The sequence below is a fragment of the Tasmannia lanceolata genome, unplaced genomic scaffold (genome assembly GCF_043159265.1).
Source record: "Tasmannia lanceolata isolate RefF3 unplaced genomic scaffold, GAP_Taslan_0.1 ptg000025l, whole genome shotgun sequence".
Classification (NCBI taxonomy): domain Eukaryota; kingdom Viridiplantae; phylum Streptophyta; class Magnoliopsida; order Canellales; family Winteraceae; genus Tasmannia; species Tasmannia lanceolata.
This window is the reverse complement of record NW_027518702.1, coordinates 1,556,628-1,830,677: the sequence shown is the minus strand read 5'-3', so window position 1 is coordinate 1,830,677 and position 274,050 is coordinate 1,556,628. Positions and strand designations below refer to the sequence as shown.

Sequence of the window (274,050 nt, the reverse complement as noted above, 5' to 3'; positions counted from 1 at the left end):
CATCATATAGTGTAGGCCATACAGTATTTGTTTTAAAAAATATATTGGGCCATAGGGGCTTATACCATATAAAATTTGGAGAGAAAATAAGCCTAATTATTGAATTACTCTTATGCATGAGCTTGTTCTTATGGATACGGGTATCAATGGACCTGGACAGTCCAATGGACCATCCGAATCTGAACTTAAAACGAATAGGATCAAGTCACATTACTGGGATCCATGGACACATTTCGGGACCCTATCATAGGTTCTGAAAATTATTAGTTTATTACTGATCGGATTTAGACAACCAACAAAAGCCCGAGGGAAAGTCCTAACTCCAATTTTATTATACTATTTTGCAAAAATAACCTCTATATGCAAGGGCCCTCTTTATGCAAGACCGGAGAAGGGCCCTTGAATAGATCCACGTCAATTTTAAAGTCGGCTGAGAAGATTAATTCGGTTGCAATTCATGATGTGGATCTATTCAAGGCCCCGGTCACATTTTGCACTCACCCTAATTCTAACAGCGTAAAATGTAAGTAGGACCTACATAATTCCGATGGACGGTCTGATTTGAAATAGACCATGACCGAAACATATTGTGAGTAGGAATGTAAGTAGGCCTACTGGGACCACTCCGATGGACGGTCCAATTTGAAATGGACCGTGACCGAAACATTATAAGTAGGATCCGAAGAACACTCCGGATCTAATCTGACCCATTAGAGATTTGAATGGATCATGGCTAACACATAGGTGGATCCGTTGACACCCTTTCCCTCGTCTTTTGATGGGCTTCTCTTGCTTCATCTACCTCTTTTCTTCTTCGTCACTCCTTTTACCCAAAATATCGCTAAAACATGCTTCCTCAGCAATGGTATTCTCCCTGTGGAAATCAATGCACCAACAAATACTCCGCCCTAATGCAGATTCCATGTATGCATCTCTCCAGACCCTTTTTTTTTAATTTCATTTTCCTTTTTTTATGTGTGACATCTTTCTTTCTTTCTTTTTTCTTCTTTTTTTTTACTTTTTTTTTATGGGTAATTTATTTAACTTGAGCTCGAATAAGAGAAAAAGGAGAAATTGGGAAATGGGTTTTGGCAGATTCTGGTTTGGGGGTTGTTTTTTCGAATCAATTATTTGGAAATTCTTGGTTTTTTTGTTTTTCTTTTGATGTTGTTAAGGAAAGGGGAAATGGGAAGTTAGGGATTTTTTTAGATTTTGATTTGTTGAAATTTCATGATTTTATTATAAGTCTACAACCCATTAAAGACTGAGAGATTTTTTGCTGAATATTAGAATTATCTTGTGATACATTACAACCCGAATCGATTTGCAAGGTGATTGATCTTCTTAGAGGGAAGACCAGCCTCTTGACCCACTTTGAGGGAAGGGTCAGTCCTCTTTTATGTGCAAAAATACAATTTTGGGGATACATTTTTTCATTTAAAAAAGAAAGAAAAAAGGAATACTTACATGTTATTTATACCAAATGGGTTTTAATTATCCTGTGATACATTACAACCCGAATTGGTTCGCAACATGATTGATCTTCTTAGAGGGAAGATCAGCCTCTTGACCCACTTTTAGGGAAGGGTCAGTCCTCTTTTATGTGCAAAAATACAATTTTGGGGATAAATTTCTTCATTTAAAAAAAGAAGAAGGAATATTTACTTGTTATTTATACCAAATGGAAAACCCACTTGATAGCCACTTGACCACTTCCTCTAAAATTCCTACCCTAGCTAATCTGGAAACCCTAACCCTTATCTTTAAGAAGGTAAATCTCACAAAGTACGAAATCTAATATAATTTATTACACCCAAGTGGGACCCATTGAGGCACGTAACATTCCGCCTGCCTTGAAATCAACCCTGTCCTCACAAGGTTGGAGATTAAGCATCGGCCAGTTGGCGAAAAATGAGATCTTGCGTATGACTTTCCGAAAATTGACGGCGAAAACGAAGCCGATCACGCACAAAGAAGTAAAAAAAGAAAAACCACAAGATGCACACACCGAGATTTTACGTGGTTTGTCCAAGATGCCTACTTCCACAGGCGTGAACACGACCTTCCACTACGAGAAAGCAAGAAAAGACGATTACAATGGTTTTATCCTAAAATTGCAAACCACAACCCCTTTCCACTACGAGAAAAAAAGATCCGCTCTCAATTTCACACCACAAGAGAAAAACCCCAAGAAGAAAACTCTTGGTCACATATGTACGAGATTTGCCCTTATCAGGGGTTGTCCCCATTTTGGATGATTCATAGCATGAAATTCAGGCCAAGCGGATAATCCAAAGTGTCTAATTGGAGGACTCTTGCCCTTTGGATGTTGACTATTGGTCATTCTTTAACCATCTATTTGTGATTCTTAAAATCCACCAATTGGTAAGTTTGGATCGTTCAGCTGGTATACTTTCCAGCTGTGGTCCATCTATGGTAATTTCTGGGGCACAACAGGCAAACGTTCTGGATATTTTATTATTTTTACATTTTTTCACATGTACAAAAATAGATTTTGTGACAGGAAGAAGAAAGAAAAATTGTCCCATTTCCATTTTTTCCTCCTATTCAGTATTTTTTCCTTACTCTCAACTTCATAAATTCAAAATGTTATACATATATGCATATATTTATCAATATGCACATTTGTTGTATTGTAACTTGATTTACACTATACGGTACGGTTTAAAGTTGAAATATAATTTTTTTCATGATATAACTATGATATATTTGATGGGCATTGCATGATTTTGTGTGGCTGCAAAGAAGATGATGCAAGTGCTTTTACTTTACTGCAAAAACCTGGGACTGGGTTTTACATTTGATCACTATTGGTAGTGCATCTTTTGTTGTTGAAGGATTTCTTGATTCAAATATTATGTTTCAAATTTGGTCTTTACCACAAGATTGCTGTAATAATCCATGCTAGGCACTTGTAGGGAGAGTTTTTTGCAAGAAAGGCTGTGATACCGATGGAGAGACCTGGGAGGAATGTAAGCATTATTCTTTCAACATCTTTTGTTTTATGTCTTCCCTTTCTAACAAAAAACTATTCAAACACGATATATTACCATGTGATAATTTGGACATTTTTTGAATTGCTGATTTTGATTATTCTATATGAATATTTAATATCACCTTTCCTTTGAGTTAATTCTGAGATTTTGTCTTCCACTCAGCATTGTTATTGTAAAAAAAAAAAAAGCCAATAGATCCCAACTGGGAACTGCATTGTTATGTACCTGAACAATGAACAATGGAAACTTGACTCTAGTAAATATAGTTTAGGTTTAAAAACTTGATTGAGTATTTGAAAATCTTGCAGAGTCAATTTGACTCAAGCAAGACTCTGGTAGCAAAGGAGTTCTAGTTTCTGTAAAACCCAAGTAACCTGAGCAAGCGCTTGAGAAACTCGACAGAGTGCTCGAAAAACTCATAAAATCGGACTGATGTTTTTCGTCTTGAGGAAGTCGATCTGGTATTTGATCGAGTTTGAAGTTGCCTTGGACTTGGACAATTATAGGTTGAATTTTGAATATTTAACCGACATATATGATGGGAACAAAAATATTATGTAAGCAGCATGGAACCTGACTCAACCACATGAAAGACATGGATAGTAACACCAAGCTTGGTTATTCCACATTTCAGTGCATTTTAAATACTTCAGAAGCAGCAATTACTTTTTATTATTTGATCTCCTTTATACGGGTTCTATTCAACGAACTCACTTTGAAGAATTTAGTTTTCTTGAAGAATCTGAGTGAAATCATGATTAGAGCACTATGGTTCATAAACTCATACTCAACTCAACTCAACTCAACAAAGCCTTTGTTCCAAACTTGTTGGGGTCGGCTAAATGAATCCTTTAGAAAAATTTCATGAAGAAGGTGAAAGGAATCTACGCTGTTCTAATCCTGGCTCTAGTTGGGTTCGCCTACATGGACCATTTTCTTCCATTCTATCCTATCAAAGGTCATGTTCTTTGTTGTGTTCCTAGCTATCAAGTCTTTCCTCACTGTTTCTACTCAAGTTGTTTTCGGTTTGCCCCTACCTCTTTTATGTTCCTAGCACTTTCCAAGCATTGCAGATCAAGAAAGACTGAACTTCTGAATTAAGAATCCAGTAAATTGGCTCTAGACTATTTTAGGAGGGTCAGCGTAATGCATGGATGAATTAGGGATCAAGGATATGCAGGTTCTTAGGGTTACCTATCCTAGGTGTCTGCTTTTGTTTATGTTTGGAATAAACAGAGGCTGTACAGGCACAAATACCTCATTCACTTGAAGATTTTTATTTGTGTTTGCGTGGTAACTTAATCTAACAACTTAGGGTGCCACTTCCATATGAAATCTCACAATTTCTAAGATTCTTTGAAGTCCTGAAATAATTTATTTACCTTTTGTGGTCATTTCTGCTTCAGCACTCTCTCCTATTTCCTGCCGCTTCTGGTTATTGTTTATATATTGTTAATTTCAACGTATGATGTTTGCATTTCTGAAAAAATCACTTCCCCTGTTATGTTTCATATGTAATGTTTGATTTTGTGGTATTTAGTTTGGGTGGTCTTATGCTAAAGAGAAAGCCCTATGATTGCATTGTATTGGTTTAGATTTGTCTTGGAGTGCAAAAATATTCATAATATTATCATTATGTGGATGCTTGTATAATTTTCTACTTAATATTAATATTGCTATTATTCTTTAATCATCAGGCCTTGGAGAATGCGATGAGATATGCTACAAGGATCCAGTTCTGAAGGACCATCAGTGGAGTGCTTACATTGACCGCTCTCCAGGAGCTGACGATTATTCTGCGGTTCATCTCTTTACCTATAGATCTGTGTTTTTTTTTTGTTTTCATTGATTCACTGTATTTGCAACACAGCTATATTGAGCTTTATGAGGGTTGCTCAGAAGGATTTTTATATCTTCGTTGAAATTTTACAAACTCCATGAGTGATTCTTTTTATATCCTTGTTGAAGTTTTACAAACTCCATGACTACAACTTAGTCTTAGATTTCAACTGAGCTGAGCATGTTCTCTGAATTCAAATAATTCCATATAGAGAGAATTTATATGGTGGCCGACCGTCAAACAACAAGGGCGGAGAGAGAGAAAACTCTCCCCCTTGATTTTTGATCCGGGTCAAACCCCCTTTTTTGACTTTCCCCTTGATCAAAAATCAAGGGGGCTGATATTTTCTCTCTCCGCCCTTTATATGTAAAGGGCGGCCACCATATAATTTCTCCCATATAGATAAGATAGGGACAATCAGTAGAATGATATGTTGGACCATCACTTATTTTAAAATGCCTGGTGTATTGATCTAGGTGGAGTTTAAAATTTCGGCTGAAATCCAAAATTTTGGCCGAAATATTTAGGTTTCAGCCGAACCGAAAGTACATTGAATCGGATTTTTACATGATTTCAAACGAAATTTCATTTTCACCCTTACAAAATTTCTACCAAAATGTTAAAGATTTCCACTGAAATTACCAAAATCTCCACCGAAACCGAAATATTTTGGTTTCGGTGGTGACCGAAACCGGCACCAAAACCGACATTTAAAACCTTGATGGATCGTGACCATGGTTTTTGACACCCTGGGATGCAGTGTGTGTTTTACGTGTAGGACCCATATGGTTATGATATCATTGGGAATGGTTAATACTTCTATAAGCCAAGAGGCACAGGCGGATCTAGATCATGAGAACATACCATGTGGCACTTATGTGGCTTGCATGACATGGCCATTTGCATGCATGGTTACGTACTGTACATGGTTTCCACATGAAACCATAGTTTATTCATGAATAATCCTAGTGCAACTAGTATTGAAGGAAGGAAAAACCTCCAATAGATGGTTGGAGATGAGGAGGCATCAAGTGCAATTCCTACTGGACTCCTGTTAGATGTGGTTTTAAACTACATATGGGAGCAGTAACTATTTTGGAGATAAATTGGCAACTGTGTCATCAAAGGAAAGGACTCTAGATGCTAGGTTTTTATCTTATCCTACTAGTAGAAGAAGATTTGTTTTAGGAGTTATCTTCTGGAAATTCGATATAAAAGGGCATTACATCCACGTCCATTGTTAATGAGATTTAGGTTTTCATGGAGTCAATGAAAAACAACAAGGAAGAAGGGGAACGTATCCAATTCGATATAAAGGGCATTACACCCCACGCCCATTGTTAATGAGGTTTAGGTTTTCTTGGAGTTGATAAAAAACTACAAGGATGAAGGGGGGTGACTCCATATTCTGCCGCAGTTGTGAGCTATTGGTTGGGTGAAAAAATCTAAATATTGTGGACTGGCTTTTCTTTTACGATTGTTGCTGAGTTGTCTAGGATGGCTGGATTGCGAAACCGTGACACGGTTTTAATTGCAAATCATGCACCTTTGAGTGGCCGGTTACGATCAAGATCAGTGTATGCAATATTATGAGCCGACGCCCAAAACTGCATAACACATACCATTGCTGGTTCATAGAGTTTCCCGTTAAATTTTAGTTCAAGTGGTATCAGAGTTACTGGATTATACGGCATCCAAATACGATTTTTGATCAATTGGTATCGGAGCCTCTTTTTCAACAACAATCCGGGATCCTAAATAGTGGTGAACAGATGCGTTTTGCAACAACAAGAACTTGAAGAATCAGACGTAGTACCTGTGCCCATTGACCAAAGAGATATGGTGGAAAACAACACAGTTGATCAAAGACTTTCTCGTATGGAGAGCCAGATAGCAACCCACATGTCGATGACGTCACAGTTAATGTCTGCCAGGGACACATCGAGAGTGACCGGGAGGAGGAAAAAAGAGATTGGGCTCCGCAGACATTCGTCTTAGGAGAGAACACCCAGGCTCGACCCTTTAAGGTGGAGGCAAGGATTGTCATGCGGTTGTATGACAGGGAAGTCAACGCGAAAAAAAAAACTGGGCTATAGCTTGACGAGCTCGAGACATATTTCTTGATCTACCAGTACCAAGGTTTTAAATTTCGGTTTCGGTACCTATTTCGGATCCCACCGAAATCCGAAATTTCGGTCCGAAATTTGGTATTAAGCTTCAAAATTTGGGACTGAAATCTCAAAATTTCGGATTCCGAAATTTTGTAACATTTATTTTTTTAAAATGCCATTTTCTTGAAATTTCGGACCGAAATTCCAAAATTTCTGCCGAAATATCAAATTTCGGGAAATTTCGGTTTCGGTCCCCACCGAAATCCAAAATTTCAGATTTCGGTCGAAATTTAAAACCATGACCAGTACACAGATACTCAGAAGGTGAATTTCGCAAGCTTCACTAGATGCGCCCTCACATGGTGGAATTCCCTAAGCAAGGAATAAGGGATCGGCTGATATGACATGGAAGCATTTCCGGGAAATGATTCAGAAAAAGTTCTAACCCCTTGGATACGAAACAGAACAATGAGTATGGTGGCAATACCTACAGTAGTGGTTAGAGCAAACGGTGCGGGAGTACACTACAGAAGTACAGATTTCCACAAGCAAGCTATAGTACCTAGAATCTCAGTTGAGGAATAGGGTACCTTCACAAAGTGCCTGAGAGGATTACATGACAATATCCGAGTTGAATCTCTTTCCCATCGACGCCATCGGGGAGGCCAACAGCAAAGTCACAGCTACCGGAAACCAAGATTGAAGACACAAGAAGAAAGATGGTAGACAAGAGACAAATCTAAGTTCGATCCGAAGCCTACACCAACACAGTTCGTAAGGCGTGGTATGATCATTGCAAATGGACTGAGCATACGGCTGATAAGTGTTGGAAGTTTCACCTTGAGCTACAACCGAAGAGATCCGGCAATACCGACACTAAAGAAAACACCAAGGCAACTCTACATGCCCGTCGAAACCGAGGAATTACCGGAGTTACTTGCGGCAGACTAGAAGCTGGCACTCATGACTAGATCTGCCAAAGCATCCTCAGAGCAAGACGAACGTGCGGATCTTTTCAATGTCCGGATCCAAGTGAAACAAAGCCTGGTGGGAGCCATCATCGATCTAGCGTGCCAGAAAAACCTGATCTCTTAAGGAATGATGTCCAAGATGGGGCTCACAACTGCCCCTCATTCGCAACCATATCTAATGGGCAAGATCAAGAAGGATGATATGAAGATCACTCAACAATGTACCTTCAAGTTTGCCATCACTGATTGATACATGGACTATGTGACATGTGAGGTGGTGCCGATGGATGATTGCCAAGTGATTCTCGGTAACTTGCATCTGTTGGATATAGATGCAATTTTCGATCGAAGGGAGAAGCACTGTCTCATGAAAGATGGAAAGGAATACATCATTAAAGCGAACCGATTGATGGGAGATGCGACATCCCTTATCTTGGCAACCCAGGCTAAGATGGTGGTCAATGTGATGCAAGAGGAGGCGTAGAGTGGTGGTCGGGTTCGCAAAGACCAGCCTTGTTACAAATTTAAAAGCAAGATGGCAAGCACGAGGATAGCAAGAACATGCAATTATCTGCCGAGCAATAAGCTTGATAAGAAAAGGAGAGAAGTTAATTGGAATATCATTTCCCTCAATTAAACATAGCAGCAAGATGCTCTATGGGTCAGTAATTCTCGCCTCCTCTTAACAACAACTTGTCAATGGTGAACTTTCCCAAAACCATAACAGAGGGAAGCATAGGCGTAGCGTGGTGGTCGGGTTCACAAAGACCGGCCATTGTACAAATCTACAAGCAAGATGGCAGGCACGAGTATAGCAAGAACATGCAATTATCAGCCGAGCAGTAAGATTGATAAGACAAGGTGAGAATTTAATTGGGATTTTCTTAGTACACCAACCTTCACACTAAGGTTGAGAGAAGAAAAATAAAAGTATTTTTTGTTTCAAAATAAAATTATTAGTTTTGTTTAGGGAAATGATTTCAGCACTCCAATGTTTTGATAAACATGCGCTCACTTGTTTGTCGTGTAGTATTTAAAGGGCTTTTAGAGCTTTTTGAGAACCGTAATATCCTCTGACATCCCTTTAAATACTACACGACAAACAAGTGGAGCGCATGCTTATCAGAACACTAGAGCACAGAAATCATTTCCCTTTTGTTTATTGAGATGACATAATTTGAAAATCTCTAACAATGAATTAGAAACATTGGGCATTGCTTTAAAACTTTTATGGTGTCTTATCAAGATTTTAAAAATTGACCGAGTGCTTGAAGAACTCACCACACTTGACTCAATGTGATCAAGTTTGTTTTAGTTAATGTGATAACTGATAAGTTCATTTTCATAAACTGAGCAAAACTCAACAAGGTAATTGAAATACCTGATATATTTTTAGGTTTGACTTAGACTTGGGTTGTCATTGAGTCTAAATCAAGTTTAAGTTTTTAAGCATTGATCAGATAGTACATGTTTCAAATACCATATTAAATGCACAAATATTCAATTTTTTTTTTATAATCAGGACATTACAAAACTCTATTATTGCTATTATTTTATTCACTGGATATTTTAAATCGACAATATCTAAAAAAAGGGATTTGCTAGGGACCAGCACAGAAGGTATTTCGTGTAAGGGCTGTTGCACGAGAGAGCAGCCACCTATGTTGCATCAGTACAGATATGAGTGTCGGAATCCGATACGGGGATCGAGTGTCAGATTCGTCAAGCCTCAAAAAGAACGATTCGTGGATTCGCCAAAATATTTTAATCAATTCTCAAATTTTATTTTTTTACATAATAATATGGTTATAACAAGTAAGATATTGAATATTTTAATAACTTAAGTAGATATAATATTTTTTCCATTTAAGAAACTTAATATTAGAATGGGTAAAACTCAAAACATATGGTAATTGTAAAGTTGTGGTAGTAGCACTCGGAACAATAGATAAAAGAGATCTAGAAGTGTCTCAGAGATTCTTCAAGTATTTGAATCCGAGATGTGTTCGACACGGATTCTTCGCCCATTTAGAAGAATCCATGTAACGGTGGCAGCCACACAGGCTCACTTTTTGTCTTATTCATCTGAGGTGGCTGCAGGGCTGTTGCATGAGAGGCAGCCACCTCAGATGAATTAGACGAAAAGTGACCCTGTGTGGCTGCTCTCTCATGCAACAGCCCTTACGCGAATACCTTCTGTGATGCTCCCTAGCAAATTCCCTAAAAAATGCAGCCTCAATGTTCATTTAATAACTGAAACTGTGAGTTTCTGACATAGATTGTACAGTATGGAGTCAAACATATGCTTTTGATGTATATGTTTGGTGCCAGATCTTTGGCAGATTTGCCTACAATTTCAATTATTCTATTTACTTTTTATATCAATTTAACTATTATCGCTTATTTTCTGAGTGCAGGAGTGCTTCCATGCTTGCGTTGCCGGCTGTGGTTACAAGGTTAGAATGCATGCAGTGAATGAATTATTGTTGCATATATTCACTTTCACGGATGGTTGTTGTGGAAATTTTGAAACATTAAAATCTATGGTTCTCTATAGTTATCATCTGATGAGAAACTTGACTGTGAATCTGTGATTGATGCCTTGGTAAGTGATCCTTAAATCTGGTTCGAGTTTTCTATCCAAAGAACTATTGGTTAAACTGTTCAAAACAAATAAATATCTGTTTTTGCAAAGGATATTTGCTATGACTAACAGTTAAGTGGTTTAGAAATTAGAAACGAATAATATTAGCAACAAGCATTGGCAAAAAAATGTTTACTTCATTAACAAATAATAGCTACGAAGATACCAAGCTATAATATGTGGAAAGAAAATTGGTGTTCTTGTGGTTGAATAGGATGCCATTTTTTTTTCTTTGATAAACCAAAATTCTTCTAAAGATAAAGAACATACTACAATCCCATTGTTTCCCTGCAATAGACGACCAATTGCTGATCTAAGAAGCATACTTTTTTTTTACTTTCTAAATTACTTTGATTTGTAATTTATAATTATTTTTACTTTCTATATTTAAAAAATAAAAATAAAATTATAGTTATTTTAAGGTGGCAATTACCACGTCTGTGGTGCGCAAATCTTCTACTTACAGCGTTCAGCTCCTGCTTCTAATCTTGAAATTCATAGATGCTTTGGTCGTAGAGTTGCTTATTTCTACCTCTGTCGCCGCTTCCCGTTCTTTACTTGTTGCCCTTTACTGCCTCTTGTTCTTACCGCACACACACATACATATGCATGTTAAATATGCTACTTTCCATAAGGTGGGTCGTTTGGGCTTGGGACACCAGAAGGTACTTCTCTTTGCTTGGGAAGTTTCCCTCAATATTGGCTGACACCCAGATATGTATTTGGAATGCATATCTAATAGCAGGATGTTCACCCATAAGCTGAATTAGTTCATATTATCCCCAATATGAAATAATGCATTCATTTATATATCAAACTTTCCAATATATCATTAAATTGTTTGCATGCATTTTTTGGGCGCTGTGTTGGGCACCTCTTATCCGTGTCTGCTACCAATAAACATGCTTCTACCTAAGTTACATGGGGCATAACTTATCACCTGTAGTTAATCGTGGGTGTGTTTGTGTGTAAGTTAGAGGGGGCATAAGTATGCTGCTTCAAGTAACAGTTGGGTATGTTAGAGGGGGTATGTTTGTGTCTAAGTTACGTAGGGCATAACTTATTGAACTATGATCATTTAAGTAAGGGTGGCGTGTGTTGAGACTGGGAAGAACAGGTCATTGATGGGACTCTCCTTGGGATCCAAATTAGCATGATCATCGATCTTGGTTTTCATTTTTTACTCTCATCTTTCTCAAAAAGAAATCATCCATCTTGCTTGAACAATGTTCCTAACATTGGTCAACACTGGTTGATGCAAATTGAATAAAACTAAAATATTGTTTTTTAATGGTAAAACTAAAATATTATTAATAATAATGAATTATTGTTATCAATTGGTTGCCTTAGGTTGTCTTCAGTTCATCTACCAATAAGGAAAATGATATCATCCAAACAAGTATATTATGTAAATCTATTGATGTGGCTATTTGTTGGTGATGCAGTTCAATGTTCCCTCCAAGACTGTTGATCAAGTTCATCCAAAGCGACCGACTAAACCTTGCATTGTGAGTAAACCACCCTCATCTCCTGTTGAACCCATCGTTAATGCCGAGGATTTGCCTTGCACATCTGCATAGAGAGTTCTAGAATATATGTCATTCACCAATTCGGTACGCATGATAGTTGTAGGAATCTCCTACTTGGTCACACTCCTGTTCCGGAATCTTGCAATTCCTAGGCAATTTGGACCCTAAAATAGCCTACATGTTGCTTGTAGTTGTTGCTCTTGCTCCCACCTTTTTTTTGAATGGCAAAGCTCCTACTACTGCTCTTACTTCCCTACAATTCTGGTAACATATATCTGCTTTGATTAGATTTTGGATGACAGGCCTTGAAAATTTACTGTTGATGCATGAACTTTTTGTATTTTTGACATGGATTTTGCTTCCTTTTGTTTCTTTTTTTTTTTTTTTTTGTATTTTTGACATGGGTTATAGAAAAGATATATTTGCCCCTCCCCCTCGTTTGCTTGTCGAAAAGATCTACATTGTGCCTTGCTGGGCTTACATGCGCGCTATATCGATCTGGCCGTTGACATGATATGAAAATGATTTGTCCTATTATCCAGTTCACAGATCTCATTCCTGCTGAGAGGACTTTTGGCTGTTGAATTTGAACCTCAGCTCTATTTTTTAGCCATCTATTTGCAGGCAAATGATCAAATGGCTGAGACTGTTCAGTTAGAGTAGTTTTTGATCTACATCTCCAATTGTGCTGAAATTTGTGGCAGGACCCACTGCGTGAACAATCAGCAACATGATGTTTCATTTCATGGACCTAATCTTTGCATCTAATGGAAATCTTATACAATTCCTCTTAAGTTTTTTTTAACATTCCAATATGTGAAATCAATCCATGAGGCTTTTTTAGTAGTTTTTGTTCATGTTTGGCTCTGGCCATGCTTTTATTGAAAATTTTCCCCTTATCATAAATTGAAGGTCTATGGATTGCAGGAAAAACATTTTTGGTAGAATTTTTTTCCTTTCCATGATTTAGAGGGAAACGATAAGGTTGTATTTTAATTTAGAGGAACATTATCATAAATTGAAGGTCCCTCTAGATAAAAACTTGAACAACACTGGTTAAAGTAGAAATTTTTTTGAAAAGTTTTTCCTTTTCAAACTTTTCCTGAAAACTCTTGCAATCCAAATAAGGCCTTAGAAAAGTGAACTTTTCAGTAAAATATTTTCTCAGGAAAAAAAGAAAACACACAACTAGTTTTCCAAGTAAAATAAATTTCAGATGGTTTACCAGAGTTTTTATACGGTGCCCGACCGTCAAGTACCGTCATACGTTACTACCCTTGATATTTGATCCAAAGCAGCCCACTTTTTAAGAAGCTGCTGTTGGATCAAATATCAAGCGTGGTACTTTTGAAGTACCACCTTCACGGGGCTTGAGGGCCGGGGCACCATATAATTTCTCAGTTTACCAAACCTCAGAAAATTAGTTTTCCAAGTAAAATAAATTTCAAGAATGGTGCTTGCCATCTTGTGTATGGCTCATGTAAAATGCAATTAATTGCTCATACAAAGTATACCCAAAAGAAAATGTTAAAGCTAGGATGAAAAACGAATAGGCAAACAGTCCATTGTTGGATTAAAAATGAAAGAGTAATTTGGTTGAAGTTTCAGGTGTCAGAATATTGGGCCACCAAGAAGCAGCATGTGCAGAAGATGAGTGTAGCGAAGATGTGTATGCTTAGATGGATGTGCGGCCACGCAAGGTTAGATAGAATTAAAAATGAAGGCATTCGTAAAAAGGTGGGGTGGCATCAATTGAGGAGAAGATGAGAAAGCACCGCTTAAGATGGTTTGGGCATGTCCAAGGTAAACCTTTGGATGCTCCAGTGAGATGAAGTGATTCGTGCGAAGTTGATGGAGTAAAAAGATGTAGCGGCATACTAAACACAACTCGGGTAGAAACAGTGAGGAACGACTTGAGGGCTAGGAACATAATAGAGAACATGACCTTCGATAGGATAAAATGAAAGAAAATTATCTATGTAGATGAACCCAACTAGTGTCAAGATTAGACTTGGTCAATTTAAGCAGGGTAGATCCCTTCACCTTCTTCATGAAAATTTTCTCCGTTTGGTTGCCGGAATATTTTTGGTTCTTAGGACTTTTGTGGAATTTCCGTAGGAAACTCACATTTGGTTGCTGGGCCCAAAATAATCCCAGGAATCAAAATAACCTCGTATGAAAACCCAGGAAGAAAAAAAAATACTCCCAGGAACCTAAATAATCCTAGGAACCAAAAATAAGCTTGTAGAAGATTTTTTTTCTTTCCAACAGTTCAAGCAAGCAAACAATTTTTTTTCCCACCATAGTCCGGTCAACCAAACATGGGATTTTTATTTTACCGGGATACTTCCAGGTTGTTTTTTTTCCCACCAATCTCCTAAGAAGTTTTTTGTCCCACAAAAATCCCAAGAACCAAAAAAATTCCGGCAGCCAAATGGTAAAGGATTCATTAGCACCACAACTAGTTTGGGACAAAGGATTAATCGAGTTGAGTTGTAATTGGACGATTGGGATGATTTTTGGGCTTTAAGTTCTAAACAAAGGTCTATTAAGTGGACGGTTCAGATCAATCGAAGAGATTTTTCTCGAGATTCTTACTTCTCTCTCTATACGATAATAAGCGAGATATACGAGTTTTCGCTAGCCTAGAATCCAAGCAAGGTTGAATTTTGGCGTGTATTTTGAACCAGGAAAAAGAAAAGTAACAATTAAAAAGGAAATGATAAATTCGCACCCTCTGTAGGATAATTCGCACCACTTTACCTTGAATTGACGTCAAAAAGCGTAAAAAAAGACGGTATTTGTGGCAGAATTTAACGTTTTTTTGACGTCAATTCACTCTAAAGGGGGGCGAATTATCCTGGGGGTGCGAATTTATCATCTCCCATTAAAAATTACCATGAATTCCCATTCTCCAAATCCCATAAATTGCTTAAAACCGATAAATTTCAAATTCAATTACTGCTAAAAAAAAGCCTAGTTTTCATCGACCCATGTGGGAATAAATCCACGGATTTTCATATTTTTGGTCTCTTTTCTGGTTCATTTCCCAAATCATTTTGCTTGTTTAAAACCCTCAAATTTCAGAAAAAAAACCCCTTTTTTTGACAAACGAGGTTGTTCTTATCTTTTCTATTAGGGTGATATTTATGTGGGTTCATTTCATGCATTAATTTCTTGTTGAACCTAAATTTCCAATCCTTTTTTACTGGTAAATAAATATCCCTTAATTTCATCAGCCTCTTGTGGTTTTGGGAGGCTTAATCAATGGGGAGAATCATAAGGAGTTGTCTTCAATCTCTCCTGAAATTGGTGAATTTGGGTATAGGAATGGTTGGGATTGCTATGATTTTATATTCTTCTTGGATGCTTAGGGTTTGGCAGAAAAACATTGGTGATTCAGATTTTCAGCCCCCATGGTAAATTTCTTTAACAACATTATTTTCTGGGTTTTTTTTTCTTTTGTTAATCTTGAATTTAATTGTTTGTTAATCTTGGATTGAGATTGTTTTTTCAATTTATAAATGGAACTTTTCTTTTGAACTGACATAAATGGGACTGTTTGATTGGGATGATTTAATTTTGGAGGTATTGTTCCAAGGAGGTGAAATTATTTTTTGATATTACTTTGTGTGTGGGTTGTTTTTTTTTCACTTTTTGTCTCTCTTTTAGATGTGTAATATTATCTTTTATTGAAGGTAAAATGATATTACTTGGTGGGTTGCTTTTTGTCTCTCTTTTACTAAAGTTGCTTTCTCTATGAAAAGGTTGATAACTTATATTAGTTGCAACTTATGTTGGGACTACTTTTTCATTCCTTCTCATTTGATGGAGTAGACACTGAAGTTTTAGAAATCAGTTACCATCTTTTTGAAATGGGTTTTTTCTTCCTTCCAAGTTGTCCTTGACATTCTTTAGGGTAAGAAGGTTTACTGTTTTTGCTTTGGTCTTATTTTTATTTGATGGAAGGGAAATTGGTGTTTAGCTTCTGTTGGTGTGATGTGCTATAGTGTTTCATTGGGTGACTGGTTGTTTCTGATTACTCTTTGATGAAGGAGAAATGAGATTTTGAATATACTTGGTTGAGGTGTCATGGGCATTTTAATTTAGCTACTGTTTGGATGAGTGAGATTGTGATTCTGTTGCTTGTTGGCAGAATGGATAGCGGATAGTTGGTGATTGCCTTTTGATGAAGAGCAAATGACTTTTATGACCATTTCCTTTTCGAAAGAAAAAATTGTTTTTTGAATGGTAAGAAAAAATTGGTGTTTGTTAGAGAATTTGCATAGTATTATTTGATTTTCAATAGGCAGGAGCTTTCTCTTTTTTATTCCTTACCTTTCACACTGCTTCTATCATGAAATGGTAAACTGCCAAAGAGGTTTATTAGTTTAGTGTTTTTGGTAATATGTGGAAGAGTTGAGTATGATTTATATATATCTAATATGGATCTCTTATTTGAACTGGCTAGGATGGCAAGTATTTTTGTACAGAGGATTTGTTCTTAAAATTTGCAGTAATTTTATACCCCCTTTGTTCACAATCTGTTTTTTCCTGATGAAAATATTGATGTTCTTGACTTCTTAAAATTGGCAGTCATGTTCTTTTCACAATGTGTTTTTCTGGATGAAAGTATTTATGTTCTTGTTTTCTTTATCTATCCTTTTCCGGTAGAAATTTAATGTCTCTTTTGAAGATTTCAATATGTACGTGCACTAATCTCTTATTCTCTATAGCAAGATAGATATTTTTGGCTAATTATGCACTCTAAGGTTGTTTAAATCGTTTCTATTGCTTGGAATACATTTATTTTAATCACTGCAACTCAAATTTTATTTATGTTGATGATTTTCCTGTTAGTTTAATGAGAAGTGCCAGCAGGATGCTGCAGTGACGATGCCACCTGGAATGGACCCCGCCTGCATTCCCTGCGTGTGGGCCAGACCACCAGTGCAATCTGACACACAATGAGGGTCGTGCAGGCAATGGCCTTCTCGGCCTGGTGTCTTCAAATCATTTTCCTAGTTTAATTTGTGTAGGGGAACTCTTGGGAAAGCAATTTACTTTCTTCTTATGTGAAGATCTTTTAACAGTGAACTATATATTCTACATGGTTACTTTATTTTAAAAGTAAACTAAACTGCTTCCATCTCCAACTGCAGGTTTATTTACACTTTTCTTGGTTTGGGAATCACCTTATGTGTGATAACATGCTCTGGACATATTGCTGCGGATACTGCTAATGGTCACTGCCTTTCTTGTGTATCCTTTTCTGAAGAAATTAGATAGAAAATGGTTTCTTCATTCCATTTTCCCTTCATCAGTTTCCTGGCTCGGGTTTACTTTTAGAAAGTCTGTTTCTGTAGTTCTTCAAAACCACTGGGCTTACTATTTAGGATGGGCATATTCGGCATTGCTTTCTAGTGGAATTAATAGTTGAAATATTATGATGAATGTTATGATGATTTTACAGAATTACCACTGTCAAGCTTGTGGTTTGAAAACCCAAAACTCGAGTCTGAATAAAGGAAGACCTGAGTTGGAGATGACTCAAGGCATAGTTGAGCATTGATAAACTAGAAACTTCAAGTTGTACTATGCTTTTTGTGTTTTTTGGTGTTTTAGAACCATCTTGATCAGGTCAATTCTACCCAGTCTTATATTTTCAATAGAAATTTTCAAAACATCGTTGAAATAGAAGAGTTAAGAATGCAAAACGGGATCACTTGGTGCTCTCTGAGCAGGTTACCAAACATTTGTTATAAAAGTGTCACCAAGATTATTATTATTATTACCCATAAAAAAAGATTATTATTATTTATTAGAATAAGCTTATGTTGACCTTGCTTTTATGCTTGAACTTTAGTTTAAATGGAGCATGCAATTCTGTTATTTGAGTAGTGTATGGTTGCTACATAGATGCTTGCTAAACTGGGAGAATATGAATTTCAACCCTGAAGACAACCTCATGTCTTGTCACAGCCACTCCTAAAATGGTAATTTTGTTCTGAACAGAAGACAACTTGAAATGAATTGGTTTCTAGGAAATATTCTTGGTGAAAACTCAACAGCTAACCGAGGAGTGGTGAAAACTCAGCACCTAGCCAAGGAGTATTTTGAAGCTAAATGAAGTTTTTTTTTTTGAATGATTGAAGCTAAATGAAGTTAATTACCAATGCCTAAGCAAGTTTTGAATTTTATCTATTTTTTCTTGGTGCTTTCAATTTTTTGCGGTTGTTTATAATCTAAAAATGCTACAACTTTGTATGATCTGGCTCTGTCCATGTTTCTGTTGGTAAATGTATGATATAATAAAATATTGATCGTAAATGGTTCAAGTGGAATAGATAAAAAGTAATACACGGAGTCTGAATAGATGCATCCATCTTACAAGTGAATGCCATAAATCATCAAGGTTTCTGCTCATGCTCTTGAGTTTTATTATCTATGATAATCCAACTGTTCGATTTAATTGTCACTGAAAATAAGTCATGAGTCATTTTCAATCTTAGATGAAAAAATCTTACAATTCATGAGAGAACAGCCACACAGGCTCACTTTTCAGAAGATTGTCTTATTCATTTATTTCATCTCAGGTGGCTGTTCTCTCAGCAAAAGTCATCTGCAAAATGGCTTTCTATGAAATTTCCTAGTAAATCCCTATATATAAAGTGTTTCTGAGCTCGAGCTTAGATAGTTTATCTGAGCTCGAGTGTCAACAAATCATGTGGGCCCACATTTTTGGGGTGATCCGAAGCATTAATTTGAAAGGCCCTTACATGGATTGGGTGTGTACCAAAAATCAGGTCCATAGGATCATCCTAACCCATCCAAAAGTGAAGGCAAAAATGGACAGATACTGTTTCTCCACATATCTGCCCATGTTTTCCCTCCACAAATGGAAGGGTTAGGATGATCCTATGGACCTGATTTTTGTAGGCACCCTATCCACGTAAGGGCCTCTCAAATGAATGCTTTGGATAACCCCAAAAATGTGGGCCAGCATGAGTTTTTGAGCTCGAGCTCAGAAACACTTTCCTCACACACATATACAGTGGCGGAGCCAGGATTTATGAATAAGGGGGGCAAGCTTATACAGGGTTATACATAACGGGGGCAGGCCTTCAAATTTTAAAGAGGGCTGGGCCCAATTGAGTTGGGCCTATTAAGGATTTGGCCCAACTCAACAGGGGCAACTGCCCCCCTTATGCTACATGTAGCTCCACACACACACACACACACACACATATATATATATATATATATATGAGCATGCATTTGCTGCGCTCGAGCACAGCTAAGCTTAGCTGCGCTTGAGCACAGAAACAGCGTGGGGCCACATTTTGGGTGGGATCCAAAGCATTCATTTGATGGGCCCTTTCATGGGTAGGGTGTCCACCAAAAAATTAGCTCCATTGGATCACCTTAGGGTGTCCATTTGTGGGGCCAAAAATGGACAGATTTGTGGACAAACAGTATCTTTCCATTTTTGGCCCCACAAATACACACCCATTGGTGATCCAATGGAGCTGATTTTTGGTAGACCCCCCATCCATGATGGGGCCTTCCAAATGAATGCTTAGGACAGCCCCCCAATGTCCCCACCCCCCTGTTTCTGTGCTCGAGCGCAGCTAAGCCTAGCTGCGCTCGAGAGCAGCAACCCTTCTCTCTCTCTCTCTCTCTCTCTCTCTCTCTCTCTCTCTCTCTATATATATATATATATATATATATATATATATATATATAGGAAACTGTTGGTGCGCTTAAGTTCACCAAGCTTATGGTGCGCTTAAGCGCCCAATCACATGGGGGCCCACTTTGTTAGGATGATCCAAAGCATTCATTTGAAAGGCCCTTACATAGATGGGGGGTGTACCAAAAATCAGCTCCATAGAATCATCCTAACCCATCCATTTGTGGAGGTCAAAATGGACAGACATTGTTTGTCCACAAATCTGCCCATTTTTGTCCTCCACAAATGGAGGGGTTAGGATGATCCTATGGAGCTGATTTTTGGTACACCCCCTATCTACAATAGGGCCTTGCAAATGAATGGTTTGGATCACCACAGAAAATTTGGCACCTATGTGATTGGGCGCTTAAGCGCTCCATAAGCTTGGTGAGCTTAAGCGCACCAACAGTTTCCTCATATATATATATATATATATATATATATATATATATATATATAGAGAGAGAGAGAGAGAGAAGAGACGGTACTCCCTGGAGTAGATAACTTATCTACTCCCTACCTTAAAATAACAGTTGGGGCCACATTGTTTGGATGATCCAAAGCATTCATTTGATGCGCCCTCACATAGATAGGGTGTGACCAAAAAATCAGCTCGATAAGATCATCCTAACCCTATGAACTGTGGGGGCAAAAAATGGACAGATTTGTGCAGTTTATACACGTCCATTTTTGCCTCCATAGTTCATAGGGTTAGGATGATCCTATCGAGCTGATTTTTTGGGCACACCTGAGGGCCCATCAAATGAATGCTTTGGATCACCCAAACAATGTGGCCCCAACTGTTATTTTAAGGTAGGGAGTAGATAAGTTATCTACTCCAGGGAGTACCTTCTCTTTTCTCATATATATATATATATATATATATATATATATATATATATATATATATATATATATATATATATATCTTTATATTTATAATGCCATAGCTTACATTTAAATCAAATAAATTTCGGTGCGGAATATTAGAATATGGTTCATTTGTCCTTGTCTGTTTCTTTTGACAGTTTTTTCATTAATTTTATGGAAAAAATGAAAGATTACATACAATTTCTTATATGATTTGATTTTCAGAAAATCGGATAATATAACATTTGTTGTACAAACAACTTGCATGATTCTTACCTTCATGCTGTAAACTCTGTTGTTTAAGTGGAGAATTAAATATGAGATTGTTCATTGTCAACCTTAAATGGACACAGTATATGACATTTGTCTTTTTGCTTGTCCTGCTGGAGGCTGCGGTCACTGCAGACGTGTTTCTGAACAACAATTGGGAAGAGGTGTGCTGTCTTCTTAGTGCCATTGTGTCATGCTCTCTCTCTCTCTCTCTCTCTCTCTCTCTCTCTCTCTCTCTCACACACACACACACACACACACACATTTTTGCATACATGGCTTTCCTTTTTAACTTGGTTTTGATTCTGCCTCAGGATTTCCCGGAAGATCGAACAGGGAGATTTGACGAGTTTAAGGATTTCATCAATTCAAACTTCAAAATCTGCAAATGGATAGCTTCATCGATTGTAGCTGCACAGGTTAGTTTGTGAAACCCAACTTTTTCTGTTGCAGTTGTTGTTTTGGGTAGCTTTGTAAATTGCATGCTATTGTCCTGTGAGTGTAAAAATGAAGCTTCCATACACTTGAAACTGTGTATATGCTTTCAATTTTATAGTACTACTCATTCACTGTCTTAAAAAATGACAAATGCATTTCATAAGAGAACTAAGGGCCTCTTTGGTTGTTATCACCAAAATGAGTCCTCATTTGCAAATAAGGCTGTTTTAAGTTAATCTTACAAGAGAACAGCACGCTGGATAAGTTTTAAATAGCCTCTTTATATATCTAATACATAGAGAGATTTACATTTACATGGTTTTAAATGACCTAGGGGTTTTTGTGCGTGACAGCTCAAGAACTATTTATTTGATCTCCATTGGCATGAAAGATTTTGGGGTTGCTCACCGCAACCTCAGGATTCTAGTTATATTTAACATAAATATAGATTTAGGCCTTCTTCGGCACCAGCATTAAACAATCCAGGGATGGCTGGATTCTCGCTGGTTTTTCCGGTCACACAAAGATAGCAGAGAAACATGGCAATACAAAGAAGTTTTTCATGAAATCTAATCTTCGCTAAGCTTTGTGTGACCGGCGAGAATCCAGTTATTCTTGACTTTTGGTGACAAACAGGACCACCTATGACTATTAATAATGAATACTATTCTAATGTTTTAAATGGCGTTAGGGTGGGTGGGGCCGTGGGGGCATGACACCCCATGTTTTCCAATTGTATAGAGTATAGATTTGCAAATGGGACATTACTCTCTCAAGAAGCCATTAAATATTTCATTTCTAAAACTCTTAGTAACCATTATTTGCAAATAATCATATTTAACTTCAAAACCATTTGCATATAAGATTATATGCAAAAATTGTTTAGAGGTATCCAAATAGGCCCTAAGTAGTCATTGCCATTTGCTAATGGATTGATTTCTCTACATTTCACTTCTAACTCCAATGCTTACTTTTCTCTGAGATGGTTTATAGTTTAGAGTTTAGACACTAGGGTATTTTGACTTTCTTTTCAATTCATACTTCATAGCAGGTCCCGTGTGCGATTTTTGCAGGCATTGTCTATCTTCTTGGCCATGATCCTCAGAGCTCTTGGGCCGGATCGTGGAAGCTACTATGATAGCGATGATGATTATACTCCTGCAAGAGTTTCACTCTTGAGAAACCAAATTACGCACCCTCCATATGTTGCCTACCCCCACTACGCCTTGCAGAACAATGCCTGGAATGCAAGTGCTTCTGAAAAGGTGACCCATTGCTCAATGTCAGTTGTTTGCTCACATTGCAGCCTTTTTAGATTTCTTTGTAAGGTATCTGATTTCACGTCTCCATTTTTACAGATAAACAGTTAATGAGAACTATATTGAAGGAACCATTCCAGGAACGGTACCATTCCAAAAAGAAAGAAAGAAAGAAAGAAAGAAAACCATTCCAGGCAGGGTTCGTGGCTGCGGGCGGACAGCATTTTTGTTGATGAAAGGCCTGTTATTCAACTGGGCATGTAAAATTTAAAAGCAGAATGGGGTTGATGGGATCATTAAGATCTCATACTTGATGATAAACATAGCTGCAGAAAATTCTACCTTTGAAACTTTATCTAAGATCTATAGCAGTAAATGTATCTCTCTGTGCTTTCTAAAGTTGATTTGTTCTTCATCTGTTCATGCTTGCAATGCATATGACCGTCATATATTCAGGGAGCTAATACTATTTCCACCCCCTTGTTAGGGTATTTTCCAACCCCTTCTCACCCTTTTGAATTTATGGGTTTGCTGATAGTAGGTCATCTTACCCTGGTTTTCGCATACCGCCAGAAAATGTAAATAAATATACCAGAAGTTATAATAGTGGATATTTTACCGACGGTTTTGACCGCCGGCATTCAGCGGTGAATTTATGTCCACCGATAATCCACCGGTATAATATTTACCAACTATTAAGACCACGGGTATAATATTTACCTTTGCCAGCAACCCTGTCCTCAAAATCCACCCCCACCCTTGCATCAGAAAATCCAAACCTAACCTCCTCTACCCCATCATCCAGAAAAAAAGGAAAAAAGAAAAGCTCCATTAAAAGCCCCGAGTCCCATGCGGAGTGTCCCTCCCTCCAATTCCCTTGTTTCCAAGGTCTTGGAAAGTCATCTGAGAATCGGGAAATCTCCTTGATCTCTTTTGCTGATTCCCAATCTGAAGCCACGCCAGCCACTACCCAATCTGATCCCCAACCATTTCCAGCAACCCTGCACTCAAAATCCACCCCCACCCCCACCCCTGCATAAGAAAATCCAAACCTAACCTCCTCTACCCCATCATCCAAAAAAAAGGGAAAAAAGAAAAACTCCCTTAAAAGCCCTGAGTCCCATGCGGAACAACACTCTAGAAGTGGCACCCCCTTCCCTTCTCTGTTGGGCCAGAACCTTCCTTCAATAACCCCTGGGAGCCCACCCCTCTCCCAACCTCCTGATCTGGCTAACCAGAAGAAGATTCCTCCTCGCCATTCTGAAAGTATCTCCATGAGCCCTCCTTCCCACGCCATTATTCCTAATGAAGATTGTTAATTCCCGGAATATCAGAGGTCTCTGTACCAGCAACAAGAGAAAAGAAATTGCTGAGCTCATCAAAAGACTCGGGCTCCAATATGCTGCATTATTGAAACAAAAGCAAAGGTTCACAAGCTAAATGACTATGCTTCCCAGATCTGTGAAGGATGGAGAGTCCATGGAAACTATTCTGCTGTCATAAAGGGCAAAATTTGGATCCTCTGGAACTCAAACCTTGTTGACATCAATATTCTTGAAGAGACCAGCCAATATGTCCATTCAGAGGTGCAGATTATTTAAACAAATCAATGTTTCAACCTTACCGCAGTCTACGCCCATAACTACTATATTTCCCGTAGAGCCCTGTGGTCTAATTTAGAAAGCTTGGAACCTGGAATTACTCTCCCTTGGTTATTGGTGGGGGACTTTAATGTGGTCAGATATGCTAGTGAGAGACTTGGCAACACAAACCACCACCTCAATGAGATGGAAGAATTCAATGAATGCCTCACCAACTGCTCCTTATCTGATCTTCGTTCAAACAGCCAAAACTGGACCTGGCACAATAGATCCTCTGCTAATAGAAAGTAGCCAAGCTTGATAGATCCCTGGTCAATGAGCTATGGCTTCACCAATTCCCCCTAGCCTTCACTGCATTCCTTCCCCCTGGCATCTCGGACCATTGCCCCCTTTCCATTTCCATTCACCCTCAGGAAAACCTTGGTCCAAAGCCTTTCAGATTCATGACCATGTGGATTGAGGACAGGTCACTTTTTCCTATTGTTGAAAGAGCTTGGAACTTCAAATTCAAAGGCAACCCAATGTACCAACTCTGTCGCAAACTAAAGGAAGTCAAAACCCATTTGAAGGCTTAGAACAAAGACATCTTTGGAAGAGTGGACATCACTACCCCTCTTATTCGAAATAAGCTATCTGAAACCCAAACCCATCTTCAATCTGACCCTCTCAACCCTGCTCTCATATCTCTTGAAGACAAGCTCAGGTCTGACCTTATAATAGCCTCATCTCTTGAAGAATCCCTATACAAGCAGAAATCTAGAGTGCAATGGCTCCAACTTGGTGACTCCAACACCAAATTCTTCCACACCTCCATGAAATCCATACAACACCAAGATAGCATCCTTGCCATCAATGGTCCTAATAATTCCCAAACCTCAAACCCCAAGGAAATTGCTGACATCTTTCTCAATCACTTCAAAATGGTGCTGACCAATGGTAAATCCCAAAGCCTCCTCCCTCCAAACCCCATTAAAAGACTAACTGTTGATCAAGCCTCCTCCCTGTCAAAACAAGTCACAAAAGAGGAGATTAGAGAGGTGGTGTTCAAGGCAAACAGGTACAAGGCCCCAGGCCCCGATGGTTTTAATGCAGCCTTCTTCCAAACTTTCTGGTACCTCATAGAGCATGACTTCACCAAAGCCATCCAAAACTACTTCATTAAAGGCACTTTGCTCTCTGAGATCAACTCCACCTTCATTTCCCTGATCCCAAATTGCATTGAGGCCACCACCCCTGAAAAATTTCGCCCCATCTCTCTTTGTAATTTTGTTTATAAAACTATAACAAAAATTTTGGCAACAAGATTAAAGTCTGTGATGGATTCTCTCATTCACCCTGCTCAGTTAGCCTTCATTCATGGTAGGCTAATCCAAGAGAATATCCTTCTTTCACATGATCTCCTTCACAAGTTTCACACCCACTCATTCACTAGAACTATGTGTCTCAAGTTGGACTTAGCAAAAGCTTTTGACAATGTGAATAGGAATGCTCTTCTGGAGTTTATGGAGAAGCAAGGATTTGATGATAAGTGGTTAGCTTGGATTTCTGAATGCATAAACAAACCATCTTTCTCTATCATTATCAATGGCTCTCCCCAAGGTCACTTTACCTCCTCAAATGGCCTAAGACAAGGATATCCCTTATCCCCTCTTCTCTTCTGCATCACCATGGAGATGTTATCTGTCTTCTTTGAAGAAGCTCTGAATCAAAAAAGGATTACTACCCCTTTTTCTAGAGGTAGCACCACCATAACCCATCTAATGTTTGCTGATGATCTAATGGTTTTTGCAGATGGGAATACTCCCTGTGCCTCAGAAGTGCTTGACTGCTTGAATAAATTCTCTATGACAACTGGGTTAGAAGTGAACAAGGTCAAAAGTGAAGTCTTTTTTGCAGGTCTGGGTGTTTCTCAAAAAAGAAGAATTTCTCATATGCTTCAAATAAACGAAGGAAAGCTTCCAATCTCCTACCTGGGCCTCCCACTCATCTCTTCTAGGCTCTCTGCAAATGACTGCACTCTTCTCATATCGAAGATCAAAAAGCGAATGCAACTATGGTGCTGCAAGAACTTAGCTCAAGCTAGAAGAATCGAGCTTGTAAAATCAGTCCTTAGCTCATTCCATATTTACTGGGCTTCCTCTTTTGCTCTCCCCAAAGGTATCCTCAATCAAATTGAATTTTTTTTCAGAGACTTCATTTGGGGGGGCCCAGATTGCATCAAAAAAATTCACTCAATCAGCTGGTTTGAAATGTGCAAGCTGAAAAGTGAAGGCGGTGTAGGCATCAAAACCCTGGAAGATATTAGCAGGGCTCTGCAAGTTAAGCTGCTATGGCACCTTCTTGAAAAGAAAAAATCACTGTGGACAAACTGGGTTCAAAACAAATACGTCAAAAGGAAAAACATTTGGACCGTCCCAATGCCGTCAAAACCTTCCTGAGGAATCAGAAACATCTTCAAAGCAAGGAAACTGGCAAAACCTTTTATTTGCTATTAGATTGGGAAAGAAGAAGAAGTTGATCTTTGGGATCAGCCATGGCTTCCAGCTGGGACCCTGAGCTCTCTCTTCCGCAGAAATCATTCAAATTACTCCCTTAGTTCTCTAAATCTCCTTTCTGACATATGTATGGATGGAATTTGGAAACCCCAGATCCACATTCCATCCCTCAGAGATGAAAAGGCTGAACTCAACAAGATTATTCTAAGTGATGACGAATGCAATCATCCCATTTGGAAACCAGCCACAGATGGAGCATACAGCACTAAAAGTGGATGGGACACGCTTAGAAATAAGTCTCCTAAGCCCTTGGTTGGCAACCATTTGGTACCCAGGCCACATTCCCCGTTTCGCCTTCATTGCATGGAAAGCCATGCACAACAAGCTCCTCACAAAAGACAGAATCAGGTCTTATGGCATTATGATTGACCCAACCAGTACTCTCTGCAAATTTGAGCCTGAATCTGTGGAACATTTATTCTTTAGATGTAGTTACTCAGCTTGGATTTGGAAAAATCTTCTCGGGAGAGCTGGTTATAGAAGGCTGAGACACACCCTACTCGAAGAGGAAGAATGGGTGAGACTTCACAGCAAGGGGAAAGGTCAGGTGGCAACTACCCTAAAGCATTGATTCACCTCCCTAATCCATCATCTCTGGACGGAGCGCAATCGAAGAATCTTCCAATCATCGAGCACCCACAAGAAATACATCCTTAGATCCATCCTCATGGAAACAAGCATCAAGATTAATGGAATGAATCTCTATGACATTCCCTCTAAAATGAACCAAAAAGTTGCAATGCACTTCAACTTCAAACTCTACCCAAAAATAGCTGAGCCACGAATCTGTTATTGGATCCCTCGAAATAACCTGGAATTCAAGCTCAACACAGACGCATCCTTAGAGCCTGAAGGTGGGGGGATCGGAGGCCTTTTCCGTGGCTCTCATGGACTGTCCCTTGCAATGTTCTCGGAAAATGTAGCTAAGCAGGAAATCTTTGAGCTTGAATTCGATGCAGTTGTAAAGGATTGGAGCTCTCCATTGCCATGGGCATCCAATCACTGTGGATAGAATCTGATTCAAATTTCGTTGTTGATATTATTAAGGGTACTGCCACTGTGCCATGGACAAAGAGACCCCTGTTGCGCAAGATAAGAAATCAGCTCCTCCTCCTCCACAGTTGGATCTCCCATACATTGAGAGAAGCAAATTCAGCCGCGGACTTTCTCTCCAAAAGAAGCTGCCCCTGCAAAGGGATCTTCACTGTCCCCTCTTTGGCCTCCCCATCCCTCCTCAAGATCATTGATGAAGACCGAAATGGAACCCCCTACAGAAGGCTGTAATCTTCTTTTGTTTCTTATTTGTACTTTTGGTTCCCACTGAGACTGTTGGCTTCTAAGCCCCCCCTTGATGTTCCTTTTTTCTTTTTTATCAATGATATTTGGTAGGGGTCTTGCCTAACCCCAGCTTACCCATCAAAAAAAAAAAGCCTCACATTTTTATTTCAAGATATGCATTTTATTTCTGTTTACTTATTAAAAAAAAAAAAAATTACTGGCACTTTTGAAATAAAACTTAAAAGCCTCAAAAGTTTGAAAATTTTAGAATCAATTTTTCAAAAAAAAAAAAAAAAACTCCAGAACGAATGAATATCTCTCCTGTAAGGATTTGTTTTTCTATAACTTTTGCTATTTTCCAGTCATTTTTTAAAATTGATGAAACTCATGATCAAAGGAAATAAGGTTTTTGTTTTCATACTTTGTGAAATCTACGATGTGTTGAACATAAATCTAGTATTAGAAGTAAAACAATAAAATGTTAGAATATCTGAATTATTATCTGCTTAATATCTGATCCAATTTATTTATATGTCAATAAACTCCAAGTACTTTATAGGGACTATAAAAATAGAATTTGTTCTTAGTCTCAGGTGGTGAAGGGCCAATGCAAAGACCCTTTTATCCATGTAAACACTTCTGTAAGTCTTAAAACGTTTTAGTTTGTTTTATTTATATTTTAGTTAGTAAATTATGAAGAGAAAATGGATGAATCACGGGATATTATTTTTTATTTTATAGTTTCACCAATAATAAAACCGGAAAGTGTTGCTACTCGGTCTTGTAGCTAAGCTTATCTACTCGGTCAGGTTAAATACAGTGGGGGGCCCACATTGTTTGGGTGATCCAAACCACTCATTTGAAAGCCCCTTATCTAGATAGGGTGTCCACAAAAAATCAGACCCATTGGATGATCCTAACCCATCCAACAGTGGAGGGAAAAATGGGCAGATTTTTGGACAAACTGTGTCTGTCCATTTTTTCCCATTTTTCCCTCCATTGTTGGATGAGTTAGGATGATCCTATGGATCTGAATTTTTGTGGACACCCTATCTAGGTAAGGGGCTTTCAAATGAATGGTTTGGATCACCCAAACAATGTGGGTCCCCACTGTATTTAACCCAACCGAGTAGATAAGCTTAGCTACAAGACCGAGTAGCAACACTTTTCCCAAAACCGGAAAAGTGTTGCTACTCGGTCTTGTGTAATTGAACTTAGGGCTAAACAATCATCCATATCTCTACAAGTATGCGATGCACTTCTTACTCAATCTAGAGCGTTGATCTTATATCAATGATTGCTTATATAGATCTTCCAGTATATAAACAAGGTTTGTATCTAGTTTTATTATCACAATGATGCTATATTAAACCTGTCCTTTTCATCCGTCGTGGAAATGATTTCAGCGCTCGCCTGTTTGATAAAGATGCGTGAGGCATCTTGTTAGGTAGCATATAGAGGGCTGTCAGTAGAATATTATGGTTCTCAAAAAGCTTTTTAAGCCCTTTAAATACTACACGACAAGATGCTTCCCCATCTTTATGAAAATATTGGAGTGCGGAAATCATTTCCCATTTCTATTCAGTTTTTTAGCTGAAAATGTTATATACCCTATATAAGCAAGGTTTGTATCAAGTTTTATTATCACGATGATGTTATGTTAAACCTGTTCTTTTCATCCATCGTGGTTTATCATCCTCACTATTTTTTAACATTTTTCTATGGAAATGATTTCAGCGCTCCCCTGTTCGATAAAGATACGCGAGGCATCTTGTCATGTAGCATTTAGAGGGCTGTCGGTAGAATATTACGGTTCTCAAAAAGCTTTTTAAGCCCTTTAAATACTATGCGACAAGATGCTTCCCCATCTTTATCAAAACATTGGAGCGGGGAAATCATTTCCTTTTTTCTATTCGATCAGTTTTTTAGCTGAAAATTTTATACACCCGTCATTGTGGCTTGATGTATGTCTTTTGTTGTCATGTGACATTGTTTACTAAATTAACTTGCTCTGTTTGGATACCACATGCCTGGCATCCTCCGGGATTTCCCAAGCAAAAAAATTGCAATTTTCTTCAACTTTATGGTGCTTCATTGCCAATGTAGCATTGAAATCCCTGAAACTAGAGACAATTTTATGAGGTAGTAACTGCATGTGCCCCCCTTGTGACGTGATTTGTGGGCAGACTTTTAATGCTTTTTGACATCAAATTATGTTGGGGGGGGGGGGGGGTTGGGGTTGGATCATTATGCTCTCTCTCTCTCTCTCTCTCTCTCTCTCTCCTCTCTTTCTATGTTGGTAATTACATCCCCTCCAACTGCTGTGTGAGATTGGCAACCAAACACTACATGTTTCTATTCTACAAGGTTAATTCCAGGTAAATCAAATGTTTTTCTCCTCCCAATTGAGTACTTATACAACTAATCTACAAGGTAACTACCTTAGAGATACTATCTATTCAACTTAGCGTTCCAAACCCAACCATTGAAAATATGGGTGTAACTTGGTTCGGGTTGAGCTTTTTTCAAAAATTGAATTGGAATCAACCAAAACCTGACCCGATTTTATGACAAAAGCTAAAACCGAATTGCCAAAAATTGACTTGAGTTGCACCCCTACCCCTAATTGAGAATAATTGATTGGGTCAAGATGAATCTTAAGGCAACCAATCTATGCCCTTAGCACATGCCAACCATGGTCGGGATAGCCAGTGGATGGCAACCAATCTATGCCCTTAGCACATGCCAACCATGGTCGGAATAGCCAGTGGATGTGTGCTCTAGTTGGGCCGGATCACCTGGCCGATCAAGCCCATGTGCATGGCTTATAAGCCAGAGTTTTTATATGTGTCCGCACGTACATATTTTTTTTTTTAATGGAGTCCACTCCATATGATGATTCAAAGCATTCATTTGTTGGGCCCCAACACAAATTGACAGTGCCCCAAAAATAATCTAAATAGGATGATCTAACAGTGTAATTTGTAGATATCTGCAGATCGGATGTGATGGGGTACAAAAAACAGCAACTAATGAGCTGTCGACACGTGGCCCCGGAAGGGCCCACCGCAAGCCCAACTGCTGCGCAGGGGTAATCTGGTAATTGCCTAAATAGTGGGTGCACCTAAACCCACAGAGGGTCCGACACCTGTCCTGAGGTAGGTAATCCAACCACCTCAGGTCCCCTTTTATAAAAGGCCTTGCAAGGCTCAGATCGAAGGGTAATAACTTCTGAACTACCATTCTTAAAAACTCGCTCAGCATTCCTACTCGTACTAACTTAAGTGTCAAAGGGCCTGTCTGGAGTAACGACTCCGGGTTGGTCTTCTGACCTTGTTTCCTCTTGTGCAGGGCTCACCTCCTTCACTTCCGCTCCTCGGGTCCTCAAGCCCAGCTCTTACATCATTGCTATATCTGTTACCGATTTTAGGCCTAACAGATTGGCGCCATCCGTGGGACCACGAACTAAAAGCTGTTCGAGTCCCCTATACAAAATGGCAGGGCGGAAGAGTGCTCAGGTACCAACTGCCCAAACTACCCGAGCCGTTGTACCTCGTAGGACCCGGAGTGAGGGAATCGCCTCGCAGGTGGTGGCTCCTTCTGCTACAGCAGAGCAGAGCCCAGCTCATTCGGAACACCTTAATCCCACCCCCACTCCAGACCAAGTTCAAGCTCTCTTTCAACAGATGACGGCTCTTGTTGATCAGTACCAACACCTGATCCAAGCGCCTCCCCAACATCCTCCAGAAGCTCCATGACCTGTACAGGAAAGGTCGAATACCCATAGAGGAGAGCCAACACGCCCCAGTGGAGACCGGACCCACCACTCCACAAGGCGAGCCCATCACTCCAGAACCAGGCATGCCCATATAGAACCTCACCACCGTCGGAGGTCGCGGTCCGGCTCCGCCCGAAAGCACCGAGCCCAGGAAGACCGCGCACCGCAGGAAAAATCCCGGCCTCATCAAAGGAGTCCGGAAAGTCAGTCCTGCTCTGCGGCGAGCCCATCGGTGGAGAGAAACAGGTCGTTGGACCGAGCAGACCGGAGGACTGACCCAATGCTACGGAGAATAGAAGAAATAGACCACCGTATAGAAGAGCTAGTAAAAGATCAGGGCTGGCCCGCTGCGAAGACGTACTCAAGCAGACCTCCGTTCACAGATAATGTTATGAACGCGCCAGTGCCCAGAGGGTTCAAAATGCCGACGGTTCCGCAATACGACGGAACTACCGACCCTGTGGACCACCTGGAAACGTTCAGGACCATGATGCTCCTCCACGGCGCCTCTGACGGATTCCTCTGCAGAGCATTCCCGACCACACTGACCGGTGCAGCCCGGGACTGGTACTCGAGGATCAAGTCGAACCCCATCGGCAACTTTGAGGACTTTGGGGACGACCTGGTCCGCCATTTCATGAGCAGCCGGAGGCCAAGGAAAACAACAGCATCCTTGATGGCCTTGCCACAGGAGGACAATGAACCTCTGAAAACATTCGTCAGTCGTTTCAACAGAGAGGCTCTTCAAGTGTCGAACTTGGATCCATCAGCCACCATGAATGCGCTCCTCACAGGCGCCAAATCCAACGATTTCCACCGATCAGTTGCTCGCCAGAACTCGCACTCACTGGCGGATCTGATGGCAGGGGCCAAGGAATATATAGCCGTGGAGGAGACTATAGCGGCCTTAGACTCAAACCGGAGGAGAACCTCCGAAGAAAAGAACCCTACCAAGCAGCGTAGGGATGATAAGGCCCCCAGAAGGGAGAGGTCCTCCCAGAGGAGGGAAGAAAACTTTACCCCTCTCAACACCTCCCGGAGACACATACTGGCCGCAATCAGAGGAGAAGAGTTCGTAAGGTGGCCGACCAGAATGATCTCCAAGGGGAATAAGAGAGACAAGTCGAAGTATTGTAGGTTCCACAGGGACCACGGGCACGACACAAATGAGTGCTGGCAGCTCAAGGAAGAAATCGAGCTGCTGATTGGTCGCAGATACTTGAAAAGTATGTCAAAGATGACGGCCACAGAAGAGAGCGTTGGGAGAAGAGTCTCCAGGGCCAGAGCCCCCGACGGTCACAGCCGCCCCATGCGCGGAATCAATCCCCTCCGCCATCCAGTCCACAGCCAGAGGCGCGCCGATCCCAGCCCAAGGGGGTCATCAACACGATTATGGGCGGGCCAGCAGCCGGGGGCACATCATCTGCTGCTCGAAAAGCATATGCTCGCCGAGTCAACGTCGTGCATACATGCAGCAAAAAGATGAGGACAGAGAATGAAATCTCCTTTTCAGATGCGGATCTCGACAACTTGATACTGCCTCACGACGACGCCCTGGTCCTAACAATGCTCGTCGCGAACTGGGAATTGAAGAAAATCCTTGTCGACAACGGGAGTTCGGCAGATATCCTGTACTATCATGCTTTCAAGAAAATGATGATATGTGACGACCGCTTGAGGTCGGCAAACTCCGATTTGTTCGGTTTCTCAGGGGAGGTCGTGAAAGTGGAAGGACAGATTGAACTCCTAGTCCTCGTCGGAGAGCCGCCCTGTCAAGCCTTCACGATGGTCAACTTCCTGGTAGTGAAGGCCACTTCGGTCTATAACGCTATCTTGGGACGACCCGGCCAGAACTTAATCTGCGCCATCGCTTCAGCATATCACCAGAAAATGAAGTTCATAACGCCAAACGGCGTGGGAGAAGTCAGGGGAGATCAACCACAGTCTAGGGGGTACTATGCCATGGCACTCAAGGACAAAAATGAGGTGAAGTCGCTGCCGATCGAGCTACTCGATTTGAGGGACGAAGCCCAGGGGACTCAGCCCACCGAAGACCTTATCTCCATCCCTCTGTGCAAATGCGATAATGAGAAAGTCGTTCAGATTGGCTCCTCTCTAGGCAGCAGCACCCGGCATAGCCTCACCCAGTTTCTTCAAGACAATGCAGACGTCTTTGCATGGGCTCCCGCTGACATGCCCGGCGTAGACCCGGAGGTCAGCACGCACAGACTTGGTGTTGACCCGACCTGCAGGCGGTGAAACAGAAAAGAAGACATTTTGCACTCGAAAGGCGGCAGGCGATAAAGGAAGAAATGGAGAAGCTCTTGAGAGCTGACTTCATTCGGGAAATTCAATATCCGGATTGGCTGGCGAACGTGGTCTTGGTAAAGAAATCCAATGGGAAGTGGAGGACCTGCGTTGATTTCACCGACTTGAACAAAGCTTGTCCGAAGGACAGCTACCCGCTCGCAAAAATCGACCAGCTGATAGATGCCACCGCAGGTCATGAACTGCTGAGCTTTATGGACGCCTTCTCCGGATACAATCAAATCAGAATGTATGAATCGGATATACCAAAGACCTCCTTCATAACAGACCAGGGAACATACTGTTACCGTATCATGCCCTTCGGCTTAAAGAATGCCGGGGCCACCTATCAAAGGCTCGTCAATAAGCTCTTCCGGAAACAGATCGGCCGTAACATGGAAGTCTATGTGGACGATATGCTTGTCAAAATCCGAAGTGCGCAAGATCATGTCTCCAACCTGAGAGAAACATTCCAAGTCCTAAGAGAGCATAACATGTAGCTCAACCCCAGCAAGTGCACCTTCGGCGTCAGCTCGGGAAAGTTCTTGGGATTTATGGTAAGCCAAAGAGGGATAGAGGCCAATCCAGAGAAGATCAAGGTCGTGGTGGATCTCACTCCACCGAAAACCATCAGAGAAGTACAACGGCTAACCGGGATGGTGGTCGCGCTGGGGCGCTTCATCTCAAAGTCCGCAGAGAGATGCCTGCCTTTCTTCAACGCCGTCAAAGGGATCAAGACAGCACCTTGGACAGAGGAGTGCCAGATCGAGTTCGAGGAACTGAAGCAGTACTTGTCCTTCCCACCGCTGTTGACATAGCCCGAGCTGGGGGAGGAGCTTCTCCTGTACCTGTCCGTAAGCCCCATGGCATCGGCAGCCGTGCTAGTTCGAGAAGAGCACAACCAACAGAAACCGATCTACTATGTCAGCAAGGTCCTGCACGATGCTGAGACCAGGTACCAGCGGGTTGAGAAACTGGCATACGCCCTGATCATGGTGGCCAGAAAACTAAGGCCATATTTTCAAGCCCACACAATAAAGGTCCTGACCGATCAGCCGCTCAGGCAAGTTCTCCACAGACCGGACACCTCGGGGCGTCTTGTAAAATGGGCCGTGAAACTGAACGAATTTGACATCCAGTACCTGCCTAGGCCAGCCATAAAAGCTCAAGTGCTAGCAGACTTTGTGGCTGAATGCACCATCCCCCAGCAGAGCACCGAGTTCGAAACTGTCCAAACCCCAGTTGTGGAGAAGGTAACTACAACTGGGGAACGAACAGAAGCCGAGACTGAACCAGTAAGAACATAAATTGTCCCCTTACTGGCAGAACATGATCCGTAGACCATCAAACCACTCTGGGAAGTATACGTGGACGGATCTTCGAACAAGGCTGGCTGTGGAGCCGGTTTGATTCTCACTGGGCCTGACAACTTCGTTCTCGATTACGCCCTCGATTCGGATTCTGTGCGTCCAACAATGAGGCAGCATATGAGGCCCTCCTCACCGGAATGAACCTAGCAGTCCAGACCAGCGCTCAAAGACTGAAGGCGTACTGCGACTCCCAGCTGGTTGCGAACCAGATCCAAGGAGTCTATGAAGTCCGCAACGAGCGCATGAGTAAATATCTCTCCAAGGTCCGCCAGTTGGCTAGTAAGTTCAAAGACTTCGAGGTTGTCAGGATCCCTAGAACGGAAAACGCAAAGGCGGATGTGCTATCTAAGCTGGCAGCATCCGGTTACACCACTCTAGGAAGTATATGTATAGAGTTTCTACAGAAATCTAGTATCGAGAGTGAGGTCATCGAGGTAATGCAGGTCGAGCGCGAGCCGTGCTGGATGGACGAAATCATCGAGTACCTACGTAGCGGGAAGCTTCCCGAAGCGAAGAACGAAGCCCGCAAAGTAGTACAGAGAGCAGCCCGATTTTCCCTCGATGGTGAGAGCCTGTACAAAAGGTCGTATACCTTTCCATACCTAAAGTGCCTCCGGCCAAACAACGCCGCATACGCCCTACAAGAGAAGCACGAAAAGATTTGTGGGGAACACCTAGGGGGCAAGGCCCCGGCAATCAAAGTGCTGCTGAGAGGCCTGTACTGGCCAACCTTAAGGCAAGATGCACTGGACCTGGTCAAGAAGTGCGAGAGATGCCAAAAGTTCTCTCCCACCATCCACCAACCTGCTGTATCCATGGCCCCGATCATCAGCCCACTCCCTTTCGCAGTATGGGGGATGGACATCTTGGGCCCCTTTCCACCAGCCTCCGGAAGACGCGAGTTCGTTGTGGTGGCCATTGACTATTTTACCAAGTGGGTGGAGGCCGAACCTCTAGCTCAGATCACAGAGAAAAACGTACAGACCTTCTTCTGGAAGTCGGTCATTTGCAGATTCGGGATACCCGCGTCTTGATAACGGACAACGGCAGACAGTTCAACTGCCGAAACTTTCAAAAATTCTGCTCTGACTTGAAGATCGAACAGAGATTTACTTAGGTAGCGCACCCTCAAACGAATGGGCAGACATAAGTAACGAACAGAATCCTGCTTCAGGGGATCAAAAAGAGGCTGGACGAAAAGGCTGGCCGATGGGCAGATGAACTTTATCATGTCCTATGAGCGTATCGTACCACCCCGCGCACATCAACGGGGGAATCACCATTTAACTTGTCCTTTGGGACGGAGGCCGTAATACCCGTCGATGTGGGCGCCCCGTCTCCCAGAGTCACCAACTTCAATGAACAGCTCAATGGAGATGGGCTCCGTTCAAATCTCGACTTATTAGAAGAAGCCCGGGAAGAGTCCCGAATCAAGGTCGCCGCCTACAAGCAGAAAGTGTCCAACTATCATGATTTGAAGATACGCCCCAGAGAATTCCGAGCAGGGGATCAGTCCTAAGGAAAGCTGCTATCTCCCAACCGAAGAAGGTCGGAAAACTCTCCCCGACCTGGGAGGGGCCGTACCGAGTGAGAGAGGTGATTCGCCCGGGAAGTTATAAACTGGAAACGCTTGGGGATCACCTGCTACCCCATGCTTGGAATTCAAAGAACCTCCGAAAATACTATCAATAGACGGCCACTTGGCATAAAAGCGAATGCCGTTGTAAGCGCTCGAGGATACTGTTTCTTTGTAAATCTTCAAGCAAACTTACTTGGAAACCCAGTTCACTAAAACTTGGGTACTCGCTGCTTGGTTCGTCCCACCCCGCCTCCACGAAGACCGGGAGCGTACTCCTGGTCAGGAACGGGCCTGGACAGAAAAACCAAACCATCTTGGAAACCCAGTTCACTGGGTAGTTCACCTCGGTTCGCCTCTGCAAAGACCCGGGTCAACTGAAGCTTGAATGTCTGCCCGGAGTATTTTTGGCCCACAGTTTTAGAAGCAAGCAGTATTAGCCAGAGGCAGACATAAGTGGACAGTGGACAACGAAATGTAATTTTCTATTCATGAAAAAGTAGGGCCTCAAAGGACGATTACAAAAAATAGGGCCTCGAAGGGCCATTACAAAAAGTAGGGCCTCCAAGGGCCATTACAAAAAGTAGGACCTCCAAGGGCCATTACAAAAAGAGTCAGGAAGCTGTGCCCAAGAGGGGAAAGAAAGGGAGCTCAAGACACCCCATGACTGCCACCCCGTGATGGATGTGCCCCCGAGACCTCTGCGACAGCGGTAGTGTCCTGCTCGTCGTCGCCGGCCACCAGCGGATCGGGGAGGACAAGACCCGTCAAGATCACAGCCGGGTTGGATTCCTTGACCTGCTCAAGACAATCAAAGAATCCCAGCTTGTAGGATTCACTGGACAAACTAATAAGTTCGTCCTCTTTCTTCCGCACGGCCTCCTCGACGGCCGTTGTCTGCCTCTCCCGGGCTCTTTCCCTCTGTGCATGAAGGGCTTCGACGGCCTTCTGTTTCTGGGCGGCCATATCATCTTTGAGCCGTTGTACCTCCGCGTGCCTCTCTCCGATGGACCTTTGGAGCTCGGCTGCCTCCTGCATCAGTTGGCCGCTCTCCTCCTCGGACTTAGTGATTGTCTCAGAAAACTTCCGGCTCTTCTCCCGAAAGTCTTTATAATACAGTCCGATCTACAGGCAAGTGTTAAAAAAAGAAAAAGAAAATAAAATACGGGCCATCTTACTTGATAGAGTGAAGAGAATATGGCCTCGTCTGCCGCAGCTGGAGGTTCATTTAGAACCTGGAGATTGTCTCTATTCAGGAGACCCTTGGTGACGATCTCCACGCCTACCCGGCTCTCACCCAGGCCGGTGTCGCTCTTCTGAATGGCCCAGTTGGGCCGAAAAACATTATCCTCAGACTTCGCCGGGGGGGACTCCGGTGGATGCTCCCCCCGACTTAGAAGACCCCGCTCCTCGGCCGTAAGTGCCGACCAGCTTCACTAAAGGCTTGCCCTTGGGGGGCGGCGTGTCCTGGGTCGGAGCAGGACTCGAGATCTCTGCGGCTTTCCTTTTCTGGCCCTGTTGGGCCCTTCCAAAGGCTCCTTGCCTCACCTTCTCCAACTTGGACTGTGTCTGCATCTCTGAAAGTCAACATGGACGAACAAAACCGGTCAGGAGCAAAAAAGAGGAAAAAGAGTTTAAAAGCAAGACTAGCCACATACATGCCGGAGTCGCAGTACTAATGCCAAGCCCGACCAGAACCTCTTCCCCAGAGAATTCCGCACAATGAATGAGGCCCTCCCGGTGTAGCTCATCACAGACTAGGACGAATGTTCTCATATCCTCACCCTCAAGGAGCGGCTTGCGGCTCAGCGCAAGTGTGTCTGGGGTGTCCCATTTTAGAGGAACCGGTCAGGGCTTGGTGGGCTCCCTGTCCTCGACATAGAGGAACATGTTCTTCCATAGATGTATGGAGGACAGAATACCAGTGATCATTTTCACCTCAGGGCGCTGGCTAATGTAAATCCAACCCCCGTCCTTGTGCCTCTTCAGGTGAGGGCACATGCGGAACAATGGCACAGACAGACTTTTTTGAAGCCGGCCCTGGACAAGGTATATAAACCCGATCAGCGTCCTCCATGAGTTCGGCGCGACCTGATCCGGAGCCAGCCCGTAATATTGAAGGACCGCGACGATGAGTGGGTGCAGAGGGAACCTGAGCCAGGCCCTCAGTGACTCATCGTATATACAGACGTCGGAGCTGACATTGCAACCTCTATCTCCCTCTATCGCGACCCTCAGCCCAAACCTTTGGGGAATATAGTAGCTATCCCTAATGTCTCCCAGCCTCGACTCGTTAATGATATTCTCCTCGTAAAGAGCCTGGACGTTGTATTGAGGATTGGCGTCCATCCGGGCCCTAACTACGACCTCAACGGCCCGGCCCGGGAGGAATGTTGTGGACGCCTCAGCGGTGTCGCTACCAACGCTCGCCTCTGCTCGGAAGTAACTATCCGTTGGGGGCGGAGTATTATTCAGGTCCAAAATCACCTCGTCCTCACTATCTATGACCTCTACGCTAACGTCAGGACTCGCCATATAGGGGCCGGGAACCCTGGTCGGAATAGTTAGAGTCCTCTCCGACGAGCTAGATGCTGAACTACTAGAGGACCTGGACTCCCCCGAATCAAACCTAGAACCGGACTCGGGACTTGAGGCACTACCAGACATAAAGAACGCGGAAAAAAATCAAATAAATACGCTAAAAAAAGGATTACCGGCCTGAAGAGAAAGGCTCCTAACTCGCGGACGACCACAACCTTGGGCTATTAGAGCCGAACAGGCAGAGCAAGAAAAGAAGAAAAGGGAGAGAGCAAGAAAGTGAAATGTGAAAAGTGAAAACCTCCTTTTATAGACCTTAGCTTGAGGCGGTTCACGTTAATAGAAGGCACGCGCTTCGAGGGACCTTACATGGTGCCACGTGGTCCTCATTGATGAAGGGATCACGTCCCAAGGCGGAAGACGTGCGTGCAATACAAAGGCGGAAAACGGTCGGTTATTAAAACTGCTTGAGCGCGGGTACCTTCGGAGTGATTGTGTCCAGCCCAAATCGGACACAAAAATCTGCCCGTCCCAAGCCGGACAGAATATGGCGCATTCGCTACACGACAAAAATCTGCCCGGCAGAATATGGCGCATTCGCTACACGACAAAAATCTGCCCGGCCCAAGCCAGACAGAATATGGCGCACTCGCTAAACGACAAAAATATGCCCGGCCTAAGACGGACAGAATATGGCGCATTCGCTAAACGATAAAAAATTTGCCCGTCCCAAGCCGGATAGAATATGGCGCACTCGCTAAACGACAAAAATCTGCCCGTCCCAAGCGGGGCAGAATATGGCGCATTCGCTACACGACAAAAATCTGCCCGTCCCAAGCCGGACAGAATATGGCGCATTCGCTACACGACAAAAATCTGCCCGGCCCATGCCGTACAGAATATGGCGCATTCGCTACACGATGAAAATCTGCCCGGCCCAAGCCGGACAGAATATGACGCCTTCGCTAGACGACAAAAATTTGGCCGGCCCAAGCCGGACAGACGGCTTAGCCGGATAGATTTTCCGAACAGATGGCTTAGCCGGATAGATTTTCCGGACAAATTTTCTAGGCTGGACAGATTTCCTAGGCCGGACAGACGGCTTTGCCGGACAGACGGCTTTGCCGGACAGATTTCCTAGGCCGGACAGACGGCTTTGCCGGACAGATTTTCCAGACAGATTTCCTAGGCCGGACAGATTTCCCAGGCCGGACACAGGGCTTAGCCGGACAGATTTTCCGAACAGATTTCTCAGGCCGGACAGACGGCTTAGCTGGATAGACTTTCCATCAAGCCATCTCGAACACCGGCTCGTTCTACCATTTAAGAATACAACTCCTCACACTTCCCCAAATCACTATAATCACTTGGAGAACTAGGGGGCCACTGATGGGGTACAAAAAAACAGCAACTAATGAGCTATCGACACGTGGCCCCGGATGGGCCCACCGCAAGCCCAACTGTTGCGCTGGGGTAATCTGGTAATTGCCTAAATAGTGGGTGAACCTAAACCCACAGAGGGTCCGACACCTGTCCTGGGGTAGGTAATCCAACCACCCCAGGTCCCCTTCTATAAAAGGCCTTTCAAGGCTCAGATCGAAGGGTAATAACTTCTGAATTACCATTCTTAAAAACTCACTCTGCACTCCTGCTCGTACTGACTTGAGTGTCGAAGGGCCTGTCCGGAGTAACGACTCCGGGTTGGTCTTCTGACCTCGTTTCCTCTTCTGCAGGGCTCACCTCCTTCACTTTCGCTCCTCGGGTCCTCAAGCCCAGCTCTTACGTCATTGCTGTATCTGTTACTGATTTTAGGCCTAACAGGATGGTTAGGAAATCCCAAGCCTCCTTTCGTCAAATTCAGATTCAATTTCGAGGGAAAGCCCAATCCTTCTTATCAATACACCAAAAGCTACCACACTTCTGCATCCGCTGTCATCGGTGGCCCACTCTGTGACGGCTTTCACTCTAGATTTTTTTTTCAAGTGACCCCTTTTGCGGCAGCCCACTCGGTGGGAACTTCACTCTGGCTTTTTACCAGGTAGTCCTCTCCACAGGTCGCCCCTTCCGTGTCTCGAACACGGGGCGTGGTGGCTACTCTAAGACCAAAAATTAGGTACCTTACAAATACACCAAAAGCTCCAAAGTTGATTGAATGCGTTAGGCAATGCCTTTTAAACCTGTCACATACCAGGATGGGTCCGACCTAGTCCATACCTTGATGGGCCCCACTTAGGACCATAGGATCCTCCTATCAAGATTTTTGGGGCACAACCTTTATATAGGTTGGAGTCTACAAATAAAATGGTTTGGATCATTTTATGTAGTGAGCCCCATTAGATTTAAAAGAGAAGGAATATATTCGAATCCTTTTTCTCTCTGGGCCACCCCTCTAGTACATACATGATGATTCTTTTTACACTACATGGGGTGGCCTGGGAAAAGAGGGGTGAATATATCATTTCTTTTAAAAACAAGCTAGGAATATTCCACTACCATGTTTTGATAATGAGACGAACTCACCTTGTCTTTTATTATTTAAACAATTGTCAATAGCTATTACAACTCTTGAAAAGCTCTCTCCGGCCAATAAAAAAAGGTAAAGACAAGAAGAGTTTGTCTCATTGACAAAAGATGGTGGTGCAAATATCAGTAGCCAGAAAAATGTGCATTTAGGTGCCAATACCGTATAAAAACTCCACAGGCAATGGTCCTCCAGCTTTGGTGTCCTCTATTTATACTCGCATGTTTTGTTAAAGTTTTGAGCGTCATTATCAAAACGAGGGAATCGATATGTATTTTCCTTGTGTTTGTTAATTTGCACAAACTTTCGACATCAATTAGAATTTTGACATAAAAGTAAAGCCCATCCCTTGTATGGTTGCCAATATTACATTGAAATTCTAGGAGACTCCCCAACATGTTTTAGATATAATTATTACTTTTTGGCCCATGTAGTGGCTCTTATGTGGTGCTCATGTCCCACTTTTTTACTTTCAAACTAAATTGGAAAAAGAAGAATTTTGATACAAAATCTTGGAAAATGTGTTTTTTCTCCCTTCCCAGTCTCTCTTTTCACTCTTTATATTAGTAAGAGATTTGTGAGGGACATCGCATTGCATGTGAGAGCAACCACAATGGTGCAGGCACATATAGCATGAGCCAATGACTTGCAAAATCCCTTTTATATTGCATGGATGTGCATGCTTAGATAGTTTAGTGGCCACAGCCCCCCAATGACCAATGCAGCCAAGTGTAAATTTCTAGCTCCACGCCTGAGCAGCCAGCTTACGTGAATTAAATGAAACAGCCTATCTACCTATATGCGATTGTCTCTAGCAAATCCCTATTAGTAGTGATACCTCTACTTTTTTCTACTGCTCTCTGAGTCTATGCCGCACAACCAAACACTGCGAACCAGTATTTCGCTATTCTAGGAGAGGTAATTCTAAATAAATCAAATGCGTGCCTCCTCTATTTTGACTTATTTCTCCACTACTCTCAAGCAAGGTTTTAAATTTCGGTTTCAGGGGTAATTTCCGTCATCACTGAAACCGAAAATTTTGCCAAAATTTAGTAGATGTGAAATGTTGGATTTTTGGGCCAAAATATCGGCTGCAATTCTTTAAAGAAATAAAAAATTAATATTTTATCAAAAATTTCTTCGAAATTGAATTTCCAAAAATTTTGACTGAAATCCGGCTGAAATTTAAAACCATGCTCTCAAGTGACTCCCACGCATCCAAACCAAACTTAGCCAACACGTCCATTTAAGCCTCCTCGCCCATCCCACAAAAAAGGGTAATGTTTTGGACACATATGTCAATTTGTAAAAGACCGCCGATTGTTTTGTAGGCCATGATAAATTCGCACCCCATGTAGGATGATTCGCACCCCCTATACACGTAAAAAAGCGTTAGTTTGCCCCAATTCACCTTACAAGGGACGTGAATCATTTAGTTGCTCCGTTTGGTTGTTGGAATTTTTTTGGATCTTGAGACTTTTGTGGAATTTCCGTAGGAAACCCACATTTGGTTGCTGGGCCCAAAATAATCCTAGGAACCAAAATAACCCCGCACGAAACCCCATGAAGGAAAAAAAATACTCCCAGAAACCAAAATAATCCCAGGAACCAAAAATAAGCTTGCAGAAGAATTTTTTTCTTCCCAACAGTTCAAGCAACCAAACAAAGCTCCCTATATATACTTCTTATTTTAAAGGGAAAATTATTAAAAAAATGCAAAGTTTTAGTGAAATTGTGAATCAAGGGTAGACATTTCAAATTCATTAAAAGCAACCAAACTACCCTTTTATATTATTAAAATAAGCCGTCACTTTTGCCCTTTCCTCTTACCCTCTTCAAACCCTTCTTTTATTTCCCCCCTCTGTTGATGATGTAGTGTGTCCCCACCCCCTTGAATCATGTTAGTGCACATTTCCCACCTCCCTCTCTCTCTCTCTCCTCTCTCTCTCTCTCTCTCTCTCTCTCTCTCTCTCTCTCTCTCTCTCTCTCTCTCCACAACAAGATCAATTGATGGGCCCCCAAAATTCTCCTCCTTGGTGCCCAAATCCAACCCCCAACTATGACAATGTACCGTCCAGACCATATGATGATCCAAGCAATCCATTTGATAGGCCACACCGTAAATAGGTTGTGTCCCAAAAAAACATTTCCATATGATGATCCTAGCCCTCAGATATAAAGATAAATTGCTTATTATGGAAACCTTTATAGATTGGAGGGTTGTGATTATCCTGTGCAAATGATTTTTGGGGCACAAGCCATTTACGTTATGGCCCATCAAATGGACGACTCGGATCATCCTATAGTCTGGACGGTACACTTCATTTTCAAAAATATGAGTGGGGCCTAAATTGGGCCTTAATGTTACTGTACGAACCACACCATAGGATGATCCAAACCATGGACGGCTTGGATCATCCTATGTTGTGGACGGTATGCTTCAATTTGAAAAATATCGGTGGAGCCTACGATTGGGCCTTAATGTTACTGTACGACCAACTCTATAGGATTATCCAAACCATGGACGGCTTGGAGCATCCTATGTTGTGGACGGGCCTTATTGTTACTGTACGACCAACTCCATAGGATGATCCAACCATTCATTTGATGGGCCACAATGTAAATAGGTTGTGCCCCAAAAATCATTTCCATAGGATGATCACAACCCTACAATCTATAGAGGTTGCATAAGATATAGTTTTTCTTTAGATCGGAGGGCTAGGATCAGCCTATGAAAATGATATTTTGGGACGCAACCTATTTACGTTTATGGCCCATCAAATGGACAGTTTGGATTATCCTATGGTGTGGTATGGGCGGGGCCTACATTGTTCAAAGATTGGTTTGGAAGTCCGAGTCGGAAATCCGAATCAAACTTCGGACTTCCGAAGGCAAGCCAGTAGAATTGGCAACTCCACTGGTTTCCTTCGGAAGTCCGAAGTTTCATTCGGAATTCCGAGTTGGAAGTCCGAACCAATCTTCGGACTTCTGAAGGAAACCAATAGAATGGCCAATTCTAGTGGCTTTCATTCGGATGTCCGAAGATAGGTTTAGACTTCCGACTTGGAGTTCCGAACTCAGTGTCGGACTTCCGAGGGGTTCAAAAAAATGGTTCCAACATGTTTAAAAGACCAATGATACACTCATGATCAGTTGTACAACCAATTTAATACTATTAGAATGTCCCAACCACAACTTGCCCTCATGGAACCATAATTTAGACTTTTGGAACCACTTAATACCTCGGAACCACTACATTGTGATTCTATAGTGGTTCCGAGGCGTACCTAATGGTTCCAACATGTTTAAAACACCAATAATCAGTTGTACAACCAAATTACTACTATTAGAATGTCCCAACCACCAAATTGCACTCTTGGAACCATAATTTAGACTCTTGGAACCACTTAATACCTCCGAACTAGGGGTGGCTAGAACCGAAGAACCGAACCGGAACCGAAGAACCGAACTGTTTAAAAATATTTTCGGTCCGGTTCGGTTCCACTGATGTAGAACCGAACTTATTCGGTTCGGTTCCGGGTCTAATGTTTTCGGGTCGGTTCCGGAACCGAAGAACCGAACTTTGAATATATATATATATATATATAATATTTTTATATTTCTATTATATATATATATTTAATAATATAAATTACTTATAATATTAATAAGTAATAGTTAATACTATTCTTATAATAAGAAAGTAACTTATATTATAACTTTAATTATATTATAACTTATATTATAACTTAATAATTAATAATTAGCCATATTAGAACCGAAGAACCGGACCGGACCGAACCGATTATGTTCGGTCCGGTTCGGTTAGGTCCTACTGTGTACTACGGTTCGGTTCGGTTCTTACGGTTCATGGAATCGAGAACCAAGAACCGAAAAAAAGAAGAACCGAGAACCGAGAACCGAACCGGTTGGCCACCCCTACTCCGAACCACTACATTGTGGTTCCCTAGTGGTTCCGGGGTCTACGTAATGGTTCCAACATGTTTAAAACACAAATAATCAGTTGTAAAAACCAATTTAATATTAGAATGTCTCAACCACAACTTGCACTCTTTGAACCACGTAATACCTCGGAACCACTACATTGTGGTTCCCAAGTGGTTCCGGGGCGTACGTAATGGTTCCAATATGTTTAAAACACCAATCATACAATCATAATCAATTTTACAACCAATACAATACTAATACAATGTAGGAACCACTACTTAACCATGGAACCACTATTTAACCCCTCTTGGAAACATAATTAGTGGTTACGAGGCATACATAATGGTTCCAAGATGTTTAAGACAGCGATGATACACTTTTCATCACTATTACAATGATACAACTACCACATTCACTCTTGGAACCATACTTTGCTCTCTTGGAATCACTATTTAACCTCCACGGAACCACTAAATTGTGGTTCCGAGGCCTACGTAATGGTTCCAATAGGTTTAAAACATCAATGATACAGCCATGATAACTTTTAAAACCACTAAAATACTGTTATAATGTACCAAACACTAGTTCGACTCTTGGAACCACAATTTAGAGTCTTGGAACCATTACGTAAGCCTCAGAACCACAATTTAGTGGTTCTGAGGCCTACGTAATGGTTCCAATATGTTCCAAGCACCAATGATACAGTCATGATCCCTTTGAAAACCAATAAATTAGTATTACAATGTACCAACCACTTAGGAACCATAAATTACAGTCTTGGAACCAATATTTAACCTCCTCGAAACCACTAAATTGTGGTTCCGAGGCCTACGTAATGGTTCCAATATGTTCAAAACACCAATGATACAGTCATGATCCCTTTGACAACTAATAAAATAGTATTTCAATGTACCAACCACTTGGGAACCATAATTTACAGTCTTGGAACCACTATTTAACCTCATTGGAACCACTAAATTGTGGTTCCGAGGCCTACGTAATGGTTCCAATAGGTTTAAAACACCAATGATACATCCATAATGACTTTTAAAACCACTAAAATACTGTTATAATGTACCAAACACTAGTTGGACTCTTGGAACCACAATTTAGAGTCTTGGAACCACTAAATTGTTGTTCCGAGGCCTACGTAATGGTTCCAATATATTCCAAATACCAATGATACAGTCATGATCCATTTGAAAACCAATAAAGTAGTATTAAAATGTATCAACCACTTGGGAACCATAATTTACAGTCTTGGAACCACTATTTAACCTCCTCGGAACCGCTAAATTGTGGTTCTGAGGCTTAAGTAATGGTTCCAATAGGTTTTAAACACCAATGATACAACCATGATGACTTTTAAAACCACTAAAATATTGTTATAATGTACCAAACACTAGTTGGACTCTTAGAACCACAATTTTGAGTCTTGGAACCACCATGTAACCTCTCTGAACCAGTAAATTGTGGTTCCGAGGCCTATATATTGGTTCAAATAGGTTTAAAACACCAATGATACAGCCATGATGACTTTTAAAACCACTAAAATACTGTTATAATGTATCAAACACTAGTTGGACTCTTGGAACCACAATTTAGAGTCTTGGTTCCGAGGCAAACGTGATGGCTCTAATATGTTCCAAACACCAATGATACAGTCATGATCCATTTGACAACCAATAAAGTAGTATTATAATGTACCAACCACTTGGGAACCATAATTACAGTCTTGGAACCAATCTTTAACTTCCTCGGAACCATTAAATTGTGGTTCCGAGGCCCAAGTAATGGTTCAAAGAGTCCAAGTATACATACGATGTCCAATCAGGCTTTTCTCTGTACACAGAGAGATAGAGAGAGAGAGAGAGAGGATAGAGAGATAGAGAGAGATAGAGGTCAAGATAAACATGGTAATAACCGAACAAAGAGGCTGCTAGACCATGAAAACATGAAAACAACGCACAAATAACATGAAAACATGAAAATATGAAAAGAAGATGTAAACCATATTCAAGTAGAGGAGAATGGACATACTTGGAGCTATGTTTATCACCCAAGTAGAAACAAGTAGTGGTGTTTTTTTTCCAAAACACAATGACTGTTATTCACGTTGGATGACCTAGCAAGGTATGGCAATGGCTGTTTTTTACGTGAGAACTTGGTTGGGGAAGAAGAAAGAAAAAGAAAATGTAGTAGGTGAAATAGCTTTAGAGCCTACAAAGTTGGTGGGAAAAAGCAAGGGGGTATATTTGTCCTTAAGGGCCTATTTTCGTACCAGACAGCTCATTTTTTATAAATTTGAAATTACTACTCTTTATTCACGATATAACGAAATTTTGCATTATTTTAATAATTTTTCCATTTTTAAGCTTGGGCGATGATTTTTTCATCCTTTTGTAGGAAAGATGCGCCCCCTTTTCACGTCAAAAAGCGTTAAAGTGGGGACGCTTTCCTACAGGGCGTGAAAAAATAATCTCCCTTACACTTCTGTCATTTCCTTTTAAGAAAGAGAAAGATCTCTGCTGGTATCATAACACCCTTCTCATTTTTCTGCAACTCTCTGAAACATGGAAAACAAAATCTAAGATTGAAAATGTTTAAAAAATAAAGATTTAGTGGATAAGAGATGGATCGGATCCTGAAAGCTGCAAGATCATCAGGATCTCTCAACCTCTCCAATCGCTCCCTCAGGTCTGTTCCATTTTTCTCTTTTAATTTTTGCCTTATTTTTCCCATTATCTCTTTGCTTTTTATCAGTACTAGAATTTTGAAGTTTTTTGCATTTCGGTTACAGTAAAAATCGGTTAAAAAAACTATTTTTTTTTTGTTCAAGGAAAAAAAAAAATTCAATTTTGCGTTTTGGAACTTAGGGTTATTTGCAGTATTTCATGTGAATACAAGAACAAACATCAATAATCGTTCTGATAAGTGGACTCTGATTCTGTTGATTGCAGCTCGGCATTCTTAGGTGATGTTGAGAGATCATTCTTGAATAATTGTTCAGTCTTTCATTAGATACATCTCCCTTTTCAAAAAAAATAAAATATTTTAAGGTTTAGAAATTAAAAGAAAAACAAAAAAAATTCAATCTTTCGTTTTAGAATTTAGGGTTATTTGCAGTATTTCATGTGGGCATTGTTATTTTCCCTAAATAAGCAATGCATCAATGAAGAAAGAATACAAGAACAAACATCAATGAAGAAAGAATACAGACGCTATTACAATTACTCCTATGTCCTACAATCCTATCTTATCATACCAAATCTAAACATTAAAGTCAAAACAATTCAAACAATTAAAAGATCAAACAAATAAGACACCAAATAAATTAAAAGACTTGACCCAGCAAACCAAGCGTGCGTACCGTACTGTATTGGTAACAGGCCCAAATTATTTGCAGAAATCGCCTAGGAAAGGGTGAGATTTGGATGTCCAGCTTTTTACTAATGAAAGAGTAGAATGACCCAGTTGAACCAGAATTTCATGGTGAGAACTGATCGATGAGTGCCACCACCATTTTATCTTCTTGAGAATATTAAATCTTGAAACTTTGACTTACTAGAATTTGGATTCAAGTGTATATTCCCAAAGCAGCCCAATAAAAATGCACAGAGATGCAAATATAAATGTTTTACCATGAACTTTGAATTTGCAACTTTGAAACCAGTTTGTGAAGAGGTGTTGAAAACTTTCAGCAGGGAGGCGATGGATTCCAAACTGATTTTCTAGGAAGTCCAGATCAATTCAGAAGTTGGGCAAGAGAAGAAAAAGGTGGATTTCTTGGGTAAGAAGGCTTCCTACCTTCAGGTTTGTGTCTGCTTTTGACCTTTGGAATGGGTGGAAGGAGGTGTGCTATAGTGTGGAGGCGAGGCCGAAGGTTGTGCAGGAGTGGGAGCCTCCGGCCCTGGGTTTCTTGAAACTCAATTTTGATGGATCCGGCTTGGGGAATCCAGGCTCTTCTAGGATGGGGGGTGTTCTTAGAAACGAAATTGGGGAGGTGATTTGGGCTTTCGCGGGTTCCATTGGTGTAGCGGATGCCAATGAAGCGGAGGTTCGGGCAGTGCATCCAGGGTTTAAAGTGCTAGATAAAAACATCCTTGATTAAGTGGTGGTCGAAGGGGATTCCTTGAATCTAATTTGTTGGCTCAAAGACCTTCATCCTCATCCTTGGAGATTTGCTAGATTCTTTGATGAGATTCAAGATTGGGTGGGGTCCTTTAACATTGTTTCCTGCATGCACGTCGTTCCACTAATGAGGTGGCCGATGGGCTTTCTAGGGAAGGGTTGGAGAAGGAAGATTTGGAGCTTTTTGATTTCTTGCCTCCTTGAGTCTGCTTTTTGTATTTCATCGTTATTTTTTGCACATGTCCTTTCTATGTATTTGACCATCTCGGTCCTTTTTCTACTAATGAAGTCTCCTGCCATTCAAAAAAGAAAAGAAAAGAAAAGAAAAGGTGGATTTCCCATTCTTCATTTCGATTGTAGAAAAAACACATGGAAGTGTCTTGATTTGAGCCCTAATTCCGCTGGAATGTGGCTGACCATGGTTCTCCAACAAATAAAGGAAACCAGGGGTGGGATAAAATTGTTCCAAATGAAATCTTGCCACCGGACTTTGGGAGAAGGAGATTTCACTGAATTCTAAGCAAGCTGGAAGGATAGATTACGTTCTGAAGATTTGGTCCAGACAAGAACATCTTATGAAGGAGCAAGTAACTGGGAAATGAGAATTCTTAATCTGTCTAGCAAACCAAAACTGCTAGGAGAGAAAGAGACAGTAATTTTCCAGGAGAAGGAAGCATAATCGATGGTCGAGCAAACACAAGAATTCAGGACCAGAGGTTCATTGGGAATTAGCTTAGCAATGGGAGCCATATAACCATCTGCCAAACGAGAGAACAACCCGCTGGATAAGCGTGATTCTACTACCAAGAGCCAATGCACTTTTTTGCAAGGGTAGAGTTTCCTTTCCACTCTCTCGATTGCATGTCCCAAAATCTCTTTGCAGGGCTATCTACACAAAGAGGGAGTCCTAAGTATGAGTTTGGGGAATCCTAAGTATGAGTTTGGGATGTGTCCCTTATTACGATTGGGAGAGATCATATGGAAATACGATTGGAGATGGTGTTAGCAATTATTTTGTAAGAGAGGTTACAAAGGCTGATGCGTTTGAAGCCTGGAAAGGATTGAGGGTAAGGGGATTTGGGAATAAGGCTGATGGATGTGGTGTTCTAGGATTTGAGCAGGGACTGGTGAAGAAAGAAACTTTTCACAGCTTCAAGGAGATCAGCTTGAATGATATTCCAACATGTTTTGTTGGAGGCTGGGAAACCATCTGGACTGGGAGAACTGTCAGAATTGAAACTTAAAACAGTGGTTTTTAGGCATCAAAAGGGAGAATATTGTTAAATTGTTTTCTTAAGCATACTTTCAATTATCGTAGCGTAGTTTAGTCTTATTTTCTATATGGTTAGTGTATGTTCACTTTAAGTAAGACCGTAATATTATACCTGTAAGTAGCTTAATAAGTAATGAGAAAATTTTTGGGCCGATTACACTGGAAATTGAACTATCGTCGTATCCATGTATGATAGGTTACATCATTAGGCGTAGATAAAGAATCACGTGTGCTTTGAGGGCTTGCTTCAGTCTCACCCTTAGAAGCGCGAAGCGGGGGCGGGGGCGGGAGCGGAGGCGGGAGCGGGGGCGGGGAAGCGTGGGTTCTAGAAAAGTCTAAGTTTGGGAGCGCCATGGGAGCGTGTATGTAATATTTTCTTTATATATCTTTCAAAATTCAAGCACATCAAAAAATAATAGTTTCTAACCATTTTCATATGTATCTTTCAAAATTTAAGTACATCTAAAAGCTAATTTCTAACCATCTTCACCATCTTCATTTGTGTGCACTCGTTCCTCGTGCCTTCTGAAGATGCACAAGCCTTTGTGCTTTCTCCAACGAATTACTTTGCAGAGTTGGAGGAGTTTGATATAAGGAAGTTGGTGATCGTGGGACTTATAGAGTAATAGAAGCAAGCTGTGAGCGTCATTAGAGCAGTTCCTGTCTCTCTAAGGTCGCGCTCCCTGGAAGCTCCTTCCTAAGGAGCGCGGAATCGAGGTTCCGAGGTGGGAGCGGCACCCCGAGAGGAGGTTCCTGCTTCTAAGGTCTCACCTGCTTATCTTCACCTTCACGAGACGCATGTCTTAGCGATCATTTGGATGCATGTAATTCAATTGCAGACATGAATCGAGTTCACCTGAAACTGGTTTCAGCTGAAACATTTTTACAGTTGAATAGTTTTGTACTTTTTGGGTTTCATCACAAATCTAACTACACTATAGTTGGATGACATGCTTTAATTTTCCTTTTCCTAAAAATTACGTGTTGTTTGGCAAATAATTTCATAAACATTGTCTATTATCAAAATGAGTTGGCTAATCGAGTGAATAATATATTTTAAATTAAATTTTTTCTTTTATTTTACATATTTTACCCTTTTATAAGCAACATTGAAGTCCCCAAATAAAAAAAATATTAAAAGATAGAAAAACCTTTGAGTAACACAATCTAGTGTATCTTATGTCACCTTGTGGTGATCCCTCCATTGATCTGGTGAGCCACAACTACTTCAATCCATAGCCTTTGGTTCCAACATAATTGGATGATTATAATCCATTGATCAATTTCTTGATCAGATCATTCGATCAAGGTTAGACCAAAGGCAATGAGCCAGACTAGGGGTGGCCCACCTTATCAATAGAAACGATCACTACAAAGTGTCCCTTGTAAGATGTGTTAGAACGGGTTATCAAAAAATGGTAACACGATCTTGGCCCCCAAAAAACCCTCTTAAACAGTTATGAGACACATTGTCATTGGACCTGCCCAGATAGTTTTGGACCATTCTTGTGACAGATCCTACCATAAGATATCTCATTGGGAATAAATCATCAAGTAGTTTGTGATTCACCAATTCTAACCTCTGCTCGTGAGGGGTTCATAGTTTCTGGTTAGAGGACAAAGCAGCCTAGATAAGAATATCAAGGAGCCCCACCCAGGTAGGTATCCGAGAGGCCAATGAATGATACCGAGAAACCAAAGTCCTTTACTAATATAGGGCTCGCCCACCCCACCTTCGTCACAAGGCCGTAAGTATACCATGTTTGCTAGTTCGGTATCTACTTTCTAACAAAAGAAACCCCGCTCACAAATTCCTTGCATTCTGTGAGTTGTAGCGGAAAAAGGGAAACCCTGTCGATCTACGGAAGAAAATATAAGCATGGATAGGTAGAAAATTTTCCAACTCATTTTGGTGAAATCAGAAGATTGGTGATTCTAGTATTTATCCAAACATTGGCAGTTTTTTTTTGTTGAAATAATTAAGTGAATTGGCTTTTTGGTAATTTTCACCTTCAAATTTATGTTTTTGAAATTTATGTACAATCTTGGGGGCCAAAGTGTTAAAATATTATATTCAAGGAAAGAAGTGGGTGCTAGACCGATATCCTTAGAATTCGATTTTTGCTGAAATCAAATTCAGACTGCAATGGGTGGAGTTCTCTTACGGTCTTACCCCAAAAAACTGGTCAAATATCATACACCCTGAAATAGTCCAAACCTTGTAAACTGATTTATGTGGAAATCTATTTCATTAGGTAGACTTTTATGCGCATCCAATTATACCCTTCTTTTGAATTTTTTACCTTATTTTTCTGGTTGAGAAGATAACACATAAAACCCCTTTAAAAAAATTTCGAGGAAAGACCTCATATACAAAGACTTCATAGTAATCGATGCTATGCATCTTTAGAATGACTTTCTCAAAGCTCTTTCCTTCACAAGAATTTTAATAAATTAATGATTTAAGGTATGCTGTATTCTTAATTTTTGCACCTGATTATCATTTTTCCTCCCTTTTGGCAGGGAAATCCCTGCCGAGGTTTATAGAAACTTGGATGCTGTTGGGGAGGGTGAAAAATGGTGGGAGGTATTCTTCTAACTTTGATTCTTCCTAATGAGATGTTCCCAAATGTATGCCTGTGTGATAGCATCATATATCTCAAGTTTTTAATGAAGCTACATTTGATATCAAATGAATGCCCATCATTTATTTCAAGCTTTTAATGAAGCTGAATTTGATACTAAGTCTGTATACTGTTAAAAGAATTTCATTTTTTGTTTTGCAGGCGGTGGAGCTACAGAAACTTATTTTAGCTCATAATAACATTGAAGTTTTGAAGGACGACCTGAAAAATTTATCTTTATTGGCTGTTCTGAATATCAGTCACAACAAGCTTTCCCATCTTCCAACCGCCATTGGAGAGTAAGTAATTTTACGTGTTGAGTAAATATTGTTTCCATCAGCCATTGTCCCTGAAGCTATTATTTTCTCTTTGTATTGACACAATTTCGTTGATATCTGACATATTTATTGTTTCATTTGACAGGCTCACCATGCTAAAATCACTGGATGTGTCATTTAACTTGATGGGCAGTATACCTGAAGAGATTGGTTCGGCAACTTCTCTAGTCAAGTAGGTGTAGATCTTTCTTTTTAGCACTGGATGTGTCATTTAACTTGATAGGCAGTATACCTTAAGGGATTGGTTCGACAACTTCTCTAGTCAGGTGTAGATTTTTCTTTATGTTAACATTTCATTTCTTGGAACTATATTCTAGATGCCCCAAGAGAAGCCTCCTAACTTGTGACACATGTATTCTCTAACCTTTTGAATGAAATCCTATACTTTTTTACTTGTGCATTGAGCTTTTCGATCCTCTATATCTGAATGTTAATAGGTATGACATCCATGTCTGCCTGCATATATGATATAATTATCTGAAACCTTGCCAAACAGTCAAAGAATTATCTGAGTTGTTTTCAACCCATTTACCAATTTAAAGAGAACACACTATGGTTCCTTCTTGTTGCTGAGGTATCTTGGAAGAGGGATACCATTTTAGCTTTTTAGATATGCATCTATCACATTAGTTTGGTTCTTTGTTACTCAGTTTACATTATTACAAACAACCAATTTACCCCTACTGTTATTTAATCTCTTCAGAGCTTTCATTTCACAGTAAATCTTGGAATATCAATGCTTACCTATCAAAGTAATGAATAAAAAAAATTAAAAAAGTACAAAACAAATTAAAAAAATTAGCCATCCAAAGTGTGAACCTTTTGTAGAAAACTCAAATATCTTTTGTAAAAAACTTGATCGGTTCCTGTTTAGTCCGTCATCCTGAGTTCAAGTCACATGGTCTAGGAGAATGTTCATGGAGAACACAAAGACCCTGCCAATGACAGATCATATGCACACTTGTGGGTCTGTCACCTTTGGAGATGAACTACTCTGTTATACTTTGCCCGTTTTTGTGGATTCGATTTGGCATTTTAACTAAGTTGATGAAATAAAGCAATAAAAATAAAAAGAAATTACTTGACCTTTTAAACTTAATATCTATCTGCATTACCATGTATAAATCAGTTTGTTGTGGATCTTAAATAGATGTATTCCAAGTTTTAATTTGTGCATCTTGTTGTAATCTCAAAGACCAGCAACTCAGACCAATGCAAGGATTTATAAAAGTAAATGCCAGGGAAGGAACTCGTTGGGGTGATGATCCTCGCTTAATGTATTATCTGTATTATCCAAACACACTTTGCTAGAGTGGCATGTGTAGTTCACAATAACTTAATACTGTAATGGCCTTTGTTAGAAGAGATTGAGAGGAGAAGAAGTGAGTTAGGGCATCTCCCCCTCACTTATGTATTTCTATAATTAGAGATGTACAAAAGACCAATATGCCCATAGGCATATACACAGACCAACACTCCCCCTCAAGCTGGAATGTATATATCAAACATTCCTAGCTTGTTACAATTATCACTTAATTTGGCTTTGTTCAACGGTTTGGTAAACATATCCTCTAATTGGTCAACCGATCTAGTAAATACGGTGCATATTTCACCCTTTTGAATCCGATGGCGGATGAAGTGACAATCAACTTCGATATGTTTAGTTCTCTCATGAAAAACTGGATTTGTGGCAATGTGATGCCTTGTTGTCACATTATAATTGAGAAGGAGATAATGGGGAGAAGCCAATTTCTGACAAGAGAGAGCGTAACCAAATGAGCTCTACACCTGTGTGTGCCATAGCTCTATATTCTGCCTCTGCACTAGATTTGGAGATAACATCATGTTTCGTACTCCGCCATGACACAAGGTTACCTCCTACAGTAACCCGTGGTAGATCTCCTATCAGCTGGAGACCCTCTGCCCAATCTGCTTCTGTGTAACCTTCAATTTTATGATGTCCATATTTCTTGAAGAACAACCCTCTACCTTGAGTACTCTTCAAGTAACGAAGAATCTGAAGAACTGCTACCCAATGTGAAGTACGAGGCGAACTCATATATTGGCTGACAGCACCAACAACGAAGGAGATATCTGGGCGCGTGACAGTAAGGTAGATAAGTTTACCAACCATCTTCCTGTATCTGCCTGGGCCATCTAACAGATCCCCTTCTTTAGGTAGTAACCTCACATTTGGATCCATGGGAACAGAAGCCGGTTTCACTCCAAGAAAACCTGCCTCCTCAAGTAAGTCTAAGACATATTTCTTCTGTGAGAGATAAATTCCTTTGTCGAATATGCAACATCAATACCCAAGAAGTATCTGAGACGGCCCAAATCTTTGGTAGAGAACTCATTTTGCAAGAATGTCTTCAATTTCTGGATCCCAACTGTATCGCTGCCAGTGATGATGATGTCATCGACATAAACTATCCAGGGAACACACCCAACTTTAGATTGACAGCTAAAGACAGAGTGATCAACTGCACACTGTTTCATGCCAAAGTGCATAATGGCATCACTAAACCGTCCAAACCATGCTCTAGGAGACTGCTTGAGACCATAAATGGATTTCTTCAATCTACACACAGAGGCTGACATCTCCCCTTGAGTAACATACCCAGGAGGTTGCTCCATGTAAACTTCCTCTGTGAGCTCACCATGGAGAAATGCATTTTTGACATCCAACTGATGTAGAGGCCAGCCCTGATTGACAGCAAGAGAGATGAGAACGCACACTGATGGAATCTTCGCTACAGGAGAAAAAGTCTCACAATAGTCCACCCCAAACGTCTGAGTGTACCCTTTGGCAATCAAGCGTGCCTTAAGGCGCTCAATGGACCCATTAGGCAAATATTTGACCGTATATACCCAACGACATCCAACAGGGCGTGCACCAGGAGGTAGAGGAACGAGATCCCATGTTTGATTGGCCTGAAGGGCAGCCATCTCAAGGTCCATAGCAGAGCGCCACCCCGGGTGATCAAGTGGTGTAGCCAAGGACTCTGGCAAAGAAACAGAAGAGAGAGAAGACACAAAACTGCGGAAAGGAGGCGTGAGAGCATCATATGAAAGAACAGAAGAAATATGATGAGCTGTACTGTGAAAACGAGTGCGTGATGCAATATGAGAGTCGATAGATACCTCAGACATGGAAGGAAGGAGCTCCTGATGGGCTGGCGATGGCGCTGCAGGAGATGGATGAGTGGCCTTGTTATGACGCCGCTGATAGGTCTTCTGAACAACTGGAGCTCAGGGCTGAGGAGGTACCTGTAATGGAATAGAGGTCTCGGGAACATGAGACATAGTAGGTGAAGGTGATAAAGACGAGGAAGAGGGACGGTCCACCGGGTCACGAAGAACAGGAACCGATAAAGGTAGGTCTGAAGAATGGGAGAGAGGCATGGTAGCTGGAGGGCTATGAAAGAAAGGACTTAGTCTCGAAGAAGGTGACATTTGCCGAGACATAGGAACGACGTAATTGAGGGCTATAACAACGATAACCCTTCTGGGTTCGTCAGTAACCCAGGAAAAGGCATCGTTCAGATCTAGGATATAATTTATCCAAGCCAGGCCCAAGGTTATGGACAAAGCAGACACACCCGAATACCCGAGGAGGGAGAGGAAATGGCTCATGATGAGGATGTAAAATTGAGAAAGGGGAAGACCTGCCTAAAACAGAAGAAGGAAGTCTATTGGCCAGATAGTTAGCAGTCAGAACTGCATCACCCTAATACGACTTGGGAACTCGCATCTGGAATAGAAGAGTGCGAGCTCCATCCAATAATGATCGCATTTTCCGTTCGGCAACACCGTTATGTTGAGATGTGTGAGCACATGAAGATTGGTGCAGGATACCACGAGTGGAAAGGAATTCCTCAAAACCATTTGATTTCGAGAAGTATTCCCTGGCATTATCAGTGCGAAGACATTTAAGAGTGCAATTAAATTGATTAGTAACTTTTGAATGAAAAGTACGAAAAACAGAGAACACTTCTGAATGATCTTTCAATAAGTACAGCCAACACATACGTGAATAATCATAAATATAAACGACAAAATAACGACATTCAAACACAGAGGTGTTCCCGAGGGACCCCACACATCGGAATGCACTAAATCAAAAGGGTGCGAGGGCCGACTAACATGCCTAGACGAGAATGACACCCTATGATGTTTCCCAAGTTCACAGGCCTCGTACGAAAAAGGTTCAACAGAAGAAGGAATAATAGATGTCCGCCGTATGCGATCAAGGTTGGGATGTCCAAGACGGCAGTGCCACTGATATGCGTCGCTGGAGTTGTGTAAAATCGTACGAGGAGGGCTATAGTCCAGACGGTACAACCCATCAATCTCACGGCCCAAGCCAATCGTCCTCCCAGTCAAGAGATCCTGAAATAAGCAATAAGAAGGATAAAATGAGACAGAGCAGTTGAGATTTTTAGTAATCTGACTAACTGAGAGCAAACTAAAAGGGGACTTTGGCACACAGAGAACATAGGATAATGTGAGACCAAGACGAGGAGAAGTATCACCAACACTAGAGATAGGAGTGGAACTCTCATCAGCAAGTGTGATGGACTGATTAACCAGGGGATGAAATGAACTCAAGGAAGAAGAAGTACCTGTCATGTGGTTGGAGGCTCCAGAATCAATGATCCAGGAGTTGGACCTAGTAAGAAAGGATGCAGGGGAGCTACCTGACTAGGCAAAAGTCGCAGTCTGTGGGTGGCTGGTAGACCTGAGACGCTGTAACTCATCAAAGTCGGCACGAGACATAAGTACCCCATCACCCTGCGGGCCAGTGCCGGGTGGAACAGAAGCAGAGGAGGTCTCAGAAGCATCTGGTGCAGCAAGCTATGCGGTACGGCCAAAAGGAGTCTCTGAGGAAGGACGGAGCTCAGGGTGTAGCACATAGCAACTCTCCATATAATGGCCGTCACGATGACAATGCGAGCAATATGAGCGTGGGTGGCCACCACGGCCTGCAGGAATATCACGGCCGCCACCACGACCACCGTGACCAAAGTCACGACCACGACCACTGCCAAAGGTGCCTCCACCACGTGTAGCACGATCACCTACACCGTAGGCAGCAGTAGCACTAATATCGGGGGAAGGAGCCGAAACAGAGTCACTCATAGTACACTGCTGGGCATGTAAGTAAACCTCCTGAAGAGGGGCATCGTGTCAGACCTAAAAATCTGCTGACGAAGGTGCATGTACTCAGGGCCCAAAGTCTCAAGGAACTGAACGGCACGTATCTGATCACGATGTTGAGTGACCTCGGTCAAACCAGTGGTAAGAGGCTTAAGAACATCTAACTGCTGGCAATGTGAAACAAACTGACTGTAGTAAGTCGAGAGAGGAGTGTCGCCGCGACGGAGATTCATCCACTTAGAATAGGTGGAGCAGATCCGAGATACGTTGCCCTTCCCGGAGAAAGTAGTAGCAGTATGATCCCAAACCTGGCGAGAAGTGGGAAGGTGAATCATGGTCCCCGGCAATCTCAGGAGACGTACTCTACCAGAGAAGGGTACGAATAAGGGCATCATCCTGTTCTCACTCCTCATAAGTGGGATCAGTAGAAGGAGGGGGGTCACGACGAAGAATAGAGATCTTCCCCCTGGCAATCAGATAGGTTTTCACAGCCACTTTCCAATTCATGTAATTGGATCCATCAAGCCTCACTGTGGGCATAGGAGGAAAAGAGCCATCCATTGAAGAAGACGAGGGAATGTAGGATGAAGATGATGATGGGCGAGTCGAAGAAATAGTAGTCCTAGAGGGCTTTATGCGAGAAGGATCCACAATGATTGGGCTATCCATAATTAAATAGGCGAAGGTAGGAAATCAACAGACGAAAAAGTAATATGCCGGGAGGAAATAAAAAAAGAGAAGTCAATTAAGGAGATGGCGGCTCCTGAGGGAGACTAATGAGAAATAGGGCATGAGAGAAACCCTTGATGTCATGAAGAAGAAACGTGATAGAGAGAAATGAGATAGGAGCCGCAGAGAATAAGAAGAAAGAGAATAGCTTAGGAGTTTAAGCCATGGGAGAAGAGAGGGGAAAGAAAGATGACAAATCTAGGTCAAGAAAAAAAAGGGGGTTAGGGAATTCACAGTTGGTGGGTTGGGGTAGAGAGGAATGGTGTGAGAGTGGGGTTGGGTAGAGGAGAATTTCACGCGGGGGGTGGGGGGTGAGATTTCTAGGATATAGAAATGTTTTTTTTTTTTTTTTGGGTACTGTAGCGGTTTACTGTAGCAGGGAATGGAGGGGTTAGGGGAAAGAGAAGAGGGGCAGTGGGAGGAGGAGGAGAAGGGAAAGGAAGAGGGGGGGGGGATGGGAGGCGAGGGCAGGGAGAGAGAGGTGTTAGGGTTAGGGTTAGGGTTAGGGATGGAGAAGATGGAGGTTGAGGTTGATGGAGAAGAGAGGATTAGAAATCCTAAGGCTCTGATACCATGTTAGAAGAGATTGAGAGGAGAAGAAGTGAGTTAGGGCATCTCCCCCTCACTTATGTATTTATATAATAAGAGATGTGCAGAAGACCAATCTGCCCATAGGCATATACACACACCAACAACCTTCGTGGATGTTTCAAGTTTTCAAAACACTTATACCTTTGGATAGTTATCAGATGAGAATATTCTGTGTTATCACCATGCTGGTCTGCAAATCATTTTTTAGAAAAATAGAGTTTGATTTGTTTCTCTATTTTTTTTGCTTATTTTAGTTTTTAACTTTTAATTAAAATGGGTTCAGGCTTGATTGCTCGCACAATCAACTTAAAGAACTCCCAAGCTCCCTCGGAAGATGCTCGGATTTGTCAGATCTTAAGGTATTCGCTTACGTTTTAGATTGCTTGTTTCTAGTTGTTCTTGTGCTTAAGTTTAACTAATTAATCTATTCATGTTAAATATTTGTATATGGACCTTTCTGAGTGACCATTGTCATAGCTCGAGTTGCACTTTTGATGGACATTGAGCAAGAATTTATTTCAAAGTCAACATGACTTGCACTATGGTTTAGCTAAGGGCCTATTTGCTTAGAAAGAGACGTCGGGCAGGGAAAAATATTTCCGTCTTCTATCCATTTCCTATGTTTGGTAATGCTTGGAAAGGCCTAGGTGGGAAATTTAGAGCTGTTTTTTCTAGCAAAGTTTCCAACCTATATGATTTATTTTTCTAGCTGGGATTGCGTAAAAGGATATCATGTTCCTCTCTCGCTCTTCACGCTCTCACCCTCCCACTCTTCACGACGGTTCTCCCTCTATGTCCTTTTGTGTGACCCTCTCTCCAATGTTGTGTTGCCGAACTCCCTCACCGCTAGAGTAGCAGATTTCAGTCAGACACCTCTCTCTCTCTCTCTCTCTCTCTCTCTCTCTCTGGTCGAGATTTGCTCTGAATGTGGGCCTCTCCACACGTAGAATTTTTTTTATAGGGTACGATATTTGGACTTTTATGATATTTTTTAACTCATTAATATACTTGTGAGCCTCATTGGTTTTTCTGTTGGCCTCTCCACGTGGGCTCCACTATTAGATCACTCGTTAGTATACATGAGGGACCCGTTTGTAGATTAGTCATTGTTATACTTGTGGGGCCCATTTATCCTTATATGATATGTTATTACTTGAGAAATAGTGATGGAAAATGGTGGAAATGAATAAAATTCCCATGAAAATCCTTTTTGGCTGAAATTCTCCATCGAACCAACGAGGCCCAAGTGAATTGTGAAGTTTTCTTATTGTTAGAATAAGGAGAAGAGGAAAGAAGAAGAGTGAGGGAGAAGATGGTGAGATTCTCCACTTGGGAGCTCTCACATGTAAATGATGTATATATAAACCCAAAGTAGGGCAACCTTGAGTACAAAGACTACCATACCCCTCACTTATACACATAATGACTTAACTGCCCTTACACTCTTCAACACTCTCGCTCAAGTTGGAGTGTATATACTATGGAACTCCAGCTTGTTACAAAGAAACTACAACAAACAACCAAAAACAACCATACAACAAAAAAGCATAATAAGCTTCATACACACATCCAGCTTGGTATAACAGTCCTCAAGCTGGTGTGGTGAATACATAACGAAATGCATAATAAAAAGTAGCAACGACCACAGTGAACAACATCGAGATCAATGGCCATAAAAAAAGGAGCAGCTTCCCCTGAAGTAGCACAACGACGAGAGTGATCAAACATGGCCTCCCCTGAATGAAAGCACGACGAACAAATCCGCATATCAACGAGCAACGAAGGCATCATGCTAAGAACCAGCAACAGTCCAACAAGCAAAATAGGCGCACCAAAGGCGCTCACAACGAGTAACGACGAAGCACCAGGAGCGGGAATACTAGCTAAGTAGCACAACGCCAAGAGAAGATAACCACCGATGGGGAGACTATTGAAGACCAGGTCGACGGGGAAACCGTCGCTCGGAGAGAAAAAAAAGAAGGAAACCAACAAACGATGGGGAAACCATCGTATGGAGAACATGAACATCGTTGCCTGAAGAGAGGTCAACAGGGAAATCGTTACCTGAAAAGAGCCCACCAATGATGGGTTATCGTCTAGAAAGAAGGTCGACGGGGAATCTGTCGCCTGAATAGAGCCAACCAACGATGGGGACACCATTGTTTGGAAGGAAGGTCGATGGCATGAATAACGTCGCCTGAAGAGAGCCGACCAACGATGGGGATACCATCGCCCGGAGAACCGACCAACGATGGGGAAACCATCGCCCGGTGAGACTAGGTCGTCGGGGACACCGTCGCCTGTGAACCGACCAACGACGGGGATACCATCGCCCGGTGAGCAGACCAACGATGGGGATACCATCGTCTGGAAAGATAAGGCATAAAGGCGGAAAAATAAGATGAATGCGTAAAAGCTACACAAGAGGAACCGACGAACAAGGCGAAGAACATAAAGAGAACACAACAACACTCCCCCTCGGGTGAGACTACATGAGCCTAGAGATGACAACACATGAAAAGTCGACAAGAAGAGAAGAAGACAAGTCAACATTATTAAGGAAGACAAGAAGGAAGACAACACAAAGACAACACTAACACTCCCCCCTTAAGAAAAGACGACAAAGAACTATATGAAAACACTCCCCCTCTAGTTGAAGGTCAAATACCTTCAACTTGCAAAAAAAAAGAAGACAATCAAGGCACCAAACCTCTCTTGGACATTTTATCAAACACTTGGTGTGCGCTTTTGACATGAACACAAAAGACATAGAAGACTATGGAATGAAAGAGATGACAACAAAACAACAACAAAACAAGGATACAACCATCCATGGAACTACACTACACTCCCCTCAAGTCGAGGCCAAAGGCCTTCAACTTGCAACGAAAAGACGACCTTCAACACACAATATCTCTCTTGGACATTTTAACAAACACATGGCGTGCACCTTTGAGATCAACACAAACACCATAAGAAACAACGAATAGAGAGAGATAGAACAAGAATGGGGATCAAGTAGAAGGGGATGAGACTCAAAACATGAAGGAAGGAACGGATTTAAAACATAAAGAGAGGGTGGGGACCTAGAAAGACACCAACAATGGATAAGAACAAAAAAGAACAAGATTTATGGAGACAAGAACAAAAGAAATAACAAGAAAGAGATTTTTGGATGGAGAAAAGAGAAGAAAAGAATATACGAGAGGGGTCTTTTGTGTTTTTTTTTGTTTGGAAAAAAAGTTGAATTTACAAATGATATTTACAAAAGGAAAATGGGGTTTAGGGACTCACAAGGAGTGAAGGTGTAGGGAGCCATAAGAAAAAGGGTTTAGGGTTTGGAGTAGAGACTTGGGGTTGTGAGTGGAGAATGGGGTGTTGGCGTGAGACGAAACGAGACGGGGGAGAGGGTTTGAGACAAGACGAGGGAGAAAGGGGTGTTGGCGTGAGACGAGATGAGGGAGAGGGTTTGAGACAAGACGAGGGAGAAAGGGGTGTTGGTAGCGAGAGAGAGAGATGGTGGCGTGGATGCTTGAAACTCCTATTCTTCTTCTTTCTTCCCTAAGGATCTTGCTCTGATACCATGTTAGAATAAGGAGAAGAGGAAAGAAGAGTGAGGGAGAAGACGGTGAGATTCTCCACTAGGGAGCTCTCACATGTAAATGATGTATATATAAGCCCAAAGTAGGGCAACCTTGAGTATAAAGACTACCATACCCCTCATTTATACACATAATGACATAACTGCCCTTACACTCTTCAACACTTATCATGGAATTCTATTAATTTGTTAAGACTTCAACTAAGCGAATCGCCATTAGGATCAATCTCGCCATAGTTTTAAAACTCCCCTGCGCCATTGTGGACTCCCCTGAGTCGACTTCCTTTTACCTTGGTTGTATTCCGCGTTATGCTGCTGCATTCCGTGTTTTGCCCCACAGAATCAATAAAAAATCCTTTGACTCTCCTTAATTATGACCGCGCCGACTAGGGGTGGTCATTCGGTTATAACCATGGTTTTAAATTTCGACCGAAATCCGAAATTTCGGGTTTCGGTGGAGACCGACACCGAAATGGTCATTTATTTTGACGGTTTTTTTTTTAAAAAAAATATTAATTTAATATTTCACAGAAATTTCGACCGAAATTACCGAAATTTAATATTGAATAAAATATTAGTTTCGGGTTTGGTACCAGATTTCGACCGAAATTTTGAAATTTCAAGGTTCGAAACCGGTACCGAAACCGAAATTTTAAACCTTGGCGGTTATAACCAAACCGAATGACCCGAAAATTAGTAACCGAAATATATTCGGTTAGTTGAATCTCGTAACCGAAACCGTAACCGAAGTTATTTATACCCGAACCTAACTGAAACCGAAATTTTAGTTCGGTTATTCGGTTAGTTCGGTATAACCGAATCAATAGGAAGAAAAACTCAAAAACAGAGCATTAGCTGCAAGTTAGCACAACAAAACCCTATTTCAATTGGGGAAAAAAAGAAGTCATTCATCGAGTCATTGATTCATAGGGGAAAAACAAAGCATTAGCACAAATGATAGGGAAAAAACAAAACCCTATTTCAATTGAGGAAAAAAGAGACCCTAAATCTCAATGTTGAAATCAATGTTGAAATCAAACAAACCACTTTCGAAATCAAAACCTAAACCCTAAATAACAATCCACATGGACCACATCCAAAGGACCAAAGCCCTAAAGCTAAAATGCACACAAACCCTAGAAATAAAAGGCAACACCCCTTAGTCTTGACCGGTGTTGGAGACTTGGAGTTTGAGGCCGGAGGTGGAGAGACTGAGAGAGAAGAAGAACACTAGAAGAGAGGCAGCGTCTGCAACTTGCTACTACTTGCAAAAACCCAAAAATGGCAAAATCCAAACGTGTCTGTGAGAGAGAGTGAGAGACTCGAGAGTTTGAGAGAGAAGAAGAAGAGGTTGCGTCGAATCGTAGACCTGAGAAAGGTATAAAGCGAAGAAGAAAGTAGGTTTGCTGAGAGGAGTTGAGAAAAACCCTAAAAACGCAGAGCAACATGAAATTGCAATCGACTTTAAGACTTTCGCCTTTGGGCATTGGGCTTTGACTCTTTAGTCTTTGTGTAAAACTAAAAATTTCGACTCACTAATACACCCCTATTTGGCTATCTTTTCGTATTTTAGTATTAAAAATCATGAAAGGGGGCTGTCCAAAGCAACAAAACGAGGGGTGTGATGAATAAACTCTTACATTATTTTCGTTTTTGTATGTGGGAATGACTGGTACGTTGAAGCTTTTTAGTAAGGACGATAGGGCTATCTATTCTATTTAATGGGCTAACAATAGTAGGACCAGTACTTATGCTACCATCTTCATTTAATGCACTCGATGAGACCTTCTCTAGTGTATTTGAAAGGCTAGGGTCTGAGCGCTTGGCAGGAGAGCTACAAGGAGGGCAGGAAATTTCAACTTTTGATTTTTCAATAGAAAGATCTATTGCATTAAATGCTGCAAGATCACAACCAGAAAAAGAGGGGAAGAGCAGAACTAGGCAGTACTCTAGCATCAGGGATTACCAAGGTCAGCAGCTGTGGTGATATTCACGCCTGAAACGGTACACTGGGCTTTTGAAATAGAAGCATAGGATTCTTTGGGTAATAAATGCAAGTCAGCAGACCTAGAGCTGGGATCTAGAGTTTGACTATCTAAGCTTTTTGGAGACACCACCTCTGATAAGGGTTCGAAGTTTGACTATCTAGGCTTTTTGGAGACACCACTTGGAGAAAAACTCTTACAAGTTACAAAATTTTCGTTTTTGTAAGCGTACAAAATTACAAATCGGTTTTTCGGTTAGACTGAATGTATTGATGCCTATAACCGAAACCGATAACCGAAAAAATCAGGATTTGGAAACCGAAACCGAATTTTTTTCCGGTTCGGTCGGTTCGATCGGTTATGACCGATTAATGAACACCCCTAGTGTCGACCGAGTACTCAGCCGCGTCGTGCCGAGTTGTCTAGGATTTTCTTTGGTCGCATTCCCCACCGCATCCGCCTTTTTAAACACTGAATCCCACCGATCAACATTGGTTCCCATATGGGGACGTGTTTGTAACCGGGATTTTTGATCTTGTAGAACATCATGAACCAACCCACATGGAAATTAATCAAGAGCAACGAAATGCACATTCCTGCATGTGCTTAGAGAGGCTAATGAGGTTTCTGATTCATTGACCATAGATGGGTTAAAAAAGCGAGTCAAACTGCTCTTGTTATAAGTTGTTATTTCCTGGTTATGATTATTTTCAAAATCTGATACTAGAGCTCAGTGAGCTTGGTAACATCCCTTGCAATCTGAAAATTTGACGTGTTTCTACTTTCTTCATAGGCATCTCACAATTCCATAGCCAGACTGCCAGAAGATTTATCAAACTGTTCCAAATTGATTAAATTGGATTTGGAGGTATTTATCAATTGTTCTAAATTTTGTCAGTGTGGTTGTTTATTTTTCTCACACGCCATAATACTCACAGTTAGGTCTTATAGTGCCTCAAGTATTTAACTTTTCTGCGGTTTATGCCAGGGAAACAAGCTGACTATGTTATCTGAAAATATGATTGCATCATGGACCATGCTTACTGAACTCAATGCTGGTAAACATTTTCAAACTATCAAATCAGGTTCGCATGATTCTTTTTTTGTTGGTTCTACATACCATGAATTCTGTCCTTGTTTTTGTTTCAGCCAAAAATTTGCTTGAAAGTATTCCGGATAATATGGGAATCCTTTCGCAACTTATTCGCCTTGACTTACATCAGAATCGTAAGTGAGATCTATGCATTAACTTTCTGTTTCTAGTGATTTTACGTAGACCGTTTACATTGTTTTAAGCTTGTGGAATTACACTTTCTTAATGCACCAGTTGTGGTACCTCCTGTTCCAATGGCTCAGCTTCCTGATGTTTTGGTTACATATGTCCGTATCTACAGGTATTTCATCAATCCCATCATCAATCATGGGTTGCCATTCTCTTGCAGAGTTCTATATGGGGTTGGTTTTTCTTCATTCTTTATTGCATGCTTTCTTTGTTGATATTAATATCACAGTTTATGGTTTCTTCTGTCTGTACCTTTGATATTTGTTCCGCATTCATGACTTTACATTTCAGAAACAATAGACTATCTTCATTACAGCCGGGGATTGGGGCACTTTCTCGCCTTGGAACTTTAGATCTTCACTCAAATCAGGTGCTTAAATTGTTTTTTGTTTTTTTTCCCTTTTTTTTCATCTTAAGTGTTAGTGCCATTTGAAAAACAATCATGTTAAGTGTTAACAGAAGAGGAAAGATATGATATTTTAGTTTTATGAGATTACTGCAACTACAGACATTTTTCATGTGTCCCTTTAATTTGATTTTCCTTAAGTTCTAATTTTCATCTCTGTGTGGCTGACAAAGTAACCACTCACCAATTCAACTCTGAATTTGCTTGCCCAACTTGGATTGCCGATTCCCAAACTTTTTCTTGTCTTTTTTTTTCTCTAAATATTTAATGTTTACTTTGCTACGTTCCAATATTCCTTTAATTTTCAATTTTTCATATTTTTTATGCTTTTTGTACACTGTCTCTTATCTTTCTAGTAGTGAAGTGTTGTGAAGAGATTTCTTGGGATGCCAATCCTTGAAGCTACACTGTAAAGGTCTAAAGACAAGACCTTTTACCAAGAAGGCAGCCAAGAGATTGGTTCTTGTAACAAAGTGTTTGACATTAATATTTTGTATTAAATTCTTTCATTTAGCTGGATCATGAAAGGAGGTTTGTCCTATTTGACCAGTCAGAGCCACCAATTTAACATTTGTGCTTGCCAATACTAGTTCAATTCACAAGGTTGCAATCCATATTCCCTATCAGAAATATGTGCTGTTTTTGACTTTTTCTACCAACTTCTGTTCATTTTCTTTTTCCATGTGTTGGGTCTGTGTCAATCAATGACAAAGGCTTTTCATAAAACCATGGATGGTGGTTTAGCACTCAATTCTGTTTCCAGTATGACTTCATGCATGTCTTACCATTTCCAGTATTAGTTCACATTCTCCTCCATTCCCAATGCATGAACATTCGCTCTCTTGAACCGAAGGGAGATTTTTAAGAAATATTTCTTAAAGAGGGCCACTTCATTTTTCTGTCGGGGCATGGAAGGAGAATTTAGTTCACTTTTTTTTTTTTTTTTTCTGGTGAGATTGATTTGCATATCTTACCATTCCAGTATTAGTTCACTTTCTCCATTCCCAGTTCATGAGCCTTCGCTCTCTTAGACCGAAAATACACTTTTAAGAACTATTTCTTAAAGGGGGCCACTTCAGTTTTCTGTGGGAGCATGGGAGGAGATTCAGGAGAATATGGGTCCCTCTTGTTTTGTCTGGTGAGATTGATGCACCTATGACATGACAAGTGCGGTGTCAGTGTCACTGCCCCATATCATGTCAAGGATGTGACTTTTCCCTTTCCTATAATGTATCTTTTCTCTTTAGAAATGTGTACTTTCAGCATACCATTATATTGATTTTTTTTTCATACTGATGGTACTAAATGGGAGAAGGAATCACAAACTTGTAACATAGATTTTGTTATAATGGATGCAGCTGAAGGAGTATCCAGTGGAGGCATGCAAACTTCGTCTATCGGTCCTCGATTTGTCGAATAATTCATTGTCTGGATTGCCAGCTGAGATCGGTAGGTTGACAGTTATCAGTTACTAATTGTGGTTTACTTCTGTCGTAGTTGAATGCAATGCAATTTTTACTGGATTCTCTTGAGACTGAAAGGTTCTCAAAAGCAATATGAAACTCTGATGGATGACCATTCTGTACCCCATAAAAATTCAATACTGATTTATTATTCATGCTAAATAATTGGATCTCTAACTACTTTTAGCATATCATTTTCACAGTTAAGGATAATATTGTTATTTTGTTTTCTTCTATTTCATCTTACCTTTTTCTTTACCTAGTGTGAAGTGTGAACTTCTCTTGCCTGAATATGTTCATGCAAGAGGATGGACCAAGGCCTTAATTGGCGGGGTCGTGCCTCCGGTGCTGATGCTTTGAAGAAATTAGAGTGCTCATAGCAAGCCCAAGCTCAGTAAACATTAGCATGGGATACCATCATTGGATTTTGGTCTTATTATGTTGGCCTTCGGGATCGGAGTAATGATTAACAGGGACAGTCAGGGGCATTCGTATTTCATAGTCAGAGGTGAATTTCTTGGATTTATGAAAGACAAACAACTGCGAAAGCATTTGCCAAGGATGTTTTCATTAATCAAGAAGGAAAGTTGGGGGCCCGAAGACGATCAGTCCTAGTCTCAACCATAAACGATGCCGACTAGGGATCAGCGAAGCAGGAATTACATTAAAAAAAAATCCAAGATAATCAAACTGCATAGAAATACAATATGATCCCTTCAGGATGGTAATTTTAAGGGGGTAGAGTACTTCGGAGAAACTCCAATGTTAGTGCAGTACTCTGAAAGGTATTCTTGCTGTACAAATACATTGGATACGATCGTTTGTAGGAACAGTTGCATTTGGTATATTTCTTTAGATTTATAGATAGGAATTTTGATGCAGTTTTTCATGTTCCAAATGAAAAAACAGTGATAGGAGGTTTTGCATTAGAACTGAGATGCATCATGCGTGCGTGCATGTATTGAGTCTGAGTTGTTCTTTCCATTTAACTGATCAATTGTGGGACAGAAGAATTACCTCTTTATTTGTTTGTCCGTATGTCCTTCATACATAGTCTACTTCTAGTTTAGGCTACAGTCATAGATGCAGTTTCTTCACTTATTATGCCTTTTAAGTGTTGCTCAATGCTCACTTTTCGTTTCTGTCACAGATGCGTAGGTTTTAAGGGCCTAAGGTTGTTTGTTAGTGTGATTGGTCCTGACATACATCCATGTGTGGATTGTATGATTGGCTGTGTTTTGATTTCAGTTTTGTGCCACACTTGCTCCTTTTCTGTCCTAACTCCTAACCTTCTCAATTTAATTGTGGTTATTGTTTATTTGGATAGAAAATATCCCTCAAATAATTGATTGGTGGCTGCATGTGAGTGTATGTTAATGTAACTTCTAGGAAAATACTTGTCCATTTCCAAATATTATGAGTTCGTAAACCTTTCGAAAGAGATTGATAAAATACAACAGATCTTAAAATCATGCCTGATCGGGAGCCTTAAGCAATCTGGGGGGTGCTTGGAAGATATATGGAAGTGGGCTAAATGGTTCTAGGACCTTCCCACTTTACCAAAACCATCCATTCTAGCGCCTAAAGAAATTCTTTTTATGTTCGAAGAGGAGAATATGGCGGCTAATCTAAAGAAAAGGGGGGAAAGGCTTATGGCCATTATTTAACTTCTCTCAGAGAATGGACTTCAGATTACCAGCAAGGAGCTAAAGCTATATGGGTTAGATTTACGGGAATCCTACTCCACGTGTAGGCCACCTCAACGGTGGAAGCTTTGGGGACGATATTTGGTACAGTTCTTGAAACATACATGAAGGGATATCATGAGGATTGTATGACTTTTGCATCGGCAAAAATTGTTGCTCCGGCATGGAAAATCCCAAAAATGCTCGTGGATCTTTGGGTCAGGGATAGTTGCTTCAAAATAGGGGTTGAAGCTATTGATCCCCAGCCGGCGATTTTCGAAGAGGATGTTGCAGATCCTCGGACCCCAGGGCAAGAAACATCCACTCGTGTCCAATCTATGAAGATGGGTTGGGATATGAAACGGAGTGGGGAGGAGTTTGTTCCGGTGCAAGCCATTGCCGGAATGAATAAGGGGAAGATGCCGGTGCCTTGTTCGGCTCATTCCAGTGATCCAGCAGACGCTAGAAAGAAGACCATTGTACCTATTGCAACGTGGCAGCCACGTGCTCGGATTTCGGGTGATATTGATCTTAATCATCATTCAGGGGTTCAGACGGAGTTTTCAAAATTCAAATTTCAAAGGCTTTCGTTAGGCCCAGCTGGGAAAGTGACAAGACGGGACATCATCGCTGAGATGTGTACTGATTCCAGAGATAAAGCTACTCAACGGAAAAAGACCATTCCGCCCTTCGTACCGGCAAGACTACAAAAAAAAGTTTGCCGAGCCCTGAGTATCCTAAAACAAGGATTGAAGCAATCTGATCACTCAGGAAGGATTGCAAAGGGAAGAAACTATTGACGGGGCCCGCAAAAGAAGACGACAACTCTTAGTCACGTTCTGGGTGAGAAATGCCTTAACGGTTTCTCTGCAAGCCAAAATAATCAGTCCAAACATCTTTTCTCTGAAGACAATCCTCATTTTGCATGGGAACCTTATAGGATTCCTCCTTGCCTTAGAGAGGCGGGTCTAAGGCCGGCGAGGGATTCTTGCCTGAGGAGAAGTTGAAGCCCTGGGAATACTCATCGCCACTCCCAATGAAGATAGGCCACTGGAACATTAGGGGATTAAGGGAAGACATAAAATTTCGTGCGATGAAGAACTTCATCTCCCAAGGTCGGTTAGACTTGGTGGCCATCATCGAGTCCAAGTTAATGGGGGTGGGGGTAACTGACGTCACCATCAACAAGACATGGGGCAGGAACTAGCTAGAATGGGTTGCAAAGGATGCGGTGGGTACAGCAGGGGGAATTGTAGTAATTTGGAGAGAAGGTAGATTTCGACGAGAGGAGGTCAGGGTGGGGAGATTTTCGATTTCGATTATTTTCTACTCTACTGACTGGAATGAGAAATGGTTGCTTACGATCGTGTATGGACCAGTTAGAGCCTCAGAGAGAAGAGAGCTCTGGCAAGATTTGAACAACATCTGAGACTCTTGGCAGGGCCCGTGGATAATTGGTAAAGACTTCAATACGATCAGATTTCCATAAGAAAAGAGTACAACTACAAGAATTACAACCAAAATGAGAAATTTCTCGAATTTCATTCAAACCCATGAATTGCTAGACATCCCATTAAATGGGGCGAGGTTTACCTAGTCCAATAACCAAGAACATCTGGTATTGTCAATTGATCGTGTCCTCCTCACCCGAGAATGGGAGGAATGTTTCCCCCTAATTTCTCAGACGGCGCTCCCAAGATCCGAGTTCGACCATAATGCAATCATATTGGAACTTTCAAATTTCTCGGGGGGCCCCGGCCATTCAAGTTTGATTTAGACCTGCTGGAGGTACCAGGGTTTGAGGAAAAGGTCAAGTTATGGTGGGAAGAAATCGAGATCAGCGGTTGGAAAGGATATATTCTGTGCTAGAAATTGAAGGGCCTCAAATCCAAAATCAAAGAATGGCAAAAGGTTATTGACGAAGAAACTACACAGAGGAGAGAGGTGATCTCCAACAGTTTAGCGTCTTTGGAAAGCTGGGAGGAGGAAGGCCCTTTGTCAGAGGAGGATCAATTGGACCGCCTGGAATTATTGAATGAAAACGAGATGATCCTGCGAAGAGAAGAAATTCGATGGAGGCAAAAATCACGCGCTCTGTGGCTTAAGGCAGGGGACATGAACTCAAAGTTTTTTCACCGTACAGCCAACTCTCGAAGGAGAATCAATTTGATTAACTGCTTAAAGTATGGAGATTCAATAATCGACGACCCAAATCTTATTAAAGCCAAAATTGTAGAATTTTATTCGGGGCTTTATTCCAGATCAGTGGAGTGGCGTCTTAAGGTGGAGGGCGTTCAATTCAAACGAATTTCACTCAGTCAGAGAGCCAATTTGCATCGAAACTTCACAGAGGAAGAAGTTGAACAAGCCATATTTTCAATGGCTGGGGATAAGGCTCCGGGCCCGGATGGCTTCCCCATGGCTTTTTTTCAGCGTTTTTGGAGCACTCTTAAAGGGGACACTATGGCTTTCTTCCAGGAGTTCCAGCAGAGGGGTATCATTAAAGAAGCTGCAAAGGCAACTTTCATTGCTCTAATCCCATAATCCCAAAAAAGGAAGGGGTCATTGGGATCATGGACTTCCGCCCAATCAGCCTTATGCATAGTGTCCCCAAAATCGTGGCCAAGCTACTTGCAAGAAGAGTGAAAAATCTCATGAGGGATATTACATTACAATTCCAGGGGGCCTTTGTTGAATCGAGGCAAATCTTGGATGGTGTTCTAATTGCCAATAAACTCATCGACTTAGTGAAAAGAAGTGGGCGCTCGGGTCTCGTATTAAAAATTGACATAGAAAAGGCGTATGATCATGTAGACTGGGATTCGGTCCAAAGTGGAGGAAGTGGGTTAGAGCAAGGTTGCCAGGGCGGGATTCGAAAACGGGATTCGATTCGGGATTCGAAAGCGGGATTCGAAGGTTCCAAGGATGGTTGGGAGCGGGATTCGATTTTTCGCAGGGGATTCGCCGGGGATTCGTCGGGGAGTCGTCGGAGAGCGATAAAAAATTAATAAAAGATAAAATTTAAGGAAAAATACCTGAAAATCAAAATCTAAGCATTCAACTGTATACCATTAAATATAAACATGATTCTCCAAATACCGAAATTAATCAAATTATAACAGTTTTTCATTCAGGAGCCAGGAGGCTCAGGACTCCACCATTAAACAAAAAATTCAGTTTCCAAAAAGCGAAATATCAAAATTATTACAGAATTTCTCCAGTATTTCCAAATAAAAAGAAATAAAGTTGGGCTTTTCTCTTTCCCTTCGAATAAATATGATCAGTTCGTCCTCTTCCTTCTACATTTTCTGTAAAGGAAAAGTTTAAATAAATGAATTAATATTTATAAGACTAATATCTTCACTGGAAAATTGAAAGTGTTAAAGATTTTGTACCTCCCCTTGTACGTTCTCCACGACCCAGGAAACTAGTAATACAACCTTGAGTGTTGGATGGTCGTCCAATTTCAAGTTCTGAGCTACTGACCACTCTTGGAGTCCCAGATCCTGCAGCTTCGTCATTGTCGTCTAAATCACGAATAGTGAGTGAAGGACTTGAAGGTAATGACTGAGATGACGCACGAAATGTAGAAGGTCTAAGGAAATCATCATCAAGATCCTGCCATCGCATATCCTCAATTCTGATAGAGGAGTCATCCATAACCGGGAGCTCTGGGTTGATGTCCCATTTTCTATTTGGTCCTTTGTATGCAGCCGCATTATATCTAAATAATAGATTCCAAATTAAATAAATAATTTGACATAAGTAATGAAAAACAATTATTACATGCAAAAACGAAACAAACTTAAACCTGGATAGGAGTCGAAGATTTGAGTGGATGTACATAAGGGTATCAGCACGATGTGAATTTAAGCGGTTACGCTTTACATTGTGAATGAAGCTATACGTGCTCCATACTCTCTCTGCAGAAGATGTGATGATAGGCTGTGAGAGAATTTTGATGGCCACTGACTGTAACTCTGGTACATGACTTCCATGAAAGTTCCACCATTTGGTCACACACACATTGGGATCTTTCGCATCCTCCCTGGCAAATTTATTGGAAAACCTTCCAACCCTTCCTATGAAATCATATAACTGACGTCTAATCGTACCACTCATCTCATCATCAGGGGAGAGATCCTTAATGGCTTCATATACAGCATCCATGATTTCAGGGTCTTTATCTGAAAATAAAATTGAATAATCGATCAGTTGGTAACATAAATGAAGATAAATCTTAGTTGTAAATTCCGTTTCGGTCGCCATTTCGTTTTGGCCACCGAAACGGAATTTCGGTGCATTTCGGTCGAAACTTTTCGTTCACAAAAAAAAATATTAAAAAATATGAGAAAAATCCAAAAAAATAAAAAATCAATAGAAAAAGATGAAAAACTAATAAATAGTCCAAAATATGTGTCCCAAAAGGCATATTCATTACTTAAACACATAAAGTCTTGCACAATTCCAACTGATAGTCTGATACTTAGAAAAACATAAAAAAAAAGAGATACATGAAAGTGAAACATAGACAATAGCTAGTAGCAACAACTCTCAGTTATCATAACCCGGATGATCATACTCAATGTCTTCTTCGTCGTCGTCGTTGCCGCCGTCATCACCACCTGGACCACCAGTAGGGACATCTTCTTCAAGATGCATGAGAAAGTCGTCGTCGTCGTCCCCGGCCCCAACCACAGCAGTAGGTGCTTCAAGATTTTCCCACCCAATGTCTTCCGGCGTGAATATGACATCTTCTTCTTCTGCAACCCAATCCATCATGACATCCAGATGGGTCTATGCTCAAAGGGTCACTAGTGGTAGATGATTTCCTCAACAAGTCCCTGAAAAGGAAAACATTAAGTTTAATGTCAAAGGTTAAACTTAAAAGCTTAAAGTGATGAGGTGAGAGTTGAAAACATTATATTACGTTGTATACCTTTCTCGAAACTTAAGATTGTAATGGACAAACACCAAGTCATCTAATCTCTGGTGCTCCAACCTATTTCTCTTTGCAGAGAATGTGTTCGAAGGTGCTCCAATTCCTTTCACATCCAGTCGCACTGCAGGTCTGACTGAGGATTCTGATCGCAAAGGTCTGTAATTCTTCCACGTCACCTTCGAATTGATTCCACCATGCAACTGTAAAGTAACAAATAGTAAAGCATTATTTGTTGAGAAACTGAAAGTTAAAATGAATTATACTTAATTAAACAAACAACTCAAATATACCTGGTCCCAACTTCGTTCGGTTGCGGATTGCAAGCTTCATTCCAAACATACCCTTAGCCTCTCGATAATCCTCAATCTGATTGGTGATGAGGTCTTGTGTACCTTCATCAGGTATCAGTCGAGTGATGCATGCCAACAAGCCTCTGGTTACTTCACTGTGCCTAGAGAATGTAGGAGTGAAAAATAGAGCAGGGTTAAGAAAATATCCTGCTGCATGGAGGGGACTGTGGAGTTACCTATCCCATCTTTGGTCGATGATCCTCCAGATGGGATTGTAATATGATTTTCTCTTTAACCTCTCCTTGATGTTCTCTTTGGCCTTATCCATGGCCTCATATAGGTAACCCATCGCCGGTTTGTCCTGCCGATCTACCAAACGCAGCACTCTCACTAAAGGCTCACTGATGTTTAGAATGTACTTGCATTGGTCCCAAAAAGATTTATCCAACACAGTACTAACTACCCCTTCACTCAGTGGGTGTTGGACAAACCTACTAGTACTATACTCATCAGACACAAACATCTGCTGAAGTGCTTTCCGATTCAACACCAGACTTTGTATGCTAATGAAATTGGTAGCAAATCTGGTTGCAGCAGGGCGGCACAACTCCTTCCCACCTGTGAACTTCTTCCTCATCAAATTCAAGAGGCTTCCATGGTTGTAGATGAACTTTGTAATCGTCCGAGCCCTCTCAATTGTGGTTGCTATGTGAGGAAATACAGTCGGTTTGCACAGATGCTCCAAGATGAGATCTAAGCAATGAGCTGCGCACGGAGTCCAGAAGAATGTACCAAACGCGGCTTCTAGTCTTTTCCCAGCAGCTTTGTAACTTGGCTCACTGTCAGTTGATTAGGGAACGTTGTTTGGTGTCTGTCCATCCATCTGCCATAATGCTACAGCCAGTGTATCTCCATGACATCTTAATCTCCTCCAAGTAGTTGTTTACCTCATCCACTGTATTCTTCAAAATGGGACCCCTTGAAACATGATAAGTAGGTGCCTTATAACCCGAACCCACGGCATTCACAACATCAAACATAGGTTGTCAGAAAGGTGAATTGGCAACGTATGCCAACCGCCATGTCTGCTCTATCCATTGTTTTTTTAGTAGCCAAAGCACTTTTAATGCTTGGCTGGGCTCCAGGGGTTGTTCGTGCTGCAAAGAAATTCCTGATCCCTCCTGTGATTCCCTTCTTCTTCCTTTTTGTACCACTCGGTTCTATAAGAACTTCCTTACCTCTTCGTTTAGGAAATTGTGTGCCAATGTCTTCTTCATCCCGCTCTTCTTCTTCATCTGGTGTGCCATAAAAATCTCCAACCTCTGCTCTGGATAGGCTCATCCTAGCCCTTTTCTTTTCTCTTTGCATCTAAAAGTTGCTTCATTCGATATTTTACATCTTCAGTCACTTTTTTGCATGATGCTACTTCACCAGGAACAACCGCTAAATGTTCTTTCAAGCGAGTTATACCTCCACCCGATATGACTTTGCCACAGAATATGCAAGTTACTTTATTTTTTTGACCCGGAACCAATGTACCGTAAGCCCATGCCGGGTCATCCGATCTAGCGAGTGCCGAACCAATAGAGGATGCTCCTGCAGAACGTCCCGAGCCCGACCCACTCATTCTGAAATGAAGTAGAAGAAGGGGAAAAATGAATTAGAAGAAAGAAAATTGAAACAAATTACAAAAAATGAAGTAGAAGGGGACAAATGAAGTAAGAAATAAAAGAAAAGAAATGGAAAGAAATAAAGAGAACCTTGAGGTTGAACTTGAGATGAAAAGAAGAAGAAAAAATTAGCCTTCACTCACTTGAAATAAGCCTTTGGAAATAGTTCTTGACTTCTTGTAGTGGTAAGTTGAATGTATGCCTTCCCTTTGCTCCAAAATAGATTTGGATTGAGTTGAAGAAGAGGGTAGACTTGTAGGAAATTTTGTAGAATAGATAATGTAAGTGAAAGTAGAGAAAGAAGGAGAGAAAGAAAGAAAATCACTTATGTGAAGGTGGAGGATAAGAAGATAGGGAAAAGGCTATTTATAGAGTTTTTTATTGATTGTGCATTTAAAAATGACTAAAATACCCTTCCCTACAGCTATAAACGGTCACATTTTGAGGTTAAAACAAAAAAGAGCCGTTCCAGGGGCATTGTCGTAAATTCTGCAAAATCCAATCAAATTAGCCGTTATTTTGAATTTCGGACGAAATTCAAAATTTCGTCCATTTCGTCCGAAATCCGGAATTTCCGTCAATTTCGAACGAAATTGACCGAAATTTCGGACGAAACGAAATTTTGCAGATTTCGTTTCGTTTTCGTTCTGAAAACGAAATGTTTCGTCCATTTCGGACGAAACGAAACGAAATTTATAACTATGAGATAAATACAATTACATTATGAAAATTCACAATATGAGAAGCAATTACATACCTGGGGTGATTCGTTTACCACCGCCTGGTGCTGGAATATTGAGATATGCAGGGCCATAATATTTTGGAGTGAGTACATGAGCCAAGGCATGCATTCGAATAGTCATCTTCCCCCATCGTCCCACCACAATACCATGAATATGCTTGTACATGTCAGGCACATCTTTCAAGTTATCTTTTATTTGTCCTAACATATTGTCCATGCCTTCGTACACTTCTGATATCAGACAACCTTCCTGGTCAGTGAACTTAATCATTTTATAGATGGGCTTCGTAATTAATAATGCTAATTTTATGTTCGTCCAAAATTCATCAGAGACAACACAAGTAGTTGTCATCTCGCCTCTCTCTATCATCACTTTGTCGGTGCAAGCATTCAACCAATCTTTCCAAGAATCTGTTAATACTGTCATCTGCAATGCCTCCCTTACATCGAGAAGTCTCTTAAGTGTAGTATAATGAGTTGCAAATCTAGTCTTCGCAACTTTCAGCAACTCAAACTTCGAATTGCTTCTAAATATAGCAAGAGCTTGTGAATGATTGGTAATATATTTGACGACATCCTTGCAGGAACGGTAAGTCTCTCCAATCCAACCTAGGTGGTTATGCTTGGTCAAGTCTTTGAATATCAAATTTAATGTGTGAACCACACAAGGAGACCAAAATATGTGGGGAAAAACTTTATTAACTTCTGTCCCAGCAAGCTTGCAATTGGCTGCATTATCTGTTAGCACTTGCACAACATTAAGAGGCCCTACTTCTTGAATGGCATCAAACAAAAACTTTGCAATGTTTTTCCCTGATTTCTCGACGGCAGAGAAGTCGTGCGCATAGAGAAACATTGAACCGAACATATTCGATGCCAGTACATTAATCAGGGCTTTGTTCTTCACGTTTGTCCATCCATCAGAGACAATAGAAAGCCCATGTTCAGGCCATTTTTCTCTCAGGACACCTAGATCTCTTGTTACATTCTCTTTCTCATGGTCCAATAAAGTTGTTCTTGCTTTCTCATAAGAGGGCAACTTGTATTCAGGCACAAAATTGGCGGCAGTTATCATCTCTTGAAAATATGGAGATCGGAGGACGTTAAAGGGAATCCCATTGGCGGCCAAAAATCGTAGCACTTTATGATCAACATCGTCTCTATCCTTTGCTCTAAAAGACTTGCCAATTGGTGATTCACCAACCTTACTTGAAGAAGTCGCAGCAGAGCTGGAAGACTTGGCAAGCATGTCTAATCGTGATTTCTTCAGTGGCAGTCTCCCAGGTAAATTCTCCGCTCTTTGGACTTGGCTTCTGATGTGCTCTTGTAATTGTTTGTCTTTTGCAACTGCATTGCAATATGCTATTCCTTGACCTTGACCTCTTGGTGCTTTCACAAGGTGTGCGTGCACCCTTGTATAAGTCCCAGTGTAAACCTTCTTACAGTGCTTACATTTCCACTTTTTGGTTCCCCCATGTCCTTTGCTAGCTTTTCTTTCCTTTGACTACATGTGACCATAAAACTGTCGCTGACCTTGCGTTCGGACCCAACACTATGTCCTCGTCATAATCTTCTTCTACATATTCTTCATCATAGTTGTATTCTAGGTCCCCTTCAAAAACTATGTCATCATCACCTACACCTTGGCCTAGAAATTCTTGGTCGACAGTCTCGTCCATCTTTCCTCAATTGCCTCTGACAAAATGAAATTGTAAAATATTTGAATAGTATGATAGTTATTTTCTACTGTGAGTGTCTTACATGCATGCATGCAAGGGTATGCAGCGGTAGGCTCAGGGTTGGGTTTCCATGGGAATTCCCGAGAGTATTCACTATTTTGCAGGGGTAGGGTCAGGGTTGGGTTTCCCGTGGTGCAGTGTCGAATCCATTGGATTTATATCCAACTGACCGTCTTACGTGGGAATTCCCGAGGGTATTCACTATTTTGCAGGGGTAGGGTCAGGGTTGGGTTTCCCGTGGCGCAGTGTCGAATCCATTGGATTTATATCCAACAGAACGTCTTACCTGGGAATTCCGAGGGTATTCACTATTTTACAGGGATAGGGTCAGGGTTGGGTTTCTCGTGGCGCGGTGTCGAATCCATTGGATTTATATCCAACAGACCGTCTTACGTGGGAATTCCCGAGGGTATTCACTATTTTGCAGGGGTAGGGTCAGGGTTGGGTTTCCCGTGGCGCAGTGTCGAATCCATTGGATTTATATCCAATAAAGTTAACTACCATTACATAAGCCCTATTTGAGAATACAAAATAGTAATAAACTAATTAACTATTACATAGATTTGTTACCCGTTCAGCAAAATACATCATCAAAATACAAATAAATCACCCCCTTGCATTGCTCCTAGAAGCAGCATTTGACTCAGGAGCACCACTTGCCTCACCAGTCCCATACCATTCCCAAAAATAATTGTTCACCTCTCCAGAGGTGGGGTTGTTCTGAACGACAACGATGGTTCGCCGATTCCAGTCTCTATCAATCGCATTCACTGTCCTCATCTTCAAGGATTGAGGGCGAATGGAATCCGGTACCGAAACATCCATCATCGCTATGTGATGTTGGGGTCCAAAGTACTGTCGGAGGATCCGCAGAGGCGAGTAAAAGGAAGTGCTCTGGAACCCCATTATCCGAACGCACTTCTGACCAGAAGTCTCGAGGACTGCAGAGGAAATGGGAACCCATGGGAGAGTCCACTCAATGTCCTTACTTTCGCGACCCTCAAGCCATATAGCCCAACTGTCGCGATCATCGAATGAAACCAACACCTCCCGAGTATTAAAACTCCTCGTTCAGGCTCGTCTTGGCAAAGGTGGTGGAGCCAAAATCCGTAATCTCTCCACTAGCCAAACCTAAATAAAAAAAAGTTAGAAATAATAATTACCCATAACTAAGTACATCATTCAAGCATTTTTAATAAATCATCCAATACTTACATAAAGAATGACGGAACTTCCCGAGAAGTCAGACTCAGATCCAGTAGATCGGCGAGCACTATCTAGGCTATCAAAAAGTTCCGCTAAGACAGTAGGAGCTAGATTTGCACCTTGGCGAACTTGATCAACCAAGTCTACAAAATATAATGGAATCAAGTCTGATGACTCTAATCGGCCCGGAAAGAGAAACATTGGATAAGCACATAATGCTAATGCATTTTCACGGCAACGGCGATACTCCATATCCAGTTCTCTACTTGGTGAAAAGACTTGTACTAGCTTATGCACAAAGTAACTACTTGCCTGACGGTAGTGACCTAGGGACTTCTGTGGCACGCCAATCAGACGGCTCAATGCCTTATCATAGCCTTCCTTAAAGGAAGGCTTGAACATGGGACCATCAGGAGAAATGCGGAGCATCATGCAAATATCTTCATGAGTCGGACAAAGCTCTTGCATTCCAAAATGAAACACATGCAAATCTAGATCCCAACAACTGATTGCGGCACGAATCAAACCCCAATCAACACAGATAGTGGCAATATTGCGTAAGCTGCATAGACCCACCGTGCCAAGATTAACTCCTTCCACTTGATGCAACCCATGGATCCATGCCAGCAAACCATTGTTGGAGACTTCAGCCATTCCGCTCGCCATCACTCGTAAAGGCCCCACGTAGGCTCGTATGTAGTCTCGTACAGTCGTACTATTATCAAATGACAAATGATAAACAATATATCTTATTAGCTCAAAAGATAAGCTAATAAGATAGGCCCACCGTAAATTAGAGACAAATTGAGTTTGTACTTTGTACAACTACAATGCTACAATCAGCAATTCAGCACATTCAATTTGAGTTGGAGACAAAAAATCAGCAATTCAGCACATTCAATCATAAACAATATTTGATAAAAATATTTTTGCACAATGGTACAATCAGCTCATTCAATCTAAATAATATTCAATTTTGAACTCAAACTCAATTCTCAAATTCTAAAATTCCTAAATGTAATTTTGAATCAGTAAACATTTTTGGAATCAAAATTCACATCTCATCTAAGGAATATCAATTTGCAACACCTTTAGTGCCACTAACAAGATCATCCATCAGCCCCCTATTTAGGCAAGTATAGTTTTTTTCAAAAAGGACAGTGGGGCAACTTCTTAGGATGAGCCAAGTATAGTTCCAAAGTCCAAAGTCCAAACCAAATGAATGGTTTGGATCATCCTATCAAGTGGGCTCCACTGTACTTTTGAAAAAATCACTCAGTCAGTCAGTTGTGCAATATTAAAACATGGTAGTACTAGTAGCCAAAAGCCACTGCCAAACCCAAATGTATTTTGATGGGCCACGGCCAAAACCCAAACATGGTAGCCAACCCAAAAGCACTACTTTATTTTGATGCGGGCACTCCTCACTTTATTAAAAATTTAAAAGTATGGTATGGCCTACACTACAGGATGATCCAAACTGTCCATTAGATGGGCCACGGCCTAAATAGGTTGGGCCCCAAAAATCATTTCCATAAAATTGATCCTAACCCTCCGATCTGAATGTTTGAGTGTTGATCCTAACCCTCTATAGATCGGAGGGTTAGGATCAACCTATGTAAATTAATTTTGGGGCAAAAACCTTTTTAGGCCGTGGCCCATCGGACGGTTTGGATCCATAGAGGGTTGATCCTAACCTTCTATAGATCGGACGGTTTGGATTATCCTATGGTGCGGGCCATGCCATACTTTTTAATAAAGTGAGGAGTGCCATTAAAAAAAACCGACAATTTCATAGAAACTGTGTGAGAATGGTTTCTCACAGAAACCATTCCCACACAGAAATGAGAAAACCCATCCCTTTTTTAGTTTTTTTTTTAAAAAAAGGAAAAAATATCAAATACATACCTTTTCGGCTTTTCTTCTTCTTCTTCTTCTTCTTTCTTCTTCTTCTTCTTCTTCTTCTTTGCCGGCGGGAATCGCGGGGCGGCAGTGAGAGAGGAGAAGGGGAGTGAGAGAGGGGCGGCAGTGAGGAGGAGGAGAAGAAGAAAAGTTGGTTTTTTCCTTTATTTTTAGGATTTTGACTTTTATTAGCTTTTAAAATGAAATTACAAAAAAAACCCCACTCAAAATACCCCCCTTACTGTTAAAAAATGACCATAAATGTAATTTCCCATCAAAAGTTGGGATTTGCGATTCCCATTACTAAAAAAATGGATTTAATGAAATGGGAATCGCGGTTTTAAGTTATGTGATTCCCGAATCCATACGAATAAAAACCGCAGATTTTATTTTCATAAAACGCGTATTTACAATTCCAGAATCGCGATTCCGGTGGAAACAGAATCGCGATTCCCAATTTAGGATTCGCGAGTCCAATGGAATCGATTCGGGATTCCCCAGAATCTGGGAATCGAATCGAATCACGATTCAGATTCGCGGTTCGGGGAATCGCGAATCCCCACCTTCAAGTGCGAATTCTGCTTCCTTGGGTTAGAGGGCTTATAGCATCTAACTCTTTCTCAATAATTATCAATGGCTTAGCGGAAAAGTTCTTTAAAGCATCAAGGGGTATCCGTCAGGGAGACCCATTGGCCCCGTACCTGTTCATAATGGTGGTTGAGGCCCTTGGTCTGATGTTGACAAAAGCGAACATAATGGGTCTTGTTGGGGGACTACAAGCTGGACCTTCAGGTGAAAGAAATCATCTGCTTTCAATTCGCGGACGACACACTAGTTTTCCTTCAAAACACCTCTTAGGCCATTCCTGATATTATGAAGATATTCAAGTGGTTTGAGGTTACTTCGGGCCTTAAAATCAACTTCAACAAAAGCATGCTTCTGGGAATTAATTTGGATCAGACAGAGGTGCAAAGATTGGCAATGTCGATTAGGTGTTCTGCTGGGACGTTTCCTGTTTCCTACCTATTCCTACGCTTAGGCTTCGGTGTTCCATCGGCTGCCCAATGGGACCCGGTAGTAGAAAGAATTGAAAGGAAACTTGCAACTTGGAAGAAGAAATACATCTCTCTTGGGCGGAGAATAACATTAATAAAAAGCGGCAATATCCAACATGCCGGTATACGTCATGTCTTTGTTCAAAATCCCGGTCAAGGTAGCATTGGCAATCGAAAGATTGTAGAGGAATTTCCTATGGGACGGAGATGGTAATTCAAAGAAAGTATGGCATCTAATTAGCTGGGAGAAAGTCACACAGTCTAAGCTGAATGGGGGCCTGGGTATTGGCAAGATCAGATTGCGGAATAAATCGTTACTTGGAAAATGGCTTTGGAGGTACGGTATCGAGAAATCGGCTCTATGGCATCGGGTCACTGGATTGAAATATGGATTCGAATGGGGGGATTGGAACATCAAAAAGCCATCGAGAGGAAGGGATCAGGAGCTTGGAAATCAATATGCTCCGTTAAAGAAGACTTCGAACAAGCAATTCGCTTCAAAGTGGGAAAAGGAACTAATGTATGATTTTGGCTGGATCAATGGTGTGCTCAATCACTACTATGCTTGGGATATCCATTTGCGTCGGAATTTCAAGGATGAGGAGATCCATGATTTGCAGAGACTCCTATCGGTCATAGAATCGACATATTGTTCCCAATTCAAGGAAGATGAACGAATTTGGATCCGGGCGTCTAATGGGGATTTCACCGCCAAATCTTTCTTTACGCTTGTAAACGCGGGACAACAATCTCCGGTGAGGCTTATTTGGATATTCCTAGCCCCCCCCCCCCCCCCCCCCCCCCCCCCCCCCCCCCCGAGGGTGGTGGCTTTTGGGTGGACTCTGATACACCGAAAAATCAACACCTGTGATCAGTTAAAGAAAAGACATTTCAGTCTAGTGAGTACGTGTGTTCTCTGCCACCGAGATGAGGAAACTTTGCATCATCTCATGCTGCATTGCCCATTCACATACTATTTATGGATAAGAACATTTGGAGCTTTTGGGATTTCTTGGGTTTGCCCTGAATCTATTAACTCTCTTCTCCTCGGATGGCGCTCAGGGCCTTTCGGTGACATGGGTCGAAATCTCTGGGCAACAATCCCCTATGCCATAGTATGGAACATCTGGGACGATGATTATGACGTACTTGGAACCGTATGGTATATGTGATGCTAATGAGGCGGAAGTTAGAGCCTTACTTTTTGGCATGCGGTGGGCCTTCGAACACGACCAACGTCCCCTGATAGTGGAAGGAGACTCCTCAAACGAGGTAGCTTGGGCGTCTGAAACATCAAAAGGTCCTTGGAAATTGCAGGACGCTGTTGCGGAAATACTGGATCTGATGCGGGTAGTCAAGCCGAGAATTGAACACCGCAAGCGATCGACGAATGAGGTGGCTGACAGCCTTGCTAAGGCGGGAGCTAATAGGGAGGATTTCAAATTAGTATCATATTTGTAATTAGTCTTGTTCATTAGGGAAGGGTAGTGTAGGCCTGATCCTTGGAAGGACACATTTTACTCTTTTCTTCTTGTACTAGCCCGGGAATGCCCGGTATCCAACTAATATCTTGTAAAAGCAGGTTGGGACTGTTGTTCCCGAATGCTCTTTCAATATTTATGGAAAATGTCATCTTTCAAAAAAAAAAAAAAAAGAACCTTTCAGTTCACCCACTTATAGTCTACTTATTTGGTTTTGCCTCATGGAATTACTAGCTTGGTAGTGTCCGTCCTTAATCTTTTACAAATGTTTGGATGACTATGATGATTTTTTCATGGTTATGATAATGAAGAATTCTTTATTTTGAAAGGACAAGTTTACGTGATTTTCACATGTTGGGATGAACATTTCAATCATGTTCTAGGCACGATGACTACGCTTAGGAAGCTTTTGCTTACTGGCAATCCTTTGCGGACTCTTCGAAGGTGTGAAGTGGAACTTGCATCTCTCAGTGCTTGATCATTACTTTGGGTTCTAGGTCTGGATGTTTTAGTTGACTGAATTTTTTTATCACAGCTCATTGGTAAACGGACCTACAGCCACTTTGTTGAAGCATCTGCAAAGTAGAGTCTCAGCTGATGAAGGTAAGCTGATTCCGCATACTGATTACTGTATTTTTGCATCTAGTAATTAATTTTTGTAACTTATAATTACTTTCCCATATATTGTATCTCTATGGAGCTTGCTTACTTCAAACATTTGATTTAGTGTGGTTGCTGTGATCAATGTGCCGGCATTCAGTGCCCAAAACGAAATAGGAACATTCAAATGGCCTATCCATTGCCTTTTGCTTCAGAGCCTCATCTTATTTATGTTATATGGGCCCCAACTCTGATAAATTCAGATTACCCGCCCTGCATGCTGGATTTACATTCCGACTTCTTATAGTCCAAGTCGGTGGGTAGGGGCAACTCTATGTGCTACGCTATGCTTGCTTGCGCCTATCGGCTGACTTGACTCTCTATTGTCTGCCGGTTCGCGACACTTTCTGGTAGTATGAATCGCTACGCTATGGAGCAGGAGCAATTTGCTTAGCTTTACATCCATCCCAATGTATCATTTCCAATATATTTGTGGGGAAGGCTTTGGGCCAGGTCATTTCGGGGCAAGCAGATCATTTATCGTAAAGAAGATGAGCTTGAAGAGAATGATTTGAAGTTCTTGCAGAGTTAGACCATGCATTACCGGACACAAGATATATCTTTCAAGGGATCTTTAGAATTACCACTGCTTAGTTTCAATTTGCTCCTGACCATCAAATGAAATGTGAATAACCCGTCCTCATCTCTTTGAAATTCCTTTTTTTTAGAAAACGGACAATTCAGAGGGCGTGGGTTCAAATCCCACTTCTGACAAAAAATACATTTTGCCGTTAAAAAAGGGGCAATTCGTCAATTGATTCATTTGACGTCATTTACAATATCAACTTTTTCATTGGATCAGCCAAGTTTAACTTAGAAACTGAAAGTCTGGTTTCCGTTCCAGATCCATATTTTTTTTAAATTGGTTCTTATCATTGATAATTAAACACTATGTTTTTTTATAAATTATAAAAGTAGGTTTTCTTGTGCAGTGTCTGGATCTGCTACCACTGCCATGAATGATGATCAGATTGCCATGGCATCTCGATTATCAATCTCTTCAAAGGTCTGTCTCTCACTATTTATTTCTTGTAAAAAATTAATTTCCCTTTATCTGACTGCTTGCTCACTTGTGATCATTTCTCCTGTATGTTTTCTCTGCAGGAACTTTCTCTAGGCGGGTTAGGCTTAAGCAGTATTCCACCAGTAGTATGGGAATCAAATGATGTTGTAAAAGTCGATCTTTCTAGGAATTCAATTGAAGTGCTACCTGATGAGCTTTCCTCCTGTTCCTCACTCCAGGTTAATAAAAAAATTAGTTTTATGCTATTAAAACAGACATAGTTTGTGAATGTCTTCTATTTCTGCCAAAATATGCAGACTTTGCTTTTGTCTGGCAACAAGATAAAAGAGTGGCCAGGTGCAGTTTTTGCATCACTTCTTAATCTTTCATGTTTGAAGCTGGACAAGAATCCTCTGGCACAGGTAAATTACATTTGTTTTTAGATTATATTGTAGTTGTACTATAAACATTATTTAAATGTCCTTCTCGAAGTACACTAAAAGAACTTTCATAGAGGAACTTCTGGAACTGACCCTTCAAAATAACTTCCTTACAATAGATACATTTATTTATACGCACTAGTTTCATATACTAACACATACATACATACAAACACACAAATACACAAACACACACACACACATACATATATATATACTAGTAAAAACCCCATGCGATGCACGGGCCGACAAAGAACTGTACAGATCACATCATAGGTTGAGCCAAACCGTCCATGTGATGGAACACAACATCAATAGGTTGTGCCCGTAAAATCATTTCCATAGGCTGATCGTAGCCCTCCAATCTATAGAGGTTTCCATAATTAAAAAAGCATAAAGGAGGGGGGTAGGATTGAAATTATGTGGCTTTAATGGGTGCCTTTGTTAAAAAGCATAAAGGAAGGGGTAGGATTGAAAATATGTGGATTGAATGGGTGCCTTTGTTAAAAAGCATAAAGGAAGGGGTAGGGTTGAAAATATGTGGGTTGAATGGGTGCCTTTGTTAAAAAAAGTCAAAAAAAGTGATGTGTAATTCTCATAGATTTTTGGGAGAAATTCAAATAATTCTCTCCTTTTCTCTTATGCTCTGTGTGTATATATATATATATATATATATATATATATATATATATATATATATATATATAGGAAAGTGAAGCTACACCGCCGGTGTAGCTAACTTAGCTACACCGCCGGCTTAAAATACAATGGGCCCACATTGTTTTGGTGATCCAAAGAATTCATTTGATTGGCCCTCACATAGATAGGGTGTCCACCAGCTCCATAGGATCATCCCAACCCTACGATTTGTGGAGGCAAAAATGAACGTGTAAAAACCTTCACAAATTTGTCCATTTTTGCCTCCACAGTTTGTAGGGTTGGGATGATCCCATGGAGCTGATTTTTTGTGGACACCCTATCTATGTGAGGGCCAATCAAATGAATGGTTTGGATCACCAAAACAATGTGGGCCCATTGTATTTTAAGCCGGTGGTGCTAAGTTAGCTACACCAGGCCGGTGTAGCTTCACTTTCCTCATATATATATATATATATATATATATATATATATATCTATATATATATATATATATATATATATCTATATATATATATATATATATATATATATATAGAGAGAGAGAGAGAGAGAGAGAGAGAGAGAACGGCTCATGGTGTCGTTACCAGGGAGCTTACCTGCGCACGTCTTATTAATAACGCTCCCATTGGCTGGTGTTACATGAGCCCCTACGATATTGAGATCGAACTCTAGCAAAACAAAACAATACCTCTTTTTTCTCCAAAAAAAACCCGTCTTCTCTACGCTCGTCCTCTCTGCTAGGGTTTCAACCATCGTCTCTTGGTGCACTAGTTTCTGAAGCAGGATCGAAGTCGAAGTCGAGCAAAGAATACAAGAAAAAATCCCGTCGTCTCAAGGGTAAACTCCGTCTCCTTCTCTTCAGCGCCTCTTCACCGAATGACGGCACATCTCCTCTTCTAGGGTTTCAAATCTCAGCTAAGCTTCTAGGGTTTCAAATCTCCTCTTCTACGAAGGAAAACCTACGCTCTTCTACGAAGGGTAAACTCCGTCTCCATCTTTTTTGTGCTTGTTCTTGTTGTCTTCTTGTGGGAATTTTTCTTTTTGGGTGTCCGCATCGATTTCCTTCAAGCATTGTAACCTTTGCTTTTAGTTTTTGTAAAATTGTCATTTTGTTTCTATATTTGCAATTTTTTTACGTTTTTTGGTTATGTTCTTTCATCTGTATCTGAATAGAAGATCCTGGATCAGTTGAAAGGGAATTCAATTTTTTATTGAGGTGAGTTTGTAATTTTTTGCCCCGCATTGATTTTTTAGCTGTTTTCAAGTATTTTTGCCATATTAGGGAGAGTCGAATTGGATTTATTGGATGAATTGGGAGGCATGCTCTAGGGCCTTATGTAATAGGGTAGATAATGATCTCTGAGTCCGTTATAAAAATCCAAAACAAACAGGGCCTAAATGTGGCAAAAATGAGGCCTGTGTATTACGATTAGAGAAATATTAAAGTAAAGGGAGTGAGGGAGAGTAAGCCTAAATCTCTATTTTTGTTTTGTGTGACTCCATAAGGCCCTGTTTGTTTTGGATTTTGATAACGGACTCACAATCTGTTTTCCAAATTTCGAACAAACTGGGCTTGAATGTGGCAAAAATGAGGCCTGTGTATTATGTTAGAGAAATACTAAAATCTGGAGCTGCTAGTTGATACTTTTTTTAGCATGTTAAATTCATTTTGTCCTTGTGGTCATCTTCTATGCTTATCTGTTGATGGATGTGTTTTTGTTAAGGTACTTTAAATGGATGATTCTTCGTTTCAAGGTTGTGGGTTTCCTGTCCAAGAAGCTGTTGGACAGTCGTCATGGTTTGTTGATGACGCTGAGTTGCAATATTTCGAGATGACAATCAATGATGTAGATGCCAATGGGTTACTTATGGGTGACGAGGGAGTTGATCTAAATGAAGGTAATTTTGTAGAGATTGGTGATGATGTGACTGGAGATGAGAGTATAGAGAATAAGCCATTTGTTAGCCAGGTGTTCGAAAGAATGTACGACTTTTATAATGCTTATAGGTTCGTTCAAGGTTTTGGAATACGAAGATCCACTGCAGTTAAGTCGACGAAAACAGATGTGATATTTAGGAAGTTTGAATGCGCCAAGGAAGGAAAGAAAGATCCTAATGACAAGAGAATGACTAGTAGGGGAGTGAAGGAGCGCCGCATTGTGACAATAGGTTGTGAAGCAAAGATGTTAATAAAACTGAAAGATGGGAAGTGGAAAGTGACAGTCTTTCAGGACATACATTCCCATGAGCTTACCTCCCTACTTAGAAGACGCATGTATCGTTTACACAATCAACTCCATAAGGCTTGAAGTTGTAGGAATTTGATAGATACTTTTCATACCATGGGGATGCGGCTTTCTGGTATTGTAAAGACCGTTAATGTTTTATCTGATGGAGCATCCAGTCTTTTGTCAGCAGACCAAGTGCAATTCCATTTGAAAATGAAGAGGAAGAACAATATGGGCCAAAGACGGTATCATAGTGGCCAACCAACTGCAACAGAAACGACAGAAGAACCGGACTTATTTTTTCCTCTGGAGTTGGATACGAGTGGTTCATTAAGATAAATGTTTTGGGCTAGTTCGAGGGTTAGAGATGTTTACGATGTTTTCAACAATCTTATCGTATTTGATATGACGTACAGGACCAACAGGTATTTGATGCCCTTCACATCATTTACAGGAGTCAATCATCATAGGAAATCTACCCTGTTTGGTTGTACACTCTTAGCCGGTGAGGAGGATACCTTCACCTAGTTATTTGAGTAGTGGCCGATATGCATGCATGGGAGAGCTCCAGGAGTTATCATTACTGATATAGACATTGCGTTGCGAATTGCTATGGGACTATCTTCCCAAATACTCACCACTAATTTTGTTCCTAGTATATTAGTAAGCATTTAGTTGAGAATGTTGCAGCCATGCGAATTCTAGGCAGTGACTTTTCGAAGGATTACGATCTTTGGTATGACACGACTGAAATAGATGAATGTGAGAAAGAATTGTTGAAATTAGTGGAGAAGCATAACATTAAAGAAGATGATTGGTAAGGGAAAATGTGGGAGGTAAGGAGACATTGGGTGCCAGTTATTGGAGACATACTTTCACTTCAGGCATGATTTCTTGCCAGCGTAGTGAAAGTATGTATGTTTTCTTTGATAGTTTTGTTAACCAGAAGGCTTATCTGCAAGATTTCTTCACTCAATACGAGAAAACGATGAACGCTTTCTTTGATAGTTTTGTTAACCAGAAGACTTCTCTCCAAGATTTCTTCACTCAATAAGAGAAAATGCTTGCTTAGCGTTGAAAAAATAAAACAGAAGAAGATTTTAAGTTGAAAAACACTGGGTGGACAATGAAGATAAGTAGCCCATTGGAAAAGAAGCCTGCAAAAGTCTATACAAGGACAATATTTGCCCTATTTTTTGCTGAGCTTGATGCTAGTATTCAGTATTGGAATAAGAAGTGCAGTAAAAATGGCAACGTGACAAGCTACAATGTAGTACGCAAGGGTATTGATGTAAATACGATAAAAGGGCGTACGGTTGTATATAACGATGCCGACGATGTATGTGCCACCTGTGATTGTGTGATGTTTGAGACTAAAAGAATATTATGCAGACATATACTTAACATATATGATAAGAAGCGTTTACTTGAGATTCCTGAGCGTTACATCTTATATTGGTAGTCTGTGCTAGTATTCACTTCTTATTCCAATACAGAGTACTAGCATCAAGCACAACAAAAAATAGGACAAATAGTGTCCTTGTATAGACTTTTGCAGGCTTCTTTTCCAATGAGCTACTTGTCTTCATTGTCCACTCAGAATTTTTCGATTTAAAATCTTCTTCTGTTTTCTTTTTTCGACGCTCGGCAAACGCTTTCTCATATTGAGTGAAGAAATCTTGCAGATAAGTCTTCTGGTTAACAAAACTATCAAAGAAAGCGTTCATACTTTTAATATGCTGACTAGAAGTCACGCCTGCAGTGAAAGTATGTCTCTAATACACTAGCACCCAATGTCTCCTTACCTCCCACATTTTCTCTAACCAATCATCTTCTTTAATGTTATGCTTCTCCACCAATTTCAGCCATTTTTTCTCACATTCTTCTATTTCAGTCGTGTTATACCAATGATCTTAATCCTTCGGAAAGTCACTGCCTGGTATTCGCATGGTTGCAACATTCTCAACTAAATGCTTACTAATGTTCCAGGAACAAAATCGGCGGTGAGTATTCGGGAAGACAGTCCTAATAGCATTTCGCATCGCAATGTCTATATCAGCAATGATAGCTCCTGGAGCTCTCCCATGCATGCATATCAGCCACTGCTCAAATAACTAGGTGAAGGTATCATCATTTTCATCGGCTAGGAGTGCACAACCAAACATGGTAGATTGCCTATGATGATTGACTCCTGTAAATGGTGCGAAGGGCATCGAATACCTATTGGTCCTGTGCGTCACATCAAATACGATAACATCACTGAAAACATCGTAAGCATCTCTAGCCCTCGAATCAGCCCAAAACATCTATCTCAATGAACCACTCGTATCCAACTCTAGAGCAAAAAATAAAGTCCGGATCTTCTGTTCGTTTCTGTTGCAGTTGGTTGGCTACTATGACAGCATTATGGCCCATATTGTTCTTCCTCTTCACTTTCAAATGGGATTGCACTTGGCCTGCTGACAAAAGACCAGATGCTCCATCAGATAGAACATTAACGGTCTTAACAATACCAGAAGGCCGCATCTCCATGGTATGAAAAGTATCTATCAAATTCCTATAACTTACTGTCTTATGGAGTTCATTGTATGAACGATGCATGCTTCTTCTAAGTAGGGAGGTAAACTCATGGGAATGTATGTCCTGAAAGACTGTCACTTTCCACTTCCCATCTCTCAGTTTTATTAACATCTTTGCTTCACAACCCACTCTCACAATGCGGCGCTCATTCACTTCCCTACCTGTCATTCTCTTGTCATTAGGATCTTTCTTTCCTTCCTTGGCGCATAGAAACTTCCTAGATATCACATCTCCTGTTTTTATCGACTTGGCTGTAGTGGATCTTCGTATTCCAAAACCTTGAACCAACCCATAAGCATTATAAAAGTTGTATGCTCGAACACCTGGCCAACAAACGGCTTATTCTCTATACTCTCCTCTCCATTCACATCATCACCAACCTCTACAAAATTTACTTTCATTTAGATCTACCCCCTCGTCACCCATAAGTAACCCATCTGCCTTTATATCATTGATTGCCATGTCGAAATATTGCAACCCAGCGTCATCAACAAACCCTGATGACTGTCCAGCAGCTTCTGGGACAGGAAACCCATAACCTTGAAATGAAGAATCATCCATTTAAAGTACCTTAACAAAAAACCATCCATCAACAGATGAGCATAGATGGGGACCACAAGGACAAAATGAATTTAACATGCTCAGAAAAGTATCAACTAGCAGCTCCAGACTTTAGTATTTCTCTAATCATAATACACAGGCCTCTTTTTTGCCACATTTAGACCCTGTTTGTTTTAAATTTTGAATAGAGATTGTGAGTTCGTTATCAAAATCCAAAATCCAAAACAAACAAGGCCTCAAGGAATCACACAAAACAAAAGTAGAGATTTAGGCTAACATTACACATGCCTCATTTTTGCCACATTTAGGCCCAGTTTGTTTTAAATTTTGAAAACAGACTGTGAGTCCGTTATAAAAATCCAAAACAAACAGGGCCGTAGGGTATCACACAAAACCGCAGATCGACAGCATTCCTCCCAATATATCCAATAAATCCAACTCGACTCTCCCTAATATGGCAAAAGTACTTGAAAATAGCTAAAAATATCAATGCAAGGCAAAAAAATTACAAAATCACCTTGATAAAAAAAAACAAATCCCTTTCAATTGATCCAGAATTTTCTATTTAGATACAGATGAAAGAACATAACCAAAAAACGCAAAAAATTGCAAATGTAGAAACAAAATGGCAGATTTACAAAAACTTAAGGCAAATGTTACAATGCTTGAAGGAAATTGATTTCGGACACCCAAAAAGAAAAATTCCCACAAAAAAAACAACAAGAAGAAGCACAGAAAAGATGGAGACGGAATTTACCCTTCATAGAAGAGGAGACCAGTAGATTTTCCTTCGTAGAAGAGGATATTTAAAACCCTAGAAGGTTCGTTGAGATTTGAAACCCTGGAAGAGGAGATGTGCTGCCGTTCGGTGAAGAGGCGCTAAAGAGACGGAGACAGAGTTTACCCTCGAAAAGATAGAATTTTTTCTTGTATTCTTTGCTCGACTTCGACTTCGATCCTGCTTGAGAAACTAGGACACCAAGAGACGATGGTTGAAACCCTAGCAGAGAGGACGAGCGTAGAGAAGACGGGTTTGTTTGGAGAAAAAAGAGGCGTTTATTTTTGGTCAAGTTCGATTTTAATATCGTAGGGGGCCCACGTAACACCAGCCAATGGGAGTGTTATTAATAAAACGTGCGCAGGTAAGCTCCCTGGTAACGACACCAGGAACCGTTCTCTCATATATATATATATATATATATATATATATATATATATATATATATTGTTAAAATTCCTACGTTTTATAGTTGATCCCAAAATTCCATCGAAATCCCATGGAAAATAGTCCAACTTGAATCTTATTTGCCCAAAACTATCATTCATCACCCAATTCACTACAAATGTAACAGGCATAGGTTTCATGATTGTTAATGGGTTCAAACTCAAAGTTAGTTTATCTTACAGATTGACACACTAAGACTAACACTAGACTGCTATCCATGTTGGTCTGGAAATTCTGTATAGAAATGCTAAGAATTGCGTTGAAAAAAGTTAGAATATAGTTGTTTTAGCCTGATCGTAATTCTTCACATGTGTAAATATTATTAATATTCCTATTAAATCTGTAAAAAATATTCTAAAATTCTTATTATTTGCGATCCAGTTCTACTATTATCTTCAATTATGTTTCTTCAGAGGTCTCATTGGACTTATGTGCTCACAGATACCTTTAGATGGCTTTAGAAGTCTCTCAAAAGTCCAAGTACTGGATTTGAGCTATAATGCATCTTCTTTACCAGACCCTTCTGCACTTTCTAGTATGCCCGAGTTGCAGGAGCTTTACTTGAGGTTTGAATGAGAAACCACTATTTTCTATGACTTATTCTACATCTATGCATTTTTTTGTAAATTGCTTTTTTTTTTTAACTCCACAGGCGCATGCAGCTGCGTGAAGTCCCTTTGGATTTATTAAGCTTACCAAAACTGCGGATATTGGACTTGAGCCAGAATTCTCTTGTATCAATACCTAAGGTAAATGACATCCTTAATTTAAAACCTGAACTCTATAATGAAAATCCTTCTGCTTGACTTTAACTTGGCCGAGACAACCCAGTTTGGTGAGGCAGCCAGGACGGAGTTCAAACTTCAATTTTATAGTTCAATCAGATGATCGAGGTAGATGATTTTTCATCGACTCTTCTGATTCTTCGTAAAATTTTCCAAGTGGAGTACGAATTTTCAAAAATTGCCTAAACTAGTTAGGAAGCTGTGCCAATAAATATAATTAAACTGCTCATTTTCAAGCATCATGTTGTAAGTTCCCATGTGCATATACATTCTTTTCTATTAGAGACTAAAACTTGTTTTTTATTCTTGGCAAACAGGAATTCAAGAATTTAATCTCTCTTACTGAGCTTGATCTGTCTGACAACAACATTGCGACCCTTCCTCCAGAATTGGTCAGATTTTTATTCCTTTCGTTTTGTTTTTCTTCACTAGGATACTATATTTTCGAAGTCTAGTTTCTAACGAAAGAAACGACACTTAAAATTTCAAAGTATTTTGAGAGTTATGACAGAAATGGTGAAACTCGTCTGTTTTCGGCTTGCTAATAATTATAATGTTAGATTCTCGGTCTGTATTTTGTAGCTCAAAATTCCAGACGTTATCGAAAGCCCGTTTCATCTTTGAAAAAATGCTATAATATTGTAGTCTTTTTTAACAAAATAGCTTCATCAAACACATCTCAACACAACAATTAGAAAAAACCTTCTCTCCATTGGCTCTTCACTATGCCAGATGCATCAACGGATTTTAGGAATAATACTCCTTTAGGGCAGTACACCAAAAGGTTGATTAGGGAACGTTGTTTGGTGTCTGTCCATCCATCAGCCATAATGCTGCCAGTAGATCTCCATGACATCCTAAACTCCTCCAAGTAGCTATTTACTTCATCCACTGTATTCTTTAAAATGGTCCCCCTTAAATCATGATAAGCAGGTGCCTTATAACCCGAACCCACGGCATTCACAGTATCGAACATAGGTTGCCAGAAAGGTGAATTGGCAACATTGAAAGGGAGGTTGGCATTATAGCAAAGCATGCCAACCGCCATGTTTGCCCTATCTATGGTTTCGTTGGTTGCCAAAGTACTTTTAATGCTTGGCTGGGGTCCGGGGGTTGTTCGTGGTGCAAAAAAGTTCCTGATCACACCTGTGATTCCATTCTTCTTCCTCTTTGTACCACTTGGTTGTACAACAACTTCTTTCTCTTTCGCCGAGTCATTGGTATAGTGCTAATGTCTTTTTCCCCATCCTCTTGCTCATCTTCCTCTTCTTTTTCTGGTGTGCCATAAAAACCACCAATCTCTGCTCTGGATACGTTCTTCCTAGCCCTTTCTTTTCTCTCTGAATCTAAGGGGCCGTTTGGATACACGGATTTTAGAATTCAGGTTTTTAGTTTGAAAACAGTGTAAAAGAGGGTTCATCATCAAGGTGTTGTATGCTGTCCTGGCAGCGTTTCTTGGATTTTAAGTTAGAAATTCAGGTTTTAAAAATCTCTCATGCATCCTAAGATTTCTAAAACCTGGAAATATGGGAGGATCTGCTACTCTCTTGCTGATGGAAGAAGTAAAAAACGAGTCAAAACGACAGCTGGTCTGCTTCTTCTCGTCTCTTAGCTACAATTTTGAAGAAATCCCGGATTCTAAAATCCGCTTATCCGAACGGCCTATAAGAGTTGATTCATTCGGTATTTTATATCTTCAGACACTTTTTGACGTGCTGCTACCTCACCAGGAACAACCGCTAGATGTTCATTCAACCGGGTTATACCTCCACCCGATATGACTTTGCCACAAAATATGCAACTTACTTTGTTTTTTTTTTTTTTTGACCCGGAACCAATGTTCCGTAAGCCCATGCCGGGTCATCCGATCTAGCAGATGCCGAACCAATAGAGGATGGTCTTCCAGAAGGTAATGAACCACTCATTTTGTAATGAAAGAAGAGTAGAAGAAGGGGAGAAATGAAGTTTGAAATGAAAGAAAAGAAATGGAAACAAAAGCTTTTACTTTCCTGAAACTTGAAGCCTTTAGAGGAGAATCAAAACCCGTGAACTTGAGTTGAAGAAAGTAGCCTTCACTTGAAGTTTGAAGCCTTTGGAAATTTGTAGAGTGGTGTTGTAGTTGTAAACCTTCCCTTTGCTCCAAAATAGGCTTAGATTAAAGATTATAATAGTTGAAGAAGACTTAGTAGAGGAGTGTAAGTGAGAGTGTAAAAGAGAAGGAATGAACGATGTATGTGAAGGCGGAGAAGTTGGTGGAGAAAGGGGTATTTATAGAGGTTTAATGGCTTGCATAAGTGGCAATGACAAAAATACTCTTCCCAACAGCTATAAAATGGCTATAAACGGTCTCATTTTGGGGCTAAAATAGTAAAAAATGCCAAAATAGCCGTTACAGGGGCATTGTGGTAATTTCTGCAAAAAAGAGAGAGTCAAAACTAGCCGTTATGAGTAATTTCGGATGAAATCTTGAATTTCGTCCATTTTGGACAAAATTCCGGATTTCGGAAAATTTCGTCCAAAATGACCGAAGTTTTAACCGAAACGGAATTTTGGGGATTTAGTTCCGTTTTCGGAATGAAACCGAAACGTTTTGTCCATTCGGATGAAACGAAACGAAATTTACAACAAAGCTCCATTTACTCGCTATTTTTTATTATGTTTAAATATTCCATGTGTGTGTGTGTGTGTGTCTCTCTCTCTCTCTCTCTCTCTCTATATATATATATATATATAGAGAGAGAGAGAGAGAGAGAGAATGTATGTGAGCTAGAACTCATATATATATATATATATATATATATATATATATATGAGTTAAGTGAAGCTACACATACGTGTAGCTAACTTAGCTACACCAACGGCTTAAAATAAAGTGGGCCCACATTGTTTGGGTGATCCAAACCATTCATTTGATAGACCCTCACATTGATAGGGTGTGCCCAAAAAATCAGCTCCATAGGATCATCCCCACCCTTCAAACTGTGGAGGCAAAACTGGACAGATTTGTGAAGGTTTTTACGCGTCCATTTTTGCCTCCACAAATTGTAGGGTTGGGATGATCCTATAGAGCTGATTTTTTGGGCACACTATCTATATGAGGGCCCATCAAATGAATGGTTTGCATCACCCAAACAATGTGGGGCCCACTGTATTTTAAGCCGTTGGTGTAGCTAAGTTAGCTACACGTATGTGTAGCTACACTTCTCTCTCTCTCTCTCTCTCTATATATATATATATATATATATATATATATATATATATATATATATATATATATATATATATCGGAAAAGTGTTGCTATTCTGTCTTGTAGCTAACCTTATCTACTCGGTCCGGTTAAATACAGTGGGGGCCCACATTGTTTGGGTGATCCAAACCATTCATTTGAAAGTCCCCTGCCTAGATAGGGTGTCCACCAAAAATCAGACCCATAGGATGATCCTAACCCATCCAATAGTGGAGGGGAAAATGAGAAAAAATGGACAGACACAGTTTGTCTACAAACAAAGTTGGGCCCCCACTGTATTTAACCCGACCGAGTAGATAAGCTTAGCTACAAGACCGAGTAGTCACACTTTTCCGTATATATATATATATATATATTGAGGAAAAGGATTGTACGCTCGAGCGTACCAAGCTTATGGTTCGCTCGAGTGCCCAATCACATGTGGGCCCACTTTGTTAAGATGATCCAAAGCATTCATTTGAAAGGCCCTTACATAGTTGGGGTGTGTACCAAAAATCAGCTCCATAGGATCATCCTAACCAATGAAGCACAGATAAGGGTACAACACGATATGGGTACGTGGATACGTGATTTAAAAAAAAAAAGGATACGGGTACGTTGGGGGGTACGTTGAATATAATATATTTTATATTTTATTATATATTTATAAAAATTAAAAAATTAAATATTTTGTTAAAGAATTCAAACAATTTAATTGGAGAACAATCAAATAACAATAACATCACCAAAATGTAGTATTATTTCACCAAAATCTAATATTACTTCTAAGTTAGGTATTTAATTAAGGGATATATATATATATATATATATATATATATATATATGAGAAAACGGTTCCTACACATATGTGTAGATAAGTTATCTACACACTAGCTTAAAATACAGTGGGGGCCACATTATTTGGGTGATCCAAACCATTCATTTTTAAGGCCCTCACATAGATAGGGTGTCCACAAAAAATCAGATCCATAGGATCATCCTAACCATTCGAACTGTGGAGGCAAAAAATGGACTAGTTTGTGAAGGTTTAAAGACATCCATTTTACCTCCACAAATCGTAGGGTTGGGATGATCCTATGGATCTGATTTTTTGTAGACACCCTATCTATGTGAGGGCCTTTAAAATGGGTGGCTTGGATCACCCAAACAATGTGGGCCCCCACTGTATTTTAAGCTAGTGTGTAGAGAACTCTCTACACATGTGTAGGAACCGCTCTCTCTCTCTCTCTCTATATATATATATATATATACACATATGTGTAGAGAGTTCTCTACACACTAGCTTAAAATACAGTGGGGGCCCACATTGTTTGGGTGATCCAAGCCACCCATTTTAAAGGCCCTCACATAGATAGGGTGTCTACAAAAAATCAGATCCATAGGATCATCCAAACCCTACGATTTGTGGATGTAAAATGGATGTCTTTAAACCTTCACAAATTAGTCCATCTTTTGCCTCCACAGTTCGAATGGTTAGGATGATCCTATGGATCTGATTTTTTGTGGACACCCTATCTATGTGAGGGCCTTAAAAATGAATGGTTTGGATCACCCAAATAATATGGGCCCCCACTGTATTTTAAGCTAGTGTGTAGATAACTTATCTACACATGTATAGAGAAAACGGTTCCTACACATGTGTAGATAAGTTATCTACACACTAGCTTAAAATACAGTGGGGGCCACATTATTTGGGTGATCCAAACCATTCATTTTTAAGGCCCTCACATAGATAGGGTGTCCATAAAAAAATCAGATCCATAGGATCATCCTAACCATTCGAACTGTGGAGGCAAAAAATGGACTAATTTGTGAAGGTTTAAAGACATCCATTTTACCTCCACAAATCGTAGGGTTGGGATGATCCTATGGATCTGATTTTTTGTAGACACCCTATCTATGTGAGGGCTTTTAAAATGGATGGCTTGGATCACCCAAACAATGTGGGCCCCCACTGTGTTTTAAGCTAGTGTGTAGAGAACTCTCTACACATATGTGTAGGAACCGTTTTCTCATATATATATATATATATATATATATATATATATATATTATTGATATTTTGATATATTCACCCCACTTTTTGTTAATTGGGACAGCCCCTCTATTTTAAATCTGTAATTTTGGATTTAATTCGAACTAGGTGCGCACCCGATATGTACCCAAACCCCCAAACTGGATTTTAGTTTTGTTTGATGTTTGGGTGCATATTCGGTACGCACCCAAAGAGTACCCAAGAGCCCCCGCACCCGACACGGGTGCGTGGGCCTCCGGAGAGTAACCCACCCATTTGTGGAGGGCAAAATGGACATACCACAAATCTGCCCATTTTTGCCCTCCACTTTTGGAGGGGTTAGGATGATTCAATGGAGCTGATTTTTGGTACACACCCTATCTATGATAGAGCCTTGTAACTGAATGCTTTGCATCACCACAAAAAAATGTGGGACCCATGTGATTGGGCACTCGAGTGTACCATAAGCTTGGTACGCTCGAGCGTACAATCCTTTTCCTCATATATATATATATATATATATATATATATATATATATATATATATATGAGAAAAGTGTTCCTGCGCAGCTGCTTAGCTTATCTGAGCAGCTGCTTCAAAAACTCATGTGGCCCCACATTTTTGGCGTGATCCAAAGCATTCATTTGGAAGGCCCTTCCATTGATATTGTGTGTACCAAAAATGAGCCCTTTAGGATCATCCTAACCCTGCCATTTGTGGAGGGAAAAAATGGTCAGTGTCTGTCCATTTTCACCTCCTCCTTTGATTGGGTATAGATGATCCTATAGGGCTGATTTTTGCTACACACCCTATCCATGGAAAGGCCTTTCAAATGAATGCTTTGGATCACCCCAAAAATGTGGGCCACATGAGTTTTTGAATCAGCTGCTCAGATAGCTGAGATAAGCTATCTGAGCAGCTGCGCAGGAACACTATTCTCTCGCTCTCTCTCTCTCTCTCTCTCTCTCTATATATATATATATATATATGAGAAAACGGTTCCTACACATATGTTTAGAGAGTTCTCTATACACTAGCTTAAAATACAGTGGGGGCCCACATTGTTTGGGTGATCCAAGCCATCCATTTTAAAGGCCCTCACATAGATAGGGTGTCTACAAAAAATCAGATCCATTGGATCATCCCAACCCTACGATTTGTGGAGGTAAAATGGATGTCTTTAAACCTTCACAAATTAGTCCATTTTTTGCCTCCACAGTTCGAATGGTGAGGATGATCCTATGGATCTGATTTTTTATGGACACAGTATCTATGTGAGGGCCTGAGGGCCTTAAAAATGTATGGTTTGGATCACCCAAATAATGTGGCCCCCACTGTATTTTAAGCTAGTGTGTAGAGAACTTATCTACATATATGTGTAGGAACCGTTTATATATATATATATATATATATATATATATATATATATATATATATATATATATATATATATATAGAGAGAGAGAGAGAGAGAGAGAGAGGAAAGGTTCCTGCTAACGTTAGCAGGTAAGCTTACCTGCTAATGCTAGCGTAAAACAAGGTGGCCCACATTGTTGGGGGGATCCAAAGCATTCATTTGGAAGGCCCTTTCATGGATAGGGTGTCCACAAAAAATCAACTCCATTGGATCATCTTAGGGTGTCCATTTGTGGGGTGAAAAAATTGGCAGATTAGTGGACAAACAATATCTGTCCATTTTCAGCCCCACCCACAAATGGACATCCTATGATGATCCCATGAAGCTGATTTTTGGTACACACCCCATCCATGATGGAGCCTTTCAAATGAATGCTTAGTTTCAGCCCAACAATGTGGCCCACCCTTGTTTTACTCTAACGCTAATGCTTAGGCTAAGCACGTTTTCAGCTCCATTAGCTAGCTGCTAACGTTAGCAGGAACCGTTTCCTCATATATATATATATATATATATATATATATATACTAGGAAAAAAGCACGTGGGATGCACGGGCCGACAAAGAACTGTACGGACCACATCATAGGTTGATCCAAACCGTCCATGTGATGGAACACAACATCAGTAGGTTGTGCTCGTAAAATCATTTTCATAGGCTGATCCTAGCCCTCCAATCTATAGAGGTTTCCATAATTATAAAAGCATAAAGGAGGGGGGTAGCATTGAAATTATTTGGCTTTAATGGGTGCCTTTGTTAAAAAGCATAAAGGAGGGGGTAGGATTGAAAATATGTGGGTTGAATGGGTGCCTTTGTTAAAAAAAGTCAAAAAAAGTGATATGTAATTCTCATAGAATTTTGGGAGAAATTCAAATAATTCTCTCATTTTCTCTTCTGCTATATATATATATATATATATATATATATATATATATATATATATATATATATATATAGAGAGAGAGAGAGAGAGAGAGAGAGAGAGAGAGCTCATATATGAAATTATGAACTAATGTCTATGATAACATATCTTCCATTATTATAGGGGTTTAGCCTCTAGCTTTGACCTTGAGGTCGGAGGTTCAATCCGAGCTTAAATACCAAAAAAAAAAACAAAAACAAAGGGGTTGGCTCTGTAGCTCAATAGTTGAGGCTTTGTTTCTCAACCTTAAGGTCGTAGGTTCGATCCCAGCTTACCTACGAAAAAAAGAAGAAGAAATCTTCCATTATATCTCATCCCTGGCTTGTCAACATGTTTGATTTATGGGGTATTGTTGTGTTTCAGTCAGCTTATACTCTTTCAGTTTTTTCCTTTTGTTGTCATAATTGTATATTTGTTGAAAAATATCTTTTAAAAAAAAAAAATTGTATATTTGTATCTTGGCTGTTTTGGAGGTCCAAAGCTTTCTATTCTTGTTATTTAATGACAAAGAAGTCGCTGTGATGATCAGTTTGCATTGATTTTCTTGAAGAAAAACAAATCAACTTTGTCATCATTTTCATCAAAAATTGTGATTTGTAACCCAAAAAGAAGAAGAAAAAAATAGATAAGGTTTTGGTGAATGGCCTTGTCGACATGTCTCCAAGTAAAGTATCCGTGTTACATAGTTTAAAAACATTTACTGATTTCATAAATTTCCTCTTGTTTTATATGGTTGTTTTTCTTCAAGCAAGGGAGGCTGATTTAGCATCATTTAGGAATCTTTATCACTGTATATACAATATTTTCTGCACGGGGTTGGTAACATTAATATGTGACTGATACAGAAGATGAAATCTACTATGGATGCATCGGTACCAATTGATGTTGAAAAAAATTACTATGGATACTCTAATACCAATTATGGAATAACATGAAATTTACTGCTAAGATAACAACAACTCTCCTTTCATGAATTAATAAACCAGTAATATACCATTCAAAAAAATAAATAGAAAATAAACTAGGAATATGAAATTTGCAGCCAAAGGAAACCAGATCAAGGTTGATTGCAACCTGGGATCTGATCATTGGAAAATCTTGCTGAAATCTACAGCAAGACTTTCAAGATTTGGAGATTCTCCAAGACGAAACCCCCTGAACTAATCTATGGCCAGTGTAAGAGCCAAAAAACAACAAAATTCTTGCACAGGAAAATAATACGCAAACCAAGAAGAAATCCCATGAACTGATCTATTGCCAATTCAAGAACCAAAAAGAAACAAATTTCTTGCGCATTAAATTATACCCAATCTCCTTATTCCAATCAAAAATTGTTTTTAAACAAAGAGAGTAATACATATATAACCCCCTTAAGTCTTATTTTGAATAGAATTTCAATTCTATTTGGATTAGTTTTTTAAGGAAATTAAAACTCCTAAAAACAATGCCCTATTTAGAATAAACTTCTAATGGAAATAAAACACCTAAGACTTTCAATGAAAATAATACGCGTTAGACTTTCAATGGAAATGAAACGCCTTAGACTTTCAATACCTATAAAAACCTTTGAGTATGTCATTCGACACGGTTTCAGGTTCGATTTCGGTTTTTGTTTCGGTATGCTTTTTGGTCACGATGGAATTAAAAACATGTCAGTTTCTGATGGGAATTTTAGTGAACGTCTTGTAAAATTATAGAAATGTATAAAAACATGCGCATATGATTGAATTTAAGATGAAACTTTAGAAAGTGCTAGAATAAGCACACATACATGCTAAAAAACGATTACATAAGCAAAAATATTGCCTACAACAGTTTTTTTTTTTGTTGAAAGATGACATATCTTATTGATATTAAAATAGCAGTTGGGACCAGGAGTCCTTTCCTATATTACAGGATATGATTAAGAACCAGACCGGGCATACCCAAATCCCATAATAAAACATCGAAATAAGCAGTTATAGTTACATGTCTTTTCCTTCCCTTCTTCCTACCAGTGACAACCTATCATTTAAAACTCCAAATACAACTTTTTGCCTTCTGAAACCTCTCTTTAACCCATACCCTATTAAGTCATAACATAACAACCCAGATTTTGAAGCTCTAAAGTAATCCCCACACACCAGGAGATAAAGTAGCAAATCAGGAGTATCCAGATTAAGTCTGGTTTAAGCGAAAGACATAGTCTCTCAAGCCAAAACCCTTGGAGTTGCAGTTCCTCTGGATATAGATCGAATACATTCTCTTTGCTATGTAACCATGACACTCATCCCTCTATAATAAAAAACTATAACCATTCTCCCTAAATCTCCCCCGTAGTTACACATCTAACTAATCTACTGGGTAACTTTGAAAGAAGCTCTTCTCAACCAACTATGCCGTGACCCTGAGGCAGTCTCTCCTAAACGACAAAAATTCTAAATTCCTGAACTCACACCAAGCTATTGTGAAAGACCTAACTTGGAAAGGGAACTCATTACTTGTGAAAGGACCTGCAATGGTTTAACATCGAATACCTATTGAAATGCACTGTCATAGGAGTGCGCGTAGCCACTCTTAAAATTGTGTGTGATTTGGGCGGTCATTACCAATATGGAGAGAGAGAGAGAGAGAGAGAGAGAGAGAGGGAAGAGTGATGGTGGGTGGGGTGGGGAACAAAAAGGCCATCTTAAAGTGGTTCCCCCCTTCGGCAGGAAGATGGCATGGGGACTGGACTTGCCCATCCTGCTGTTACCATAACTTAAAATGGAGAGCTCGATGGCGATGGTGTTACCAGGAAAATAAAATAAAATCTGTTCCTCTCAATCTTGAACTGAATCTCATTGCTCAACAACCCTCGGCCAGTGCCAGCGGTGAGGATGGGTCGTGGCCGGATTCTGGAGAAATGTCAACATCTTTTGAGAAAGGGATCCCTTCACTTTTTGTATCTGGAAAGGAAGTGGGAGCTCGGGTTGAAATATTAAGAGCATGCCTGGTCGGAAAAAGAAGGATATAAATGGGACCCTAGATGATCTCTGGGCCTGGGCCAAGAGATTTTGGAACTTACCTTTCCTCACATGTCCCTGTATCCTAGCGAGGGATGGAGTTCTTTTTATGTTTGAATCGGCAGACCATGCTGCATTTATTCGGGCCAAGAGGGTGGAAGCGTGTGGGAACCAATTGCTATCTCTCTCAGCTTGGAATCAGGGTTTTATCCAGGGAGCGGAAGAAACCTGGGTAAACTTTTATGGGATTCCGTTACACGCATGGGCAATTTCAACAGTGGAAGCCTTGGGAAACATTTTTGGTCCGGTCTTGGAAGTAAGGATGGAAGGTAGACATAGGCAGTGTATGAGTTTCGTTTCGGCTAGAATCCTCGCTCCTAGATGGAAGTTTTCTTGTTCTTTTGCTCTCCTCTGGATTTTGAGTGACTACTTTACTATAGGAATTGAAGCCTCCTCTCATACTGAAAGCAATGGACCGAACTCAGATTTGCTGAGCAGCCCCCTCCATAGGGTACCAAGCTCAAACGTGTTAGATTCTTCGTGCCCGCCGACCTTGGGTCGATCGGCGGCCTGGGGTTTTTCGGTGGGGAGCTTAATTGAGGCTCCCCCGTTGGTTGGCTGGGGTCTGTTGGAGGGAAAACTGTTGAACCTCTGGGCCCCACCTTTTCGAATTCAAAATTCAAATCTCAGCAATCAAAGAAAGGAAAATTCGTAGAGACTTACTCCCAATATTCCACTGACCCCACATCCCTTAGAATCAGACAGACTTGCATCGGATCCTGTGTCTATCGTCCACGTCAAAATGGTCCTTTTTCTGATCCTAATAGGACTAAGCAAACTACAGCTCTTGGGAGGGCGGATTCTTCTCAAACACAGTGCTTCAAGCGCATTAGATCAAGTAAAAGTAGGGCTAACCACCCTATTGGAGTGCGCTTGGCTTGGCATAAATCTTTGGGTGTCCTAAAATCAAGGAAAGCGGAGTTCCGCTTGGCTGGCTCGAATTTCAGGAATCAATGGAAGCGAAGAAATGATCTAGATCTCTCGAAGGCCCAGATTGGGCTGGATTCTTCCAAAAAAATATCCTCAACGGAACTCATTTTGAAGCAACATTTCGTCAATGCCCAGAGACATAAAATGGCTGAATGGGGGCCAAAAAATGACTTTCTACACCTTCCCAGGGCATGTGCGGCCCTTGGGTGACCGGGTAAAGGTCATTGGGGTTTTTGTTCCTATAGTTTCAACCCTATGGAAGCTAGATGGATTATAGGTTTTTGGTAAATAAAAAGGTAGGAAGTAAAAAGAAAAGCAAAAAATGGATTTCCAATGGGTGTTGTACAGATGGGTGAGTTGGTTTTTTGAAACAAGCAAAAGATTGTCGCTTACGCTATTGAAGTGAAAAATTATATCAAGGCAGCTGAATCATCGGAAAGGACAAATGGGAGTCGGAGATTTCCCTTAAAGATGGATCTAATCATCATTAGAAATAGTATAGCATTTAAAGCGCTTCTGGAAGCGCTCATGGAATTCGAAGGGGATGATTAGAATCCTGTCAGACACCAATCTAGGGCCCTATTGTTTGATTACTTAGTTTAGGAATATTAGTCATATTATCTTTGGAAGCCGAAGAGGCAGAAAGGCTTTGTCAGGCGAGTTCCTGGCTCCATAAATGCGTTCATATTAAAGTTTCGGAAAACTCTCCTCTTTAGCCGTCGTGGGTGGTGTGGGGGCTGTTATTGGTAGTCGTAGGCGGTTACCCCTATAATTAAAAGAGGGGACCTCTGGAAGTAAATAGTAGAATCGAAAACTGAAGCCTCTCGCTGCCGCATTCAGGATCATGGAACTTCAGGATCAGAGCCTCTCTCCACCTCCATCATCAGTTGTTCCGGCAATAAGTCGGAAACGAAAGCGGCAAATGGACTTTATGGAATTAGAGGAGGTTTTGCTCAAGATTAGGGGCATGGCTTAAGGCCTCTAAGTCTTTGCCAACCCCAAGGGAAATCATTAGTGATTTCATCGAAAGGCAATGGTCGCTCTTCAAAAACGCCACTAATAGGAGAAGGGAGGTCTTCTTTAGCTTAACAAAGACTTTCAATGTTAAGGAGACCCATAAAGCAATGCACAAGCATCCTTTCTTCATCAAATCCTTGATGGAAGAGAGGAGTTTAAGACGGCAGGAGTGGGAGGCGAAGAAAGCAGTGGGGATACGGAAACTTGAAGAGAAGATAGCGGCCGGAAAGGTACCAGACGACAGGGATCCACAAGAGGAGGATCTGGACATAGTGGCAAGCGAAGAGGCGTTTCGTTACGAAATCGGGTCTTTGTTAAAAGAACTGGGCAAGTGTACAGTCGAGGGGGGGGGGGGGGGGGGGGCGCTTTTTTAGGATAGATGAAGAAAAAGTTCCTTTAAAGGAATCATGGTTTCAATGGTTGTCAAGATCTTCGGTGGGAAGATCGCAATGGATTTAGAAAAAGTTTTTTAAAATCTTTCAGGGGTGGTTAGAACTCCCATGAGTGGAGAAAGAAAGACTATTTTGGAAAGTGGTTGGGTTTGGATGGCTCTCAGAGCTGTTTGGATGGATTTTGATGATGGTTGGGAGGGCCAATCATTGGTTTTAAAGCTTTCTTTCTTTCTTTCTTTTTTCTTTTTTCCGACCTGGATTGCTCTAGGTCTTCATACGTTGTAATACTTGGGGACTACTGGTCCCCCGTGCATGTATCCTTCTAATGATTTTAATATATTCCTTTCATCTTTTTTAAAAAAATGCGCTGTCATACATGTTTAATAATTCATTACATACCAAATTTTACATGTAATTTATATAAAAATCGGCAATTCGTGTAAATATAATTATGTAAAACATACTGGTATGGTATATCACTAATACACTTACGATTTTGGTTTCGCTATACGTTTTGATTTTGGTATGTGTTTTGGTGGGGATGGAAACAGAAACATTTCATTCCTTTCGTTCTGGTTTCGATGAAAACCCTTTGAATCCACGACACATTGGAGTGATCCTCATCTGCATCCAGTAGTCCTGTTTCTGAAAGTTCTTTGGAGATTTTTCTGTTTTCCGAAATATCATGGACGGCCCGTTTGATATACCGTTTTTTGGTAGGTAGGCATTGGGATTGAACCTCGACGCTCAATGTTGAGGAACAAAGTGATCTGAAATTGGAACGGACCCGATGTTTTATGGGGCGACGTTTGGATCACCTCTCCGATGAAAGTTGTCAAGGACGGCTCTCTCTTGTGAAGGCCTGGCTGCTACTGGTTTGCAAGCCCCAAAAACGCAACTCATGCCTTGTAGTTTAAAAAAGCACACAGATTGCAAAACAGCAAGCATAAAAAATCTTGAGTTTCTGGAAAGTTTGGAGAATTCCTCCTTTCTTCCTCTTGCCTTCTTATATTAACAAAATCAATCAAAAGACCAACCGGCCATGGGAACTAATGCCCATTTTACATGGATTCCAAGAGGGAAAAAAATACTAAGAACTCACCTAACCGAATTAAGAAGCTAGCCTATAGAGATGGAAACTAACAAATCTCCTAATGAGTTAAGAAAGCAAGAAAACCTAGCATAATCTAAGTGGCAACTAATAAAGAGAGTCTCCAAGTTTGGGCACTCCTTGTTCTCACTGATAACGTCAGAAGACTAGAGATAATGCCTATCCCAGTTGGTTGTTGCTGCTCCCATATCTTGACCAACGTCCAAGTAGCTATAGCTACTTCCATAGGAGTCCTATATAGGACTCTTGCAAACGTAAATTGCCAAAGGTGACAGTACATCCAAATCAGAATGCTACCTTGCTTGCTCTGCCATGTTACTTGCCATGTCATCACTTGCATGCTAAAAACACGCCGTGTCAACATGGAAACAAAAACATACGGACATGTCGTTTTGTTGCCACGTGTGGCACCTTCGATTGGGCCCACTCTTGGCCATGATCCCCTTAGATTTGCTTCCCCCCTTTTGGGGAATTTTGCAGGGCTCCCTCCTTTTGGGGATTGTTGCAGCTGCAAAATTGGCAATCGAGATGGGAGAGGGCTATCGCCTCCCACCTCTACAGGTCAACCTTACTTGGCTCGGCCTGGGTCCACCCTTTCCAATTGATAGTGCTCAACATGGCCCCTATGGATTCTGTCACGAATCATTCACGGGATCTGCCACGTTTCGGTTGACGAACCTTCTTGGTACGTCCTTGCTTCAACCTCCGCTTATGACCTCCTGTCGGCCTTTGATCGTGGTGTTGCTTGTGCTTCTGCCGAGTTCGATTTAATGATGTTACCTGTTGTCGATGCCCCTCGATTAGTGATATGATGCTCTCGCCAACAGTGGAGCAGGGGTTTTCGGTTTTAGCATCAACACGTAAATTTTCCACATGCATTGACAATCCCCTTAGCCTGGATTGCCGAGATAAGGGATCTTGCATCTCCTATGAGTTGTTTGATGACGTATTTCTTCCCATCTTTCATAAGCTGGTACTTTTCCTTTCGAGAGAGAATTGCATCAAACATCCAATGGTACCACCTCCCATGTCACCTAGTCCATGTATTGCTCAATGATGGTGAACTTGAAGGTGCACTGTCGAGCAATTTCATATGCACATCCTTCTGGACCCATCTCAGAGGATATGGCCGTGGGTGAGGGGTAGTTGTCAACACCATTTTGGCCACCAATCCTTCGAAGATTGGGTTCTTCTAGCTCCCTGGATCGATGATGGCTCCCACTAGGCTTTGTTTTACTTGGATCTGAACGTGGAAAAATTCCTCACACTCATTGGATTGTTTGCTTGGCTTTGGATCATACGTAGATTTGTCTTTCTTCCGATCATCCTTCTTGCGCCTACGATGTTGTTTCTCAATTGTCATGGCTTTGATGCTGACCTCGTTGATATTGTCAATGGGGAAGAGATTTAACTCTTCTCTGATGTACCCTTGCACCGGCTCGAACTTCTGTCGTAGGTATTGCGACGATAAATACCATATTCATTCATGTTTGGAGGTGTCCTCCTTTCTTCCTCCTGCCTTCTTATATTAAAAAAATCATTGAAAACACCAACCAGCCATGAGAACTAATGCCCATTTTACATGGATTCCAAGAGAGAGAGAGAAAAACTTTCCTAACCAAATTAAGAAGCTAGCCTATATGGACAAAAACTAACAAACCTCCTAATGAGTTAAGAAACCTAGAGAGCCTAGCATAATCTAAGTGGCAACTAATAAGGAGAGTCTCCAAGTTTGGGGACTCCTTGCTCTCGTTGATAACGTCAGAAGACTTGAGATAATGCCTATCCCTATCCCACTTGGTTGTTGCTGCTCCCATATCTTGACCAATGTCCAAGTAGCTATATCCACTTCCATAGGAGTCCTATATAGGACTCTTTTTTTGGGGGGGGGGGGAAATACACTTAGACCCCCTGTGGTTTCTGACACATTCAACTTAACCCCTAATGTTTAAAAAGTTACAAGTAGACCCCCCGTGGTTTCAATTTGTGTAAGGTAGACCCCCTCAGTTGACGGTTCGTCCACAGATTGAAGGGTTAGGATGATCCTATGGAGCTGATTTTTTGGGCACACCCTATCTATGTCAGGGCCCATCAAATGAACGCTTTGGATCATCCAAACAATGTGGGCCCACTGTGTTTTTGGTAGTGGGCCCAAACCCCATACCCGAATTCAAACACTACCAAAAACACAGTGGGCCCACATTGTTTGGATGATCCAAAGCGTTCATTTGATGGGCTCTTACATAGATAGGGTGTGGCCAAAAATCAGCTCCATAGGATCATCCTAACCCTTGAATCTGTGGACGAACCGTCAACTGAGGGGGTCTACCTTACACAAATTGAAACCACAGGGGGTCTACTTGTAACTTTTTAAACATTAGGGGTTAAGTGGACTGTGTCAGAAACCACAGGGGGTCTAAGTGTATTTTTCCCCTTTTTTTTAAAAAAAAAAAACCTAGATGGGACTCTTGTAAACGTAAATTGCCAAAGATGACAGTCCATCCAAATCAAAATATTACCTTGCTTGCTTTCCATTTCATCACTCGTATGCCAAAAACATGCCACGTCTGCGTGGCAAAAAAAAAGAACACATACGGGTTTGTGTTTTTGTCCCCACGTGTGGCACCTCCGTTGGCCATGATCCACCTGGATCACAAAGCCTTAACCAGTTGAGCTAGAGGCTCAATCCCTAAAACCAAATGATTATAGATAATCGGAAAAAAGGTTCCTTTGAGCTAGAGGCTTATATACCTTTGCATCATTGCGTTAACGTTTTAAAATTGCCAAAAGATAATGATCACGACAAAATGGTATAATATAACAATATTGTACCTTTCTTTCATGTTCTCATTATAGTTAAACAAAGCTGAAATCACCTACTTGAGTCGGAATAACCTGTTCATAATAATTAAAAGCTCATATTCTTCAACTTCCTAGACAATCAAAACACAAGGGAGCACTCCCATGTGGCACTTTTTTCTCTAATTGTTACAATCTAAGTATTTCTGCTTGCGTAATTGTCAATAATCTCATTATTCCTATCATGTGCCTATACATTGTTCTAAGGTGCGAGTTCTCTTGAGCAGGGTCTGCTGGAGCCCAGCCTACAGGTTTTGAGACTTGCTGGGAACCCATTGAGAAGGTGTGCTACATCTTTCTTTCCTTTATTTACCCAGGAAGAAGTGATTGATGAACCTTTTGTTATGTACAATGGGAAATGCATGCACCACAATTTACAAGTCATAAATTGGTCATGAGACTTCCTAACTCTTCAATCCGTGGCCTGTAGATGGCTGATTTAAACAAAAGACGCCTTTTTTTTCTCTTAACTTGGTGTTTGGATTGTCCAATAGAGCTATTTATGGGCCAATATCAAGATTGACAACCAGATTATCCAATCATCCAATAAATAGCAGTTGCACAGTAAAATTGTGCTAACAAGTCTCACTTATAATTTCTCCCTGTTTTTTACCATCCTTTTGTTGTTCTACCATTTCGTATTTCTAAAAACATGACTCCCTCAACACTTTTGCAGCATCCGTCGGGCTATTTTGGATCGAGGAACTAAAGCTGTTTTGAATTATCTCAAGGACAAACTTCCAGAGCAGTAGTTCTGTTGCAATGCCCTCTGTATCTCCTTGACCTCTTTATATAAGGGAGAAGAATCAGAAATATGATCTGCTGGTGTGAGAAAATCATTATGATGCAAAGCAGGTTTGCTTGTCTATTTACCGATATATTACACTTGAATTTATTTGTGTTGCTCGAACTCTGAGGCATCTGAGTTTCGTAAAATTAAAGAAACACCAAAGAAAAATGCAATGATTTATGGGTCATTCAGACAAAGTTTGGAATGTACGGTAGGATTAGAACATATAGAAATTACATGTAATGTAGATATGTCAGTTATTGTTTGCTGTACTGTAATTCTTCGAGCTTTTGTTAAAATCTCTCACCAAAAATTGTCTTGTTTATAATCTGACTGAAGTCGTGTTTTTTCTTTAAAACCCACATCCAAAATCATGCATTTAGCCACTTGATATTTCTTATGTACATTGTAGAACTGATCTTCACACCCTAATCTTTCCAACAATTCTGCTTAATGGGAACTAGGCAGTTTGTGCGGTAGAGCGGGAATGACTAGCTATCGAGCAGAGGCCTGTGGAGTCAAGTGGATAAAAGAATCTATACTTTCAGTAAGCGCAGTACTCGAGGGTTCTTGGGCAGAGTAGTCAACTCCTTCAGCGTCGGTACAAGAGTACACCGGGCTTAGTAGCAGAGTCGGAGCTGAGTAGCTCTCAATCCTTTGTAACCCAACAAATCAGTTTTCTTCATGAAGTATTTCTGTCAATGCAGTATTTATATCAACTTTATGTCATTTTTGGATACCCGCAAGATTTAGATTTGGATTTCTCACATTTGCAGTTGAGATTTGGAACTGGATCATATCCTTAGATTTCCAAATCAGCTACCACAGTGAAAAAGAATCCGATTTTCAAATCTGTTCTGCAAGATATTATTTGAAAATCAATATTTGTGGCAATTACTTTAACCCTCGCTACTCTTGACCTTGCTGCTGCAGTAGCGAGATCGCCCTCCCTCTCTCTCTCTCTCTCTCTTCCAAATCCAAATGCAAAAGCCTAAGGTATCCAAACGTGGCCGTGATTTTAACTCAAACGTGGCTTACTATTTTCTTATATTTTTAACTCAAATGTGGCACATTTGTCTTGCTCTAGTGCAATGTGGCACATTTACGTGAAGACATGTCATTTCCACATCACGTTTCCAAAAGATGTAATTGAAGGCCCCTTTTGTTTTACAAGATTTTATATGGCGTCAGCCCATATAGTCCAGTATTTTTAGAAAAATACTGGACGGCCCACTTAATGGGATGATCCAAATTTGGATCATCTACAACGTAAATAGTTCGTGCCTGGTCGAAAATTCCCATTGAATGTTCTTAACCCTCTGATCTATAGAGGTTTCCATAATTTGCAGTCCCTCCGTAGATCGGAGGGTTAGGATCATCTTATCAAAATGATTTTTGGTTACAACCTATTTATGTTGTAGCCCAACAGATGAACGGTTTCGATCATCCATTAAGTGGGCCGTTTTTTAAAAAAAATACTGCACCATACAGGCTTACACTATAAGTTTAAGCTCGTAAAGTCCAGTACTTTTAAAAATGTACTGTACGGCTTACACCATGGGATGACCCAGACTGTCCATTTGATAGGCCAAAACGTGAATAGGTTGCGCTCCAAAATTCATATCCATAGGATGATCCTAGCCCTCCGATCTAGAAGTTTCAGAATATGCAGATCCTATATAGATCAGAAGGCTAGAATCATCCTATGTACATGAATTTTGTAGCTCAACCTCTTTACATTGTCTCCCATAAAATGCACTGTTTGGATCATCCTATAGTATAAGTTGTACAGTAGTTTTTGAAAATACTGGACTATACGGCCTTACACCATATAAAAACTCATAATATCTCGTCTCACAAAGAAATTATATGATGAAAGGGTGTTCAGCCACTTAAAGGTGGTACAGTACACCCTTGGTTTAAAATTTTGGTTTCGGTACCGGTTTCAGACTCCTGAAATTTCGACCGAAATTTTGTAACATTTCTTTTTTTTGTTCTTTTTTTAAATTGCATTTTCTCGAAATTTCTGACCCAAATTCCTAAATTCCTAAATTCCGAAATTTTGGACAGAAGTCTGAAATTTGGTAAAGGCCGAAATTCGAAATTTCACCAAAATTTCGGTTTCGGTCCCCACCAAAATCCGAAATTTCGGATTTCGGTCGAAATTTAAAACCATGAGTACACCCTTTTGTATAATTTCTGTTGTTTAACAATGACCTTCATCTTTGAGAAGAAGTGACTCGTGCCAAGTTGATGGAGTAAAAAGAGGTAGGGGTTTTTAACCCCATAAATGGACACCCTATGATGATCTAATGAAGCTGATTTTTGGTACACGTCCCATCCATCCATGATGGGGCCTTGGAAATGAATGCTTAGGACTTTTTCTCAAGAAACAGTGAAGAAAGACTTAATGGCTAGGAATGTAATAGACAACATGACCTTATATAAGGGAATGAAAGAAAATAATCCATGTAGACAAACCCAACTAGTGTCAGGATTAGACTTAGCTAATTTGAGCTGGGTAGATTCTTTCACCTTCTTATTGAAAATTTTCTAATGCTCTGTTCTCTCGTCGGTAAAGGAGATGAAAGGGAAGTGAAGGGAAGTAAACTGATGTGGCAGAAAGGAAAGTGAATGAAAAGAAACCTGACAGAAACCTGTCAGATGAGCGTTTCGTTGCATAGAAACCTGACAGAAACATCACAGAAACTACAGAAATATGCGTTTCGTTGCAGGGAAACTCAATAGAAACCTGTTAAATAGAAACTGTGACAAACTGATATGCAGAATGATGCCAACATAGAATCTAGTCTAAAATAAGTGGGTCCAACCCTCTGAAGTCAATCAAAATAAGAAAACCATGACAAACAGAAGTTGAATAATAACGATGCCAATCAAATTGTCACAAATATAGAGTTGCCAAGATATAAATCAGGCAACCAACATAGACTTGACATAAAATTGTCACAAATATAGAGTTACCAAGATAGAGTTGAACAATAACAATGCCAATCAAATTGTCACAAATATAGAGTTGCTAAGATAGAATTGCTAAGATATAAATCAGGCAACCAACATAGACTTGACATAAAAACTACATATATAACAAGCGGATAGTGCTCAACAACAAGAGGAAGAAGCCCCCAAAAAAATGACTAAGAAAGATGATAATGCAACAATAGAATGACAAATCCAAGTAAACAAAAAAGTGTAAACAAAAAGAGCAAAACAAGGCCGAGCTTCCCAATAGACATTCAAATCCCAAATATAACAAAGATCTCAAAGACGGGCAAGTAAATCAAGCTACCGCAAGGGGTGAAAGAAATTTGGTCACTTTTGTTTCATGTGAAGAAATTTATTTTGAATAACTAGGGAAAAAACAGAATAAATAACAGAGAAAAACAGAGGTTTCAATCACAAAAATCTATATAACACAAAAACACCACCAAAATAAAGGAATCAAACATACCCACCACCAAGATCCAAAAACAAAATCTCAGTACCTTTCGATTTCGAAAAACCCTATTTCAAGGAAATGAAATAAGGTTAAACTCACAAAGTTCAGTACAACAAAATCACAAAAATAAACACCAGCCAAATGCATTGTACAGAAACCCCGAAGCAGAGACATACCAACAAACCCCTTTTATGCCTATTTTTAGCATAAAAAGTAAAAAAAACAACCAAAGCCCGCAATAAAAAATCCCTAAATCTAAAAAAACCCAACAAACCTAGAGCTTGGATTATCGGTTCTTAGACTCGGAAAAGAGGGAGAATGAAACTTTATTTCAATTTTATGAAACCCGAAATAGGGTTTCTGTAAATATTCTCAAATAGGGTTTCTCAAAAACATGAAATAGGATTTCTCAAATCAATTTTACAGAGCTATTTATAGAAACCCTATTTCAGATTTACTAAATCAGGTTTATAGAAACCCTATTTCAGATTGGAGAAGATGAGCACAAGGGTTTCAAAAAAAAATGAAAGAATGGGGAAGAGAGACAAGAAACAGAGAAGAGAGAGTGAGAGGATGTACCGTGAGCGAGGTCGGAGACGAGGCGAGGTCGGAGATGAGGCTTTTTCGCCACAGTGGGAGGTTGGAGACGACGAAGTAGTTTGTCTTCCTTTTTTCTCCACACAGCTACGATCGGGGAAACTTTAGAGAAAGTAGGGTTTTCCAATAGTTTGTGACGGAAATGGGATGGGAGAAAAGTCGCGGAAAAGTCTTTTCCACGTGATTTATTTCATTTTCCACGTTTGATAAAATAGTTTCCGAGGAAACTAAAAGAACACAACAAATATCAGTTTCCGCAGAAAAATAAAGGGGTTTCCCCGGAAACCCAACGGGAAAGGAAACAAGAGAACACAGAAGGTTTCATTAGCCAACCCCAATTAGTTTGGGACAGACGCATAATTGAGTTGAGTATAACAATGACCTTAGTAATGTTTGTATTTACGAAAAAACCCCTTTCATTACAGAGTGAGAAAAAGTGCTCAGACAGGATGAAACATGAGATTTTCCATCCAAGCAAACACCCATGAAGACCTTAATCTCTGAGAATTTTCTCTATTTTTCCAATTCTCCCTTCTCAATACCTCATCCTCTCTTCAATCTCAGATCTTTTGCCCCTAAAAAACATCCCTTTCTCCATTTTCCCATCAAAAGATTCTATTGCATTCCAAACACCACAACTTTCTGCCCACTCTCAGCTTCAAATTCATCGAATTACAATGGATGGGACGATCTTGAATTATCGGAACATTCTCAAATTTCAGGTGAGTTGAATCGATTTAAGAAATTTCTAATTTCCATAGGCATTGATGATACAAAACACGTTTTCCTTTTTCTTCTAGGGTTTGTATCTTCTATGGCCATTTCTAGAGTTAGATTCTCTTCAATTGCTGTTTTTCCAGTCTCTATTTTGGTTTTTGTAATTGGGTTTTCGATAGGGATTAGTAATTCAATGAAAGAGGTTAGTAGAAATGGAAGTAAAAAAATTTCTAAAGAACAGAGCAGTTTTAGGGTTTCTTCTGAGAAATTGAAGAATTTGGGGGATTTTTTGAGTGAATTGGATTTTAAGATTTCAGATTTGAAGAGTGGAATGGAAGCAGGTTTCAGTTCGAATCGCGTTGGAATGGGTGAATTAAAAAGTTATCTTGAAAAAATTAACTCTATTATGTTATGGATTGTACCTATGAGAAATCTTGTTGAATTATCAATAGACAATGATTGTGGGTCTATTTTCGATGGCCGAGTGTCGAGTTCGAATTTCCAATTGGGGTTTTTGCAGAATGTGAGTACCTCTGGTGGTGAGTTAGCTGATGATCAAGAAGTCCAGAGGAGTTCAAATCAGAAGTCTATTAAGAGAAAAAAGGACTCGGGTGTCGTTAGCTTTGATTTTGTTAGGTTTCTTGTTGGGGGACTGTTTCAAGAAAATTCAATTGGATTGAAACCTAACAAGGTGAAAAATGGTATTAAGCGACAATCCGTGGAGCAGTTGGATTCAGTAGAGGGGAACAATCGAGTTCAGATTGATTCGGGACATGGTGGTGATAATTCTAAGCGAGAATTCACGGAGCAATTGAATTTGATAGAGGGGAATGACCAAACTAGTGTTTTAGCCAACAGAATTGAAGAGAGGGATTTAAGTCCAGTGTCTTACACTAATATAGGAAATAGTAAGGCAGATTCATTTCCACAGAAACCCTTTGACAACCCGATTGTGGATCAAAATCGCCAACAAGATGAGTATAGATTGAGTGACAATGGTAGATCTTTCCATGCTCCAACGATGCTACCTTTACAGCTATCAGGCTTGGATGGGTCAGGTCATGGAGCTGAAAAAAGTGAAGTTTTACAAGATATGGTGAAAAAAAATTCGATTGAGATGGGTAGTAGTGTTGAGACAGTAGTTACCAATGAAAATATTCTCAGCATTGTTGGATCAGTGATAAATGAGAAACAATTCAATCATTCTAGACACGAGAGGTATGATAATGATTTGTTGTCAAATGATGATGGGCGTAGTTTTCACCGGAATAATGATTTACAGCTCACAAACAAGCATGGAAGTTTCAAAAAGAAAGGTCACCATAGCAGAAATGAAGTACAAAAAATGCGAGATGTGGTACATGAGCCAGCTGTTAATGGGGTTGATCAGAGATCAAGTGAGCTTGATTGGTCGACTACGGAACCTGAGACGTCGTTGCAACAGGAAAAGACTATTGGGGCATGTGATACAGCTTCCTTGCCTTCTCATGGCAGAAAAAAAGACAAGCTTATGGTTGAAAATGGTTCCTATGGTCCTGGTTTGAAACAAGACATAGATAAAACCATGAAATTAGAAGATCAGTTCATTTTGGGTAATTGCAGATCTGCATTTAATATGAAAGCGGGCAACACGTCATCATCTTCAAAGGTTTTGAACGATGGGGAATTTAATAGACATCTGAAGGAGGCAGGGAACCTCCTAAAACAAACTAGAGAATGTTTAACGGGTGAAGTTGATGAAGAGAGGGCAGAGATCATGTTGCACGAATCTGCAAGCTTACTCTCTAGAGCAATAGCTATGAAGCCTAAGAGCTTACAGGCTGTTGGTCAATTGGGAAACACTTTTCTTCTTCATGGAGAACTTAAATTGAAAATTAGTCGCGAGCTGAGAATAATTCTCTCTAGAAGTGATTCCTTCTTGAATGAAAAAGAGCCTAGAGTACGACCTGAGGGATTAAAGAGTCGAGTCTTGAGCAAAGATAAAGTTGTTTCAGCTCTTGTTGATGTGTGTGAAGAATGTGAAGAACTACTTGTTGAGGCAGGAAGAAAGTACAGAATGGCCTTGTCAATTGACGGGAATGATGTCAGAGCATTATATAATTGGGGTCTTGCACTCTCCTTTCGTGCTCAGCTGATAGCGGATGTTGGACCGGTAAGCATCAGTAATGTAGACTACTTAGTTTTAATTAATGTTCAATACTTGTTGGTAGCCTTGGAACATGGCCTAATTGATTTTGTCAAGTTTCTGAGAACTGAATCCAAATTCTGGTTTCGTATAAAATTTCCAAGGTTTTCATTGATAGCCAAGTTGAAAACGAGAATCACATTATCAATTTCCAGGTCTTGTCAGATTTTTTTTAGCACTGGTTAGAATAATTGGAACCATGGCTTAAGTTTTTCTGCAGACAAGTCACAATGGTTGGTTTGAAGTTGGAACCTCCACTACTGCTGAAGATGCTTATCTGATAGGTTTCTTGGTCATAAGGAACCACACACAATAGATTTGGCCTATAGTCAGGCTAATAACTTCTTAAACTAACTCACCAAACTGAACTAGAGGTTGTTTTGTATTAGAGGATACTGGTTTAACATTTTAGTTTAAGGATATATAACTATTATAAGCCCCAATACCTGGGACTATAAACACACTACCATGGAATTCATGAGTCATTTATTAAAAAAACAGTCATAGTTGAGGCTTGTGGCACTGTAATTGGGACACGATAGGTAGCTATGCTTGGGTCGTTGGTTCTATCCCAGCCTTTTCACCTCCCCCAAAAGAACTACATCCACACAAAGCCTTATCCATTCACATGAATTGGGAAGTATTCTTACATTATCTGCGATATATTTTCTGTTGGTATGTTGATGAATGGTAATGGAAAATCTTAAGTTTGGATCACTGATTTGGTTTCTGGCCATTAATTTCTTTTCTCATTTTCAGGATGCGGCTTTTGATGCTGACAAGTTATATCTAGCAGCAATTGACAAATTTGATGCTATGTTGTCTAAAAGTAACATTTATGCCCCAGATGGTACATACCTGTTACTCCTTGTATCTCAGTTTTATTATATCACTGTGTCTTGGGGTCATATACTATGACCTCAATGGCCATGATACACTGACACAATATTCAATACCATATTGAAGAATGTGTTTTATGTGCCACTTAAACTATTTTTGTCACTCCTTTTGAATTTACATACTTGGTCTGCAGCTCTCTTCAGATGGGGTGTAGCACTTCAGCAGCGATCTCAAATGCGACCAAGCAGCAGTAAAGAGAAAATGAAGCTGCTCTACCAGGCAAAAAGGCTCTTTGAAGATTCACTCCAAATGGACTCCAATAATTTTCAAGTAAGAGAAGCTCTATCCTCATGTATATCAGAGCTCAACTAGAGAAACTTGTACTCTTTTAACAAACCTCCTTATGGCTGTTTGAAAGGGGATATAACCGTGGTTCCTAATATTTGGTTAAAATATGAGAAAATAATAATGGATTGTCAACCCAGAGCAATATTTTTCATGCATTATTTACCGATCCATCTATCTTTTTTGTCCTTATTGAATAATTCTATAGATTTTTGGGAGTAGTAATTTTCATGCATTATTTACCGACCCATCTATCTTTTTTTTCCTTATTGAATAATTCTATATATTTTTGCGTGCACACAACTACACACCATTTCTCAGAAATTGCAAGTTTGGACAATCATGTTGGACACTCTCAACCACTGCTCCTGGAGACAAAACCTTAACTACGTTTCTTTTATGTTATCTGATAGAAAATGAAATAGGAACTGAAGTTTTAACTTAGTGCTTATTTATATGTGAGAATGAAGCATGCAGAGTCCAGCACTACTACATAATGCTAGCTTTTGATTGATAGAGTCATAGGATCATCTGATCGCATTTTATCCTAATTCTTCTTCTGATGAATATTGAAAGCCAGAGCTTGGACGCCCCTAGTAGGGGCATCCATGACATAGCTTGCAGATTTCCATTCTTATAAGCTCACACACAGATGCAATCCATACTTTCTGAATGAAACCTTTCCATCTCTACTGGAGGCAACTTATCTGATGTCAATCTTTTGCTAGTTTATAATCATCTGACATCCGCGGGTAAAAAACCAACAAAAGCAAAAAAAAGTCAATTAAGAATCACTCATGGGACCTTGGTTCAGTCCAAGCCATTGAATTCCATGACCCAGGTCTAGAGGGCAAGTAGTGACCCTATGGGTTGATCACAAGTGACCCAAGACCACCTTAAAAGCCTCAATTGTATGGTTCATTTAATGAGGCACTCTATGTAATCGGAGCCCGAACAAGTCAGCTTGATCAAGTTTCAAGTGTTCTAATCTTTCAAAAAAAGTTTCAACTGTTCTATCAAGTTTTGCAGAATGTCTATTCACTGCAATGTCTATTCACATAATTATGGTGCCAACTTTAAGATCAGCGTCAAATAGCCACACACAGATAACAACGCCCCCCCCCCCCCCCCCACGCCCACCCACACACACACACGCGCGCTCTGCGCAGCGGATAAAATCCCCCCTTTAAGTGTTTCTGTGTGAATGGTTCACTGCTTGAGGATATATTTACCCCCTTGAACATTTTTCTTTGGCTTTAAAACTTAACGAATAACGTTAAAGGGGGGATTTTATCCGTCAGAAGGGGGGCGAGGTATCATTCCCCTTTTGAAATTGTGATAAAATCACAATAAAATTAGGGGGATGGGGTCGAGTTTGAGTTGAGTCGGGGGTTGGATTTTCCAAACCCTAACCCAATCCAACTCGAGGAAATGCTAACCCAAGCCGAGCCGATATTGACTTGAACCAGTCGGGTACATGTTGAGGCTGGCCAAGTTGCACCCCACCTGCTTGAGATCATGGTTTTAAATTTCGACCGAAATCCGAAATTTCGAGTTTCTGTAGGGACCGACACCGAAACAGCACATACCCGAAACGGTATTTTATTCTTCCGAAATTTCGGTTTCGATTTTTCTGAAATTTCATCCAAAATTCTGAAAATCCACCCAAAAACCTGTTTTTTTTAATTAATTTAATATGTTACCGAAATTTCGGCTGAAATTTGGTATCGAATAAAATAATGTTTTTATCGTTTCACCGGATTTCGGCCGAAATTTCAAATTTCGGTTTGGGTGAGGTCCGAAACCGAAATTTAAAACCATGCTTGAGATGTCACCTTGGCCACCTGATTTCATGGAGGGAGAGGATGATTTAGATCATATGATTTCTTCTTTGGATCTACGAGTTGTCTTGAATCAGATCATTCATAACCTGCTCCATAAAAAAATGCGATCAGTGGCCGAAAGAGGTAATGAAACTATTCTGAGAAATCATTATGTTCTAGAAATTCATTCTTTGGGATTCTGAAGCAGTAGCACCCCTTGGAAAGACATTAGCCCACACTTGGCTCCTTAGCCTAGGTTCTTTTCTTGTTCATTTGCATTACTTTTATGTAATAGGGTAGTTTGGGCATTTTAAATTAGTCATGTACTTGTTTGTCATTTTCTTTACTTGGGCTTAGCTTAGTAATTTGGCCATGTGAAAGGCTATAAATAGCCATTTTCTACCATTTTGTAATCAGCTTAGTCTTGGAATTGAATTTTGGGAATTAAGATAGATTTGAGTTTTGTTCTAGGAGGGAAATTCTCTTCTGGAGAACTCCTCTTGAGCAATTCGTTCAAGAGAACAAGGAACTCAAAGCTTGAGATGCAAGATTTCCTCCTTATTTCTACCGATTTGGGCAAGGAGCTTTCTTCCATCACCATTTTCAGTATCCCCTTGCCCAGTTCCTCACTAATCCATCAAAGAAATCAGTGAGAAAAGATCATGCAGTTTGAGAAGAGCCAGATCTGTCCATGCAATTGTCATGACAACTCTCTTCTTTCGAGGTGATCTTTCCTTGAAAATTCCATATTAGTGAGTGGCGAGTATGTTTCTCTATCCCATGCCCATTTTAGTAAGGCCATGTTTGGATCCCTACAAGATTTAGATTTGGATTTCTCACATTTGCAGTTGAGATTTGGAACTGGATCAGATCCTTAGATTTCCAAATCAGCTACAACAGTGAAAAAAAAAATCCGATTTTCAAATCTGTTCTGCAAGACATTATTTGGAAATCAATATTTGTGACAAGTACCTTCACCCTCGCTGCTCCTCGACCTTGCTGCAGCAACAGCGCTCTCTCTCTCGTACAACATGAGCATCAGGATGATTGATGTATTTTGTATTCAAAACTCAAATCCAAATACAAAAGCATGAGGTATCCAAACGTAGCCTAAAGGGAGACATGTGTTTGGTTTTCATCATCCAATCTAGATTGACCACTTGGCGGGCCCTAACCAGATTGCTATAGGGGCCGCGGCGGGGTTGTTGTTCTTCAACTCTGAGGTCAGAGGTTCAATTCAGCTAGCCTACCAAAAAAAATGACTTAAGTGGGGCCCACTATGTGGACATTCCAGATAGACTAACTTTAGATCCAATGTGCAATTACAATCTCAGCCATCCAATTAGTGTTCTGTAATTGAAAGCAGAAAGTCACTTTTATGATCGGTGGTGAAAGACAAATCTTGTTTTTTTTTGGCATAGATGAGTATGTACGTAAAATCAAGACCGTTGATCTTGTAGAAAATAATCAGGTGACCTACTTGGTCGAAGTTCCATCTCGAGCAAGCATCTCATGTGTAAGATAACGACCACAAAAATCAACGGTTTAGATTCTCCTTAATGAACCCTAAATGAAGCTTGATGGATCAAGGTCGTTGGATATGTACTCAACCGTATTTATTTGGCGGCATATTTCAGGAAGGAGTGTTAAAACGACTTTCTCTAGGAGTGTCACGGACTCACGGTGTACTCTCAGCCTATCCATGTAAAAGGAGCAAAACTATATTAATCGGACGGCTAGAATCATCCAATCCACGTAATACTGGGACTGTGTGATCAATGGTGGAGATGGCTCCTAAGAATCCTCAACAATGGGCCCAAGCGATTGGAAACATTGTTTAAAAATGTGGATGTAACGCGGAACGCGGTGAAGAAAAATTCTTGTCGACTCGGCGCGGACACTGCTCAAGAACACAGTTGACGCGGTCATAACTCGGAAGAGTTAAAGAGTTTTTATTCACGGGGAAAACGCAGAATGCGGTAGGGCTGGCAACGGGGCGGGTCGGGGCCGGATGTTGGGGTCCCCTACCCTTTCCCCTTTGCGGGGAATTTCCCCCCTCCCCTTCCCTTCCCCTTTGCGGGGATGGTGGGGAATCCCCTTCCCCTCCCCCGCGGGGAATATCTAATCCCCTTCCCCTCCCCGCATCCTTTGGGGACAAAATCCCCGCCCCGCCCCACTCCAACATCACCCCCTCTTTAGTCATTGATACACTGATGATGGGTGTCCTTAATCAACTTGATGCAATTTCAATATATAAAAATGTTATAAACTAACATACTTGTAAACGAAGGAGATATATTTCTTACTCTTCAAAAGATAGCAAAATCTCTTGAAGTACTGACTTGACTCTTGAGTGCCCTCGCAGCAGTCGCACCAACAGGCGTTATAAACCCAAATAGATGCCTGAGCAATGTTCAGAGGCTTGGGAATCACCAAAATGCAAAAAGTGAACTGTGTCCCTAACCTTAGCAATGTTTCTTTCGTGGGGAGGAATTAAAGAAACCCTAAGTACTTAACCAAAATAAAAATTCAATTTATTATTTTATTAATTTATTTTCGCCACCGATGTTGGCACTACGATTTTTTGATAATGGCATACACTCAGCTTGTCTTTATTATTTCAACATCTGTCAAAAGGTTATTATAGTTCCCAAAATGCTCTCAGAAGCTAATTAAAAGGAAAAGACAAGCTAAGTTTATGTTTGGGAAAATCTTGTAGCCGATCCACAGAGTTTCTAGTAGTTTTCCTAAAAAAAAAACACTTAAAAATATACAAAAAAAATGACATTGATTAACGGGGCGAGCGGGGAGGGGCGGGGAGGGGACAACTACATCCCCTTCCCCTTCCCCTCCCCGCACCGGGGAATTTTTAAATTCCCCTTCCCCTTCCCCTATCAAATCGGGGAATCCCCGCCCCAAACGGGGCGAGGCGGGGCGGATCCCCTCTTTTTCGGGTGAAATTGCCAGCCCTAGAATGCGGATGCATTGCAAAACGGAACACAACAGGTAAAATTGAGTCGACGAGAGTGAGTTCTCAGTCGAGTCAACGAGTTTTTAAACACTGATTCAAAATGTAGGAAATTTAAATCCTCTTTACTAATTATTCCCGAGAGAAAGCGGGATAGAGTGCGTTCCCCTTCATGTCTGTTTCTCCGTTTTACCCGCTCAGAGCCTATGTCGTCACCCCCATACCTATTTTCAGACCTCCATATCTCTCTCTCTGCATCTATTTTCAGAGCTCTCTCTCTCTCTCTCTCTCTCTCTCGTGTCGTGCAGATATGAACGGATTCCTCGTGATTGGAAGCTCAATCGTTTCTCATCTTTTTGCTATTTATAGGAACAGCTGTAAAACTCTAACTACTTTTTCAATTCTACAGCTTTTCCATTCATCTTCCCAGCACTTTATAAGATTATTTCCATTTTTCATCTCCAGCATATGATCTCGATCATCTCCCCAATTTTTAACTTATTTTCTTAGCATTATTAAGGATTCGCTTCTTGTTCGTTTCATCCATTTTCGAGTCCTTTTCATTGTATTCAAGAGAAATTGTTTCTCATTTTCGGCCTCCACCATCAGATCTTAATTTCTAAATCTTTGTAGAGAATTTGTTGTAATTTTCTCATTTTTAATATCAGATTTTGCTGTTGTGATCAGATCATCGGTTTTAGACTCATTTTTCTCAGCATTCTATTATAATTATCAGTTTGTTTGCCGCTTGTTTTTCTGATCTGCCTCTTTTTCGCCTAGATTTTTCGTTTCCTATTTGTTTTCATCTCTTTTGTTGTATCTGGATCTGCTTCTCATTGGCTTTTGAAATCCGCGATACCTAGAGAAGTGCGTTTTTTTTCCATCTTTGATCTTCTTCTCTGATTTTTCTGGCTACCTTTTCAAAATTATCAACGTAATCGCTGATTTGAAATGTTTGTTCTTTACATCTTAGATATCATATCAGTTACTCCTTTCTACTAGATCATCAAAGTTTCGAAATCGTTAAGCTTTTTTATATATACTCGGCAACTGATTTATTTATTCAGGTAGGTTTTTTATACTGAAGTTCTTTAGAAATCAAAAGAAATCTGTCTCAATTCAAATATGTGGTTCTTTCAATACTATAAAGCTAACATTTGAAGCTTTAACAGGTGATAGATTGACCTTTAGGCTGAGAGCTGCTGTTCTTAGTGTGCAATGCGTCGGCGGGCCATATTGGGAGCTGTGGCTGCAGTATTTGTTGCTAAACTAGAGTTCTATAATAGGAATGCTTTTGCAAGAGACAATTCTGGTGTTGAATTGGTGAAGGAGAAAATTATATCGACGAATGGAATTCTTCCAAGCAGAGAAGAACAGGAGGCTGTGTTGTCTGGGAGCAGTTCGGATAAGCCTTTTGATTTGCTTGTGATTGGGGGTGGCGCAACCGGGTCAGGAGTGGCGCTTGATGCTGCAAGTCGTGGGCTTCGGGTGGGGCTTGTGGAAAGAGAGGATTTTTCGTCGGGTACATCATCAAGATCTACCAAGTTGCTTCATGGAGGTATATAAGCTTTGTTCTTTTTAGCGTTTTCTATTCAATTTTCCTTATTTTAGGGATGTTATGATATTTTTTGGGCTTAATCTTATAGAAGACAATGAATTCTTAGTTTTACTGTTTGTTTCCTCCATTACATTTCATTTTCTATTTTACATTTTCCTTTATTCATAGATGGGGAAAATGATTATTTTCATATTATGAATCACTTTATTCATAGTCTGAGGAAGGTTTTTAATTTCTATAGCTCAAGTCTTTTTTTTTAGTATTTACTTATTGGTAGAAATAACTTTCTTGTTGCTTCCATAAATGTATGACGGATCTCGAACTCCCCTAACCCTCAATTAGGTGTAGAACTTTTGATAAAGACTAGGTTATTCAAGAGATGCCACTCTGTTTGATAGCCGGAGAACACCATTGTGGGAGCCACGGTCAATGCCAAACAACCGCACTTCTTCCTATAGACTTTTTTTATTGGTAACAAATTTTATTAGAAAGAAAAAGAAAAGAGTGCGAACATACCCACCACCGACTCTAGTTTTTTGGAGTCCTTTATTTTTTTTGTTTTATTGTAAAGACGGTGGGATAGGTTTTAAGAAGAGTTTTATTAGTTTAGGGCTTTCAATAGCTTTAGTAGAAGGATTTGTTTTTATCTAGGATTGCTAGAATTTGATTTTATCTAAAACACTACATGGTGTAAATATAAAGGGATGTGAACGTGAATAAAGTTAGAGAGCTTCAATGTTTTTTTAGTGCCTATTTACGTTTCCACATAACAAGAGAGTGCTATTTACATTAGTTTTGTTTCTGTCTTATCTCTCTTGTTTCCAATATTATTTTCTTCTTCTAAAATTACCAAAGGAAGTCTACAAGTGGTATCAGAGCAAGTGTTCAATCAGAATACCGGTTTGTTCTTGGATTTGCCTCGAGCGGATATCGAAGTGGGAATACCGATTTGTTCTTTGGTTGCTTCGAGGTGATATCGAGGTTGGAAGAAGAGATGGCGGAAAGTGTTGGTATGTTGGCGGGGATCGAAAAGCTCAACAATACCTATTACACCTATTCGAAGTCGTGCTTGGAGTCGTATCTTCAAGGCCTTGATTTATGGGAGATAGTGAATAGCAACGACACCGAGTTACCAGAAGAGGGAGCGGATACGTTACGGAAGTGGAAGATCCGTGCCGGAAAAGCGTTGACTTATTGAAGGCGTCAATACAGAAGGAGTTGATTAAGCATATTAGAGATGCGAAAACTCCGAAAGAAGCGTGGGAGGCATTCTCATCTCTCTTTTCACGAGCGAACGATGCACGGTTGCAGTTCTTGGAGTACAAGATCGGCTCATTAACACAAGGTAATTTATCTGTTTCTGATTATTTTTTGAAAGCTAAAAACTTGTGTAATGAGATATCTCAATTAGACGAGGAGTCTAAGATTAGTGAAAGCCATGTGCGGAGAATGATTATCCGTGGCTTTAGGCCTGAGTTTAGCGGATTTATCACCGCTATACGTGGTTGGCCAACTCAACCATCTCTCCTGGAGTTGGAGAATCTCTTGATTAATCAAGAGATCTTGGCAAGGCAAATGGCCGGATTGTCTGTGAAAGAAGGTGAGGAAGCGCTTGCGGTGAATAGCAAACATAAGTGGCAGAAAAATAAGAAGCGAAAGGATGACGATAAGAAAGGTGATCGGGTTAATAACAATGAAAAATCACAAGAAAAACGTGATTTTTATTGTTATGGATGTGGGAAGCCTGGTCATATTAGAAGAAATTGTCGGGCTAAGATTGAGACCGGTGATAGGAATTTTATCGTCGAATCCAAAGACAAAGAGGATGATGACGATCGTGAATGAGACATGCAAGCTTCTTTTGCATGTGATGTGGCAGTGGAAGAGACTGCTACGGAATTTGACTTTGAGGGGGAGATTTCTTTTGCACTGAATGTTGCAGAATCTCCTATTGTGAAAAGTCAAGTGTGTGCAACAAATTCTTCTGGAAAGAAGACTATTGACTGCGAGAACGATTGGTTGATTGATTTTGGATGTTCATATCACATGACTGGAAATCGAAATAAGTTTATGCGGTTGCGAAAATATGATGGAAATCATGCAGTTATCACGACGGATAATTCTGTCAATGCTGTAAAGGATGTGGGTGATGTGACGGTTACCTCATGGTGTGATGAGGGAAATAACATCTGTAAAATAATAGAAAATTATATTAATCTTGGATAATTACAAAGAGAATCCATTGGTGCTTTTATAGAGCACTTACATAATAAACATAGAAATAAATCAAGACAACTATGGAAAGAGATAATACCAGAATATTCTAATCTAACCTAATTAAATCTACTTTCCTAATCTCTCTTGCTTGCCTCTTCTAATCCACTTGGCTAATTTATCTAGTTGCTTCATTTAGCCACTTACCCAATCTACCTCCAAGATGATCCAACGGTGAGATCTTAACCCAATCCAACCGTTGGATCCCACATATTCTAACATGCCCCCTCAAACGTATATGGATTGAAAATCGATATACGTTACGTTTGACAATAATGAAAAAATTCCCAATGCAATATAATTCCGCAAATTACAAATGTAATCAAAATCAACCGATTTGATGCACACTTCCAAAAGTCTATGATGAAGATCCGTTGATGAAGAGTGATGTTGCTGCCAATGATCATTGATGATGGTTGCCAAAGAAGATGCCGCTTGTTGATGAGTCACGAAGAGGGCTTAAAAGCCAATAAATCATAGCCTCAATAGGACTAGATGATACTCAAGCCTCAATGGGTGAGTAAGAATGGGTCACTATGCACCAATGCCGCAATGGGCAAGAGATGGGTCACTATGGACCAATGCCGGAATGGGCAAGAGATGGGTCACTATGGACCAATGCCGGAATAGGCAACAAAGATAAAAAAAAAAAACAAAGAGATGGGCGGCAATGAATGACACGCGGCAACAAACATCAGAAGATTTTAATGACAAATTAGGCGACAACACGTAACTTTTAAAACATAGGGCAATAGTAAGAAGGTTTATAAAAGATGGGATTTGCAAGATGGGAGTTGGGATTATGAAACCCAAGAGAAACTATTCTCATCCGCCATGACAGAGAGAGCATGACCATTTCCTACGCGGAACCAAGAGAATCACCCTGTCTAAGATTAGAATGAAGGGGAACAAGCAAAAGAACACAGAGAGCATATGGCCGTTTGGTGAGAGATGGAGGTCCGGCGTGGGAGATTGTAGGAGGCCCGGTGGACGGCTAGATCGGCCGTTCGCCGGAAAACGGTGTAGCAAACTTCGCGGTCAAGGCACCTTAGGACCGAATTGCTCTGATACCATGTAAAATAATAGAAAATTATATTAATCTTGGATAGTTACAAAGAGAATCCATTGGTGCTTTTATAGAGCACTTACATAATAAACATAGAAATAAATCAAGACAACTATGGAAAGAGATAATACCAGAATATTCTAATCTAACCTAATTAAATCTACTTTCCTAATCTCTCTTGCTTGCCTCTTCTAATCCACTTGGCTAATTTATCTAGTTGCTTCATTTAGCCACTTACCCAATCTACCTCCAAGATGATCCAACGGTGAGATCTTAACCCAATCCAACCGTTGGATCCCACATATTCTAACAACATCCTCAAAGATGTGTATCATGTACCGGGTATGGCGAAGAATCTAGTATCGGTGGCGCAAATCACATCAGCAGGCAGATATGTGCTATTTGGACTTGATGATGTAAAGGTGTTCGAGAAAGTGGATGTTTCTGGCAATCCGATCATGCGTGGGAAATGGATGGAGACGATGTATGTATTATCAGCAGAAACAACTTATGTTGATAAAACTCGCCGTAATGAAACTCTAGAATTGTGGCATGCACGCCTTGCTCATGTCGCATATGACAAGTTAAAAATTATGGCGAAACGAAACCTTGTCAGAGGTTTACCACTTCTCGAGAACGGGGGAGATACGGTTTGTGTTGGATGTCAGTTTGGAAAAGCACACCGTCAACCTTTTCCTCGATCAGAGTTTCCCTCAAAACGACCATTGGAGTTGGTTCACTCCGATGTATGCGGTCCAATGAAGCAGAAGTCTGTAAGTGGGAACCGTTATTTTCTTATATTTGTTGATGATTTTTCGAGATATGTGTGGGTGTATTGTCTACAGGAGAAATCTGAAGTCTTTGAAAAGATCAAAGATTTCCGTTCACGTGTAGAAGTTGAAACGAGATTTAAGATCGGTTGTTTGAGAACCGATAATGGTGGAGAATACGCTTCTCAGATTCTTTCCACCTATTTGAGGGATCACAAAATAAAAAGACAATTCACTTGTCTAGAAACTCCACAGTAGAACGGAGTTGTGGAAAGAAAGAACAGGCACTTAGTTGAGACATGCCGGAGTATGTTACATGGGAGGAATGTTCGTCCTCAATATTAGGCGGAGTGTATACGCGCGGCCATGTATGTAACTAATCGTCTTCCGCAACAACGACTTGGTTGTGAGTCGCCTTATCAAAAGCTCACCGGAAAAGGCTGTCGGTTAGACACTTTAAAGTGTTTGGTTGTGTTTGCTATGTGCTTGTGCCAAAGCAAATGAGGACAAAGATGGAGAAAGCGGCAGTTTGAGTCATGTTCTAAACATCAATTAAGAAAAGAAATAGAAAATAAGCAATCTAGACCTCAACCCAATCTTTTTTCTTTCTTTTTTCTTTAAAAGAACCTCACCCAAAGCACTGATCACCTGGCACCGGGACGGGTCCGGGAACATAACCCTTTTCCAAGAATTGCTTGGATCCATGTACGAAAAGGGTCTATGTGTCAAGAGATGTGGTGTTCGATGAAACGTCATCTTGGTGGTCCGTGGAAAACACCGCAATTCTGGACTCAATAGATTTGATTGGTAATTTGAAAGAGAGATTGGATTCGATTGTGTTACAACAGGAAAATCATGGTGTAGCAAATCCAGATTCGATCCAAAGGGTGAAAAGCACAGTTGATCTCTCACAGATGGATGGAGATGTGTTAGAATCAGAACAGGAGGCGCAATGTCAAGTTCGACGGCAACCCCACAAAATGGCAGTTCAATGAGCAAGAGCTCTAGTCCATGGATGAATGGAAAAAGTCCGTCGCGTGAAAAAGATGTTCTAGCTTCACCAGAAGAGTTGCGACCATCGCAACTTGAAGATTTTGAAGAGCGTGAGTTTAGTGTATCTAAACTACAGAGATCGACACATATTCCAAAGGCGAATCCGAAGTTCGCAAATTTGGCTTGTTTTTGTAAGATGGAGGATTCGATATTTTTTGAAGATACAAAACGTGTCAAGGAGTGGCAAATTGATAGATCGCGGAAATTTTCTCGGAAGGAACCTAGTGTGGCTTGTGGAGAGTTAACGCTGAAGGGGAGTGCTAGAGTCATCACCTTAGTTATAAATTCCGTTTCGGTCGCCGTTCCGTTTTGGCTACTGGAACGGAACGTTTCGGTGTTTCGGCCGTTTCGTTCGGCGTTTCGTTCGAAACTTTCCGTTCCGCTCCGGCGAGGGGAATTTTACAAAAAAAAAGTTAAAAATATGAAAAAAAATTCAGTGGGTATGGTGAATTTTTTGGAATTTTTGTTCCATTCCGACGAGGGGAATTTTTGGGAATTTTTTGAATCTTTTTTGAATTTTTTGCAAAAAGACGAAAATAGCCCTCCAAACAGCACCTCCACGGTCATAAAACGAGGGTAAATATGTAAAATACACTCCCCAACAGCCATACGGGCATTTCTGTAATTTTTTGGATTTGTTTTGAATTTTTTTAATTTTTTCCAACTTTCCAACCCCATTCCGGCCGGAATAGGGGGTTTCGCCCATTCCGGCCGGAATGACCGGAACGGACCGGAATGACCGGAACGGACCGGAATCCGGACCGGAACGGAAAATATAGGCATTCCGTTCCGGAATCCGGAATTCCGGTGCGTTCCGGCCGGAACGGAACAGAATTGATAACTAAGGTCATCACTGATTCATGCACGGCGTCGGAGGGGCCGGGCCGATGGATTTGAATAGTTTGGTGAGTCGATGTTGAGGGGGAGAATTGTGAACATATCCACTACCGACTCTAGTTTTTTTGGAGCCCTTTATTTTTTTGTTTTATTGTAAAGACGGTGGGATAGGTTTTAAGAAGAGTTTTATTAATTTAGGGCTTTCAATAGCTTTAGTAGAAGGATTTGTTTTTTTCTAGGATTGCTAGAATTTGATTTTATCTAAAACACTACATGGTGTAAATATAAAGGGATGTGAACGTGAATAAAGTTAGAGAGCTTCAACGTTTTTTTTTAGTGCCTATTTACGTTTCCACATAGCAAGAGAGTGCTATTCACATTAGTTTTGTTTCTGTCTTATCTTTCTTGTTTCCAATATTATTTTCTTCTTCCAAAATTACCAAGGGAAGTCTACAAAAAGGTGCAACAAAAATGCTCAGACCAATCTGGTCATAAGCGGAGACTACAACAAAAGACCAGAACCTAAGATCATGAGAGTGGGTTCATAGTTGGACACGGAAAGGCTAAGTTTTGTAGCTTCATGAAAGACTTGGAGGTCGTGACCGAAGTATCAAGAGGTGCGTAGCAAGATCTAAGCCTAATAGCCTATTGAACCGCTCAGAGATTGTTTGCACAAGTGAAGCATCAAGGGGTGTTGGGCATGTAGGGCCTTCAGAGCCTTGCAGTTGAAAAGACTAGCCTTAGCATATGCATATGTTGGGTCACAACACCGCACAAGTTTGTCCGCTGTGAAAACGAAAGGCCTGTGAGAGGTTGACTCAATTGGGTACACATGAGAGAACACCATGGAAGATCTGGTCACCCCTCCTTTAGTTAGGGAGTCGATCTCCTCATTAGCAAATCGATAGGGTTTTGAAAAACAACAAGTTGCATAACTAGCCAATGGATGACACAAAGCGCCATACCAAAGTTTAAATTTCGGTTTTGGTTTCAGTCACCATGGAAATAAAAACGTTTCAGTTTCAGCTGAAAATTCAGTGGAAATTCTATAAAATCACGCAACGTATGGAAACACTTGCAAACTATCAAATAAGCAAGACAATCATCGCATAGTGGTTTAACAATATCAAACACTTAGTAACATGATCTTCACACATGTTGGATAATTCATATAATTCACATGTAATTCATATAAATACAATTCACATTCAATTCATATAAATATAATCATGAAACACTAATATTATGGTATCCTACAAATACACTCGTGATTTTTGGTTTCGGTATGCGTTTCGGGTTTAGCATGCACTTTGGAGGGGTTGGAAATGGAAACATTTTGGTTGTTTTGGGTTTCGGTGGAAATTTAGAAGTTAAAGCCATGGAGCCATAGCCACTTTATCCTGAACCCACTAGATCACATTCCTTAGTCACCTTCCACTATTAGATTATCCCGTATGCTAGCTAGGGTTACAAAACCTGACACCTCAGCGCCACCTCGTCTTCATTGGAGTCTTTTTGCAACAAGTAAGCAAGCTTGACCATACCCACACGATAAATAAAATATCCCCAACACCATCTAGCCTCAGGCTCCCATATATTAGACCATCCAAAGTTTAGCTTGACATAGCCTGTGGGATGGAGGGGAGTGGGGACAATCAAGTGGGGGAGGGATATCACTTCCCACACCTTTGACCTCCAAAATGTCCCGTTCCTCCTCAACTCTATGCTTGAGATGTTGGTGAATAGCTTAGTTCTAATCGCCGATTGGATAATGAGGGTAAACATGTCATGCTTAAGCAAGTTGATAGTTTTAATATGAATATGAAGCGCGCTCTTGTTCCTTTCCCTCCATAGAATTTAGAAGATAGCCAGGAAATACAGACTCCGAAGACACTTTCCCTTAGCCATCTATAAAGAGAGCCCAAGCATCAACCAACTCAGCCATTGATCTAGGCATGACTTCACCCACATCAAACAATCCACATATGCATGTCAATCAGGCAATGAATTTTAAGTTGATCCACAAACTCCTCATCAGCAACACAGTGTGGTGGTTGAAATGATCCTGCTCAAGTTAATCAAATGATCCACGATAAGGTTATTATCAATGACATGCTGTCCAACAAAAAGCCATAATCCTCAAGGGGCAGGAATGGCCAGTAGTCTATAGTCTGAGGCTATTTTACTTCATTTGCTCGTTAATTAAGAGTAGAATTGTCATAAAAAATAAGTAAGAGTAGAAGACTTCACCGACAAGGTTTTAAATTTCAGTTTTGGATGGAAATTTTGGTGGAAATCCGGTAAAATCACAAAAATGTATGAAACCATATCCAAATGATTAAATTTTAAGATGAAACTTTAAGAAATGATAGAGTAAGCACAAATGCACACTTAGAAACCATCACACAAGTAAGACAACGATCTATAATGATTTAACAACATCAAACACCTAGTGACATGCTTTGTCCTGCATGTCTAAAATTCTATATATTCCACATTTCACATGTATTACTTAGAATTTTTTATGCACAATACATGCACAACCCACTACGTGCAATTCATATAATTATAATTATATAACACATAGATATGGCATATACTAATACAGTAAGGTTTTGACTTCGGTATACATTTTGTTTTTGCTGTGCATTTCGGTGGGCATGGAAACGGAAACATTTCCCTCATTTCGTTTCTTGGAAGTTTAAAACCATGTTTACCAAGAAAGCTACTGAGGTGGACCATCTCCAAATCCAATGGTTCTCCCATGGCCTCTACTGTACACCATATTCGGCTTAGTCCTGATGTTGCCCATCATATCAATCTTGTACTTGAAGAAATTCCTCTAGCCGGGAGATAGAGATTCCAAAGAAGCTTCCCCCTAGCCATCCATAGAGAGAAAGCTCAAGCATCATCCAGCTCAGCCACTAAACACTCCACATTTGGCTGACAATCTGGCAATGAATCAGAAGGTGATCCACAAACTCCTCATCAGCAACACACATTACAGTGGTTAAAATGATCACTCTCTGGTGAATCAAATTATCCACAGAATAGTTATTATCATGACATGCAGTCTAGCAACATGGCATGATCCTCAACGGGCAAGAATGGCCCACAGTATATACTCCATAAGCTGAGGCTATTTTACTTTACTCGCCCGTCAAGTAAGAGTAGAAGAACTTCTCCAAGAAAGCTCCCAGGATGAACCATCTCCAAATCCAATGATCCTACTTATGGCCTCTAATGTACACAACATCCGGCTTAGTCCTGATGTCATTGATCATATCAATCTTGAGCTTGAAGAAATTCCTTCTGAAGGGATTGCATATGGATAGGATTCCTCCCTCGAAGGAATAACTGTCCTAGATATTCACATCATTATACGTTGTCAGAATGAACAACCGGGGGAACAACTTCTTAATGAGATGATCATCATACCATGGATTGTGGCACGTTCTGATTGTATCACCTTCCAAACCTTACATTGGATGAGATGATCATCATTCAGTCTTATCAGTCTTTCCTGCTTAGGTAACTAACACAGTCTCATTGGTACATGAATCCCCATACTACAACCATCTAAGTTCAGCTTAATAGTTCTGTGCACATGATCATCTAGTCCAACTAATGATTAAAGTCATGTCATAGTAGATTTCTCCAATGATCTGCAAATGTCCTCATGGAAAGGTCTTGTCGGATGGAAAAAAAGGAGAGTCAGTCCACATTACTTTAATTCTCTCATTGCCATAGGAAAGTATCCATTGTTGCCTAAATTCAACCATTGGTGGAAGGGCACCCATCTCCAACCAAAGAAAAAACAAAAAATCTCCAAACCACTATGAGAGGGAACTTATCACAGGATGGAAGTCACGATAAAAAGCTGAGGGACATTCGAGGGTTGGAAGGGGAGAGGCCTTTGAAGCTAGCTAGCCATATGAATCCAACTCTTAGAAAGGTTGGTTCCTTACTCATGGAAATGCCATTGCCATAGTGGCCACATGACCAATCACTAAGAGGGAAATTGGGATATTAGAACGGACAACAACGATTCTTTAGAACAACCCACGAAGATGATTAAGTGATCAAAGAGAAGATGATACAATACTACACTACCCTATATACAAAGAAGGTAAGCTAGCGCCCAAAAATAGAAGGCCTACAATTTCGAACCATCAGTACAGCAGAGACTTCTCTGAAGAGGAAGTGGAGAGTGCAATTTTCTCGATGCAAAAAAACAAAGCTCCAGGTCCTGATGGTTTCCCGATGGATTTTCTTCAGAAATACTGGAAGATAATGAGAGTCGATATCATGGCATTCATTTTGGAGTTCCAGGGGAGAGGTATACTTAGTGAAGCAGCTAAATCAACCTTTATAGCCTTCATCCTGAAGAAAGAAGGTGTTAACTTACCATCTTCTCCAAAAGCTTAAGCTGTTGGAGAAAGGCGTTATTTATCTTTTATACTTTAACACTCCCCGGCACTTGTGGCCCACTTGGCAAATACGTGGCACACATGTGGTCCCACTTTGGGCCAACCATCGCATGTGAATTTTTACTATCCGGGAGGTTTGAACACGAGACCTTTGGCTCTGATACCATGTTAACTTACCATCTTCTCCAAAAGCTTAAGCTGTTGGAGAAAGGCGTTATTTATCTTTTATGCTTTAACAGAAGGTGTCATTGGAATTGAAGAATTCCGCCCGATAAGCCTCATTCACAGCTTGGCGAAAATTGTATCTAAAATTTTGGCTAGAAGGTTAAAGCTGTAACGGGTGGTATCATATCACAATTCCAAGGGCCTTTGTAGACTCAAGACAAATTTTAGATGGAGTTCTCATCGCTAATGAAGTCATAGACTCTGTCAAACGAGATAAAAAGGCAGGTTTGATACTGAAAGTCGACATTGAAAAAGCCTACGATCATGTAGATTTGGATGTTCTAGATGATATCCAGCGTCATATGGGGTTTGGGCCTTGATGGAGAAAATGGTCTAAGGCGGTGGTCTCAGCGAATAATTTCTCTAACTTAATCAACGGATCTGCGGAAGGATATTTTAGAAGCTCAAGAGGCCTGCGTCAAGGTGACCCTCCAGCCCCATATTTATTTATAATGGTGGTGGAAGCTTTGAGCTTAATGATCTCCAAGGCAAGAAGTTTGGGCCTCATCCAAGGGTTGAGAGCGGGAACCTATGGTGAAGAAATCACTCATCTTCAGTTTGCAGACGATACCTTGATTTTTATAAAAAAAATGAGGAATCAGTGGTGTCATATGTCAGGTGTATCTTCAGATTGTTCGAGTTAACCTTTGGTCTGAAAATTAATTTTGGCAAAAGTAAGCAGGAATCAATGTAGACTAGGAGACGGTGCAAAAGTACGAGCGGTTTGCAGGATGTGAAGCCGGCCAATTCCCTATCACTTACCTTGGTTTGCCTCTGGGTTTTGGGATCCCTTCAGCAGCCCAATGGGACCCAGTTATAGAAAGAATAGAGCGGAAATTAGCAACATGGAAAAAGAAATACATCTCTTTGGGTGGCCGGATCACGTTGATAAAAGTCGCCCTGGCTAACATGCCAGTCTACTTCATGTCACTCTTTAAAGTTCCAATGAAGGTGGCCTTGAGAATTGAAAAGCTGCAGCGCGATTTCCCCTGGGAAGGCGATGGCAAAAGCAAGAAGGGAAAACACTTGCTGAACTGGAAAAGAGTTACCAATCTGAAAAAGAATGGAGGGCTGGGAATTGGAAAAATCAAAGGCGCAACACGTCGCTTTTAGGCAAATGGTTATGGAGATTCGGAAATGAAAAATCAGCTCTGTGGCACAAAGTGGTGGGGGACAAATATGGAGTGGAATGGGGAGACTGGCAAGCGAAAGCACCACGATCAGGAAATGGCTCTGGAGCTTGAAAGTCAATCTGCTCGGCTAAAGAGATTTTTGAGCCTTTGGTACGATTTAAAGTTGGAAAAGGAAATAAAGTAAGATTCTGGTTAGACATATGGTTTGGGGACAAACCACTTAGAGATGCCTATCCGAGACTATTTCGGATGGCCTCGAATCCAGAAGCAACGGTGGCGAACTACCTAGAGAGACTAAATGTCATGGGTCGGGGTTTCTTGGACCTAAGATTGAGAAGGGACTTAAAAGAGGCGGAACTCTTAGAATTACAACAGCTACTTAGTCAGTTGCAAACTATGTATTGTTCAAACTTTAAAGATGACGAGAGAGTATGGACTCAAGAACCAGATGGGGATTTCTCTGCGAAGTCTTTCTTCACCGCAATCAATAAAGGTAGAAGTTCCTCAGTCAGGAAAATTTGGAACTCTTTGCCCCCGCCGAGAGTGGTGGCCTTTGGGTCTACTGACGGTAGCACATAAACTGTTAAAGTATAAAAGATAAATAACGCCTTTCTCTGAAAGGATAAGCTTTTGGAGAAGTTGGTTAGTTAACATGATATCAGAACCAAAGGTCTCAAGTTCAAACCTCTCGGATAGCGAAAATCCACATGCGATGGTTAGCCCAAAGTGGGACCACCTGTGCCACGTGTTTGCCAAGTGGGCCACACGTGCGGGGGAGTGTTAAAGTATAAAAGTTAAATAACGCCTTTCTCTGACAGCTTAAGCTTTTGGAGAAGTTGGTAAGTTAACATAAACGAATTAACACATATTATCAGTTGAAAAAAAGAAAGTTTCAACTGACCAGTAGATGTGTTCTATGCCTGGAAGCTGAGGAAACATTAGACCATTTAATGCTCCATTGCCCTTTTTCCTCGCAATTATAGATGAAGGCTATGCAAGCTTTTGGAATCTCATGGGTTTGTCCTTGTTCTATCAGGAAAGTGCTTCTACACTTGAGCAATGGTCCCTTTGGTGGCATGGGTAGAATGTTGTGGAGAGCAATTCCCTACAGCATTGTCTGGAATATATGGAAAGAAAGGAATAGCCGTATATTTGAGGAGCAAAGCAGAAATCTCAGTCGGGTATCATTGGACATCAAAGTAGAAATTATCTCCTGGATGAGATCAAAAAAGAAAATTCCCTTCACCATAAGTGATATCCCGCAGAATTCGTGGTCACTATTATGGGATAGAGCGATCAGGTGAAAGCCTCAGCCTAAATGGAAACCACCACCTTCGGGATGGCTCAAGCTAAATTTTGATGGGAGTTCGATCGGAAACCCAAGTAAGGCGGGAATCGGAGGGCTTGCCAGGGATGATAGAGGAACATTAATTATGTCTTACTCAGGCCCCGTAGGGGAATGTGACTCAAATGAAGCCGAAGTGAGCGCTCTCCTTTTTGGTCTCCAATGGGCCCACGAGCATGCAGTGGGGCATTTAATAGTGGAAGGAGATTCAGCCAATGTGGTAAGCTGGGCCTCAAGTAAATCAAAAGGACCATGGCGGATTCAAGGTTTAATCGCAGAAATTGTTGACTTAGTACTGTTGCTGAATCCTCGGATAGAACATAGAAGGAGATTAGCAATTGAAGCAGCAGACTCCTTGGCCAAAGAAGGGGTCCTGCGGGATTCTGTTATTATTGTTTCGTCCCCACCTAGCTTGGTCCTGTAATTGTTCTGTGCAAGCATACGTTGTAACTCCAGTTGGGGGACATCTTGTCCCTATCTGACTCTTTTGGAATTAATAAAATGTCAATTTTTTTTAAAAAAAGTGAGTAACAAATGCTTAACCAAAATGGATTAGTCATCAACACTTGTCACTGGATTTCAACCTATCACTAGGACTTCCTTAAACCCCTTTGTAATAAGACCAGTACATCTTGAAGTCCATAAGATCCTTTCCTTCTACCAAAATATTCTTCACCTACCTGCTTCTTCTCTAAAAATCTCAGGAAAGGTGAGGCTCATACTCTTCTTATTAAGGTCCAAAGCAGGCATATAAATAAGCATTCCAAGCACATGGAAAGCGAAGAGTAATCTAACTTACAAATGATAGTTTCAGATTTAATAAAAACTTCACAAATATTTTCAAGCGGAACCAAATTACTTCTCCACCAGAGTTGCTACTGTAGGCGCTGCCACCAGAAGCGATGGGCTAAATGAAAAGAAAAGGTCTTACCCGATTCTCTTATTTTCTATCTCATTTTGTAGAAGTTAGATGGATTGTAACTTCTCAGAAGTTGACCTAAAGTCGCCACCTAGGATAGGGCGTAAAACCTGAAGAGTGACTTTGTAGACACAGGTCTACCACCAATAAAAGGGCTCACATTCAGGTTACAGGATCATAATGTGTTAGGCACATGTCAGGCTCAATTTAGAGAATCGATCTCTTCTTTCCATTAAATTTGGAATTAAAAGCTAACAATTTATCTGTAGAACTTTGACAATGATCTAAATGAATATAGTAAAATATCGAATCAAATGAAAAAAACAATAGTCAGATCTGCTTTTTGTACTTTATTGTATTTTCTAAAACTTGCGGTCGCATGGAAATTTGTGATCGCTAGAACTCCAGGAAAATGATCTCAAATACTATAACTTCTGTTCTAGCCTATTTTCATAGATCCTGGTTTCGAAGTTCCCAGAGTTCAGATCGATGTGCTAAATGCCAAGAGTTCAGATCAATATGCTAAATGCACAGAATCACATGAGTTCAGATAAATGTGCTAAATGCACAGAATCACATGACCCATTGATATTCAAACGAATTCATGACAAATTCTACTGCAATCTTGGTAAGATATGCTAGCAATTTGAAAGAAAAACAACCGATCTCAAAATTTTAAAGAGGATTGCAAAGAAATGTCGAACAAAGGTGTATTTTCTGTATTTCACTATCTTCGCATATGTGATCGGTCAGAAATGTGCGTCTGTATGTCATTTAGTTCCAATCTTAAATCTCAAATTTCTGGATATGGTCCATTTTCACTGATCCAATTTCTAGATTTCTGATCCTGGGGGTACAGAGATACATATCTAATCCAATGCTTTGGAATTTAACTTATACAATGTCATTTTGAACAAAAATCTGACTCAATTAAGGGTAATGCAGATAAGAAATCTTACTTCTATGAAAAAATCTATGATCTAATAGATTTTCAGAAATTAGGTTGTCATTGAGGGACTAAACATTTTACCTAAATTTTGAAGATCAAAGAATTTCAATGAGTGTTGGTGTGATTTCAACTGAATTTTAAAATTTTGCAACTTACAACAATTTGTGACTGTAGGGTGTCCAAATCTTGCGATCTTAACGTAGGATACGATTGCAAATGTCAATGTGTTTGTAAATTGATATTTCGACGGGTTTTGAATGTGTTCTAATTGAACTTTAAAACTAGGTTATCTTGCACAATCTACACATTGACTAAATTTTAACCCTTTGTAGACACTTGACAACTTGAATAAGATATTTTCTTTGAAGGTTGATTCTTGTAAAATTGGGTAGTTTTGTCAAAAGATAAGCATTTTGAAAGACATTTCATTGATTCTTCAGATATAAGTTCTACTAGGGTACCTCCATCAATGTTATGAGTACACAAATCTTCTTCATTTCGGCATCACCACATATACACTTAGGTTTTATTTATGTTCCTTCAATATTAAATTTTCTTTTCTATCATGACAACCGAGGAATTCTTGTGTGACTTTGTAATTTTACTACAGCTTTTCTTTTCTTTTCTTTTACAGTTTTTCTTTAAGGAAACTCAATAAGTGATTTTGTGGCCTGTTGTGTGGTTTATGTTCAAACAGGTGTACGCTATCTGGAAAAGGCTGTGTTCAATCTTGACTATGGCCAACTGAAGTTGGTTTTCCATGCACTTGAAGAGAGGAATCGTATTATTCAAAATGCTCCACACATGTGCCGTGCTTTACCGACCATGACTCCTTGTTTTAGTTGGTTCGAAGTAGTGTACTACTGGGTAGGATTGAAAGCTTATGATCTGGTTGCTGGGCCACGAATCTTGCGATTATCACGGTATTACTCTGCACAGGAAGCTGTTGATGTTTTTCCGACTCTTTCAAAAGAATGTCATGGGCGGAATTTGAAAGGTGGAGTGGTGTATTATGATGGGCAGATGGATGATTCACGCCTTAACGTTGGATTAGCTTGCACGGCTGCATTGGCTGGTGCGGCGGTGCTTAACCATGCGGAAGTGTTATCTCTCCTTAAAGATAAGGATTCTGGCTGTGTCATTGGCGCCCATGTACGAGATAATTTAACAGGTATGATACCTTATATATACATACATACACATGCATGCATACATACATAAGTATATATACATATACTCTGTGTATAAGATATTTGGAGAGAAAGTAAGTATCTAGTGTTAACCTTTTATCTTTTCATTGTTTGTCTCCAAGCTGGTTCACATGGCAAACATATAAGCGATTTGGACCATATCTGTTGAGCCCTACAATTGACAGGCCATTGCTCAAAAGCCACACCAGCTAGGTGATCCTGAGTCCTGACCAACTGATCAAGGGGCTTTAGAGGACTGCTAATCGATAGTTTAAAAAATAGTTAACTAATAGTTTTCATTTGGGCATTAAGTGGATAAAAGGCATCTGTTTAGATGATTGATGTCACCTTATTGGTTTGTTTTTTGGGGATACGGTTCATCCACAATGTTGCTCACTCCAATCCACACTACACATGTATTGGATTAAGAATCACCTACATAAAAATAAAAAAAGTGTCAACGACTAGATACTCTTGTTAAAGACGGTGTGGCTAGAAATAATATTGTTGTGGGGAAATCGTGGGGCAATCTCAGCCTTCAAAATATTCTTGTGTATTCTATTTCGTCTCTTTTGATGAACCTTTGTGACTGTAACGAAAAAATAAAAAAATAAATCTAATACTAGTCAACTCTCTGAACATAGTTGTTAGCACTGTTGCTGTAAAATAATTTAGTTGAGTAGCAATTTGAAAGTCTCAATGTTCATTGATTGGACACTAACCCTTTATCTCTCACTGTTTCAAAACTACCTGTGTCAATCGGCGGCTCGCCCAAATCAACTCCCTTTTACCTTGGCCCAGTTCTTGTCTGATGCCTTTTTCCATACCAAATCAATCAAAATTCCCTCGACTCTACCAAGTTTTGACCACTTCAGTACTTGGCTGCACCACACCACTCTGAGTCGAACAATATTTGCTTCGGCCGTGTTTTGGACCGCATTTGTGTTTCGAAACTCTGATCTCTTTACTTACGCTCTGATTTCAAGCCCTATCTAATTTGTGATTTTTCTACAGAAAAGGAATTCGATGTACATGCAAAAGTTGTTGTAAATGCTGGTGGCCCTTTCTCTGACGCTTTAAGAAAGATGGCTGACAATGGTGTGGCTAATATTATCTGTCCAAGCAGTGGAGCACATGTGGTTCTTCCAGAATATTACACTCCCGAAGGCATGGGCTTGATTGTTCCCAAAACCAAAGATGGTCGTGTTGTATTTATGCTACCATGGCGAGGTAAAACATTGGCTGGAACTACAGATTCCAGCACTACAATAACCAGCCTTCCACAGCCACATGAAGAGGAGATAGATTTCATTCTGCATGCCATCAGCGACTACCTAAATATTGAGGTATGAAACTATGCATGCCTTGTCATGATAGAAGTTAATGTTTAACCTATGCAAATGGATCGGAAAGAGTAAATATTGAATTTATGTTACTATATGATGCTAACTTATGCTAGTAAATATTGTGTACGAAATCGGTACTAGAACACTCCAAACTGGGAGAAGTTAATAATATAGCCAGGATATAGGCACAGAGTGCCTGTAACTCGGGCCCATTTATGATAGATAGAAGTCTAGGCTTATTCTTCAGTTTCTGCTTGATTATTTTTACTTTACTTGCTTCTCTTTGATTGTGTGGTGTTTTAGTAATTTTAACGCATTGGGAACCCCTTCTCCCCGCAACATGAAAATCTCCATTCGCCTCCTAAATAGCAACAGACTACTCAATCTTCCCTAAACCGAATAACAGCCTGCCTCTGCCGAGTTAAATGATACTCATTTCTTCTATTGATCATTATTCATTCCTGTCTCTAACCACAATGAAGAAGCAGTATATTTTTCTCTTCCTAACTCCAAGTCCACTGCAAAATAGCAAAACCCACTTACCTAAGCAATACATTCAAGCAATCCCGCAAATGCGTAGCACATTATTCTCTCTCTTTCTCTCTCTCTCTCCACTTTCTTTCATTAGTTTTTATAGATTATACTGAGTCATCAAATTTCTATTCACTTGATCAGACTAGGGAAGCATACAATGATCAAATTTTTATTCGATTTTCAAATTTCTATATGATGCTTGTAATTAAATTTTCTAAAGGATTCATTAGCCGGCCCCAACTAGTTTGGGACAAAGGCTTAGTTGAGTTGAGTTGTATAATGCTTGTAATTTGTAACGACTCAATTTCTGTAACCGAGTTGCTACGAGCAAGAACCTGATAAAATCAATTTTATTTTTTTTAAACCATTACATGAATATTAAATAAACCACAAACTCTTATTCCATTAACATAAAATGTTCCACTACAAATGATTTAACTAAAAATCTAATCAAAGTCCCAAATAAACTAATCAAAATCTAACTTAAGAAAACTTGAAATAACCGAAGACATCGACAAAGAGTATCGTCTCCATTATTTATTTGCTCCTTTATTACTACTACGCTTCTAGACGTCCTCCCTTGCAAACGCACCCAAAGAAGAACTAAATTGAAGACCAAAGTATGGATCATCGTGATTGATCTACACAATCCGAGAACCACTTTTCTCCTCCACTCCTTCCAAATAGTCCAAAGAGCCCTTGTTAGACAAAGCTTCCCATAGAATGTGCTCTCTTGCCGAACAGGTAAAAGGAGCCAAGAATCAAACTCGGCCAACGATCTTGGGAAAACCCAATGCATCTCAAATAACGAAAGCTTGAAGCTCCAAATGTTAGAAATGATCTCGCAATGTATCAAAAGACAATCCACCGAATCTACGTTTATCTAACAAATAGAGCATCTATTAATAATGAATGTATTCAGTGAATGAGGTGGTAAATAGTTTTTATCTTAGCACACCACGCAACAGAAGCTCAAAACTGAAGGAGGTGCTTGTATGGTCCATAATTTGGATGGGGGCATCACAACGAACACTCTCAGTGATGTGAGAGTGGGATCTCATGGAGAACAATCCTAGGGGTACCACTTTCAAATACTTCTAACCTTACCAAAAGGCCTGGTGTAGGAGGTGTTGAGAGAGGTAGAGAAAAGATTGAGTTAGGGTTCTCCCCCTCACTCATGTAATATAAATAATAAAGAGTGAAGTACAAAGACAAGTATGCCCTTGGGCATTACAATAAAGACCTAAAGACCTGTTAACACTCCCCCTCAAGCTGGAATGTAGATATCTAACATTCCTAGCTTGTTACAATTATCAACTAACTTAGCTCTACTTAGAGGCTTCGTGAACATGTCTGCTAATTGATCTGTAGATCTGGTAAACACGGGAGATATGTAGCCTCGCTGAATCAAATCTCTAATGAAATGACAATCCACTTCAATATGTTTGGTCCTCTCATGGAAGACTGGATTCGTGGCAATATAAATGGCGGATTTGTTGTCACAGTATAACTGAGCTGGAGAAGGAGGAAATCCAATCTCTGAAAGTAAGGAACGTAGCCACATGAGTTCCCCACTCGTATGAGACATAGCTCTATATTCTGCTTTGGCACTGGATTTAGACACGACATCTTGTTTCTTACTTCTCCATGAAACAAGATTACCTCCAATAAAGGTGCAATATCCTGTAGTAGACTGTCTATCAGCCGGAGATCCTGCCCAGTCTGCATCAGTGTATCCTTCAATTCTCTGGTGCCCATGCCTCTGAAATAACAACCCTTTACCTGGCGACTCTTCAGATATCTCAATATCTGAAGTACAGCAGCCCAGTGTGAAGTGCGAGGAGCTCATATACTGGCTAACAGCGCTAACTGCAAAGGTAATATCTGAACGTGTAACAGTAAGATAAATGAGCTTACCAGCTAACCGTCTGTATCGCCCTGGATCTTCTAACAGGACTCCCTCCTCAGGGAGTAATTTCATATTCTGGTCCATAGGAGTTGAGGCAGGCTTGACTCCCAAACAACCTGTCTCATCAAGAAGATCCAGAACATACTTCCTCTGTGAGAGGTAGATACTCCTAGTCGAATAGGCAACCTCAATGCCCAGGAAATACCGAAGACGACCCAAATCCTTAGTAGAGAACTCTGTCTGAAGGAAGGATTTGAGCCTCTGAATGCCACCTGTATCGCTACCAGTGATAATGATATCATCGACATATACTATCAACAGAACACAACCAGCCTGAGACTGAAAACTGAAGACGGAGCGATCAACTGCGCACTGCTTCATGCCAAAGCGAATAAGTGTAGCACTGAACTTCCCAAACCAGGCTCTTAGAGATTGTTTGAGACCATAAATGGATTTTCTCAAACGGCAAACAAAAGAAGATCTCTCCCCTTGAGCAACATATCCAGGAGGTTGCTCCATATAGACCTCTTCCTCCAAATCACCATGAAGAAAGGCATTCTTTACATCCAACTGATGAAGATGCCAGCCATGATTCACAGCAAGGGATAGCAGGATACAGACAGAAGGAATTTTCGCAACTGGTGAAAAAGTCTCGCCATAATCAATCCCATATGTCTGCGTGTACCCTTTGGCAACAAGTCGAGCCTTAAGGCGCTCAACCGTGCCATCAGGAAGGTGCTTGACTGCATAAACCCAGCGACAACCAACGGGGCGAGCACCATATGGTAGAGGGACCAAATCCCATGTCTGATTGGCCTGAAGGGCCTGCATCTCAAGATCCATAGCTGCCAGCCAGCCTTGATGATCAAGTGCCTCCTGTAGAGTCTTAGGTAGAGAAATAGAGGTCAAAGACGAAGCAAAACTACGAAATACAGGGGTGAGAAAGTCATAAGACACAAAAGAGGAAATGGGATGGGCAGTACTGCGAGACCGAGTGCGAGAGGCAATGGAAGAGTCAGAATGTACCTCAGAAGTGAGGATCTCCGGCTGAGATGATGATGGCTCGGGCGGGGCTGAATGAGCAACAGATTTGGTCCGACGTTGATACTGCTTTAATGTTGGAGGTAGAGGGGCTGCACAAGGCGCTGACGTCGGCATAACAGTGGAATCAACTGTAGGGGAGGAACTGGACACCGGAGGTGTAGAAACAGGGATGGGATCAGGGAGAACCGGAAGAGGAAGAACAGGAGTATGCGAGGAATCCTCCTGAAGTGTAGAGGGGGAGGGATCCAACGAGATGGACGGACTAAAAAATGACTAAGTCTCAAAGAATGTAATATCCGCCGAGACAAAGGATCGTCGCAAGTGAGGGCTGTAGCAACGATAACCCTTTTTGGGTCCGAGAGTAACCTAGAAAGATACACCGTTCGGCCCGAGGATCCAACTTATCTAATCCTGACCCAAGAACGTGGACAAAACAAAGACAGCCAAAAACTCGAGGTGTAAGAGGGAAAGGGTCAGAGGTAGGACGGAGAATCGAGAACGGAGAGGTGCCACCAAGGACCGAAGAGGGAAGCCTATTCGCCAGGTAGCATGCTGTGAGTACAGCATCAGCCCAATAGGTCTTAGGGACCCGCATCTGAAAGAGTAGTGTCCGGGCCCCATCTAACAAGGAGCGAAGCTTCCTCTCAGCCACTCTATTCTGCTGAGAGGTATGAGCACATGAGGACTGATGAAGAATGCCTCGCGAAGAGAGGAATTCCTAAAAACCATTTGAGTAAGAGAAATATTCCTTTGCATTGTCAGTGCGAAGACATTGGATAACACATGAGAATTGATTACTAACTTCAGCATAGAAATCACGAAACACAGAAAAAACTTTAGAACGATCTTTTATTAAATAAGTCCATGTCATACGTGAATAGTTATCAATAAAGACCACAAAATAGCGAAATCCAAATAAAGAGGTAGTCCTCGCAAGACCCCATACATCAGAATGAACAAGAGCAAATGGGTGTGAAGCCCGACTAACAGTCTTAGAGGGAAATGGCACACGATGATGCTTCCCAAGTTCACAGGCCTCACACTGAAAAGACCTAATAGATGAAGAAGGAACGAAGGGAATCCTGCGTAAACGCTCCATAGACGGGTGACCTAGATGGTAGTGCCACTGATATGCATCAACCGAGCCATGTAGAATCGGATGGGACAGAGTGCAGTCGAGACGATAAAGGCCATCCACCTCACGGCCCGAGCCAATCGTCCTCCCAGTCGAGAGATCCTGAAAAAGACAATATGAAGGAAAAAATGAGATATAACAATAAAGATGCTTTGTTAATTGACTAACAGAAAGTAAACTGAAAGGTGACTTGGGGACACAGAGCACAGATGATAATGTAATGCCTGGTGAAGGGGAACAACTGCCAACACCAGTGATAGGAGAGGTACTCCCATCAGCAAGAGTAATAGAACGTGAAACAACATGATGAAAATCATGTAAAGATGACTGGGTACCTGTCATGTGATGAGATGCTCCCGAATCAAAAATCCAGGAGCTAGAACTAGAGAGGAACGAAGTAGGAGAACTACCTGGCTGAACAAGACCAGCAGTAGGAGGGCGGCTGGCAGACCTGAAACGCTGTAGCTCATCATAGTCGGCACGGGAGACGACCATCTGATCGTTCGGATTAGCCAGTGGTGTTTGTGAGGGGCTATCAATAGGAGCAAGCGAATCTGGAAGGGCAAGATGTGTAGTACGGCCCTGACGAGGATATGGAGTGTGACGCAGCTCAGGATGGAGATCAAAGCATGTCTTGTGATAGTGACCCTCACGCCTACAATGAGTACAATAGGGCGGAGCTCGACCTCCACGGCCACCCTCTCGGCCGCCGCCATGTCCGCCTCGGCTAGTATCGCGACCGCGACCAAAAATGCCTCCTCCTCGGGAAGGGCGGTCAGCGGCTCCATAAGCAGCAGTAGTCGAGACATCCACGGGAATAGGAACAGTAATGCCAAGTGCACACTGCTGAGCTCGTAAAAATACCTCCTAAAGAGTGGGTACAGTACCAAACCCAAGGATGTGCTGTCGAAGATGAGTGAACTCTGGTCCAAGACCCTCAAGGAAATGAACAACACGGAGCTGATCCCGCTGTCTGGCTGCCGTGGTAAGATCAGTGGTGAGAGGCATAAGAGCATCCAGCTGCTGGCAATAGGAGACAAACTGTCTGTAGTAATCATGGACTGTAGAATCACCGCGCCTGTGACCCATCCAGCGCGAATAAGTGTCGCAGAGACGGGAGACATTCATGCCCTAGAGCTCTGATACCATGTTGAGAGAGGTAGAGAAAAGAGAGAAAGTAAAGAGTGAGAGAAAAGATTGAGTTAGGGTTCTCCCCCTCACTCATGTAATATAAATAATAAAGAGTGAAGTACAAAGACAAGTATGCCCTTGGACATTACAAGAAAGACCTAAAGACCTGTTAACAGGAGGCATCCAAGCATTCAATAAGGTTTGTCTTAATCTTAATCTTCCAGTGAAAAAAGTTCCTACGGAATGGAACATACCTGTAGACATGCAATTTTGGCTCCCACAATACCATGCAGTGACACCATATGTGACCACATATGAATCCACCATGCTTGCTTTTCTATTGACCGTAGCCTTGAATAGGTGAGGGAATGTAGCCTTGAGGGGACGATCTATACACCACTTGTCATAGCAGGGTTTCACTCTATTACCATCCTAACGCTAAATCAAATGCCCTTTGGAAACTCGTTGGCATTCTAGTAGTAACAACTGTCCATAAACTATGATCCTTTTCTTCGATATCCAGTCATTTAGCAAGAAGAGCTCTATTCATCTATCTTGGGTATTTAATTTCATGCCCCTCTTTTGGTTTACAAATGGTGGACCTATTTTTAGCCAAGTTACATCTCCTATGTTCTTCCCCATCATTTCAAAGATAATCTCTTCGAAGTCTTTTCGATGTGTCAATTATAGTTGCGGACAATGAAACATTGACATATAATAAATTGGCAGATTAGCCAAAGTCAATTTAATCATAGGCAATCCTCCCACCAAGAGAGCACACTTTCTTCCAAGACGATAACTTATGCTTGAATCTCTCGATAATTGAAACTTTAAGGGCTTTAGAAGGTATGCCCACACAAATAAGAAGGAAAATTTAGTAAGAAGGCAGACATTCCACCCCACTTTAAAAAATCCCAACTATCCTCTCATTAACCAGCATCTCAACCTGAAACCCCCATCACAACTGACTTTTACAAGTTGATTTGTTGTCTAGGACCCCCTCTTAGCATTTGAGGACACCCTTAAGGTTACTATCCCGACTCTCCAAAGCCCCACAGAAGATGAGGGTATCATGTTTATGCTGAAGATGACTAATCTACTGATCAGATGGGTCAATTTTTAACCGATTGAATAGATCACCCTTGTTAGCCTTGTATAAAATCTTGCTAAGCACCTTTGCCATAGTTGTGATTATGAATGAGGATAGAGGATTTTTTCGTTGTAATACTTAGAATTTCTAAAGAATCCCTTACACGACTCATGGACAAGGATGGGGAGCCAAGCAAGCGAAACGCAACTCCTTATCCATCTTCTCCACCTCGTCTTGAAGCCCAGCCTATCTAGAAAATAATCCAAAAACTGTCAGGCAAAGCGTTCATAGGCTTTCTCAATGTTGAGAGAGGAGAGAAGAGAATGAGAAGAAAGATTGAGCTAGGGATCTCTCCCCTACACTAGTGTGTGTGTGTGTGTAAAGATGAGTACAATGACAAAACTACCCACCCTTAAGACCCATATACATCTTCAAACACTCTCCCTCAAGATGGAATGTGTATATCATTTAGTTTTGCTTTACTCTATGACTTGGTAAGCACATCAGCTAGTTGATCCACCGATCGAGTGAAGGTAGTGCATATCTGTCCCTTTTGGATTCTCTGACGTATGAAATGACAGTCCACCTCTATGTGCTTGATTCTCTTGAAAAACCGGGTTGGTAGTAATATGGATATCAGCCTTATTGTCATAATATAGCTGAGCTGGGGATGAGGAAGAGAAACCAATCTCAGATAGGAGAGAGCGCAACCAGATAAGCTCTCCACTTGTATGTGACATGGCTCAATATTCTGCTTCTGCACTTGACTTGGCTATTGCGTATTGCTTCATACTTTTCCACAAAAATAAGTTACCCCCAACAAAGGTACATTATACAGTGGTGGATCTCCTATCTGTTGGTGACCCTGCCCAGTCTGCATCACAAAATCCTTCCAACTTCTCATGTCCATGTCTCTTGAACAGCAGGCCTTTTCCTGACGCATTTTTCAAGTAGCGAAGAATCTGAATCACGGCTGCCCAGTGGGAGATACGTGGTGCACTCATGAACTGGCTAGCTACCGCGAGTTACTATGAGGTATATAAGCTTTCAAACCAACAGCATGTATCTGTCAGGGTCATCTAACAAGTCTCCCTCATCTAGAAGCAGCTTTGTATTCAGGTCCAAGGGAACATCAGCTGATTGTAGACCCATAGAACATGTCTCATCCAATAGATCTACTACATATTTCGTCTGCGAAAGTAAGAGACCACTACGAGAGTAAGCTACCTCAATCCCCAAAAATTATCTCAAACACCCAAGGTCTTTAGTGGAATTTTTTTTACAGGAAGGCCTTCAATTTCTGTATGCCCATTGTGTCACTTCATGTAATGATACTGTCATCCTCATAGACTATGAGAAGGATATACCTAGCATCAAACCAATGACTAAAAACTGAGTGGTCAACCGTACATTGCTTCATGCCAAATCTCATAATAGCATCACTGAATCTCCCAAACTATGCTTTAGGAGATTGTTTGGCATCATATAAAGATTTGTGAAATAGGCAAAATGAGGAGGACATCTCTCCTGAGCAACATATCCAGGAGTTTACTCCATGTAAACCTCCTCAGTGAGGTCTCCATGTAGAAAGGCATTCTTGATACCAAACTGATATAAGGGCCATCATCTTTTGACGGCTAGGGAAACCAACATTCTAACCGAGGGAATTTTGGCGACGGGAGAGAATGTCTCAGTTTAGTCAACCCCGAATGTCCGCATATATCTTTTGGCAACCAAGCCCGCCTTAAGGCGCTCAACTGTCCTATCTGGCAAATAATTGATGGTAAAGACCGAACGATAGCCCACGGGCTGAGCAGCATGAAGTAGAGGGACCAAATCCCAAGTATGATTGGCCTAAAGAGCGGTCATCTCAAGATCCATAGCAGCACCCCAACCTAGTTGAGCAAGGGTGTCTGGCACAGACTGCGGCAAAGAAACAGAAGACAAGAAAGACACAGGGCTATGAAACTTAGGGGTGAGACGATTATAAAATACAACAGTTAAAATGGGACGTGCAGTGGTACGGGAAACAAGTACGTGAATCAATAGGAGAATTTAAAGGAACATCAGGAGAGGGAAGAATAGGTACCTGAGAGGGAGGAGTCGGTATCTCCGGCTGAGAAGATGTTGCCTCGGGCCCGCAGGGGGGGGTGATGGACATCTGGCGTCAGATGCCGCTGATAGACCTTCGTAGGAGCTGGAGTAGGGGCCGGAGTCACCTGCAACCTGCAATGGTGTGGAAGTGGACTCAACAGAGTCGGTAGAATGGGAAGAGGAAGAGAGACCTGCGAGTCGGGCACAACTTTGCTACTCTCAGTGGGAGTAGTAAAGAAGGAGATGGACTTAAAAAATGTGACATCGGCAGAAACAAATAGCCTGCATAACCGAGGACTGTAACATCGATAACCTTTCTGGGTACGAGAGTAGCCCAAAAAGATACATCGCTCCTCCTTAGGGTCCAATTTATCCAGGCTAGGGGTGGGGTTCTGAACAAAACAAACACGACCAAAGACTCGTGGAGTGAGAGGAAATGGATCACTATGAGGATGTAAGACTGAGAAGCGGGAATTACCATATAAAATCGAGAGGGAAGTCGATTAGCCAAGAAACAGGAGCTGAGGATGGCATCGCTCCAATATCAAGCTTACTAAGGAGACCATTTCTTCCACTCTTATGATGATAGTCGATACACTCATGGACAATGATCACCCTATTGAAGATTTGCCTATAGACAATGAAGGCACAATAAGCCTTAGAAATGATCAGCCTCAGAACTTTAGCAAAGAAGCAAGGACCTTATTGATAATCTTATGCGCACTTTTAACAAGACTGATAGGTTCAAAATCTCGTAAAGAATGAGCACTGTCCTGTTTAGGGGTAATCATTATGAATGCTATGCTTCTATGCAAAGTTATATGCTATGGAATTCCAAGAAAACGACAAACACGTCCTCATGGATGAAGTCACAACATTCCCGAATGAAGGCCATGAAAATCCATCAAGGCCTGGAACCATGTCTCTTATAGGAGAAATGACATCCCTTTGCACCTCCATTGCTAACATTTGAAATCCCATGGATGAAAGTAGTGTTATTGTCAGCTTCTTGAAGCCACTTGGTTCTAGGCCGTTGCCAGCATCTGATTTTCTCTTAAATAGAAAGTTTTTTGAATTTCTCCTTAAGCTGGCCTCCTTAATATCCTTAGATAGGGGTTGAGTTTCTTTCTTCCTGTTAAAGCTTGTGATCATCTTAAGGACCTATGTCCTCTCCTTCTGTATCCTCCTGAACTTGTCCCATTCCTTTAGTGTGTGTATTCCATGTTTCTAGTTGATTTGAAAGTGGTATGATGTTTTCACCAAGGTTTTAAATTTCAGTTTCGGTTTCAGTCGGCATGAAAACGAAACATTTCAGTTTCAGTGGAAATCTTATAGGCTTAATCACATCTAACACCTAGTGGCATGCATTGTCGCACATGTCTGGAACAGTAAAGTCAATAACGAAGTACAATGTAATGAAGTATCAGAAAGTACAATGATCAGTCTCCCCTCCAAAAACCCAAACTCTATGTCAATACTGCATAGAATTACGAGGTATTATGACATCCTGTGCATAACATTCGGTTACTTTGATGTGGAGTTCAATGATGTTGCCTACCAAATATCATTCTCTACATTAATGAAATGAAATGTAAAATAAAATGGCATACAAAAAAAAATATTTTCCTTTTCGGTGCTTAGTCAAAGACATCATTTGTACGATGCTTAGGTTTTGAAATTTGAAATTCCCGTGACTCTTCACATCGAAATGAAAAGTGTGGCCACCTTCTGTTAGTAGAATGGGCCCACAAAGGTGCCGACGAAGATTAAAAATCTTAAATGTTTTTATGTGGGGATTTCCAAAAAAAATCTATTGAAAAACAGGAAAAAATGTGTTTCTTTGATTTGTGTTAGTGTATGTATATGCCTATGGGCATATTGGTCTTTTGTATATCTCTCATTATATATAAATACATAAGTGAGGGGGAAACTCCCTAACTTAGCCCCACCTCTCTCTCTTTTTTCTCCTTCTTCTAATGGCTTAAATCACTTTCACATAATTTTCACTCATCTTCGCGGCTTCGATCTTTTATACCTCGGTCTATTTGTCTCCTTCATATCATCAAGAGTTCCTCTCATGCCATATTTCTCATGTCTCTCTTCGGAGCCACGATCTCCATCATTGATTTTTTGTGATCTCCGCCCCGTCATCGTCTCTTCTCGTCGGTTGCTTCTCTCTCTTCGATCATTTCCTCATGGATAGTCCTGTGATTGAGGATCCATCCCGCGGGTAGCCCCCTGTGGCTACTATTCCTACGTCTCGCTCATCCTCCTCTCATAACCCCCCCCTCCCCACTCCCCCTTCTTCGATCAATTGTTCATTTCCTCCCATGACCACAGTTAGACTTGATGGTTCCAATTATCTGAATTCGAAAGTGGTTGTAGAGACCTATCTGATTGTTAGGGGGAAGATCTCCATTATTCATCGTGACCCACCTTCTTCCAATGATCCCACTTATGAGAAGTGGGAGCAGGATGATGCCCTTATTCGTACTCTCCTCTGGCAGAGTATGTCGCCTGAGATTTCCGGGACCATGATACACTTTCCTACTGTTCGCCAGGTCTGGGATCATACTGCTACTACCTTCTCTGGGAAAGGCAACCTATCTCGAATCTGTGCCACCTATTCTCAGTGGATGAACCTTCGCCGCGAAGATACTCCTCTTTCCACCTACTACAATCAGTTTGTTTCCTATTGCCAGCAATTAGATGTTCTTATCACTCTTACCACTGATTTGACTACGGCCCTCAACAGCGTGATCAGATATGTGTCGTTCAGTTTCTTGAGACTTTGGGTCTTGAGTTCATGCATCTCCGTCAGCAGATATTTGGATCTGGCACGATGCCCTCTCTTTAGGAGGTTTACTTACGTGCCTAGCAGTGTGCTCTTGGTGACTATGTGTCGACTCCTTCGGTCGATATTACTGACACTGCTGCCTATGGCATAGGTGATCGTGCTACACGTGGTAGGGGCACCTTTGGCCATGGCCGTGGCCGTGACTCTGGTCATGGTGGTCGTGGCGGTGGACGTGATCTTCCCGCAGGGCGTGGTGGCTGACCACGTCCATATTGCTCGCATTGTCATCTTGAGGGACACTATATGGAGACTTGCTATGTACTGCACCTTGAGCTTCGTCCTTTATCTGGGGCTCGTTTTGGCCGCTCTGCACATCTCGCTACACCAGATTCTTTTGAGCCCTCCGTACTTCCTTTCCGCCCAGCACTGGGCCTCAGGCTGATGGGGTCTTTATGTCTCGTGCGGACTATGATGAGTTACAGCGTCTAAGATCTTCCAGCCATCCCCCAACTGCGACTTTTGCTCAACCAGGTAGCTCCCCTACATCTCTTCTTACTAGCTCCAGCTACTAGATCATTTATTTTGGAGCCTCCAATCATATGATAGGTATTTCTTCCTCACTTAGTTCATTTCGTCCCCTTTCTGATCAGTCCATCACACTTGTTGATGGGAGCTCCACTCCTATCTTTGGTGTTAGTGATATTTCTCCTCGTGTTGGACTTACATTGTCTTCGGTTCTATGTGTGCCAAAGGCCCCCTTTAGTTTACTCTCAGTTAGTCAGATTACTAAAAATCTCAACTGTTCTGTCTCATTTTATCCCTCTTATTGCTTGTTTCAGGATCTCTTGACTGGGAGGACGATTGGCTCGGGCTGTGAGATTGATGGGCTTTATCGTCTGGACTGTGGCCCTCCTCGTACCATTTTACACAACTCTAGCGACACATATCAGTGGCATTGCTGTCTTGGACATCCCAGCCTTGATCGTTTGCGGCGGACATCTATTGTTTCTTCTTCTGTTACCCCTTTTTCGTGCAAGGCCTGTGAACTTGGGAAACACCATAGGGTGTCCTTCCCGTCTAGACCTGTTAGTCGGGCCTCACACCCTTTTGATTTAGTGCATTCCGATGTATGGGGTCCCTTGCGGACTACCTCTGTTTTTGGACATTGTTATTTTGTTATTTTTATTGATGATTATTCACGTATGTGTTGGCTTTATCTACTGAAAGATCGCTCAGAAGTGTTCTCTGTTTTTCGTACTTTTCATTCAGAAGTTACCAATTTAATTGCACTCTTAAATGCCTTTGCACTGATAATGCTAGGGAATATTTCTCAAAATCCAATGGCTTGAGGAATTTCTTTCCACTCGTGGTATCCTACATCAATCTTCCTGCGCTCACACCTCTCAACAGAATGGTGTTGTCGAACAGAAAATGTGATCATTATTGGATGGAGCTCGCACTCTTCTCTTCCAGATGCAAGTTCCCAAGTCTTATTGGGTTGATGCAGTTCTCACTGCTAACTATCTGGCCAATCGGCTTCCTTCTTCGGTTCTAGGTGGCCGATCCCCTTTCTCAATTTTACGTCCTTATCATGAGCCATTTTCTCTTACTCCTTGAGATTCGGGTGTGTTTGCTTTGTCCACAACCTTGGGCCTGATTTGGATAAATTCTATGTTGCATGGATTCGGATTCGGGTGTCGGAATCCGACACGAATTCGAGGTGTCGGATTCGGCAAATCCAAAAAACAGGGATTCGGATTCGGCATCGGATTTGGTATTTTAATTAAATTAATTAAGTATTTTAAAAATATTTAAAAATTTAAATATATATATATATATATATATATTATAAAAAAATTAAGCAACATTCAATATGCTTTGATAATTCAAAACTCTATATAACAACCATAATAGTATTCTAAAAAATGTTCCTCTAACCCAAATAGAAATATGCTTTTATAATTCAAAACCCGGGCGCACCTTCAATTCATTGATCAAAATATAACATTACAACTTACAAAAGGAGGCATAAACCTTGCCTCTAACCCAAACAACATGCAAAAAAAGATAACAAAAAAACTTCAAATATTTGGAGTGCCGAAATTTGTCCCATCTTGTTGCTCCTCAAAACCTCATAATCCAATTCCAATTCCAATTCAGCTCCTCAAAAACTCATAATCCAATTCCAATCGACTGCAATAAAAATATTAGTGCATGAATGGTTAGCCATGATATTTAGACTATGAAATAAAAATTAAAGAAAAAATGAACATAAAATATTTAAAAACATACCTTCCTCGACTAATTCTTTCCACTTTGCTTGTCTTCATCGAACAATGAAGGATCTAAATCATCCTCGTCCAAGTATAATTCTGCATCTTGAAGACTGGAAGCCCCTTCAACAGTCAAGCCTTCACCCACAGCATCCCAATGTCGTGAAGGACCATCCTTATATTCACTTTGCTGCCTTGATAAAAGACGTAAATTGGAATGCACAAAGACCAACTCTTCCACTCTTGATGATGTCATCTTGTTTCGCTTTAAAGAGTGGATGTGTGCAAACGTGCTCCAATTTCTTTCACAACACGATGAAGAAGCTGGTTGTGATAGAATTTTTGCCGCCAATGCCTGTAACACAGGAGTGCTCGAGCCATTCTTCGCCCACCACACGATAGGATCTTCAGAATATCTATCAGACATAACCTCCCAACAGCCATAGTCACCAACTCCGGCAGAAAATTGTCCGTACTCACTGCGGATGGATTGTCGATCGGCTACATTTGGAAAGAGGCTCTCAAAACATCTATCTCGATTAATTGATATTTCTCTATCTACATGTGGAGACTCCCGATTTTGATCTACACCGCCCTCAGATAGCCATCGGTCACTGTAATACTTCGGATTCAGACTGTGGGCCATACAATGTAAAGGAGTGTTGCTTTTGTTCCATCTACTAAGCAAAATAGTCTGTACCACATCATAAAATGCCGAAGTATCTAAATGAGGATCTTTCATCTCATGATGAAAAATAATGTCCTTCACTTTCTCAATCATAGAATCCCACATCTCATACACAAGATGTTGTGTAGGACGATCAGTGTCGCATGCCCTCAACATGGACACCCAGAGAAGTTTGTTTTGGTCAGTGGATTTTCTCCCACAGAATTGTTATTGGCGTGGGTTTCTCCCTTTCAACCCCATCTCTGCATCTCTCTCGTTGGCATCAACTATTGTGCACTACATCTGACCGTTTCTTGAAACCCTAGTTGGGTTTAACATTGTCCCACCATGTATCGGACACTATACACTCCTTTATCTTATTTGCTTTCTGGACGTCGGCAACATCTTTATAATGTCTCCAGTCTTCAGACATCACCATCTTTTCAAGGGCCGTTTTGACTTTTCGAACTCGTGCAACCATTTGAATTGTGGATGCAAATCTTGTTTCAGCCAAACCTAATAATTTCAACTTTGAAAATCTATTGAAAATGGCGAGTGCCATTGAATGATTCACAACGAAATTTCTAATCACCTTCACGTCTTTGTCAATATCCACTATCCATTCACACTGTATAAACGCTTTAAAATTCTCAGTTGTGTTACTCAGCGAACATATGTTCTTCAAAGCCAAGTTCAGTGTATGGACTACACACGGTGTCCAAAATATGTGTGGGTGAATGGCTTCAACCTGTAGCCCTGCAGATCTACAAACAGGTGCATTGTCAGTGATAATTTGCACCACCTTCTCTAGCCCAACCTCAGAAATAACTTCAAGAAATAATTTTGCCATGTACGACGCATCCTTGTATTCTCCACTCGCATCAACGGATTTTAAAAACATAGGTTTACTCTGTGAAACAACCATAAAATTTATGAGTGGTCTCCTTTGCACATCCGTCCATCCATCAGACACTATAAATACCCCTGTTCGACCCCATGCCGCTCTGACAGTATTTAAAATATTGTCAAGATTGCCCTTTTCCCTTGCAAATAGGGTTGTCCTAAGCTTGTTGTAAGATGCTGGCATGTAACCCTTTAAATTACTATCACAAGCATATTTTATCAATGCTCTAAAATAAGGAGATCGGACAAGATTAAATGATAGCCCCGAAGAATAAAGCGAACTATCATTGTATCCATCTCAACCTAGAAGCCATGTTAAATGACTGGGCAATCGGACTCTCTAAAAGTTTCCTTTTTCTAATAGAGTCGTCAACGGTCATTTTTGGCAGTGGTGCTGAAGCTGCCTTAGCTGCCGCATTTGCCATTTGCTTTCTTCAATTATCTTCATCACTTTCTTTCTTTAAGGTATTTAACATCGTGGGGTCTAATGCAGTATATTTTCTAACTCCTTTCCCACTAATATGCAGCAAGTGGGATTTCACTCTTGAATACGAGCCTCTGAATTCTTCATTACAAAACTTACATTTGATCTGCCAATTTCCTCCCCCACCTTCACACCGGCGCAACTTCTCTACATGATTCCACAGTGGGACATCTACATTCTCGTTAACATCTTTGTACGTATTGTTACTAGTAGACATTTTACCTGCGAAAAAGTATATTTTGTGAATATTTTCTTGTTTTTTGGTACTAAATTGAAAATTAATCTAGAAATATATAAGTAGTTAATTTAGTAAATCTTAATCTGGATGGATAAGTTTTATTTTTTGTAAATGCAGGCAGTTCATGAAAAAAACTATAACAAGTGCCATTTTTTATGATATTAGCTTGAAAGGCATCCTATGGGAGAAACAAATCCTACTCTTCACCCATACATAGTTAATGTGATACTGTGCTCCTAGTGTACACCCATGACCCATGCATAGTACAGGTGTACAATAGGAAGGAAAGCCGTGATTATATTATTTCCAAAAAAAATTCCTTTTTTTAAAGGTGATATATTAATAAAAGAGAATAAATTTGTTGGTTGTTGCATGAGAGAACAGACACCTCGTGAATAAGACAAAATCTGTAGAGAACTGAGTATACGTGAGCCAGCCAATATAGGTATTTTTATAAATGGATTTGCTATGGACTATCATGCATAAGACAAAATTTGTTATGAGAGAGAGCACCTCATTAGTAAGACAAAAACTTTGAGAAGTGAGTCTATGTGGATACTCTCTCTTGCAACTGCAAGCCCAGGAAATGTCTTCTGCAATGGTCCCTAACAAATCCCTTTATAAAAATAAAATTGTTTGTCGTTTCATGAGAGAACAGACACATGGTGAATAAAACGACATCTGTTGAGAACATTATAAAAACGTGGACACACTCTCATGCAACAGTCATCCAATATAGGTATTTTTATAAGTGGATTTGCTATGGACTATCATGCATAAGACAAAATTTGTTATGAGAGAGAGCCCCTCATTAGTAAGACAAAAACTTTGAGAAGTGAGTCTATGTGGATACTCTCTCTTGCAACTGCAAGCCGACGAAATGTCTTCTGCAATGGTCCCTAACTAATCACTTTATAAAAATAAAATTGTTTGTTGTTTCATGAGAGAACAGACACCTGGTGAATAAAACGATACCTGTTGAAAACCTTTAGTGTAATCCAGCCAATATAGATATTTTAATTATCAAGGGATTTGCTTTGGACCATCATTAATAAGACAAATATGTTTTTACAGAAATCTGTGAGGAACTGAGGATAGAAAACTCAGAATGCCGTTCAAAAAAAAAAAACTCAGCCTCTTTTCAAAGTGAGAGAGAAAGGCAGAGGAGAAAGAAGAAGAAGGTGAGAAAATCATACTTGGAAATTGGATCTTTTCCCTCCTCCTCCTTCTTCTTCTTCTCCTTCACGGAAGGATGGAGTAGACAGCAGCTCTTTTCACGGAAGGACTGAAATCGCCTTGAACCAGTAGAAAATAGGAAGAAAAACCCTACTCGTGTGAAGAAGATAGAAAGAGCGTCTCTCTCCCACTAAGAAGGCAGATGGATGAGTCGAGTCTTCCCAGGGCTCATTATATCGTGAGAGACTCCCCCTAAATGGAAATTCTATCTATCGTGAGCGTCTCTCTCGCACTCGTTCTTATAGCACTGCTCATCCTATTTCGTCTGTTGTTTCCTATGATGCTCTCACGCCTACTTTTCGCAGTTTTGTGTCCTCTCTATCTTCTGTTTCTTTGTCAGAGTCCTTGGCTGCAGCACTTGATCACCCGGGGTGGCGCGCTGCTATGGACCTTGAGATGGATGCCCTTCAGGCCAATCAGAGTTGGGACTTAGCTACTTTGCCTCATGGTGCATGTCCTGTTGGGTGTCGTTGGGTCTATACAGCGAAATATTTGCCTGATGGCTTTGTTGAGCGCCTTAAGGCGTGCTTGGTTGCCAAAAGGGTTCACTCAGACGTTTGGGGTGGACTATGGTGAGACATTTTCTCCTATGGCGAAGATTCCTTCAGTGCGTGTTCTACTTTCTCTTGCTGTCAATCAGGGCTAGCCTCTACATTAGTTGGATGTCAAAAATATTTTTCTTCATGGTGAGCTCACAGAGGAAGTTTATATGGAGCAACCTCCTGGGTATGTTGCTCAGGGGGAGATGTCATCCTCTGTGTGTCGATTAAAGAAATCCATTTACGGTCTCAACTAGTCTCCTAGAGCATGGTTTGGAAGGTTCAGTGATGCCATTATGCGCTTTGGTATGAAGCAGTGTGCAGTTGATCATTCTGTCTTCAGCTGTCAGTCTACAGTTGGGTGTGTACTCTTGATAGTCTATGTCGATGACATCATCATCACTGGCAGTGATACAGCTGGGATCCAGAAATTGAAGACCTTGCAAAATGAGTTCTGTACCAAATATTTGGGTCGTCTTAGATATTTCTTGGGTATTGAAGTTGCATATTCGACAAAGGGGATCTCTCTCACAGAGGAAATATGTTTTAGACTTGCTTGAAGAGACGGGTTATCTTGGAGTGAAACCTGCCTCACTTCCCATGGGCTCAAATGTGAAGTTACTACCTGAAGGCGGAGACTTGTTAGATGACCCAGGCAGATACAGGAGGCTGGTTGGTAAACTTATCTACCTTACAGTCACACGCCCAGATATCTCCTTTGTTGTTGGTGCTGTCAACCAACATATGAGTTCACCTTGTACTTCACACTGGGCAGCAGTTCTTCAGATTCTTCGGTATTTGAAAAGTGCTCCAGGTAGAGGGTTGCTATTCAAGAAACATGGACATCAGAAGATAGAAGGGTACACAGATGCAGATTGGGCAGGATCTCCAGCTGATAGGAGATCTATCATAGGATACTAGACATTTGTGGGAGGTAACCTTGTGTCATGGCGAAGTAAGAAACATGACGTTATCTCCAAATCTAGTGCAGAGGCGGAGTATAGAGCTATGGCACACACAGGTGGAGAGCTCATTTGGTTACTCTCTCTCTTGTCAGAGATCGGCTTCTCCCCATCATCTCCTTCTCAGTTATATTGTAACAACAAGGCAGCGATTCACATTGCCACAAATCCAGTCTTTCATGAGAGAACTAAACATATCGGGGTTGATTGTCACTTCATCCAGCATCGGATTCAAAAAGGAGAAATATGCACATTGTTCACTAGATCGGTTGACCAATTAGCGGATATGTTTACCAAGCCATTGAACAAAGCCAAATCGAGTGATAATTGTAGCAAGCTAGGAATGTTTGACATATACATTCTAGCTTGAGGGGGAGTGTTAGTGTATGTATATGCCTATGGGCATATTGGTCTTTTGTATATCTCTCATTATATATAAATACACAAGTGAGGGGGAGACTCCCTAACTCACTTAACTTTCTCTCTCATTTTCTTCCTCAACAATTTGCAATGTTTTTTTTAATTTACAGCAGATTAGGGCGGGATATATTTTTTTATTTTGAGAAAAATAACTTTATACGATGTAAATCATAACATCTTTGTCATTCCAACAATTTCGGTCGAATTTTGAGAATTTTGGTAGAAATTTTGAAATTTCAATGGAAATAATGATGTGGAAGGAATCCATTGAGTTTCGTTTCGGTGGGGATGGGGATCGTTTTGGGGAAATGGCAGGGAAATTTAAAACCATGGCTTTAACCTGTTGCAGTCATTCCTCTTATGTTTAACCAGAGAGGTGAAACTTTAAGGCACTATTTGGATTGCAGGAAAAAAAAATTTGGAATAATTTTTTTGTAGGAGTTTTTCCCTTTCCCATGATTTAGAGGGAAATGATATGGTTCTAGGTTATTATGAGAGATATCATCATAACCCGATGGTCCCTCTAAATAAAACTTGAACCGTGCTGGTTCAAGTTTATTTTTTTCTCATGTCTAATCAAACAATGGAAACACCAATAATTCTGGAACAAAATTTCTTTTCCAAACTTTTCCAAAGAATTCCTGCAATCCAAACTGGCCCTAAAAGTAAAACCTACTTTTTCTCTTCCAGGTCTAACTTCTAACCCTAAACCCAAACAGCCAAATCCACTAACATAAAAATTAATTTCTCCTTTTTCTTTTATTTTTCATTTTTCTTTCCTCTTCTCCCTTGTCTTTTGCTGATTTTTCATCCAGTCAATGAGTTGCCAAGTATTTCATCAGTCTATCTATTTTACAGATTTAGAAATTCGTTGAGCAGCATACCTTTCACAAGTTTTTCAAACAAACATGACTAATAACAATTTGCTTGTTTCTTGTTGTGATCATGGCTTGTCATCTTTCCTTTGAAATATCTAATTAAGTACTTATTTGCACATGCTATGTGAGAAAAACAAATTGCTACTTGAATGCAAGGGCTTTATTAAAGTTCTATTATTTTCAGGTCCAGCGCTCAGATGTTCTTTCTGCATGGAGCGGAATACGTCCTTTGGCCACTGATCCTTCGGCAAAGGACACTGCAAGCATTTCTAGGGACCATATTGTGCATCTCGATCGCTATGGATTGGTCACAATCACTGGTGGGAAATGGACTACTTATCGTAGGTAATTTTCTGTGCTGGTCCAATCCGCTTAAAGAAGCAATTTTAAAAACCCAGGTTCAACTGGGAAATGTACTTGATTTCTATGTTCAATTCAGCTTTGACGATCAAAACCTGGTTCATTTTACTAACTAATCCAGCACTGAATCGACCAGTGGGTATCATCAAATGGATCCTGGAATCCATCCAATTTTATACTGTATGGAGATGTATGCTTTGTTTCCAAAAGTCTCAATGACTGATTCAGATGTCAGACACAGAATTCGAACTCCAATTTTATAGAATATTATCCACGTCCCTGATATTATATAAAATCAACATGGGTGATCTTTGCATTGGCTGGTAGAGTGCAAACTTGGAAGGAACCCTTACCTGTTACTGTTAGTTTCGAATTTTTTTTAACTCATTTGAAAATACTAACCATGTTTTTTTTTTTTTTTTTTGAATGACAAAAAATACTAACCATGTTGTAGATATCGAATTTTTAAAATATTCTTCATATTATAACGATAATTATTAATTTTTTATCTTTAAAAAGAAACATTTTAACTATTGTTTGTCAGTTTTAACAACACTGTCTATCAAATATTCATTTTTCAGATCTTTCATCACCTTTAACATACAAATTGAAGGACACCTAAAGAGCATACAGTGGATGACTGTTAAAATCTTAACACAGTTATAGATTCTTATTATTTTTTGTTGTTCTTACTACTTTTTTGTATCAGACGTTATCATATTCTTTTACATATTCTCGTGATTCATTTATTGGGCATCTTGAAGTTATAACGTCGGACGTTGACATGTTCATATTGGGTTTTCAAATGAACTGATATTTTCTAATCTTGATTTTCAGCATGGCAGAAGACGCAGTTGATGCTGCAATTAAGCATGGGAAGCTGGAACCATTGAATGACTGTGTAACAGCTCATCTTCCAGTCACTGGTGCGTATGGATGGTTACCATCCTCTTTTGCTATACTAGCTCATTCATTTGTGCGTACAAAGAAAACACTTGACGGAAGATTGGTGCCCCAGACACTAGATGCTGATATTGCCAAACACCTTTCACACTCATATGGATCCATGGCCGAACGTGTCGCAGCTATAGCACAGGTTAGAAGCAATTTCCAAAAGCTCCCATCTTTGCTTGAATTTGCTCTTAAGATTTCTGAGAATTTATTGTTAGTTGATGCTTGAGTGATTTATTTTTCTCATAGCTCTACTTCAAATAAATTTGAAATAAAAAAAGGGAATTGATATCCCCCTTCCTTGTTTTAATAATGGAACTCCTTTTTTATGTGGAATTTATCTAGGAACCCGGGCGCACCTGAAATTTTATTGATGAATAAAAGTACAAGAGGGAGACATAGCACCTTACCTCAAAACCAAAATAAAAGGGAAATTACTTACAATGAATATTAGGGACGCCCAAAGAGTTACATCTTAATGTGCCCCTACTGCTTCTAGGAAGGTCCTTCCACTGCTAGCATGTATGACTCTCTTTTCGTCCAAAGAGTCAGCAACATGGTTAGTTTCTCTGAATTGATACGACACTTTTGGCCTCTGACTCTATAACCAAAGATCCTTTGTTCACTTCGACCTTTGTTCACTTCGACCTTTGTTCTGGGATAAAATATTAGCAGAACAAAATTGGGGAACATCAGACCAGATAATTTACTGGTAAACTTGTCTGAGTGAGACCATTCAAAAAAACAAAAAAAATAAAATACTTGTCTGCGTGAGATACCAATCAGAGGAACAGCTTATCCAAGGATCTAACCACATGGAGAATTGAATTGCCCCATTAGTGTTGTTCAGTGTTATGGATTCTCAATTTTTTAAACTTGCAATGTTAGATGTCTTAAAAAAGGGGGCTTATTTTGCCACTCTTAAAATTAGCACTTCCACCCGTCAATAATTGTCCTCTTTGTTTCAAGCAGTTAAACTAAATATTAGTTGACTTGGTGTGGTGCGATCGAGTACTCAATTGACGCGGCCAAGTACTTGTTTTCAGCCGTTGTTACTCGAGTCAAAGGAGTTTTGATTGACTTTGTAGGGCAAAATGTGGACTTGGACAATAACACGCGTCAATGTAAAAGGAAGTCGACCCTGGCAAGTCGACAATGATGCAGGGGAATTTTGGAACTATGCTTATTCCTACACCCAAAAAAAGTACAAGTAAATGAAAATAGGAGGAATGGATAGCTAACTATACCAATGTCATATTTTAAAATAGCTTATTTTCTACTCTTTTGTTGCTGTTCCTTCTTCCCACTTCTGATAGTTTAAGTTCTACAGGATGAAAACTTGGGAAAAAGGTTAGCCCATGGCTACCCTTACTTGGAGGCAGAGGTGGCCTACTGTGCCAGGAATGAGTATTGCGAAACCGCCGTGGATTTCATAGGCAGGAGAACAAGGCTTGCTTTCCTCGATGCCGATGCAACTGCCCGAGCTCTCCCTCAGGTCATCGAGATACTCGCGACCGAGCGCGGATGGGACAGTGGAAGGCGGGAAATTGAGTGGCGCAATGCCAAAGCATTTCTCCTCACCTTCAAACCCGCTACTTCGAATTCTTCATCTGCGTCCTCACTTCAACTACCCTCCTGATATTACAAGGTAATTTTTCTGTCTCCTAGACAAGTAATGGGTAGATATGATACAAAAACAGTGGAGACTGAAGAACCTAACAATAAAAACAGGAAAAGTGAGATGAAAATAAATAAAAGGAAATAAAATAAATATTGAATAAAGTTCATGGGAAATTTATTCTTAATATTGGTTATAGGTGATGTGATAAATTGTTACTACCATGGGAAAGAAAGATTGACATGGAGTATCTCAATTAATAAAATTTTCACTCTTTTTTATTTGCATGTGAATCCATCCATTCAGTTTTAGAATGCAGCACATATTTGAAGATTCTATTGGAATATGAGTAGTTTAGTAATCATGAAATAAATAAATAAAGAGATAAGGATATGAAATTGATATTTCATTCAGCTCTGTTTGGATTGCAGGAATTTTCTGGAAAAGTTTGGAAAAGAAAAACTTTTCCAGAATTTCTTGTTTTTCCATTGTTTGATTACACGTGGAAAACAAAGGCAACTTAAGATAAAAGAGTATTGTTAGGTTGAATATAAGATAAAAGAGTTGTTTTTCACACTGGTAAATCAGGATTTCATTAAAAAAAATTCTTGGTTGCCAAACATGCCTCTCTGTCGTGCAATTAAGACTGTTGAATTCTTGTGTTTGGTTGAAAATTGGAATTGGAGGAGCTTCTTCTTCTTGGGAGAGAGATTAGGGTTTTCATACTAAAATAACATGTCATGCAGAAATCTAAAATTGTTAGTGGCCTGGGAGAGAGAGAGGTTATATGAGTATATGACATTTTTTCCTAGTAAAAAGTTATATATAAAATTATTTGAATCTTAGATGATAAAGTCCAGACGTGTTCTCATAGAGGACATCAAGCAAAAAGTCTGGTGGGTCCAAGACGAAGCCATGTATGTGAAATCAGATCATTAATCTTGCAAAACGCGATGAAAAATTGGTACCATCAAAATTCAATTTGAAGTAGGCCCCGTTTCTTCTGGTTTTGGGGAATTGATTTGAGTCTAAAACTGATTATTACACTAAAAATTAAGGTGTTGTTTGTTTTGGCCGTATTTGTTTCAGATTTTGACAACTGATTGTGGGCCCCAAGCAGTAGTCCAGTAATCAGTTTTTGGCCCACAATCAGTTGCAACAATCTAAATTCAATAGGGCATTTGGATTTTGAGAACTGATTGTGAGTGGAAAACTGATTAGTGGACTCAAAATTAAGTGTAAATTTGAGTCCAATAATCACTTTTGGACTCACAATCGGTTTTCAAAATCCAAAACAAGTAATGTAAATTTGAGCCCAATAATCAGTTTTGAACTCAAAATAGAATTTTGAACTTACAATAGATTCCCAAGAGCCAAAACAAATGGGTCCTTCACAAACTTGGTGCTAGGGCTGCGAGCCAAAACAAATGGGTCCTTCACAAACTTGGTGCTAGGGCTGCGACAGGGTCGGGTTTTTCAAAACCCTAGCCCAACCCTGGAACCAATTATCTCGGCCCTGACCCACCCTGACCATGAGTCAGGGCCGAAAAACCTCAACCCATTGCCCGCCCTACAAGGCTCAGTGCTGGCCCTGGCCCGCCCTGATTGGCCCTGATTGGGCAGGGCCAGGCCGAGCCGGCCCTAATTGACCCTAGTGCAAATACCTGTTAAGAGTGTCAAAAATAAAGCAACCACCTACATATAGAACAAAATGATCAATAAACAAAGAAAGGTAACAAAATAAGACAATATGAATTCAACAACATGACGAGCAACAGAGAGAATTAATAATAATAATTTAAAGAAACATCAATCCAAGATAATAGAAAACTTAGCAAAAGAAACATGCATAGATGGTTCAATTCTATAATAGAAAACTTAGGGTCGGGCCGGGTCATGGTACCCGAGGCATTAACCCAGAACCCGACCCGACCTGAGTCAGGGTCTAAAAAAATGAACCCTGACCCGCCCTTAGGGTTGGAAAATCCAGCCCTGACCTTGTTCTGGCTCAGGGCGGGACAGGGCCAAACTTGCACCCCTACTTGGTGCTATTCCAAACATTGTGGTAGGTGAATGAAGGATAGCAAACCTATCCAAGGCAAAAATAAACTTGAACTGGCTATCCCCAAAAGGATCTCCAACGATGAGGAGTGTTGGATCAAGTGCATTTTTATCACATATGGTGGGTATTAGCACCTGAAATCACGGAAGAACTACATTTTATGTAATTTTCACGAACTTGGACCATCTGAAAAAACTTGTTGGAAACATGTTACGAACCCGAATTGGTTCATAACGTGATTGATCTTCTTAGAGGGAAGATAAGAAGATCATCCTCTTGGTACACTTCAAGGGAAGGATCAGTCTTCCTTTATGCACAAGACACACTTTCTCAAACAAGTTTCTTCTTTGATTTTCATTAACAATAACATATGCTTATATAAAGCATTGTAAACATAGAAAGATCTTATTATAAAAATAAAAATAACCAAATATAGATTATTTTAATCTAAATGGGTTTCCTAATCTAACATAACTGCTAAATATATCAGATGAAATATCTAATTAATTTTTTCCACACTAAGTAGGACCCATCTAGGCACCTAACAAAAGAATAGCCGCAGCTTAATCGCCGAGGAATTGAACTTTGCATACGAGGAATCAATAGCAGTTTATACGTACATACGTATCTACAGATAGGAATCACACCTATACGCTATAGCAGAGTCAATAAAAGCAGATCGTCTTATCCGGCGTAATATTTCAGACAAAAGTGTATACGTGGCTGTCGATAAGTGCATGTACAGCTCACTTTCTCAATAAATGCAGTATGGTCAGTTTCCACACACTACAATTTTCGGACGTATAGTTTTTTTGTCCGGACGTGAGAAGTACGGATGAGACAGATGGACTCAGCTGGACTCTCTCGTCTTCTTATCTATTAATTTATTTTGTGAATTTCTTTAGATCGACTCCCCAAATGGATAAATCGACTCCACATGTGTCTATCTCTCTCCGTGTCGGAGGGAGATAGACACATGGGGAGTCGATTTATCACTGCCCTTTTTTATTTGGATTATCTCTTGTACATTACTATATTAATTTATTTTGTAAATCAGGTTTGTGTTTTTTTATTTGGATTATCTTATATTTAAAGAAGAACACTTGGATTTATTTTCTCTAAACAATTAAAGGATACCGATGAGTCACATAATGTAGACATGATTCGGTTCGGTTCTGGGTATAACCCAGAACCGAACCATATATAATCGGTTCGCATAAATTGAATCAGAACCGAACCATTTATCTTTGGAACCAAACCGAACTTGATCATTCGGTTCGGTTCTGGGTTTATCCAACCTTTGACCAAATAGAGATATTTTGCATAATCTTATATTTTTACTAATCTTCTTAATAGAGAAAATTTCCGTGTGGTCTTCTACTTTCTAAAAAGGCAAAGAAATACGTTACAGGGGGGTGAATTTATCCTCAAGCATAAGTAAACCATTCTCACGGAACCATTAGGGGGGTGATTTTATCCGTTAGGGGCGCATCACGCTCGGTTCTCGGTTCCAGGCACCCAAACCTAGAACCGAACCATATATAATCGGTTCCCAAACATTTGAACCAGAACCGAACCATTTAAAATTGGAACCGAACCAAACCAAATTGACCGGTTCGGTTCCTCGGGTTGGACCCGAACCATGTCCACCCTTAGTTTTAGAGGTAGATGTTGGAGTTTCCACGCAAAAGCAAATAGTCCCACATCGGATAAGTGAAATGAATTTTAAATTGCCATTTATATTTCTAATGGCTAGCTTTTAGGTGTGAGTTACTCCGGACAGTAGATTTACACTATTTTTTTAAGTACCACAATATTTTATATTTAAGAATTTTAAATTGCCATTTATATTTCTATAATATTTTGTGGACAAATAGATATGGTTGCGTGCAAAGTGAAAGCACATACGATAACATGGATGTTGATATAGAAAGATCTCAAATAAAGGTCCCTATCAAGGCATGAAAAATCACTAATTAAAAAACTTTGATGAATTTCAAGGGTTTGAACTTTGAAATTTAATTCTCTTAAGTTAGGAATTTAGAAATCAGACAAGGACAAAAGACCAATCCCATCACACGCAAAGTAATGTAAAAATAAAGGTAATATAAAGATAATAAAGATGATTAAATTATCCATAGATACACCCTTCCCAACTAATTCTTGAGACAAATATTTGTGACTATGGTAAGTTGTTTCATATAATGACATGCTTAGGACATGTTTGGCAACCATGAAAAAAAAAATCCATGGAATCCTTTTTACCTAGTGTGAGAGAGATGGGCAAACATGTGGGAGAGAGCTTTGAGAGGTGATGGTGAGTGAAGAAAGCATGTGATGGAGCTGAAAACAGGGAAATTGTTTTTTTTTTTTTTAAAGGCTTTGAATTAGGAGAGCATGTGATAGGGATGGAAAACAGGGAAACAAAAATCCTATTTTAAATAGAGATATTTTTTTTCTTTGATTACGAAACCTATAACATGCTCCTCACTCACAACCCTCTCAAATCTTTCTCTCACCAGCCCTATCTACCCTTCTCTCACCTTTGGCAAACAAATAGTCCATGAATTTTATTTTCATGGTTGCCAAACATGCCCTTAAAGCTAGATCATCAATGAATGTAAATTTCATGTAATGACATCTCTACACAGGGGCCCACAACATCTTGTATTGATTGAGTTCTTCTCACCTCAACTGTATTTGTAATAGAAATTCAGCAATGTGTAAGTGTTGTGGGTCCAGCCCATGAGTAGGCCCCACACCTACTGTATTACACGAATCCTATTGAATATAGGAAACGATATTTGTTTCCAAATTGCAAAAAGGAAACGAGTTAGTCGGTGGGTAGACCTGGCAAAAGTGACCCGTGCCCGTGGGTCGACCCGGCCCACCCGCAAATTTGCGGGCACGGGTCTAAGTTTCCGTGACCCGTCAAAAACCAACCCGCGGGTGACCCATCCCGCAAAAACACGGGTCGGGTCGGGTCAACCCGCGGGCACCCGCATTTTTACAGTATTTTTTAATCTTTTTGAGAATGTTATCATCACTGCTGTTTGTTTTTTATGAGTAACTCCTCACTTTATAAAAAGTACGGTATGTCCTGCACCGTAGGATTATCCAAAGTTCCAAACCGTCCATTAGATGGGCCATACCCTAAATAGGTTATGCCCCAAAATTATTTCCATCGGTTGATTCTAACCCTCCGATCTATAGAGGGTTAGGATCAACCCTCTAACATTCAGATTGGAGGGATAGGATCATCCTATGGAAATGATTTTTGGAGCATAACCTATTTAGGCTATGGCCCAACTAATGGACGGTTTGGATCATCCTATGGTGTGGGCCATACATAAAGTGAGAGTGCCCAGTAGTGTTGATAACATTTAAATGTGGTTTTTATTTTATTAGAATTTGCTATCAAGCTTCTCCTTTGGAAATTTCTCGGCAAGTGGCCTTTGTGTATGCAAAGATGCGCGCATCCAAATGTTGCTAAAATGTTCCTAGAAAATGTAAAAAAGTAATCATTACACCACAAAAGTAAATTAGCTAAATTATAAAGTTTTGAATGAAAAATTACCTAGGGTTAGAAAATTTTAAAATTACGAAAAAAATACCAAATCTATGAGGTTATGACAATTACGGGAAAAATAGAGGCTGTCAAATCAAAATAATTATTACAATCCCTTTGCAGCATATTTGCGGGTGACCCGCGGGTTGACCCGGCCCACCCGCGGGCCGTGCGGGTCACGTAAATTTTGACCCGCCAAAATGCGGGTCATTTTCTCACCCGACCCGTGGACCCGCACCCGCATCACCCGCGGGTTGACCCGGCCCGACCCACCCGTTTGCCAGGTCTATCGGTGGGGGCATGTAGTGACGTTTTAGTAAAAACGTTAAAAAGGTGAATAAAGAAAGAGAAAAAAAAAGAGAGAGAGGAGGGAAGAGAAGAAGAATAATAAAATTAGGGTTTTTCTTGGGTGCTCTTTTGAGGGTTTTGTGTGGGATCAAAACCTAGGTTTTGGAGCGTTCTTCTTGGAGATTTTCACCGCGTCGTTGGATCCTCTCGTTGCACGGAGACTTCGTGAGGATTTGAGTTTCTTCGACTTAAAGATCGAAGTAGATATTTTTTGGTGAGAAAGTAGGTTTTGTTGTTCGAAACGAGGAAACCCTTTATCTCTCTTATTTCTTGTATGGTTTCAAGTTTTGGGTGAAAAACTTGAGAGAAAGACGTTGTATTACTTATTTGATTAGTGGATATTTCGTCGGATTCGCCCCGTGATTTTTCCCTCTTCGTTGGAGGGTTTTCCACGTAAATCTTTTGTGTTATCTTGTGTGACTGCTCTCTTGTTGGCTTGATTATTTTATCCACATATTTATTTGCTTCGTAATTAAAGTGGGTTTTCTTCGGCGAAAAACCGAACAAGTGGTATCAGAGCTAAGGTGGTTTGGAAGCATAGTTGTTTGTGTGGATTGAGATGGAGAGTTCTACGGGAACCATGATCAAGCTTACAGGATCAAATTGGATGATTTGGAAACCAAAGATGGAAGATATTCTTTATTGTAAGGATTTGTATGAATCCATTGAAGGTGATAAGGCCAAGCCGACTGGCATGTTTGATAGAGATTGGCAAAAATTGAATAGAAAGGCTATCAGACATATTAGACAATGGTTGGATGACAATATGTTCCACCATGTGTCTAATGAAATATCTGCACATTCTCTTTGGAAAAAGTTAGAGAGTCTTTATGAGAGGAAGACTGTTGGGAACAAAGTGAACCTGAAGTTCAAAGAAGGTGGTTCGATTGCAGAGCATCTGAATGAAGTTCAGACCATAGTGAACCAGTTGTCTTCAATGAAGACGGTGCTAGATGATGAGTTGCAGGCATTGCTACTTTTGAGCTCATTACCTGACAGTTGGAAAACTTTGGTGGTGTCAGTTAGTAACTTTGCTCCAGATGGTGTACTTAGTATGAGCCAAGTTACTAGTAGCTTGCTTAGTGAAGAGACTAGAAGGAAATCAACGGGTACAGACCATGCACATGCTCTTATCATAGAGAATAGGGGTAGAAGTAGAAGCAGATGGTCAAAAAATTATGAAAAATATATAGAAATGTTGAATTCAAGAGAGAAGAAAAAATGCTTCCATTGTGGCAAAGAGGGCCATATAAGAAAGAATTGTTGGGTTTACAAAAGAGAACAAAAGGAAAGTAAAAATCAGAGAAATGATGATGATAAAGACACTACGGCTATAGTGTCTGATGAAGAAGTGATAACACTCTTTTGGAGAAGAAGGTTGTTGATACAGGTTCTTCTTACCACACTACTCCCAACAAGGAGTTCTTCACTTCATATAAAGCAGGACACTTTGGTATGGTGAAGATGGATAACACTAGTCTCTCAAAGATTGTGGGAATCGGTGATGTGTGCATAGAAATCAATGTTGGGTGCACGTTGGCTTTGAGGGATATGCGACATGTTCCTGATTTGCACGTAAATCTTATTTCTGGGCTAGCCATGGATAGGCAAGGTTATGAAAGCTACTTTGGTAAAGGAATTTGGAAGCTTACCAAAGGGCTACTCGTTGTTGCAAATGGGAAGATTTGTTGCATAAGATATAAGACTTATGCAAAGGTGTTCAAGATATGGTAAATGTTATTGAAGACAGTTCTCCTAGCTTGTGGCATAAGAGGCTTGCTCACATGAGTGAGAAGGAGTTGCAGATTTTGGCAAAGAAGGCACTTATTCCATTCGTCAAAGACATGATTTATTATGATGTATGTGGTCCCTTTGAGGTGGAATCTCCCGGTGACAATCGTTATTTTGTCACTTTTATTGATGATGCAACGAGGATAGTGTGGGTTTATTTTTTGAAACAAAAGATCTTGTGTTCCAATGTTTTCAGAGATTTCATGTCATGGTAGAAAGAGAGACAGGAAAACCTATGAAGCGCCTCTGTACTGGTAACGGGGGAGAGTATACATCAAAAGAGTTTAAAGGTTATTGTTCTAAACATGGTATAAGACATGAAAAGACAGTTCCTAGTAATGGAGTGGCAGAGAAGATGAAGTCAGATGCATGGTGAAGATGGCTAAGTTGCCAAAGTCATTTTGGGGTGAAGCAGTTCGCACTGCTTGCTACTTAATTAACAAGTCTCCCTCGGCTATGTTGGATTTTAATATTCCAGAAATTGTGTGGACAGGAAAAGATGTTTCCTACTCTCATTTGAGTGTATCTGAGTGTAAAGCTTTTGCTCATGTGCCCAAAGAGCAAAGGTTGAAGCTTAATGATAAAGCTACTCCGTGCATATTTGTGGGCTATGGAAATGAATAATTTGGCTATAGACTATAGGATCTTAAAAAGAAGAAGATAGTCAAAAGCAGAGATGTTGTGTTCCATGAAGACCAAACTTCTGCAGATTTTGAGAGGGTTGAAAAACTTACGAGTGTGGTTGATGGTATTATTGATCTTACATCTATTCGTTCTTCATTCGAGCATGTTATACATGGGGGAGAAGAACAAGAAGATGGTAGTGATCATAGATCAGATGCAGGTGATCATGATACTGTGATAGATCATGAGCAGGGGGAGCAACCCCCACAGATAAAGATAGTGGAATCTCATCTTAGAAGATCTACTAGAGAGCATCGGCCATCAACGAGATATCTTACCTCAGATTATATATTAGTTACTAGTAAGGGGGAGCCAAAAAGGTTTCAGAAGACACAATCCCATAAAGGCAAAGAACACTGGGCAGTAGTGGAATTGATTTTCAAGAACCGTTGGATCCATGATGTGATCGAAACACGGTTGGTGCAGTTGAAGATTCGTACTGACAAGAGTCCGTTTGATATGCTGACAACAGTTGTTCCCAGAGAAAAGCCTAAGGTATGCATAGGCATAGCTGGCATGGACTCCAAGTGAGAGTCAAGATTGGTGTCTCCTCTTCATGGGCCTGGAGGGGGAGATTGTTGTGGGTCCAGCCCATGAGTAGGCTCCACACCCACTATATTACATGAATCCTATTGAATATAGGAAACAAGATTTGTTTCCAAATTGCAAAAAGGAAATGAGTGAGTCGGTGGTGGGGGTGTAGTGACGTTTTAGTAAAAACGTTAAAAAGGTGAATAAAGAAAGAGAGAGAAAAAGAAAGAAAAGAAAGAGGGAAGAGAAGAAGAATAAGAAAACTAGGGTTTTTCTTGGGTGCTCCTTTGAGGGTTTTGTGTGGGATCAAAACCAAGGTTTTGGAGCGTTCTTCTTGGAGATTTTCAACGCGCCGTTGGATCCTCTAGTTGCACGGAGACTTCGTGATGATTTGGGTTTCTTCGACTTGAAGATTGAAGTGGATATTTTTTTATGAGAAAGTGAGTTTTGTTATTCGCAACGAGGTAACCATTTATCTCTCTTATTTCTTGTATGGTTTCAAGTTTTGGGAGAAAAACTTGAGAGAAAGATGTTGTATTACTTATTTGATTAGTGGATATTTCGTTGGAGTCGCCTCGTGGTTTTTCCCTCTTCGTTGGAGGGTTTACACTTACATCTTTTGTGTTCTCTTGTGTGATTGCTCTCTTGTTGGTTTGATTATATTATCCACATATTTCTTTGCTTCGTAATTAAAGTGGGTTTTCTTTGGCAAAAAACCCGACAATACGAAGCCAAATCCATGATAAGGAGAGTCTTTGTGCTTTGGTATTATGCCTTACAGCTTCACTGCTTTTGTCTTTATGTTTGTTTTCTATGTCTGATGTTATTTTTTGATTTGTTTTCTTCTTATTTAGCAAGGACCACAAAGTCTATTAATGGCCTCAAAGTCTTCTAAATGGACTTTAATAGGAGGAAATAAACAGAACAGCATTCCCACTGAAGAACAGTGGCTACAAATAGTACTACAGCACATGTGACCATGTTTTGATTGCAAGAAAAATAATTCAGAAGGAAACTTTTTCTTGGGAAACTTTTTCTTTCCATGATTTTGAAGGGAATGATATGATTATGGTTAATTTAGAGGGATATCATCATAAATTGAAGGTCCCCCTAAATAAATAATTAGAAATATTTCCCCTTTCCAATCTTTTCTAGATAACTCCTGCAATCCAAACGGGGCCTCATAATAAAATAAAATTATGTAAGGGAGTTCTTGGTTGTCGGGAAATATTTTCGGGATTTTTTTCTACGGAAAATGAATTTGTTCCGTGGAATTTTTTTCCCAAGTTAAAATTTTTCCTTGTTTCTCAAATCTGAGATAGACATTTTTTAACTATTCTTAGCTTCCCTAAGTTACCAGTAACATACTAATAAACGACTTGTTCAGTTCCAAAATATAAAAAAAACTAAGTCCCAAGAATATTATCTCCCAAAATAGTAGATTTCCAATGTATCAAACTCCCAATGTAGTAGGTTCTAATGTAACCAAGTATATGTAGCAAGCTCCCAATGTAATAATCAATGTAGGAACATTCAATGGATACATGGCAAGCTCCATGCAAGTAGCAATTTCCGATATGGTCATGTGGTCAAGGTTAAATTTCCAACATTTTTGTGAAATGTCACACACGTGTGCTCACTTACCAAGCTCGGCTTAGTTTGGCTCTCTCACATGTGAGACACTGTTTTTGCATTTCATTTAATTTTTATTTTATAAAATTAAGAAATATTTATTTATTAAGAAATCTAACAGTTAAAATGTCTTCATATCTGGCCGTTGCTTTTTCTACTAATCCGACCGTTGGATCGTGCGACCATTGGACTCTAACCATCACGCAATTTAATATTTTTACCAAGCGCGTGTTTATTTTTAAAATTTCCTCATTTTAGCAGGTGGATTTGTTTTTTAGAAATATAATGGATGCCTTGAAAGGACAACTTGTTGTCCAACTATCACATTTTGCCTACAAAAAGAGTTGATTTCCTCTGTTTTCATATACGAAGAATATATTGTACTATTTACATTTTTGTTTTTTCATTGTTCTTTCTCAAGGGGAGCAGAAGTCTTCCACTCATGTGGTTCAAATCTCTTCAATTTCGCAGACCCTGAAGAGATTGACAGTGCATATCAAGTTGTTCTCTCCTATAGGAGATTGCACTTAGATTCGCAGACCCTGAAGAGATTGACAGTGCATATCAGAAATTCACCTTAAAGAAAGCAACCTAGTTCGTACCTTATTATCCTCGTAGTAGGCTTTGTCATAAAAAAATTTATTTCTTTTTGTTGGTTGAATACATGCCCAAAATTACTTCAGATTTTTTGAATTATCACCAGCATTATGTTCTCCAATTACTCTGTCTAATCTAATTTGAATGTTTGCATTTCCCTACAGTTGTTAGTCCAGTTAAAAAGGTTGGCAAATTCTATTTGCCCTCCTCTTTTTTCAATGGATGGCTAATAAAATTAAACTAGTGGCTGGCAACCAACTTCCAAATAGGACAAAAGAAAACGGGGGTGTCCTTATCATTTTGCAACATGGGGAGCATATCTTCACCATCTGCTTGATTTATTTCAACATCAAACCTTCTTCATGTCGACATGGAACGATCTCTTTCGAATGAGCAATACAGGTTGGCAGGCATTGTTACATTTCAAAGCCCATCTATGAAGCCAAAGACAAGAGATGCATTGTAGGGAGAAAAAAGAAGGTACAATGGGCCCACACAAGGGATACACACCAGGAAAAAAAGAAGCAGTGGGTCCGGTCTCTTTCGAATGAGCTTTCAGCCGTGGAGGTTTCGTTAACATCATTTCTTTTCATGGTTGCCAAAACATCCCTTATTTAATGCATTACTCCATAATGCTTTGAAAAATATGCCAGAATGGTTGGTCGACGTACCTGTTTCATCTCGGTAGGTCCAGTTGTAATGGAACATGTGGCCTGAAGGTTATGACAAAGAAGGTGGTGGGTCCCATCTTGTAAATTGGTGGGCCCTCATCCATATTTGTTCTATCAAGGTCTCTTGGTGTAATTAAGAATTAAGATCGAGAAAGTGAAGGAAGAAGGAAGAAGATACCAAAAAGGGGTGCAACAAGGGCGCATTGCTTCAAGGTCCACCACATAAATTAATAGAAAATAATTGATTTGCCTAGGTATTTTTAACTGGCATGGGATATGAAATTGATAAAAGGGACCTTGAAATGACAACAGTAGGTTTTTTTATTTGTATATTTTGGATGATGAGAGCCCTCCAGTAGGTTTTAAAAAGACATCCTCATTCCCAAAATTCAACAGATCTTAGTAGCAAATGATCGGAAAACCCTACTTTGGGTTTTCTTATTTGGGTGCTTATTTTGCTTTTTATATTTACACTCTCTATCGTAGCCTACCTACAATTTGCAGCTTGACTTTGGGTCCAACATTTTTTTTTTTGGTTTGCAAGGTTCATGTTTGGGTTGGTTATTGGGATTGGGTTGTCTTGATTATTGGCCTTGTTTGATTATGTATGTATTGGCCTTGTTTGTTGTTAGGATTGCAGGGCTAATCTTGATTATTGGGGTTTTAGAATTTTTGTAGAAGGGGTTTCGGTTTATTTACTTGTGATATCTCAATTGTCATTTAATTGTTTTTTATTGTTTTCATAACATTTGTTCTAGCCCCATTCCATGTCGTGTTTGGGGCTTCTTTTAATTGTTACTGTTATTACTTTATATCTTGGCGACTCTATCTTGCTTCTATTGATATTCACTTTCTTTTCTTTCTTTCTTTTTCGATAAATGCAGCTCCTCCTTTGGTCATTAATGTCTTTCACTGTGAATATGATTCATACCTTGACGAGAACAAGAAAGAGGGGGCAAGATGTAAGTTGTGTACTCAAAGTTATGCCGTTGGTAGTACTAGTCATGGGACAAAGAATTTAAGAGAGCATTACCCCATGTATCCAAAACGTCAAAATATGGATGTAGGGCAAATGCATTTTAGTCATGAAATGCAATTGAGGGCCAAAAATTTATGTCGAGAGACATATCATGAGAAGAAGGTCATTTCAATAATGAAACATAACTACTCTTTCTCAATGGTAGAGCATGAAGACACTATGGGTGTTCACATGTATCTAAATCCGGATGTGAAGTCATATTGTAGAAATACTGCCAAAGCTGATTGTTTAAAAATATATAGGAGAGAGAAAGAAAAACTCAAACTTGCTTTGGAGAGGGTTCCCGGTAGGATATGTCTCACATCCGATGTATGGACATCTTGTACGACCGAGAATTATATTTGCCTTACCGCTCACTATATTGATGAGAAGTGGAATTTGAAAAGTTGGATTATCAATTTTTGCCACTTATCTCCTCCTCATAGTAGTGTTTTTTTGTCGGAGAAGATATTTCAATTCTTGAAGGAATGGGGGATCGAAAAAAAAATTTCTCTAACTTTGGATAATGCATCTAGTTGCGACACTTTGGTTGAAATCTTAAAGAGCCAACTTCGAGTTCAAAGAGCTTTAGTATGTGACGGTAGTTTTTTTCCATATAAGATGTTCCGCTCATATTTTGAACCTCATTGTTCAAGATGGTTTTGAAGGTGGCTAATATTGCATTAAACAAGATCCGAGAAAGTGTTAAATTTGTTAAAGGATCCGAGGGTAGATTAATGAAATTTGCGGAGTGTTGTGAAGTAGTGAGAGTGACATGATCAATGGGTTTGCGCATGGATATACCGACGAGATGGAATGCCACTTTCTTAATGCTTGAGAGTGTCCTCAAATATCGTCAGGCTTTTGTACATTATACTTTGATGGAACCGGGTTACAAGTATTGTCCAACAAGAGATGAATGAGAAAGGGGGGAGAAAAAGCACAAATTCTTGAAGCCATTTTTTGATATTACAACTCTCTTATTGGGTTCCAAGTATCCAACGGCGAATTTATATTTTCAATATGTGTGAAAATTTCATTTGCGCCTAAATGAGAGAGAGATAGTGATGATACTGTTATTAGTAGCATGACACAAGAAATGAAACTAAAGTTGTTAAAGTATTGGGACTCTTATAGTGTTGTGGTTGTTATGACAGTTGTGCTTGACCCTCGTTACAAGATGAATCTTGTAGAATTTTGTTACAAGAAGATTGATGAAGACAATCACAAGGTGGAGGTGGATACAGTTCAAAGTGCATTGACTTTTCTTTTTCAAGAATATGTTACCAAATATCCCGTGGTAGCTTCAGACCATTCTTTGGTGGAAAATAGGGGTAGTAGTAACAACGATGATGACATTAGTGTAAGTTCTTTTTTTCCTCTAAACACTTGTGGCAGTTTCTTTTTAAATTTTGTGTATTATTAATTTATTACTGTTGACTTTGATATCTTAATAATGTAGGAATTTGATTATTATGAATATGATAGTGGAAATAGTACCGCAAAAAAGTCTGAACTAGACCTCTATTTGGAAGAGCCAAAGTTCGATCGCAAACACTATGCAAACATGAATATTTTAGTGTATTGGAGAGACAACTATGCGAGGTATCCCATACTATCTATATTGGCGCGTGGTCTCATGAGCATCCCCATAACTGTTGTTGCTTCGGAATCGGCTTTTAGTATTGGAGCAAAAGTTCTCACCAAATATCGAAGCTCACTTCGACCGAAAAATGCCCAAGCGGTGATTTGCTCTAGAAATTGGTTGTTTGGTTATGAAATAGAAAGTAAGTTACAATATTTGATTTACAATACACAAATGATATTTAATCATATTCTTCTCATATATTTTAATAAATTAATTATTTGTATTTGGTATATGCAGGCGATGATCCAAGTGATGAGCAACTAGTGGTGCCATTATCTAAGAATATGAATACTGAGCCTAGAGAATCTGCTACGACTAATGCCATGGAAGCTGCAGAAATTTTTTTTAGATATATTGATGATAACAATAATGTATTATGTTTATACCTGTATGTTATTTTCAAGTTGTGAGAAACAGATTCCATGCCTTTATGGTTGTGCCAAAAAATATAATAGTATAAAAAAATGGATGGATAATGTTTTTTTCTTGTATGGATTCTGCAGGTTCTTAATCGAGGGGAGAAGATCGAGGTTATGGTAAACAAATGAGGAGAAAGATGTGGCTCCAGAACATGAAGATGAAGTTGCATTGTTTTGGGGGATTTTGGTTTCATTGATGAATTTGATTGTTTTGGTCTTTAAATTGTGTTGGTTTAAGGATTGCTTTCTTTATGGTTTAGGCCATTCTCTGATGTAGAGTGGGGTGCATAATCCAATTCCAATATCATTCTAGCAACCGGTCTGTGGTTGAATCAAGCTTTTGAGTTGCATGATCTGGGTTGAACGGGGAACCTGGGAAATGAGGTCTTGTTTTAAATCGGTCAAGGCAGCTCAATCTTCATGTCAAGCTCCTATATCTCTTTCAATCTTTCAAATTGGTGGGTTCTTTGGAATTGGAATCTTCATGGTAGATTTGTTGTGACAAATTTATTGTCATTTATTTTCGTCAATTGGGTTTCCAAATTTCTGAATTTGGATGGTCGTCATGTTGGCTTTTCTTGTAATGTTGGATTCAGTGACAGCTTTTGTCTTGTTTGTTTTTGTTTGGAATCTTAATATCAGTTCTATTTCGTGGACAGTTTTGCATGCATAATTTGCTTTTTTTTTCCAACAGGTGTGTTAGGCCCGAAATCGGTTAACAGATATGACAGTGACGTAAGAGCCGAGCTGGAGGGCCCGAGGAGCTGAAGAGAAGAAAATAGAGTCCGGATGAACTGTGTTCTGCACAGAAGCAAACGAGGTCAGAATGACCCACCCGGAGTATACTCCGGACAGGCCCTTCGACACTCAAGTCAGTATGAGCCGGAGTGAAGAGGGAGTTTTAAGAGTGGTGGGTGAGAATTCAATACCCTGATTTATGAGCTTTGAAAACCCTTTTATAGGAAAAGTTTGGGATAGGTGGGGAGTTAATGCTCCAAGGCAGGTGTCGACCAGCCATAGGCCCGAGCTCACCTACTCTGGGGTAATTACTGAACTACCCTTGCTGACGCAGGATCTACAGTGGGCCCACCTCGGGACATGTGTCGGCAGCGGATAGGCTGGTCTGCGGTGGGCCCTCCCCGAGACACGTGTCGGAAGCCGATAGGCTGCAGCATTTTTACACCCCATCAGTTGCCCCCCCCCTCCTCAGTTCTCCTAGTTATTATGGTGACTTGGGGAAATGTGGTAGAGTACATCTCTGATTGATGGTGGTGGAGGGGCCTGCGAGGCAGTCCAGATTCTGGAGCAGTCCGGATTTTGGGGCAGTCCGGATTTTGGAGCAGTTCGGCTTTTGGAGCAGCCCGGATTTTGGAGCAGTCCGGATTTTGGAGCAGTTCAGCTTTTGGAGCAGTCCGGATTTTGGAGCAGTCCGGATTTTGGAGCAATCCGGATTTTTGCAGCAACCCGGATTTTGGAGCAGTCCGGCTTTTGGAGCAGTCCGGATTTTGGAGCAGTCCGGCTGTTGGAGCAGTTCGGATTTTGGAGCAGTCCGGCTTTTGGAGCAGTCCGGATTTTTGCCAGTCCGGATTTTCGGAGCAGTCCGGATTTTGGAGCAGTCCGGGTTTTGGAGCAGTCCGGCTTTTGGAGCAATCCAAATTTTGGAGCAGTCCGGATTTTTGCCAGTCCGGATTTTCGGAGCAGTCCGGTTTGGGCCGGACTGTTTTTTGTCGTTTAGCAAGACGCGTCATATCCAGTCCGGCTTAGACCGGACTGTTTTTTGTCGTTTAGCGATCCAGTCCTGACTGCTTTTTGTCGTTTAGCGAGACGCGTCATATCCAGTCCGACTTGGGCCGGACTGCTTTTTGTCGTTTAGCGAGACGCGTCATATCCAGTCCGGCTTGGGCCGGACTGTTTTTTGTCGTTTAGCGAGACACGTCATATCCAGTCCGGCTTGGGTCGGACTGCTTTTTGTCGTTTAGCGAGACGCGTCATATCCAGTCCGTCTTGGGCCGGACTGTTTTTTGTCGTTTAGCGAGACGCGTCATATCCAGTCCGGCTTGGGCCGGACTGCTTTTTGTCGTTTTGCGAGACGCGTCATATCCAGTCTGGCTTGGGCCGGACTGTTTTTTGTCGTTTAGCGAGACACGTCATATCCAGTCCGTCTTGGGCCGGATTGTTTTTTGTCGTTTAGCGAGACGCGTCATATCCAGTCCGGCTTAGGCCGGACTGCTGCACGAACACTTGGCGGATGCCCTTAATTCCTTGGAGATACGCACGTCTTTGCTTGCGCCTTTGCCTCAATGCGTGTGCCCATTTATTCATTTATTATAAGACACGTGGCACCAGTAAGACGCCCTCGAAGTGTGTGCCCTTCATTAAATGCACACCGCCTCAGGTAAAACTTATAAAATGAGGTTTTTACCTTCTCATTTTTCACTTTACTTCTCCTTCTCCTCCTCTTCTTTTCTCTGCCAGTTCGGCGAAGGCCAGTTCGGCTCGTGTAGTTTTGCAGCTGTGAACGGCCGCGGATTCGGAAGCTTTCAGTTCGGTACCTTTAGTAGACCGGTAATTTTCTTCAGCGCGCTTCATTCGTTTCTTTTCCTGCTTTCATGTCTAGTAGCTCTAGTTCTGAGTCCGGTTCGGGGGAGTCGTCTTCTAGTAGTTCAGGGTTTAGTGCGTCGATTAGAACCGAGGACAGGCCTACCCGGTCACCAGCCCCGAAAATGGCAAGTCCTGATGTCAGTATGGATGTCATATGGAGTGATGAGGAGGTGGAGGACGAAGTGATTTTGGACTTGAACGCCATTCCGCTTCGGACAGATAGTTACGTCCCACTGGAGGGGAGTGTTGGTAGTGACGTCGGCGAGGCGTCCACAACGTTAGTCCCTGGCCGGGCCGTTGAGGTTGCGGCGAGGGCCCGGATGGATGCCAATCCTAAATACAACATACAGGCTCTCAACGAGGAGAATCACCTGGATGAGTCCATGCTGGCGGTGATTAGGGATAAATACTGTATTCCATCCCGGTTTGGGCTGAGGGAGGCGACGGAGGGAGATAGGGCTTGTAACGAGAGTTTTGATGTTTGCATATATGAAGAGTCGTTGAGAGCCGGACTCAGATTTCCTATGCACCCATTCTTCGCCTCGGTGCTTCAATTTTACGGGCTGGCTCTGGTTCAAGTAGCGCCTAACTCATGAAGGCTACTGATAGGGTTCGTATACCTCGTTCAGGGCCGGCTCCAGAGGAACTTGACATTGCCGTTGTTCCGTGTGTGTGCGCAACTGAAGAGGCACAAGGGCGGGGGTTGGATTTACATTAGCCAGCGCCCAGAGGTGAAAATGATCACTGGCATTCCCTTCTCGATACACTTGTGGAGGAACCGGTTCTTTTATGTGGAGGACAGGGAGTCCAGCGAGCCCTGACCGGTTCCTTTGAAATGGGGCACCCCGGACACAGCTGCGATGAGTCGCAAGCCGCTTCTCGAGGGTGAAGATGCGAGGACGCTTGCTTTGCTTCGAGACTTGCTGGACCGCGAGGGACCTACCGACTGTTCGGACTTCCAAGGGGAAGATATTCTCATCGGGTTGGGCCTTAGTACGGCGACCTGGGCGCGTAGGTGGCTAGTCTCGTTTAAAACTTATCTTTCCTCTTTTTCCCTGCTTCTGACTGGTTTCGTTTATGTCTATCTTTCAGAGATGCAGCAGCAGTCTTTAGTTGATAAAATGAGGAAGGGGGCCTTTGGGACGGTCCGTCAGGGCCAAAAAAGAAAGACCGTAGAAATGGCGAGTCTGGGGCCCTCCCAGGCAACGGCACCGCCTGCCACAGCACCGCCTGCGAAGGCCTCGCCTGCCAAGGCCAAGACAGTGGTCAAGTTGGTGGGCACCCAGAGCCGTGGCCTGGAATCTTCCAAGTCAGGAGGGACATCAGCGGGAGTCCGTCCTCCCGCGGCGAGGACTGGAGACAATGTTTTCCGGCCCAACTGGGCTGTCCAGAAGAACGACACCGGTCTGGGTGAGACCCGGGTGGCTAAGGAGCTTCTTAGCAAAGTCCTCCTTAGCAGTGACAAGCAGCAGGTTCTCCACGAACCTCCTGCCGCGGCTGAAGAGGCCATTTTTTCGTCAACTTACCAGGTGAAGTGGCTTTCAAGTGTTTATTTATTTTTGCTCAATCCTTCACTCTTCTGTGCTTAATGCTGGTGGATCTGCTTGCAGATTTTATTGTACTTCAACGATCTCAATCAGAAGAGTCAGAAGTTTGCTGAGGCGATAAGGAAATCGGAGGAAGAGAACGGCAAGTTGATCCGAGAGGTGAAAGAGCTCCAGGAGACCACTGAAAAATCGGCCGAGGAAAACAAGTGGCTGAAAGAAGAAAACAAGCGGATCAAAGAAGACTTCGCCGCTCAGCTGACTGCGCAGAAGGAGGAAGCAGTGGAAGCCCTCAACGCCCAGAGGGACAGAGCCCGAGAGAGGCATGAGGCGGCTGTTCAGAGAAAGGAGGATGAACTTATCGCCCTGTCCAACGAGGGGTACAAAATCGGGTTCTTTGAAAGCCTCGAGCAGGTCAAGGATTCCGACCCGGGTGTTGATTTGTCCAAGGTGATTCTGCCTGACCCACCGATAATTACCGATGATGAGCTGGCCACAGCGGACGCACCCTTGTCTCCAGGGGCAGATCCAGCGTCGGATGGCAGCGGCGAGGCGTCTTGAGCTCTTCTCCTCCCCTTTTGGTGACTTTTGACTTCTTTTTGTAATGGCCCTTTGGAGGCCCGACTTTTTGTAACAGCCCGTTGAGGCTTTCTTTTTGTAATGGTCCTCTGAGGCCCTCATATATGAATGGAAAGCAAATTTTTACTATCTACTTCTTCTCCGCTTGTCCGTTTCTAGTTTATGGTGCTTGTCCGTATACTGTGTGGCGATTGCTCTAGGCGGTAGTCATGGGCTTAGGTTGAGCCTAATGTGCTTGGCGAACCAAGCGTCGAGTACCCTAGTTTTAGTGAACTGGGGTTCCAAGGAGCTTTGGTTTCTGCATCCGGGCTGGTTCCGGACCAGGAGTGGACTCCCGGTCTTTGCGGAGACGAGCCGTGGCGAACCAAGCGTCGAGTACCCTAGTTTTAGTGAACTGGGTTTCCAAGGAGCTTTGGTTTCTGCATCCGGGCTGGTTCCGGACCCGAAGTGGGCTCCCGGTTTTTTCGGAGACGAGCCGTGGCGAACCAAGCGTCGAGTACCCTAGTTTTAGTGAACTGGGTTTCCAATGAGCTTTGGTTTCTGCATCCGGGCTGGTTCCGGACCAGGAGTAGACTCCCGGTCTTTGCGGAGACGAGCCATGGCGAACCAAGCGTCGAGTACCCTAGTTTTAGTGAACTGGGTTTCCAAGGATCTTTGGTTTCTGCATCCGGGCTGGTTCCGGACCAGGAGTGGGCTCCCGGTCTTTTCGGAGACGAGCCGTGGCGAACCAAGCATCGAGTACCCTAGTTTTAGTGAACTGGGTTTCCAAGGAGCTTTGGTTTCTGCATCCGGGCTGGTTCCGGACCAGGAGTGGGCTCCCGGTCTTTGCGGAGACGAGCCGTGGCGAACCAAGCGTCGAGTACCCTAGTTTTAGTGAACTGGGGTTCCAAGGAGCTTTGGTTTCTGCATCCGGGCTGGTTCCGGACCAGGAGTGGACTCCCGGTCTTTGCGGAGACGAGCCGTGGCGAACCAAGCGTCGAGTACCCTAGTTTTAGTGAACTGGGTTTCCAAGGAGCTTTGGTTTCTGCATTCGGGCTGGTTCCGGACCAGGAGTGGGCTCCCAGTCTTTGCGGAGACGAGCCGTGGCGAACCAAGCGTCGAGTACCCTAGTTTTAGTGAACTGGGTTTCCAATGAGCTTTGGTTTCTGCATCCGGGCTGGTTCCGGACCAGGAGTGGACTCCCGGTCTTTGCGGAGACGAGCCGTGGCGAACCAAGCGTCGAGTACCCTAGTTTTAGTGAACTGGGTTTCCAAATGGACGAAAATGAAGAGATTTGTAAAAGAGCTTCTTTCATTCATATTCAGTATGTATTTACAAAGTCATTTTTGTACCGGTTAGCTCGCTACTGATGGTATTTGCGAAGGTTCTTTGAGTTCTAGGCGTGGGGTAGCGGCTGTTCCTCGAGTGTTTCCAGCCTATAACTTCCCGGACGAACCACCTCCTTTACTTGGTACGGCCCCTCCCAGGTTGGGGAAAGTTTTCCGACCTTCTTGGGTTGGGAGATGGCAGCTTTCCTTAAGACCAGATCTCCAACTCGAAACTCTCTGGGGCGAATCTTGGAGTCATGATAGCGAGATACTTTCTGCTTGTAGGCGGCGACTCTTATTCGGGATTCTTCTCTGGCCTCCTCTAATAAGTCAAGATTCGCGCGGAGCCCGTCACCGTTGAGCTGTTCATTGAAGCTGGTGATCCGGGCAAACGGGGTGCTTACATCGACAGGTATTACCGCCTCTGTTCCAAATGACAGGTTGAATGGTGACTCACCTGTTGGTGTGCGTGGGGTGGTGCGATACGCCCATAGGACATGATAGAGCTCGTCTGCCCATCGGCCAGCTTTTTCGTCCAGTCTTTTCTTTATACCCTGCAGTAGGATTCGGTTTGTGACTTCTGTCTGCCCGTTGGTCTGCGGGTGCGCTACTGAGGTGAACCTCTGCTCAATTTTCAGGTCGGAGCAGAACCTCCGAAAGTTTCGGCAGTCGAATTGTTTGCCATTGTCTGTTATCAAGGCACGAGGGATCCCGAATCTGCAGACCACTGATTTCCAAAAGAAGTTCTGCACATTCTGCTCGGTGATTTGGGCTAGAGGTTCTGCCTCTACCCATTTGGTAAAATAATCAATGGCCACCACTACGAAGGTGCGCCTTCCGGAGGCCGGTGGGAAGGGGCCCAAGATATCCATCCCCCAAATCGCGAAGGATAGCGGGCTGATGATTGGAGCCATAGATACAGCGGGCTGATGAATGGTGGGGGAGAACTTTTGGCATTTCTCACACCTCCTGACCAAGATCAGTGCATCTTGTCTTAATGTCGGCCAGTACAGACCTCTCAGCAGGACTTTGATCGCCAGGGCCTTGCCCCCTAGATGCTCTCCGCAAATACCTTCGTGTGTCTCTTGCAGGGCGTACGTGGCGTCCCTGGGCCGGAGACATTTTAAGTAGGGGAGGGTGTAGGATCTTTTGAACAAGTTCTCGCCATCGAGTGAAAAACGGGCTGCTCTTTGGATCACCTTGCGCGCTTCTCTTTTGGCCTCGGGTAGTCTCCCACTACGTAGGTATTTGACGATTTCGTCCATCCAGCAGGGCTCGTGTTCCACCTGCATTATTTCAGCAGCCTTTCTTTCGATACTGGATGCCTGTAAGAACTCCATGCGTATATTTCCGAGAGTCGTGTATCCGGATGCGGCCAGCTTAGACAGCACATCTGCCTTTGTGTTGTCCGTTCTGAGGATTCTGACGACCTCAAAAGTTTTGAACTTGGAAGATAGCTGTCAGACCTGGGAGAGGTATTTAATCATACGCTCGTCGCGGGCTTCGTATATCCCTTGGATCTGGTTGGCGACCAACTGGGAGTCACAGTAGGCTTTCAATCTCTGGGCGCCAGTCTGGACTGCAAGATTCATTCCGGCGAGGAGTGCTTCATACTCGGCCTCATTGTTAGATGCGCGAAATCCGAACCTTAAGGCGTAGTCTACGGCGAAACTGTCCGGCCCGGTTAAAACCAGATCGGCTCCGCAACCAGCCTTGTTTGAAGATCCGTCCACGTGCACTTCCCAGAGTGATTCGGCGATTGAGGGATCATGTTCAGCTGGTGGCACGGGGATGATTCCTGTTCTGGCTCCATCCTCTGCTGGGGCTTGGGCGACTTCAGGTTCGGTGATCTGCTGGGGGATGGAGCATTCGGCTACGAAATCGGCAAATACTTGAGCCTTGATTGCGGGCCTGGGCATGTACCGGATGTCAAATTCACTTAGTTCCACGGCCCATTTAACGAGTCGTCCCGAGGTGTCTGGCTTATAGAGAACTTGCCTCAGCGGCTGGTCAGTTAAGACCTTTATCGTGTGAGCTTGAAAATACGGTCTCAACTTCCTGGCTGCTGTCACCAGCGCGTAAGCCAATTTCTCGACCCGCTGGTACCTTATTTCAGCGTCGTGCAGGACTTTACTAACGTAGTAGACTGGCTTTTCTTGGCTGTGCTCTTCTCGAACTAGGACTGCTGCCAGTGCCAAGGGGCTTATAGATAGATACAAAAGTAGCTCCTCACCGGGCTCCGGTTTTGTCAATAGCGGTGGAGAGGACAGGTATTGTTTTAACTCCTCGAAGGCGGCCTGGCATTCCTCTGTCCAGGGCGCGGTCTTGAGTCCTTTGACTGCGCTGAAGAAGGGGAGACACCTCTCTGCGGATTTTGAGACGAAGCGCCCCAGCGCGGCTATCATCCCTGTCAGTCGTTGCACATCTCTGATGGTTTTCGGCGGAGTGAGCTCCACCACGGCCTTGATTTTTTTCCGGATTGGCCTCTATCCCTCTCTGGCTAACCATAAACCCTAGGAACTTTCCAGAGCTGACGCCGAAGGTGCATTTGGTGGGATTGAGCTTCATCTTATGATTTCTCAGGACTTGAAATGTTTCCTTCAAGTCGGAGACATGATCGTGCACGCTTCGGCTCTTGACCAGCATGTCGTCGACATAGACTTCCATGTTGCGGCCGATCTGATTCCGGAAGAGCTTGTTTAGGAGCCTCTGATATGTTGCTCCGGCATTTTTCAGGCCGAAGGGCATGACGCGGTAGCAGTAGGTCCCCTGGTCTGTTACAAAGGAGGTCTTCAGGATATCTGACTCGTACATTCTGATCTGATTATATCCGGAGAAGGCGTTGTGGACCCCGATCCGAGGACGGTGCCGAGGGACGCGAGATCCCTCCTGCAATCCTCAAAGATCTCCACAACGTGAAGGAGAGCTCTGCCAAGGAACTCTCGAAACAGGTGCCACCCTCACAGCATAGCATGAGTGGCGATACAAAACGAATGAGATACATCCTGATCAGGAGCCAGGGCTCGAAACCAAGATGTACCTAAAAATAACTCAGAGTCGCCATCCATGGACACGCCATGGAACCAAAACAAATGCTCTGTTTGCAATGGATAACCAGAGATACAGAAGGTCCGTGCCTGATGACGAATGGAGAAGGTCCGAAGAGCGCCCCCAATTCGCCCGAGTGCGAACACTTGGTCTCTTATGCCATTTATTATTAACCTCGAAGAGTTTTGGACGAAAATCATATGAAATGGGAACACACATCTCCGAGAAAACGTCTATCTAATCATGCATGTCTCGGAGAGGAAAATAAGCACACACAAAAGAACCGAAATAAATGTCACCTAATGACAACTAGGTTATGAGTGACATGCCTAACAGGTGTCTAAGTTCTGGTGGACGAACGCATGCATGCTACAGCTAAAGGTATAGGTCTGCACAAGAAAGTAAGAAAACACAACAAAACACACAGCATAACAAAACAACAAATCCTAAGACTCTAAACGATCTAGCCCGAGTCCTCGGATGGTCTGGTATTCATCCAAAGAAGCCTACATATCCCCGCCTCCACGAGAATCAAGGCAACGTAGTTCTTCGCGTCTATTCTAAGCTAGGATGCCTAAGACACCTAGACCTCTATCTTAGACTCGATCTAAAAGACCGGACTAGTTATTAAAGCTTCTTGAACGATTATTTAAATTCCAGTGAATTGTAGATTTTAGGACACCCTATATGCCCTTAACTAAATGCAAGTTAGCCTTAAGCTAATGCAGGTGGTTCCTACAACCTACGTGTAACTAGGCTGTATGCCCTAAGGAAAATAATAGGATTGCTAACGTATCCAAGACCTAGTCATCAGTCGGCGATGTGAATCGCCAACTAACCGGACGGAGGCACTCCTAGCTAGGACAAACCCTTAACTCTAAAACAAACACAAACAAGCACACAACAAATCAAAGACGAACTCCTAACTCTAAAACTCTCTATCTAGGACAAACTCCTAACTCTAGAGGAAGATTTTTGTTAAACCAAGGTTTTAAAGTTGAAGGGTTAAAGCATTTTTATTTACAAAGTTTGGCTGGACTTGGGATGAAGATCCCAAGCTGCACTACGTACCTCGTGGAAGAGGATCAAGCCAACGTAGTTCGAAACGAACTCTCAAACTATGCTTCTAAAAGAAACACTCAACACTTTAGATTTTTTTTTAAGGCTTTTGATGTTTTCAGATGTTTTTGATATTTTTAAAGTTTTCAAATGTTTTTGGATTTTAAAGCTTTTCCAATGCTCAGGACCTTTAGATGAATTCACTCTTACAGAGAACAAACAAGCATAACCATAAACTAGGGCAAAGCCCTAAAGCAAAAAGGGGAAACCCCAAACAAGCAACTAACGCCTCAAAGAGACGAACCACAACAAGAAAGATAGCGTCCCAAGAAGAGAGAAAATGATCCAAGATCCCAAGCAAGCAAAGCTCTAATAAGACTGAGTTAGTCTCTAATCAAAGTGAAGAAAAAGGTTATCAAGCAAACTCAGATTTTCATTCAATTATTATAAAAATAAATCAAGTGTTAAGCAAAGAAGAATTTTCAATTAAAAAATACACAACCTATAGCAATCATAAAATGATAAACAACATAAATTAGTCCAGACCAGCCGCTGGATAGCCTAATAAAGCAAAAACAATATCAAACACTTCTATGCCCAACCACAAACACCACCCCAATATGGGGATGAAATCAGATGATGCTAAAGTAATCATCTGATATCATAATACACAAAATAATATTTCTAATCCCGCCTTGAAATCAGACAGTACCCATGTCGATAATATCGAATAGAGTAGTCATCTGATCTCCTTCTTTCCTAAAACAATTTATTTAAATAAAATTTAAACAAATATGATAAGCTTCAAAATAATCTCACCTGAACAGTCTATTCATTATTGTCTTCAGAACCTAACTCAATGCTTAAGATAAGAAGAGTATTAGAAATATCAAAAGATTATGATAATTCCAATTAGTAAAAATTTCAGTGCATACAGGGGACATCAATTTGTACAGATCCAAGTGCGAAGCGGTGAGCCACAAAACATAAAGACGGGCCCCAAGTAACCTTATCATTGCCCAGAGAAGGGTTTTTTTTTTAAAAAAAATGGTTAAAAGAAATCCAAAAGGTTGGGTAGGCCTACTAAACAAAAGAGGGGAGCGCTACTGAGTACCTTAAACCAAGACAAATCATAGACACAAAGCGCAGAAAGCCATAGGACAGCAGCTATATACTTTAAAACCGATATAAATCATGCCTGCTGAGTGCATAAACACTGTAGGACAGCCACTACATGTTTTGAAACCATATAAAGCACAGCCTCAGCAAATAGCACCGCAGCAAGACCTAAAGGCTCGTGAGAGTTAACAAAGACCAAGGCCCAAGGAACAACAATACATAGAATGGATTTAATAAAGAGTACCGGGCCAAAACTAAGATTCCAGGAGACATTCCTCACACCACCAGTGTTTCAAATCACAACTAAGAACAAACCCTGCCCCTATGCTGCGTGGATCCACATGTTAAGGATCTACAAGATGGCAAAGCAAAACAGTAACAGAAAATGGGGCTTTCTTTCATGACATTGAAAATGTATAAACAAGGAATCGAAAGAAATGAAAATATAAGTGAGATTGCGGGCTCTACCCTATCATGGTGTTCATTCGGATGTTCCGCCTCACAGATCAAAATCAACGTAGAATTATAACTGAATACAAAGCTTTACCTCTTATCTATTTTGACTGCGAAATATGACGATCAAGACTTTAAAAAATCCAAGGATCTCTTTTTTTTTTATTTATTAAAACGCTAAGGACCAATATCCACTAAAAGTAAATCAAGAAACCCATATCAAATTTCATACAGGGGATCTACTCAAAGAGATGAAGACAAAATATGAGCACATTGACAATAGCAGGTGATGGACACAAGTATCAAAATAAGAGAGAATGAAAGGGTTTATAAGAGAGAAAACCTGCGATCACCCGATTGCTTCTCGTCTCTGCGTTTTTCTTGATGGTGTCTCGATCCAAGGGTGCTGATGCCCGAACAATTGAAGAAGTAGCACGATGGAATACTGCCGGTTTCCGGCAGAAGTGGTGATGATCGAAGATGGAGTATTGGCCGGAGTTGGAGATCGGCTGGAGATAAGGTTGGGGAAGATGAAGTTGGAGTGGATTTAAGAGAAATGGGGGGTCTGTAGAGGAGACGAAGTTGGGGTTTTGAGGGAGGAGACGATGACTGTAATGGAGGGGGGGTTTGATGTGGGTTTTGATCGTGGTTGTGATGGCTTCGCCGGATTCCGGTGAAATATGACCGGAATTAATGGGTTTGGAAAAGGGGAAAATGATGAAAATGATGGGGGTTGCATATGGTGGTTAGAGGTGGCTGGCCGGAGGACGATGATGAAGATGGAGGAGATAAGGATGGGTTTAGATGGGAGATGGTGGTTCGGCCGGTGTTGGGATGGGGTTTTGAGGAGAAGAGAGGGTTTGGGTGGTGGAAGAAGGGATGAGGTGGAGGTGGCCGGCCGGATTTGGGTATTTCTCCCCGGAGGAGATGATGGCGATTCTTAATGGAGGTGGGTTTTGAAGTACGGATGGTGGGGTAAAGAAGATGGAAGATGAGGATGGTTGAGATGGGTTTGAGATGGGAGAATGATCGGTGGCTGGCCTGCCGGAGACGAGGCCGGAGAAGATGGGTATCGGCCGGTGTTGATTGAGATGGGTTTGGAGATGAAGGTAGTGATGGTGGGTATGGGTTCTGGAAAAATGAGAGGAGGGTTTGGTGCCGGCTAGAACATGGTTTTGAAACGGATTTGGTAGGTGGGGGAGTCGGATTCCGGTGAGGTTGCCGGAGGGAGGTGGCTCGGATTCCGGTGATGGTGGTGGTGGTGCAGATGGAACGAAGAAGAAGAAGAAGAAGAAGAAGAAGAAGAAGAAGGAGAAGAGGGAGGTGGCTGACCGGAGATGGGGAATGGCTCGGCGGCTGCAAATCTCCTTTCTCCACCCTCCTGCGGCTGTAGAAATCTCCTCTCTTTTATAAGATGCGATTAGGGTTCTTGTCATTAGATTGATCCTCACCCTTGATTCTTTCTCCCTTAAGGGATGCGATCAACCCATTTGCCTCCTTTTCAGGGTGAAATAAACACCCCCTTGATCTCCAGATACAGCCCCCTTTTAATATACTTTGCCCTGGCCTTTTATTGCAGAGGGTGATCCAGGGAGAACAAGGGGATAGCACTTGAGCCTTGCTTTCTTTTCTTTTCCTTTTTTTTATATGAGGATTGGTAACGACACTCCCTTGTTAGATATATCACTCCCCTTTACAAATAACCTCACAAAGCCTTGTTCTGATACTTGTGTAAACTTGACCCAATTTATTCAAAATTTCGCGGACACCATATTGAGGTTCTAAACTACGCTAGGGCAAAATTTGAGATGCTAATTCCATCATTTAGAGGAAAATTATTCAAACCAAGATGTTTAAGGGTTATCTGGGGTTCGGTCAAAATGGGGTGTCTACAGGCGTCCATGAAGCTCAGTAACTCATGACCTGCAGTGGCGTCGATGAGTTAGTCGATCTTTGGAAGCGGGTAACTGTCCTTGGGACAGGCTTTATTCAGATCAGTGAAGTCGACGCAGGTTCTCCATTTCCCATTTGCCTTTTTTACCGGGACTACGTTTGCCAATCAGTCCGGGTACTGGATTTCCCGAATGAAGTCAGCCCTCAGGAGCCTCTCCACTTCTTCTCTGATCGCCTGCCGCCTTTCGAGGGCGAAGTGTCTCCTTTTCTGCTTTACTGGCCTGCAGGTTGGGTCAACACCTAGCCGGTGCGTGCTAACCTCCGGGTTAATACCGGGCATGTCTGCGGGAGCCCATGCGAAGACATCTGCGTTGTTCTGAAGAAACTGGGTGAGGCTGCGCCGGGTGTCGTCGTCTAGAGAGGAGCCAATCTGAACCACCTTCTCATCATCATTTTCGCACAGGAGAATGGATATAAGGTCTTCGGCGGGTTGAGTTCCTTGAGCTTCATCCCTCAGGTCCAGTAGCTCGATTGGGAACGACTCCGTTGCATTTTTTCCCTTGAGTGCCATTGCACAGCACTCCCTAGATTGTGGCTGGTCTCCCCTAACTTCTCCGACGCCGCTTGTCGTAATAAATTTCATCTTCTGGTGATAAGCAGACGCGACGGCGCGGATCAGATTCTGCCCAGGCCGTCCTAATATAGCGTTATAGACCGAAGTGGCCCTCACTACTAGGAAGTTGACCATGGCGAAGGCTTGGCAAGGTGGCTCTCCGACGAGGATAGGAAGCTCGATTTGTCCCTCAACCTTGACTACCTCTCCTGAGAAGCCGAAGAGATCTGAGTTCGCCAGCCTTAAGCGGTCGTCACCTATCATCATCCTTTCGAAGGCGTGGTAGTATAAGATGTCGGCTGAGCTACCATTGTCTACCACGACTTTCCTCAGCTCCCAATTTGCGACGAGCATCGTTAGGACTAGGGCGTCGTCATGTGGTAATATCAGGCCGTCGAGGTCTGCATCCGAGAAGGAGATCTCATTCTCCGTCTTCGCCTTCTTGCTGCATGCGTGCACGGCATTGACTCGGCGTGCGTAAGCTTTCCGAGCAGCGGATGAGGTGCCTCCAGCTGCCGGACCGCCTATGATTGTGCCAATGACTCCACTTGGTTGGGAGCGGTGTGCCTCTTGAGGTGGACTAGGCGGTGGAGGAGATTGTCTTCAGGCTGGGGGCGGTTGAGACCGCCGAGGGCTTCGGCCCCGGGGACCTTTCTCCTTGGGGTCACTTCTGCGGGTGTCGCTTCGGACATATTTTTTCAAGTAGCCCCTGGTGATCAATTGCTCGATCTCCTCCTTCAGCTGCCAGCAGTCGTCTGTATCATGGCCGTGGTCCCTGTGGAACCGGCAGTACTTCGACTTGTCTCTCATGTTTCCCTTGGAGATCATTGGAGTTGGCCACTTTATGAACTCTTCTCCGCTGATGGCAGCCAGTATATGTCTTCGGGAGGTGTTGAGAGGGGTGAAGTTTTCCTCCCTTTTCTGGGGGGACTTGTCTCTTCTGACAACCTTATGATCTCTGCGCTGCTTAGCAGGGTACCTGTCTTGGTTCTTGTCATCAGAGGTTCTCCTCCGACTCGAGTCCAGAGCCGCCAGTGTCTCTTCCACTGATATGTATTCCTCTGCCCCGGCCATCAGATCTGCTAGGGAGTGAGGATTCCGACGGGCCACTGCTCTGCGGAAATCATTTGACGAGAAGCGCGTTCATAGCGGCCGAGGGGTCTAGATTTGGTACTTGGAGTGCCTCCCTGTTGAAGCGGCTGATGAAGGCTTTGAGAGGTTCATTATCCTCCTGCCTCAAGGTCATCAGGGATGCTGTTGTTTTCCTTGGCCTGCAGCTGCTCATGAAGTGACGGACCAGGTCTTCCCCAAAGTCATCGAAGTTGCTGATGGAGTTCGGTCTGATCCTTGAGTACGAGTCCCTTGTTGCGCCTGTCAGGGTCGTCGGAAATGCTCTGCAGAGGAAACCGTCTGACGCACCGTGGAGGAGCATCATTGTCCGGAACGTCTCTAAGTAGTCCATGGGGTCCGTGGTCCCATCATACTGTGGAATAGTCGGCATTTTAAATCCCCTCGGTGCTGGGGCACCCATCACGTCATCGGTGAACGGCGTTCTACTTGAGCCGCCCGCGGAGCTGGTCGGCTGTGATCTTTTGCCAGCTCTTCTATGCGGTGGTCCATCTCTTCTATTCTCCGCAGCATCGGGTCAGCTTCAAGGTCTGGTGACCTATTTCTCTCCATAGATTGGCTCGCCGCGGAGCCGGAGTGGCTCTTTGGACTCCTACGACGGGACCGGGATTTTGCCTGTGGTGTGCGCTCCTCATGAGCTCGACGCCTTTGCACAGAGCGGGACCGCGACCTCCGACGGCGGTGCGGCTCTGTCTGTGCATGCCTAGCTGCGGGGTGACGGACTTGTCCAGGGGAACGGTGAGTTCGGTCCTCACCATGGCGCGACGACTCTCCCCTGTGGATTTCTGGCCTTTCTTGGACAGGTCGTGGAGCTTCCGGAGGAGGTTGTGGAGGCGCTTGGAGTAGCTGCTGGTACTGACCAACAAGGGTTGTCATTTGCTGAAAGAGAGCTTGGACTTGCTCGGGAGTGGGCATGGGGTTCAGGTGTTCCGAACGAGGTTGGCTCTATTCGGCCGTAGCAGAAGCTGCCACCACCAGCGAGGCGACCCGCTCGCTCCGGGTCCTGCGAGGCAGGACGGCTCGGGTAGTCCGCGCGGTTGGGACCCGCGCACTCCTGCGCCCTGTCATTTTTGTGAAGTGATTGGAACAGCCTTTAGTTCGGGGTCCCACGGATGGCGCCAATCTGTTAGGCCCGAAATCGGTTAACAGATATGACAGTGACGTAAGAGCCGAGCTGGAGGGCCCGAGGAGCTGAAGAGAAGGAAATAGAGTCCGGATGGACTGTGTTCTGCACAGAAGCAAACGAGGTCAGAATGACCGACCCGAAGTATACTCCGGACAGGCCCTTCGACACTCAAGTCAGTATGAGCCAGAGTGAAGAGGGAGTTTTAAGAGTGGTGGGTGAGAATTCAATACCCTGATTTATGAGCTTTGAAAACCCTTTTATAGGAAAAGTTTGGGGTAGGTGGGGAGTTAATGCTCCAAGGCAGGTGTCGACCAGCCATAGGCTCGAGCTCACCTACTCTGGGGTAATTACCGAACTACCCTTGCTGATGTGGGATCTGCAGTGGGCCCACCTCGGGACACGTGTCGGCAGCTGATAGGCTGGTCTGCGGTGGGCCCTCCCCGAGACACGTGTCGGAAGCCGATAGGCTGCAGCATTTTTACACCCCATCAAGGTGCTTTTTCCAACAATCTTGTAATGTTGTATTTCCAACATGTGCTTTTTTCCAACAGGTTCTTTCACGGAGTTCCATGAAAGCACCTGTTGGAAAAAAAATTTACAAAACTCCGTGAAAGTACCTGTTGGAAAAAAATATATCATGGCATACTGTAATTCATGGGTGACCCGCGGGTCGACCTAGGCCCGTACGGGCCAGGTGCGGTTCCAAGATTCATGACCCATAAATTTTTCTGAGTCATTTTGACCCGGCCTGTTTGACCCGGACCCGTACGGGTCGGGTCAAACCCGGCCCGGCCCACCCCACCCGTTTGCCAGGTCTAGTCAACCCACACATGCTCTTGGCTCTATCTTGAATGAACATCCCATGCATAAGAGAAAGGACTACGAAAAATCAGTAGTTTAGCTTTTCTTGTCTGAACCCAAAAGAAGCTTGATGGATCAATAGGCTAGGTTTTCGTTAGACTTGTAATATTGCTATTTAGATCAACAGCTCTAATTAGATGAACAAGGCAAAAGTAGTGTAGTAAAGGTGACTTTTTTTTTAGCTTTTTTCCTTTCCCAATATGATTGTCAATCTCTTTTTCCTTCTGTTTGCTTTCTCCCGGTTTCTAAAAAGACAAACAAAAGGGGGTGGGCATGCATGCTGAGACAGGGGTAGAAATGTCATTTCTGAATCCTCGTCTAGTATTTCAAAAGGGTCCTATAAGATAAAAGGAAATCGATATCCACACTCCCTTATTTCAATAAGGGCAAGTTTGGATACCTCATATTTTGTATTTGGATTTGGAATTGAGTTTTAAATACGAAATGGATAGATCCGCCGGCTCATGTTGAGGGAGACAGAGAGGGAAGGGGGTACTTCCTCCTAGAGGGGAGCAAAGAGGAGGAAGGAAACTGCCAGATATGTGGATTTCCAATTACTTATTTCCACAGCATATTTGGAAATCTGTTTTTTTTTCACGGTTAGTCGTTGATTTGGAAATTCAAGAATTTGATCTGGATTCAAATCACAATGCAAAATGGGCTGCAAATGTGAGAAATCAAAATCAAAATCTGCTCAGGCATCCAAGCGGACCCTAATCGGATTTCGGTCTTTTACATTACAACTGGTTCCTAATTAGCTCTACATGCTGTTATAATTCTCAAGATGCTCTATAAAACCAATGAGAAAATTATTGATAAAGTATTGAGCCATTATGAAAACAAGGAAGTGGAGATTTGAAGGGCAAAATTGGCCTGTCAAATAACTCTAATCTCCAATTTGTGTTCTCAAAATAGACCTTATATAAAGGAGTATCATTTTCAACACCTAAGAACAAAATTCTTTTAGAATTTTCTTGCGGAAATGATATTGCCACTTCCATTTTATTTATGTCACTACTCACGTTATCGCTAAACACTTCATTTACTAGCTGCTGATTGTTCGTTGGGAATTATAGTAGCCTTTATTAGCTAATTAACTAAGTATAAAATAAAGAAAAGAGTGTTATTACCAAAACAGGGGTGCAGACTAATTTTGCCTACTTAGCTTAGTGCCGAGGAATAGAGGAAGATGGTGGTACATAGATATGTACCCATAGACATACTAGTATTTATACGAGAGAACAGCTAAAGTTGCATTGATACACAAGGTGACAGAAGTGTACGAAATTGGGGCCCACTCAGAGGTATCAAAGATATGTATCGGGATATCGAGGAAAACATAAAAGAAGGCTAGTTTATTTTTTGAACTTCCATAGGCGGCGAGCTTTCAACTTTACTCCCTGACACGGACAAAGGACATGTGTCAGACCAAATATAGACCATTTTGCCCTTAGTTGCAGGTTCCCAGTGGCACATATCACATCTAACTTTTCCTGCTAATTGCGTCTCTTTTTCTACTTGCATTAAATATACCTCCACACTTGCCAAAGAAAGTAAATCATTTCATGTGAAACATACACTTAGCGTCGACTATAACATCGACGTTGTGAATGTAAGTGTAAAGGCAGCAATAATTTTTGTCGTTGAGGCATGAATCGACGGGTACACAGTAAGGTGCGTCTAGAATAATGATGGGTGCGATCAGAATGTATATCGGTGCGAGTGCATTCCATTAATATTTTCTGATGTCGAGGCCCACGCCTTCGAACTTGAGAAAGGAAAGGCTTAATCTACGACGTTGAACGATTAATCTACGGGTAAGAACTAGAGTTCGTTTTGAATTAAGTGGGGTTCGGATATTTTTCTGAAAGGTTCATTTCTCAACGTCCCCGTAGCCAGTATCTTCTCCTTTCTGTTTTTTTTAAAGATTTTTGTTGTTTTTATAAGGATTTGCTAGCCACCTATCCCAAAGACTACTTCATGCCCATCCTTTGCAATTGCATGTGATCATGTGATGATAGCCATTTATGTTGCCTTTTTGACAGATTTGTCTTATTCATTGACGTGGTGCAAATTGCAAAGGTGGCTAGTAATAATATTCATGCGGGTAAGGTACTAAGTTTTGGAGAAAAATTACGGGTAAAAGGTTTCAAATTAGAAAAATTACAGGAAAAATACTAAAAAAGGCACCTCTATAGAAAAATTACGGAAGAAACTACGAGAAAATGCATGAAAATATGAGGATTGGAAACCGTGCGGTGGCTGAAGATGTAGAAGACGAAGGAAAAGCAAGGGAGAAGATGGAGAAGACGAAAGAACAGCAAGGGAGAGGCAGAGAAAAAAAAGGTTTCTCAGGAAGATGGAGGAAGAAGCTAGTGGCTATAGCGGCGTTGAGAAATGAACATTTCGAAACTATATCGAACTACAGTTATTTTGAAATAAACCCTATCGTTCAACGGCGTAGATTAAAACCTTCATTTCCCAACTTCGAAGGTGTAGGCCTCGAGATCACAAAATATTAATAGGATTTCTTTAATGCACTCGTACCCATGTATTTTCTGATCGCACCCAGCTGCATTCCAGTCGCACCTTACTTTGTAGCCGTCGGCCTCCGCCTCTACGGTAAAGATTATTCTTGATTTTAAGTAGATTTTTTCAAATCACATGAAATTATTTCTATTTTGCAGATTTCGAGGTATATTTAATGCAGGTACAAAAAAGAGACGTAATTAGTAGGAAAATGGTTGATTGTGGTGTGTACCACTTGCAGAACAATGAAGGGCAAAATGGTCTTATTTTGGTCTGACACATGTACTTTAGCATGTCAGGGCATAAAGTTGAAAACTCGCCGCCTATGGAAGTTGAGAAAATAAACTAGCCATTCTTTGGTGTTTTGCTCTCGGGATATGTACTGTGCCACACACGGAAAATTCAAAAAAGACGACCCATCGTGACCTGACCAAAGTGGTGGTTCCCACCATCATAGATTTTAGGTAAACAATTCCAAAAGGTTCTGTTCACTTGTTTTCCCGAGAAAGGAAAGGAAAGGGAAGGAAAGGAATCTGACGTGGCAAAATGGAAAGGAAAGGAAAAGAAACTGTGATTTTCCCATGTTTTCTCGCTGTTCACTTGCCCAGAAACGGAGGGAAAATATGCAGGAAAGTTATTTTCTAGCTGTTCACTTGCCCAGAAAGCAAGGGAAAATATGCTGAAACCCATATTAAACATATTTTGCACAAGAATTTTTTTTGGCATTAAATGCTACCGCATAAACAACACGTACATAGATCCCTAATCCATCCAAATGAACCTAGCAAGCTTCTATAATAGGATCCTTCCATTTCAATCTTCATAAAATGAAACCCATTTTTATTTTAACATTCATATACACAGTGTATCAACTTTATTACAATCCATGAACAATAAAATACAGTATTTTTCCCATCATTATTTTGTAGAAACAAACAGGAGAAGTAAAATTTCTTCTTTCATTTCCTAGTTCAATCCAGCCTGAAATAAATAAAAAATAAGAAACACAATTACAATACTATCATTCAATTCCAATACTATCATTCAACTAAACTAGAAAATTAAAACCCTTTTTAATCCATGTCAATCTAATGGATCAAGAATACAAAATTACATCACCCAAGATCTTAATATAAGTATATTTAATTTCCTTCTCTTTAGAAGCAAGGGCGTGGGAAAACATTTCCTATTGCAATCCCATTAACATATTTGCATGAGCTAGTTGTGGTTTTCCCTCCACTTCCAACCAAATTAATGTTATTCAACACTATCCCATGCCATGGAAAGCTCTTGCTGCAATCAAATTCCACAGCCACATCTGAGGCACTTGTCCCTTTGATGTTATTGTAGACCACATTACTTACTTCCACAGCTGTATTCTCCAAAACACGTCAAAATTCTTGTTGGATTTAAGTGCGAGATCCTATTTAGAAGAGTGAAAGTAACAAAGGGTCTGTGGGGGTTGAGAAATCACCTTTTCTGGGCATGGTTGTCATAGTTGTGAGGCCCAACCCACTGCTGCCATTGGTAAAACTAGCATCACTACTGTGAAGGTTTGTGGTCCCTCCGGGAGGGGATATTGCAAATAAATGACTTGTTTCATAATCCATCGGCTGTCATTACTGAAACTAATGTCCTGTATAACCTGATAGAAATTAAAAAAATAACAAAAGAGCTCCATTAGTATAGATTCAAGACAAAGGAAACAAATCAAGAATCACCGAGTGTATCTACCGCACTTGTGAAGCCACGTTGCAGCCTAGATGCACATAAGATCCAGCCTCCTCAACATCCCAATTTCCTATGTTGTTGGATCTTTATCATGGAGCCCTATTCCAGCAATTTCTACCTTGAAATAGCAAAGCAGGACTGATATCCCTGGTATTGTAGATTCTATCCACCTTCACAAAAGTTGCACCATGGCAAATCTGGCAAGTTGCATATTGATACATGGGGACATTATGTCAGTAGCAGTCCATTTATTCAGAATTTCAGGTAATTTTTTTAATACAGCTGAATGCTCAAGAAAACATACCTCATAAATGTCAATAAGTTAATATAGTTCAATGAGAAAGCTTACAGATTAGCAAAGCTGTAAGCCTTACAGAATACCCAAACTACTAAAATTTTAAACCTTGCAAGAAATAAACTAGTAATTATGCTACGCACCTCATCAACTGCATTGTCCAAAAGCTCTGCTATAGCTGCATAAAACAGATATTCATCGTAGGCATCGAGATAACACTTTCAGATGACAAAATGAAGCATGTTATCATACTAAATATCATAAAACAAGTTGTTAATCAAACAAACAGTAAAAGATTAAATCTAACCCCAAGTACTGAATTTCTTGAATTCGGAAGAAGCAAAATAGTCATGTACTCTGATCTTGTGCTACATTAATTACAGAATGCATGAGAGGCTATAGTAGGTCTTAACAAATGTCTGGAACAATGAAAAATCAAGCAGTCATCAAGAATATGTGACATTAAATAGTAAAATGAAAATGGTGGACCCCAGGGGAGACAAGCGAAAAGACAAAGAACAGATGAGGCCTAAAGAGAGGGACCCAGGGGAGGGTCGCCCTGAACCTGCTGGACATCAACAGATTTGCCTTTTTATTTATTCTTTTTGTAGTGGAGGATCTGTACGAGTTAAGCCCTTGAAAGATGCAGTTGATGGCTTTGTCTTCCTTGCAGGTTTTGAAATGCGCTTCAGATCCTGGAGGCCTCCTTTCATCTCTCTGCAACATAGAACAGAAATAACATCACTGATTGACCCATTTCCCAAAAAAAAAAAAAACACACATCACTGATTGATTACATAAGTTGTGAATGAGAACTGGTACTGGAAGAATCTAATACCTTCGGTACAAAAAAACAATAAGATAGAATATAAGGAGCACCATCAAGGTCAGTATGGAAACAGCAAGGTAGAGTACACTTGTCTGCCTCTGCACATATCAAACAAACCCAAAACAAAGTCAGAAACTATTAACCATAAGGCCATACTTTAAAGAATACTCTGCAATAGCCTTCCAAGGGATCTCCTGCTCTATTGTTTGTGCATCTCAATGCGACTTAGAGTAAGGTGTGGGCCAAGTTACACCAAAGTCTGAATCTTATATTTCCTGAAAATTAATTCACAGAAAGAAATAGCCATCCATTAGAATTAACAGAAAGAGCATTCTTGAATGATTCTTTCTGTACCTTTTCCATGTGAGAACATTGAAGTGAAACGCATGAAAAATATAATTGTAAAGAATACAAGTATACAACAAAACAAAAGCATACTCCAAGTTCCTAATGATTTTCAATTCCAAAGCCCTCCTGCATGCACACGGAAAACCTATTTCAAGAACTGAGACAGAGTAACATGGGAAAGATACAAACAGAAAATAAATTGGAATATCAAAGTACTTCAAAAAGTCTTCTTATCAAAGATGAGCACTATCCAAAACAGAATTGGGCTCTATCAAAACTTACTTGGAAATAGTAAATTAAATCTACACCATCAAAGCTTCAATGAAAATTATCACATTCTATAGGATTAAGCATTCACCAATGCAAGAAAAAAATCCACCTAACTCACACATCCAAAATATAGTGAATATATAAACGGTTCAACAAAAAATAGATAAACATCACATAGCCAAACGGCGCATACGGCGCAGAATGCGCCTCAACATCTCCACTCGGTCCATCTCGTCCAGAGAAAGGAAGGCCCTAGCTTCCTTGTGATGCCCGTGAAGGTACACATAAGCATCAATAAGGTCACCTCTAACGAAACCATCAATGTTCAGCACTACATCTTTGAGGCCAGGGAGGCTGTCTACCTCACTAGTAGTAATTTTGGCATCAGCAACCATTTTAATGCCCAGTCTGCATATAAAACCATAATGTGAGTAAACATACCTCATAAACAAGTGGGAAAAAAGTCTAAAATACTACTATCATAGGTACTAACCCCACACCAATGGCAAACCCCAAAAACCAAGGAACACTGTGGATGTCCTCTTCACGCTTGTCTTTCAAATCCTCATGGCGCTTATCATATGCATTTAAGGCTGCTTCTGCCTCCTTCCTTGTGGCGTAGGAGCGATAAGATGCTCCACTATACCTGTTCACTTGAAGGTGACAATCTGCCCAACTGTCGAATATGCCTACCTGTCGTCCCTTGAAAACCACGTAAAACTTATCCTTCGCCATTACCTGATACCATATAAACAACACATAATAGTTGCAATAACAAATGATAGGTAAAGAACATTACTTAGATCTCAAGTAAGGTTTTTCATTCACAAGCTTTATAAGATAACATACAAAAACTATTGATGCAATCAAACCCATACATAATTTAGTCCATCAAACCCATACTAATTTAGTCCATTAAACCCATACCAACAAGCCCATCAAACCCATACATAAGTTAGTCCATCAAACCCATCACATGGTTAGTTCAAATATAAACGGTTCAACAAAAAGACCCAACCACCAAAAAACATCGACCGAAAAAAGGAACTCATAACTGCGTAGGCAAGCGCCGCATAATGCGCCCCAACATCGAAACGCGGTCCATATTGGACAAAGAAAGGAATGCCTCAGCTTCCTTGTGACGCCCGTGTAGGTATACATAAGCATCAAGGAGGTCATCTCTGGGGAAACCACCAATGTTCAGCACCGCATCTTTAAGGTCAGGGAGGCTGTGCACCTCACCAGTAGAAATTATGGCATCAGCAACCCTATTAATGCTGGAAGACACAACTTGCAACTCCGATAGAAGTGCAGCATTAGGACGCTTCCTTGACTTCTTCCCACCAGTAGCAGAAGTTGGGCCCCTGATAGGAGAGGAGTCATTATAGCCCATGGATGCATCTACGGCAGGTGTAGATGAAGAAGGTCTAGCACGTGGCGGAGTACGGAGGAAGCTGTCGTCCATATCATCGACCCCAACCGGTAGGGTCGATGAAGAACCAGCCGGTGTTTCCTGCGTCGCCTGAGTGGGGACCGCTCTCCTATCTCTCACCTCCTCTCCACGTGCGTAATCATCATCGCATACAGCTTTCATCTCTTCGTAGAGTGGATATCGTTTCGAAAAGAACCTCTGATTTTCTGGATGCATCTGCAAACAATAATTGTCATTGTCACGCTTCCTTGATTTAAACACGTAACTTATAAATGACTCGCAGTGATATACGATAAAAATTTATTACCTTCAAGTAATCATTCTTAACTTCTTCGTCAACCGATATCTTGCACAAGGTTTCATCCCAGCCAAAGCCACTGAGATTAATAATGGAGTTCAGAGTCCTGTAGGTTGTCTTGAGTGTCTTTAACCGATTCTTGACATTATCTTTAGTCAAGGTCTTCTTCAGGACATCAGACACTTCATGCGCAACAGCATTGTAAGCGCACTCCTTGAACCCGGCACCAGTCTTTTGCCCTTCAGCTATCTGATTCTTAAGGGCTGCTAAAAGAACCCCATCCATAGCTCCATTCCACGCGACATTCGACTTCTTTTCCGTCGTACCTGCAGTTGTTGCCATCTCGCCTGCAACTTTCCAAAAGCATTCATATAAAAAATATTCACTCAAAGAAGTATAGATAACCAGTACTAATGCAAACATAGAAGTAACATTAACCCATGAACCAATACTAATGCAAACATAGAAATTACATAAATCTCAAGAAAGCAAGGAATATAAGCTACGGTTCCAGCAAACTACACATCGAAATTGTGAAATCCACATCCAAACACAGGTGGTGCACAACTATTGCGACCATGTCATTTCCTAACGACGACGTGCTTCGAAATCATTCCACATTTGATTCATGATTGCGGTTCGAATGTTACGACCTTCCCTTACATCCTCGGCCCTAGTCATAGGAGGAGGAGGAACAGGACCTTCTTCCTCCTCTTCCTCCTCAGCTACAAGCGATGCCAGCTCATCGTCAACATCCTGAATGTAGGAGTCGTCAGGCATCTCCCTCCTAATGTGGTTGTGGACGCAGCAACAGGCCAACACTATGTCGATCTGCTTGAAATATGAATACATGGGTGCTGAATTTAATATGTTGAATCGCTTCTTCAAGACACCAAAAGTTCGCTCGATTACATTCCTGGCTGAAGAATGCCTTTGATTATACAACTCCTCGGCTTTCCTAGGTCTGCACCCTGTAATCTGATTGAGATGGTAACCAATACCTCGGATTGGAGTTATAAAATGGGACAGACACGGATACCCGGCATCACCAAGGTAAAACTTTCCTACAATAAACAAAGGATTACAATTAAATTAGCTAAGTACTACAGAAACCGCATCAATACAAACAGTCTAATAAGCTAATTATTACCTGGCAAAATGGGAATCCCGTTCGGCTTTGATATAGCAGATGCTAACACCCGTGAGTCCGATGCTGACCCCTCCCACCCACAAAGGACGTAGGTAAACTTTAGGTCAAAGTCGCAACAGGCTAACACATTTTGGGATGGGAAGTGCTTACGACAAATATATCTTTTTTGAATATCCTCAGATACTTTTGCATGAATGTGGGTCCCGTCAATTGCACCAATACAATCCTATAAAAATGACATTCAGATGTCAACCTGAATTAACAACCTTCAGTCGAAATGCGTAGCTATCGTAAACGTACCTTAAAGTAAGGCATAAAATTAGGATTATCAAGGATTGCCCGTGGTGTCTCCCTTGATGGACGTACTATGAACATGTCTTGTAGGATGAGAACAGCGTCGAGAACCTTATTAAAATACTTTGAAACAGTAGCCCCTAACCTTCTTGTGGTTGCCCTAACAGTACGATTCCTTTCATTGTGTGCAATCACACTTAAGAAAATAGCCACCTATTCCTCAACAGTGCAGTGAATTGTGTCTTTCAACAATGTTGTGCTTCTGAAAAGGCCCACGAAGGAGCGGAAGCACCGAACATCCATTCGAAGAAGAGCAACACAATGGTTCTTTGTGTGCGTGATACGTCTAATAAAGGTCCTACTGGTTAAGTACCCGCTTTCGTAAGGGGCTCTTGTAATATTCTGCTCAAGATATAGTCGAACCCTAAGCGTAACTGCGGCCGCCGCAGAGATTACTATAGCTGCAGCTCGAAGGATCAACATCCGCCTATCTGCTGGTTGACGAGGCATGATGGTAACCCTACCAAATACTAAAACAAATAATATTTAGGATAATAACACAACCGGCAAAGACACCATAACCACAGTCACAACCATCGAAACAAAACTCCTACAGCCACCACCAACCACCAAAGCACCAACAAGCAACCACAACCACCGTAACACCAAACAATCTCCTACTAACATATGTTCAAATTATTGCAACCCTTCTCCATGAAATCCAGAACCCAAAAGAACAATCAAGAAATTAACAGTAAATACATCCACAGAATCACAAGCACAAATCAAGAATAAATAAATTTAGTTTCCCAGGTCAAAAAAGAGATATTATTGCAACCCTTCTCCATGAAACAGAGAGCACCAGACCAACAAATGAAGTAAAAATAAAAACCCACCAACCATAATGTACAGGTTCAAAGACAAAAGGAGAGAAGTTAAGTCAACCAGTCGCTTCCTACCCATAAAGCTGAAAAGAAGGGCAAACTCGATCTCAATAACTAATAACAAAAAAACATGAAGATAAATAACAGACTGCCAAATCAAACCCTAATTCGAAAGCATGATCAAGATCAAAAGGCATTACAAGCAGTTACGCCATACCCAGAGAGCAGAAAAGAAGGGCAAAATCAATCTCAAGAACTAATAACAAAAAACATGAAGATAAACAACAGACTGCCAAATCAAACCCAAAATATAAAAAAACCTAGTCATCCCACAAGAACACACATGAAAAAAGTCTAGTAATGGCTGAAAAAATGTAAAAACAGAACCCCTGAAATGTAGATCAGAACACATCACCTTTAAATGAAAAAACTCCATGAAAATTAGTATTCATGTAGATCTGAACACAGAGGAAAAAAACCTTATTTCGTTGAGAAGAAACCCAACCCCAAACCGAAGAAAAACGAAATCCATACCCTAGATTCGTCATTTATCCGGAAGAAAAAAAGAGAAAATGAGAGAGAGAGAGAAGATCTGACCTTTTGTAGCGTTGCCGGAGTGTTGAGTTCGCCGGAGGGGATGAAAGTTGCCGGAGATGACGAGGGTTTTCTTCTCGCTGAGGAATAGAGGATGCGTGAAAGTCTCCTGTATTTTCTCGCGACCTCGGGAAAACAATTTTCCAGTCGATTTGAAGGGAAAATATGAGAAGGGTTTGGCGAGAAAACACCCTGAAATGTAGATCAGAACACAAAAAACTCCATGAAAATTAGTATGCATGTAGATCTGAACACAGAGGAAAAAAACCTTATTTCGTTGAGAAGAAACCCAACCCCAAACCGAAGAAAAACGAAATCCAAACCCTAGAGAGATTCGTCATTTATCCGGAAGAAAAAAAGAGAAAATGAGAGAGAGAGAGAGAGAGAGAGAGAAGATCTGACCTTTTGTAGCGTTGCCGGAGTGTTGACTTCGCCGGACGGGATGAAAGTTGCCGGAGATGACGAGGGTTTTCTTCTCGCTGAGGAATAGAGGATGCGTGAAAGTCTCCCGTATTTTCTCGCGACCTCGGGAAAACGATTTTCCAGTCGATTTGAAGGGAAAATATTAGAAGGGTTTGGCGAGAAAACAGATTTTCCACATTATTTTTTCGTATTTCCACGTGAGTATATACATTTTCCTGAGAATGTAAGAGAACAATGGTATTTCTGCTTTCTCGGGAAAAAAATAGCAACTTTCCTTTCCTTTCCTTTCTCGGGAACACAAGTGAACAGAGCCAAACGGAACTCTAGTCAAAACTAGTCTAGAATATTAGCATGGGCCCAATCAGTCATGGATTTGTCGGCCCATTCAATGTAAAATTTATTTGATAGGATGGCTTAAGTTTTCCGATCTGATAAGCACTGCTAGATGAGTGGTCCGGATTATCTCAATGTAGTCAATAGACCAGATCATTGAACTATCTTATGTGATTTTTCAAGCCCGCACTGTGATAATTAACAGGCAAATTCACCTCGTCTCTTATAATTTAACCAACTGTCAATGAGTAGCCATTGGAAAAGCTAAAATCTTTTTTTTTTTTTTCCTTATTTTTATATCTATTTTAGTTTTGGGGAATAATACAATTGAAAATCTTTACTGCAAGAAGTTTGAGCTGGGCCCACTCGCATCATGCCATAGAATTGAAATTATCAGATAATAGTTTGTTTTTAAATCTCTACAGTAGGGTCCACCAAATGGAGGGTTCAGATCACTCTAATGCCAGTAGAGGCTCGAAATACAGAGCCGTTCTGTTCATAATGACGAGATTTTATATGATGTAAGAGCCCTTATAGTCTCGTATTTTTCAAAAGTACGGTACGAACCCTCCTATAAGATGATACAAACAGTCCATATATGGGTCATAACGTAAATAGGTTGTGCCCAAAAAACTATTTCCATAGGATGATCCCAACCCTCCTATCTATTGAGGAACTGCATATTATTAAAACATTTATAGATCGGAGGACTGGGATCATTCTATGGAAATGATTTTTGCGGCACAACCTATTTACGTTGTGTTCCATTACATGGACGGATCTTCATATAGTGTGGTCCGTAATTCCGTACTATACTTTTTTAAAAAAAAACTAGGACGACTATATGGGCTTACGCCATATAAAATTTCCTTAATGACATCACGCGAGTGGGGCCCACGGTAAAATAGATATTAGGAAATGTTATCAGCACTACTACTGTATTTTGATGATGGCACTCTCACTTTATTAAAAGTACGGTATGATCCGCACCATAGGATGATCCAAACCGTCCATTAGATGGGCCACGGCCTAAATAAGTTGTGCCACAAAAATCATTTCCAACCCTCCGATCTGAATCTGAATGTTAGGGGTTGATCCTAACCTTCTATAGATCAGAGGGTTAGAAATCAACCAATGGAAATAATTTTTCTGGCACAACCTATTTAGGCTGTGGCCCATCTAATGGACGGTTTGGATCATGCTATGTTGCGGGCCATACTGTACTTTTCATAAAGGTGAGGAGTGCCATCATAAAAATACAGGAGTGCTGATAACATTTCCCATATTGGGAAATTTACGCGCTGTATTTGTCTTCCGGTTACCTACTTCTATAAATTGCCCCCACAAACTCCTCTCTTTCACTTCATTCCTCGCTAATAAAACAAAAAAAAGATCCTCTCTCTCTCTCTCTCTCTCTCTCTCTGAGATTTCTAGGGTTTCTCTGTAAGTGCATGGCACTGAACTTTCTATCTCATGAGGTATCTGACCTCTGCCTGGGAAAACCACCGCTAAAATCACTGCCTAAATCGGCTACAGTCGGAGAAGCGTTATCGGCGTTGAAGAAATGCGGGGAGAGTTACCTTAGCGTGTGGAACTGCGACCATAACTCGCCGGAAAAAGCTCCGGTGTCAGATTCCGGCGAGTGTATCTGCATCGGGAAGGTTTGCATGGTTGATATTGTCTGCTACCTCTGCCGAGAAGAGAACATCTTGAGTCCTGCCTCTGCTCTCAAATCGCCTCTCTCCGATCTCCTTCCGAAAGTTCCAGGGCTTGTACGGCATGTTGAACGCCATTGCAGGTTAGGATTCGTTAGATCTGGGGCTTAGGTTTCGAAATTTGTTATTTTTCTTTGATTTTCACTTATTTCTTGTCAGGAAGAATTTTTTTTTTTTTTTTTGCATTTTCTTTTGAAATTTGGATGTTCTTGAAGATTTTCTAGTGAAAGATGTCGTTCGTGCTGATTAGATTTTTAAGGTTTGTTATGCTGTGGTGTGTTCTGATTTTCCTGTTTTCGAAGAAAAATCTTCGGTTATTTTTTCTCTCAGTTTCATTTGTTTCCGGAAGATTTTTTTTTTCTGCTCTGTTTTTTTTTTTTTTGGGGATTTTCTTTTCAAATTTGGATGTTCTTGGATTTTTTTAGTGAAAGACGTCTTTTGTGATCAAATTCTCAGTTTTTTCTGGTGATTTTTGCTTCTGTATTTCAGAAGATTAGATTAGGACATGTTAAGTGGCATTGCAGGTTAGGATTCGTGAGATCTAGTGCTTAGATGTTGAATGTTCTTGGAGCTTTTTAGTGAAAAATCGTTCATCCTGGAATTCTCAGTTTTTTTTCAGTGATTTTTGCTTCTGTATTTCAGAAGATTAGATTTTTAAGGTTTTTAAGATTAGATTTCAGAACATCTTGAGCCCTGTCTCTTCTCTCAAATCGCCCCTCTCCAATCTCTCAAGGTTTTGGGGCTCGTATTGCTTGTTGAACTGAGGATTAGTGAGATCTAGGGCTTATAGAAATTTGTTATTTATCTTTTAGTTTCTTGTCAGGAAGATTTTTTTTTTCTTATGTTTTTCTGGATTTTCTTTTCAAATTCGAATCTTCTTGTAGATTTTTTTTTAGTGAAATTCGTTGTTCGTGCTGTGATTCGCAGCTTTTTCTTGTATTTTTGCTTCTGTATCTTAGAAGATTAGATTGTTGAGGTGTTTGTCTATGGTTTGCTCTTATTTTCGATGAATTGAGACGTTTCTGGAGGATTTTGCATTAAACTCATTGATGACGACGGGTACCGGATTTTTCGCCCTGATTTTTTCATTGTCGAGTACATTTTTCCCGATTTGTAACTCCGTTTGGTTGCCGGGTTTTTTTTCTTTTCCTGAGATTTATGTGGGTAAAGGTAGGAGAGAAAGGAGGGGACAAGCATTAATTAGAGAAAGATATTATGATCAGTGAAGAGAATTGAGAGAGAAAGAGAGACCAACATTTTCAAACCAAGATTTTGCTGATGTCACCGAGATTTTTTCATTTCTTTGCCTTTTCAACTGATGTCGGCTCAGGTTTGGGTTCACGGTGTTGGGGGTGTGGAAATATCAATTACATGCTTACTATTTATTTTTCAGATGTAATTAATATTTCCACACCTTGCTAATAGTATGGCTAATAGTCCATGCTATTAGCACGGGGCCTGTGGAAAGTTTCACAGACCCGACCTAAGCTAAGTTTTATTCTTTGAAGACTTTTTCTTATTTCTTTTTTGCGTTTGAATTTTGAACGATTTTCTGTTTGGTGGGCTTAACTTATTTCCATAAAAAAACCTTTGATTTTTCCGATGTATTGTCTTCCAAAAATATTTTGCAAAAAAAAAAAAAAAAAACGTATTTTAGGGATACTCTTTTCTGTTTATTCCAAACAGAATATTTTCCTCATTCCATGAGCTTTTTACATACATTTTGCTCTTGATTTTCTCCCTTAATTCTCAGTAGATTCTTATTCCATAACTAATGAAAACCTCTCTCTTTTTTTCTATTTTCACAGCTTGTTAGAAGCTCTAGATCTGATTCTCGAAGGAGCACAAAACCTAATCGTTCCAATCCAAAGCAAAAGAAAAAAGCTTCAAAAAAATAACTCAATTCTCAATTCAACCCACTCCAACTATCTTGAATTCTGCTGTCTGACTCAAGAAGACATAATCAGATTCTTCCTCAACTGCATCGGAATCTTCTCTCCGATTCCCGCCCTCTCCATCGCCTCCCTCGGCATTATCCGTACCGATATCCTAGCCGTCGGATACCATGATTCCGCATTATCTGCCGTCGATTCAATCGCCCTCGCCCTCTCAGAACAAACCTCAGTCGCCGTAATCTCCCCCGACAGTACCCTCATCGGCGAGATCTCCCCCTCAACTCTCGCCGCCTGTGATGAGACCATTGCTCCGGCGATTATCGCCCTCTCCGCTGGCGAACTCATGGCCTACATTGACTGTGGTGGCCCACCAGAGGACCTTGTTAGGACTCTGAAGTTGAGGTTGAGAGAGGGGAATTTAGAAGGGATGTTAGAGATATTAGGCGAATTCTCTAATTCTTCATCATTTTCATCATCCTCTGAAGAGGATGATTCTTCTGTGGAGTCTTTGCCGGAGATAAGGAGGTATAGTAGGACGAGGAGCTACTCGGCGAGGATGATCCGACGGTCTGAAGCGATTGTATGCCATCCGGGGAGCTCCATTGTTGCGGTGATGATCCAGGCGCTCGCGCACAGGGTGAATTATGTGTGGGTTATTGAAGATGATGATAACTTGGTTGGAATTGTTACTTTTCCTGACGTTTTGAAAGTTTTCCGGGAGCATTTACAGTCGTCCGAGTAGAAGAGTAGTGGAGCTGAGGGAAGGATTTGTGAATATTGTTGTTGAAGTTTTTAATGGGATTTGTGTGTTTTTGTGCCTTTTTTTAGTTTGGTGTTGAAAAATAACAAAAGAGTTTCTCTTGATAGGGATATGGGATATTCTGGAATCAGTCTTAAACTTGAAGAAAATAAAATTAAAAGCAAAGTGGACAAGCTCCGATGATCCTACATGGTGGAGACGATTTTTTCCCTCCTAAATCCAACTAACATTTCTTTAACACACTACTGAAAACAAAAAGAAGAAAAGAATATGGATTACTTGTTCCTTACTCCAGCTGAACTAAGGCAAACTGACCGATGTTCTTTCCAGGGAGGGGGTGGGGAAGAAGAATATGGATTACTTGAACCTCTTGATGCATAAGATGGAGAGCTGTGACCCAACAGAGCTCCTCCCCATTGAGACCTTTTACACGGTCGAATGCATATAGATATGCCATGCTCCTAACTATCCCGTATCATAAGATCCTAACCCTTCGATTCAGTCACAAAGGTGTGTGTGTGTGTGTTTACGGCAAACTTAAAATGCAAGAGAGATGATTTTCAAGGTTCGTGGGGGATTCTCTCAATTTAACAAGCTGTCATGAACTATTTTTTCTTTTATGAATGGAGAAAAACTACAGCAGTTTTCACTGATGTCTACTATTTAACATCAAGAAAAGCAGCTAGAGTATAATCCAGTAGAAGGTTGGCAAAAATCAGGTGAATTTCCCTCACTGAATTCGAAAAATTCAGCAAAAACTATATATAAAAACATAAAGTTGATGAACAAATTACAAGAATAAATGATATCGCGAAGTTATCATGATATTTTTGTTATATTATCAATGTTAAAATAAAATACGAAGAAATTTAAATGGTTTTTCAAAATCTTGGGAAAAATTAGGATTTTATTTTTTTTTCAAAAAAATCACAAAGCATCCTGAATTTTATGAAATATCGAAGAAAACTCTAGGGTTTGGAGCAATCTCTCTACAACAAAGATGGGCATGTCAAAGAAAACTCTAGGGTTGGGAGCAATCTCTCTACAACAAAGATAGACAAGGCCTTTCTAACTTCAAATAGATATTGCTTGAAAAATAAATAAAATGCAGACATTATTATACAAAAGTTTACCGAGCTCCCATCCATGCAATTAAAGTATCCCTGAAACTCACCTGCTTTCAGCTGCCTCTTGCATCTCTGTGGGTACCACTATTTCAATTGGATCAACGCATACTCTCGATGGTCACACCCAAGTTTCACCCTCTCATTGTCTCCGAACCCAAATATCAGCCCCTTTTTTATACAACAGTGTGGTATTGACCTGCACTTATTTGAGAAAGTGATGAGCTCTTAGGCTATCAAGAACACGTTGTGACTCTTTCGGAGAGGTTCCTGTCAGAAATGCCTACTGCCTTTCACAGTCTTGTATGTAGTCATTAAGTCACCAGGGAGAAATATAGTTTTCTTTGAAAAAGTAGCAAATATACATTTCAATAACAACAGTCCACTAGAGTTTATCATGGACAGAGTATAGTATTGTATGAGATATTGGTAAAGCTTCCGAGCATTCCTAACCAAGAGATACAAAGTCTTCCATTTCCTCTTAAAAACGGCTTCCCGTACCAATTGAAATTTGATAACTTTGCCGTACGTACATGCAGTGTTGTACACAGCTACCATATAGAAGACCAACCCAACATATTGTTGATAATGAAATAACAATGACACTGACACGGTTGTATCCGAAAGGGTTCTTCGGCGATTGTATAGATCTAGAAATTCTTGCTCTTTTTTATTTATTTTATTTGAAAAACATATATTTTGATCTACACCACGAGCGAGGGAACGCACAAGCTCGATTAAGCACGGAATCGTCGGATGCTTTGATCCACATCATGAGCAAGGAGACGTAAGAGCACGATCAATCATGAAATCAAAGTGATGATGTTCTTGCATTCAACAAGAAATTGAGAAATGGAAGATATGGAACAAAGACTAAGACACTAATCCTGAAATTCCATCATCTTAAGAAAAAAGACGAAAGATAAAGTGCCAAGCTCTATTTCAAATTTCTCTCTGATGGGAATCTTTCCAATAATTTCAATTCCAAACTTATACATATGAGAGGGGAAGAAGCATTATATATGCAGTCTCTAATGCAACATATGAGAGGGAAAGAAGCAAAAATGTGTTCCTCGTCATGGTCTATGGCAGATTCAAAGGGTAAAATAATTCTTGCTCTTTTTTATTTATTTTCTTTGAAAAACATAAATTTTGATCTACACCACGAGCGAGTGAACACACAACCTCGATCAAGCACGGAATCGTCGGATGCTTTGATCCACACCATGAGCAAGGAGACGTAAGAACTCGATCAATCGTGAAATCAAAGTGATGATGTTCTTGCATTCAACAAAAAATTGAGAAATTTAAGATATGGAACAAAGATTAAGACACTAATCTTGAAATTCCATCATCTTAAGAAAAAAGATGAAAGATAAAAGTTCCAAGCTCTCTTTCAAATTTCTCTCTAATGGGAATCTTTCGAAAAATTTCAATTCTAAACTTATACATATGAGAGGGGAAGAAGCCTTATATAGGCAGCCTCTAATGCAACATATGAGAAGGAAAGAAGCAAAAATGTGTTCCTCGTCATGGTCTATGGCAGATTCAAAGGGTAAAACAATTCTTGCTATTTTTTATTTATTTTCTTTGAAAAAGATAAATTTTGATCTACACCACGAGCGAGGAGACTCACAAGCTCGATCAAGCACGGAATCGCCGGATGCTTTGATCCACACCATGAGCAAGGAGACATAAGAGCTCGATCAATCGTGAAATCAAAGTGATGATGTTCTTGCATTCAACAAAAAATTGAGAAATGGAAGATTTGGAACAAATATTAAGACACTAATCTTGAAATTTCATCATCTTAAGAAAAAAGACAAAAGATAAAAGTGCCAAGCACTATTTCAAATTTCTCCCTAATGAGAATCTTTCCAAAAATTTCAATTCCAAACTTGTACATATGAGAGGGGAAGAAGCCTTATATAGGCAGCCTCTAATGCAACATATGAGAGGGAAAGCAGCAAAAATGTGTTCATCACCATCGTCTATGGCAGATTCAAAGGGTAAAACAATTCTTGCTGTTTTTATTTATTAGCTTAGAAAACATAAATTTTAATCTACACCACGAGCGAGGGGACGCACAAGCTCGATCAAGCACGGAATCGTCGGATGCTTTCATCCACACCATGAGCAAGGAGACGTAAGAGCTCGATCAATCGTGAAATCAAAGTGATGATGTTCTTACATTCAACAAGAAATTGAGAAATGGAAGATATGAAACAAATATTAAGACACTAATCTTGAAATTCCATCATCTTAAGAAAAAAGAGGAAAGATAAAAGTGCCAAGCTCTAATTCAAATTTCTCGCCAATGGGAATCTCTCCAAAAATTTCAATTCCAAACTTATACACATGAGAGGGGAAGAAGACTTATATAGGCACCCTCTAATGCAACATATGAGAGGGAAAGAAGCAAAAATGTGTTCCTCACCATCGTCTATGGCAGATTCAAAGGGTAAAACAATTCTTGCTCTTTTTTTTTTATTTTCTTTGAAAGACATAAATTTTGATCTACACTACGAGCTAGGAGACGCACAAGCTCGATCAAGCACGGAATCTCCGGATGCTTTCATCCACACCATGAGCAAGGAGGCGTAAGAGCTCGATCAATCGTGAAATCAAAGTGATGATGTCCTTGCATTCAACAAGAAATTGAGAAATTAAAGATTTCGAACAAAGATTAAGACACTAATCTTGAAATTCCATCATCTTAAGAAAAAAGACGAAAGATAAAAGTGCCAAGCTCTATTTCAAATTTCTCTCAAATGAGAATCTTTCCAAAAATTTCAATTCCAAACTTATACATATGAGAGGGGAAGAAGCCTTATATAGGCAGCCTCTAATGCAACATATGAGGGGGAAAGAAGCAAAAATGTGTTCCTCGTCATGGTCTATGACAGATTCAAAGGGTAAAACAATTCTTGCTCTTTTTTATTTATTTTCTTTGAAAAACATAAATTTTGATCTACACCACGAGCGAGGGGACTCACAAGCTCGATCAAGCACGGAATCGTCGGATGCTTTGATCCACACCACGAGCAAGGAGACGTAAGAACTCGATCAATCGTGAAATCAAAGTGATGATGTTCTTGCATTCAACAAAAAATTGAGAAATGGAAGATTTGGATCAAAAATTAAGACACTAATCTTGAAATTCCATCATCTTAAGAAAAAAGAAGAAAGATAAAAATGTCAAGCTCTATTTCAAATTTCTCTCCAATGGGAATCTCTCCAAAAATTTCAATTCCAAACTTATACACATGAGAGGGGAAGAAGCCTTATATAGGCATCCTCTAATGCAACATATGAGAGGGAAAGAAGCAAAAATGTGTTCCTCACCATCGTATATGGCAGATTCAAAGGGAAAAACAATTTTTGCTCTTTTTTTTTCTTTGGAAGACATAAATTTTGATCTACACTACGAGCGAGGGGACGCACAAGCTCGAAAAAGCACGGAATCGCCGGATGCTTTCATCCACACCATGAACAAGGAGGCGTAAGAGCTCGATCAATCGTGAAATCAAAGTGATGATGTTCTTGCATTCAACAAGAAATTGAGAAATTGAAGATTTGGAACAAAGATTAAGACACTAATCTTGAAATTCCATCATCTTAAGAAAAAAGACGAAAGATAAAAGTGCCAAGCTCTATTTCAAATTTCTCTCAAATGGGAATCTTTACAAAAATTTCAATCCCAAACTTATACATATGAGAGGGGAAGAAGCCTTATATAAGCAGCCTCTAATGCAACATATGAGGGGGAAAGATGCAAAAATGTGTTCCTCGTCATTGTCTTTGGCAGATTCAAAGGGTAAAACAATTCTTGCTCTTTTTTATTTATTTTCTTTGAAAAACATAAATTTTGATCTATACCACGAGCGAGTGGACTCCCAAGCTCGATCAAGCACGGAATCCTCGGATGCTTTGATCCACACCATGAGCAAGGAGACGAAAGAACTCGATCAATCGTGAAATCAAAGTGATGATGTTCTTGTATTCAACAAAAATTTGAGAAATGGAAGATTTGGAACAAAGATTAAGACACCAATCTTGAAATTCCATCATCTTAAGAAAAAAGACAAAAGATAAAAGTGCCAAGCTCTATTTCAAATTTCTCTCTATTGAGAATCTTTCCAAAAATTTCAATTCCAAACTTATACATATGAGAGGGGAAGAAGCCTTATATAGGCAGCCTCTAATGCAACATATGAGAGGGAAAGAAGAAACAATGTGTTCCTCGTCATCGTCTATGGCAGATTCAAAGGGTAAAACAATTCTTGCTCTTTTTATTTATTTGCTTTGAAAAACATAAATTTTGATCTACACCACGAGCGAGGGGACGCACAAGCTTGATCAAGCACGGAATCGTCGGATGCTTTGATCCACACCATGAGCAAGGAGACGTAAGAGCTCGATCAATCGTGAAATCAAAGTGATGATGTTCTTCCATTCAACAAGAAATTGAGAAATGGAAGATATGGAACAAAGATTAAGACACTAATCTTGAAATTCCATCATCTTAAGAAAAAAGATGAAAGATAAAAGTGCCAAGCTCTATTTCAAATTTCTCTCCAATGGGAATCTCTCCAAAAATTTCAATTCCAAACTTATCCACATGAGAGGGGAAGAAGCTTTATATAGGCAGCCTCTAATGCAACATATGAGAGGGAAAGAAGCACAAATGTGTTCCTCACCATCGTCTATTGCGGATTCAAAGGGTAAAACAATTCTTGCTCTTTTTTTTTATTTTCTTTGAAAGACATAAATTTTGATCTACACTACGAGCGAGGGGACACACAAACTCAATCAAGCACGGAATCGCCGGATGCTTTCATCCACACCATGAGCAAGGAGGCGTAAGAGCTCGATCAATCGTGAAATCAAAGTGATGATGTTCTTGCATTCAACAAGAAATTGAGAAATTGAAGATTTGGAACAAAGATTAAGACACTAATCTTGAAATTCCATCATCTTAAGAAAAAAGACGAAAGATAAAAGTGCCAAGCTCTATTTCAAATTTCTCTCAAATGGGAATCTTTACAAAAATTTCAATTCCAAACTTATACATATGAGAGGGGAAGAAGCCTTATATAAGCAGCCTCTAATGCAACATATGAGGGGGAAAGATGCAAAAATGTATTCCTCGTCATTGTCTTTGGCAGATTCAAAGGGTAAAACAATTATTGCTCTTTTTTATTTATTTTCTTTGAAAAACATAAATTTTGATCTATACCACGAGCGAGTGGACTCACAAGCTCAATCAAGCACGGAATCCTCGGATGCTTTGATCCACACCATGAGCAAGGAGACGAAAGAACTCGATCAATCGTGAAATCAAAGTGATGATGTTCTTGCATTCAACAAAAATTTGAGAAATGGAAGATTTGGGAACAAAGATTAAGACACCAATCTTGAAATTCCATCATCTTAAGAAAAAAGACAAAAGATAAAAGTGCCAAGCTCTATTTCAAATTTCTCTCTATTGAGAATCTTTCCAAAAATTTCAATTCCAAACTTATACATATGAGAGGGGAAGAAGCCTTATATAGGCAGCCTCTAATGCAACATATGAGAGGGAAAGAAGAAACAATGTGTTCCTCGTCATCGTCTATGGCAGATTCAAAGGGTAAAACAATTCTTGCTCTTTTTATTTATTTGCTTTGAAAAACATAAATTTTGATCTACACCACGAGCGAGGGGACGCACAAGCTTGATCAAGCACGGAATCGTCGGATGCTTTGATCCACACCATGAGCAAGGAGACGTAAGAGCTCGATCAATCGTGAAATCAAAGTGATGATGTTCTTCCATTCAACAAGAAATTGAGAAATGGAAGATATGGAACAAAGATTAAGACACTAATCTTGAAATTCCATCATCTTAAGAAAAAAGATGAAAGATAAAAGTGCCAAGCTCTATTTCAAATTTCTCTCCAATGGGAATCTCTCCAAAAATTTCAATTCCAAACTTATCCACATGAGAGGGGAAGAAGCTTTATATAGGCAGCCTCTAATGCAACATATGAGAGGGAAAGAAGCAAAAATGTGTTCCTCACCATCGTCTATTGCAGATTCAAAGGGTAAAACAATTCTTGCTCTTTTTTTTTATTTTCTTTGAAAGACATAAATTTTGATCTACACTACGAGCGAGGGGACGCACAAACTCGATCAAGCACGGAATCGCCGGATGCTTTCATCCACACCATGAGCAAGGAGGCGTAAGAGCTCGATCAATCGTGAAATCAAAGTGATGATGTTCTTGCATTCAACAAGAAATTGAGAAATTGAAGATTTGGAACAAAGATTAAGACACTAATCTTGAAATTCCATCATCTTAAGAAAAAAGACGAAAGATAAAAGTGCCAAGCTCTATTTCAAATTTCTCTCAAATGGGAATCTTTACAAAAATTTCAATTCCAAACTTATACATATGAGAGGGGAAGAAGCCTTATATAAGCAGCCTCTAATGCAACATATGAGGGGGAAAGATGCAAAAATGTATTCCTCGTCATTGTCTTTGGCAGATTCAAAGGGTAAAACAATTATTGCTCTTTTTTATTTATTTTCTTTGAAAAACATAAATTTTGATCTATACCACGAGCGAGTGGACTCACAAGCTCAATCAAGCACGGAATCCTCGGATGCTTTGATCCACACCATGAGCAAGGAGACGAAAGAACTCGATCAATCGTGAAATCAAAGTGATGATGTTCTTGCATTCAACAAAAATTTGAGAAATGGAAGATTTGGAACAAAGATTAAGACACCAATCTTGAAATTCCATCATCTTAAGAAAAAAGACAAAAGATAAAAGTGCCAAGCTCTATTTCAAATTTCTCTCTATTGAGAATCTTTCCAAAAATTTCAATTCCAAACTTATACATATGAGAGGGGAAGAAGCCTTATATAGGCAGCCTCTAATGCAACATATGAGAGGGAAAGAAGAAACAATGTGTTCCTCGTCATCGTTTATGGCAGATTCAAAGGGTAAAACAATTCTTGCTCTTTTTATTTATTTGCTTTGAAAAACATAAATTTTGATCTACACCACGAGCGAGGGGACGCACAAGCTTGATCAAGCACGGAATCGTCGGATGCTTTGATCCACACCATGAGCAAGGAGACGTAAGAGCTCGATCAATCGTGAAATCAAAGTGATGATGTTCTTCCATTCAACAAGAAATTGAGAAATGGAAGATATGGAACAAAGATTAAGACACTAATCTTGAAATTCCATCATCTTAAGAAAAAAGATGAAAGATAAAAGTGCCAAGCTCTATTTCAAATTTCTCTCCAATGGGAATCTCTCCAAAAATTTCAATTCCAAACTTATCCACATGAGAGGGGAAGAAGCTTTATATAGGCAGCCTCTAATGCAACATATGAGAGGGAAAGAAGCAAAAATGTGTTCCTCACCATCGTCTATTGCAGATTCAAAGGGTAAAACAATTCTTGCTCTTTTTTTTTATTTTCTTTGAAAGACATAAATTTTGATCTACACTACGAGCGAGGGGACGCACAAACTCGATCAAGCACGGAATCGCCGATGCTTTCATCCACACCATGAGCAAGGAGGCGTAAGAGCTCGATCAATCGTGAAATCAAAGTGATGTTGTTCTTGCATTTAACAAGAAATTGAGAAATTAAAGATTTGGAACAAAGATTAAGACACTAATCTTGAAATTCCATCATGTTAAGAAAAAAGATGAAAGATAAAAGTGCCAAGCTCTATTTTAAATCTCTCCATTGGGAATCTCTCCAAAAATTTCAATTCCAAACTTATACACATGAGAGAAGAAGAAGCCTTATATAGGCAGCCTCTAATGCAACCTATAAGAGGGAAATAAGCAAAAATGTGTTCCTCACCATCCTCTATGGCAGATTCAAAGGGTAAAACAATTCTTGCTCTTTTTTATTTATTTTCTTTCAAAAACAAAAATTTTGATCTACACCACGAGCGAGGGGACTCACAAGCTCTATCAAGCACGGAATCGTCGGATGCTTTGATCCACACCCCGAGCAAGGAGACGGAAGAACTCGATCAATCGTGAAATCAAAGTGATGATGTTCTTACATTCAACAAAAAATTGAGAAATGGAAGATTTGGATCAAAGATTAAGACACAAATCTTGAAATTCCATCATCTTAAGAAAAAAGACAAAAAATAAAAGTGCCAAGCTCTATTTCAAATTTCTCTCTATTGAGAATCTTTCCAAAAATTTCAATTCCAAACTTATACATATTAGAGGGGAAGAAGCCTTATATAGGCAGCCTCTAATGCAACATATGAGAGGGAAATAAGCAAAAATGTGTTCATCGTCATCGTCTATAGCAGATTCAAAGTGTAAAACAATTCTTGCTCTTTTTATTTATTTGCTTTGAAAAACATAAATTTTGATCTACACCACGAGCGAGGGGACGCACAAGCTCGATCAAGCACGGAATCGTCGGATGCTTTGATCCACACCATGAGCAAGGAGACGTAAGAGCTCGATCAATCGTGAAATCAAAGTTATGATGTTCTTCCATTCAACAAGAAATTGAGAAATGGAAGATATGGAACAAAGATTAAGTCACTAATCTTGAAATTCCATCATCTTAAGAAAAAAGATGAAAGATAAAAGTGCCAAGTTCTATTTCAAATTTCTCTCCAATGGGAATCTCTCCAAAAATTTCAATTCCAAACTTATACACATGAGAGGGGAAGAAGCCTTATTTAGGCAGCCTCTAATGCAACATATGAGAGGGAAAGAAGCAAAAATGTGTTCCTCACCATCGTTTATGGCAGATTCAAAGGGTAAAACAATTCTTGTTCTTTTTTTTTTATTTTCTTTGAATGACATAAATTTTGATCTACACTACGAGCGAGGGGACGCACAAGCTCGATCAAGCACGAAATCGCCGGATGCTTTAATCCTCACCATGAGCAAGGAGGCGTAAGAGCTCGATCAATCGTGAAATCAAAGTGATGATGTTCTTGCATTCAACAAGAAATTGAGAAATTGAAGATTTGAAAAAAGATTAAGACACTAATCTTGAAATTCCATCATCTTAAGAAAAAAGACGAAATATAAAAGTGCCAAGCTCTATTTCAAATTTCTCTCTAATGAGAATCTGTTCAAAAATTTCAATTCCAAACTTAAACATATGAGAGGGGAAGAAGCCTTATATAGGCAGCCTCTAATGCAACATATGAGAGGGAAAGAAGCAAAAATGTGTTCCTCGACATCGTGTATGGCAGATTCAAAGGGTAAAAGAATTCTTGCTCTTTTTTATTTATTTTCTTTCAAAAACATAAATTTTGATCTACACCACGAGCGAGGGGACGCACAAGCTCGATCAAGCACGGATTCGCCGGATGCTTTGATCCACACCATGAGCAAGGAAGCGTAAGAGCTCGATCAATCGTGAAATCAAAGTGATAATGTTATTGCATTCAACATGAAATTGTGAAATTGAAGATATGGAACAAAGATTGAGACACTAATCTTGAAATTCCATCATCTTAACAAAAAAGATGAAAGATAAAACTTCCAAGCTCTCTTTCAAATTTCTCTCTAATGGGAATCTTTCCAAAAATTTCAATTCCAAACTTATACATTTGAGAGGGGAAGAAGCCTTATATATGCAGCCTCTAATGCAACATATGAGAGGGAAAGAAGCAAAAATGTTTTCCTCGTCATCGTCTATGGCAGATTCAAAGGGTAAAACAATCCTTGCTCCTTTTTATTTATTTTCTTTGAAAAACATAAATTTTGATCTACACCACGAGCGAGGGGACTCACAAGCTCGATCAAGCACGGAATCGTCAGATGCTTTGATCTACACCATGAGCAATGAGACGTATGAGCTCGATCAATCGTGAAATCAAAGTGATGATGTTCTTGCATTCAACAAGAAATTGAGAAATTGAAGTTATGGAACAAAGATTAAGACACTAATCTTGAAATTCCATCATCTTAAGAAAAAAGATTAAAGATAAAAGTGCCAAGCTCAATTTCAATTTTCTCTCTAATGGAATCTCTCGAAAAATTTCAATTCCAAACTTATACTCATGAGAGGGGATGAAGCCTTATATAGGCAGCCTCTAATGCAACATATGAGAGGGAAAGAAGCAAAAATGTGTTCCTCACCATCGTCTATGGCAGATTCAAAGGGTAAAATAATTCTTGCTCTTTTTCTTTTATTTTCTTTGAAAGACATAAATTTTGATCTATACTACGAGCGAGGGGACGCACAAGCTCGATCAAGCACGGAATCGCCGGATGCTTTCATCCACACCATGAGTTAGGAGGCTTAAAAGCTCGATCAATCGTGAAATTAAAGTGATGATGTTCTTGCATTAAATAAGAAATTGAGAAATTGAAGATATGGAACAAAGATTAAGACACTAATCTTGAAATTCCATTATCTTAAGAAAAAAGATGAAAGATAAAAGTGCCAAGCTCTATTTCAAATTTCTCTCCAATGGGAATCTCTCCAAAAATTTCAATTCCGAACTTATCCACATGAGAGGGGAAGAAGCCTTATATAGGCAGCCTCTAATGCAACATATGAGAGGGAAAGAAGCAAAAATGTGTTCCTCACCATCGTCTATGGAGATTCAAAGGGTAAAACAATTCTTGCACTTTTTTTTATTTTCTTTGAAAGACATAAATTTTGATATACACTACGAGCGAGGGGACGCACAAGCTCGATCAAGCACGGAATCGCTGGATGCTTTAATCCTCACCATGAGCAAGGAGGCGTAAGAACTCGATCAATCGTGAAATCAAAGTGATGATGTTCTTGCATTCAACAAGAAATTGAGAAATTGAAGATTTGAAAAAAGATTAAGACACTAATCTTGAAATTCCATCATCTTAAGAAAAAAGACGAAATATAAAAGTGCCAAGCTCTATTTCAAATTTCTCTCTAATGGGAATCTTTCCAAAAATTTCAATTCCAAACTTATACATATGAGAGGGGAAGAAGCCTTATATAGGCAGCCTCTAATGCAACATATGAGAGGGAAAGAAGCAAAAATGTGTTCCTCGACATCGTGTATGGCAGATTCAAAGGGTAAAAGAATTCTTGCTCTTTTTTATTTATTTTCTTTCAAAAACATAAATTTTGATCTACACCACGAGCGAGGGGACGCACAAGTTCGATCAAGCACGGATTCGGCGGATGCTTTGATCCACACCATGAGCAAGGAGACGTATGAGCTCGATCAATCGTGAAATCAAAGTGATGATGTTCTTGCATTCAACAAGAAATTGAGAAATGGAAGATGTTGAACAAAGATTAGGACACTAATCTTGAAATTCCATCATCTTAAGAAAAAGAGACGAAAGATAAAAGTGCCAAACTCTATTTCAAATTTCTCTCTAATGGGAATCTTTCCAAAAATTTCAATTCCAAACTTATACATATGAGATGGGAAGAAACGTTATATAGACAGCCTCTAATGAAACATATGAGAGGGAAGAACCAAAAATGTGTTCTTCGTCATCGTCTATGGCAGATTCAAAGGGTAAAACAATCCTTCCTCCTTTTTATTTATTTTCTTTGAAAAACATAAATTTTGATCTACATCACAAGCGAGGGGACGCACAAGCTCGATGAAGCACGGAATCGTCAGATGCTTTGATCCACGCCATGAGCAAGGAGACGTATGAGCTCGATCAATCGTGAAATCGAAGTGATGATGTTCTTGCATTCAACAAGAAATTGAGAAATGGAAGATATGGAACAAAGATTATGACACTAATCTTGAAATTCCATCATCTTTTCAAATTTCTCTTTTTTGAGAATCTTTCCAAAAATTTCAATTCCAAACTTATACATATTAGAGGAGAAGAAACCTTATATAGCTAGCCTCTAATGCAACATATGAGAGGGAAAGAAGCAAAAATGTCTTCATCACCATCGTCTATGGCAGATTCAAAGGGTAAAACAATTCTTGCTGTTTTTATTTATTTGCTTTGAAAAACATAAATTTTGATCTACACCACGAGTGAGGGGACGCACAAGCTCGATCAAGCACGGAATCGTCGGATGCTTTGATCCACACCATGAGCAAGGAGACGTAAGAGGTCGATCAATTGTGAAATCAAAGTGATGATGTTCTTACATTCAACCAGAAATTGAGTAATGGAAGATATGGAACAAAGATTAAGACCCTAATCTTGAAATTCCATCATCTTAAGAAAAAAGATGAAAGATAAAAGTGCCAAGCTCTATTTCAAATTTCTCTCCAATGGGAATCTCTCCAAAAATTTCAATTCCAAACTTATACACATGAGAGGGGAAGAAGCCTTATATAGGCAGCCTCTAATGCAACATATGAGAGGGAAAGAAGCAAAAATGTGTTCCTCACCATCCTCTATGGCAGATTCAAAGGGTAAAACAATTCTTGTTCTTTTTTATTTATTTTCTTTAAAAAACATAAATTTTGATCTACACTACGAGCGAGGGGACACACAAGCTCGATCAAGCACGGAATCGTCGGATGCTTTAATCCTCACCATGAGCAAGGAGGCGTAAGTGTAATAACCGGTAAAAAAAAAATATATATATATATATATACAAATAAATAAAAATGGCCTCATAGGTGGGTAATCATTGGCCATTACTCATTTTTCCCCGAGTTAATCGGGCATGAGGACATCTGGCATAATGGGGCGTACGCGATTCGAACCCAGCGCTGAGCGAGGATTGAACGGCTTCCTACCACTAAACCACCGTCCCAGATGTCAACTAAAAATGAGTAGATACTTACACATATAAAAAAATTTATCAATAGTCACTATTCATAATTACTATTCACAATAGTCACTATGCAAGATTACTATGCAGAAATACTACGTAAGATTACTATGCAGAAATACTATGCAAGTTCACTATTGAGATAAACTATTCAAAATTACTATTCACAGTAGGACCCACCGAGTACTATTCACAAGCGGGTCCCACCAACAGTGGGTCCCACATCAACGGGCCCCACACAAACGGGTCCCACATCAGCGGGCCCCACACAAGCGGGTCCCACATCAGCGGGCCCCACACAAGCGGGTCCCACAACAAGCAGGACCCACAAATAGAGGGACCCAACGCCAGTGGGAACCACTACCAGAAGGACACACCGCAATCACTTTCATTAACTCATTGGTTAAGCGGGTCACTCCACAACCACTATCATTAATGAGTAGTTGCGCTTCACCGACGAAAATAATAATTAAATAATATTAATCATTCTGTTACTATTCAAGCAGCCTTTACTATTCATTTATTTATACCTTTACTATTCCTATATTTTTAAAAGCATTTAAGAGAAGCATTTAAGAGGGTAGTTGTGAATTTAATAATGTAGTATCTATAAATAGCGACTCTCATTTTGTTATTTCGACAAACCCTAGTAGAGCTAAAAATTCAGAGAAGAAAGAGTAAGAGAGAGAGGGAAAAAGAGAGAGAAGAGAAGGAAAAGGAAATCCACTTCATCACCACCAAGGTAAGTCTTTCATATAGATAGTTAAAGTATTTACTATGGGTAATATGGTTGGTTCTAGGGGTGGACATGGTTCCGGTTCGAACCGAGGAACCGAACCGAACCGGCACATATGGTTCGGTTCGGTTCGGTTCCATAGTTATATGGTTCGGTTCCGGTTCTAATAACCTGGAACCGATGGAAATTCGGTTCGGTTCTGGGTTTGGATCCCGGAACCGAGAACCGAACCAAGAACCGACCCACCTTAAAACCCTTAGTCAGACTGGAAAACAAGTTTTTTAATCTCAGCACTTGCCCAAATATTTTTAATCTCACCAAACAAGCCTTAATATTTTAATGGCACGAAAGAAGATGTGGGAATCCTTTTTGTTTTTAATATTAACTTGAAAGTTTTTGTAAGTGTAAGAAGAAAGTGAAAGGCTTTTAAAAATAGTAAAATATTATGAGAGTAGTTTGTATAACGCCCCCACAAAGTCATATTCATCATTTCATTAGAGACTTTTGTGCTCTGCTTTTCCCATAATGATGATGACAAGCTGGAAACAAAAAATTATTCTATCTCAAGAAAAGAAAACCAAACATTCAAACAACTATTGTGAAGAAATTCCGTTGATTTGATGAAGATCGGGTAAACCCAGAACCGAACCGAACCGAACCGATTATATATGGTTCTGGTTCGGTTCGGTTCCAAACTTATATGGTTCTGGTTCGGTTCCAATTTCAGGGAACCGATTATATATGGTTCGGTTCTGGGTATACCCCAAAACCGAACCGAACCGAACCATGTCCACCCCTAGTTGGTTCTACCACCTATGTAAATATTAGGATAAAGCATGCATAAGAGGCGATAACTCGCTATAGATTATGCAAGTTTTACCATCTTATTTGAACGGTGAAATGCTAGCATAGTAACCGTAAAGTAAATTTTAATCAAAGAAAGGCGAACTGCTGAGCATAGTAGCCCATCTTATTTGAACGGTGAAATACTAGCATAGTAACCGTAAAGTAAACTTTAATCAAAGAAAGGCGAACTGCTGAGCATAGTAGCCAAGAAATAAACTAAATCAAAGAATGGTGAACTGCTGAGCATAGTAACCTGTGGGGTCCACATGAATAGTAACATGTGGGGTCCACATGAATAGTAACCTGTGGGGTCCACATGAATAGTAACATGTGGGGTCCATATGAATAGTGCATGCTGGGCCCCATGATTTTAAAATTTTAATAGAAAGAACACTGAACACAGGGAACATTATTTTGGACATAGATGGACATTACCTGGACAGAAAGGACACTGCCTTAAAACATGAATTTGATAAAATTAGAATAAATTTACAGGTTATCCACTCCAAGGTGTAAGCTCAAACAAACCTGTGATCGGAAAGCTTGATGTAAGGGTTTCTTATCTTCTAATTCTTTTTTTGTTATATTTGATGTAAGGGTTCCCTATCTTCTGATTTCCTTTTTATGTAAGGGTTACCTATCTTTTGATTCTCTTTTTGCTAAACTTGATGTAAGGGTTTTCTTCCATTGATTCTCTTTTGCTATATGTAAGGGTTTTCGTCCATTGATTTTCTTTTGCTATATGTAAGAGTTTTCTTCCTTTGATTCTCTTTTACTATACTGGATGTTCTATTCTTTGATTCTCTTTATACGCAATTGCTATAAGAGTTTCTATCCTTCTAAACTGATGAGAATTCAAGGGGGATCCTTTCTTTCAGACCCCATTCCTTTCAGATAAATGATTCTATCCTCGAAACTTGTTTCCATGAGATATGTTTATGTTTAGGGTTTATCTTGTGATACCCTAATTCTGAATATGGACTGAGTTATGATATGATGACGGGTGGACGCGTTATAGTCCTCCATGTGCACGTGGGTAAAGACGACTCTAGAGAGTGTAAATCTAGAGGATTATGAGCTGAGGTATGGCTATGAATGGGCCGAGATATGGCTATGAATGAAAGCATCTATGCTTAATGAAGTCTATATATTCTTGATATCAAGTTCTGTAAGTTTTCTCTATACGTTTGGAAAGTATGTTGTGCTTATTTTTTCTTTTCATGTTTATAATGTGAGATGTCCTATCTGCAAAATATCATGTTCTTATGAGCTTGACAATTCTACATCACTTCTTGTTTATACCCTACTGGGCTATTTGAGCTCACCCCTTTTTCCTTGTTTTATTGTTCCAACCCCCAGGTGAAGTATAGATGAAAGATGATGAATGCTAGAGTTGAATGCAGAACTGTTCTAAAGAACAAATATGTTTTAAATATGTATCAACTATGTCTTGAATTAAGATGTAATAAGTTAGACCTAATTTCTGTAAACCCTCTAAACGTCGTTGTTGTATTTGAGATCTTGGGAATAATGAAAGTTTTTAAGAAAGATGATGTAATATTCTTCTACGCACCGAGTTGGTATTTCTCCAAAAATCTGGGGCGTTACAGTAAGAGCTCGATCAATCGTGAAATCAAAGTAATGATGTTCTTGCAATAAACAAGAAATTGAGAAATTGAAGATTTGGAACAAAGATTAAGACACTAATCTTGAAATTCCATCAACTTAAGAAAAAAGACGAAATATAAAAGTGCCAAGCTATATTTCTGCATTAGTAGGGGTAGTTTAGGAGTTTTATGTTGTATTAGAGGTTGTCGTTATAAGGCTTCTTTCCCTCTCATATGTACAGGTATGGAATTGAAATTTTTGGAAATATTCTCATTAGAGAGAAATTTGAAATAGATCTTGGCTCTTTTATCTTTCATCTTTTTTCGTAAGATGATGGAATTTGAAGATTAATGTCTTAATCTTTGTTCCATATCTTCCATTTCTCAATTTCTTGTTGAATGCAAGAATATCATCACTTTGATTTCGCAATTGATTGGGCTTGAGCGTCTCCTCGCTCGTGGCGTAGATGAAAGCATCCAACGATTCCTTGCTTGATCAAGCTCGAGCGTCCTCTTGCTCTGGGCGTAGATCAAGATTTATTTATTTTCAAAAAAATAAAAAAGAGAGCAAGAATTTCTAAATCTTTTTTATCTCCAAAGAATGCTTCCGGATCAAACTGCGTCAGACACCCACATCTTCAAAAAATCTTGTCGAGTTATTGGCCTTGGATGATGTATAAATCGACAAAATAATTAAAAAAGCCTTAGAAATGTTTACATGTTCCTTTCTATATACTAACCATATATTTTTAATGTATTTATATTTATATACAATTATTAAAAATCAGAATCGTATCGTAAAATCGTAATAAGAGTCGAATCGTATCAAATTGTAAATCATAACATTCATTCACGAACACACACAATCACATAAATAAATAAATAAATATATATATATATATATATATATATATGATTTGCTAACAACCATTGCAGAAGGCATTTCGCAGGCTAGCTGTTGCATGAGAGACCAGCCACATTGCCTCACTTTTCATCAGATTTTGTTTGATTAATGAGGTGGCTGCTCTCTCAACAGATTTTTTTTTTTTACATTTTTTTTACTAATGGCCTTTTTGGGTATGGATCGATTTCTGCTAAAGTTTGATTAAATATCTAGGGATCTTCAATTTATGATAGTATGCTCCTAAATTGACCATAATCATACCATTTCCCTTACAATTGTGTAGGGCACGTTTGGCTACGTGGAATTTATTTTCATGATAAATCGGGCATCTTCGAGTGTGAAGACCTTAAAAACCAGGAAATAAGATCTCGGAGACGGAAACAACTGTTTGTATGATGAGAAGTTGATAAAAATAGGAAAAAAACTTTGCTCAAAACCGGATCAACATTTTCCGGATTTTTAGCAACTTCTCATCACGGAGACAGCTGTTTCCGGGATTTGGTCTCCTCATTTTCAGGACTTCACACTTGAAGATGCCCGATTTATAATGAGAAAAATTCCTTGCAGCAACGTGATTTGCTAACAACCGTCGCAGAAGGCATTTCGCAGGCTAGCTGTGTTGCATGAGAGAGCAGCCACATTGCCTCACTTTTCAACAGATTTTGTTTTATTAATGAGGTGGCTGCTCTCTCAACATATTTTTTTTTTTACATTTTTTACTATTGGCCTTTTTGGGTATGGATAAATTTCTTCTTAAGTTTGATTAAATATCTAGGTATCTTCATTTTATGATAGTATCCCCCTAAATTGACCATAATCATACCATTTCCCTTACAACTATGTAGGGCACGTTTGGCTGCGAGGAATTTGTTTTTATGATAAATCGGGCATCTTCAAGTGTGAAAACCCTGAAAACCAAGAAATAAGATCTTGGAAACGGCTATTTGTATGATGAGAAGTTGATAAAAATCGGGAAAAGAACTCTGCTTAAAACCGGATCAACATTTTCCGGATTTTTAGCAACTTCTCATCACGGAGACAGCCGTTTCCGGGATTTGGTCTACTGATTTTCAGGGACTTCACACTTGAAGATGGCCAATTTATCATGAAAACAAATTCCTCGCAGCAACGTGCCCAAAGAATAGATCCCCCCATCCTCCACAGACACACACTCTTGTCTTAAATATTTTTCTTGCAAATCCAAACCGACCCTAAAGGCCACATAAAACTTCAATGGGTTCAAGTCACTTTTTTTCTTTCCCATGCAAAAGCATGAAATGTTGAAAAACAATTTCCTTCCAAACTTTTTCAGAAAATTTTCTAGAAAAGTTTAGAAAGGGAAAAATATTTCTTAAATTTCCTACTTTTCTTTTTACACACAGATACATTGAACCAATCTTATACAATTTCTATTCCGAGGGACCTTCAAATCCAAACCGACCATAATCAAATTTTTTCCATCAGAAATGATTTTCTTGCAATCCAAACAGTAGGCTAGTCAATATGACAATATGCATGCTCTTCAGCTGTCTCCTTATTTATAAGGTTGAAAGCTGACCCCACCTCTCTCTCTCTCTCTCTCTCTCAGACATACATGCTTTGGTAAAAGGGACCTAGGGTTAGGGTTTGTGATCAGAATCAGAACACTATCATGTCTAATAGGAAGGAGGGCAACGGTGGAGATGGCTACAAAGAAGGTGGAGGAGGAGGATCTCCTCCATACGATCATCTTGACCCTCAACGTCAGGTTCGAATTTCTCTTTGCCTTCTTTCTCTTCCTCTTTCTCTTTTTTTTTTGAAATGGAACTCTTCCTCTTTCTCTTTGTTTTTTGTTTCTTTCCATTTGGTTGAATTTGATTATCTTTTTTAAACTTATAATCTGATTTTCATATCTGGGCACGCAATTTTCCTTAATTACTTTGGCATTCATATCGTTTCCTTTTCCCCCTTTTCTTGGATTTGAAGAAAACCATACAAATAATTTTGGGAAGATCCAAATTTCCAGAACTAGAACACTCGATTCCGCTTTGATTATCACACTAGCTGTGTGGATTTCCTATTATTTAAGACATGCCACATTGATTTAGGTGTGGGAAAATTTTAAAAACAAAAAATGAAATCAGGGGTTACTCATAAAGTCACAAGATAACTAATTTTGTCTGTAATTCTAGCTAATCTTCGAAGACGGGGTCTTTTCTTAGAAGTAATTAATGAAGTTAACACATAAAAGCACCATCATTGGAAAAATCTAATTAGAGATCACCCTGGTTAACTATTGACCACCCACAGTGCTGAGGCATTTATTCTATGATGCTTGGCTTGGGCTTGGTTTGTGGGACCCTGCTAGGTCGAGGTCGTTTTAGTCCATGTATGATGTGGCATTTCGAATCCATATTAAGATTCTGCTTCATTTAATTTTCAGTTTCTGTGATGCCGCCCTATTTGATGCTTAAGGGCCATGTTGGTTTTGGATTTTGAGAACCGATTGTGAGGCTAAAATAGATTATTGGATTCAAAATCAAACGGGAACCCAATGCATGCCCAAATAACTACTAAAAATTAAGATGGCAGCAATAAGCTACTGTTTCTTTGAATAGAAGCAAACCCAAATAACTACTAAAAATGTTTCCTTTTTGCAAATCGTGTTCGCTGGGTGATCACACAGGCCCTGTTTGTTTTGAAATTTGAGAACCGATAGTGAGTCCAAAACAGATCCTTAAACTCTGAGCACTTTCTTTTGTGAACTCTTGAGGTCCTTCATACTGGTTTACCTGGACTTTGTTGGTCTAGAATGGGCTTAAAGGAGTTCTGACTATGCCATAAATGAATCAAGATTGCAACCTGATGTCACTCACTTGGTTAGAGATGATGATCTGGCAATGCCTGCCCAGAAAAAAATCATATATCTGTCCTGTCATTAACTTTATAGTCTCAACTGCGAACGGAAATTGAATCCAAACTAATTGGGAATTAATTAAAATCCAGCAGTTTATAATTGTACTGTGTTTTGTCAAGTTGAACAATATTTTTTAGTTGGTGTAGTGATTATTTTAAAACTTATAGATGCATATAAACTTGATCATGGATTTAAGTTGAGTATCGAAATTTCGGGCCGAAATTTCGGATTTCGCGAAATTTCGGTTCTGTCCCAACCGAAAGGTCAGTTTCTGTCCCAACTGAAATTTCGGACGAAATTTAAAACCATGAACTTGATTACCTTATTCCCCTTGAGCTTACATGCTGATTTCTTATTTATTGGAACCAGAACAATCCTTTCTAAATGTTCCTCTTGTCTTAATTGCCTGTGTTTCCCTATTTTATTGGAAAAAACTGCTGATTTAAGTTCAACTTGTTTCAGTACAATTCTCATGGATCAGAACACGAGAGGTCTAGGACCAGAGAAAGTGATAGGGATAGGGAAAAAGACCACGACCGCAATCATAGGGACCACTACAAGGGTAGAAGTATGAGGAATGAAAGAGGAAGGTACAAATCTGATGACTATGATCGACATCGCAGCCGTGATTATGACAGGTAAGAAAGACTCCACTTTGGGGAGGTTTGATGTGCTGATGTCTTGGCTTTTGTTTTTGTACAGGTTTTACCCATCCTTCACAGTTTACTCATTGCTTCTAATTGACTTGGGTTGATAAAGCGATTTGAGTGACTATTTTCTTCACTTGCTCTTTAAGACGTGTCTGGTAGCTTATGTTAATGCAATAACAAGGATTTTCTTTGTTATTTATGTGACCCATCATCTATAGACTTGATTTTAGTTAGTTTTTTTTTTTTTTTCATGAGAGACTTGTTTAGTTCTTTTATGTGAGATTTATTTCTATTTTAGCTATAATTTTTATCCTATATGTGGTAAATGTCCACATCAACTTATGACCCACTTTCCTTTCCTTTTTTCCCAAGGCCTACCATCACTTAAGCCTTAACCCACACTCCACCCATTAAAAATACGTACTTACTATTTTTAGTAAGCACAAATCACTTAAGCCTTAGCCCACACGCCACCCATTGAAAATACATACATACTATTTTTAGTAAGCACAAACTAACTATTTTTAATAAGCGTGGACTTACTATTTTTAGTAAATCTGCAAAACACCCCTCAACCCTCCTTATAAAGGAGGAAGCCTAGGGAAGTCTTGGAAATCTTTGAAAAAATGTGAGAAGAAACCTCTCTTCGGCCAAGGTACAACTTCCCCTCTCTATACCTTCTACTATTCTATCTCTCTCTTCTCCCTTCTTACATGCTTTATTTATTCCCTTTCTCCCTTCTTACATCTTACATTCATAATCTCCTCTTTTCACTTACCCTTTCCTGTTGGGTTTATAAGCCGTTTCATCCTTTCTCCGTTTTCATCTTTCCCGGTTGGGCTTATAAATTGTTCCTTCCATTTTTTCCCCTCCTTTCACCCTTTCCGGTTGGGTTTATAAACTGTTCCCTATTTTCCCATTATTTTTTCTTATCCTTGATCTTCATTCCCCTTTTCTCGATCTTCATCTTTTCTAGATATTGTTCTTTATCTTTTATGGATCTTGATCGTCTTGATCTTGGTCCTTATTTCCTTCATTTCTCCTTTTTTGGCTGAGATCAATTCATTCTTCTCATATCTCTATCTATGTCTCCCATAGTTGTAAATTCCGTTTCGGTCGCCATTTCGTTTTGGCCACCGAAACGGAATTTCGGTGGGATTTCGGTCATTTCGGTGCATTTCGGTCGAAACTTTTCGTTCACACAAAAAATATATTAAAAAATATGAGAAAAATCCAAAAAAATAAAAAATCAATAGAAAAAGATGAAAAACTAATAAATAGTCCAAAATGTGTCCCAAAAGGCATATTCATTACTTAAACACATAAAGTCTTGCACAAGTGTAACTGATAGTCTGATACATAGAAAAACATTAAAAAAAAAAGATACATGAAAATGAAACATAGACAATAGCTAGTAGCAACAACTCTCAGTCATCATAACCCGGATGATCATACTCGATGTCTTCTTCGTCGTCGTCGTCGTCGCCGCCGCCGTCATCACCACCTGGACCACCAGTATGGACATCTTCTTCAAGAGGCATGAGAAAGTCGTCGTTGTCGTCCCCGGCCCCAACCACAACAGTAGGTGCTTCAAGATTTTCCCACCCAATGTCTTCCGGCGTGAATATGGCATCTTCTTCTTCTGCAACCCAATCCATCATGACATCCAGATGGTCTATGCTCAAAGGGTCACTAGTGGTAGATGATTTCCTCAACAAGTCCCTGAAAAGGAAAACATTAAGTTTAATCAATGTCAAAGGTTAAACTTAAAAGCTTAAAGTGATGAGGTGAGAGTTGAAAACATTATATTACGTTGTATACCTTTCTCGAAACTTAAGATTGTAATGGACAAACACCAAGTCATCTAATCTCTGGTGCTCCAACCTATTTCTCTTTGCAGAGTGAATGTGTTCGAAGGTGCTCCAATTCCTTTCACACCCAGTCGCACTGCAGGTCTGACTGAGAATTCTGATCGCAAATGTCTGTAATTCTTCCACGTCACCTCCGAATTGATTCCACCATGCAACTGTAAAGTAACAAATAGTAAATCATTATTTGTTGAGAAACTGAAAGTTAAAATGAATTATACTTAATTAAACAAAAAACTCAAATATACCTGGTCCCAACTTCGTTCGGTTGCGGATTGCAAGCTTCATTCCAAACATACCCTTAGCCTCTCGATAATCCTCAATCTGATTGGTGATGAGGTCTTGTGTACCTTCATCAGGTACCAGTCGAGTGATGCATGCCAACAAGCCTCTGGTTACTTCACTGTGCCTAGAGAAGGTAGGAGTGAAAAAGAGAGCAGGGTTAAGAAAATATCCTGCTGCATGGAGGGGACTGTGAAGTTGCCTATCCCATCTTTGGTCGATGATCCTCCAGATGGGATTGTAATCTGATTTTCTCTTCAACCTCTCCTTGATGTTCTCTTTGGCCTTATCCATAGCCTCATATAGGTAACCCATCGCCGGTTTGTCCTGCCGATCTACCAAGCGCAACACTCTCACTAAAGGCTCGCTGATGTTTAGAATGTACTTGCATTGGTCCCAAAAAGATTTATCCAACACAGTACTAACTACCCCTTCACTCAGTGGGTGTTGGACAAACCTACTAGTACTATACTCATCAGACACAAACATCTGCTGAAGTGCTTTCCGATTCAACACCAGACTTTGTATGCTAATGAAATTTGTAGCAAATCTGGTTGCAGCAGGGCGGCACAACTCCTTCCCTCCTGTGAACTTCTTCCTCATCAAATTCAAGAGGCTTCCATGGTTGTAGATGAACTTTGTAATCGTTCGAGCCCTCTCAATTGTGGTTGCTATGTGAGGAAATACAGTCGGTTTGCACAGATGCTCAAAGATGAGATCTAAGCAATGAGCTGCGCACGGAGTCCAGAAGAATGTACCAAACGCGGCTTCTAGTCTTTTCCCAGCAGCTTTGTAACTTGGCTCACTGTCAGTTACAAATTGCACCACATATTCCGGATTCACCTCTCCGACAATCTTTGCAAAGATATTGTATAATTCATCGGCATTCTTCACTATGCCAGATGCATCAACGGATTTGAGGAATATGACTCCTTTAGGGCAGTACACCAAAAAGTTGATTAGGGAACGTTGTTTGGTGTCTGTCCATCCATCTGCCATAATGCTACAACCAGTGTATCTCCACGACATCTTAATTTCCTCCAAGTAGTTGTTTACCTCGTCCACTGTATTCTTCAAAATGGGACCCCTTAAAGCATGATAAGTAGGTGCCTTATAACCCGAACCCACGGCATTCACAGTGTCAAACATAGGTTGCCAGAAAGGTGAATTGGCAACGTTGAAAGGGAGATTGGCATCGTAGCAAAGCATGCCAACCGCCATGTCTGCTCTATCCATTGTTTCTTTAGTAGCCAAAGCACTTTTAATGCTTGGCTGGGCTCCAGGGGTTGTTCGTGCTGCAAAGAAATTCCTGATCCCTCCTGTGATTCCCTTCTTCTTCCTTTTTGTACCACTCGGTTCTACAAGAACTTCCTTACCTCTTCGTTGAGGGACTTGAGGCAATTGTGTGCCAAGGTCTTCTTCATCCTGCTCTTCTTCTTCGTCTGGTGTGCCATAAAAACCTCCAACCTCTGTTCTGGATATGCTCATCCTAGCCCTTTCTTTTCTCTTTGCATCTAAAAGGTGCTTCATTCGATATTTTACATCTTCAGTCACTTTTTTGCATGATGCTACTTCACCAGGAACAGCCGCTAAATGTTCTTTCAAGCGGGTTATACCTCCACCCGATATGACTTTGCCACAGAATATGCAAGTTATTTTATTTCTTTGACCCGGAACCAATGTACCGTAAGACCATGCCGGGTCATCCGATCTAGCGGGTGCCGAACCAATAGAGGATGCTCCTGCAGAAGGTCCCGAACCGTACCCACTCATTCTGAAATGAATTAGAAGAAGGGGAAAAATGAATTAGAAGAAAGAAAATTGAAACAAATTACAAAAAAATGAAGTAGAAGGGGACAAATGAAGTAAGAAATAAAAGAAGGAAATGGAAAGAAATAAAGAGAACCTTGGGGTTGAACTTGAGTTGAAGAGAAGAAGAAAAAATTAGCCTTCACTCACTTGAAATAAGCCTTTGGAAATAGTTCTTGACTTCTTGTAGTGGTAAGTTGAATGTATGCCTTCCCTTTGCTCCAAAATAGACTTGGATTGAGTTGAAAAAGAGGGTAGACTTGTAGGAAATTTAGTAGAACAGATAGTGTAAGTGAAAGTAGAGAAGAGAAGGAGAATCACTTATGTGAAGGTGGAGGAAAAGAAGGTAGGGAAAATGCTATTTATAGAGTTTTTTATTGATTGTGCATTTAAAAATGACTAAAATACCCTTCACAACAGCTATAAACGGTCACATTTTGAGGTTTAAATGGTCAAAAACCAAAAAGAGCCGTTGCAGGGGCATTGTCGTAAATTCTGCAAGTCAAACTAGCCGTTATGGACGATTTCGGCCGGAATGGAGAATTTCGTCCATTCCGGACGAAATTCCGGATTTCGGAAAATTTCGTCCGGAATGGACGAAATGGAACGAAATTTCGTCCGAAACGAAATTTTGTCAATTTCATTCCGGAATTTGAATGAAACCGGTTCGTTTCGTCCATTCCGGACGAAACGAAACGGTATTTACAACTATGATGTCTCCTTATTTTTTTCCGCACTGTGGACCGGCTAGTACATTATTATTTCATCTTAGTTACATATCTATTTTCTTTGGCATACTACTTGTTGTTTATTCTATTCTGAGAATGTATGGTTAAAATTCCCATAAATCAACCTGCGAACCCTAGATTCACATGAATTTGGTATCATACCTTAGGGTTTGCATCATTAGTTATGTTTCTCTTGGAAAAGGAAAAATGTTTTGCTATGTCCAGTTCTTGTGCTTTCTGTTCATTTTTTTTAAATGTCTGTATTTTACTTTTTTAATTTGTATGCATATATATTCCCATACAGGCGGCGCGATTATGATCGAGATAGAGACAGGAGACACAGACATAGTTCACGTTCTCATTCAGGGGATAAATCTAGAAATCGGTCTAGCTCACGCTCTCGATCAAAAAGGTGCGTAAACACTTTCTCCTCTTGTGTATTGTCTCTTGACAAATAATGGTTCGTTTCTTAGCTTTATTAGTTCTTTCCTTCATATTTATGTTATGGTAGATGTTGATATTCTATTTTATTACATTGTAAATTTGGAATTATTTGAGTTGAGTTGGGACAAAGGCTTAGTTGAGTTGTAAATTTGGAATTATTAGCTCACTCCTTAAGGAGCACTAATTGCGGATGGAAATACAAATGCAGTGGTTAATGGATTTACTTGTTCACTATCACACGCTCGACTCAGCCCATAAAATGAAAAGGACGATTTTGAATGTCCTTTTGTTCTGTTTTAAGAATCTCATTTGCAGTGCCACCTCATTTGAGGCTTATTAATTGCCAGTCACATGCTTTGCAGGAGGACTTACTGAGTGCTGTGTAGAACATTTCTGTAATTTTAACAGATGTACTTTGAGGGATATTATCTTGTTCCTCTTCTCTGTCTCTTTTGAATGGACATTCTCTTGTGTTTTTTTGAAGTTCGGACGGGTGTATAGCATACTTGTCAAATATAAATCAATACTGTTGCAGTTATGAAATTCCATGTTATATAATTGATGATTCTTCACATTAACAGATGTTGTCTATATCTTCCATTTATTGAGAGCATAAAAGGAATCGTTATATGTCATATATTTAGAGTGAATAAGTTTTAGATCAGAGGATTAACTTGGTGTACAAAAATCCTCTTTGTTATAAAGTTTTGCTTCATACTTCTGAGTCTAATTTTAAGTAGTCAATTTATTGGATCTCTTGTAGGTTGCCAAATGACCATTATATAGTATTGGAACCTTCAGTTAAGATGCTCTGACATAGGAATTGTGCGATATGTATACCCTTTGAACCCCGAGTGTTGTAGGACAGATCTGTAAGCCCTCCAAACCATCAATTCGAGAAGGATGGCCTTTGATGAAAGTAAAGAGTTGCAATTATTAGTTCCTATGAATTACGATGATTTTATTATATGTTTTTAGAAACTTTAAATTCAACAGAAAGTCCCCATTTCGGAAATACGTAGGAGCCGTGGGACTGTTTGAGCATCTGTAATTTTTAGTTTGAATTAAGGAGATTTACATTGAAGTTGGAAGTTGAATATGATGGGACTGGTTTGTAGTTAGGGATAATGTAAAATAATGTTCAGTTTGAGAATAAGAGTTCGGTTGTTTTGAGATTACTATTTACAGATACCTGGCAACCCAAGTCAATTAGCAAAATTGAAAGCTTTTTCTACTCAAATTAGAAGTCTAAATCCATCACTACAGAGGGGCAAACTTAGAAGGTGTTTAGGATATACTTTGGGATTACTGTGTAAGGAGGAATTTTTATTTTTTTAAATTGAAAATAGACTTCAGTTTCTATACTTTTGCTAAAACATGCAACTTTATTATTCTCTCCCTCTTTGTTTAGTGAATTAACGAGGGGTTTTCAAATTAGATTCTTATCTTTTGAGATTTTTCAATATCCTTTTAAATTTCGTTGGTTCTTTTGGACTCTTGACTTTTGCAAGTTTACTCAATGGCTAAATTTTGTTTGTTCTTTTGGACTCTTTGACTTTTGCAAGTTTACTCCATGGCCGTGATGTGTCAAGGTCCCAAAGTTGGTTGAGAAAGAATCACAACCATACTGAACACAAGAATTAGCAAGACAACCAGAGAGACTCTTGTAGGCACTCTGTCAAGGGCATGCTATGAATGCTCCTACAAGGGGTGAAAAACTATCATAGAATCACAAATGCACCGAATCCCATCAGAACTCCAAAGTTAAGCGCGCTTGGGCGAGAGTTGTACTAGGATGCGTGAGCTCCTTGGAATTCCTCGTGTTGCACCCCTGTCTCTTGGGTTTGAGCCTTTAGCTCAAGTGGTTAAGGCTTTGTTCTACAACCTTGAGGTCAAAGGTTCTATTTCAGCTTAGCTACCAAAAAAGGGTGAAAAATTGGGCGTACTCTCCACCAAGTTTGAAGACCACGGCCTATGTCTCAACGACTCTACCGATATATTCCCCCAAACATTTGATGGTCTTGGTGCCCCAATCACGCAATGGTTTTTGGAGAATGAAAACAATCGATATATCTTCTGTTTCCACTGTTAGCAGCCTAGTTCCTCAATTCGGAAAGCCGCAGAACCTTTCCCTCCACCAAGGAAGTCAGAAGACCATGGCTCATATCTCAATGGCTCTGCCAATATATTCCCCCACACATATGAGTCTCGGTGCTCCAAGCATGCGATGACTTTTGGGGAATGAAGACCATCGATATTTCTTCTGTTCCCACTGTTAGCAGCCAATTTCCTCACTTCGTAAAGTCCCAGAAGCTCTCCCTTTGCTTCTCTCTTTAGTGCCACGAAAACTTTAAATTTCGGTTTCGATTTCGGTTTCGGTCGCCACGAAAACATAAACTTTTTGGTTTCAGTTGGAAATTTTGGTAGAAATCCTATAAATTCATGGAAACATATGAAAATATATGAAAATGATAGGATTTAGAGATGAAACTTCAGGAAATGCTAGAATGAGCATATACGCAAGACAACCATCCATAATAGTTTGAAAAGATTGAACCCCTAGTAACATGTACTAACCATCCATAATGGTTTAAAAGCATTGAAGTTTGAACCCTTAGTGACATGCACTATCGTGCATTTCTGATAACTTAGTACATACCAAATTTCACATGTAATTCAAATAAATATTTATATATAATACATATTTATGTTATGAAAGAATACGAAAATGAAAAAAAAAACCAACCCCATTTATTTTTTTAATTTCTTTTTCTCTTTCTTTACTTTACTGTTCAAAGCCCATTTTCATCCATTAAATAATATTTAAGTACTTGGAAGATAATTGTCTCTTCAACATTGCTGCATCTATTTTCCGTAGGCGTGAAAAGGTGTCACATCAGGTAACAGAGGCGTGCAAAGGTTTCCTCAATACAATTTCTTTCAAATTCATTAAAATTTCATGCTTGTTTCCAATATTCAGCAGCTTGATCGGACCAAGCCTCTGGAATTTCAGAATCTCCCTATGAAAATCATAGACGCCTGAAACATATCTTGATGATTCGGTAATATTCACAAAAAATTTCGACTCACCACCTTTCTCATACACCTCTCTACTCTCATATCTAAACATCCTATTTCAATTGAATTGTGGCTCAATGGTACAACCATCAAAATTGAGCTGCAAGGAGCCAGAAGCAAACACTCCACAATAGCCAAGGATAAGCTCCTTCCAAGTTCGAACTTCGACGATGATCTATAGTCTCGAATCCCCAAATTCCTTCCCAATCAGGTCCAACTAGATGATAGAGCACCTTGATATCCCAAAGTCAACAACGAGAGGTCTCAATGATTATTATATTTCTTGAAGTCAACAAAGAGAGGATTATTATATTTCTCCAACTACATGATAGAGCACTTTTATTATTAAAAAAAGATGATAGAGCACTTTGATATCTCGAAGTGAACAAAGAGAGGATTATTCTCAATGATTATTATATTTCTTTCACTCCAAGTTCTCCGATCACTACATAAGGGAATATCTTCCAAAAGGCTTGCATGCCCATTGAGCGAAAAATGCTCTCAACTATGAGGCTGGGTACACTCACTTGGTATTAAACCAATTTAATCCAATTCCTCGTGACATCCACCTTACGTTTTATGAAGATATTGTTTATTAATTACCATCCAACTCCTTAAACTCATTGCTGAATCATTCATTAGGGTATTGCAATAATGCATGTCTGGAACATTAGGCAACTAGGCACCAGGTAGGGTCCCTTGCATCAAGACTCTACTTCCTTGAGCATGAGATCTCCTTTCCTAAGACCATGGTTTGAAATTTCGGTTTCGGCATAAATTTTGGAGACCTAGCCGAAACCGAAATTTCAGCCGAAATCCCGAAATTCGGTAAAGACGGGCGAAATGTCGGTTTTCTGGGCCGAAATTTCGGTAATTTCGGCTGAAATTTTGTAAAGGAATAAAAAATTAATATTTTGTTTGAAATTTCGACCAAAATTTTGTACGTTTCGGTAATTTCGGATTTCGGTTTCTGTGTTGACCGAAATTTCGGATTTCGGTCGAAATTTAAAACCATGCCTAAGACTACTTACCTGAGCATGAGTATCCTCCAACCTCTTCTACGGTTTTTCTAGCTCGAAGCTTAGGTGCATGTGGGACTTTTGGAGATTGAGTCGTGTGAGATGAGAGATCAAGACCCCTAGGTGGCAAACTTTTTCTGGGCAAATCCCATAAGTTGGCAAACTTTCCCTTATTGTTTTCCCTCTAAAGATTTTAAGTTTTATATTTTAAAGTGCATGCCTAAAATGTGATGTGCTAGCATGGCTTACCAAAAGGAGAAAAGCAAAGTCAACTCTTTAGGATTTGGAAGATAAACACAATCTTACTAATTTATTTTCTAATTTAAATAACATAAAGCAATGTTAAACTTGCCTAGAAAGAATTCTAAAACACAAATCCCGTATTTGACCCGTACCATAATGGCAAATGGGCTATAACTTCATCAAATCACGTCCAAATTGTGATCTTGGGCCCGTTGGATAGGGAATCGAAAAACTCATCCAATAAGGCCAAAATCAAGTCAAACGGACAAGATTTGATGCCCTAGGATTTGGATACAAATATAATGACAAAAATCAACTACGAGCCGTCGATTTGCTTGCCATCCACTAATCAGATAGTTAAGGCATAATCGACGCTTGGATGGTACAATCTCGCATCTAAACAAATCTGATCGAAGATCCAAGGGGCCTATGCTTGATTCGACGGTCCGACTGGCTCCAAATCAAGGATTTAGATCGTTGATCTTTGATCGGAAAATCTATGGTTGAGATTAAGTCAAAATTTACCAACTCTACCGACCCTTGGTGGGGTTGGGCATTGCACTGTGAATTATTATGCGGTTGTGTATAATGAAGGATTCACCCTGTTATAGCTAATTCTTCTATCTTTTGGATTTCCACATTTCTGTAAACTCTCATTTTGACAGCTTTAAGATTTGAAGTCTTGATGCTTCACATTTTGTCTATTATTTTGGGGAATTTTATACACACACTGCTTTTCTGTTTACAATTATGAAGTTGTTAGGTTTCTTCCTTCTTGTTTTCATTTTGTCTTGATGCAGAAATTGAACCATTGCAAATTGGGTTCTTTGTTTGGGTTTGGTTGTTTCCTATGTTCCCTTTTTCTTATAATTGATTGGTTGTAAATATATTTGTCTACAGCAAACGGGCAAGCGGTTTTGACATGGCACCGCCTGGTACTGCAGTATTGCCTGGTTCTGCCGTTTTAGGTCTGTACTTGACCTCCCCATTGTCATATCATTAATGACTTCCATTTATTTTGTTAACTAATTTGGCCTTGGTATTCTATTCCCAAGTAGCATTTGCAAGCACTTACAATTTTCAATATCTACAGATTCTTTTGATTTGTTCTATTGTTTATCGTCTGTTTTATTAGTGGTTTCATACTGAAACTGAGAGCCCTTGTTGTGTTGTTTGGCTGTTGTGTGTGGTTCTTGTTTGTGTTTTTGTTTATCATTTGGGTGTAAGAAGGCAATGTTGGGCCACATGTCCTACTACGCTACCCATGGGCGTGACCACTGTAGATTTTATGTTCAACGAGGAAACAATGCACCGAGTTGCTGGATCATGTTCTCCTTCAATCGGCAACTATTGCCTTTGGTAGACTTACAAATATTTCCTCAGCATCTGCAATGATGGATTTTATTTATTATTTATATTTCCAATATTGTTTATGGAAGTTACATTGAGTAGGAATATGCAAATACAAAGATTAAGGTGATGAAATGGATTTAACTTTGTTTTTTAAGTCCTGCTTGCCCTTGTTTCACCACTGTGATTGTTTGATGCTGTATTCCATTGTCATTGTTTGCTTTCAGGGCAAGTGTCTGGTGTTCCCCAGACCATGCCAGGAATGTTTCCAAATATCTTTCCATTTGGGACTACACAGGTATGCTTACGAAACATTCCCTGGATTTGTAGGTTGTCTCTTGTACCTTTTTTTTTTTTGAAAGGTAGCAGATTTCGTTAATAAGGAGGGCGATTGAGAAAGTAAACCCCAACAGAAACAAAGAAGAACGAAAATATAGAGCATAAAAAACCAAAAATACAACCCATTTATGGGAGAAGAAAATTAAAAAGTTCGAGATTTTGCTTGTCTCCTCATTCCCTAGCTAATCTATCCACAATCCCATTTGCCGTTCTTCTTACATGGATAAAGGATAATGAAAGACCATTCAATCTATCTCGGATCTCATGAAAAAAACTGAGTGAATCTCCAAGGAGGAACCAAAGAACCTCTAAGCCATCTAATAACATTGATAGAATCTCCTTCCATGATCACACGGTCCAAAAGATCCCTTTGTAATTGAATAATCCCTTGATGAGTGGCTCTAAATTCTCTTGTACCTTTTGTTTTGGATTTATGTAGTAAAGTTTCTAAACTTTTGTATTCTGATGGTTGTTTTAGTTTGGGGGTCTTCCACTGATGCCAGCACAAACAATGACCCAGCAGGTATATTGCCGACACTTCATGGTTTTTCTTCTTACCTCTTAGTGGTGTGATTGATAGATATTTCATTTCTTTTATTCATCAGGCAACAAGACATGCACGTCGTGTGTATGTTGGAGGCCTTCCTCCCATGGCAAATGAGCAGGTCTTATTCTGAACTAGTTCTTTTTTTTTTCTGGTAATATATTGACTATTTTTCTCCTCACATTATGTCTCTAGTAAATCTCAATCCCATTGTAGTATATTTGTGGATTCTTTAACATTTATCTGTAAACATTGAAGGCAGAAAGGTGATTGATTTGCCATTAAAAAAAGGTGATTGATTTGATCCGGATTATAGTATACTTCATCTATGTAAATGCCATATAAACCCCTACATGATTTGTTATCACTCACTTCTCAGTTCCAAGCTAAAGTGGATCCTTGGATTATAGTCTACTTCATTTTGCAAATGCCATAAAAACCTATATGCATCACTCACTTTTCATTCCCTTATAGTGGTATCTTCCATTTTTGATTCTTTTGACTATACTCCTTAACTTTGCTTGTGCTATTATTTTTTATGCTAGCTATAAAAGTAGGCCTTACACCCTTATGTTCTGCAATTTTTGTATTAAGACAGTGTTTTAGGATTATAAATGACCGAGTCGTCCATCGCAAAAGGCATTTCGCGGCTGGTCTGTCGCATGTCAGAGTGTCAGACTACCCACCTCGTGAATGGAGACAAGGCTGTTGTCTCCATTCACGAGGTGGGTCGTCTGACATGCGACAGACCAGCCGCGAAATGCCTTTTGCGATGGACCTTAGCAAATCCCATGATATTTTTTATGTACATAAATATATCTTTGATCGGTTGAGTTGAGTATTTCTTCGATGAACATGCATGCACACTTCTTTTTCGGATTGATATCCATTTTCATTTGGAAATTCTCGTGAGATATCAAAATGAAAAGGAATATTGGAGTTACTTAGTGTGGGTCTTGCTGATCCTATATAAGATTATGAGAGAACTTTAATTCATTGGATTTGCTAGGGTCCATCGCAAAAGGCATTTCGCAGAACGTCTGTTGCATGAGAGAGCAGCCACATGGGCTCACTTTCCAACAGATTTTGTCATTATTCATGAGGTGGCTGCTCTCTCATGCAACAGACGTTCCGCGAAATGCCTTTTGCGATGGACCCTAGCAAATCCCTTAATTAATCAATTCTCTAATAGCTAATAAACTGCATATTGGCTTGAGGGGTGTCTTGGACCTGATGCTAGTGAGTTCAGCTACTTACCTCTCATATCTAATTGCTAATAATCTTTTGGGACGTCTGGAATACATGAAATCCTATTGTAGTTCCAATCCCCTTATTTGCAATCATCTATCTGTTCTAATCCATGTTTTGCAGAAATCAAGTAGATCCATGATCATCCTCAGAGGAAAATGTACATCAGATTTCTTTATCTGTAAAGATGGATGTGTCTTTTCACTCTGCTATCCACAGATTATGGGCTGTGATTATGTATTGGAATTGGAATGGCCGACACATTTTTAGTAGTTCTTCTTTCTTATTTGTCAAAGCCTTTTTCATTTGAATGTTAGTCAAAGCCTTTTAAAGTACTCATTTTTGTTTTTCCGATGTTTTTAACAGACAATTGCAACATTTTTCAGCCGTGTTATGTCTGCAATTGGAGGAAATGCTGCTGGTCCAGGTGGGTTTATTTTAATTTCTTTTCCAATGATAGAATTTTACTGTCCGAGCGTGGAGAACTGACTAAAGCTAATATTGGTTTTAGGTGATGCTGTAGTCAATGTATACATTAATCACGAAAAGAAGTTTGCTTTTGTGGAAATGAGAACTGTTGAAGAAGCGAGTAATGCAATGACATTGGATGGGATAATGTTTGAGGTATTCCGTTGTTCTAGTTCCATGATCATCTCCAATTTAGCTTTGGCAATTTGTTTAAAACAGAACTAGTTCTCACACTCCTATTGTACAAAAAAAATTAACAGTTTGATTAAACATGTGGATATAGTCGTGAACTTTGAAATTTGATCTCGAAATTGGCACAACAAATTGACCTTATAAGCTTATCTAATATATGGATTTGGGGAGTTCCAGTGTCAAAGGCACATGACGCACCAATCAATACCTACACAGATCTTCATTTATTGGTTATCATGTCTTTTTGGAAGAGCATATTTCCCATTAGTTCTCTACTTGTTCAGATCTCAATGCACATGGCACCATGGATTTAAATTTCAGACCGACCAAAACCAAATTTTTTTTTTTTCAAATTTCGGTCATTTTGGCCGAAATCCGAAATTTCCAGTTTTCGGATCCAACAGAAATCCAAAATTTCTGACCGAAATTTAAATCAATGCACGGCACTGATAACTCCATATATCTGATTTTTTTTGTTGTCACTACAGGGAGTATCAGTGAGGGTTCGGAGGCCTACAGACTACAACCCTTCTTTGGCTGCAGCACTTGGACCCAGCCAACCCAGCCCTCATCTCAACTTAGCTGCCGTTGGTCTCACACCAGGGTAAGTCTGCATGTACCGCCTAGGTTTGGGAACTTGAAACTCAACTTGACAAGGGCCAGATTTTTATGCGACTAGAAACTTGGTTCATTGCTAGATTGAGTTTTTTTTTTCTTTTTTTCTTTTGGGTTAAACAAAGTTTATTATAGCCTCCCTTTTTGTTTTATTTGAGCACTTGATTTATGTTCCCAGTACCTAATCAAGATCTTCAAGTCCTGCAGTATTTTCTATATTTTAGTGAGCTATTTGGGTTTTGAGAAACTGAGTTACCCCTTAAACTTTTGTCAAGTCATGATCAAATTAAGTCAGATGTTATGGCTTTTTGAATAATATCCCCCATAGTATTTTTTTTGAAAACGAATACCCCCCCTCCCCCCCCGGCCGTAATATTCGTTTGCAATTCTTTTCTTCTTTTAATATGGTTTATTTTGGTCTACCTGTGGGATTTTCTTTTAGCTGCAAAGAGACTATTTCTTCTTTCTTGTTTTCTTCTTCTCTTTTCCTTGTTACTCTTTTTTGGGTGATGGATGGAAGTCTAATCCTTTTTTTATTCTTCAACTCGAGAGGGGGATTGCGAGGAAGATAAATTGGGTCCATTCAATTTCCTGTTTTCTTTTTTATTATTATTCCTTTCTTTACTTGATAATAAAATATTAGGCCTGCGACCTTTTATTTTTCTTTGATCGTTAAATAATAATTAATTTTTTGAATGATGAAATAATAATCAATTATTATTATTTTTATTTATAATTCTTTGATTGTTTAAGGTTCTCGTACATTTATTAGAAAGTGTCAAGCCTCTCTAAAAAGTCAAGCCTTCTTTTTCCATTCATATTTATCTTTGATTGATAAATGGCATTAGTAAATTACTAGAAACCAAGCTGTTTCACATACAGAGAGAAGGGGGCAATTTAAATGGTGAAAATTTTTAAATCTGTGATTCCAATATGGATTGCAGTGTAATTGGTGGGGCGGAGGGACCAGACCGTATCTTTGTGGGTGGGTTACCGTACTACTTCTCAGAAGCACAAATAAGGGAGCTGCTAGAGTCCTTTGGGTATGGACTTTATCTATGAATCTCTATTTTCAAGTTTTGTTTTGTATTCGTGTATCTTATTGTACATTTTGTGCCCAATAGTTTTTGTCTGCGATACCTCAAATTGCAGATCTCTGCGTGGGTTTGACCTTGTTAAAGATAGGGACACTGGAAATTCAAAAGGTTATGGTTTCTGTGTTTATCAGGTGTGTGCAGTAGGTTTAAATTTTAAAAACTTGAAGTTCTAATTGGACCCAATAAGGCCGGAGTTTGCTGGAGTAGGTTACATCCTTGATTTTGTTGTCTTTAAAAAGATTATGCCATTGTTGTCTGGATTTTCGATTTTTGGCATACTTGGTCGGGGTTTTTGGGTATTGGAAAGACAAAACCACTCTATTTCCTTTCCTCCTTTGTACCTGGAGCCTCATGATAATTAATTAATCTACAATCAAGCATTTCAGGATCCAGCTGTGACAGATATTGCTTGTGCTGCACTTAATGGTTTGAAAATGGGTGATAAGACTCTTACTGTCCGCCGTGCTACTGCCAGGTTGGTGTTCTCTAGATTAAGTATATAGTCAAAATATACAAAAACTAAAATGAGACTCACAAGTACTTAAGTGTATTCTTTTTTGACTTGGAAAATATGGGATTAATGACTTATAACTAAGTTCCCAAGGCAATCATTTAAGAAGAAAAAAAGGGGCAATCATTAGGAAAAAGAAGAAGAAATCCAAGGCACTAGCCTCTGTATGTGTGCTTCAGTGCTCCTTGAAAAAGGGTCGCCATGTTTCTCTTTTATTGCATTCTGAGTTATTTTCCCCTAATGTGTTTGTTTCTTCTTTGTTTTTTAATTGCATTTTTCTCATATATTTGTACCTGGTTCTCTGCTTGAAACTTGTAAGCAAAAGGATCTTATCCATCCTAAATGTGTCACATTTTAGAAACTTTTTCAGTAAATCGTTGACTCTCGTAGTCGGTTTTGAATGTATTGAGTCAATAAAAAACTCCTTGGACTTGCTCAAGTGAATAACAAAGTTAGTCACCTTGTCAATCATTGAACCACCCAAGTCTGCTTGGTTTTACTTGGGGAGAGTTCTTGTCTGAGTACGAGTTTTTAAACACCAATACGTGAGCTGAATATTCACACGTGTGTCTTGGTAAGGCATAGCCACAAAAATTTTCATATGCCCCAACACACCGACATGTGTCCACTTAAATTCAAATAAGGCTTTTGTTATCAATCTAAGAAAAATAGGACAACTCTATACATTTTATTTAAATAGCAGAAAATGAGTAAACAATTATGTTTTCATTAGGTAGCTAGGTGTCGCACCGCCCAAGGTTTTAAATCTCGGTTTCGGTACGAAATTTCGTACGAAATCTTGTAAAAATTTCACCGAAATTTCCGAAACGTTTCACCGAAATTTTACCGAAACGAAACGTTTCGGCCGAAATTTCCGAAATGTTTCGGCGAAGTTTGGTACTTTTCCGACTCACGGCCGAAATTTAAAACCATGGCACCGCCCAATACGCGTGTCTGACTGGTCAATTTTCAAAAAAGAAAATGGAGCTTTAATGTAATATCAATTGTGCCTAATATTTTGTTTGGGTCATGTTTACAGCATAGAACAGATGAAACCAGACCAGGAGAATATTTTAGCACAAGCACAACAACATATAGCTTTGCAGGTAAACAGTTGAATAGTTCTTCTTGGTCCTGTTGGTTTTCTTCACTTTGTCTGTTTTCCTAGACCATTAAATAATTTGAGGTGCCTTGGTGTAGAAAATGTTCTTGCAAGCTGGTGGCACGACTTTGCCTGGAGCTGGGTTCGGTCCTGGCATGGCCATAGAGAACCTGACTAACGTTGTCTGTTTAACTGAGGTACTATCCTTCATCTTTAGATGAAGATCTCGGTTGTGTATCCTTGCTTTTTCTTTCTTTTAATGAAGTTCTCTGTACTATTAAAAAAAAAACTATCCTTCATCTTTAGATCTCTTTAGGACACCATACGCAATTTATTTGCCTCATGGTGGCTGGTATAATATATTATTAAGGGCTATGATGCCCATAGAAGGGTGTAGGAATGAGCAAGGACATGGACTGGAGATGCTACATCATTTTCCATAATCTAAGAGGCGACAACAGTTATGAGTATCTCATACCATACCATTTCAGGAGAGAGAGAGAGAGAGAGAGAGAGAGAGAGAGAGAGAGAGAGAGAGAGAGTATCTCATACCATGGTATAATACATAAAACATGTATAAATAAAGAGGAATCATAGATGCAAGGGCCGGAGAAGGGCCATTGAATAGATCCACGTCATTTTTAAATTCGGTTGAGAAACTGAATTCGGTTGCACTTAATGATGTGGATCTATTCAAGGCCCTTCTTTAGCCCTTGCATAAAGAGGGCCCTTGCATCTATCATTCCTCATAAATAAAATATTATGAATTTTAATTATATTTAACTTAGAAAATTAAACTAATAATGTAGTGATTATAGCATCCATAAGACTCACATACACTTAATTATAACTGAAAATCTGTGACACTAGAAATAAAAACGTATGATAGCTAAGAGAATGACTCACATTTGAAACATGGCAGTTATTTTGACCAAGTATCTATGCATTGAGTACTGGTATTTTATAGTGTTGTACCCGTTACGTTGGGCCGACATAAGTATCTGGGTATCGTAGGATCACAGTGATCTAGTTGACTAGTTCAACACCCTTGACACCATGAAGGATAGATGAATTGGCTTTGCCACATAGTAAAATGGCTCAAATTGTTGAAGCAGTGCTTTTTTGAAATAAATGAGAGCTTCCCACTCATCATCCAATGAGCTTTGCTGCGCCCGATTTTCGATCACTGTCCAATTCTATTGTAATTGAAGGAGATCGAAGGTGAGCCAAGACCCCTAAAATTTGATGTAGCATTATGCGAGGTTCCTGATTTTGATGAGAAGATTAAGCAATGGGGGAGAGTATGTTTTAGCTACTTTATATTTGTCTAGTTGCTATTTTTGTATTTAGAACATTCTATTTTAGTATTTTGCTATTTTGGAACCTAGTTGTGGGGGTTGTTCACATCATCTATGGCCCATACGGCTCACCCCACTTCATTATACACTTGGACCTTGTTATCCCTATTATCCCTAAGTGAGGAGTATTTAGTTGTGACTTAAGTAGGGGTCATTCATCATTAACTTAAATACTCTTATATTCCCCTACTCCCTCACCTCCCTTGCAAAGCTTCTTACCCTACGTTCTTCCCATCTACTCTTTGCTATTTTCATGCTATTTAGGGCCTGTTACAGTCAAAGGGTTGTTCTCATCCCAACAGTCCTATCCACTCCTTCAGGACTATTTAGTTGGGACTTAAGTAAGGGTCATTCATCATTAACTTAAATACTCTTATATTCCCCTACTCCCTCACCTCCCTTGCAAAGCTTCTTACCATATACGTTCTTCCCATCTACTCTTGGCTATTTTCATGCTATTTAGGGACTGTTACAGTCACATAAAGGGTTGTTCTCATCCCTACAGTCCTATCCACTGCTTCCTTGACTTTCTACCCTCCTCTCTTCGCTATTACATCAGCCTGTCCGCTAACCCTATTAGTTATTGCCATTTTCCTCTCATTATTGTCACTCCACCTCTTGTTCTCTTCACTTTTACACTTACACAGCGGTACCTTGCTGTCCTGTATTGATTTCCTTTGTGATTTCATTGTCCGGGGTTGCGCACAAGGTTATTTTTCCACTTCGGTTCACCCATCACTAGCTATTTGTATCTTGGACTGCTTCAGACCTCAGTCTCTCCACCACTCTCTTGGACCTTCGACATAGAGTCCGAGGGCGACACATCTACCTCCCTGGTAAGATTTGACCATATTTATCCTTTCTACTCAGTATCCTTGACACTGGTTTACAAACATCCATCATCTATCCCCCCCAAGCCTACTTCACACTTGAGTTTACTTACCATCTATAGGTGGTTACCTTTAGGCCCTAGGATTTACATTTTGTTCTTTATTCTCAGCTTGTATTCAGACTTATCTTATTGCAACCTTATATATATACTTTCTTTTATGTGCTCTGTTGTGGTCAATGCATGCTCGAGGTAGATTTTCATGCTCATTGTGAATCAAGTCAAAGGTTAACTCAAAGTAAGCTTTCTAGTGTAATTTGATGAAATTCGAATACTTGATCTGATCTGTGGCTGGTTTGAGTTATCTTAATTGAAGAATTTACTCACTAGGCTCCTAAGTTCTCTTGAATTACCCATGAACCTCTTGGTTTGCACCAAGAATAGACTTAGAAAAGACAACGTATTGTAAAGACGATTGAGGCTATGATAGAAAGGAAGATGAATTCAGATTGGGCGAGGAAGAACAACAGGAAAGAAGAGATCTAAAGGTGGGATATGAGAACCTTAGAAGAGAGGAAATTAGCTGGAGCCAAAAGCGCATGCCACTCAGCTAAAGGAAGGGATTCGAATTCTAAGTTTTTCCGTGTTGTGCCGAATGCAAGGAGAAGGATCGATGAAATTAAAAATTTAGTAGATGGGAGAAGTAATTGAGGATAAAGAGCGCATCAAGAGATTAATAGTGAGTTTTGCCATAGAATGACGAATGCAACGAGAAGGATCGATGTGATTAACAACCCAGTACATGTGGAGGAAGTAAAAAAACTTGGCAAGGACTTGGATGGGTTTGGAGTGACAATTGAATTGAGTCTTAGGCATAAGAACTTGGCAAGAATAATAAGATCTTGGCAAGAATCTTGGAGATCTTTAGGCACCCTCCCCCCATCCCGACATTTTGGAACAATACCAGACTCTTCACTTTCCGGAGGAGGCTTCTTTTCAGCACGGGGAGTTGATGAGGATCATAGGCGCCCCTTGTGAGTTTATTTTAGGCGGGGCCGCCCTCAGGGAGCCCCACAGAGATCTTTTTTATTGTTATTTGGGTCCCTTAGGGATCTTTTTATTATTTTAGTGTTATTAGGGATATTTTGGGGCATATTTGATTTTGTTAGGGTTGTTTTGGTCTTTAGGGTGTTTTAATCTTTTAAGGATTCTTAATTTAGCGGATTTCTTTCTTTTAGGATTGTTAATTGCCTATTTATAGGCAAAGCTACAGTTCTATTGAGAACTTTTGATGATTAATTAAATTAAATTGAGATTTGAGTGCTTCTTTCTCCATAATTTCTTCTCTTCTAGTTCTAATTCTTCTCTTCTTCTTCTTCTAAATTCTCTTCAAAGCCTACACCAAATTTGGTATCAGAGCAAAGGATCCGAGAGCCGAAGATTATCGACATCCGTGTTTGAGATCTGCGAGCTAGTCAGAGAACCAAGCTCGGACAGATTTTATGAAACCCTTCACCCCTCTTTTACTCCCAGACTCCCACGTTCCAACCATCTCTCTTTCCACCATATCCTTGCTGCCTTTTCTTAAATCAATCGATCCTAATTTGTTCAATAGAGAATGCCATCTTTCTTCAATTCCCAAATAGCTCTAAACCCTAATCCATCCCCTTCAAGCACTCATCTTTTTCAGCCCATCTTCCCTATTTTATTTCACCTGAAAGTCACCCTTCATCTCCAAAACACAAACCAGCCCCCCAAAATCCATCCAAACCTTGCTGCCTTTCATCAGCCTTGTTTAACTCAACCAAACATAGGCCGTATTCCCATGCTTGCAACCCAGTAGCAAGGACAAAATCTGTATTTCAGCCCATTCAACTAAAAAAAATTCCTCGCTGGAGGTGCTGCCACCGTTGACCCTCCTGCCAGAGCTTCTCCGTCGCACCACGCCGCCGGACCCACACCCGCCGAAGCTACTCCCGACGGACCCACACCTTGAAAGCCACCGCCTCTCTCTCTTTCTGTTCTATCGAGGATCTCAATTGAAATTAGACACCCCCCCTTTTAATTGGACACCCCCTAATAAGTATTTATTACCTTATGATTAAGGAAATGTTAACCCCCCTCATTTTCCCAAGGCAACCCTCTCCTTTTACTTTGTTTGGAGTCACGTGAGGAAAAACAAGAAGACTTCATTACCCCCATTTTTTCCGCAGGCACCCCCCACTTATTCTATTCACACAATTTGACCTGCCTCTTTTACCTTTAGGCATCCCCCGCCAAAAAAAATCAGAGAAAAATCCAAAATTTCGAGCTGCTCCAAAATTTCGGCTTAAAGATTTTAAGCTGATTGGTTTAGTCCATAGTGTGTATAATAAGATCTTGGTAAGAATCCTAGCTAGGAGAGTAAAGGAAGTGATTGTGAATATTATTTCGCAGTTCCACAAGACATTTGTGAAAGGTAGACAGATTTTGGATGGTAGACTTATTGCTAGTGAAGTTATTGATACTAAGAGAAGAGGAGAGAAAGGAATTATATGCAAGATCGATGTGGAGAAGATGCACCACCATGCAGATTGGAACTTTATTGATTACATTCAGGAGAAGATGGAAGGAGCTGGATAGAAGCCTTATTATGCAAGCCGTCTTTCTCCGTCTTCGTTAATGGGCTCCAATTGGGAGCTTCGACAGTTCGAGAGGCATCACGCAGGGTGACATCTTATCTTCACATCTATTCACGATGGTAGTGCTAGATTGGTCTTATCTAAAGCGGGAGAAGTGGATCTTACAGGAGGATTGAAAACCAACAAAAATGTCCGGCCTATTTCACAATGGTAGCTCACCGACGATACTCATATTCATTCATGATGACGAGGAGCAAATAAAAAATTTAAAAAGAATTTCAGATGGTTTGAAATGGCGTTTGAATTGAAGGTCAACTTCTCTAAGAGCTGATAATAGGAATTAATATGCAGATCGAAGATGCGTCGGATCGTGCTTTAGCACTTGGATGCATGAGAGAGGAATTTGCCATCACATATCTTGGCTTGCCTTTGGGATACAGTATACCAAAAACTTTACTTTGACCCCAATAGTGGAAACACATGAAAAGAAGTTAGCATCTTAGAAGAAGAGATGTCTTTCCTTTGCGAGAATATAACATCCCAGCAAAGGTGACAAAGAGAATAGGAAAGCTGCAAAGGGATTTCCTATGGGAGGGAGGGGAGGCTGATAGAAAGCCGAAACATGTCATGAACTGGAATGTATATAGATTGAAGAAACATGTAGTTGTTTGGATCGGTAAAATAAGATTGCGGAATAAGGCGATTTTGAGGAAACGACTTTGGAGATATGGGGAGAAAGACGCATTATGACACAAAATTATTGGGGACAGATATTGGCAGGGTTGGGGAGATTGGAAGATTACGAACTCTTCGTTATGAAAAGGCTCGGGTGCATGGAAGTCTATATGTAGGTGTAGACCCCCTGTATGAGTCCTTAGTTAGGTTTAAAGTGGGGGGGGGAAGAGGGACCAAGATTTTGGGTAGACCTTTAGCTAGGTGAAGTTTTGTTATGCCATGGCTGTAGTATGTGACTACATGTAAAGGAGGGGGCTGAGGGGTTGGATTGGGTGATTAGGCTTAAGAGAAACCTTAATGATAGTGAAATTGTTAGCCTTTCTTCGCTTCTTGGCCTTCGTTGTTCCTTCTATTACTTCTCTTAACTTGACAAAAGAATATGGTCCCTTGATTCACAAGGCTCTTTTTTCTATTACGATTAAAAGAAGGGCTCTTTTTTTAGTAGTTTTTTCTACAGTTTGGTGAGGAAGGACGAGATCGACACCCGTTTCACAAGTATATGATGATCTGCAGCTCTTCTGGAGGGAGTGACTTTTGCTTGGATGGTAGAGAGTAAGATACTCAATACTTGTGATTGGCTCAAAGAGAAGGAAGATCATCTCGCCAACTGGTGCATTCTTTGCAAGAAGGAAGAAGAATTTGTGGATCATTTAATGATTCATTGTTCCTTTGCTCATCTATCATAAAAAGCTTCGGAATTTCCTGGGCGTTCCGTATCATAAAAACTTTGGAGGTTGGTACCTTATGTAACGATTTGACATTTATGGAAAAAGAATTTTTTTTTGAAAGATGACAAATATATTCATACTATGAATAAACATTGGCAACCAGAGGTCCCAACTTGCACATAGTATGGCTGGTCAGAAGCATACTCTTAGACCATAAGAAACTAGAATAAAACTAAAGCATCTTCTTCTCGGTCCCAGCAGAATGGATTTAACCATCCGATCATTCCGTTTACATTCCAAAAAATACCATCCATACAAAAGAACCATCGTGCTTCCAAAATTTCACTTTCAAGAACCTCTCCACAAATCTCCTCAAGGACAAGCAAGGATCAAAACAATAAAATGCCTCCAGTAGCAAAAGACCGAGATCTTTCAAGCTGGTGAGGATATGCTTCGTTTCGTTCACTCCTCTTCTTCAATGATCAGAACAATAAAATGCCTCAAGATGCGAAAGACCAAAATCTCTCAAGCTTTATGAGGATCTGCATTGTTTCATCCGCTCCCAAATCTCCTTTGAAATTTTTTAATGAACCAACTAAAACAGGCATCCCGCCTCAGAGAGAACTACGCATAATCCTCCGGCCAACAACATAAGCACCCCCCACCCAACTACCCATAATCATCCTCCCGCCCTACAACTTATCCTACTTCCAGAAATTGATTCAAACATCCTGCTTGACTTGACTGAGATTAGCATCGACAACTTAAATCCTAGGCCCACTCCCTTACCAGCTAACAACATCTAGAGTCTTAAAACATCAAACTCCTACCAGCATCTAATTGCTAATAACAAACCTAGTTCCAATACCATATACTTAATCCTGTGACCCAGACACAAGAAGAGAAAAGGAAAAAGAAGAGAGATGCAGAAACAAAAGACCCTAATCACATAGACAATTTACAATAGGGAAGTTGGCCTTCTATTTCTTGAGGGCAATCAGCTCTCACTTCCCTTTTCCCGCTGCTTTTCCTTTTTCCATCTTCTCGCGCAAATCCCTTTCTTCCATTCTGAAAAACATTTTCTTCGTTTCATCAATATTTTCATCATATCCTATCCCAAAAACATCGCCAATCGATAACATCTCATCGGACTCGTCGGAAGCGATCTCCTTTTCCTTTGAGACTCTGGCCTCCTCCGAATTCACCTTGATCTCCTTCCCACTTCTATCTTCCACATGTACAAGACGAGAGCGAACCAAATGGCTGACCTCCATATCCAGAGAATCTATAGAGATCTTCAGTAGGCTGTACCTTTTCTCTATTCTCATCCGCCATCTGCACTTCGCAACGCAAAAGCCTGTCTTTACGTTCCTCTTCCAAAGCCTCTTTGAAATGAGGAAGCTTGTAAACTGGGACAGATATATCTTTGAAATTTCGCTTGCTGGTCAGCTTGAAAAACTCCTCCCTATTCTCTCTTGCATCTTTTTTAACACTTAAACTGAAAGACTCCTCCGCATTCTTCCCTATCTTTGACATTTCGCTTGCCGGTCAACTTGAAAAACTCCTCCCCCTCTGTTTCTCTTCAAAGAGAAACAGAGGGGGATAGGGAAGATTTTAACTGAAATCAAATCGACCTCATTTATGGATTAGAAATGGAAAGAACCTCTCTAACTACAGGATGAGCAACATCCTAATAAATTGGAGGATGATTATCTTCAAAAAAGGTATGAAGATTAAAATTTCTCCAAGGTGCCCCTCTCCCTCTTAGTTGAGTGAAGTTCATTTTTGAGGGAAGCTGTAATGGCAATCTTGGACGAGCAGGTATTGTAGGTTTACTTCGGGCTGGTAATGGACATATCTTATTGTTCTTCTTTGGACCGGTGAGGGTTTGTGATTCTAATGATTTGGAAACGAGAGCCCTCCTTTGGGGTTGAGGCGGTATGCAAGTTCAAGGTTAGGTCCTTTAAGCATTGAAGGCTGACTGTACGAAAGCCTTGGCTTGGGCAAGGAAAAAAGCAATATGTTTGAAGAAATTAGTGGACATTATATCGGAAATTAGAGAACTATGCTTGATTTTAGGCTCGGAAATCCATCATATGAACAAGTTAGCTAATGAGCAAACAGATAAGTCGGGGGAAGAGGGAGCGGAGAAAGATGAGGTGGTTTTTGAGAGGTCCCACATCAGAAGAGGAGGGAAAGATTCTAGGCTCTATATGTGGGGACTCCCTCTCCCTCTGTGGACGCATTTTCAGCATTTCCAAGGTGCAGGCCGTGCGAAGTGGGTCGGGCATGGTTAGTGCTATTGAAAAACAAAACCAGGGAGGGTAAAAGACCCAAAACCGGACAATAATTACACAGTGGGGTTGGGACATGACAGAATTGTATCAGAGTGGACCTCTTCTAGTACGTTGTGCCAGCGAGGACATTGGCCCCTCCCGCCCGGGGGGTGGGGGTGCGTGAGGCCGTGCGGGCATGGTTAGTGCTATTGAAAAACAACACCAGGGAGGGTAAAAGACCCAGAACCGGACTATAATTACACAGTGGGGTTGGGACATGACAGAATGGTATCAGAGTGGACCTCCTCTAGTACGTTGTGCCAGAGAGGACATTGGCCCCCCCCCGCCGGGGGGGGTGGGGCGTGGGTGAGATTTCACATCAGAAGAGGAGGGAAAGATTCTGGGCTATTTATCCGTGGACTCCCTCTGCCTGTGTAGACGTGTTTTCAGCATCTCTAAGGGGCCCGCCCCATGGAGTGGGTCAGGCACAGTTAGTGCTGCTGGAAAACAAAATCAGGGAGGGTAGAAGATCCAGAATCGGACAATATTTACTGTGGGGTCGGGGCGTGACAGTGATAATTGGCTCATTTTTTAGATGAGGGCAATAGGGATGTTGGAGGGTAAGTTGAGTAGGTGGGAGTTTTTTAGGTTTTCACGGATATATATACCCTGATGGACGCCTTGTCCCTGTTATATGTTTCCAGGTGACTGGTTTTCTTGAATAAAATTTTAGTTACTGTTCAAAAGAATGAGGGTAGTTTATTTTATTTTCTCTTTTTCATTTTCAATAAAACTAGGACTAGTTTTCAGCTTTGACACTGGTTAAAGTGATTTAGTCAAATCCAAAAATTATCAGAATGGCAAGTCTTTTCATAAATTAACTAAAGCAACCTCATCTTTCCTCAAATTTTTTTTTTTTTTTGAATAGTAACTGATTTCATTAAAAAGGGAAGACCGAGAGAGTCCCCCCACACACACCACATTACAAACACGCCCAGACAGAGAAAAAACAAAAAAGAACTTAAGGAGGAAGAAAGTCGAAGAGCTCCAAAGCCTGCTTCACAGCCCCATCTTTAGCCAGCTTATCCGCTACTTCATTAGCAGATCTTCTTACGTGTTGATACACCGTAGCGCACCCCACCGTAATATCCTTTATTTCATCGAAGAAGCGAAGAAATCTCCAAAGAGGAACCAAAGAACCCTTAAGCTACCTAATGACATTTAACGAGTCACCTTCCACAATAGTGCTGTCCATCCTTGCTCTCCCTAAGAGTAACACACCTTGATGAGCTGCTCTAACTTCAGCTTTGTTAGAGCAGCTCAAATTTGCCTCAAATTACAAATTACAAACATGAAAGTGGTTGACATGAGTTAAGACTCAATGAGCAAAGAATAAAATAAAATGGACTTCTCAAACTTGCCTAAGGAAAAGCATTTAAGTCATATAAATGAAAATGAAAAATGGTCCACATACAGTGGTCTCTAGACTCTCTACTCCTATGAGACGAGTTCCGTTCTAATCATGTGAATCCCACCCAATTGATGATTAAATGAGTCCTGCCATGGATGGCCTGGGCTTAAAAATCTCAATGGATAGTACCTCTAAAATTATAGTGTGAAAGAACAGAAAGTATGTTAACACTATGCCTAAGTATAGCCTTGTTACATGTTGAACATAACACTTTTAAAGTAGAATACCTTTGGTACACATGATCGTCACACATTACTTATCAAAAAGGGAATTATCATTTCTTCCCGTACATAGGTTACGTCAAACATCTCTTCTCCGGTCAAGTATTAACTATCAACCAGTATAAAACTATAAATTAATGTATGTTCCTTGAAATAATACATGTAGATGCGCGATAAGTATCGATGAATAGGCTAAACTAAATTTGCAATATAAATATGAATATTCATATGGATATGTATAAATAACATAGCATAAGATTCGCATCTTGACTTTAGTGCAATTAGCCGCTTACAGACTGAGAATAGGAAAGGGTTCACTAGCTTAATTGTTCAAATCATGTAGCATGGTAGTTAATCAGACACCCACTCTCTTTATACAAGATGGATATGTTTTTGTCTTTATTGTGTATTTAATCTAAATTCAGGAACATTTGTGATTCTTAAGGTGTTGATAGTAGCACAATCCCTTGAATCTTCTCTTACTGGAAAGCAGATGAAAATGCTGGTGCTGCGTAGTTTTTTTGTAATCACACAAGCATGTGCATATTTATCTGTTGTAGTTTTCATTCTTGAATTAATTAATGGCTGTCAATGCTAAATGGATCTATGTTAAGGTGGTATCTGCCGATGAGCTGAGGGAAGATGAAGAGTATGAAGAAATATTGGAAGATATGAGGGAGGAGGGTGGGAAGTTTGGTAAGTATAGTTCTCATCCTGAAATGTTTACTTGTCTATGTTTTTTTGCTTTTCTCTGCTAAGCATTGTGGAGACTTGAAAAATGAGTTCATCACCTTCTTTTCTGTACAATTCGGAAACAGAGATGTGGATAAATGTTATCTTTCAAAATGCTCTTCTTGAATGCAATGCGGTCTGATATGATCTTCTTTGCATCGATCAACCAGGGCCACTGGTGAATGTGATTATCCCTCGCCCAAACCCGAATGGGGAGCATACTTCAGGAGTTGGAAAGGTATTTTTTCTGTGTGCCTGTGTAGGTTTGGGCAGTTATATGATAAGATTGAAACATATATTATCACAAAAAATAAATAAATAAAAAAATCCAATGTCACTAGTATAATATATAGAAAGTGCATTTGTTTGTGTCTGTGTGGAGTTGTTTTTTTTAAGCTTTTCCCATAGTACCTAGAATGCCCTCTACTTTTTTTTTGAATGGTAAATATGTCATTAATAAAATAAATGTTACATGGCCAACCAAGCTAGTCAGCAAAAAAGAAGAGTAACAAAGAATAATACATAAATGCAAAACAGCAAACCCTCAGCGTGGAAGGAAATCCAAAAATCCTGTATCTTGTCTCACTACTACGTCCCTCGCAAGTTTGTCCGCTTCCGAATTAGCGGATCTCTTGACATGCTTAAAATGGACTTGCGAAGTACCAACCCAATCCCTAATCTCATCCATCCAACGGGCAAATCTCCATGGGACACCCTTGCCATCCTTAAGCCACCCGATAGCATTAAGTGAATCCCCTTCTACTATAACCTTAGATAAGGCGTGACTCTACAAGTATCTAAGGCCTTGAAGTGCCGCTCTAATTTCCGCATCATTGGAATCGGCCTCCCCAATCTGTTAGAATATGTAGAATGCTTAAGGGCATAACTGTCTTTGTACTATCCTCGTTATTATAAACACATGTGTAAGGGGGAGACATCCCTAACTTACTCAAACCCTTCCTGGCATTCTTTCTCTATACCATGGTATTAGAGCCCTAGGGTTACGATGCCCTAGGGACCATTGGAGAAGCTCTCCCCTCACCCATCTCTTCTCTCCCTTCACCCTTCGCACCACGCCCCCCCTCACCGCATCTCTCTCTCTCTCTCTCTCTCTCTCTCTCTCTCTCACACACACACACACACACACACACACACACACACACACTTATCACCATTAGCCACCATCTTCCTCCAAACAATGCGATGAACAGTGCTTTTGATGTAACTTTTCTCTTTCTTTGTATTTTTGTGGACCATCTCGGTTCCATTCTTTCAATATATTGCCATTTCAAAAAAAAAAAAATGCGGTGAAGAGTACCTTGAATAGTGCCGTGAACAACGCCCCTCTCTCTCTCTCTCTAACCCTTTCTCTTTCTCCCATCCACACCCGCAGCCCTTACCCTCATTCGAAGCCCCTCCACCCCTACTCGTCACACCATATATTTTTTCCCTACACCTAGAACCCTTCAGCCTTAACTTTTTTTTACTTCATAAATCTTCTTTCTCCCTTCTTCTAATGGTGTAAATCCTCTTCCTACACCTTTCTTTATCTTCTTATCTTGTCCGCGGCTTCATCTTTCTTTTCTATGTTGATGTACGTTTCTCTCTCTCTCTCTCTCTCTCTCTCTCTCTCAGGGAGCCGCGCTATGTCCCTTGGACCCATCTAGTCTCTTAAATCATCTTTTTTTTTTCTCTTGCCGACTTTCATGATTGCTATCTTCATTATCTCTGTCTTTATGGAGCCTCCTGTTATTGGGGATCCTTCTATCAGCGCGACCTCTCTAGTTCATGCCACATCATCATCGTCGGCTATTTCCTCTTCGAGCTATCCGTCTTTTGTGGAGGGCTCATACCCACAGGTGACCACTATCAAACTAGACGGGACTAATTACTTGACTTGGAAGGTCGTAGTTGAGACATATCTCCTTGCTTGAGGCAAGGCTCGCCTTATTAGCAGGCCCCTCCAGCTACACTGATCCCTCTTGTGTGCGCTGGGAATTGGAGGATGCTCTGATTCGCACCCTCTTTTGGCAGAGTATGACTCCTATTACTGGCACCATGATGTTCCTCCCTATGTCGAAGGAGATCTGAGGATCATACTATGCTACTCTACTCGGGAGTAGCCAATCTGACTCGAATATGTGCCACATACTCTGAGTGGATGCGTCTTCATCGTGGTGACATGTCTCTGCTGCCCATTATGGCCAGTTTGTCTCCCTATGCCAGCAGCTTGATGTCTTTATGCCTCTCACGTCTGATATCATTGTTCTTGCGCGTCAGCGGGACCAGATTCGTGTTATCCATTACCTCGACATTCTGGGTCCTGAGTTCATTAATCTTCGTCAGCAGTTTATCGGCTCTAGCACTATTCCCTCTATCACAGAGGTTTACTCGCGTGCTCAGAAGTGTCTTTTGATTGATGCTTCCCCGAATGTCTCTATTTTTCCTGATAGTTCTATTCTGGCTACCTATGATAGTGGTGGCTGCACTGGTCGCGGAGGTGGGTCTTTGAGCCGTGGTCGGAGCCGCGGTGGCCGTGTTGGTGGGGGGTCGTGGTCGCCCTTATTGTTCACACTGTCAGCGAGAGGGCCACTATCTTGACACTTGTTTTCAGCTGCATCCAGAGCTTCGTCAGTCCCACTCGGCCCATCTCTCTATTGCTAGTTCTCCAACTGCTCCTCCTTACCCTGCTACTGCGCTAGTGATGTCCAATGATTCTTTCACAGTCTCCAAGGCTGACTTTGAGGAGCTTCAACGTCTTCACTTGGGCGCCCATCCTACTGCTGGCTTTGCATAGCCAGGTAGCTCGAACACTACACTTCTCTCTAGCTCTGGTTCCTGGATTATTGATTCGGGGGCTTCGAACTACATGACTAGTAACTCTTCCCAGCTTAGTTCTTTTCGTCCATTTTATTCTGCTTTGCTGTCCATTACTCTTGCTGATGGCACCACTACTCTTATCTCTATTGTTGATAGTAGGGGTGCAACTCGGGTTGGGTTGGGTCGCGTCGGGTTGGCCTCAACCCGACCCAACCCGAGGAACCCATTTTTCCAACCCAACCCGACCCAACCCGATTTCACCATTTGTTTGATTTCTCCATTTTATTTTTTTATTTCCATCTCATCCTAGTCATTAGATGTTCCCCAACAAGAGGGTTAATTAGGACAACTTTCACCAAGTTTTTTATTTCTGTCTAGATTTGAGTTATACAATGACAAAACAAACAAAGAAGTAAAATTTTTATACATATCGGAATTGGAAATCGGGTTTTGGGTCGGGTTGGGTTGCCCGACACCCCAACCTGATTTCCAATTCGGGTTGATTTTTCCCAACCCAACCCAACCCGATTTTTGAAAAAACTTAACTCGACCCAACCCAAATTCGAGTTCAACCCGACCCAAGTTGCACCCCTAGTTGGTAGTATCTCTCATCATCTTGGCATTCCGCTTTTGTCTTTGAGTCCGAGCCCTTCTTTCCACAGGTTCTTGCAACCCTGAGTCCTACTCCCGACTCACAGATTGCAATCCCTCTCCCGGTACTCCCGGACCATGTCGTGTATTCTTCACCATCTTCATCAGTGGATGTCCCTGCATCGACCTCTGTCCCTGTATCAGTTTCTGTACCTTCGGGGCCTCCTGCTCCTTTGAAGTGTTACCAGCGACGTCGATGGGCAGATCATCCACCACCTCTTCCAGCCTCATCTTCTCAGCCAGAGATTCAGAGTTCTCTCAGATATCACCTCTTCCTTCCCTTATGGTACCTTTTGATTCCGCAATTGCTTCCTTTACTCGCTCACACTCGACTACTCACCCTATTTCTCACTTTGTTTCATATGATAATCTCACCCCTGCTTTTCGAGGTTTTGTATCTTCCATGTCCTCTGTTTCTCTACCTCAATCTGTGGCCGAAGCTCTCTGTCTCATCCAGGCTGGCGTGCTGCCATGGATCTAGAGAGGGGTGGGCTTCATACTAATCAGACTTGGGATTAGTTCCTCTCCCATCTAGTGCTCGGCTTGTTGGATGTCGATGGGTGTTCTCTGTTAAGTATCAGCTAGATGGGACTGTTGAGCGTTTGAAAGCACGCTTCGTCGCCAAAGGGTATACTTAGACCTTTGGCGTTGATTACACTGAGACATTCTCACCTGTTGCAAAGATTCCTTATGTTCAAGTGTTACTTTCTCTGGCAGTAAATCATGCTTGGCCTCTTTATCAACTCGATGTGAAGAATGCCTTTCTCCATGGCGACCTCACTGAGGAGGTTTACATGGAGCAACCTCCTGGATATGTTGCTCAGGGGGAGCTGTCCTCCTCTGTCTGTCGCCTGAGAAAGTCTCTTTATGGTTTAAACAATCTCCAAGAGCATGGTTTGGAAGATTCAGTGAAGCAGTCACTCATTTTGGAATGAAACAATGTTCTGTTGACCGTTCAGTTTTCAGTCATCAGTCCACAGATGGTTGTATATTTTTGATAGTGTATGTGGACGATATTATTATCACTAGTAGTGATTCAGGGGTATACAGAAATTGAAGACGTTCTTGCAGAAAGAATTCTCTATTAAGGATCTGGGTCGCCTAAGGTACTTTCTTGGGATAGAGGTGCCACGTTCTTCTCAAGGCCTCTCTCTATCAGAGAGGAAGTATGTGTTGGATTTATTAGAAGAGACAGGAAATCCTGTAGTGGAACCTGCATCTGCACTCATGGATCCTAATGTGAAGCTTATCTGTTGGATGACTCTGGCAGATAGAGGAGATTGGTTGGGAAGTTCATATACCTTACAGTTACTTGTCCAGACATTTCGTATGCTGTAGGGGCAGTTAGTCAGTACATGATCTCTCATCGTACCTCTCATTGGGCTCTGCCGTAATCCAGATTCTCAAGTACTTGAAAGGTGCTCCAGGAAGAGGCTTGTTGTTTAAGAGGCATGGTAATATGAGAATTGAAGGTTTTTCTGATGCAGATTGGGCAGGATCTCCAGCAGATAGGAGGTCGACAACTGGTTAAAGTACCTTTATAGGAGGGAACTTGGTGTCATAGCGAAGCAAGAAACAAGACGTCATAGCCAAGTCCAGTGCTGAAGCTGAATACACTGAATACAAGGCCATGACACATACGAGTGCTGCTCTGGTCGCGCTCATTATTGTTTGAGATTGGTGTTGTTCCCTCTTCCCCTTCTAGGTTGTGTTGTGATAACAAGGCTGCCATATATATTGCTACTAATCCTGTTTTCCATGAACGAACGAAGCACATTCAGGTGGACTACCATTTTATTCGTCGGAGAATCGAGAGAGAGAGAGATATCCACAATCTTCACTCGATCCATAGATCAGCTGGCAGATATGTTTACAAAGGTGAAGATAGACAGACTTGACACTAAACTATCCTGATGTGCACCAAATCCAAACCTCTTAATCGGACCCAACTCGGGGAACATATTGCAGTTCCAAAGTCTCAACTCGGCGAACATATTGCGGTTCCAAAGTCTCCAATAATCTAGAAAGCTGATCAAATTCCCAGTCAAAGAACTGCCTTAGACTCGTTATAACATGGTGACCAGAGGGAAACCCAATACATCGACACAGTCACGCCATTATTTGAAAAGTTTGAAAGATATATATGATTACATAAAGCATTATTTTATGGGTACGAAATGTACAGAAATGCATCTATACTGATAGAACTATATCAACCCACTTTTTTCGGTATCTTTGTTCTATCTCTTTATTAGAATTGCGTCACTGGCTCAATAACTTACAAAGAGAAAGAACTTTATCAAAAGAAAATTTAGGGAAAGAATTTCTAAATAATGAGATGGCGGAACCTCAAATGGCACTGAACGATTTGAGTGGCAATATCAACTTCTTGTATGGAATTTTTTTTTTACGGATGGGTAACAGTTACATGAATTGCCCGAGTTGATAGGAATGTGGTGGGATTGTTTCAGGTGTTCTTGGAGTATGCGGACACCGAAGGTTCCGCCAAGGCAAAAGCCGCGCTTAACGGAAGGAGGTTCGGTGGTAATGTGGTTACTGCAGTCTATTTTCCAGAAGAAAAGTTTGCTTGCGGAGAGTACGAGTGACAAACGGCAAGTCAGAGAGGCCATTTTTATTTGTACAGTAACCAACAATAGTTCTTGACTTGGTTGATTGACTTGGATTTTATTTTCAGTAATTTGAATTATTCCTCTCCTTTTGATCGAAACATGTAGTGCTCTTGATTCTATCTCATACAGTACTGATTTTGTTGCTTTGATTTTCATAATCTTGGGAAATTACAGGATTAATCACAAGATTGAATCCTGTACGTTCACTTATTCTTGAGTCTTTGTTATAACTGAACATGGATATACTTGTTGAGAAAGGGAGGTGTGGATTTCCTTAGAAGGTGGGACCAAGGATTCTATTAGCCACATATACTATTCTCAATCAAAAAGGGCAAAATGTAGTATGTGTTTATGTAGCTATTGGTCAAAAAGCATTTTCTGTGCCTTAGGTTTATCTGATATACAACACTCATATCCAGGGGTGCAAGTTTGGCCATGTGAACCCTGACCCGCCCTTAACAAAGTAGTCCATTTTTTGCCTCCACAGTTCGAATGGTTAGGATGATCCTGTGGATCTGATTTTTTATGGACACCCTATCTATGTGAGGGCCTTAAAAATGAATGGTTTGGATCACCCAAATAATGTGGCCCCCACTATATTTTAAGCTAGTGTGTAGATAACTTATCTACACATGTGTCGGAACATTTTCTCATATATATATATATATATATATATATATATATATATATATATATATATATATATATATAAGCTTTTACTTTTGGCTTAATCTTGGGTTCAAGTGTGCTTACTGTTTTGAATGTGATCGCTAAACCATACAGACAAATGTGCCCGTGCTCAACGGAGGGCACAACGGAGATCCAATGCATTGGGTCATCATAAATTCCTTTGAATTGCCCCAGTGCATGAAAAAAATTGAT

General features: G+C 40.5%; 10 protein-coding genes across 16 annotated transcripts; 8 read left to right on the top strand and 2 right to left on the bottom strand.

Moving 5' to 3' along the window:
• Positions 1–736: 736 nt before the first annotated feature.
• Positions 737–12,545, top strand: LOC143858149 (uncharacterized). Its single transcript, XM_077368785.1, has 5 exons — positions 737–924; positions 2,940–2,993; positions 4,715–4,818; positions 10,357–10,395; positions 12,029–12,545. The coding sequence occupies exons 1-5, from the start codon at positions 849–851 to the stop codon at positions 12,161–12,163; spliced, it is 408 nt and encodes a 135-aa protein (XP_077224900.1). The 5' UTR covers positions 737–848; the 3' UTR covers positions 12,164–12,545.
• A 2,505-nt stretch (positions 12,546–15,050) lies between these two features.
• Positions 15,051–23,080, top strand: LOC143857932 (tetraspanin-19-like). Its single transcript, XM_077368484.1, has 6 exons — positions 15,051–15,531; positions 17,275–17,374; positions 21,068–21,148; positions 21,299–21,403; positions 22,496–22,687; positions 22,781–23,080. Exons 1-6 carry the CDS (start codon positions 15,380–15,382, stop codon positions 22,790–22,792), a joined length of 642 nt encoding a protein of 213 aa, XP_077224599.1. The 5' UTR covers positions 15,051–15,379; the 3' UTR covers positions 22,793–23,080.
• Positions 23,081–35,707: 12,627 nt separating this feature from the next.
• Positions 35,708–36,687, top strand: LOC143858238 (uncharacterized). The gene is made up of 2 exons (XM_077368895.1): positions 35,708–36,325; positions 36,583–36,687. The coding sequence occupies exons 1-2, from the start codon at positions 35,708–35,710 to the stop codon at positions 36,685–36,687; spliced, it is 723 nt and encodes a 240-aa protein (XP_077225010.1).
• Positions 36,688–48,575: 11,888 nt separating this feature from the next.
• On the top strand, positions 48,576–114,603 carry LOC143857953 (plant intracellular Ras-group-related LRR protein 6-like). 4 transcript variants are annotated; one of them, XR_013238817.1, is made up of 21 exons: positions 48,576–48,850; positions 54,081–54,144; positions 54,344–54,480; positions 54,605–54,691; positions 61,283–61,358; positions 67,379–67,453; positions 67,574–67,643; positions 67,735–67,812; positions 67,913–67,979; positions 68,159–68,237; positions 69,632–69,722; positions 86,778–86,892; positions 86,984–87,051; positions 88,041–88,114; positions 88,213–88,350; positions 88,429–88,533; positions 96,247–96,371; positions 96,458–96,554; positions 96,637–96,698; positions 96,908–96,982; positions 113,769–113,824. XR_013238817.1 is itself a non-coding variant. In XM_077368517.1 (21 exons), the coding sequence occupies exons 1-21, from the start codon at positions 48,786–48,788 to the stop codon at positions 114,291–114,293; spliced, it is 1,818 nt and encodes a 605-aa protein (XP_077224632.1). In that variant the 5' UTR covers positions 48,579–48,785; the 3' UTR covers positions 114,294–114,603. The 4 variants fall into 4 exon arrangements, 3 of the variants coding, with proteins under 3 accessions (XP_077224632.1, XP_077224634.1, XP_077224633.1); XM_077368517.1 differs by lacking the exon at positions 96,637–96,698 and adding an exon at positions 114,218–114,603 and having other exon boundaries at positions 48,579–48,850; XM_077368518.1 differs by lacking the exons at positions 67,913–67,979; positions 96,637–96,698 and adding exons at positions 67,980–68,040; positions 114,218–114,603 and having other exon boundaries at positions 48,583–48,850; positions 86,832–86,892.
• Positions 114,604–118,791: 4,188 nt separating this feature from the next.
• Positions 118,792–122,643, top strand: LOC143858058 (uncharacterized). The gene is made up of 4 exons (XM_077368649.1): positions 118,792–119,107; positions 119,186–121,254; positions 122,047–122,137; positions 122,321–122,643. Exons 1-4 carry the CDS (start codon positions 118,870–118,872, stop codon positions 122,497–122,499), a joined length of 2,577 nt encoding a protein of 858 aa, XP_077224764.1. The 5' UTR covers positions 118,792–118,869; the 3' UTR covers positions 122,500–122,643.
• Positions 122,644–127,417: 4,774 nt separating this feature from the next.
• Positions 127,418–169,902, top strand: LOC143857768 (glycerol-3-phosphate dehydrogenase SDP6, mitochondrial-like). 4 transcript variants are annotated; one of them, XM_077368241.1, is made up of 8 exons: positions 127,418–127,640; positions 128,237–128,330; positions 128,436–128,821; positions 144,520–144,993; positions 146,027–146,358; positions 166,877–167,037; positions 167,890–168,148; positions 169,334–169,902. In XM_077368241.1, the coding sequence occupies exons 3-8, from the start codon at positions 128,482–128,484 to the stop codon at positions 169,640–169,642; spliced, it is 1,875 nt and encodes a 624-aa protein (XP_077224356.1). In that variant the 5' UTR covers positions 127,418–127,640; positions 128,237–128,330; positions 128,436–128,481; the 3' UTR covers positions 169,643–169,902. The 4 variants fall into 4 exon arrangements, with proteins under 4 accessions (XP_077224356.1, XP_077224355.1, XP_077224357.1 ...); XM_077368240.1 differs by having other exon boundaries at positions 127,418–128,130; XM_077368242.1 differs by lacking the exon at positions 128,237–128,330.
• A 38,963-nt stretch (positions 169,903–208,865) lies between these two features.
• LOC143858207 (uncharacterized) lies at positions 208,866–210,303 on the bottom strand. The gene is made up of 2 exons (XM_077368862.1): positions 209,663–210,303; positions 208,866–209,571 (listed from the first exon to the last, which is right to left on the bottom strand). The coding sequence occupies exons 1-2, from the start codon at positions 210,074–210,076 to the stop codon at positions 208,972–208,974; spliced, it is 1,014 nt and encodes a 337-aa protein (XP_077224977.1). The 5' UTR covers positions 210,077–210,303; the 3' UTR covers positions 208,866–208,971.
• A 4,385-nt stretch (positions 210,304–214,688) lies between these two features.
• On the top strand, positions 214,689–217,874 carry LOC143858196 (CBS domain-containing protein CBSX5-like). Its single transcript, XM_077368841.1, has 2 exons — positions 214,689–215,129; positions 216,855–217,874. Exons 1-2 carry the CDS (start codon positions 214,783–214,785, stop codon positions 217,681–217,683), a joined length of 1,176 nt encoding a protein of 391 aa, XP_077224956.1. The 5' UTR covers positions 214,689–214,782; the 3' UTR covers positions 217,684–217,874.
• A 19,257-nt stretch (positions 217,875–237,131) lies between these two features.
• Positions 237,132–273,317, top strand: LOC143858078 (splicing factor U2af large subunit A-like). The gene is made up of 18 exons (XM_077368675.1): positions 237,132–237,420; positions 239,032–239,207; positions 244,211–244,318; positions 249,591–249,658; positions 250,268–250,338; positions 250,858–250,902; positions 250,985–251,044; positions 252,538–252,598; positions 252,683–252,795; positions 253,320–253,435; positions 254,391–254,489; positions 254,599–254,674; positions 254,930–255,018; positions 256,094–256,160; positions 256,255–256,353; positions 266,950–267,031; positions 267,238–267,305; positions 273,010–273,317. Exons 1-18 carry the CDS (start codon positions 237,325–237,327, stop codon positions 273,142–273,144), a joined length of 1,629 nt encoding a protein of 542 aa, XP_077224790.1. The 5' UTR covers positions 237,132–237,324; the 3' UTR covers positions 273,145–273,317.
• LOC143858079 (uncharacterized) lies at positions 240,418–242,071 on the bottom strand. Its single transcript, XM_077368676.1, has 3 exons — positions 241,336–242,071; positions 241,041–241,245; positions 240,418–240,941 (listed from the first exon to the last, which is right to left on the bottom strand). Exons 1-3 carry the CDS (start codon positions 241,970–241,972, stop codon positions 240,647–240,649), a joined length of 1,137 nt encoding a protein of 378 aa, XP_077224791.1. The 5' UTR covers positions 241,973–242,071; the 3' UTR covers positions 240,418–240,646.
• Positions 273,318–274,050: the final 733 nt, after the last annotated feature.

What these genes read in the sequence shown, in the direction of transcription:
- LOC143858149 (XM_077368785.1), top strand. Translation starts at nt 849, where the DNA reads ATGCTTCCTCAGCAATGGTATTCTCCCTGTGGAAATCAATGCACCAAC. An exon ending in CGCCCTAATGCAGATTCCAT is followed by an intron (nt 925 to 2,939) that starts GTATGCATCTCT and finishes AGGCACTTGTAG; the next exon opens with GGAGAGTTTTTTGCAAGAAA. An exon ending in GAGCTGACGATTATTCTGCG is followed by an intron (nt 4,819 to 10,356) that starts GTTCATCTCTTT and finishes TTCTGAGTGCAG; the next exon opens with GAGTGCTTCCATGCTTGCGT.
- LOC143857932 (XM_077368484.1), top strand. Translation starts at nt 15,380, where the DNA reads ATGGGGAGAATCATAAGGAGTTGTCTTCAATCTCTCCTGAAATTGGTG. An exon ending in TCAGATTTTCAGCCCCCATG is followed by an intron (nt 15,532 to 17,274) that starts GTAAATTTCTTT and finishes CTCCAACTGCAG; the next exon opens with GTTTATTTACACTTTTCTTG. An exon ending in CATCGATTGTAGCTGCACAG is followed by an intron (nt 21,404 to 22,495) that starts GTTAGTTTGTGA and finishes CGATTTTTGCAG; the next exon opens with GCATTGTCTATCTTCTTGGC.
- LOC143858238 (XM_077368895.1), top strand. Translation starts at nt 35,708, where the DNA reads ATGAACCTAGCAGTCCAGACCAGCGCTCAAAGACTGAAGGCGTACTGC. An exon ending in GGCAAGATGCACTGGACCTG is followed by an intron (nt 36,326 to 36,582) that starts GTCAAGAAGTGC and finishes GGTCATTTGCAG; the next exon opens with ATTCGGGATACCCGCGTCTT.
- LOC143857953 (XM_077368517.1), top strand. Translation starts at nt 48,786, where the DNA reads ATGGATCGGATCCTGAAAGCTGCAAGATCATCAGGATCTCTCAACCTC. An exon ending in CCTCCTGTTCCTCACTCCAG is followed by an intron (nt 88,351 to 88,428) that starts GTTAATAAAAAA and finishes CAAAATATGCAG; the next exon opens with ACTTTGCTTTTGTCTGGCAA. An exon ending in TTGCAGGAGCTTTACTTGAG is followed by an intron (nt 96,372 to 96,457) that starts GTTTGAATGAGA and finishes TTAACTCCACAG; the next exon opens with GCGCATGCAGCTGCGTGAAG.
- LOC143858058 (XM_077368649.1), top strand. Translation starts at nt 118,870, where the DNA reads ATGAAGACCTTAATCTCTGAGAATTTTCTCTATTTTTCCAATTCTCCC. An exon ending in GGAACATTCTCAAATTTCAG is followed by an intron (nt 119,108 to 119,185) that starts GTGAGTTGAATC and finishes TTTTTCTTCTAG; the next exon opens with GGTTTGTATCTTCTATGGCC. An exon ending in TAACATTTATGCCCCAGATG is followed by an intron (nt 122,138 to 122,320) that starts GTACATACCTGT and finishes CTTGGTCTGCAG; the next exon opens with CTCTCTTCAGATGGGGTGTA.
- LOC143857768 (XM_077368242.1), top strand. Translation starts at nt 128,482, where the DNA reads ATGCGTCGGCGGGCCATATTGGGAGCTGTGGCTGCAGTATTTGTTGCT. An exon ending in TACCAAGTTGCTTCATGGAG is followed by an intron (nt 128,822 to 144,519) that starts GTATATAAGCTT and finishes ATGTTCAAACAG; the next exon opens with GTGTACGCTATCTGGAAAAG. An exon ending in GCGACTACCTAAATATTGAG is followed by an intron (nt 146,359 to 166,876) that starts GTATGAAACTAT and finishes TATTATTTTCAG; the next exon opens with GTCCAGCGCTCAGATGTTCT.
- LOC143858207 (XM_077368862.1), bottom strand. Translation starts at nt 210,076, where the DNA reads ATGTTTGCATTAGTACTGGTTATCTATACTTCTTTGAGTGAATATTTT. An exon ending in TTAAGAATGATTACTTGAAG is followed by an intron (nt 209,572 to 209,662) that starts GTAATAAATTTT and finishes TATTGTTTGCAG; the next exon opens with ATGCATCCAGAAAATCAGAG.
- LOC143858196 (XM_077368841.1), top strand. Translation starts at nt 214,783, where the DNA reads ATGGCACTGAACTTTCTATCTCATGAGGTATCTGACCTCTGCCTGGGA. An exon ending in CATGTTGAACGCCATTGCAG is followed by an intron (nt 215,130 to 216,854) that starts GTTAGGATTCGT and finishes CTATTTTCACAG; the next exon opens with CTTGTTAGAAGCTCTAGATC.
- LOC143858078 (XM_077368675.1), top strand. Translation starts at nt 237,325, where the DNA reads ATGTCTAATAGGAAGGAGGGCAACGGTGGAGATGGCTACAAAGAAGGT. An exon ending in AGGAAATGCTGCTGGTCCAG is followed by an intron (nt 252,599 to 252,682) that starts GTGGGTTTATTT and finishes TATTGGTTTTAG; the next exon opens with GTGATGCTGTAGTCAATGTA. An exon ending in ACGTTGTCTGTTTAACTGAG is followed by an intron (nt 256,354 to 266,949) that starts GTACTATCCTTC and finishes ATCTATGTTAAG; the next exon opens with GTGGTATCTGCCGATGAGCT.
- LOC143858079 (XM_077368676.1), bottom strand. Translation starts at nt 241,972, where the DNA reads ATGAGGAAGAAGTTCACAGGAGGGAAGGAGTTGTGCCGCCCTGCTGCA. An exon ending in CCGAACGAAGTTGGGACCAG is followed by an intron (nt 241,246 to 241,335) that starts GTATATTTGAGT and finishes GTTACTTTACAG; the next exon opens with TTGCATGGTGGAATCAATTC. An exon ending in AATCTTAAGTTTCGAGAAAG is followed by an intron (nt 240,942 to 241,040) that starts GTATACAACGTA and finishes TTTCCTTTTCAG; the next exon opens with GGACTTGTTGAGGAAATCAT.